This window comes from Hibiscus syriacus, unplaced genomic scaffold, assembly GCF_006381635.1.
Source record: "Hibiscus syriacus cultivar Baekdansim isolate YM2019G1 unplaced genomic scaffold, ASM638163v2 tig00112495_pilon, whole genome shotgun sequence".
In the NCBI taxonomy this organism is placed as follows: domain Eukaryota; kingdom Viridiplantae; phylum Streptophyta; class Magnoliopsida; order Malvales; family Malvaceae; genus Hibiscus; species Hibiscus syriacus.
Genome location: NW_024063345.1, coordinates 1 through 288,358, shown reverse-complemented (window position 1 = coordinate 288,358; position 288,358 = coordinate 1). Strand labels below are relative to the sequence as shown.

General features: G+C 33.6%; 21 protein-coding genes, 2 long non-coding RNA genes and 8 pseudogenes across 31 annotated transcripts; 16 read left to right on the top strand and 15 right to left on the bottom strand.

The window, feature by feature from the left end:
- Positions 1–27,258: 27,258 nt before the first annotated feature.
- LOC120180354 (WAT1-related protein At1g44800-like) lies at positions 27,259–27,942 on the bottom strand. Its single transcript, XM_039185696.1, has 2 exons — positions 27,860–27,942; positions 27,259–27,491 (listed from the first exon to the last, which is right to left on the bottom strand). Exons 1-2 carry the CDS (start codon positions 27,916–27,918, stop codon positions 27,296–27,298), a joined length of 255 nt encoding a protein of 84 aa, XP_039041627.1. The 5' UTR covers positions 27,919–27,942; the 3' UTR covers positions 27,259–27,295.
- A 23,084-nt stretch (positions 27,943–51,026) lies between these two features.
- Positions 51,027–53,215, bottom strand: LOC120180367 (WAT1-related protein At4g08290-like). Its single transcript, XM_039185706.1, has 6 exons — positions 52,966–53,215; positions 52,787–52,849; positions 52,547–52,663; positions 52,203–52,446; positions 51,926–52,084; positions 51,027–51,107 (listed from the first exon to the last, which is right to left on the bottom strand). Exons 1-6 carry the CDS (start codon positions 53,175–53,177, stop codon positions 51,027–51,029), a joined length of 876 nt encoding a protein of 291 aa, XP_039041637.1. The 5' UTR covers positions 53,178–53,215.
- A 4,411-nt stretch (positions 53,216–57,626) lies between these two features.
- Positions 57,627–59,715, bottom strand: LOC120180355. 2 transcript variants are annotated; one of them, XR_005521678.1, is made up of 3 exons: positions 59,585–59,715; positions 59,408–59,502; positions 57,627–57,708 (listed from the first exon to the last, which is right to left on the bottom strand). It is a non-coding gene; the product is annotated as an uncharacterized LOC120180355 (long non-coding RNA). The 2 variants fall into 2 exon arrangements; XR_005521677.1 differs by lacking the exon at positions 57,627–57,708 and having other exon boundaries at positions 59,233–59,502.
- A 16,677-nt stretch (positions 59,716–76,392) lies between these two features.
- Positions 76,393–77,119, top strand: LOC120180356 (ethylene-responsive transcription factor ERF013-like). Its single transcript, XM_039185697.1, has one exon. The coding sequence runs from the start codon at positions 76,475–76,477 to the stop codon at positions 77,102–77,104; it is 630 nt and encodes a 209-aa protein (XP_039041628.1). The 5' UTR covers positions 76,393–76,474; the 3' UTR covers positions 77,105–77,119.
- A 1,501-nt stretch (positions 77,120–78,620) lies between these two features.
- On the top strand, positions 78,621–83,726 carry LOC120180392 (annotated as a pseudogene).
- A 4,872-nt stretch (positions 83,727–88,598) lies between these two features.
- On the bottom strand, positions 88,599–90,801 carry LOC120180378 (MORN repeat-containing protein 1-like). Its single transcript, XM_039185711.1, has 3 exons — positions 89,891–90,801; positions 89,050–89,278; positions 88,599–88,956 (listed from the first exon to the last, which is right to left on the bottom strand). The coding sequence occupies exons 1-3, from the start codon at positions 90,799–90,801 to the stop codon at positions 88,792–88,794; spliced, it is 1,305 nt and encodes a 434-aa protein (XP_039041642.1). The 3' UTR covers positions 88,599–88,791.
- A 5,269-nt stretch (positions 90,802–96,070) lies between these two features.
- LOC120180379 (protein NODULATION SIGNALING PATHWAY 2-like) lies at positions 96,071–97,679 on the bottom strand. Its single transcript, XM_039185712.1, has one exon. The coding sequence runs from the start codon at positions 97,583–97,585 to the stop codon at positions 96,110–96,112; it is 1,476 nt and encodes a 491-aa protein (XP_039041643.1). The 5' UTR covers positions 97,586–97,679; the 3' UTR covers positions 96,071–96,109.
- A 14,609-nt stretch (positions 97,680–112,288) lies between these two features.
- On the bottom strand, positions 112,289–113,905 carry LOC120180353. Its single transcript, XM_039185694.1, has 3 exons — positions 113,697–113,905; positions 113,082–113,150; positions 112,289–112,630 (listed from the first exon to the last, which is right to left on the bottom strand). The coding sequence occupies exons 1-3, from the start codon at positions 113,871–113,873 to the stop codon at positions 112,421–112,423; spliced, it is 456 nt and encodes a 151-aa protein (XP_039041625.1). The 5' UTR covers positions 113,874–113,905; the 3' UTR covers positions 112,289–112,420.
- A 6,079-nt stretch (positions 113,906–119,984) lies between these two features.
- On the bottom strand, positions 119,985–120,865 carry LOC120180385 (annotated as a pseudogene).
- Positions 120,866–122,547: 1,682 nt separating this feature from the next.
- Positions 122,548–124,173, top strand: LOC120180366 (annotated as a pseudogene).
- A 2,114-nt stretch (positions 124,174–126,287) lies between these two features.
- LOC120180358 lies at positions 126,288–127,713 on the bottom strand (annotated as a pseudogene).
- Positions 127,714–129,573: 1,860 nt separating this feature from the next.
- LOC120180395 lies at positions 129,574–134,570 on the top strand (annotated as a pseudogene).
- Positions 134,571–135,541: 971 nt separating this feature from the next.
- LOC120180396 (biotin--protein ligase 2-like) lies at positions 135,542–140,830 on the top strand. Of its 2 annotated transcripts, none has more exons than XM_039185723.1 (10): positions 135,542–135,975; positions 136,077–136,138; positions 136,218–136,366; positions 136,799–136,919; positions 137,620–137,775; positions 138,367–138,412; positions 139,134–139,200; positions 139,671–139,747; positions 140,422–140,510; positions 140,622–140,830. In XM_039185723.1, the coding sequence occupies exons 1-9, from the start codon at positions 135,614–135,616 to the stop codon at positions 140,462–140,464; spliced, it is 1,083 nt and encodes a 360-aa protein (XP_039041654.1). In that variant the 5' UTR covers positions 135,542–135,613; the 3' UTR covers positions 140,465–140,510; positions 140,622–140,830. The 2 variants fall into 2 exon arrangements, with proteins under 2 accessions (XP_039041654.1, XP_039041653.1); XM_039185722.1 differs by having other exon boundaries at positions 137,620–137,811.
- A 2,501-nt stretch (positions 140,831–143,331) lies between these two features.
- On the top strand, positions 143,332–149,469 carry LOC120180361 (oxysterol-binding protein-related protein 1C-like). Of its 2 annotated transcripts, none has more exons than XM_039185700.1 (10): positions 143,332–143,823; positions 143,918–144,274; positions 144,773–144,869; positions 145,390–145,835; positions 146,078–146,233; positions 147,156–147,323; positions 147,454–147,594; positions 147,711–147,938; positions 148,171–148,284; positions 149,215–149,469. In XM_039185700.1, the coding sequence occupies exons 1-10, from the start codon at positions 143,344–143,346 to the stop codon at positions 149,368–149,370; spliced, it is 2,343 nt and encodes a 780-aa protein (XP_039041631.1). In that variant the 5' UTR covers positions 143,332–143,343; the 3' UTR covers positions 149,371–149,469. The 2 variants fall into 2 exon arrangements, with proteins under 2 accessions (XP_039041631.1, XP_039041632.1); XM_039185701.1 differs by having other exon boundaries at positions 145,393–145,835; positions 149,215–149,468.
- Positions 149,470–153,490: 4,021 nt separating this feature from the next.
- LOC120180389 (probable calcium-binding protein CML29) lies at positions 153,491–171,802 on the bottom strand. The gene is made up of 2 exons (XM_039185718.1): positions 171,278–171,802; positions 153,491–153,509 (listed from the first exon to the last, which is right to left on the bottom strand). The coding sequence occupies exon 1, from the start codon at positions 171,764–171,766 to the stop codon at positions 171,284–171,286; it is 483 nt and encodes a 160-aa protein (XP_039041649.1). The 5' UTR covers positions 171,767–171,802; the 3' UTR covers positions 153,491–153,509; positions 171,278–171,283.
- LOC120180387 (phosphatidylinositol 4-phosphate 5-kinase 1-like) lies at positions 159,338–163,527 on the top strand. The gene is made up of 8 exons (XM_039185717.1): positions 159,338–160,576; positions 160,662–160,826; positions 161,042–161,207; positions 161,396–161,506; positions 161,624–161,817; positions 161,920–162,050; positions 162,148–162,241; positions 162,854–163,527. Exons 1-8 carry the CDS (start codon positions 159,465–159,467, stop codon positions 163,155–163,157), a joined length of 2,277 nt encoding a protein of 758 aa, XP_039041648.1. The 5' UTR covers positions 159,338–159,464; the 3' UTR covers positions 163,158–163,527.
- Positions 171,803–174,431: 2,629 nt separating the features above from the next.
- Positions 174,432–180,011, bottom strand: LOC120180410 (mitogen-activated protein kinase kinase kinase 1-like). 2 transcript variants are annotated; one of them, XM_039185739.1, is made up of 9 exons: positions 178,909–180,011; positions 177,627–177,711; positions 177,460–177,522; positions 177,208–177,365; positions 176,677–176,749; positions 176,514–176,573; positions 175,544–175,654; positions 175,056–175,303; positions 174,432–174,798 (listed from the first exon to the last, which is right to left on the bottom strand). In XM_039185739.1, the coding sequence occupies exons 1-8, from the start codon at positions 179,826–179,828 to the stop codon at positions 175,094–175,096; spliced, it is 1,680 nt and encodes a 559-aa protein (XP_039041670.1). In that variant the 5' UTR covers positions 179,829–180,011; the 3' UTR covers positions 174,432–174,798; positions 175,056–175,093. The 2 variants fall into 2 exon arrangements, with proteins under 2 accessions (XP_039041670.1, XP_039041669.1); XM_039185738.1 differs by having other exon boundaries at positions 175,056–175,307; positions 175,548–175,654.
- A 6,148-nt stretch (positions 180,012–186,159) lies between these two features.
- On the top strand, positions 186,160–187,517 carry LOC120180362 (transcription factor bHLH96-like). Its single transcript, XM_039185702.1, has 3 exons — positions 186,160–186,690; positions 186,997–187,407; positions 187,485–187,517. The coding sequence occupies exons 1-3, from the start codon at positions 186,178–186,180 to the stop codon at positions 187,515–187,517; spliced, it is 957 nt and encodes a 318-aa protein (XP_039041633.1). The 5' UTR covers positions 186,160–186,177.
- A 1,153-nt stretch (positions 187,518–188,670) lies between these two features.
- LOC120180397 (ankyrin repeat and KH domain-containing protein mask-like) lies at positions 188,671–195,336 on the top strand. 2 transcript variants are annotated; one of them, XM_039185726.1, is made up of 5 exons: positions 188,671–189,515; positions 189,727–190,508; positions 190,591–190,680; positions 193,805–194,578; positions 194,997–195,336. In XM_039185726.1, the coding sequence occupies exons 1-5, from the start codon at positions 189,407–189,409 to the stop codon at positions 195,123–195,125; spliced, it is 1,884 nt and encodes a 627-aa protein (XP_039041657.1). In that variant the 5' UTR covers positions 188,671–189,406; the 3' UTR covers positions 195,126–195,336. The 2 variants fall into 2 exon arrangements, with proteins under 2 accessions (XP_039041657.1, XP_039041655.1); XM_039185724.1 differs by having other exon boundaries at positions 194,988–195,336.
- A 976-nt stretch (positions 195,337–196,312) lies between these two features.
- Positions 196,313–198,257, bottom strand: LOC120180365 (glucan endo-1,3-beta-glucosidase-like). Its single transcript, XM_039185705.1, has 4 exons — positions 198,246–198,257; positions 197,747–197,897; positions 197,209–197,655; positions 196,313–196,828 (listed from the first exon to the last, which is right to left on the bottom strand). Exons 1-4 carry the CDS (start codon positions 198,255–198,257, stop codon positions 196,335–196,337), a joined length of 1,104 nt encoding a protein of 367 aa, XP_039041636.1. The 3' UTR covers positions 196,313–196,334.
- A 289-nt stretch (positions 198,258–198,546) lies between these two features.
- On the top strand, positions 198,547–203,335 carry LOC120180398 (histone acetyltransferase of the MYST family 2-like). The gene is made up of 9 exons (XM_039185727.1): positions 198,547–198,904; positions 199,055–199,143; positions 199,245–199,307; positions 199,428–199,637; positions 200,611–200,679; positions 201,056–201,217; positions 201,588–201,681; positions 201,872–202,014; positions 203,068–203,335. The coding sequence occupies exons 1-9, from the start codon at positions 198,604–198,606 to the stop codon at positions 203,269–203,271; spliced, it is 1,335 nt and encodes a 444-aa protein (XP_039041658.1). The 5' UTR covers positions 198,547–198,603; the 3' UTR covers positions 203,272–203,335.
- A 908-nt stretch (positions 203,336–204,243) lies between these two features.
- LOC120180364 lies at positions 204,244–204,938 on the bottom strand. The gene is made up of 2 exons (XM_039185704.1): positions 204,429–204,938; positions 204,244–204,327 (listed from the first exon to the last, which is right to left on the bottom strand). Exons 1-2 carry the CDS (start codon positions 204,936–204,938, stop codon positions 204,244–204,246), a joined length of 594 nt encoding a protein of 197 aa, XP_039041635.1.
- Positions 204,939–206,109: 1,171 nt separating this feature from the next.
- On the bottom strand, positions 206,110–207,629 carry LOC120180363 (annotated as a pseudogene).
- Positions 207,630–211,174: 3,545 nt separating this feature from the next.
- LOC120180400 lies at positions 211,175–240,653 on the top strand (annotated as a pseudogene).
- LOC120180402 (protein GrpE-like) lies at positions 226,940–229,223 on the top strand. Its single transcript, XM_039185730.1, has 3 exons — positions 226,940–227,400; positions 227,627–228,088; positions 228,806–229,223. Exons 1-3 carry the CDS (start codon positions 227,329–227,331, stop codon positions 229,004–229,006), a joined length of 735 nt encoding a protein of 244 aa, XP_039041661.1. The 5' UTR covers positions 226,940–227,328; the 3' UTR covers positions 229,007–229,223.
- On the top strand, positions 233,229–237,315 carry LOC120180399 (serine hydroxymethyltransferase 7-like). The gene is given in 5 exon segments (XM_039185728.1): positions 233,229–234,096; positions 234,099–234,448; positions 235,220–235,625; positions 236,198–236,299; positions 236,729–237,315. Coding segments are annotated over 5 exon segments (1,725 nt in total). The 5' UTR covers positions 233,229–233,453; the 3' UTR covers positions 236,953–237,315.
- LOC120180401 lies at positions 238,213–239,514 on the bottom strand. The gene is made up of 2 exons (XM_039185729.1): positions 238,952–239,514; positions 238,213–238,851 (listed from the first exon to the last, which is right to left on the bottom strand). The coding sequence occupies exons 1-2, from the start codon at positions 239,306–239,308 to the stop codon at positions 238,240–238,242; spliced, it is 969 nt and encodes a 322-aa protein (XP_039041660.1). The 5' UTR covers positions 239,309–239,514; the 3' UTR covers positions 238,213–238,239.
- A 20,265-nt stretch (positions 240,654–260,918) lies between the features above and the next one.
- LOC120180359 lies at positions 260,919–262,149 on the top strand. Of its 2 annotated transcripts, none has more exons than XR_005521679.1 (2): positions 260,919–261,064; positions 261,897–262,149. It is a non-coding gene; the product is annotated as an uncharacterized LOC120180359 (long non-coding RNA). The 2 variants fall into 2 exon arrangements; XR_005521680.1 differs by having other exon boundaries at positions 261,879–262,149.
- Positions 262,150–262,871: 722 nt separating this feature from the next.
- Positions 262,872–285,041, bottom strand: LOC120180405 (uncharacterized protein At4g37920-like). Of its 3 annotated transcripts, none has more exons than XM_039185734.1 (6): positions 285,034–285,041; positions 265,227–265,645; positions 264,735–264,903; positions 264,281–264,525; positions 263,550–263,737; positions 262,872–263,194 (listed from the first exon to the last, which is right to left on the bottom strand). In XM_039185734.1, the coding sequence occupies exons 2-6, from the start codon at positions 265,428–265,430 to the stop codon at positions 262,984–262,986; spliced, it is 1,017 nt and encodes a 338-aa protein (XP_039041665.1). In that variant the 5' UTR covers positions 265,431–265,645; positions 285,034–285,041; the 3' UTR covers positions 262,872–262,983. The 3 variants fall into 3 exon arrangements, with proteins under 3 accessions (XP_039041665.1, XP_039041663.1, XP_039041664.1); XM_039185732.1 differs by lacking the exon at positions 285,034–285,041 and adding an exon at positions 265,954–266,182; XM_039185733.1 differs by lacking the exon at positions 285,034–285,041 and adding an exon at positions 266,005–266,182.
- LOC120180403 (pentatricopeptide repeat-containing protein At4g18520, chloroplastic-like) lies at positions 266,349–268,468 on the top strand. Its single transcript, XM_039185731.1, is given in 4 exon segments — positions 266,349–266,578; positions 266,580–267,366; positions 267,369–267,665; positions 267,668–268,468. Coding segments are annotated over 4 exon segments (1,857 nt in total). The 5' UTR covers positions 266,349–266,410; the 3' UTR covers positions 268,273–268,468.
- On the top strand, positions 269,869–285,878 carry LOC120180406 (annotated as a pseudogene).
- The last annotated feature ends 2,480 nt before the right edge of the window (positions 285,879–288,358 follow it).

The window sequence follows — 288,358 nt, the reverse complement described above, 5'->3', positions numbered from 1 at the left end:
TATCGCAATGCGAAATGAAAATCGCAATGCGAAATGAAAATCGCAACGAGAGAATCGCAATGCGAAATGAAAATCGCAATGCGGAAATGAAAATCGCAACGGGAGAATCGCAATGCGATTTTAATTTCGCATTGTGATTCTCTCGTTGCGATTTTCATTTCGCATTGCGATTTTCATTTCGCATTGCGATTCTCTCGTTGCGATTTTCATTTCGCATTGCGATTTTCATTTCGCATTGCGATTTTCATTTCCGCATTGCGATTTTCATGTTGGGATTTTCATTTCGCATTGCGATTCTCTCGTTGCGATTGTAATTTCCGTGTTGCGATAGTCAAATGCATGCCTAATAGTGATAACAACTGAATAACAAGAGTTGGTTAAGTCAAAATGGTTGGCCTGAGTCATTAATTCAACTGAAAATGTTAAAAGTTCACACATAAAATCCACATAATACAACGTTTGCATTTAAAAATCCCCTAAGTTAACAGTCCCAAAAGGTGAAGCCAATTGTGATTTTGATGAGGATCCATATTTTGGTAGAGGAAAAGATGATTTTGATGGCACTGGTGATCCACATGTCAACCTTGTATGACCACTTTCCTTGCACCGACTACATGTCGATCTCTTCTTCTCTTCACCCTTAGACGGTATACGATCGTGACTTTTTGGTCGGCCAGGTAGCCTTCTATCCATGGCTGGTGGTAAAACTGTTTGTAAGTCATCTGGTATGTCCCACTCAGAAGGATGTGGAATAGGGTAGACAATCTCGGCATAAGTCTGTCGATAAACTTCTGTAGTGTAGCAATCCATAGCGTATGCGCTTGAATCATCTTGGTTTAAATGAAGAGCAACTTTTATAACATGGCCACACGGATAACCAGATGTTTGCCATTTCATACAACTACACGTCTTTGCATTTAGATCGACTAGCCCATTTAAGTTATTATCCAGTACTTGAAACAAAGTGTTTGAACATGGTTCAACTCTCCATGACGTTGACTTCACAACACGTTTCGTTATCTTTTTTTCAGTCCATGGTGTAACACGATGTTCCAATGTTCCTGTAAATTTAAATAAACAATACTTAGTAAAATATATAAATATGATAAGTTACGAATTCAAAGAAATAATACCTGCATGGTTTCTTTTCTTGTAGTACCACTGTTGAATAGAGGCTCGAAAAAACTCCATTAACATAGTAATGGGTAATTTCCGGGAATGACGACTTAGAGCGTTGATTGATTCTGCACTATTAGACGTCATGAAACCATATCTTGCTCCAAGTTGATGTACTCTTGACCATCTTTCAAACCCGACATCTTCTAGTGTTTGAGCACACTGAGGCAAAACACGTCTTAAACAATTTATATGCTTATTGAAATCCACTTCCCGATAAGCTTTTACAGCCTTCCAGTATGTCCATTTGTGCTTTTTTATACCAGCAGACCTTGATTTTAGATTTCTATACAAATGAACACCACAAAGTCCATGAAAAGCATCTGGGAAACACCTTCTAACAGCGTTGTCAATTGAGTTTGCCCTATCGGATATGATTTTCAGATTGCTAATAGGACCTATGCAATCCCTAAGATGCCCCATAAACCATGTCCATGAATCAGAGGTTTCAGATTTGCCAACCCCGTAAGCTATTGGCAATATCTCATTGTTAGCATCCATGGCTACTGCTAATAAGTTTACTCCAAGGTATCGACCTTTCAAATGTGCTCCGTCAACTATAATAACTGGGCGCATGCAAGTAATAAACGAACGAATCTACAAAATAATATACACAAGAAATATAATCATTTAAATGTGAAATGCATGTAACTAACAAAAATGAGTCAACAAAATTATATTGATTTACTAACCGTAGCACCAATGGCGATAAACAGCAACTCAAAGCGTCCATCTCTATCTGTTTTGATATGAGTTACCGACCCAGGATTTTTCAGCTTTAAATTGTGACAATAAGCCGGCAGTTGGGCAAACGATGCTTCTGGCGACCCCCTCAACAATTCCAAGGCATAACATTTGGCTCTCCAAGCTTGAGAATATGATATACTAATCTTGAACCGAGCATTCATGTCAGTCATAATTTCATGTCCCCGATATACCCTGCCATTCAAAAACATTAACTCAGCCAGAAAACCACCCAACACCTTTTTGTTTGCCTGTCTATGGTGAGGAAAAACTTGGGTTCTTGAACATGTATGTTTATCAATAAAAGTCCTAACTTGAAACATTTCGCAATCTTTTATTCTCTTTGCAATCATTCGCCACATACAGTTTTTGTCAATCATACACCTTGTTTCGAAACGATCTTTGCTTGATTTGTTAACTTTTAGTTGATAGCCATCTTCCACACATTTCGTATACAAAGCTATCTTCAAGTCTTCCTTTGTATCAAAACAATCATCTTTCTTGATACGAATAACTTTTGTGTAACAATCAACTGCTTTCTTTACCAACTCTTCTTCCGGTATCTGAAGTAATTCTGGCATATTCCAGTTATACGCCCGTGGCATTTTCTTTTCTTCGGGGATTTTTTCTTCTTCTTTTTCTTCTTCAGGATTATATGAATTAAAGAATGGATGTTCAACATGTTCATTCACAGTCGTAACTTCCTCCTCATTATCATCAACAATACATTCTTCGGCAACGGCTGTTTCATCATCAAAATTCGGGTATTGACCAATATCAAAATCATTACACGCAGGGTATGTTTCTTCTTCTGAAACATCATCAAAATCCGTGTATTGACCAATATCAAAGTCCGGATATTGACCAAGACCAAATTTCGAATACTGACTAGTACTCACAATTTTTTCTGTTGGCTCATCATCGTCTAACTGGTCAATACGAAAACCGGAATTTGGTGCTGAAAGTTGATTGGGATTTGGATTAGAGAAAGGTTGTGGGTTTTGAGAAAAACTTAGTTGATTACTACCCGCTACTAACCCAACAATACTACTTCTAGGTTCAACAACATACAATGTAACATCATCTTGTGAAACACTAATGTAAGCAATGAATCGTTCAACATCTTCATTGTCGGTTAACAAATAAACTTTACCATTTCTCTGATAAGATAGCCTAAATCCACTTAGGGGCTCTAAATTCAATTTATTTGAAACACGTAGCATTAGAGTTTCATAAGTTAACTTTTGTAAAGACAATTTTAGTTGAAGATTCATGGGTAAAGGCATATATTGTAAAACACCATGAACATTATCCCATGACCCTCCAAAACACAAATCTATCCAAACATGATCAACATTAGATGATTTCATGGTTGTAAATTAATTTACTAAACAGACGAGCTGCGAAACTAAAACCTGTTGCCGGATTGGGAAGGATGTCGTTGGATATAGGAACGGATGTCGCCGGAGAGAGTGATAGATGGAGATGGAATGAGTTGCGATTTAGGGATTTAGTTTATGATTTCAGTGTTATATACCCAAAATTTCAGTGTTGTGATTTACAGATTCTCGTTGCGATTTACGGATTATCGTTGCGATTTACAGATTCTCGTTGCGATTTACGGATTATCGTTGCGATTTACAGATTCTCGTTGCGATTTACGGATTATCGTTGCGATTTACGGATACGCGTTGCGATATACAGATACACATTGCGATTTACGGATACGCGTTGCGATATACGGATACACGTTGCGATTTACGGATACGCGTTGCGATTTATGTGTTCGCGTTGCGATTTTCATATTCGCGTTGCGATTTTGGAAAATCGCAATGCGAATTTGTACTATCGCATTGCGATTTTCAAGAATCGCGTTGCGATTTTGGAAACTGATTTGCGATTCTGGAAACTGATTTGCGATTCTGGGGATCGCGTTGCGATTTTTATTTCGCGTTGCGATTTTGTTGGTCATTTTGGCAAATCCAAAAAAAGTTGGTTAAAATCGTATATTATAACTTTTTTTTGGTCACTGAGGCGATTTTCTCTTATATGTAATGTGTGTCCCAAATTTGTAAGTTTAATTATTTTTATTTTTTTATTTTAAAAATTTGAAGTTAAACAAATTATATAGTCTTTTACTTTTATGGATTAATCTTTTTTAAAATCTTTTTAGTTTTGAAAATAAATGAATTAAACCGTGACGTCCTTATTTTTCTGGTATTATTGCATTTTAATTTCTTTAAATTTTAAAATTATATAAACTAAGTCTTGATATATCATTTTTTACTTAAATAGTTTCCAAGTCTGCTTCAATTTCAAAATTAAACAAATTATATTCTAACCCCTAATTTTTTTATTTAATTTTGATTGGATAATTTAATAATTAGTCTCTAATCATCATTTTATTTTTGTTTATATTCATCTCTATGAAATTTCATCATAACTCAATCCTTAATTATAAATCTCGAACCCGATAATAAAATTTATACCAATTTTAGTTTTTTAGATCAAATGCGAAAACAATTGAATATCAACTAGATAGTGAAGATACTAATTTTTTTATATACATTTGTTTTTTTATTATAAATAATAATATTATTATTATATTATTAATATTATTTTATTTTACTATTATATTATTATTATTATTATTATTATTTATTATTAATTAAGTTATTATTACAGACCCAAAACTGGACCGGCCCAGTTACAAGAGACCAACCCAGACCGGTCCAACAATAACAAATCCTAAACCCATTTAGGGTTTTCTATCATCTCTGTGCCCTAGCCGCCGCATCATCAACCGTTGGATCTGGCAAGATCCAACGGTCCCTAGATGCTCCAGCAAGAAACCCTAGGGTTATGATACCCTAGGGAACACGCGGACGTCGCTGTTGCTTCCACAATATCCACGTCGCTCCGCCGCTGCCACATCCCGTCGAAAGCTTCCAGAAGAGCTACTCCAGCCGCACACGCGTCGCCATTCCTCGGTGAGTCACCACAAGTCCGGTGACTCACCAAACTACCACTCTTTTACACGGTCCAAGATAAGCTCCGGTGATGGTTATAAAACCATTGACCGAGTCCCCTACAAGGAGGAGATACGAAGCAAGCCAGAGAACACAGCAACCAAACCATCAAAAGATCGAAACAAAAATTGAGAGAAGCCTTACCGAAGAAGCTGCGACGCCACTGGAGTTCATAGGCCGCCGTAGAAGCAAAATACCGAAGGTATTTTTTGTAGATCTATGTAAATAGGAGATGCTTTGTGGGAAAGGGGGGTCGGATTCGGTTTTAGATCGTCCTGATCTATGTTTTGAGAGATTTTAGAATTTTCTGAACACTGATAACGGTGGCCGACTGTGAGTTTGACGGCGGTATAGGGTGGTCGACCGATGACCAGATTCCCTCCGGCGAGGGAATCCTAGAGAGAGGGCAGAGAGTTTCTAATCTCTCTTAGTTAGAGAGAGAAGAGAAAAGAGAGAAATGAGAAGATGGCCATTCGGGCCAGCCATAATAGGGTATTTATACCCTCTCTTAAACGGCGTCGTTTAAGGGAGGGCCTGTGTGTAATTTGATAAGGGTAAAACCCTTTCCGCAACCATTATAACTTTGTAACTTTATATTTTGGTCACTAAATCAAATTTTAAATCTCTTTAATTCGGCACATGAATTTTAATTTCTTTATAATTTGATCACTAATTTAATTATAGGTAAAATAACTTATTTAGTTATTATAATTTTAGTAATTCATATTTTAATCATGAACAACATGTTTTAATTTATTTTAATTTGATATTCAAATTTGATATAATTTTAATTTAGTTACTAAATTAATAAATAAGTAAAATAGCATGTTTAGACCATGTAATATTAAATAATTAATTACGAATTAGGTTATTAAATTTTAACATATTATAATTTAGTCATTAAGTTTAATATTTTCATTTATTTTTATAAATGTTATATTTTACTACTATAGTTTTAATTTTATTTATTTTAGTCACTGTTTATTTATATTTTAATTTAATTTTATATGTTTATTTGCAATATATTTAATTATTATTATTAAGTATTACTTAATCATATAAATATATATAAAGTAATATTTATTTATTTTATTATATATATATTAAATAAATATCCTATTTTTATGAATTATATATATTAATCTATTTTTTAGAAAAATGTTTTATTAATATTTATTTATTTTTTTAATATCGAAGAAAAGAGTTGTCTTAAGGCACCTAGAAGCCATTTTATGATATTTCTAAATGAATAAATATCTTATTTATATATATATAAATTAATAGATTTTCTTAAAATTATATTAATAAAATTGAAATAACAAGATTATGAATTAAATATATTTTTGAATTTTTAATTTTCTAAATAGAGACAATTTATAATTAATAAGTACCAATTTTGGGCGTTGTAGGGGTGCAAATCCTTCTCTAAACGTAACCAACCACGAATCCCTTTTTTATTTCTAAAAAGAATGAATTTTTGGTTAAACGCAGATCAATTTATCTTTTAATTGATGTTTTCTTAAAAACTCTTTTAAAAGATGCTTTTTAGGTATTCGACTTACCTAACCCAAAAAGGTCGATGTCGACTCCCAAAACATTTTAAAACCATTTATTCACATTATTTTTTCCCGCCAAGTAAAAATTTCGTGCCCGGACGAAAACCGATTACGACAGCTTGGTGACTCCACTGGGGACCGGTCAAACTTTAAAACCAATTATTAATTGTCTCTATCAATTAGAAAATTAAAAATTCATATATTTAATTTTTAATTCTTTATTTTCAAAATTTATATATATATACTTTTTATTTTCATAATATTTATATGTTATTTTAATTAATACTTTATTTTCAAATATTAAATTTTATTATTTATTCGTTAGAGGTTTGAACATTGCATTGCATAAACATAATCTCTATACTTGAGATTTGTCCCTTTTAAGTGGGAGTGAAAGCGACGTCTTCGTGAGAATTTATTCTCCGTGTCAGACCTAGCAAGTAGCTTTCGGGATTCATATGCTCTATGTCTTCGTGAGAATTTATTCTCCGTGTCAGGCATAGAGAAGTGTATCCCCTCGAATTGAACTCGATCCACTTTAGTCTGTGATGGACTAGGATAGAGGGTTAGCAGCCCAAGGAGGCACTAACAAGGATAACTCGGGTACCTTTACTCCTAGAACTGAAACCCTGCATATAATAAACCCTAACACTTCACCTGATCTAAGAAGTACTGAAACCCTGTCCATAGGTGTACACAAAGGAGAAATAAGCTCTAGCTTTTAATTTATTTAATTTATTATTTTTCTCTCTGAATAAATGCCTGCGAACTAGTAATCATGTTGTTAGGTTAATTTTTCCAAACAAAGCATGGAACTAGAAAGCATGAGGTTAGGATTTATACTTTGATAAATAGGATCTTTTCTTTCCATTAATTGGTACTAACCAATTTCTTTTTTCATTTCTCATTTTTTTTCATACATATTGTTTGCTCTAAACTTGTTTATATTGATTTCTTTTGTTTGCATTGCATGATCATGGCATAATCAAAAGGTGTTGACTTGAAAGATTGTTCATCAAATTGGAAAGAAATCGTAAATGGACAAAAAGTTTTATGATCAAACAAAATATAATGCGGCCAAGGAAGAACATCTTGAGAAAACTCCGAAGATAGAAGCGAGCAATACACATAGAAATCCTGTTATATTAATACCAAAAGTACTCCACAAAGATCCTGCCAGATTGATACCAAAAGCAGTGTATGGTAAGAGCATCAGTCAGGGCATTCAGAATAAAGGAGATTTTTATGAAGCTCAAGCATGTTATTTGAAGGATCAAAACAAGAAATTGAACACAGAAATGAAAACCATGCATGAAGATTTCTAGAAGATCAGTCAAGCCTTTCAAAATGCTGGCCTAGGAAGTACCCCAGAAGAGTGGATAACAGGGGTCACCAAACTAAAAATGAAATGCAACATATATGAAGATCTATTCCAAGAACTTCTTGGACAGAAAGGTTCTCTTACAAGGGAAAATGAGCAACTCCAAGAACTGATACAAAAGATGAAAGAGAATAACGTGGAAAAAGCTGTAATCCAGACAAGCAATATGGCCCATAAGCTGATAAACTAACTTGGCTTTCAAGAAGAAAATAGGAAAGTTATCTCCTATATGTAAAGTTTTTAGGATTGAAAGTTGTCCCCTATATGTAAAATTTTGTTTGATGCAAGGAAACTTTTGTGTTCAATGAAATCTGTTCTAAGATGATCACTCTTGAGTGACACATTTTCATACATGCATTTGCATTTTGCATCTTTACATTTTCATTTATACTTTTATGTTTGCTTTTGTATTGCACAATTTGCATTTTTATTGTTACATTCACATATTTACATTTGCATTTACATTTTGCATTTTTTTTTTCATTTTTACGTTTATATTTATATTTTCATTTTTTCATTTTTTCATTTGCATATTTGCATAATTACATTTAATTTCAAACTATTCTACATACATTTAATCATGACAACGTGGAATAATTCATGGAGAATTCCATGGCAGAATCAAAGTGGAGTTAACTTGGTCTTCCTAAAGAAGGATAATAGCCATGAATGAGATTTTAGCAAGGGTTGGTAGAATCGAGAAACTACAAGAGCAATTTATCGAGACACAACAAAAGATGATTGATCAAGTAAAAAAGTTCCAGGAGGATTCAAAGGAACAACTGACCAAATTGATGGACCTGGTGAATATTGTAATCTATGGAGAGAAACCCTTAGAGGATCCTGTTGTGAAAGATTTGAATGGGATTATGAATAATGTAGATGATACAATAGAAACAAATGACCAGAACTTTGCCAGGGAATGTGGAAATTCGATAAATCTCCAAAAATCGGGTATGACCCCAGAATATGAGACAAAGATCAAGTTGAAGAGAAACATAGAAGAAATTTCAACACCATTGAAGAAAGCTAAACAAAGAAAACATCTAGATCGTCAGTCACAAGGTCTTCAAGAAAGCAAAGAAAATAATTGTAATGTGATAATGATGTCAGGGGAAATTCTACCCAAGTTTCCTTCAGTTTCATGCAGTAAGTTATATCCTGAGTTACTCAAAGCCCATCTTATTGGCCCATGTCAGCCTAAGCCTTTGTTGCCTCCTTACCCGAGATGGTATAATGAGAAAGTCTTTTATGAATATCATGCTGGAATCCGAGGACACTCCATCGAGAATTGCGGTAACTTCAAAAGACAAGTTCAAGACCTTTTGGTTCATAAAATCATAAGAGTGGATGTTAACAGTCAATCCATTTTGATCAAACAATCGGGATTCAAACCCCAAAATAAAGTTAACACGATCAATGCAAATGAAGATCATACAGCAGAAGACATTGAAAAGAAAAAAGGTAAAATTGAGGAATATGAAGTATGTATGACAGATTCAACTCCTGATACTTCTCTGATACTAAAGAATGAGAAAGAAATGAAAAGAGAGGTAATTCAAATTGGCCCACCAGTTTAAGAATGAATGGGAAAAATGTAACTATGAAGAAACCTTAAACATTTGTATCAGATGTTCTGAGGACAAGTGAAGCAGTGGGCAATATAAAGAGTCTGGTGAATACTACTCCAATCACAGCTGCAAGATGCATTCAGAATCAGAACAAAACTTTCATCACCAAAGGAAGATGTTCTAAATATAAAATTGAGCCCAATTTCCACTCGGGGAAGAAGAAGATGATGATAGAGACTGATCAGGAAGAAGCAAAGATTTATGTATTTGAGGGTTTATCCAAAGAAGTTGACACAAAAGATGATCAAGAAATGGGGGCAAATGAGGACAAAAACCTTAGTCCTATTACACACCTAACATTATAATGAGGCATAATAGATAAACAAGTGGAAGTTGATATCTACCACTGTAGTACCTTTCTACTTTCAACATCTTATTTGAACTTTTTTTTGTTCCTTTTCTCCGCCCTTTGTGCAATAAATAAATTTGTGTTGCTTTTATGGTTATGAACAAGAAATTAAGTTTTAATCTTGAAATTCTTGAGTATCAAGTAGATTAAATATTCTTTTAATTTTTCAAGAGTTATAGATCTTTGGCAAGTGATAAAATTATATCTTCCATATCCCATCCAACGCCAATTACCGATCCTTACCAAAACCAAATCCTGACACTACGATTATCTGAGACTCTGAAGAAATATCTCTACCTATTTTTGAGAGACCAAATCCAGATGTTTACTGGTTTATGATACTACCTTCCACCACATACACGACTTCAAAAGTCACACTTTTGTCATTCCAAATACAAAACCATCATAAACCAAATGACCTCAAAAAACCAAACTTTAAATTATCCGTGAATCTTCCTACAAGAAGAGACGAGATGAGGCATTATGGACCAGCTTATCGAAGATAATCTCGAGTGATTGGAGCATACTCAAAGAAGAAAAAATGATTGATTTAAGTAAATATATCATGCATTAATTACATTGTTTTCATGTAAATGAAAGTTAATCTTGAATATTCATCCCCCTGGATATACATATTTTCACAAAGACTTCTAAGTATGAGACGACTGAACTTTGTGCACAATTTAAGCATGCAAACTCATTGACATATCGCCCAAAGATGAATGAGGCAGTTGAAGAAGCAAATAAGAACATTAAGATGATCATTACAAAGATCACTGAAACTTACAAGGATTGGCACGAGAAGCTACCTTTTGCCTTATATACATATCGAAATAATGTTCGAACATCACTGGGGCAACACCTTATTGTTCAGTCTTACCAATTTGAGATACCATCACTTTGTATCTTAAAGGAGATAAAATTAGAGGAGACTGAAGGGATCCAAGCTCGGCAGATGCATCAGAAATAGATGATGAAAGATCACATCTGAGAGAGTTCCAAGAGGGTGATCTAGTGTTTAAAAAGATCTTGCCTATACATAAAGATTTCCGTGAGAAATGGATGTCTAATTGGGAAGGGTCAAATATTGTAAAAAATGGGACTTTTTCGGAGGAGCATTGATTTTGGCAGAAATGAATGGGAAAATTCTGAGAAACCAAATAAACTCAGATTCTGTCAAGAAATATTATACTTGAAAAAAAAAGGAAAAAAGGAAAAAAGGAAAAAATTGAACCAAGATGGGTGGCTCATGGAGCCTCAAGTTACAAAGTTGATCAAGTACAATTAGTTCAAAGATTTATATTCAGCAAGAAGAGCAAGAAATGTTGAAGATATGAGAAAATGGGAATGGACAAAAAAAATGGCAGTCTAGAGGGATCCAGATTATAGAAAAATCCCCAGCAAAGCAGATCCAAGTCAAGCAAAGCAAGATTGAAGGCATCCAATTAAGAGAGAATATCTTCAGAATTCATTCCGCCTCTCAAGATTGATTTTTATTTGCAAAAATTGGTTTTTAAAATCTTTAATGCATGATATGAAAAATGATAAAAGGGGGGTTCAAGATGTAAATTTTTAAAAACATCTTGAAACCAAAGGAGGATTCGAGTTGAAAACCTGAAAAGGCGGCTCAAATATTGAATGGTGCAACAACGACATAAGAGACGATCTTAATCTCTTAATGAAGCACCACGCATCCCAAAGATGTTCCTGAGAGTCAGACACAAGAAGTATCTCTACGAGATGAGCATAACAATGAGAAGTATCTCTACAAGATGAGCATAACAATCATTTCTTCAAGTTAACCCAAAGAGACATATATGCTAGACTGATCTGAGAGACCTTAGTTTACCAAAATCAACCTACACCTTAAATCAGTCAATAGTTTTGACACTTGCCATAGAACTATGATTTTTGAATGATTTAAAAGAGTAGTTGATTTATTTGATATTTATTAATTTCATGTCTTATGATTTAATTCTATTGTGAACCTGAAAAGGGAAATACTTTACAAAATTCTGTCATTCTTTGATAAAGAAATGAGAAAAAAACATTTTCAAACAGGACAGTCTCAAATGAGGAAGGTTCTTGAAGTAAATTGTTACTTATTCTACTTCTATTGTAGGAAAAGAATAAGTCAGGCCAAAATGATGAAGCACTCTTGAAATCAAGTGGTCTAAGAAGCCAGAAAGTTTGGAGAATTGAACTTATGACGCTCTCCTGTGACATTATCAGCAACTTATCAAGAATGATTACCTTGTTCTAAAGGGAGATACTGAAAGCCCATTTTAACTAAACCTTTCCATGGTTCGGGAATAGTGGAATATGCAAGTGTGTATCTTGAAGCAGCAGGAGAGATAGTCACTTTAGTAGCCATTGCAAGAAAAGGCGCCAAAAAAAATCTTTTAGTTCATCCTGATGATGTTTATGTCTTCCGGTAAGGTTGTTACACGAAACGCCACCAACAACAAGGTCAATTTTGCGAAATCTACTCATCAATTGTTCCAACCGATCATCATTCAGTTCTTGCGCATCTGTTTTCAAAGGTATACCAAGACAGTAGAAGGCAACCTCTGCATCACTGATTCCATAGAAAAGAGACAGAACATTGATACCATCGGAGAACATGTCTTTAGCAGATCCTCTTCCTTGTGTATGGTTTTTATGGAAACCTAGAAGAATTTCCACCTTATCAGGTTCAAGTGGGTTAACTTTATTTCTCCCAACCCAAACCAGATTCCATTTTTGACACTCATCAAGAACATACTTTTGGCCACTCGAAGATGGCTCATCGTCATAAGTTTCAAAAGTCTTACGGATCATTTCCGTCAATTTGGCACTTCCTGTACATGTTTGTAAATAGTTCAACTTTGTTCTTGGATCCCAGGAAGGCCACCGTTTTGTTTTCAATGGAAAAACATCATGGAAGAAGCGGACTAAGAGGAAATCTATTCTTAATTGGCAGATTATGAACATAGCCCCTTTTCCGTTCAGCAACATAAAAATACTTTGAATCTAAAAATTCTGGCTCTACATTGTATAAGTACCATGATATTTTGGTCCAAACACCAACTGGAGCAAGTGCCACATTCTCGAAGTAGAAATAAGGAGACCCAATAGCATCTTCTGGAAGTGTTCTTTGAGTTATCTGATCTGGTTCGGTGAGAACCTCAAAACCAATCATTGGAGTTGAAAGATGAACTGCATGATCGTCTTCATTAAGAAGCTTCTTTTCAAGCTTCCTCTACTTCTTTCTTTTCAAAAATCATAGCCTGAGTTTCGCCTTTGCTTGCAATTGCATAATGAATTCCTATATTCTACCGGAAGAAGTGCGTCAGCAGCCTTAGCCATTTGAGCAGCACATATAAAATCTGTTAACTTTGCAATTGATGAATTCGGACCACATCTCTCTATGGCTATTGAAGCCTCAACATCTGGGTATCCCATTTTCGTCAAGTATAACAATTTATTTTCCTCATCAGAATCTGAATTCAGGATTTCCTCGGTATCAGAAGAACTATCAATATATGTGAAATCATTCTGAAAGATCACTTCATAATCAGATGAGTAGTTATCAGAATCAACATGTTGCATGGGTGTGGATTTTCAAAAGCCTGTATCGCTGTATATGTAGTCTTGCTATTACATCAGATTACTATTCACATGAATTGGTTTCTCTCTCACAGAAAAGTATATTCCAGAAATAGCCTTCACTAAAAACAAGGTTCATTGTGTCAGCCTGGAATGAATTACTACGTGATTTATATCTCTCTGTCCGACTAAGATCCATTCAGATCTAAAAAATGGCACCTCATTCAAAAGAAACACATATCTCAGATGATTCTATAATAATGATTAAGCACTTCATAAGTTTATGACAAAATGAAGAGAATTCCTCAAGTTACTTGACAACTGCTATTTAGTGACACCAGAAAGCGAGTATTCAAGATAAACAGATTTGGGGCACGAATAAAGCCACAAGTACCCACCATAGGACATTGTTGAAATTGGACCTCGCGGGGATCATGATCTTCAAGTGAAACCGACATTAAGAGTGAATCAGAAGCAAAATATTGGGACATCTCGAAAGCCCATTTAATACAAAAATGTTTTTTGTAGAGCATCCTGAAGGCCCACGTCAGTATGAATGTTGGGCATTTTGAAAACTCACATCAACAAGAAGCAAACACTGGGGTATGATGAAAGCCCCTTTCAATCAGAATGAATAATTTTCACGCATTTTGAACGCTTGTATTAGCCAATGTTGGGGCATGCTGAAAGCCTCTTTCAATCAGAATGAAGAATGTTGACGCATGTTGAATGCTTGTATTAGCCAATGTTGGGGCATGCTGAAGGTCTGTATCATCTTTTGGAAAGATCATTGATTTGAGAAAATATTTCCAATGAAACATAAAGGGTTATCATTACCAGCTAGGTTGAACTGAGTTTTCATCTATTATGGTTTTATCATGTGCGTTTCATCCCCAGCGGCAAGAATTCCATGGATGTCGTTATGTACATGGCTCCTATAGCTGATGTGTTTCTACTTCTTACAACACTTATTATAGAAGAAAACGTGGTCGGTGTCACACTTCCCGAGATGATATCAAGATCAGTTGGTATCTCTTGTTCAATTCAGCACTAGTATATCTTGTGAAATTGACTAACTTTTTGGTCATAAAACACGCCAGCATCTCATTTGTATTGCCACTGAGTTTTGTTCTCAAGTGGCCTTGTGACATCATACAAAAGCTTTGAACACTGTGCAAAAAGCTTCATTGACCAGAAATCTGGGCAGAAGCCACAGGAAAAGATGAATGTGTTGTCAAATGTTTTACGAACATCTGAGCAGAAACCACAACAGGATGAATGTGTTGTCAAACGTTTTATGAACCAGTGATTATGGTACAGAACCAATGTTGCAACCATATGGTATTTCCATTTATGGACTCAAGATGAAGTTTTCTTCAACCTCAAGGTTAGAAGTCAGATAAAATGAAGATTCTTTTCACAGAAAGAAAGCTGGAATTTTAGCAACAAAAAACTAGTGGAGCCAACTATGGTTGAACGACATGTTGTTGTTAAGCATCTCGATATGATATGGTCCAAGTTGCCTTATTGGAGATTTGATTATATGTGGAGACATGAAAGGAATTAGGATAAATCCTCCTTGTGATGTGTTTCAAGAGTCAAATCAGAACAGACATTGCTCTCCTAATTAATCTCTGATGAATTGGGCATATCTACATCTATACTCTTCAAAGATGATAGATTCTCTCTTCAAAGATGATAGATTCTCTTTTCGAAGATGAAAGCTTTATCGGATTTTTACACAAGTCCAAGCAAAGAAAGTTGGTTTTATCCAAGACAAAATGGGGCATCAAAGTCATAATTTTGATTACGGCAAGAGTTCCATAAATGAAACATTTCTTCTGAGACTATCATGAAACAAAGAAGACATAAAGATTGCTCTTCCAAATCAGAAATGCCAGCTTGAAATGACATTTTGACCAAAATAAAGGAAGACCGAGTTCACCACTTTGAAATCAAATAAAGATGAACTTAACATTCATGCATCATATTTAGGCATTTGCAAAAATAGGTTCATTTTCATTCATTTTATCCATGTTGAATATTTGACAGGAACTTCAAAGATTTTATCAAAGATTTTAGCAAAGATTTGAATCCATCACCCAATGGATTACCATTGCCAGAGAAAGTTCATAATGAGAAGAATTTATCTGAAGAAGGAAGAAGAAGTTCATAATGAGAAGAACTTGTTCAACCTTTTGCTCAAATTCATCACTTGATGGATCATCATTTCCAGAGAAAGTTCATAATGAGAAGAATTTATCTGAAGAAGGAAGAAGAAATTCATAATGAGAAGAACTTGTTCAACCTTTTGCTCAAATTCATCACTTGATGGATCAGCATTTCCAGAGAGTTCATAATGAGAAGAACTTATCTGAAGAAGGAAGAGGAAATTCATAATGAGAAGAATTTGTTCAAACCTTTTGTTTGAATTCATCATTCGATGGATCAACTTTTCCAGAAAAGTTCATAATGAGAAGAACTCATCTGAAGAAAGAAGAAGAAGTTCATAATGAGAAGAGCTTGTTCAACCTTTTGCATGACTCTATCATAGAAGGAGATAGATCAACATCAACTTTTCCAGAGAAAGTTCATAATGAGAAGAACTTATATGAAGAGGAAGAATAAGTTCATAATGAGAAGAGCTTGTTCAGCCTTTTGATTGATTCTACCACAGAAAGATATAGATGAAGGAGGTAGATCAACATCAACATTTTCAGAGATGTTCATAATGAGAACTCATCTGAAAAAGGAGAAGAACTTATTCAACCTTTTGCTGAATTACAACACAGATTATCATCCCAGTGGAAAAATTGAAGAGTTCATAATAAGAAGAACTTGTTCAACATTTCCATCATAATCAAGTGAAGTCAAATGTATAAAAAAAAATTTATTATCTTTTCGTCTTTGCTCTATTCTTGTTAACACAAGAATGAACAAAGAGGGCAGCTGAAGATACTAATTTTTTTATATACATTTGTTTTTTATTATAAATAATAATATTATTATATTATTATTAATATTATTTTATTTTACTATTATATTATTATTATTATTATTTATTATAATTATTAATTAAGTTATTATTACAGACCCAAAACTGGACCGATCCAGTTACAAGAGACCAACCCAGACCAGTCCAACAATAATAAACCCTAAACCTATTTAGGGTTTTCTATCATCTCTGTGCCTTAGCCGCCACATCATCAATCGTTGGATCTGGCAAGATCCAACGGTCCCTAGACGCTCCAGCAAGAAACCCTAGGGTTATGATACCCTATGGAACACGCGGCCGTCGCTGTTGCTTCCACAATATCCACTTCGCTCCGCCGCTGCCACGTCCCGTCGAAAGCTTCCAGAAGAGCTACTCCAGCCGCACACACGTCGCCATTCCTCGGTGAGTCACCACAAGTCCGGTGACTCACCAAACTACCACTCTTTTACACGGTCCAAGATAAGCTCCGGTGATGGTTATAAAACCATCGACCGAGTCCCCTACAAGGAGGAGATACGAAGCAAGCCAGAGAACACAACAACCAAACCATCAAAAGATCGAAACGAAAATTGAGAGAAGCCTTACCGAAGAAGCTGCGACGTCACCAGAGTTCATAGGCCGCCGTAGAAGCAAAATACCGAAGGTATTTTTTGTAGATCTATGTAAATAGGAGATGCTTTGTCGGAAAGGGGGGTCGGATTCAGTTTTAGATCATCCCGATCTATGTTTTGAGAGATTTTAGAATTTTTCGACCATCGATAACGATGGCCGGCGGCAAGTTTGACGGCGGTATAAGGTGGTCAGCTGACGATCGAATTCCCTCCGGCGAGGGAATCCTAGAGAGAGGGCAGAGAGTTTCTAATCTCTCTCAGTTAGAGAGAGAAGAGAAAAGAGAGAAATGAGAAGATGGCCCTTCGGGCAAGCCATAATAGGGTATTTATACCCTCTCTTAAACGGTGTCATTTAAGGGAGGGCATGTGTGTAATTTGATAAGGGTAAAACCCTTTCCGCAGCCATTATAACTTTGTAACTTTATATTTTTGTCACTAAATCAAATTTTAAATCTTTTTAATTCGGCACATGAATTTTAATTTCTTTATAATTTGATCACTAATTTAATTATAGGTAAAATAACTTATTTTGTTATTATAATTTTAGTAATTTATATTTTAATCATGAACAACATGTTTTAATTTATTTTAATTTGATATTCAAATTTGATATAATTTTAATTTAGTTACTAAATTAATAAATAAGTAAAATAGCATGTTTAGACCCTGTAATATTAAATAATTAATTACGAATTAGGTTATTAAATTTTAACATATTATAATTTAGTCATTAAGTTTAATATTTTCATTTATTTTTATAAATTTTATATTTTACTACTATAGTTTTAATTTTATTTATTTTAGTCACTGTTTATTTATATTTTAATTTAATTTTATATGTTTATTTGAAATATATTTAATTATTATTATTAAGTATTACTTAATCATATAAATATATATTAAGTAATATTTATTTATTTTATTATATATATATAAATAAATATCTTATTTTTATGAATTATATATATTAATCTATTTTTTAGAAAAATGTTTTATTAATATTTATTTATTTTTTTTAATATCGAAGAAAAGAGTTGTCTTAAGGCACCTAGAAGTCATTTTCTGATATTTCTAAATGAATAAATATCTTATTTATATATATATAAATTAATAGATTTTCTTAAAATTATATTAATAAAATTGAAATAACAAGATTATGAATTAAATATATTTTTGAATTTTTAATTTTCTAAATAGAGACAATTTATGATTAATAAGTATCAATTTTAGGCGTTGTAGGGGTGCAAATCCTTCCCTAAACGTAACCAACCACGAATCCCTTTTTTATTTCTAAAAGGAATGAATTTTTGGTTAAACGCAGATCAATTTATCTTTTAATTGATGTTTTCTTAAAAATTCTTTTAAAAGATGATTTTTAGGTATTCGACCTACCTAACCCAAAATGGTCGATGGCGACTCCCAAAACATTTTAAAACCATTTATTCACATTATTTTTTCACGCCAAGTAAAAATTTCGTGCCCGAACGAAAACCTGTTACGACATATAGTTGGTTCAATGATTAACATACAATTAGGTCAGAGTACATACCCATTTTTAAATCCATCTGAGATCTAATCCTCGTATCACTATCTTACCGACCAAAAATATCGTTAAAATATGAGTGGGAGCAGTGAATTAGATATCAAAACTGTTTAATAAACAAATGGATGAAATTGTGTTGCATTATTGAGGGTAGTGTGGTGTTTATGTATAGATTTTCCCAAGAAAATGATGATCCATACATATTAGTAAAATATTTAATAAAAACATATAATGATGCGTGTTAATGAAAAAATGGGAAGACAGTGCGACGTTGGTGGTTTTCGTGTTTGGATCCCAACATGAGAAACTCAGGTTGGTTGGTGGGTTTCCACATGACAAAGAAGGATCAATCAGGGTTAAATGGTCTGTATTGTCGTATTTTCAGATTTAAATCTCTAACTGGAAAGAGAAAAACGTAAACTCTTTTGATCGATCGATCAAATAAGAAAAGTAATGAAACGGAAGCCGATGCTTCTCAATCCAATACGACTGATTGAAAAGGTGTGGAATAATAGTCCAAGCTTTCAACGTCACAAGATATGAAACCAGACAGATATGGGGTTTTGTTTTTAGACATAAACATTGTGTAGCTAAAACTTTGTCCATTGAGTGAAAGCCATTATGAGTAAAAAGGAGGACCCGGTGACGAAGCAAGCAGTTTCTATCATGAGATTTGGATGGAAAACAATATATTCGTTTAGTTGGTAGGTAAGCAGATAATATACATTCTCCAAGTAAATAAATGGATGCCTGAGTTGCTGTCTGGCGCATCTATTGCAATATCTGTCCTTTTGGATTGATGATTGTTGATGTTGGAATATGATTCATGAGATAACGATAATGGAACTTAATTCCTCATAAATGGTTTTGGCATATACCAAGAAGTTGTTAAGGTTAGGTAGTTAAGGTCCATAAAGTTGTTGTACTGATTAACTATTAAACGGTTAAGGTTATAGGGTCAATTAAGTTGAATGTAAGAACTATATTAATCAGTTCAACGAAACGGCGTATTGGTTTTGGGCTTTGACGCTTTTACTAGAACGTTAAGCCTACATTGTTTTTCTCTTATCATCTTTTCCCTTAATTTGAAATCCAAGCTCGCCACTATCTTCTCTAATAATGCGTTCTTACATAATCTAACATGGTATCAAAGCTAGCATCAATTATTTCGATCAGTCAAACACAGTCATACACCTCACCTGAAAATGTCGTTATATCATCAATATGAAACCAAGGAGGCGGAGGGAGAGGTCGTACAAAGCCTCAATGTCAGTTGTGTGGCAAAAATGATCATCTAATTAATTGATATTTGTATCGATTTGATCAGTCCTTTTCGGAAGTGCTACCAATTCTAACAATTACTCACATGGTACGATCGCGTCCTTCGAAAATTTCAAATCCCCATATAGTTTATGTATTTTCTATTGAAGATATAATTTTACAACCCTTAAATTTTGTAATATTGCAACTTAAAATTTTAATATAACTTCTTAAATTCGTGTATGTGTCTGAGATTAATAGGTCGAATTTTGCATGGCATTGTGCTGGTGGAAGCACAAATATTGGGCTTAGTGAAGCTTGTGGGTTCAGTTGACCTCAAGCACATACCATTGCAGTCAACAACGATCAATGGAACATTGCAACTAGTGACTCTCCCTGAAGGAAGAAAACCTGTCAGGTGCAAATGATTATTTAAGTCAAACGGAATGCAGATGGGTTTGTGGCTCCGATAGATACAAGGCAAGGTTGGTTGCAAGGAGATTCTCGCAAATCCCAGGTTGATATTCTCAAGACACATTCATTCATCCCGGTTGTAAAGACTTCCACTATTAGTTTTGTTAAAAGACAAGACCATTTTCGGTGGTGAATTAAATGCACTGAAAGCTTTGTTGATTTTTTGGGCAATGGTGAAATTACATTTAGTCATTGTAATTTAGGGTATTTACAAAGTAGTTCTTAAGCTTCAACTATAAATACCCTAGCTCATTTAGCTTCAAAATCATCCCAAAACATTCTAGCTTTCTCCAATACTAGAGAATTTAGAGAGTTGTTTTCTCCTTTTTATCAAGAGAGAATTATCATTGTTTTCTCCTTGGTAGATCGAGAGAAGTTGTAATTCCTATTTTCTCATAGTGAAATTCTTCTACCATTGTCCGTGGTTTTTACCCTATATTATTTAGGGGTTTTTCATGTAAATTTTATGTCTCTTTTATCTTCATTTTTATTTTCTCAAATTATCAGTTGCGATTTTGTTCTATCTGATAGCCGTCTTCCGCAATAATTGATATCAGAGCCAGATTTGAGTGTTTAATATATGCTTATTGTCTTTGTGGTTGCCACCAGAAGGAGGATCCTCCAACATAAGAAAGTAAGAAGGTATTACCCATTCTTTGAAGGTTCCAGAGAACTATTCACGATAGTGAAATAGTGGGAGCTATCCGTAATAAAAGTTATGGCAACAAAATTTGATATTGAAAAATTCAATGGGAAAAATTTCACATTGTAGAAATTAAAGATGAAGGTCATCCTGAGGAAAGACGGTTGTCTAGCAGCTATCAGTGAAAGGCCAGTAGATTTCACAGATGACAACAAATGAATCGAAATGGACGGGAATGATATGGCAAACTTTCATATAGCATTAGCAGATGAAGTATTGTCAAGCATTGAGGAGAATAAGACAACTAAGGAGATATGTGATCATCTCACCAAATTGTACGAGGCCACATCGGTGCACAATAAAAATTTCCTTAAGAGGAAATTGTGCACTTTCTATATGCCAGAATCTACTTCAGTGACGGGGCACTAAAACACGCTGAACACTTTATTTTCTCAGCTTACATCCTTAAGATGTACAATAGGAGAACAAGAACGTGTTGAACTTCTACTTCAAAGTCTATCAAATTCGTATGATCAACTCATCATCAACTTGACAAACAGTAATGTCACCAACCTAGTCTTCGATGACGTTGCAGCTGATGTTCTAAAAGAAGAAAATCGACGAAAGAACAAGGAAGACAGACAAGTAAATCTGTAACAATAGAAGCGTTGACAACGATGAGAGGGAGATTAACAGAATGTGACCAAAGTAGCAGTCACAAACATGGTAGATCAAAGTCGAGAAGCAAAAAGAATTTAAAGTGCCACAAATGTGGAAAGAATGGTCACTTGAAGAAGGATTGTTGGAGTCTAAATAAAAACTTCAATCCACAAAGTAATACTGCAAACACTTCAGATGATGGAAATGCTCTATGTTGTAAGCGTCAACCACCGTGGAAGGTAGAAAAAGATTTACAGATATATGTATCATTGATTCAGGAGCAACATATCACATGACCTCAAGAAGAGAATGGTTTCATCATTATGAACTTGTCTTAGGAGGATCTGTGTATAGTTACAATGATCATGCCTTAGAGATCGTTGGCGTTTGAACCATCAAATTGAAGATGTATGATGAAACAATTAAAGTTGTTCGAGATGTGAAACACGTGAAAGGTCTGAAGAAAAATTTATTATCCTATGGATTGTTGGATAATAATGCAAGAAGGATTGAAACACGGAAAGGAATCATGAAGGTGTTACGTGGAGCATTTGTGGTAATGAAAGGCGAAAAGATAACAACAAACTTGTACATGCTGAAGGGAGAGACTTTGCTAGAAGCAGAAGCATCTGTTGCCTCATGTAGTTCAGATTCTGCAATGTTATGGCATCAGAAACTTGGACACATGTCAGAACAAGGAATGAAAGTCCTTGTGGAGCAAAAGCTACTTCCAGGCTTAACGAATGTATCACTTACTTTGTGTGAGCATTGCATAAAAAGTAAACAACACCGGTTAAAATTCAACACATCAAATTCTAGAGGCAAAAGTGTTCTAGAATTGGTTCACTCTAACGTATGGCAAGCACCAGTTACATCCCTAGGCAGAGCAAAATATTTTGTCTCATTTATTGATGACTACTCCAGGAGATGTTGGGTGTACCCTATTAAGAAGAAGTCATATGTGTTTTCCATTTTCAAAATCTTCAAAGCGCGGGTGGAACTTGATTATGGAAATAAGATAAAGTGTTTCAGAACAGATAATGGAGGAGAATACACAAGCGAAGAATTTGATGACTTTTGCAGGAAAGAAGACATTAAAAGACAGTTCACAGTGGTGAACACTCCTCAACTAAATGAAGTGGCAGAGCAGATGAACAAAACCTTGTTAGAAAGAACAAGAGCAATGTTGTGGGATGCATGCCTAGAAAAATCATTTTGGGCATAAGCAGTCAATACCGCCTGTTATTTGATGAATCGAGCTCCATCAACTGCAATAGAGCTGAAGACACCAATGGAGATGTGGACTGGTAAACCAGCTGATTATTCAAACCTCCATGTATTTGGAAGTATTGTCTACGTGATGTACAACTCCCAAGAAATTTCAAAGCTAGATCCAAAATCAGGAAATGCAAATTCTTGGGGTATGCTGATGGTGTAAAGGGGTATCGCTTGTGGGATCTCACTGCCCATAAAGTGATCATCAGCAGAGATATTATATTTGTAGAAGATAAACTACAAAGAAAAGAAGACGATGATAGCGCTGAAAAGTCAGAGACTACACAGATACATGTGAAAAAGGAGCTTGAACAAGAAGATTCTTCTGAAGTAGAACCAGCACATGATGAACAAAAACCAGAGAGTTCTGAAACTCCAACAACTCGTCAATCAGATCGTGTGAGAAGACGTCCCAATTGGTACTCAGATTATGTTATAGAATGACATATTGCATATTGCCTTTTAACAGAGGATGGTGAGCCATCAATATATCAGGAGGCAATAAATAGCTCATATGCTTCACTGTGGATGATGGCGATGCAAGAAGAAATTGAAGCCCTTTATAAAAATAATACATGGGACCTTGTGCCACTACTACAAGGAAGGAAGCCAATTGGTAACAAATGGGTTTTCAAAATCAAGTGAAATGGTGACGATCAAGTTGAGAGGTATTGTGCAAGATTGGTGGTCAAAGGATATGCTCAAAAAGAAGGTATTGATTTCAATGAAATATTTTCTCCTGTGGTTCGACTAACAACAGTTCGAGTAGTCTTGGCAATGTGTGCTACATTGAACTTATATCTAGAGCAGCTAGATGTTAAAACATATTTTCTTCATGGAAATCTTGAAGAAAAGATTTACATGCTCCAGTCTGAAGGTTTTGAAGAAAAACAAAAGAAGAACTTGGTTTGCAGGTTGAACAAATCTATGTACGGTCTAAAGCAGATGCTGAGGTGTTGGTAAAAGAGATTTGATTCGTTCATTATGTGTCTTGGATACAACAGACTTAATACAGACCATTGTGCTTATTTCAAGAGGTTTGGTGATAATGATTTTGCTATATTGTTGTTGTATGTGGATGATATGTTGGTTATAGGACCCAACAAAGATCATATTTAAGAATTAAAGGCACAGTTGGCTAGGGAATTTGAAATGAAGGACTTTGGATCAGCAAACAAGATTCTAGGGATGCAAATTCACCGAGACAGAAGTAATAGGAAGATTTGGCTTTCACAAAAGAATTACTTGAAGAATATATTGTCACGATTCAACTTGCAATATTGTAAGCCAACTTCTACCCCTCTTCCTATTAACTTCAAATTATCCTCCAGTATGAGTCCTAGCAGTGCAGAAGAGATGATGGAGATGTCTCGAGTACCGTATGCATCAGCAGTGGGAAGTTTAATGTTCGCTATAATATGCACAAGACCAGACATTGCACAAGCAGTGGGAGTGGTTAGTCGGTACATGGCGAATCCAGGCAAAGAGCATTGGAATACAATATAGAGGATCATGAGATACATCAAAGGGACCTCAAATATTGCATTATGTTACGGAGGATCAAACTTACTAATCAATGGGTATGTAGATTCTGACTCTGCAGGGGATTTGGATAAAAGCAAATCTACTATAGGATATGTGTTCAAAATTGTTGGTGGAGCTGTAAGCTGGGTTTCAAAATTGCAGTCAGTTGTGGCTACATCCACAACATAAGCAGAATATGTAGCAGCTACACAAGCCACTAAAGAAGCAATTTGGTTGAAGATGTTATTGGAGGAGCTTGGGCACAATCAAGAGTATATCTCTATGTTTTGTGACAGTCAAAGCGCCTTGCATCTAGCAAGGAATCCAACATTTTATTCAAGGACAAAGCACATACGAGTTCAGTACCATTTCATTCGTGAAAAGGTAGAAGAAGGGATAGTAGATATGCAGAAAATTCATACCAAATACAACATAGTAGATTTCATGACGAAGGCGATCAATACCGATAAATTTACTTGGTGTCGATTCTCTTGTGACCTGTCAGAAACGTAAGCAACATGATGGTACAAGGTAGAAAGAATAGTGTGAAGACATGATTGTTCCAATCAAATCTTCAAGTGGGAGATTGTTAAAAGACAATACCATCTTTGGTGGTGCATTAAATGCACCGAAAGTTTTGTTTATTTTTTGGGAAATGGTGAAATTACATTTAGTCATTGTAATTTAGGGTATTTACAAATTAGTCCTTAAGCTTCAACTATAAATACCCTAGCTCATTTAGCTTCAAAATCATCCCAAAGCATTCTAGCTTTCTCCAATACTAGAGAATTTAGAGAGTTTTCTTGAGAGTTGTTTTCTCCTTTTTATCAAGAGATAATTATCATTATTTTCTCCTTGGTAGATCGAGAGAAGTTGTAATTTCTATTTTCTCATAGTGAAATTCTTCTACCGTTGTCCGTGGTTTTTACCCTATATTATTTAGGGGTTTTCCACGTAAATTTTGTGTCTCTTTTATCTTCATTTTTATTTTCTCAAATTATCAGTTGCGATTTTTCTCTATCTGATAGTCGTCTTCCGCAACAAGTTTTATCTTGATATTAGTATTTTCAAGTATAATACCTTTCTCAATGGGGCGTTAACAAAAGTAATGTATTCATGCATCAACACCAGGTTTTGAACAGTTTGTATCAGATGGTTCAAAACTTGTATGTAAGTTATAGAAGGCAGTGTATGGATTGAGGCGACCACAAATAGGTACTCTAAACTTTGGGATTACTTACAGAAGATAGCATTCAAAGCATTAGTAGAGGATGTCTTTCTATTTATTCGCTACGCTAATAGTGTATACACATACGTACACGTCTGAAGGACTTTAGGGAACTTAGTTATTTTTTGGGAATTAAAGTACATAGGAGTAAGGGTGCATTGTTTTTAACTCAAGTATACAATGGAGTTGTTGGAAAAAAAATAAGGATGAGTCCAGCTAGGCCAGCACCGTCACCTATGGTTGAATCCTTTCAGTTGGGACAAAATGCAGCTGGTGCATTAGAAGATGCTTAAAGTTATAGAAACATTGTTGGGGAATTATAATAATTGTGTTTGTTTATTGATGCAGATTAGGTAAAAGATCTATATCAAGGTATTGTGTATACTTGGGAAACAACTTGGTACCATGAGACTCGAAGAAACAAGAGTTTGTATCTGAGTATGCAAAAGAAACAAAATATAAGAGAATAACTGATGCAGTGTTTGTAGTCACCTACCTTACTTTGTTACTTAAAGATATGGATATTAAACAAGAAATTTCACTTTATTTTTTTTCTTTCGCTCAGTAATATTTGATTTTTATTGAAGAAAAATATCATACAAGATCATCTTATGTCTCATTAAAAAATCCTTCAATTAGAAGAGAAAAAAGAACACGTAGACGGCTACAAAATTTTTAACCCCTAGAAAATAAAATAGTTTTACAAAAGAACATAAATATGAACGTGTTATTATGTTTATAGATACCCTTCAAGATCCACCCCCACTAAATATTCAAAGCGCAACAATCAGCATCTTACTATGTAATTTCCAACATTTTGAACAAGTTCATCTCTTGCAACCTATGAAAGCTTGCCAAGCGGAACTAGAGATATAGAACGCTGATCACCAGTATGTTAGCTACCGACCGTTTGGAAATGAGAACTGCTCAAGTCATGTTTTTAGGAGAACTTAAGCAGGTGCAAAATAGATACTTGTCAGTATGAAAGAAGCACGACACTATGCACACCTTTTACCCAATAGAGAACAACTGAAAAAGCCTTATACTTCGTGATTCAAAACAGCAAGAATCCAATAAGAAAACTTAAAGGTAACAACACATTGCACACATGAAAACAGAGACCTACAAACATGCCGTTTAAATATGCCAAAATTTCATTTTATGTGAGTGATAATACAAGAACAGTAGCTTTGAGTGTAAACCCGATTCGGAGTGACAGTGGTTGAATGTATGTGCCATATAAATTGTCGATCAGTTTAACGAAATGGTGGATTGGTTTTGGGCTTTGGCCCGTTTTACTAAAATATTAAGCCTTCATTATTTCTTTCCGATCTTGTTCTTTTCATCCTTGATAATCTAACATTAATGCTACTTCCACACTCATAGATGCCAATGGTGTGATGATGGTAAACAACTTTGTCATCCAGTTTTTCTGTTTATTTATTCTTTTAAATAATAGAGCTCAATACATTGCTATTCTCGTTCGAGAAGCGTACCGATAAAATATAATCAACACCCATTCCTGATAACTACTTTTTTTTTCCGTTAACAAGTTGCAGAGAAGAGTGTAATAATGGAAAGGTTTTAGATAATTTAGTCCATTTTGAAACTGCAAGAAATGCGATCTTTTACTTTCCATTCTGCTGAGCAGTGTCAATTCTGGCAATGGCAAGCTTAGTGGCATCACCACAATGTTTTTCAGAAATCGGTAGCTGTTGCTGGTTACAATCATCTTTTGCAGGTGCAGATGGTGATGAATAATCCTTGCTTTTACCCCACACGACACAATAAAGGCCGATAGCGATAACGATTCCTCCTATGATGCTACATATCATAGTGAAAAGAAAGAAGAAGAATATATCTGTTAATGGAGAGATATGAATTGAAATCTGAAAAGAACAAATATATACCTTTTTCCTTTTAGTTTTTTAGTATGGTACTTTAAAGTTGATGGCTTTTCCATGGCGACCTTTATCAAGTTTTTTAGAGAATTCCTTTAATGTGTTGTTTTGCTTGAGCTTTCACTCTTTCCTATGTGGGATAAGAAGGAAGAAACCAGGGGCTAATTTGCTCAATTATCAAACACCAACGTTGTTCAAGATAATGTAAGATTAAATGTTTAAAGTGGCTTTAGTAATTTGGGATCAGGTTTCCATGTAAAATGTTGGTACTGGTAAAGCTGATGGAAGTACCTTCCGAGGTGGATTTGCTCGCCGAGAACAGCGTAACCAAGAGCTGCAACGATGATCATGCAAAGAGGGTTGAAGGCAGTGACAAATACATGGCCTCTTGTTTGTAGAAAAGTCAAGCAACAATTGTTGAAATTGTTGCACCGAATGAATTAAAAAAACACCGAAAGTTGCTATTTTTTTTCTTAATTTTGGGTAATGGTAAAATCTCATTTTTTAGTCATTGTAATTTAGAGTATTTATAAATTAGTCCTTATACTTCAACTATAAATATCATAATTCATTCAGCTTCAAAATCATCCCAAAACATTCTAGCTTTCTTCCAATACTAGATAATTTAGAGAGTTTCTTGAGAGTTGTTTTCTCGTTTTTATCAAGAGAAAATTATCATTGTTTTCTCCTTGGTAAATCGAGAGAAGTTATAATTCCTATTTTCTCATAGTGAAATTCTTCTACCATTGCCCGTGGTTTTTACCCTATATTATTTAGGGGGTTTCCATGTAAATTTTATGTCTCTTTTATCTTTTATTTTATTTTCTCAAATTATTAGTTGCGATTTTGCTCTATCCGATAGCCGCCTTCCGCAACAATTGGTATCAGAGCCAGATTTGAGTATGTAATATCTGCTTATTGTCTTTGTGGTTACCACCAAAAGGTGGATCATCCAACATAAGAAAGTAAGAAGGTATTACCCATTCTTTGAAGGTTTCAGAGAACTAATCACGATAGTGAAATAGTGGGAGTTATCCGTAATAGAAGTCATGGCAACGAAATTTGATAATGAAAAGTTCAATGGAAGAAATTTCTCATTGTGGAAATTGAAGATGAAGGTCATCCTGAGGAAAGACGGCTATCTAGCAGCTATCAGTGAAAGGCCAGTAGATTTCACAGATGACAACAAATGGATCGAGATGGACGAGAATGTTGTGGCAAACTTTCATCTAGCATTAGCAGATGAAGTCTTGTTAAGCATCGAGGAGAAGAAGACAGCTAAGGAGATCTGGGATCATCTCAACAAACTGTACGAGGCCACATCGCTGCACAATAAAATTTTCCTTAAGAGAAAATTGTACACTCTCCGTATGCCAGAATCTACTTCAGTGACGGAATACTTAAATACACTGAACACTTTATTTTCTCAGCTTACATCCTTAAGCTGTAAAATAGGAGAACAAGAACGTGTTGAACTTCTACTTCAAAGTCTATCGGATTCGTATGATCAACTCATCATCAACTTGACAAACAGTAATATCACCAGTCTAGTCTTCGATGACGTTACAGCTGCTGTTCTACAAGAAGAAAATCGGCGCAAGAATAAGGAAGACAAACAAGTAAATCTGCAACAAGAAGAAACATTGACAACGATGAGAGGGAGATCAACAGAACGTATCCAAAGCATCAGTCACAAATATGGTAGATCGAAGTCGAGGAGCAAGAAGAATTTAAAGTGTTACAACTGTGGAAAGAAGGGCCACTTAAAGAATGATTGTTGGAGTCTAAATAAAAACTCCAATCCACGAGGCAATACCGCAAACACTTCAGATGATGGAGATGCTCTATGCTGTGAAGCGTCAACCACCGTGGAAGATAGAAAACGATTTGCAGATATATGACTCATTGATTCGGGAGCAGCATATCACATGACCTCAATAAGAGAATGGTTCCATCATTATGAACTTGTCTTAGGAGGATCTATGTATAGTTGCAATGATTATGTCTTAGAGATCGTTGGCGTTAGAACCATCAAGTTGAAGATGTATGATGGAACAATTAAAGTTGTTCGAGATGTACGGCATGTGAAAGGCCTGAAGAAAAATTTATTATCCTACGGATTGTTGGATAATAATGCAAGCAAGATAGAAACACAAAGAGAAATCATGAAGGTATTCCGTGGAGCGCTTGTGGTGATGAAAGGCGAAAAGATAGCAGTAAACTTGTACATGCTGAAGGGAGAGACTTTGCTAGAAGCAGAAGCCTCTGTTGCCTCATGTAGTTCAGATTCTGCAATGTTATGGCATCAGAAACTTGGACACATGTCTGTTGAGTTAATCGATCGATGGAATCAGCCTAGAGGGGGGTGAATTGGCAATAAAAATTTTTGGTAGAAGCTTTTGCAGAAAATTGAAAGTAATTATACAGCGATTTACAGTGGTTCGACTTTATCAACCAAAGTCTACGTCTACTACCTTAGCTATCCACACTAAGGATTTTCTAACAAATTCACTAATTTGTTCTTTCTTTTGAGGCCAAAGAGATAACCTTACAACTCCCTCAAGAATATACTCCAATTATTGAGAACACTCTTTTCTCAAAGAGAAGATTACAAATTTGCAAACTTACAAGAAAAACCTCACAAGGCAAATATGTTTGCACAATTCTAGAACAAAGAAAGAACACTCAAGAATAAATACAATTGAGCACAATAAGTGTTCTTGAAAGCAAAATGAATATTGAATGAAAAATAGGCTCGAAATGCTCAAACTTGAGGTTTGATGTTTTCTCTTTGATTCTCCCTTGATTCTAGTTGCTTGATGTTTCTTGTTCTTGATCAATGGCTTCTAAGCTTGTTTAAATACACCTTCAAATGATTCTGAATGTTGGGGATGATTAGTGGAGTTAATAGAGTTGTTTAAGTGTGAAAACAATTAATAAATTCAGTTGGGAGCGTCAGTGCATCGATGCATACCCTAGGTGCATCGGTGCATCAGTGTAAAATTCAAATATTTTTACCGTTGGACTCTCAGTGCATCGGTGCACTAAGAGTGCATCGATGCATGAAATGAATTCGATGTTTTGAAATAGCCTGAGTGCATCGATGCATGGTCTTGTGCATCGATGCATCAAATGCACTGAGTGCATCGATGCACAAGACCATGCATCGATGCATAAAATTCATTCGATGTTTAATTAATTCCATGGTGCATCGATGCATGGATTGGTGCATCGGTGCATCACTTTGAAAATTTGATTTTAGGCTTGATTTTGGTTCAAAATACTTTGTGAAAAATGTTTCAAAAATAGTTTTAGTATAAAACACAAATTTACACATTTAGTAAGGTTTAAAATAGATCTTGAAAGACTTGGAGTAATAGCTTGATATTCGAGTAATTAAATCGAATATACTTTTTGAAAAATCATTTGTAAAATCTTAAAATTCATTTAACTTAATTTGTTATATCGAAACATCAAAATATTTTCAACAATCTCCCCCTTTTTGATATAACAAAACTCTTGAGTAATTTTAAGATTTTCTTTGAAAATAAGTTTTGAAATCAATTTTGAAATTACTCCCCCTTACTATAACACTTCTCCCCTTTAAAACTTTTAACACTTAACACTTCTCCCCCTTTTTGTTAAATAAAAAAGACTCAAAAACTGAGTGAAAGAAGGCTTTGAAAAAAAATAGCCAATTGATTAAACATTTTAATTGAATATAGCTTAAGCTGCTAAGATTAAAGATCAAAAGAGAGGTTAGCCATTAGTGTTCATAATCAATATTCAAATCAAATGTGAAATGGTAAATTGGTCATAATGCAACTAAGATGTCAATAATGCAAAAATTAATAAACATGAAGCTCATAAAGATCAAACCAAATAAATAAAAAGTTCAAACATCCAACAACAATTTAAACAATTCAAAAACAGCAAAATGTTTTAACAATCCAAGTTTTAAGTTTTAATCCCAAATACAATCAAAATAAAATAAGTCTAGTCATCCATAGAAGGATCGAGAGGCGGAGGAGGAAATCGGATTAAGAGGTTGATTTGAACGAGAACGAATCGACGAAGTCCTAGGGCGTTTGGGATTAGACATGGTTTAGAGATCGAAAAAAGGAAAGAAATAGATAACCTGCAAATTGAAAAACATGTATGCACAATAATCAATCCCAAAACTCAATTGAGTCTGCAATAATCAAGGTTCTCTAAAACAATCCTAATGGGCAAAGTTTTGAAAACTATTTGAAAATATCATTGGAAATATTGCAGTACATATAGTTTTCATAAAAACAATATAATGAAGTCAAAAACATCAATGATTTTCGAAAATATTTTTTTTAATTTCAAATTTCAAAGAAAAATTTGAAAGATTATGTGTTTTTGATGAAATTTGTTGTAAAATCTAGTTTAGAATCATCATATAACCAATGCCCGATATAATGTTCATCCTAGAACTAATCAAGACTAGCCCTAAGATCAAAAATTGATAAAATGAGTTTTTAGAAAAGTTTACCTTGAAATTTCAGATTGAGAGGGATGTATTGATGTTTTGCACAAATTAATGATTGAAGCAAGATTAGGAGTTGAAAAGCTCGAAGATTCAGATCAAAAACTAAGGATTTGGAGTAATTTTGAGAGTAGGAAAGAGAGAGGAGGCGAAAGGCTAAGAGAGTTTAGTTTTAGGTTTTGAAACAAATGAGAAAATAAGCCTTTTTTTACCTAAAACCCGACGGATGCATCGATGCATGACCCTGTGCATCGATGCACATTCAAGGCGTGCATCGGTGCATCAACAAGATGAATCGATGCACATTCAAAGGAATGCATCGATGTACTGTTAAGTGAATCGATGAATTAAGCACAAAAATGTCAAAAATCCATTTTAAACACTCAAAATGCTAAATTAATTAGTTCTAGTGGTTTTGGTAACTCATATATTGAAAATTAATCATGTTCAATCAATCAAATTATTCTTTAAACTTCATTTGAACATAAAATTAATTTTCACCAAATAACATAAACTCCCCCTAACTAATAGCATAGATTGCAATAAAAAATTATTATTATAAGCATTTTTCATTTATTCTTAAAAGTGCTAAAATTATTTTAAACACTAAGTGAAGATAGGTTGGTTAAACCTAATTCTCTCCTAAGTGTCCAAAATCTTTCCTTGTTTAAAGGCTTTGTAAAAATATCCGCTAATTGGTGCAAAGTATCAACAAATTCTAGAATTACATCTTCCTTAGTGACATGGTCTCTAATGAAGTGATGTCTTATTTCTAGAATTACATATTTCCAAGGAATTGGCAAGTACCGGAGGTGCTTTTCCTATCTAATTTGCATCCTCCATAATCCGCATCAGAAAAGGCATGCAAGCTAAAGCTAGAGTCTCTAGGATACCAAAGTCCTAAACTAGGAGTGTCCTTAAGGTATCTAAAGATTCTCTTAACAGCTAGTAAATGTGATTCCTTAGGGCATGATTGAAATCTAGCATATAAGCAAACACTAAACATAATGTCCGGTCTACTTGCAGTTAGATAAAGTAAAGATCCAATCATTGACCTATATAATTTAACATCTACACATTTACCTTCTTCATCTAAGTCAAGCTTTGTTGAAGAGCTCATTGGAGTGTCATGAGGCTTGCCATTTTCCAGTCCAAACTTCTTGAGCATATCTTTGACGTACTTAGCTTGATTGATGAAGATGCCATCTTTTCTTTGCTTGATTTGGAGTCCCAAGAAAAATTAGAGCTCCCCCATCATGGTCATCTCAAATTCACTTTGCATTAGCTTAGAAAATTCTTGGCAAAGAACATCATTAGTAGAACCAAATATTATATCATCAACATAAATTTGAACTACTAATAAATCTTTACCTTTATGCTTTAAAAACAATGTAGTGTCAACCTTCCCTTTTGAAAAACCTTTTTCAATTAAAAAATTTGGCAATCTTTCATACCAAGCTCTAGGAGCTTGTTTTAAACCATAAAGTGATTTTGTCAATTTAAGAACATGATTTGGAAATTTTAAATCTTATAAACCTGGAGGTTGTTCCACATACACTTCTTCCTTTATAAAACCATTTAAAAATGCACTTTTAACATCCATTTGATATAATTTAAATTCATGAAAACATGCAAATGCTAATAACATTCTAATTGCTTCCATCCTAGCTACGGGAGCGTATGTTTCATCATAATCTATGCCCTCTTATTGAGTATACCCTTGAGCAACAAGTCTAGCCTTGTTTCTCACTATATTATCACTTTCATCAAGCTTATTCCTAAACACCCATCTAGTACCTATAGTAGATTTATTACTAGGCCTTTCAACTAGTGTCCAAACTTTACTTTTCTCAAATTGATTTAACTCTTCTTGCATAGCCATAATCCAATGTTCATCATTTAATGCTTCTTTAATATTCTTAGGCTCTATGCATGAGATAAATGCAACATAATTACAAATATTTCTAAGAGAAGATCGAGTTGTTACCCCTTTTGATAGATCACCTATAATCTCACCATCCTTGACATAGTTGTACTCTCTTGGATAAGATACTTCCCTTTATTCAATGGTTGGATTCTCGAGAGTATCATGAGTTTCCTCATCTTTCGTCTCTTCCTTTGATGATGATTCTCCAACGTCATGTCTAACGTCATTTGCTTGTACAATACCTACATCATCATTAACATAAGAATCCTTCCTCGGAAGGAGATTATCATCGAAAACAACATGTATAGACTCTTCTACAACTAAATTTCTTTTATTAAATACTTGATAAGATTTAGAAATTAAGGAATAACCTAGAAAAATTCCTTCATCACTTTTAGCATCAAATTTGCCAAGGTTTTCTTTACTGTTGTTTAAAACAAAACATTTATATCCAAAAGGATGAAAATAGCTAATGTTAGGCTTTTTATTTTTGAAAATTTCATATGGAGTTTTCTTTAAAATCATTACTCGATTTACAACATAACAAGCAATATTTGTGGCTTCCGCCCAAAAATATTTTGGCAAATTATTTTCACAAAGCATGGTTCTAGCCATTTCTTCTAAAGTTCGATTTTTCCTCTCAACAACTCCATTTTGTTGAGGGGTTCTAGGTGTTGAAAAATTATGGCTAATACAATTAGAATTACAAAACTCATTAAATCCAAGATTTTCAAATTCAATGCCATTATCACTTCTAACACTAGTGATAGAGTAACCTTTTTCGTTTTGGATTACTTTTGAAAATGTGATGAAATTTTCTAATGCTTCATCTTTAGTAATTAAGAATAGAACCCAAGTATATCTAGAATAGTCATCTACCAAGACAAATGCATATTGTTTTCCACCCAAGCTAGTAGTCCTAGTTGGATCAAAAAGATCTTTATGGATCAATTGTAATACTCTACTATTTGATACGTCATTAATGGATTTAAAAGAAATTCGCTTTTTTCCCTTTAGCACAAGCATAACAAATTTTATCATTGTCAAATTTAAGCTTAGGCAACCCTCTTACTAAGTCTCCTTGAATTAGCCATTGTAAAACACTCATACTAGCATGTCCTAGTCTCCTATGCCATAACCAAATATCATGTTCATCCTTAGCAACTAGGCACAAATTAGTCATATCAATAGAGTCTAAATGCACCATGTATATGTTTCCTATTCTATTACCAACAAGCATAATTTGATTAGATGTAATGTTAATGACTTTACAACCATTAATTTCAAACATGACATTGAATCCCTTATCGTATAATTGACTAATACTCAATAGATTATGCTTTAATCCATTCACATATAATACATTTTTAATTTGTATGGAAGAGATATTACCTATAGTACCAATACCTTCAATGTGACCTTTTGAATTATCACCAAAAGTCACTTCTCCTCCATTTTTGATGTTAAGCTCTATGAACCGGCTTTTGTCTCCGGTCATGTGTCTCGAGCATCCACTATCAAGGTACCATGAATTTGGATTTGTTTCCCGTGCCTTGTAACAATGCTCTTTTTCCTACAAACATAGATTAATTTCTAATTTTTGGTACCCAAATTCTTTTGGGTCCATATTCATTAGTTTCTAAAATCCTTGTCCCCTTTGGTATCCATTTATGAAGGACATCCTTATCTTTAGTAGTAATGAATTCTTTAAGAACCCATATACTCCTAACAATTTTACCATTCAAGGTTCGTTGAGGACTTCTATGATTGTAGCTTCTAAATTTTTTCTTAACAAAGTTGGATTTTGAATTCTCACATTTTTCAAAAAAAATTGTTCCAACCTTATTAAAAGAAGTTTTAAGATCATGAATCTTCTTTTGATGATCAGCATGAACTTTTGAAAGTAAGTTATGCAAATCAGTATTTTTCTTTTCAAAATCATTAATTTTGATTTGCAATTCTTTGATCTTACTTTCAAGCTCATTGTTGGTCTTAGATATAAGACTATTTTCGTTTTTCAATTTTGAAATATCTTTTTTGTATTTTGAAAATAGAGTCTTATAATCTGAAGCCAACCCATTATAATCCTCTAATAACTCATCATAAGATAATTCATCCAAATCGAATGAGTTAGAGGTTACCTTAGAATCTTCCCCGATAGCCATTAAGCACAAGTTTGCAACTTCTTGTTCCTCTTCATCGGAACCTTCATCATCATTCCATGTAGCTACATGAGCCTTGTGCTTCTTTTTGGATTTACCCTTTTTCTTCAATTATGGGCAATCGTATTTTACATGCCCCGGTTTTTTGCATTCATAGCAAATGATCGGGTCTTTCTCCTTTGATTCAGTTTTGAAGCCTTCATGACGTTTGAATTTTCTTCCTCGGTTAGGCATCATCAACTTTCTGAATCGTTTGGAAAATAATTTCATTTCCTCGTCATCATCATCGTCATTCGAATCACTCTCATATTTTGTGGATTTGAGAGCAACTCCAATATTTTTCTTCTTCTCCTTCTCCTTTGGTGTCTCGTCAATCTTATCGAAGTCCACTTCATCTTCAAGCATCATTTCATGAGTGAGAAGGGAACCGATTAGCTCTTCAAGAGTTAAGGACGTTAGGTCCTTAGACTCGATGATTGTCGTCTTCTTTGATTGCCACGATTTTGGAAGAGAGTAGACTAACTTCCTCACAAGCTTTTCATTTGAAATGATCTCTTTATATGATTTGAGACCATTGACAATCGTTGAAAATCTATCCGTCATAGCTTTGATATCTTCATTTGATTTCATCTTGAAATTTTCATAGCTATGCGTTAGAATGCTAATTTTTGATTTCTTTACCTTATCGGTACCTTCATGAGTTACTTGAAGCTTGTCCCATATTTCTTTGGCAGTTGTACAAGATGAAACTCTTCCATATTCATCTGGTCCAAGAGCACAAAATATGATATGGATGGCTTTGGAGTTGAGATGGAACATTCTTGTCTCTCCTTCACTCCATAACCTTGGATAAGTGAGAGGCTTGATGTATCCTTCTTCTACGGCATTCCATGCTCCCATGTCACTTGCTTGAATGAAGTACATCATCCTATTTTTCCAATAGGCATAGTTAGCTCCATTGAAGAAAGGAGGCTTATTGACGGGCATCGAATCGAGACCGGAGTAGTAATTTGAAGCGGAGGCCATTGATGACTTGATAATCGATGTAACTCTTCCCGAATCGACTCAAGAGGCGATTAAACCTTCAAATGAGTGAGGCTTTGATACCAATTGTTGAGTTAATCGATTGATGGAATCAGCCAAGAGGGGGGTGAATTGGCAATAAAAATTTTAGTGGAAGCTTTTGTAGAAAATTGAAAGTAATTACAAAGAGATTTACAGTGGTTCGACTTTATCAACCAAAGTCTACGTCCACTACCTTAGCTATCCACACTAACGATTTTCCAACAAATTCTCTTTTCTCATATAGAATATTACAAATTTGTAAACTTACAAGAAAAACCTCACAAGAAAAATATGTTTGCACAATTCTAGAACAAAGAAAGAACACTCAAGAATAAATACAATTGAGCACAATAAGTGTTCTTGAAAGCAAAATGAATATTGAATGAAAAATAGCCTTGAAATGCTCAAACTTGAGGTTTGATGCTTTCTCTTTGATTCTCTCTTGATTTTAGTTGCTTGATGTTTCTTGTTCTTGATCAATGGCTTCTAAGCTTGTTTAAATACACCTTCAAATGATTCTGAATGTTAAGGATGATTAGTGGAGTCAATAGAGTCGTTTAAGTGTGAAAATAATTAATAAATTCAGTTGGGAGCGTCAGTGCATCGATGCATACCCTAGGTGTATCGGTGCATCAGTGTAAAATTTAAATATTTTGACCGTTGGACTCTTAGTGCATCGGTGCACTAAGAGTGCATCGATGCATGAAATGCATTCGATGTTTTGAAATAGCCTGAGTTCATCGATGCATGGTCTTGTGCATCGATGCATCAAATGCATTCGATGTTCAATTAATTCCATGGTGCATCGGTGCATCACTTTGAAAATTTGATTTTAGGCTTGATTTTGGTTCAAAATACTTTGTGAAAATTGTTTCAAAAATAGTTTAAGTATAAAACACAAATTTACACATTTAGTAAGGTTTAAAATAGATCTTGAAAGACTTGGAGTAATAGCTTGATATTCGAGTAATTAAATCGAATATACTTTTCGAAAAATCATTTGTAAAATCTTAAAATTCATTTAACTTAATTTTTTATATCGAAACATCAAAATGTTTTCAACAATGTCAGAACAAGGAATGAAAGTTCTTATGGAGCAAAAGCTACTTCCAGACTTAACAAATGTATCACTTACTTTTTGTGAGCATTGCATAACAAGTAAGCAGCACCGGTTGAAATTCAACACATCAAATTCTAGAGGCAAAAGTGTTCTAGAATTGGTTCACTCTGACGTATGACAAGCACCAGTTACATCCCTAGATGGAGCAAAATATTTTGTCTCATTTATTGATGACTACTCCAAGAGATGTTGGGTGTACCCTATTAAAAATAAGTCAGATGTGTTTTTAACTTTCAAAAACTTCAAAGCGCGGGTGGAAATTGATTCTGGAAATAAGATCAAGTGTTTCAAAGCGAAGAATTTGATGACTTTTACAGGAAAAAAGGCATCAAAAGATAGTTCATAGTGGCGAACACTCCTCAACAAAATGGAGTGGCAGAGCGGATTAACAGAACCTTGTTAGAAAGAACAAAAGCAATGTTGAGGGATGCAAGCCTAGAAAAATCATTCTGGGCAGAAGCAGTCAACACCGCATGTTATTTGGTAAATCGAGCTCCATCAACTGCAATAGAGCTGAAGACACCAATAGAGATATGGACTGGTAAACCAGCTGATTATTCAAACCTCCATGTATTTGAAAGTATAGTGTATGTGATGTACAACTCCCAAGAAATTTTAAAGTTGGATACAAAATCCATGAAATTCAAATTCTTGGGGTATGCTGATGGTGTAAATGGGTATCGCTTGTGGGATCCCACTGCCCGCAAAGTGATCATCAGCAGGGATGTTATCTTTGTAGAAGATAAGCTACAAAGAAAAGAAGATGATGATAGCGCTGAAAAGTCAGAAACTACACAGATACATGTGAAAAAGGAGGTTAAACAAGGAGATTCTTCTGAAGTTGAACTAGCACATGATGAACAAGAACCAGAGAGTTCTGAAGCTCCAACAACTCATCAATCAGATCGTGTGAGAAGATGTTCTAATTGGCACTCAGATTATGTAATAGAAGGTAATATTGCATACTGTCTTTTAACAGAGGATGGTGAGCCATCAACATACCATGAGGCAATACACAGCTTAGATGCTTCATTGTGGAAGATGGCGATGCAAGAAAAATCGAAGCCCTTCATAAAAATAATACATGGGACCTTGTGCCACTACCACAAGGAATGAAGCCAATTGGTAACAAATGGGTCTTTAAAATCAAGCGAAATGGTGACGATCAAGTGGAGAGGTATCGTGCAAGACTGATGGTCAAAGGATATGCTAAAAAGAAGATATTGATTTCAATGAAATCTTTTCTCATGTGGTTCGACTAACAATAGTTCGAGTAGTCTTGGCAATGTGTGCTACAATGAACTTACATCTAGAGCAGCTAGATGTTAAAACAACTTTTCTTCATGGAAATCTTGAAAAATAGATTTACATGCTCCAGCCTGAAGGTTTTGAAGAAGATGAAAAGAAGAACTTGGTTTGCAAGTTGAACAAATCTCTGTACGGTCTAAAGCAGGCGTCGAGGTGTTGGTATAAGAGATTTGATTCCTTCATTATGTGCCTTGGATACAATAGACTTAATGCAGACCCTTGTGCTTATTTCAAGAGGTCTGGTGATAACGATTTTGTTATATTGTTGTTGTATGTGGATGACATGTTGGTTGCAGGACCCAACAAAGATCATATTGAAGAATTGAAGGTACAACTGGCTAAGGAATTGGAAATGAAGGACTTGGGATCAGCAAACAAGATTCTAGGGATGTAAATTCACCGAGACAAAAGTAATTGGAAGATTTGGCTTTCACAAAAGAATTACTTGAAGAATATCTTGTCAAGATTCAACATGCAAGATTGTAAGCCAATTTCTACCTATCTTCCTGTTAAATTAAAATTATCCTCCAGTGTGAGTCCTAGCAGTGAAGAAGAGAGGATGGAGATATCTCAAGTATCGTATGCATCAACAGCGGGAAGTTTAATGTTCGCTATGATATGCACAAGACCAGACATTGCACAAGCAGTGGGAGTGGTTAGTCGATACATGGCTAATCCAGACAAAGAGCATTGGAATACAGTAAAGAGGATCCTGAGATGCATAAAAGGGACTTCAAATGTTGCATTATGTTACGGAGGATCAAACTTACTAATCAATAGGTATGTAGATTCTGACTATGCAGGGGATTTGGATAAAAGCAAATCTGTTACAGGATATGTGTTCAAAATTGTTAGTAGAGCTGTAAGCTGGGTTTCAAAATTGCAGTCAGTTGTGGCTACATCCACAACAGAAGCAGAATATGAAGCAGCTACGGAAGCCAGTAAAGAAGCAATTTGGTTGAAGATGCTATTGGAGGAGCTTGGGCACAATCAAGAGTATGTCTCTCTGTTTTATGACAGTCAAAGCGCCATGAATCCAGCAAGTAATCCAGTATTTCATTCAAGGACAAAGCATATACGAGTTCAATACCATTTCATTCGTGAAAATGTGAAAGAATGGACAGTAGATATGCAGAAGATCCATATCAAAGACAACATAGCAGATTTCATGACGAAGGCGATCTGTTGAAATCATTTTGATATTTCGATATAACAAATTAAGTTAAATGAATTTTAAGATTTTCCGAAATGATTTTCTAAGTATATTCGATATAATTATTCGAATATCAAAACATTACTCCAAATATTTCTAAAATCATTTTTAATCCTTACTTAAGTGTAAAATTCAGTTTTAATCTTAAAACAATTTCAAAATAATCTTTCAAAGTATTTCGAACCTTTTCAAAGTCAAAAATTCCAGATTGCTCATAGGGAACTGATCCCCCCCAAGGGGGTACCGATTCCCCCTGAATGGTTTGGCTCCGAGATTTCCAGAATGCTCGGAGGGAACCGATTCCCCTATAGGGGGTACCGATTCCCCCTCTGTTCAACGGTCGAAATATTTGAATTTTACACTTAGGGAACCGATTCCCTATGAGGGGGAATCGATTCCCCCCACACTCCAAGCATTTTTATTAAATGTTTTCATACTTAAACGGCTATATTATCTTCATTAATTATCGCCAACGTTCAGAAGTGATTCAAGGTGTATTTAAACAAGTTCTGAAGCCCTTGATCAACAAGAAATCATAGAGAAACAAGAGAGAAAGCATCAAACATCAAGTTTGTGCAAATCAAGCCAATTTTCCTTTCAATATTCATTTTGCTTTCAAGAACACCATTTGTGCTCATTTGTAATTATCTTTGAGTGTTCTTTTCTTGTTCTAGAATTGTGCAAACATCTTACCTTGTGAGGTTTTCCTTGTAAGTTTGCAAATTTGTAATCTTCTCTTTGGGAAAGAGTGTTCTCAAGAATTGGGGTATATTATTGAAAGTGTTGTAAGGTTATCTCTTTGGCCTCAAAAGAAAGAACAAATTAGTGAATTTGTTGGAAAATCCTTAGTGTGGATAGCTAAGGTAGTGGACGTAGACTTTGATTGAGAAATTCGAACCACTCTAAATCGCTGTGCAATTACTTTCAATTTTCTGCAAAAGCTTCCACCAAATTTTTAATTGCCAATTCACCCCCCTCTTGGCCAAATCCGTCAATCGATTAACTCAACAATTGGCATCAGAGCCTAACTCATTTGAAGGTTTAATCGCCTCTTGAGTCGATTCGGGAAGAGTTATATCGATTATCAAAGTCATCAATGGCCTCCGCTTCAAACTTCGACTCCGGTCTCGATTCGATGCCCGTCAACAAGCCTCCTTTCTTCAATGGAACTAACTATGCCTATTGGAAGAATAGAATGATGTACTTCATTCAAGCAAGTGACATGGGAGCATGGAATGCTGTAGAATAAGGATACATCAAACCTCTCACTTATCCAAGGTTGTGGAGTGAATGAGAGACAAGAATGTTCCAGCTCAACTCCAAAGCCATCCATATCATTTTTTGTGCTGTTGGACCAGATGAATACGGAAGAGTTTCATCGTGTACAACCGCCAAAGAAATATGGGACAAACTTCAAGTCACTCATGAAGGTACCGATGAGGTAAAGAAATCTAAAATTAGTATTCTAACGCATAGCTATAAAAATTTCAGGATGAAACCAAATGAAGATATCAAAGCTATGATGGATAGATTTTCAACGATTGTCAATGGTCTCAAATCATATGGAGAGATCATTTCAAATGAAAAGCTTGTGAGGAAGTTAGTCTACTCCCTCCCAAAATCATGGCAATCAAAGAAGACGGCAATCATCGAGTCTAAGGACTTAACGTCCTTAACTCTTGAAGAGCTAATTGGGTCACTCCCCACTCATGAAATGATGCTCGAAGATGAGGTAGACCTCGACAAAATTGACGAGACACCAAAGGAGAAGGAGAAGAAGAAAAACATTGGAGTTGCTCTCAAATCCACAAAAGATGAGAGTGATTCGAATAACGATGATGAGGAAATGGCATTGTTTGCCAAACGGTTCAGAAAAATGATGAGACCTTATCGAGGAAGAAAATTCAAACGAAATGAAGGCCTCAAAAATGAACCGAAAGAGAAGGACCCAATCATTTGCTACGAATGCAAAAAGCCAGGGCATGTTAAATATGATTGCCCACAATTGAAGAAAAAGGGTCAATCAAAGAATAAGCACAAGGCTCATGTGGCTACATGGAGCGATGAAGAAAGTTTCGATGAAGAGGAACAAGAAGTAGCTAACTTGTGCTTGATGGCATTTGGGGAAGATTCTAAGGTAACCTCTAACTCATCTGATTTTGATGATTTATCCTATGATGAGTTATTAGAGGAATATAATGGGTTGGCTTCGGATTATGAGAAATTATTTTTAAAATATAAAAACGATGTTTCAAAATTGAAAAATGAAAACAAACTCATATCCAAAACCAACAACGATCTTGAAAGTAAAATCAAAGATTTGCAAATCAAACTAGAAGAGTTTGAAAAGAAAAATTTAGATTTGCAAAATTTACTTTCAAAGGTCAATGATGATCATCAAAAGAAAATTGATGATCTTAAAACTTCTTTTGATAAAGTTGGAACAAAACATTTTGAAAAAGGTGGAAATTCAAAATCCAACTTTGTTAGAAAAAGTTTTAGAAAGTACAATCATAGAGGTCCCCAAAGAACCTCTAATGGAAAAATCGTTAGAAGTATGTGGGTTCCTAAAGAACTCATTACTACTAAAGATAAAAATATCCTACACAAATGGATACCTAAGGGGACTAGGATTTTGGAAACTAATGAATATGGACCCAAAAGAATTTGGGTACCAAAAATCAAAAATTAATCTATGTTTATAGGGAAAGGAGCATTGCTACAAGGCACGGGAAACAAATTCAAATTCATGGTACCTTGATAGTGGATGCTCAAGACACATGACCGGAGACAAAAGCCGGTTCATTGAGCTTAACGCCAAAAATGGAGTAGAAGTGACTTTTGGAGACAATTCAAAAGGTCACATTGAAGGTATTGGTACAATAGGTAATACCTCTTCCATACAAATTAAGAATGTTTTATATGTGAATGGATTAAAGCATAATCTATTGAGTATTAGTCAATTATGCGATAAAGGATTCAATGTCTTATTTGAAATTAATGGTTGTAAAGTCATTGATATTGCATCTAATCGGATTATGCTTATTGGTCATAGAATAGAGAACATTTACATGGTGCATTTAGATTCTTTTGATATGACTAATTTATGCCTAGTTGCTAAAGATGAACATGATAGTTGGTTATGGCATAGGAGACTAGGACATGCTAGTATGAGTGTTTTGCAACGGCTAATTCAAGGTGATTTAGTTCGAGGGTTGCCTAAGCTTAAATTTGATAATGATAAAATCTGTGATGCTTGTGCTAAAGGAAAACAAAAGCGTGTTTCTTTTAAATCCATTAATGACGTATCAACTAGTAGAGTATTACAATTGATCCATGTAGATCTTTTTGGGCCAACTAGGACTACTAGCTTGGGTGGAAAACAATATGTATTTGTCTTGGTAGATGACTATTCTAGATATACTTGGGTTCTATTTTTAAGTACTAAAGATGAAGCATTAGAACAGTTCATCACATTTTCAAAAATAATCCAAAATGTAAAGGGTTACTCTATAACTAGTGTTAGGAGTGATCATGGCACTGAATTTGAAAATCTTGGATTTATTGAATTTTGTAATTCTAATGGTATTAGTCATAATTTTTCAGCACCTAGAACCCCTCAACAAAATGGAGTTGTTGAGAGGAAAAATCAAACTTTAGAAGAAATGGCTAGAACCATGCTTTGTGAAAATAATTTGCCAAAATATTTTTGGGCGAAAGCCACAAATACTGCTTGTTATGTTGTTAATCGAGTAATGATTAGGCCAATTTTAAAGAAAACTCCATATGAAATTTTCAAAAATAAAAAGCCTAACATTAGTTATTTCCATCCTTTTGGATGTAAATGTTTTGTTTTAAACAACGGTAAAGAAAACCTTGGCAAATTTGATACTAAAAGTGATGAAGGAATTTTTCTGGGTTACTCCTTAAATTCTAAAGCTTATCGAGTATTTAATAAAAGAACTTTAGTTGTAGAAGAGTCTATACATGTTGTTTTCGATGATAATCCCCTTCCAAGGAAGGATTCTTGTGTAAATGATGATGTAGGTGTTATAAATACAAATGATGTTAGACATGAAGTTGGAGAACCATCATCAAAGGAAGAAACGAAAAATGAGGAAACTCATGATCCTCTTGAGAATCCAACCATTGAAGAAAGGGAAGTATCTTATCCAAGAGAGTATAACTATGTCAAAGATGATGAAATTATAGGTGATCCATCAAAAGGGGTAACAACTCGATCTTTTCTTAGAAATATTTGTAATTATGTTGCATTTATCTCATGCATAGAGCCTAAGAATATTAAAGAAGCATTAAATGATGAACATTGGATTATGGCTATGCAAGAAGAGTTAAATCAATTTGAGAGAAGTAAAGTATGGACATTAGTTGAAAGGCCTAGTAATAAATCTACTGTAGGTACTAGATGGGTATTTAGGAATAAGCTTGATGAGAGTGGTAATATAGTGAGAAACAAGGCTAGACTTGTTGCTCAAGGGTATACTCAAGAAGAGGGCATAGACTATGATGAAACATACGCTCCTGTAGCTAGGATGGAAGCAATTAGAATGTTATTAGCATTTGCATGTTTTCATGAATTTAAATTATATCAAATGGATGTTAAAAGTGCATTTTTAAATGGTTTTATAAAAGAAGAAGTGTATGTGGAACAACCTCCAGGTTTTGAAGATTCAAAATTTCCAGATCATGTTCTTAAATTGACAAAAGCTCTTTATGGTTTAAAACAAGCTCCTAGAGCTTGGTATGAAAGATTGTCAAATTTTTTAATTGAAAAAGGTTTTTCAAAAGGAAAGGTTGACACTACATTGTTTTTAAAGCATAAAGGTAAAGATTTATTAGTAGTTCAAATTTATGTTGATGATATAATATTTGGTTCTACTAATGATGTTCTTTGCCAAGAATTTTCTAAGCTAATACAAAGTGAGTTTGAGATGAGCATAATGGGGGAGCTCTCATTTTTCTTGGGACTCCAAATCAAGCAAAGAAAAGATGGCATCTTCATTAATCAAGCTAAGTACGTCAAAGATATGCTCAAGAAGTTTGGACTGGAAAATGGGAAAACTCATGACACTCCAATGAGCTCTTCAACAAAGCTTGACTTAGATGAAGGAGGTAAATGTGTAGATGTTAAATTATATAGGTCAATGATTGGCTCTTTGCTTTATCTAACTGCAAGTAGACCGGACATTATGTTTAGTGTTTGCTTATGTGCTAGATTTCAATCATGTCCTAAGGAATCACATTTACTAGCTGTTAAGAGAATCTTTAGATACCTTAAGGACACTCCTAGTTTAGGACTTTGGTATCCTAGAGACTCTAGCTTTAGCTTGCATGCTTTTTCTGATGCGGATTATGGAGGATGTAAATTAGATAGGAAAAGCACCTCCGGTACTTGCCAATTCCTTGGAAATATGCTGATTTCTTGGTTTTCAAAGAAACAAAATTGTATTGCATTATCTACCACTGAAGCGGAATATATTTCAGCCGGTAGTTGTTGTGCACAAGTTTTATGGATGAAACAACAACTTTTTGATTATGGAATTGAAGTAAGTACTATTCCTATCAAGTGTGACAATACTAGTGTTATTTGTTTCACTAAAAATCCCATCCAACACTCTAGAACTAAACACATTGAATTAGACAACACTTCATTAGAGACCATGTCACTAAGGAATATGTAGTTCTAGAATTTGTTGATACTTTGCATCAATTAGCGGATATTTTTACAAAACCCTTAGATAAGGAAAGGTTTTGAACACTTAGGAGAGAATTAGGTTTAACTGACCTATCTTCACTTAGTGTTTAAAATAATTCAGCACTTTTAATAAATACTGAAAAATGCTCATGATAGTAATTTTTGATTGCATTCATTGCTATTAGTTAGGGGGAGTTTATGATTCTTGATGAAAAATTAACTTTATGTTCAAATATTGATTAAAGATTAATTTAATTATTTGAACATAATTATTTTTCAATATATGAGTTGCCTATACCACTAGAGAAGATTAATTTAGCATTTTGTGTGCTTAAAAGTCGGATTTTAGCATTTTGGTGCAGAGGGAATCGATCCCCCCCATGAGGGAACCGATTCCCCCTTTGAATGGGAACCGATTCCCCTCACAGGGGAATCGATACCCCCCTGGGGTTCTGTTAAAATCGAGCAGAATACCCCAAAAATCCTCTTATTTTTTTCTTGCCGTTGTTCCCTCTCAACTCTTTCCTATCTCCATTCTTACCTGAAATCAACGATATTAATCGAAATTCGAATCAAATATCATCCTCTAAACCTGTTGGAATCATTAAAATCGTACAAACAACATCTAAATCCCCTCAATCTTCATCTTTCAAGGTAAATTTTTCTAAACTCTCTATTTCATTGATTTTGAACATAGGATTAGTTTTAATTAGTTCTAGGTTGAAATAGTGATCGGGCATTGATTATTTAGTGATTAGAAACTAGATGTTACAACTAATTTCATCAAAAACACAAGAATTTTCCAAAAATTTTAAATTTTCGAAATTAAAAAAAATTGTTGTTTTTCAAATTATTGTGTTTTGATTAAATTATGTTGTTGTTATGAAAACTATACATATATTGTTTCTCAAAACCATATTTTTCAAAAGTTTTTCAAAAACTTTGCCCATTAGGATTGATTTAGAGAACCTTGAAATATTGAGGACTCAATTGAGTTTTGGGATTAATTGAATTGCATACATTTGTTTTTAAAATTGCAGGTTATCCAATCTATTCCGATTTCCTTCACCATGTCTAATCCTAAACGTGCTAGGTCTTCATCTAGTCGTTCTAGTCGTCAACCAAATCCTCCTCCAAATCCTCCTCCTATTCCTCAAAATCCTATTCCAGATCTTGATCCTAACTTGACTATCCAAAATTCTTGTTTCAATCAATCGGGTCCTAAAGATTATCGTTATTGGTTTTACCAATATTTTGACTCGTATAAGATTAGAGAAGAACGTATCCCATATCTTCAAGCTATGGTTGCTATTAACTTTAAATATCTCTCTATCTTGCACGAATGGAAATTTGATAAACTTTTCGAACTTGAACCCGTTGTCTATCATCAACTTGTTCGTATCTTCTATTGTAATGCTGTTTGTATCAAAAATCGTGACAAAACCAAAACCATAGGAGTACGTTCCTACCTCCTAGGTCAATATTTCCATCTTGATCCGGCTTACATAGCGAATGCCTTAGGCTTGGATAATGAAGGTTTATCAAATGAAAAACAAGTTTTAGGCTCACGATATAAACGAAATGATAGTGCAAGTGTTCTAGATCTTCATGAGCGTTTTCTTCATCTTATGATCACTTGGTGGTTTTGACCATCCAGGGGTCGTTATTCTACTCTCAGAGCTTTAGATCTTTGGTGGTTGCATTGTTTTGAACACAATATAAAAATAAACCTTTCTGAGATTATCTTTGCTGAGATTGTTGAAACCGTTAACCTAGTGCCAAATAAGAAACTTTGTTCTTCACTAGTTTACGGTTGTATCCTTAGTAATCTCTTTTCTAAAGCCGAGCTTCGAGTTGGTCTAGATGCCTCTTTTCCTCTTAAGAAACAAATCAATCTTCTTTCTTTAACAAGAGCGGGATGGGTCAAAAATAAAGAATCCGGTGAATAGGTTCGATCTTCTGCAACTACTCCGGGAGCTAGTTCTTCACAAGCTCCACTCGAAGCTGACGAAGATCCAGAGTTTGAACAATTAATGAGGGATATCGATGAAGCCGAAGATGAGCCTGAGCAACCTGAGGAGCACGGACAACAATCGACTCAAATGCCTCCATATTTTTAATCTTTTATAGAGACATTTGATTTCCGATATGCGACCATGGATTCGTGCTTTAATTCTATAGAGTCTCATTTATCCACAATGGGAGCTCAACAATTATAAATTCTTCGGGAAATGCGTGCAAATAATGAAGCAACCAACGCACGTATTAATGACCTCACTAACGAAATGGCCGCTATGCGAGCTCGTTTTCCTCCTCCTGATCCGGATATGTGATTAAATGTTTTACTTTGAACTCCAAACTTATTGTTTTAACATTTTGAATATTTTGGAATGTTTGAATTTGTGGATTGTGAATTTGTTTGGATTTATGGATGGTGTGAACTTATATGTTTGGTGTGATTTATTCATTATTGCATCATTTACATCATTATTAGCAATATGACCAATTTTACCATATCACATTGTTTATGAATATTGATTATGGAACTAATGGCTAACGTTTCTCTTGATTGTGATCTTAGCAGCTTATGCATACATATACCTAATCAATTGGCTAAATGTTTTTCACGTCTCTTTGAATCTTTTTGAATTAACAAAAAGGGGGAGAAGTGTGTGTTTTAAGTGTGTTTTAAAATGATAAATGGGAGAAGTGTTAAAGTAAGGGGGAGTAATTTCAAAACTTGATTTCAAAATCTTAAAATTACTAAAATGCTTTGTTATATCAAAAAGGGGGAGATTGTTGAAAACATTTTGATATTTCGATATAACAAATTAAGTAAAATGAATTTTAAGATTTTCCAAAATGATTTTCTAAGTAAATTCGATATAATTATTCGAATATCAAAACATTACTCCAAATATTTCTAAAATCATTTTTAATCCTTACTTAAGTGTAAAATTAAGTTTTAATCTTAAAACAATTTCAAAATAATCTTTCAAAGTATTTCGAACCATTTCAAAGTCAAAAATTCCAGATTGCTCATAGGGAACCGATCCCCCCCCCAAGGGGGTACCGATTCCCCCCTGAATGGTTTGGCTCCGAGATTTCCATAATGCTCGAAGGGAACCGATTCCCCTATAGGGGGTACCGATTCCCCCTCTGTTCAACGGTCGAAATATTTGAATTTTACACTTAGGGAACCGATTCCCTATGAGGGGGAACCGATTCCCCCCACGCTCCAAGCATTTTTATTAAATGTTTTCACACTTAAACGGCTATATTATCTTCATTAATTATCCCCAACGTTCAGAAGTGATTCAAGGTGTATTTAAACAAGTTCTGAAGCCCTTGATCAACAAGAAATCATAGAGAAACAAGAGAGAAAGCATCAAACATCAAGTTTGTGCAAATCAAGCCAATTTTCCTTTCAATATTCATTTTGCTTTCAAGAACACCATTTGTGCTCATTTGTAATTATCTTTGAGTGTTCTTTTCTTGTTCTAGAATTATGCAAACATCTTACCTTGTGAGGTTTTTCTTGTAAGTTTGTAAATTTGTAATCTTCTCTTTGGGAAGAGTGTTCTCAAGAATTGGGGTATATTCTTGAGAGTGTTGTAAGGTTATCTCTTTGGCCTCAAAAGAAAGAACAAATTAGTGAATTTGTTGGAAAATCCTTAGTGTGGATAGCTAAGGTAGTGGACGTAGACTTTGATTGAGAAAGTCGAACCACTCTTAATCGTTGTGCAATTACTTTCAATTTTCTGCAAAAGCTTCCACCAAATTTTTAATTGCCAATTCACCCCCCTCTTGGCCAAATCCGTCAATCGATTAACTCAACACGATCAACGCTGATAAATTTATCTGGTGTCAATCCTCTTGTGGCCCGTCAAAGACATAAACAACATGAATGGTACAAGGTAGAAAGAATGGTGTGAAGATATGATTGTTCCAATCAAATCTTCAAGTGGAAGATTGTAGAAAAGTCAAGCAACAATTATTGAAATTGTTGCACCGAATTAATTAAAAAAGGGCACCGAAAGTTGCTATTTTTTTTATTAAATTTGGGTAATGGTAAAATCTCATTTTTTTAGTCATTGTAATTTAGGGTATTTACAAATTAGTCCTTAAGCTTCAACTCTAAATACCCTAACTCGTTTAGCTTCAAAACCATCCCAAAGCATTCTAGCTTTCTTCCAATACTAGAGAATTTAGAAAGTTTATTGAGAGTTGTTTTCTCCTTTTTATCAAGAGATTATTATCATTGTTTTCTCCTTGGTAAATCGAGAGAAGTTGTAATTCCTATTTTCTCATAGTGAAATTCTTCTACCGTTGGCCGTGGTTTTTACCCTATATTATTTAGGGGTTTTCCACGTAAATTTTGTGTCTCTTTTATCTTCCATTTTATTTTCTCAAATTATCAGTTGCAATTTTACTCTATCCGATAGCCGTCGTTCGCAACATTGTTTTCATGACCAGACCTTGCACATAATATGTAATCCCGGAGCTAACTATACCCTTTATTGAAACCAGGTCGGCGGTGATTAGCAATTATAACAAACAAATGTGTTGTTTAAGTTTAGCCAAGTAGTTAGCTAGCCTCATAATTTGATTAACAGTAATGAAATACTTGTATGTGTTTGCGCAATGCTAGAGGTGTTCATGGAATGGAAAGGATACACATTTTATACTTGTTTGGATTTGCTTTCCTCCAAAATATGAACTAAAGTTTTATCCAATCTCACCCCATCTTTGTAAATTGCTAACTAAATTCGTTTTCGACCCCTTTATATTTTCTATTCTTAGAAAAATATTTATTCTATTTTTCAATTAAATATTAAATGGTTATATATATTTTCTTTTATAAAATTTATTTTTACTCTTTTAAACATGGGTAACTTAATATTTACATTATAATATTCTATACTATTATAAAATAAATTTTATAATATCATACATAATAAAATATATTAGAAACTTAGAAAGCAAATTGAGCCGAGATCGGATCTTGAATGTTAGAGTTCAAGTCTGACCTAGGCTTAATTTATTGTCAAAACCCATTTTTGGATCTAACAATTTTATCCAAACCCTCACAAATTTCAATAAATACTCCAATATACTTGGCATTAGAGATGGTTCTTAAGTCAAGTCAGATTGGGTTTACATACGAGATTAAAACATTTCATATTTATCCAAATCCAGCCTGGCCTCAAATATGGACTCAAATTTTATATAAACAATTTACTTATTTCTGAAATTACACCCAATATAAATATGGGATATAAATACTTAAAAATAAATGTGTAGTGGTAGGAACATGGATAGTTGATACTTACAGAGTACAAAGGAGCAAAAAGCCTCGAGTTCCAGCCCATAGCCCATCCACTAGGGTGATGTTCTACCGCCAAGGCAATTGCCAAACTCTGTATAGCACCCGCCAAGCATATCAATGAGGAAAGAGATATCTCCGCCGTGTATTTCTTTATGGTAATTGACTGCACCATTTCAACTACAACATTTCACTAATTACCTCTGATTCTATTTATACATTTGCAGGCCTGAAAAGCCTACAGTTCCTTCCATTACAGGATGTCACGTAAGACAACAACTTACTTGCAGAACATAGAAACAGGACCAGGCAACACAACCAACAAGGATCAGTAGTGTCCCAGATATCCGGTGTTTATCAGCCGATTCGTGGGTTCCGCCACTCCCCTGGTGGCTTGTGTTCCTTGACCAGATTAGTTCAATCACAGGGCCTTTGTAAAGTGTCATAAGTAAAGCTCCTGATAGAGTCACCAGGGTCCCAATCACCTTCGCTATACTGCGTACTTCCTTCATCTTCACATGCTCCAATCTGATCAAACAGTATATGAATGAATTTCAATGGTTGGAAACTACGCAACCATAGAGAAGACAAATTTGGAGTCTGCATTGATGGGAGCTTGAAAATTTACCGGAAAATGAGTGCAATCACAAAGGTGACTGAAGGGACAGCATTCATAATTGCAGATGTAAATGATGCTGATGTATATTTTATTCCCAAGTAAACGAAGCCTTGATCAAGGATTGGCCTGTCCACAACAATTTCCACAAACCAAACACACAAAAGAACTGTTACTGTATGACTTTGCCACAATATATTATGATTGGAATTTCCATGAAATGGTGTTCACTGTTGAAGTATGAAAGATTACTCTAGAAATCCCAAGGTCATTATTTGTAGGAAGATTGAGAACGTCATCTTTGACCTTGTTTTCCCGTAAGAAAGAGGAGAATATGCATAGAGATCAGTCTTATTTTTGCTCATGCACGCATATTCGTATCCGACACTCTATGCATGAATGTGTATAGCATATAAGATGATTGTGATCACCTCTCAAGCACCAGTGCGAAAGGTGCAAGTACGAGTGCAGCAATGGCATTACGATACACAACGAGAACGTAACGGTTCATGCCCTGGTTGAGGGTTACCATGCTGATTATGTACATCCCGGCCGAACCGAATTGCAAGAATATCATAAGAATATAAGGCTTTGCCTTGCTGAAATTTGCATTCAAAGGCCCATTTGAAAGTTGGTCACTCATATTTTGCTCTAACTCAGTAGATAAGGAAAGATTTTATCTGAGTTATCGACTAAGAACTGATCAAAACTGCTGCTATATTTATATACAATAACACATATAAATGACATCAATCAAAGCTGGAATCTGCTGGGGCCCTTACCACTTTAAACATTAGTGTTTACTTTTGCCTTAATTTCCATTTCAGTCAAAGTGTTGAAACTATGAAAAACGATAAAGGATAATTATTTATGTTATCTTCCTCGGAAAGAGTAATCCTTCATTTCTGCAGATGGAGTGGAAGATACAAATACCAACGCCCTGGCATAATGCAATCCGAGTCCGATGATTTTGTGTATATCTCAACCAGATTATATTATTAAGCATTCACTCTGGCTCTCGTAACATGAAATATAATAACTTTGAACTCGATATGATTATATAAATACAGTATATAGAAAATAATTAAAATATGAATTAAGAAAACAAACATAAACTGTGCATGGAGAATAAATAACTGATAAATGTGCATGATGAGATCAGGCCATAGAAGCTAAGATCTCGAAGATATGTTTTTTAAAGTGGAATTCAGTGCTTAGCTCATACACCAAGCAACAAATCTTATTAGACCAGTAGCTGAGTTTGATATCATTATTATCAAACTTCAGTGGGAGCCAAAACGATGAAGATGTAGAAGTATACATAGAATGACACGTTCTCCCCTCAAAGGATTGTTTCATGTACCTAGGGTCTATGATACATAAAGATGAGGGTGTAGATGATGACGTTACACACCGTATAAAGGCGGGATGACTAAAGTGGAGGGCTGATACTGGAGTTTTGTGCAATAAGAAAGTACCTCTAAAACTTAAGGGAAAATTTTATAGAATGACAATAAGACCAGCGCTGTTGTATGGATCAGAATGTTGGACAATCAAAAAGGATCACGTAAGGAGGATAGAGGCCGCATAAATGAGAATATTTCGATGGGCAAGTGGTAGGACTCTGTGGGACATACCACCAAACTCTGCAATTAGGATGTTCTTGGGGGTGGTGTCTGTATCCAAAAAATTGAGGGAGGGAAGACTACGGTGGTTTGGGCATGTCCTTAGGCGACAACTGTCGGAAGCGGTCAGGAGGGTAGAGTCGATTACAGTCGACGGTGCCAGAAGGAGAGGACGACCAAGGAGGAAGTGGGTAGACTGCTTGAGATCTGATTTGAAGAATTTAGCCCTTACCGAGGACATGACCTCTGATAGGAAAGTATGGAGACTTAAGACCAGGGTAGCCGAGTAGTGTGGGTCACAGCCATAGGGTGTAGCATCTATGTCTTCTTTTTAATGCCTTTGTAATAATTTCCATGACTTCTACTTTTTATATGTTTCTGACATTGGAATTTATGAAGGCTTAGAACTAGGGTAGCGGAGTAGTGTTGCCTTAGTTTAGGTTTTAACTCATTTGACTTTATTTCTTCTCGTAGCTTGCTATCGCTGACTTCTGTGTATCTTTCTCTTCATGTTTCCTCTTTTAAAATTTATTCAGGTCTTGCGTTTCTGTCTATATGCAGAGATTTATTTGCAAGGACTACTTCCCATTACAGACGCGCATCTGAAGACTGCATAAAAAGACTGTTCAACTATGTATTTATTTATTTATACATGCATTGTGTTTTATATTTATTTTTAATTTTCTGACTGCCGAAGGTCTCCTACGGAAGTTACTCTCAACCTGGTGTTGGGAGCAGCCTACTACCCTATCTCCCCCTTACCCCATTGCATATGGGAATAGGGTTTTGTTGTTGTTGTTGTTGAATATAATAATCATATTCAAATACAAATCCGGCACATATAAATTGTCGAACCAATAATTAAATCGAATAAGAAAATGATTATAGATCTTAATCATGGAATAAAACAAACCTCGGCTAAACTAAGTATTTAGTCACTCAACTATTCACGCGGTTCTGTTTTGATCACCCAATTTTTTTTTCAAAATCATACCTAAAGTTATATTTTGGTTCAGCTTTGGTCACCCACGGTTAAAAACTAAACAAAATTATTGATGTGACAATTTTTTCATTTCTTTTTTCAATGATGAGGTGGCATTACCTTATGGTGACATGTCAGCATCATAGTTAATTTTTTAACAACAGGTGACCAAAATGTAACTTTAGGCATGATTTTGAAGAAGAAAAAAATAGTTGAGTGGTCAAATAGAACCGTGCGAATAGTTAGATGACTAAATTCGTAGTTTACCTAACCTTGTTTTTTTTTCCTTGCATGAAATTTTATTGCTTCCTTTCACTAATGTCTCATCATCACACCATGTTTTGAAATACTGTCTCCCTGCTGAAAGCCAGTGTTTAGGGTTAAAGAGTCCAAGGAGACTGTGTACAAGTTGAGATACCCTGTGAATCATCTTGGGGGCTTTCAGAATCAACGAGCCTCAAGGATCTTTTGGGATAATTAGTGTAAATTCTAACGACAAACCAATGGAAAACAGTACTGATACATTCAACCTGCTGTAATCCATAATCTTAAAGATCACGGTTCCCTTTTGAACTTAGATGGATACCAATATCTCAGATATGTATTGTGCTTTGTCCTTGCAACTTGTTGCTGTCAAGAAACATGAGATAGACGTGCATGTCGATGCCAAATACAAAATGCTTGGCTGCTGCATGGGTAATTCATACAGGAAAAATAAAACGGGACTCTGAAAAGGGGGGAAAACGTTTTTTTTTTTTTCAAGTTTTTGGAGTTATCATGTAAGAAAAAAGACAAGCAAATTGCTATTGATTAGCCTCAACTTTCTCAGTGGAACACTGTTCCTGCAAATTGCAATTGAGCAACTCCCTTTAGAATTGCTAATCAAATGATTTATCCGCTGCATATGGTTTGTGTTGATTTATCAGATTAGTTTTTATGGAGAAATGGTATTCACCTATGATGGCTAAATAATTTGTTTTCATGGAAATTTATCTTGTAATTAAATCAAACGAATAATTTAGAGCAAATAATTGTAAGATGGGATGAGCCATGGACTTGAACAATTGCTTATAAAAGGTGGTATAAAAACAGGGACTTTTGTCCATCATGATGCTGCTGCTTCCCCTCTGGTAATGGGAAAAGATGGCAAGAGGATGCGTCGCGCGCGCATGGCGTCATACAAGACCTCAAGTGCCTATCAAAATCTGTTTGTTCGTAAATTCAAGATTATGCTTAATTAGTTAATGTGATACCTCAGTGATAGAAAGGAGTGTTATTTTCTCTAGAGATTCCGAGTTTGAATAGTTGTGTCTACAAAGTTTATGCATGTTGTCACTGGTTAAAAAGGTTATCCCTTCATCGACTAACCAAAGAAGGTTGGTTACAATGACAGTAGCAGCCCTTCAAATGCATATTTACCTTATTGGTGCCCAGTAGAAGATACTGTTAACATCCATAAGTGGTAAGGATGAAACGAGGACAAAGTTGGTGATGCAACAGAGAAAAGCAGGAGGTTGAATACAATGGATTTAGTCCAAAGTAGTGAAAATTTGAATGGATAAGACATTAAAGAAGCATAATTGAAGCAAATTTTCATTCTCTCTCTTCCAAAACCTTAAAGTGGCCTGCTTTTGTTTGCATGGGATTAATAACACATGAAAGATACGAAAAGCAAATTGTTTATCAGAACTCAAAGGAGTCAAAAGGGGGGAAACTTTATATGCTAAAAGTATGATGTTATTTTCGGGTAGGTGTCCATGAATACGCTGCTTTCCTCCGGTAATGGGAGAGAATATGACAAGAGAATACTTGCAAGGCCCCATGCCGAACCTCAAGAGTCGATCAAAATCAGTTGTCGTAAAAGATGATAAGTCGTGATAATCCAGTTTTATCTTAGGTTATGCCAACTGTGAAGAGTCGATCGATACCGAACCTCAAGTCTCACAGAATTTTACATTAAAGTTAGATATAATGACAGTAGCAGTCATTCAATGACAAGCCAAATGTGCGGATGGCTTGAACTCTTTATCTCTTGTACAGTTTCTTTTTCTTTTTTTCCCCCCATTTCCCTTTCCCTTTGATGCCTGGAATTTCCCTTACTGGTACACACTACACCAAGATATTAGCATACATTAATGGAAAAGATGAAATGAGGACAAACCCGATCATTCACAAGAGAAAGGCAGGAGTTTTAATAGCTATTGAGTGCAACATGAATATGACATTAAAGAGCCAAGATAGATGCAATTATTCATCTTATCACTGTCAAGACCTTAAAGTGGCCAGTTTATGTTTGCATGAAATTAGTAATACATAAAAGATAAGGAAAGGAATTATTGGAGCGAAGTCACTGTGTTGGTGATGCCAACTAGAAATGACCTAGTCAAACATACTAAAATGACATGATGTATATCAAATTTCGTTTCTCCTTCTAGCTTAACATGAACTTCAGTATCAACACTATCAGAGAACAAAAGGTTACAGACCTCTTATTGTTTAAAAGCAGCTTCTATCTTCGTATGTACAAGCTCCACCCCAAGTTGAGGAGATAATCCGGGCAGTAATTCCTGAAAGAAAGATCGGTATTGCTTGTGAGATGTCTTCAGCATTGATCCATATAAATAGCAAATATTTTTATCCCATATTTATAAAAACTAGTGAAAGGATAGTTAGAGAAGGATGATGTGGTCTAATATCCTTATTATATACCTTATTTTGCTTGGATTCTTCATTTGTCCTAAAGTACTAGTACCCAGCCCTTAGTGACAGTGTTTGAACATACTAGGACATCAGAATAAGGGCATGATCCTCCAATTATATTGAAAATTTTTAGTGAAAATAAGTATCGAATACATGCTAATATCCGACACTCAACTAAGCCTGGATAACAGATATTATACCTTAATTTTATAAAAAAAAAATGTATTCTGTCTGCAGTAATTTTGTATATTTTACTGCTCAAGGCATCTTCAGATATTGTTGACTTATCTCAACGTGCCTGTCTCTGACATAAATTCCAAGAACTCTGACTGTTATACTGCATTTATATCCTAATTTATTTTGACAAGGAGGCATTATGATTTAATGGTCGACAAGATCTCACCAGCTACTCAAAGGTAACAACACAATCAGAAACTTTTGACTGAATCATAGCCACGAAGAGGGCCAGATATATGATGAAAAAGATAATAAGTATTGAAAAGTTGTGATGCAAAAGGTAATCTGCAATTCAATCATGATCGGAAGTCGTGATTCTATTGTCAATGCAAACGGGAATTTGCATCGCTATGAATATGTGTCATCCATTGTTATGAGGAGTTAGGGAAAGAACAAAACTTGTTTAAAATTTATCACTACAGTCAACCCAACCAAATTCTATTTGTGTCAATATAAAACATTCCCTCATATCCAGACATTCTATGTTGATGTTATTCTGATTATCTACGAAGAATGTAGGATTCGCATTAGTTTAAATACTTCTAAGAATGGTATTTGGGGATTACCAGCAAGTTTTAACCGACTGGGTCGTTATATGATGTTATTTCTTCAAGCATTAAATAAAAAAATCCTAAAAAGGCATCCCTTACATGTCAGACTAAGGCCCCGAATAATGGCAAACAGTATAAATTGACTTCAAACATGAACCAAAGATTACCAGAGAAAATAAACCTTATTTACTTAGTTCTAGAAACTCCACTTACAATTTATACAATGTCAGGCGGGCCTTAAAAACAGTTTTCCAATAACTGATTGCTCATTTCAACCCCAGTATGTAAAACTTATACATTCCACTTACTAAACAAAGCCCAATCCCAATTCATGTTCATACTTTATTGATGAAAGATCAGATTACCTTGAAATGACATGACCAACAAAAATTCCAATTTCAATGGATCTTTTACTAACACCCAATGCCTAAAATTCCAGTAGAAATCCTACATTTTTTCCTGGTCAATTACATGTCCCATTCACTCAACCTTCAGTTCACATATTTTAGAGAGAAATCAGAAATCCCTTGGTAATTATAGAACCAGATCCATTTTTAAAAAAGAAGGGATGCTCAACCATCTCTCTAGTCCCACTATTTTTCAGCTTACCTTTCAAAGGGAGTTGCTATACAACAATTCATAACAAGAGAAACTTAGCAGAAATTCTTGTGTGAAATTATCCATGTTGAATTCTTTATCTGAGATGTCGTACACTCATTAAAAGGGAACCCATAATAAATCCTGACACTGATATAGCTTTGAAGGAAAGAAGAAAAACCTCGCCTCAGTACCATGGGAGAATACTTTGGCTAAAACGGGTATCTCATATTGGTATGCCTTCTCCCACTCGGGATCGCTGGTAATGTCCCTCGCCTATAGAAACTACTCAACAATCAAAAAAAATTACAAGTTCCAATCTTTATATATTTTGGATGAGATGTGATTGGGATTGTACCCGTAACTCGACGAGGGAATCTGAACCAGGAAGTGAAAAGGGGGCGGGATTTTTCCTTTGAGGCCATCGCACAAACAGCAACCAGGCTTTGAGTAGAGAAGCAGCTTCCTTGGTTTGGATACAAAATGACAGGGAAGAAGATCCATCTGGGTTTATGCGCCGGAAATATATATATATATATTTTTTAAAAAAAGTGAAATTTATTTCTTAAAAAATATATAAAAAAAATAATGCATTTAAATTTAAATTTTAAAAAAATAATTCATAAAATTTAATAAAATATTTATATTTCTCATCATTTATATTTTCTTCTTATTTAACTTGTAATATAATTTAATAATATTTTACATTTTTTTGGATAATTCGATTTTATTATCCAAAGAAGCAAATATATGTTATAAAAACAATTCTAATTACATTTGATCATCCTACTTACAAAATCAAACAACGATCAAACTATACCTCAATGATTACAAAGAGTAATATTAACACTATCTAGTATATTTATATTCATACCCCTTATTTCCTTAATAGTATGAAGCATTTCTTCAATATTTCTTGAACGACCTTGGAACAATATTTTGTTTCTCTCCTCTTATAGAGTATAGATTAGTGCATTCGAAGCTATCTTCATGATTGTTGTAAGTAAAGACTTATCTTTTCCTGCAATTTATTGTCAACATAATGAACCTGTTCGTTTTTTACGAAATTTATAATAGTTGTAAAATATATATCCAATTTACTTATATAATTATCTATAAAAATTTAATATATCAAATTAATTATAATAATTTTAAATAATTAAACGTAGATGTTTGTTAAGAAACTTCTAATTATACTAGGAAAAAATTATTAAGCTAAAGGTGAGATTATAAAATAGTATAATGTTCTAAATACTTTTAATCATTAACGTTCAATCATCCTTGCATGTGCTGATGCTTAAACACATGACCTCTAAGAACAACAACGATTACTTTAACCACTGAAGTAAGTTGGTTCGTGCAATTATACTAAAATTTTGTAGAAGATTTTTTAAAATAAAAAACAACATAAAAATTAATTTCCCTTGATCATTATTAAATGATAAAATTACACATTTTAACTTAGTATATAATCACATTTAACTTCTAGATTTGATTTTTTTTATTAATTTAATCTTTAAATATTTTCGGTCATAATGATTCTTAAATTCAGAATTTTGTTCTGTTAATGATATGATATTCAGATATGTTATGATGTTATTGTGTCAAAATAATTTAAAAATATATTATATTTAAAATTATTAATATAGACAAAAACTAAAAGACCAAATTAAAAATATCAAATTTCAAAAGTATCGAGTTATATATTCAAATGGTATTTTTTATATTTAAATAATATTATTCGATAAGTTTATATTTTTTAATAAAAGGTGTATCAAATTGGTAGTGTATATCAAAAGTCAAGTTTTGTAAGGTGTGTTTTTATTTACGTGACAAGTTTTTTTGAATAATTTCTCTCACAATAATATTATTCAAGATCCAAAATGACAGAAATAAGAAGATTATATCAAAAGTTTAATAAATTATACAAATTTCATTAAAAAAAGTCCATGATATGAGTTAAAATTACGTATTTGCATAAGCCTAAGAGATGTTTTTACCTTTTGTTAGATTAATCATTCCATCGATAATCCAATCCACAAATAGAAGTATGAACTGATGCGTGAGGCTTAGGAATAGGCTCATTTCGAGTTTCTATTGTATAGTTTTGGGCCTGTTAGCACGTCAGAATGAGTGTAGATCAGAACTGAAAATCCACCATATCCCGGTAAGCAAAATTATTAAAATAGAAAAAACTGGCATTTCATTGTTATCCGGATTTGAATAAATGTCGTAAACATGCACTCAATTTACATCCATTTGCAGGGAATGAATGCAAGCTGTATGATATATCCAGCTTTCAAGTCAACAACTTATCTACTAATAGCACTACGTCAGCCATCACTCGGTTGTTATGGATTTGATAATGACCCCTTCTCAAAATTCTTTTTCTACGAAGTTTCTGTGTGTCATTTAAGAGAGAGCAGGGAAAAATTCTACTGTGCGTCGTCTGAAAAAAAAAAAGGGCTAAAAAATAGAGTGATCGGTTAAATAAGTGATTAATTAAAATTTAGATCGATTATGTTATATCATTTAACCAAAAAAATTATCAAGCACAATAACATATTAGGTAGCGCTTATATAATGTAATAGGTAGTGCTTATATAATAAAATAGGCATTTAACCAGAAATATTATTAAGTACAATAACAAATTAGGTAGCGTTTATATAATGTAATAGGTAGCGCTTATATTGACCTATTTTCTCATAAAACCGGTAAATTTAAACCGATTACATTATAAATTGACCTATTACATTATAAATATCGGTTTCGATATTTTCGGGATCGATACAATTTTAAATGCATCGACACTTTATATGTGCAATTCGTTTGTGCTTTATTTTGGGAAAAATATCGACACATATTTAAAGAGTGTCGATACATAATGTATCGACACAAATTAAAAAAGTGTCGATACTTTATGTTGACCTATTCTCTCATGAACCCAGTATATTTATATCGGTTACATTGGAAATTTACCTATTACATTATAATTATCGGTCTCTTTGATTTTGGGATCGATAATTGTTATAAATGTATCGACACAAAATCTAACAGTGTCGATACTTTATGTTAATATGTTTTATAATTAAACGGTATATGTATACTGATTACATTGTCAATTTACCTATTACATTATAATTATTTGTCATTAAAATAGTCTAATTTTACCACATACATTGTAATTGTACCTATTACTTTAAAGTTATTGAATTCTGTAGTTATTGTACATACCTGAATATGTCCTGCAAATTTAAAGTTGTACCCACCTTTCAACTACCACTGCTACCAATACCACATCCTATTGAAAGCACCACTGAAACATGTTGTTCAATGAACCTTTACTTACATGCACCTCCATCAACTCCTGTTGGGACCACTGAAATTGCACAACAAAATTTTTGTCATGGATCATACTGATACAGATAATGTTAAGCCAACCGAGGAATGCCATAAAGTACATAATGTTGATGAATCTGACATATTGGTTGGTAAGCTCTTCTCTTCACGTGATCAAGCTTGGTACTTTTACAAGGAATTCGTACGGGAAAATGGGTTTAGTGCACGTCGGGGAACAACACGGCTTGACATAGAAGGGAATGTGAAGATACAAGAATTTTGTTGTTCTAAAGAAGGGTTTCAATGATCAAAAGTCAGTAACGTTGATCGTCAACGTGCTCATACGCCAATCACAAGAACAAGATGCAAGGCTAGAATCGTAGTTACAGCAACGAATACAAACGATCAGTGGGTTATAAGTAAGTCTTATCAGAAACATAATCATGCATTGTGCACACCTGCTATGACACCATTTATGCGTTCTAATAGAGCTACAAGTAAGGTTGATATCGATGAGGCAACATCATTGAAAGATGTCGGTGTTGGCACGTCACAAGTAATGAACTATTTAACGCAGCAGGCAGGGGGCTATCATAATGTTGGATTTACACATAAAGACCTCTACAATGCACTTCAAAGAGGCAAAGCAAAGGAAATCGTCGATGGGGATGTGAATGCGCTTATTGTTTACTTTGATTATAAGAAACATGATGATCCCGGGTTTTTTGTGACATACTCGGTAGACGAATCAGGGGTGTTGCATAATATTATTTGGTCGGATTCTATATCGAGATCAGATTACATATGCTTTGGTGATGTAATTACGTTCGGCACGACGTACAAATATAATTTGTATGGTCGGCCAATTATGCCTATTGTCGGTGTCAATCATCACCATAACACAATTGTGTTTTCTACTTCCATAATCGCTGACGAGACATCCCAATATTTCGAGTGGGTGCTACAGAATGTTTTATAAGCCATGATGAACAAATTGCCTATTTCAGTTGTCACCGATGGGGATAGGGCAAAGCAGAGGGCTATCAAATATGTTATCCCTAATGCTAAGCACAAATTATGTTATTGGCATCTTTCTCGTAATGCACAAGCTAACATTGGTGACCCAAAATTTACAGCAGCATTCTCAAAATGCATGGTTTCCTGGTAGACAACCGATGAATTTGATATTCAATGGCGTTCAATTGTTTCAGAGTTCAACGTCGAAAAGTATCCATGGGTGATTGAGAAGGGAAATACTATGCACTTATGGGCACAAGCATATCTAACCGGTCATTTCTTTGTTAATATTTGCTCAACACAAAGTTGCGAGTCTATGAATGTTTCACTCGCAATTGCACTGAAACACAAGAAGACATATTTAGATGTTGTTCGTGCAATTGAAGATGAAATTAGTAGAATGCGTCTGAACGAGTTAAAAGCGGATTACTTAAGTTCCCAAACAAAGCCCTTCCTGATCACAAAACTGGTTGAATTTGAAAGTCATGCTTCTGAGATTTATACGCGCGAATCTTTTCGTGCGCTCCAAGAAGAACTTCAACGGAAGACATTATACCGGATTCAAGAAGAGATTCAGTCCTTATCAGATGAATGTCAATATTTTTATTTGAAAAAGTACAAAGAAAAAAATAGGATATTTGAAATTAGTTTTGATTCTCGTATGGAAACCCTAAATTGCTCATACAAAAAATTCAAGAGAGTTGGACTTCCATGTCGCCATCAACTTCACGTTTTGAAGCACTTGGATTACACATATTTGCCCAGGTCTTTGATTCAAAGTAGGTGGACTAAGGATGTGAAGGCTTCTGCACCCAGTTTTGTTGATTTGGATGTGCCTCCAGAAATAATGCAAATGACAAAGTTTGCTTCTCTACGTGCAACAGCAAGTATGTTATGCTATGTTGCATCAAAGACAGACGCGTCTTTCAAAACCGCAAGAGATGAGATGAAAAGATTAACAGAAGAATTTGAGAACTCGTTTGGTTTGAATGATCCAGTCAATCGGAGCAGTGTATTAAACAACGTTCGCGACCCTCAACGAAAACAACGCAAGCGAAAAGAAGTAACAAAGAACAAGGTCGAGAAGAAAATTAGGCGATGTGGGTTCTGCAACGGTGAGGGACATAACAAACTAACATGTCCTCAAGTCAAGCTGGGTTTGAATACAAGCACGCAGCCTACTTCAACTGATTTTTTTGAATACGGAATGGACTGGTCATTCAGTCCCGCACATGATGTTAGAGATATTTGGAATAATGCAGACAACGATCTCCATATATCCTAAGTATCAACATGACTCCTACTGTGTATAAGAAACATGTACAACAACCTATTGTTATTGCAAATAAACCACAACATTCAATCATGTTTGAACATTACAACTATATTAGTATAAAATTAAAAATAATTCTTCAACAACTAGATACAACTATTATATGTAATGTTCAATATGTACTCCTTATGTTGTAGGGATTCAGTCCCTAAACCCTCAAAAGAAAGCTTGTCTTACCAATTCGTAGCTTACCATTTAGACACTGAAAGGGTGTTTTATTGGCTATGCAGTCAACATGATTATGAGCTTCCTTTATCATTTTGCATTCGGTCAGACTGTAGAGATTTGAAATTTGTAATCAATTAAAAGATCTTAAACACTTGAATCCAATTACCATTTCAAGAACAATTACATGAATACATTGATACTTACTGATCGCTTTTGATTTTCTTCAATGTTGATACGCTGGGGCTCCATTTGAAGGTCATCACCGTCGGAGTGGAAGAGTTCTCTGCCTTTAGGGTTTTTCGATTTGGGTTTTGTATATATAAGAAAAAAACATGCGTAATTTTAAAAAGTATCGACACTAATTTAAAAAGTATCGATACATTATGTAGACCTATTTTCTCAAAAAACCCGTAAATTTAAACCGGTTACATTGTAAAGTGACATATTACATTATAATTACGGGTTTCGATGTTTTTAGGATCGACATTTTTTCTAAATGTATCGACACTTTTCGTGAACTTGTTTCGAAAATTTATTATGGACATAAAGTGTCGACACAAATGTATAAAGTATCGATACATTATGTATACTTTTTTTTAATAACTGATATATTTAGACTGGTTACATTATTATGTTACCTATTACATTATAATTATGTGTTTCGATGTTTTTGGGATCGACACTTGTTATAAATGTATCGACACTTTTTTCGTGCACTTGGTTTGGAAATACATTCTGGACAACATGTATCGACACAAATGAATAAAGTGTCGATACATATTGTAGACCTATTTTCTCATAAAACCAGTAAATTTAAACCGGTTACATTATAAAGTGACCTATTACATTATAGTTATGGGTTTCGATGTTTTTGGGATCGACACTTGATATAAATGTATCGACACTTATTTGTGAACTTGTTTTGGTTGGAAAATACATTATGGACACAAAGTATCGACACAAATGTATAAAGTGTTGATACTTTATGTATACCTCTTTTCTCATAAATCGATATATTTAGATCGGTTACATTGTTATTTTACCTATTACATTATAATTATGGGTCTCGATGTTTTTGGGATCGATACTTTTTATAAATGTATCGACACTTTGTTCGTGCACTTGATTTGGAAATACATTCTGGACTACATGTATCGACACGAATGAATAAAGCAAATTCATTATGCACATTATAATTAGTGTTGATATTTCAACTATCCTCAAATGTATCGGTGTACAAAGAAGCAAATATGGATATAAAAGCCCGACCAATCAACCAGCAACGATTTAGAGATCAAATGTCGTTATATATTCGGAGCAATCAACCTAAATGAAACACGAGGGAAATCCCGACCATCATAATTTTGAGTAACAAGTAGGCAGACTGGATAGGCGAAGAATGTCTTCCGAATATTATACATTTCTTCCAGCTCATGAAGATAGGAGAGCCGTAAACCGACGCTTTGGGTTTTGTTTCCCTTTGTTGCATTTCCCGTATACCATCCAGATCATATGTCCGAAACGTTTCCGACGCTTTAACTGTTTGAAAACCAAATGCATCGCCGTTGAGATTTTAAATCTGTAGCTGCTTCTACATCAAGTATGTTTCGCTAAGACGATTTTGCTTCTACATCAAGTATGTTTCGCTAAGATTGTATAAGTCACATGTTATAATGTAATATTCATATTAAAAAACACAGTTACTGTGTTATATGATTTAGTTTTTTTAAATGAATGAAAATATTCACACAATATAATCAAACCATAACATATATACACAACAAATTTCTGGATAACAATGTTCAAATAATGTACCTATAACGAAATTAATCCGATGGAAAAGGGTTATCGCTAACGAAGTGCGGAACATTAGGCGCCTTCAACAAATTTTCCAAATACTCGCGTATGTTACCATATTTTTCTGAGGACATATATAAATAATTTCAATAATCAAACTAATCAGGTGCAATTTTACTAACAAGAAACTAAATGAGCATAATCAAGAATAAATTTGTGTCATACTTAGAGCATCGTCGTCCGAATGGGAAGCAGCGTCGAAAGAATGTGGACATATGTAATTGTTTATCTAATAAAAAACATAAATTGTTAATCAATCATTCTATGAACAACTGTTTAACTGGAAAAATATGGCATAACTATAACTTACCGGATTATGAATCATTTTTCGCGGTGAATCATCGACCAACAGTGTATTTAGGACGTTAAAATCAGTAAACTTGTTCCAAACATCATTAAGATCTTTACAATATGTAAACTTATATGCTGTTTTGCACTTTCTTTGATCCTGTTTACAAACAGTCGAATATAAATATGTAGGAATCTTAGACAAATTAAAGTTAGCAAAGTGTAATGACAATCATCTTACCCAAACGAATAGAAAGTGGTCAGAGAACGAACGTAGTTCATCAAGTACACGGTCCATGTTATGCCTGAGATTGTAATCAAGTTTGAATGTTAACATTTAATTGTATATTAACGATTTTGGCTATAGTAATTTGAATTGCTCAATAGTTCTAACCTCATATTGGATGACCAAATGGCAACAACAAAATTCTATATACAAAATTGCATAAATTCACATAATCCATTTTTGAGGATAACATCTGCAACATGAAGAAAATGAGATTAAAGTTGTACACTTATATATTAAAATAATGGATACAAATTAACAGAATTGAAACCTTCTGGATGTCTTGGGATGTAAGCAAGGACACCATTGACATAAAAAATTACTAGTTTTCTTGCAGGCGGCGTTGTAGACACGATATACTTGTTTGGATCATCATCATCTTCATCGTCATCTTCATTGACCGCTTGGCTGTCCACATCTGTTAAAAGAAAATAAAATACATTTCAGAACGTGTAAATATTTAGAAACATAAATAATTAATTACCTAACTCATTTGATGTCGTTGACGTAATTCGTCACGCAACATGGAGACTTCATTACGCAATGATGAAATATCGGCTCGCATTCCGCTCACAAAGGAATCAATATGCTCCCAAAAATTAACCATGTATTCCATCACTGTCGTAATTGTGACATCATGTCCAACTTGAGCTTCTGGAGCTTCTTCCATCATTGCGTCTCCTCCCCCGTCTTCCATTGGTTGGTCGTCTTCATTGTCCTCCCTCTCTAGATCTAATCCGACATCCTTGACACGCTTCCAACCGACTTTTTCAACAAAATCATATCTCACTTTTTAAATAAATAACATGTCAATCTTGCGGATTAATCGAACAGGGGCGTCAAGCAAAAAATCAACTTCTTCCTTTTTTAATAGATGGGTGATGACACATCCATATGGTAGTGAAGTTGAAATTGATGCTCCCTTTGTGACCATATATACAAATGTTTTAAACATCAGTTTAGCAATGTTTGGAGCCGTTTTGGATCTATACTTTGCTATCCACCAATAATCGCAGTCTAGAATCGTTGAATATTTTCCCCTAGAAGGCCGAATAAACCAAGTTAGCATTTTGTGAAACACTCTCGCCTCTACATCTAGGTGAATTGGGCTATTTCAATTAACCCATTGTATTGTAGTATCTAAATCATTTTCATCTGAATCCCCTTTATTCTCAACACCTATACCCGAAGCAATAGTCTCCGGAGATATATATATATATATATATATATATCCTTCCCCATGACATGGGTATTAATTCCTATTATATTATTCTTATTAGGCTCATACTGGAAGGAAGCATTGTTGTAGAAGACTCTAACTAGGTTGGGGTAATACTTTGGTTCTACACCAGGGAATTCAAGCCAACTCCACGATGTAAATGTGGATTTAAAACTAAAATCATATTTACCATCGAACAAGAAACCCAGGTCAATGACACGTTCGGGACGAATCTTCCTTACTTTAAAACTCCTTTGTCATCTTTCTTTCTCCGCATCGGATCTAAAGTTCTCAATGTCGAACGACCTAATTTCCTCAGAAGAATTAGGTTGAGAAGAGGTGGGTTGAGAAGAGCCCCGATTCTGATGCTTACGTTTTGGAGCCATTTTCGGTGTGGATGATGTTACATTGGAACACAAACACATTAAGGAAACAAAAGTGACCAATATGCAAATCAAACAAACCCTAATTTTTGGCAAAATATCGACAAATTTATCTGAATATCTGATCGTAACTGTTATGAACGCTGGTATTCGTCAGAGTCAATGAGTTTTCTTTTGCCTTTAGGTTTAGGGTTTTTCAATTTGGAGTTTGTATCATATAAATAATGAATGAAAAAAAATGCGAGTAATTTAAAAATGTATTGACACAAATTTAAAATGTGTCGATATATTATGGTGACCTGTTTCAAATTAAATAGGTATATTTATACCAGATACATTGCAAAATGACCTATTACATTCAAATTATGAATTTCATTGTTTTAGGATCGATACTTTTTATAAATGTATCGAAACTTTTTTGTGCATTTTTTGACCGTTTACATTCTGGACAAAACGTATTAACACAAATCAAAGAGTGTCGATACTTTATGTACACCTGTTTTCTCATAAACCGGAGTATTTAGACCGGTAGATTCATAATTTACTATTACATTATAATTATGGATCTCGATGTTTTTGGGATCGATACTTGTTATAAATGTATCGACACATTTTCATGCACTTGGTAAGGAAATCATTCTGGACACAAAGTATCGACACAAATTCAATAAGTGTCGATACTTTATGTACACCTATTTTCTCATAAACTGGTGTATTTAGACCGGTTAGATTCATAATTTACCTATTACATTATAATTATGGGTCTCAATGTTTTTGGGATCGATACTTTTTATAAATGTATCGACACATATGTTTACCATACTCTCATTAAACCGGTATATTTTACCTATTACGTTTGGGAACAATACTTGGACAAAATGTTGGAATCAAATATGTGTTTATTAATTTTTTCAGTGTTATTTTCTATTTTTACCACCTACATTGTAAATTTACCTATTACTTTAAAGTTATTGCATTTTGTAGTTATTGAACATACATAAATATGGAATGACCATTCAGTCCCGCACATGATGACAATTATGTTAGTGACACTTGGAATAATGCAGACTCCTACTGTGTATAAGAAACATGTACAACAACCTATTGATAACTTTTCCCATCTCATACATAATTACATTAACATACAACATTATAAATCGTATACAAAATTAAAAATCTTATACAAAATTAACCCTACATTTACATCATCGCTTCCTTTTGTTATTCTTGTGTAGCATGACAGCTTTTGTCATCTTCTCTCTTAGTTGATTTTGATTGTGGCATACGATCCCATTCTCCAACAACCTATATTCAAATTGTCAGTACGTTAATTATTGTAAACCACAACATTCAATCAATGACTTTTAACAATGTAAAGGCAAACTAATTTTTAATTCTACTTACAAAATCACCAGTAGCCCCACTAGAACCGATCGATTCCATCCACATCATCACATAGATGCCACAATCATATCCATTCAATTGTTTGGTCATCTTATGCTCCACAAATTTGAATCTTTGCAAGAGGACTTTTCCTATAGAGCCACATGCTTCTACCCAAATATGTTTCTCATTATAACTATCTAATATTTTCATCTGCATTTAAAAATATGAAGTTATGATCCAAACAAATTATGCATTATAATTTACATAATTTCCTTTCATATATACCAATCTCTTAGCATCATTCACTCTATGTTTACCTGCTTCAGATTTAAACAGACTATCATATACAATTCCAACACGTTTTACCATATCCAACACCAACAGATACCAATGTGAATTATTATAGTTTATTGTGATCATGATCTGCAACAAATTTCACACACAATTTGATAAAATTCAACATTATATATCCAAAAAATCATTTATGCCTATTCTTATGGTGTCTTACCTTCTCACAGTTGGTGAATTTCATATAGTTAGGCAACATGGCACCCCAAAAGCTCGCAATACCCACAACATCAACGTTGTCCAACGCTTGTTGCTGCAATTACGCGATAATCATTATTAATTTACCGTCTATAACATTATTTTTCAACATTTATTAATTTAACTCACCGCTAAGTGGTATGGAATGTAGCCAATCATCAGGCCTGACTTTTTAGAATCGTAGCATACTGGCCAGGCGAGCAAATCAATAACCTAACAAAATTAATTACACAATCAGAACATATTCAATAGGTTTTGTCTTTTAATTGATTTCTACTTACCACACCGCCAACCCATTCCATAGGCTTCAACGTTGCAACGTCGGATACTTGTGCGTATTGATTTCCCATTGAGATTACAGTATATCTGTATGAATCATTAGGATTAATATCTTTTCATGATTAATATCTTTTCATGAAATATTTAAATATCACTCACAAAGCAATATAAGTGACTTACCCCGATTCTAACCCACTATTCCATAAATAATCACAAATTGCAGCTTCGACCGGTTCAATTCCGATTGGAATATCCGCTTTTACAACCTACAGTTTTGCATACAAATTTGTGTCACAACAACATGATAAAAATCAAATTAAGTTATCTTTTATTCAGCTTACCTTCTGCTTCTTCTTCTGGGGTGCAGGATATTCCGAATCCAAATCTGCATCTATAACACTCTCCGGTGTATAGATGTTAGTGACATCCTTTCTCATCATTTCCTCCATCTTTTCTTCTTTCTCCATATTTTCTTCTTCAAATTTTCTCAGTCCATCGTATTTTTTCTCTACATAGCTCTTCATCTCTTTTATTTCACCCTTCAATTTCCCCCATTCATCCAAGTTTTTATGAACCACCTCCTTCACCCCCGAAAGTTCACTCCTTATTTCCACAACCTCCTTGACAACTCCATCAATTTTTCCACCCGTCAACAGATTAACTTCACCACTCAACACCTCAACTTTTTTCACCAATACATCTATCTTTCCTTCCACTTTCATCTTATGCCTCTCATGTGTCTCTTCGACTCTTGATTGTCTTTAATGAATATCAAAAATGATTTTTTTAATATCAGCCAATTCAGACATCAAAATATTTAATTTACTCTGTTTTCCCTTACTGTAATCCCTCTTACTGTCATCCATCCCTCCAACCATCTCTTCCTCTACCTCCTCTGCCTTCTTTGTCTCCTCTACATCCTTGAAAATAACCTTCAAAATTAAATTTGTATTAAGACATTGATTATATTCTTAATATTATTTAATTTCATTTATTACCATTTCTAGCTTCCTCGGTCTATCCACCTTCAACTTCATCATCACTCTAACCACCTCTTCCTTCCCCCATGCACGGATGCGTGCCACTCCGTGTCTTTCATAAGCCGGAACATTATCACAGCCTGACCAATAATCGAACAGTGCAACCTGAATTTATAATAAAATTAATCATTTTATATAATAACTATACCATCATTTTATATAAAAAAAACAAAAGCATTCTTCAACTCAGTTACCTCTAAGATTGCTATGCACTCTTTGAGGTATCTCTGGCTGCCCTTTTGAAAGGTGATTATTGATTCAATCAATCTCGAATGAACATATTCGGCCCAATTGAATTCACCCTTCAAGCCTTCATCGCAAATGAGCTTTATATTGTCCTTGTTCGTTGACGTATTACCCGTTGGACAAAGAAATATCCTGACAAGGTACAATAGAACTCGGGCCTTCAGCTCATCCCTTCGGTAAGATCCGCTTTTGATATCCTCTTCAACTTCAGCATATGTCACCTTATGATTCAAACCATATTTTGAGGCAAGTGCTTTCCAGTTCTTACTCCTACAGACTTTTACAACACTTTTGCCTTTGTTTTGTACCCCCCAGACGGCTGCAGCAGTCGATACCCCCAGAGGGAATGAATAATCGCCATATTTAGCAATACATTGTTTGATATCAAATTGCTCCATCAAGAATCGACACAATTCCCTCCTAATTGGTCGATCATTTACTCCTATCAATGATCCAAACCCCATTTCATATATACACCCTTTGGTTGCTTTCCACCCATTGACTTCATTTTTCCTTCATATATCAGTTTACGCAAATCAAATCAAATACTTGTATACAAAAATCGATAACCACTCTTGTGGTAAAACAGTTGGTCTTCAAAAGAATTTGAATAGCCACTACAACAAGTGTCGGCACATTTATACAACCTAAAATATCATTTTCTACCTATAATATTATATACATGTATCCATGTTTATTTTCTACCTATAATATTATATAATAATCGGTCCCAAAACCTCCCTATTTCCTTCAAACGAATGGGAACACTCAATACTCCAAGTATCGGCACATTTATACAACCTATAATATCATTTTCTACCTATAATATTAAATAAAAGTATCGATATTTATCATCTACCTAGAAGATCACTTTCTACATGTAATCGGTCTCAAATGCTTCTTTACTTCAAAAACCCCAAACAACAACACATAAAAACCCTAATTACTATAATAATAAAAAACTAGGGTTTCAACAACGTACCTTTCGATTTGAAATGCAGCAACAAACAAACAAACTTCAACGTAGAAACGCCTTCTGAAATGCAGCAACAATTACGCTTCGATTTCAAAAACTCTATCTATTTTAAGAGGAAATTTAGCTATGCCTTTATATTTACACCGGATATGTTATTTATATTTAATCGATACAATTACATAAGTATCGATACTTTTATGTGAAGTGTCAATACTTTCGATAGGATATTTACCTATATCTTTGAAAGTGTCGATACTTTTTTACGCGTACTTATTAAAGTACCGACACTTTCAACACAACCGGTAGTGCTTTACCGGTTTTGTCATTTCGATATCGGTTTTGTCATTTTGATATCGGTTTTGTCATATTTTTACCTATTATATTATTATGGATCAATACATTATCATAAAGTATCGACACTTTTTAGACGCTATAACTTCTTCTCTTTTAAATTACAAAAGTGTCGATACTTATATTAATTTATCGACACTTTCAATATATCTGGTAGCTTTTTACCGGTTTTATCATTTCGAGACCTGTTTTGTCATATTCTTACCTGTTATATTGCTATGGATTGATACATTTGTATAAAGTATCGACACTTTATAGGATCTATAACTTCTTCTCTTTTAAATTCAAAAAGTGTTGATATTTATATTAACGTATCGACACTTTCAATATATCCGATAGCTCTTTACCGGTTTTATGATTTCGTGACCGGTTTTGTCATACTTATACATGTTATATTGTTATGGATCGATACGTTTTTATAAAGTATCGACACTTTATAGGCGCTATTACTTCTTCTCTTTTAAATTCCAAAAGTGTCGATACTTATTTAATTCTAATTGATACTTTCGATATATCCAGTAGCGGTTTACCGGTTTTATCATAATGAAACTGGTTTTATCATATTTTTACATGTTATATTGCTATGGAGCGATACATTTTTCATTTGTATCGACATAAACCAACAAGCTAAGTTTGCCGGTTGTCAAATTTTTTAATATTTTCTTCATGATTTCCACCTACAACATTGTTATTACTCGATATTTCCGGTAACGCTAAACCAAATTTATTAAATATATTATAATGTATCCGATAACACCGTATATTAACCGTATATTAGTTTATCTTTCCTGAGGCAACCCCGATAGCAGGGGCTTAGAGTTTGCCTATAGGTTCTACTTACAGTTGGCTAATGCTCAAGTACTACGGAAAAGGGTTGTGGGGTACGGAAAGGACAATGTCAGTTAAGCAACCAATGAGATAGAACAAAAGATTTTGTGAAGATAATGTTTCTTAAAAGATACAATGTACTTGATGAGACGAGCAGGAGCATGAATCTTCATTCTTCATTGCGTTGCTGTTCAATTAACTTTGATGAACTATAAACTCAGCTGCTGAGCTCAATGAGTCGACATAAAAAATGAAATTTCCAAGCAACCATGCCCCCTGCTTCATTCCTTAATTTCTGAAAATTTTAACATTAACACATCAGCAATGGCTGGCCTGACACATGTGAAGATATATAATACACGTTTACTTATCGGGAATAGGATCAGCGTCAGCAGCTTATGGAATACAGAGCGTATTAGAAATTTCAAGAAACAGACGCCTTCTTAATTAAAGCAGGATCTGTGCGGATTGAGGACAACATTTTGTGCGTACGAAATACTAAACAAACAGTTTTCTTATCTTCCTCCCCGAATGGCCTGCCTTTTATGACCCCTTGACTGGAACTTGGTAATAATCTATACCCTTTCTTGCATAAATCATTAGCACGTTTTGTCAGGGCGATTCACTGCCCATTTGCCTGACAATTGGTGCGCTGGGAAGTTTGAAATTTTGGCTCATCCCCGTGTGTGAAAACGAAAAAATTATATACGTATTTCAACGAATGTTCCACAAGGCAGGCATTTTCCAGCCTCACACGCACAAAAGTAAGAGAAAATGTGGTAGCTAGTTAGCAGCTCTGGTTTTGCCGTACCATAAAGAGAACCTTTGAGCTTAGCAAGAGTGAGGAACTTGGGAAGAAAGTCAAGACATGAAAGCGTAAGCAGCCAAGCAAAAAAAACACCGTGAAACAGTTGAGAGATGTATCCTTTTAATTTATTAGTCATTGAAAGAGTTATTTTCAGTTTGCATGAGGGTCTGGATAAAAAAGACGCGGTTTTAGAGCAGCAAGACAGTGCAGCAACAGCTGGTTTTGTTTTTGGTTTGGTTATTCTACGTTGGGGCCGAATTGCTGAGTTAAGCACTAGGATTTAGACTGCGCGTCTCTTGAGTGAATCACACCCCACCCCATTAAATATTCAGCCCTGCAGATCCTGGAAGTTGCCTACCAATATCTATTTTTTCTTTTTACCATAAACAACAATACTAAAACAGAGATACAATACATTAAAATAAAGGGTTTTCATTTAATCAACCATTAGGTTGAGTATTGGGGTTTGCAAATTGACATTTCTGCAATGTAGCTAATCACACAATGTATATTTATTTCCACATGTTTGGTGCAAATTATATATTTATTATAAAATACCAGCCATATGGAAACTGGGGTTTTACCATGAAGCAGTAATATAATGTCCATTTCACCCATTTTGTTTTTAATAAAGCTAAAAATATCCTGCCTGTCAGCCAATTTCATATGTCATATGTGGACCAACACTGATTGACCAAGGGATCTTCCTAGCTTTAAAACAACTCAACGTCACCTCCTATCTATAAATATCGACATTTTCAATCACTTTTGAAACAACAATAAACCATTTAAAAAGCTACCAAAAACCATTGCCACAAACATTGATTGATAACTGAAGACTTATTGTTCACTGCACTGTTGTTATGTTTGATTATCTTTCTTGAAAGCTACTTGCCAATGGTGAAGGCTGATATGAAGAAGATTCAACCAGAAGCATCAAAGCAAATGAAATCATCAACGTCTTCAGCACCATCATCATGCAAGAAGAAGTATAAAGGTGTGAGAATGAGGAGCTGGGGTTCTTGGGTGTCAGAGATTAGGGCTCCAAATCAGAAGACAAGAATCTGGTTAGGGTCTTATTCTACGCCAGAAGCTGCCGCAACAGCCTATGATGCTGCACTGCTATGCCTCAAAGGTACATCGGCAAATCTCAACTTCCCCATCACTTCTTCACATTACATCCCCGATGGTGTTTTGTCTCCCAAGTCAATACAAAGAGTGGCCGCTGCAGCTGCAAATAGTTTCGTCGACAGTGCCACCGCCACCACCCCAGCAATATCGCCGCCACCTTCCTCCTCTTCGTCAGCCTCTTCCTCACCATCTGATCAAGTCGTTGATTATGTTGATGATGATGATTACATGTCACTAATACAAACTCTTGTAGCAAACGATGAGCCTATTTCTCTGATTGAACCATGGTACACCTCCTTTGATCAGATGTTGAATGTGTCCTCATTTGTTCCGCCCTCAACGATAAATGATTTCTACGATGAAGGTGATGATATTCCGCTGTGGAGTTTTTGCTAAGGTCAAGCATTAAACCATTCTTTTATTCTTTTCAATTATTTGATATTTGTGATCTTCAAGTTGTTGCTTGAAGATGCTGCTGACAGTAACCAAAAAATAAATATTTTAATGTAATTTCAGACGAAATTTCATTTTTTTTTAACTCTCGAAGTGGGGAGTGTCTACATATTCAGTTTATGTATCAATTATGCAAATTTTCATATTCAAATATAATTATGAAATAAAAACATCATTAAAAATATTAAATTAAAATAGAGAGTGATACAAAAGGTTATAATATTTTTTTACATTTTTTAATGATAGTTGAAATATTAAAAGAATATTATGTTTACTCGATAGAAATATTAATATATTATTTACTTATGCTATAGTATTATATTAAAATTATTTATTAATTTATTATATTATAAATTTTGCATATGATAATTAATTAAGATAATTATTAAAACACCAAAAGGGAACATATAATGAATTCATTACAATTTACTGGTTTGATTGTAAATAGAAATAAAAATCATAAGTAAAAGTGAAAAAAGTGCTACGTTCAGAAATAAAATTTATTAATTAAAAATAATATATACTAAAAAACAATAACAGCCCACAAAACATATACTCTGCTTAAAGCTTGAAAGCATATAAGGAAGTGGGTATAAGCTCAAGAATTGATTCAAATTTTAGATAAATTGATATTGATACTGAATAAAAAAATAATAATAATAAAAAGAAACTTAAATTTAATTTGTTCAAATTCGGTCTGAACTGAACATTAATATAATAATTGAATCAAAATGAATAAATAATATATTTTTATTATCATCTATTTTTCTTTTTTGATATTATACTAATAATTAATCATAAATTTAAATAATAATTTAATATTCCAATACTTCCATATTTGATATGAAAATTTTCAAAATTATATTTGATATGACAAATTTTAAATTTTAAGATTACTCTTAAGTCTGAACTCATCAAGCAATTTTAGTGGTAAAAAAAGATATTGTTTTTCTAAAGGTCTTAGATTTGAGCAATTATATTTGTGGGATGTGTGTGTTGTCAATAAAATAATTAAAAAAATTATGAACAAATACTATAGTGTAATCATCCGACACTATTTAAAAAAGAAAAAGAAGATTACTCTACTAATTGTAAAAATTAGGGTAAACTACATGTTTAGTATCTAAACTTTTTTTTAATTTTTAAAATCATATATAATATTTAGTTTAAGTTTCATTTTTAACTCGCTATTAAAAACCTAACAGTGATGTTGACGTATCATCATAAGATACTGTCACATAATTATTAAAAACTTAAAAAAATTCACCTCAACAATTTTATTATTTTTTTAATGACGATGTGCTAAATTAAAATCTAAACTAAATATTAAGTATAACTTTAAAAAAATTATATATTAAAACAGAATAAAAATAATAATTTACATACTAAACTTGCAATTTATCTCAAAAACTATAACACAAACACAATGCCGGTCGTTCGATTATTTTTTTCTTTTCTTTTTTATTTATTTAAATGGACCCAAAGAGTCTAAGCCCGATCCAAGACAGTGTTGTACAATTTCTTGTAGTAACGAATAAACCTATTTCAAAGCTCATTGCAGATTTGCAGTTGCCTTTACTTCTATCCTTCATTTCAGCTTTGACTCGGAAACTGACCAATACAATGGGTTATTCCAAGGACCAGCTGCTTGCTCGTTTAAAGGATTTTTTTTCTTTAAATTTATTTTATGGGATATTTTTTAGCTTTCGTTTTTCTCTATTTTGTTATATTACGCAACGGTTCTTTATTTACACTTCAATTTTTATTTCGGTGTTCATTATTTTGCTTTTATATTGGGTTTTTTTTCTTCTTTCACGGTAAGAATTGAGTAAGTAGAGGTTGGAATCCAAGTTAGGGTGTTAATATATGGTGTTGGCTCGGCATATTTCTATGTTCGTATCGGACAGTGGTTGAAGTTAATGAATTTGTGTCAATTATACAACCTACCGAAAGAAAATGAGATCGATAGCACCATAGTAATAGCCTTACTTTAGTTACGGTAGCTATGCTTTTGTACCGTCTTCTTTAGTGATTGAAACGTGCATTGGGATCTTTCAGGAGTTTCAAATAGAATTTTCGCAGTATGAACATCCCGTTGTTCTGACAGTTGAAGCTAAGGTAAAAGAAGACCGCTAACTTGGCTCATAAATCCCTTTTGCACATTCATGGATTATAAAACTAAAATATTTCTTCACAACCAGGCAAAATATGTTGGGAACATGGGAGGTGCTCTGAGAAAAAATTTGTTCTTGAAGGTATAATATAAAATTCTGTACCGTTATTTGTACGTCTGTGCTGAATGAATCTTGGAATTGTTTCTAGTTTTCCATGTGACTGCAAATGGTTATCCACGCAGGACAAGAAACATAGGTACTATGTTGTCTCTGCTCTTGCAGATACAAAAGTAGATTTGAAAGGATATTGCTAATATAGTGTTAAAGAGGGGTGTGGTCATTAGGCATATTAACAGAGGTGCCAATCACAAGGCAGATGAGTTTGCCAAGTTGGGTATTGGATAGGATTGACGAGGGGGTAATATGTAGGGTTTGGTTGGTAGTTTGTATTGGGTTTTGTTTTTTGGTGGTTGGAGTATTATTGTAATTGGTCTATGTACTGATGCTGTATCTGTTTTTTTAGCAATAAAATTATTGGCACTCTTTTCCTCCCTCCAATGTCCGCTGGTCTATCTTTGTAGATCGGCAGTTATGATGGGGGGTTTTTAACGAGGCCATCTTTCTATCAAAAAATGTAGATTTGAAAGGTGCATGCTTTCTCCTCGCATATTGTTGTTGATATGGAAATTTTGGAGCTAATTTCCGATGTTAATGAGAGCTTTTTGTTGCCTTCAAAGCTGTGCAGTTTTGTCTCAGAGACTTGGTTTAGGGAAAGGTGGTTTAAGAATGGCTCCAAAAGAGGCATTGGTCGAGATACTTCAGGTGTGTGTACATATTAGTTTAAATTTGTTTGTAGCAAAATTTTTTAGATATTTGAGGAAGTTTATGGATTTAGTATAGAAGTCTTTTCCGGCTTGTTTAGTGTTCTTCTCAATCTTCTCTAATTATATGAGCAGATTGCTTCTAAATTTGAAATAGTCTATTTCATTCCTAAAATGTCGTGTCATGTTTCAAAAGTATGGCTTCATTCAATTTAAAAGTATACAGAGTAAAAGGACAAGCTACTATCCAAATGATTAAAAAGGTTTTTCGCTAATGATCATCAAATATATGATAGCAAGATTGTATTGACCATTACATATATGATAACAAGATTGTAACTCACTCTTTTATACTGTTGCTTCTGTTTTGTTCTTTTAAGGTTCCACTTGGATGTGTTACTCCATTTGCAGTTGTAAATGAGTCCTCAAGGTATGCATTTAAGTTTCATTTCCTTCATGCTTTAAAATATACATGCATTTTAGTGCAGAATGATACATGGGCTATTCTTTTCCTATGATCTGGTAATTTCGTTGGTTGCACACAAGAGGAAATGCCCTTGAAGCTTTAAGTTCTTGTGTTTGTCAGTACACGATGGTGTTCTATTTGTAGAATCCCTAATTATCCATTTATTTACATGTGATCTTGTGTTATAATATTTCATCCACAAAGAACCTGAAGGATACACATGATTAGATGCTTTTGTGAAAATTCATGAAAATATTTTATCTTATTTCTCATGTTCTCAAGAACCTCACCTCATTGATTCTACCTTTGTGTTTTTTGAAAATGTCAAGGTAGCTTCTGAATGAGTTGACTGGATTAGTTTTCTTTCCTTCATTATTGATGTATTAACATCTTTCAGTAAATTGAAAAAGTCTCGTTTCTAACTTCTTTTCCTTCTTTTTTTGCATTCATGTGTGCATGAACCGGTTGAGCCTATGTGAAAAAAATAAAATAACTTGCGTTTACTGCATACATTTCTGCATTTGGAGATGTATCTAGTGCTAATGACCATTTGACTAAAATTCTAGTATGATTTCTTTACATCTTACATGCAAGTGCTATCCCACCCACCTTCTTTCTCTTAACTCTCTGTTATACTGTATGTTCAATATATAGAGATTTACTTCCTTTTTTGATTGGTTTTCTTCAGAGTTGGTCTTGCTTTAATTTTTAGTTTTCTTGTATTTTTGAAGACATGTCTCACTATTGTTGGATCAAGGATTCAAAACTCAAGAGTGTTGCTTTTTTCACCCACTTGCCAATGACATGTCAATCTGTAAGTCTGGAAAAAGAATAAACATGTTCTCATCCTCTTTTGAATTCACTCTTAACGCTTTATTTTGTTACATACTATATAATTGGTGGTTGTAGGAGATTATTTATGGGGTTGGTTGTTTTTTGAAATGAAGATGAGCGATTTAGATTTTTTTTAACCTTATTAGCTTTATATATCTGGAACATAAGCGTGCATGACATTGTTATTCTTTATGGTCATGCAAACTTTAGAAAATGCGTAAAAACTCAAGCCAGTCAATTTAAAACTGGCTGCTTCCTTTTCTGTCCGTACTTAGCAAGTTGGCACTTATTGGTTACAAGTGTGAATGCCATATGTTTGCATGGTGTATACAATTTAGTCTTTGAGATCTACAAAATCCTGTGATAGAAAAAGTGGACCGACTTCCTAGGATGCAGTTTCATGTGATTGGAAATCAATGAGGAACTTAGTACCACTCTATAGCCCTTTGTTTCTGAACTTCTGTATTTTGGTGCATGATCGGTGTAATTCCTAATTGATTTATTCCCAGCTCTGAACATCCAAGGTCTGGACAAATTTCTTAAATCGATTGGAGAAACCCATCATACATTGATCTGGAGGTGATTTGAATTTTCTTTATCTGCTCCATTTCACCGGCAATGAATTTTCAGATTAGCTGATCTAGTATTAGTTTATTTCTGGTAGGCTAACCCTCCTGTTGGGAAAGATGAACCACCCGATCTAGCTCCTTATGTTCCATCAGATTCCCCAGTTTTGTCAGATCTTCGGGAAAAAGAACCTTCTTCACAGGATTCTACTGGGATAAGTGTTGGTGCTGCTACGAAAACTGCAGCATTTACAGGTAACTTATCTAAAAGAATTGTCATTTGCAATTTCATTACTTTTATTGTGCCGGTTACAATTGCTAAATTTTGTCCCTATTCTAACCTTCTTGAAAAAGTCTAAGTCTGTTGCTTCATTTTATTGAACTAGTAATTGCTGTTTCCTGTGAATACATACTTGAATCTTGTTTTGGGTTCTAAGGACTTGTACCTGTTTTGGGTTCTACGGATTAACCTCCCATTCAAATAGGCAAAATGAATAATAGCTGTAGCTGCAATACTAATCACTGGAATGTGTTTGTTTCTTCGTAGCTACTTGAGCATAAAGGTGCCTATTTTAATGGTTGTCTACTTATGATGCTCTAGAACCTAGTTGTAGTTGTAGTTGTAGTTGTAGTTGTAGAAGGGGAGATACAGAATCGGCTTGCTTAAACTAAAACATTATGATAGCAACAAAGTTATGCATTGACCAAATGGTGTTAGATTTTGTTGAAAACTCATTAGGTAAGAATTTTATTTGCTTTTGATTGAGATGATTTAATGCCATAATGACAAAGGAGTGGTGCTGATGTCCAGTTATGAATCCGTTTCTTGCTGAGGGGAAATACTGGTGGTCATTTTCATGGAGAAAATGAAAATTTTGTTATTTTTCTTGTAACTTAGAGAACTGTAATGTTAATTATTTGACAAGCTGACAGCTGAATATGCATCTGTCATTTATGATGGAGTAATTTAGTGTTTAATTTGTCCGAATAATATAAACACTTTCTCTACACGTTGATGTAGCAAAAGCTGTTAAGCCATCTGGTAATGAACAAAATGTTAAGGAGAAGTCTGTTGATATTGTGCGGTCATCTATTCCTGCTGCGGATGCTGAGAAATTTGTAGAAGAGCTTCTGGATAGAGCATCTGCCTTGCTGCTTTCAGAAGTAATCTAAATCTTGTACTCTTGGTCAAAATATCAACCTGTATTTTCTTTTTTTTACTTACGAAACGAATACAGATTTCGGAGGATTTCATAAATCAACATTGTGGACACCTTGGAGCTGAGGTAGCAAACAATGTTAAAAAATGTCTTAGAGAAGACCTAAAGAACCTTACTGTAAGTATAATATGGAAAACGTTACACGTATTTTAATTTAGCAAGTATATAGAGTCAGCATTGCCAAAACAAATGCTAACGCATTTTCTTTCCCGTCCTTTTCTTCCCATTCATTTTCGAATAAACGAAAAAGAAAGTTTGTATATATATTTTTTAATGTTACTCATCTAAATGTTGACTTTCCCCTTGCAGACAATATTCAAGAACAAAGCATATACAGAAGGGTTTTATGCAGGCACACGGTGTCAACCGAAGCGCTTTTAACTCAGTTGTACCATTTTGCTTACTGGAAACAAATTCCAACCAAGAAACAAAATTCATAGGGAGAAATCTAGTTTTCTTACTGACTCATGACTTGGTTTTTCCAGACATTTGATAGTAACTATTTAAGTCATATTTCTGAATCAGATAAGAATGTCGATTGAATGACTTTTTTTTTTTTTTTTGCAAATTATTGGGCCAGAACAAGTTTAAAAGTGGAGAGAAGAAACTCAGTTTCATGTGTAGGACTATGACATAATCTATTATGCATTTAATTATAAATAAACATAACAAGAAGAAACTGGACCAGAGTTTTGACCATTTTACTGGTTTGGATACGATGGTGGTGGTGGTAAAGCTGCATGTTGTTTGACATAAATACAAAGATAATTCTTACTGTCAAGAGCATGATTTCAAACCCTAACGTGGGCGTAAATGTTATGAACCACAAAGCCCCATGTGTAGGCTTTTCGGCCTAAATACCAGCCAACCCCTAAACTGTTCATTTAGTCGGACCACGAAGTTAAGTCCGGTTCATTTCAAAATGGTTCTCATGCTTACTCAAAATGTTAAATTCTATACTGATTTTAAAGAATGAAAAGAAAAATCAATTTTCATATGATCCAACACACCAAGACCATCTCCCTTGCATAAAAGTTATTGTAAAAGGGAGGAAGATATATGATGAAGCTCATACCAGATCATAAGCAAAATGATACACCATAACACAATTATGCGATGGATTTTTTAAAGGTATTTTCATATTTATTTTATGATTTATGCTCAAGATTCATGACTGAACTTTTAATAATATTTTGTTAATATTCAAATCAAAATTAAGTAAAACAATTTTCAGCAGGAATAAGAAGAAATTATTTGTCAAAACTCACCAACCAGCTTTTGACACGATAAAAGTCAATGAGTCATTAATAAAGATCGAAAGTCGACGGATTTGACTTTAAATTTGAACATAGACTTGGTATATTTCTTACTCGATTTCGTGTTTCGACCGTACATAGATTTAATCGAAAGAAAATCCAAACTACTATACTTGTTTACAAGTTTGTATAAGAGCAAATTTTTAATAAAAAAAAATCATATAATTACCTTTATATATCGTATTGCAATCATAATGCAAATTCTAATATATTTTATCCTAATCCCCAATTGAGCTAATTATTGAAATAATGATAATTTTGCATGGCACAGCTACAGTTGCAGATTGCCAAAAAAAAAGTCGAAAGGAAAGATATTAATTTCTGATATGTAAAACCCTCACATTATTGAGGACCAAATGTCTGGCCTAAAAAGTCAACAAGGAAAGCTCCATTAGATGACTTAACCAATTCACAGGTTTCATCATGCTTTGTAATTATTTTATCATATATTCACGTTATATATGAAATGTTTTGTTTTAGATTTAATATTTCATTATTCTTTATATTTTAATTTAATTCTTATTTTATTTTTATATAATTTTTTCTCTGTTGTTTCATGTGTAATTATTATATTCTCAATTGTTCCTTGAAGTGTCGTTTTATCTTATTCGTTATTGAGAAAAATATTAAGAAATCACACGACCCAATTGAAACATGTCACGTTGACATAAAAGATAAAAATCTAAAAGAATATAGAAAAATATAAAAGTATATAATTTTCAGATTTTATGTTTTTAATATATATATATATTAAAAATTATTCTTTAATTTTTTAAATTAAAAAATAGTTTAAATCGTTAAAATGAAAAAACAATAAACTTTTATTAAAAACTGGTTTTTTAAATGAATTTTCCATATTTTTTTGTTGTTTTTTAAAAGAATTTACAAATTTTTAAAATATTTATAATATAACTATAAATATAAGATTCAGAATTTATATTTTCCAAAATTTAAAAAAAATTGCTTAATCATATTTGAATGTGTCGCGTTTAAATGAGCAACCACATTGCCAAAAGTAAAGGGTTTGAAATGAAACGATGATGGAAGTCATGTCAATTAAGAAGCATATCGTATTTCAAAATCTTGGTCAGAATATTACACACTTTTGCTTCGGAAAATGACATCTACTGCTGCCAATTAATTCACGACAATCTTCATGGACTTTTATTTTTAAAATATTACACTTTATTTTATAATTTTCTTTTAAGAAAATAAACATTTTTCTTTAAATTGAAGTATAAAATGCTAGAAATACAAAGAATTTTACATCGAATGAAAAACAAGTTTTAAAGAGAGTTCAAATTTAATTTCATTTCTTTCCTTTTTTTTTATTATTGAGGAGTGGACTCAAGCACAATCTAACCTTATCATGTTGTGTTCGTGTTAATATATGTATTTGATTTATACCTTTATTAATTTAGGATCCGCCTTTGTAAAATTTAGATCTTACTATCGATATCGATAATAATTTTTAAGGTACATTATAGATTTCATTATTTGATTCTTTTTATTTATATTTAACTGGTAGAGTTTAATTTTTTAATTTAATCATTAAAATTTTGATTTATTTTTATTTTAATCATTGTTAAACTCTTATTGACATTATGATTGAACATTTATCTTCTAAAAATTGTGAAATGAATTCAAAACTCTATTCATTTTTATATATAAAAAAAACCCCTATGATTTCTTACTTTTTCCATATCTCAACGGTGGAGAAGGAGAAAACATATTGTATATCTTGATTACATGTTGGTCGGATGGTGAATATTATAGATTTGAGTAATTTAGGGTTTTGTAGGTTTAACGTTATTAGTTGAGTTTCACAAGTTTTAAAGTGATTTGAGAGAATATATATTGGTATAGGGATAAGAGACCATGTAACGAGTTCATCAGTGTTTTGAGTGGTCGAAGAATGATGTTTTCAACATTTGCATGACACAAGGATGACAATATAAAATTTTCATCTCCAAAGAAAAACGATATAATGGAAAACGAAAATGGCGTGGATGACACATTGATATCATATTAGATAAGCATACGTTGTTGTCACGTGACCCTATTATTTTTTTTATTTAACGTTCAAATGATTAAAATAGAAGTAAAACAAAATTTTAATGATTAAATTAGAAAATTTAAACTTTAATCATCAAAATAGAAATAGAATCAAAGTTAGTGACAACATTCATAATTTATCATAGTTTTCAAAGTTCTGCAAGTTATGTATTTTGCTTTTAATGTGAGGGAAGAAAATGTCCCGACATTGCAACATGGTTTAGAGCAAAGAACATTAAATGCGGACCAGCTTCTACTAATTTGACCAAATCAGGGTCTCGTTTTGTGAAGAGTAAAACAAAACAAAGAAGGCCCTATTTATTTATTTATTTTTATTTTTATAAATTTAAATATACTAATTATTTGATATATGTGGTTAGAAGATGTACCCTCCCCGGCCAACCAAATAAAGAACAGCTTTAATAAAATAAATAAATAAATAAATAAATAAAGAACAGCTGCTTTTATTAAAACCTACAATTATTTCTAAATAGATTTTGTTTATTATGATAAATGTTAGGGACATGCTAAACGACATTATTTGCATAAACAAGAATAATCTTTAATGTAATGATGTATGTAATCAATCACCTCCTCTTGCATTTAATTAAATATTAAAATATCATAGAAACCCTTCAACTCTAGCATTTTTAAAAAAATAGATTAATTTCCATGTTTTTATTGTTTTAACATTACATCATATATTTTTCTTAAAAAAAAAGTCAAAAAAAAACCTAATAGATAAGATTGCTCACATAAAGGGTGAAACTTTAATTTATATGCCAATTTGACAAATGCATGTGGAGTTGTTGAAAGTTCAAAGGTAGGAGCGGGGGAAAGAGTTGAATCATTTCTAGGAAATACTAAATATTGATAGAAGCGAGAGAGAAAAAAGGAATCTGCGATGTGATTTGAATTTTCAAATCAAAGAAACAAAAATAAACAAAGCCTTTAAATTTTTATAGAGAATAGAGATTGTGGATTCATCATGCATGAAAAGCTGCAGTTTTCTTTATATTTATTTAATTCAGGTGCTGGGTTTAGTATAGAACAATGTCATAATCCCAACATTATCCGACTTGGGAGGGTGATGATGCCACGTGCCTTCTTATATCATCTTAATCAAAATAATTAGCTCTTTTAATCTTTCTACTCTATAATTGTCGCTTTGTGTTTTGTGGAGACAAACTAGCCGTCCTCAATTTTGTTTTAACAATTTTAGAGGTTTTTTATTCACTGACTTGCATTTTTGGATTGTAATAATAACTCTCACGAGGATTTTTTTAATAAATAGTTGAGATGATATTGTTCAAATTATCTCATTAATAATATACATCCCTTACAGAATTGTTCGAACTTGATAATTCTACAAAAATAGTACTCTATTTTTCACTGAAGCCATTTAATAAGTTCATTCTATAAAGATTCTGAATTAAGGTGGAATCCGATTAATTCATATTATCAGCCCAAAAAACATGGCATTTTGTAAACATACCATTCAAACTATTAGACATCCCGTGGCGACACCCAGATCGGCAAATATTTCCTTGCCATTTTCTTAGACATTCCATGATATGGGCAGAGTATGTCGAGTTCCTTTTTACAACGGAAATGGCAATTATCAAAGGCCATAATACCGACGTTTAAAAACATAATCTAAAGAAGAAATGATGTTGAACCCCTTTGTCGGGGTTTCTGGAATGAAAGGGAATTAATTCCCTGGAAAACTTGAACCACACCCTTTCCTGGTTTTCTGTACGCATCAAAAAAATTTCCGATTTCCGACAACGTAGGCATCGTCAAGTTGATGGTGATGTTAAAAACTTGCACATAAAGACATTCAATTTGTCGATGGCTTGATGTTATGGATCATAACAATAATAGGAGAGAGAGGCTGTGATTAGACCAATGCTCATTATTGCAGGGGGGGAAACCAGAATAATGAAATCAGCCCCCACCAAAGGATAGACATGTATGCCGAGGAAAAAGATAATAATACGCAGATGGATCAAACCACTGACGTAAAATCATGTGTAATACAAACATGTTTGAAAACGATCTTCCATTGATATACACGAGTTATGTACATTGTTACATTTGTGATCAATGAAACTTCAAACATAATCTCTCAACCTCCAATGAGCTTTTGCTCATCAAGTTGGGACATCACCTCTTCAACTACATAAAATCAGTTAACAAGAAAACGAAAATTTACATTTTCCAAGAAAACCTAACCTCTTAGACATCTGTCTCACAAAATTTCCCATCCATCCGGCTCTGAACAGCTCGGACTGCAGCTACCCTAGCAGCAGTTGCCGCCCTATTAGCAGCCTGAACCGCCTTGTTCACTTGTTCATCCACCCTGCGAAGCTTAATAGCGTTTGCTGCTGTTTTCCTAGCAGCCTGCAGAAACCCAGAAAATACAGTAAGGTTAAAATTTAACGAACAATCAACAACCGCTTTTCATGGCCAATCAACAAAATAAGGTAAAAATACCTGAACAGCTCGAAGGATTGCATCAGTAATTGGGGGTAAAGGGGTTTTCAGGGTGCCGGAATCCCATTCACCACACTTCATATCACCACTTCGAAAAGTATACATGCCATACCCTTGCTTTCGACCTTCGTGCCACGATCCCTCGTAACAGTGTCCATTACCAAAGTGATAAACACCGAACCCATGCATTTTGTCTCCAAAATATTCTCCACAATATTTATCTCCATTCCTGCAACACCAACATCACATTTATGAAGATCATGGTTTCCTTCATAGAATAGACGTGGTTTACAAACCAGAAAAACCAAACAAAAAACGATCTATCCGAAAATAAATAAATAAATATAAAACCTAAGGAGAAATTGAAGCATTCATAATAGTAAATTAATTCACTCTCGTCTTTCATTCATTAAATCAAAAGACAGGTAAGATCCACAACTGATCATTAGGTCAACAATAGCATCAACCAGATTTCTGGGTGAAGACTTCAATGAATGCCATTTGTTCTTTCTTGATTAATAAAAATACAATTGCATTTTGGAAAGTAAAATGAAAAAACGAACTAATTTATTAAATGAAAAAAAATAGCTGCAAAATATTAAAAGTATAAGAATCATCACCCTTCATCCAAAACTTAAAAGGTATTGAAGTTAATGGCAAGTTTTACCTTTTTTATGATTAGTATTATCAGGGTCATACTGACATCGATAATTCCAAGCAACAGAGAAATTAACACAAGAACTCCATAATCTCAGCAAACATTCAACACATCTACATTGAAAATCAATCAGAAATATTTACATGGCAATATAGTATTATAAATTCAAGTTTAATTTCATACCTGAAATGATAGTATCCAAGTCCATGTTTAACCCCGGACTTGAATTCCCCAACATAACAACTCCTATCAGCACAAATTTGAACACCACCGCCATGACTCTGCCCATTACACCATTCACCAGAATAAGAATCCCCTGTATAAAACCTATAAATCCCAAATCCATGCCTCAACCCTTGTCTATATTGCCCTCTGTATTTACTTCCTCTGCTCCAGCTCTCCACTCCATACCCATCGTATCTCCCGTCCACCCAATCCCCTTCGTACCTCCCGTTCACGAAGTAATTGTAAACCCCACTCCCATTACATTTTCCCTTGTGAAATTCACCTTCGTAGAAGTCTCCATTGCTGTAGAACTCCACCCCTTCTCTTACAACCAGCTCAAGTCTTTCTTCATTGTTGTTGTTGTTGGTTTTGTTACAATGGGTTTCCCCAATGAACCACTGGACGGGCCTCGAATTGGGTTTCGAAGACTGGAACCTTTCTTTGAAACAAACAATGCCTTGGTTGATTAAACCTTTGTTCTTTGAAGCGAAGAAGAGGGTAATAGCCACGAAGATCAAAGCTAACAGGAGGCCTTCCGATGTGGGAATCTCCTCTCTTTTGAGATAAAAGCAAAAGAAAAAGATGAAGGAGAAAAAGGAGATCGAGGCCAAGGCAAAAACTGGATTGAATCGGACCGGTAAAATCCTAGGTGTCATCGAGCACGACTTCTTTGGTGGCGGTTTCTTTCTTTTCTCGTCGTTCAGTAACGACTCTCGATGTTGGTAGTCGTCTCTGTCTTCTCGGTCATTAATAAAGTCGCCCTCGATGATGGATGACATACTGTGGATGGACGACCGGATGGTCGGCGATGAACGGAGCAAAGACGACGGGGTTCGTGTTAACTTAGCCTGGCTCTTTTGGCCCTCCATTACTTTCCCTTCAAAAATAAAATTAACGGCGACCGTCTGTTCTAACTAACTTTCACTATCACTGATCTTTCCTATACGGTGATATTCTTATCAAAACCGCTGTCCTGGAAGCCGCCGGCGACATCTCAGGCGGCGCACGTTAAAACAGCACCCTTTGTTAAAACCGCGCACAGCACAAGCAAAACAAAACTATAAAAGAGGTTTCCTTTTTCAAAAAAAAAATCTGTTTTTTTTCTCTCTTTTTGTTTCTGTTTTCGATTGGAAGAAGGAAAAGAGAGTGAACGTGGAGAACTGGACCGGGCATTTCGATAAATACTTATGGTTGTAATAGGGGAAAGGGTTGATTTCAATTTCGGCCGTTGGATGCGTACCCGTTGGCTGGCATGATTAGTCAGTTAATAGCCGTTGGATTGAAATGGAGGAGTCCCGGTCTTGACGGTAAGAAATGGTCCTTGGATCTAGATTCGGTCTTGACGGTAAGATATGGCTGATATGATTAGTTAGTTAATAGCCGTTGGATTGAAATGGATTAGTTAGTTAATCCCCTGTTTTCTTTCACAGTTTTATACGTTTAGAATTTGGGGTATGCTTCCCCTGTATCACGTCCCAGTATATTAAATGACTCGATACTCCCATCACCGTTGACCGTTTTGGACGGTTGAGATTTGGAGGATTTTGCTTTCTTGGGGGCAATGGGCAGAAAATAAAAGATGACTTGAGATGGTTAATTTAAAATGAAATTGATTAAAGAAAAAGGTTAAATGCATCAGGTACAAAAAGGAGGTTTATTATAGAGAAATGTATGAAGTTTAAACTAGGTAATGATGATCACTTAACTCTGTAATATTCAGCTTCGAGTGTAGTTAGTAAATGAACTTTCTTAATCTTTTAAGTGATCAATTCCGCCAAAGAAACTCAATAAATGCTTTGTATGTATCAATTCCGGAGCAATGTTTTGTCTCAGCAAAATCCAATGAATTGAAATGTGAGACTGCCAATAGAATCAATTTGTGAGCTCAGACAAGCGCATTGGAAGTAACAGAATCCATGTAAACCAAGATATTTGTTTTGAAAATGACCCGAATTAGTTTCGCTTTGCTCAAACAACCTAATAGAGGGACCAACCTCTTAATTTTGGGGAAGTAAGATAAAATTCACATAATTCGACCGATCCGTTTCTTTTAGGATAAACGACACAAATAGTTACTCTTTTCCTAGACATAAACCAATGCTTTCCTTTCCTTTTCGCTAGAAATCCGAGTAAGTTTTTGTTTTTTTTCACTAAAGTTTTAAAAATAACAAATTAATTATTAACGTTATCGATTTGTAATAAAATGATCACTCTACTGTTATCCCTTTAAATTGATGACATAGTGAGATCAAGATAAAAAGGTTAATATTTAGTTTCACCCCTAAACTAGTATTAAAACATCAAACATGTCATTGAACAATGATTTTATATATAAATTACTTCAACAAGCTTTAAAATTTTTATTTTTTCCAAACACCCCACCACCACCAGGGATTCTTGAATTTTGAATGAATTCTTGCAGTAGCTTTAGGTTTCCTTCGAATTCAAATCTTGTCCGTTGTATGTTTACGGGGCTTTATGGATTTGTGTTGCCTTCTTCTGGTGTAAACACCTTATGATGCTGAAGAAGAAACAGATAGAGAAGAAGACGGAGGTTCTCTAGGTCGGAATGCAGGAAATAGAAACGTATTTGAGATTTTTCTTGTTGTCATCGGTACTGTTATTGTTCATGTTCTGTTCTCGAATTTCAAAAGTCGTCAGACAGATTGTTTAGGCCATTCCTATTTGAATGTTTACTTTGGATACGAACTCAGGACAATAGCACGAGTATGTTGTGATTTTTGTACACGTTTATTAGATGCATCCTTTTCTGTATGTAGATTATATTCTTCTTAGATACTGTAGGTATTATTGTTATCATCTCTAGTGTATCAAAGCTAATTCTTGTTAGCAAATTAAGTCACAAGCTGAAGCTATTGACTACATTACTCTTTATTTTTATTCTGATATTTTCAATGTTCGAGGATTTATCTAATGAAAATCTTTACAGCGTTTGCAGGCATGGCAACAAATATTATTTCATCTATAAAACGAAATTTGGAGAACATAGGTTAAAGTACATTTTGAATGTTATTTTTTATTGAATGTTTCTTGTTATAACGTATGATACACAAGATATAAGGTTTCTATTTCAAAATGGTGTCTGACCCGAATGCAAAGATGAGAAGGGCTGACTTCTTCATGTTATATATATAATAGCCCTAGCATATGGCGAATGTTCCTCATTCCAATCTTTGGAACACGGCTCGTAGAGTTCAATCACTCCGACGAGTCACACAAGGATGACCCTGCATGGAGATTGTTCCTGCAAAACAGTTTATGAAGGAAGAAAGGGTTCATTGGATGTAGCAGAAGATTACTACCATATGGATTAAAAGTGTCCATTCTCCAATACAAAAAAATCAAAATCTTTATATTTTCTTTCTATTGAGGAATTTGTGAGCCAAAATTTGCTTCCTCGCTTTTGATGGCATTATACAAGACGTCCGTGCATCAAAAGATCATGACTACTAACCTCAAACTGATAAATCAAACAACAATTTGTTCTGTCATAAATTGCTTTAGCCATAAGGACTATGGATTGTCAACTACAACTTTACCGTTTGCTTCATGTATCTCAGAGCAGACCGCAACATTGCCCTAGTTTTCCTATCAAGAGTGCAACCAGACAAAATCATCTCTTCACAGACAGACGGGGCCTGAATCCAAACCATACAGGGCATCATAAAGTATTCACACCAGAAGACAAAAACCCATAAAATCATGTAAACATACAACAACCAAGATTTGAATTTTAAGGAAACCCAAAGCTAATGCAAGAATTCTTTCAAAATTCAAGAATCCCCAGTGGTCGGGTGTTTGAAAAAAATGGAAATTATAAAGTTTTTTTGGAGTAGATTAGATATAAAAGCATTGTTTAACGACCTATTTGAAGTTTTAGCAATAGTTTAGGAATAAAACTAAATATTAACCTTTTTTAACGTCACGACGTCATCAATTTAACGGGATACAAACGTGGGGAAAACGAAATTAGTTTAACGTCCTAAATTAGTTTAGGACTAATTTATTACTTTTAAAACTTTAATGGAAATAAATAAAATTTACTCAAACATTAGTGACCATTTGTGTAGTTTACCCTTTATTTTATAATTAAAGCAGCGGATACATACATCGACTTGAAAACAAATATTAGGCCTTGGTTTCCACAAAAGCTATGGGCCTTTAACTACTTTTACTTCCAAAATTATTCTAATTAGAATAAGAAAAATAAGCCTTAAAAATTCAATATATATATATATATAATAATTTTAAACATTATAAAACTATAAAATAATTTAATTTGATAAAAAAAATTAACTTTTTAAAATTTTGAATTTCTCAAAATTATTTCAATAATTATTTTTTAATAATTCAAACTCTCTTTAAATTGCTTTTTTAAAATATAAAAGATATGAATTAACTACTATATTTGTTCATTATTGGACCACAAAAACTTGAAATTCTTCAAATTCAGATGATGTTTTTTATTCATTTTTTTCTCATCAACTATTTGTCCTAAATATTTCCATGAAAACAGAATTAATCTCTGTGTTTCCTTGCAACTTTTCCCCATCCACATGAAAATGGGATCTTTCATTCTTCTTATCTTAATTCATTTTAATTAATAACCAAGTCAACGCTTAAAAAATAATGCTATATTGTTACACCAATATGAAATGCTATAGCCATATGATGAATGAAATCATAGTTTAATTAACACCAACAGTACTTAATATTTACTGAAAATTTCACCATCAATTCTTAAAACAACTTTTTTGAAATAATTTATTAATACTGGCACGAAATTTAGGGCCATTTCTCCTTATCGGCGCATAAGATTTTTTCATTATTATTTAATCTTCTAATTATGACGCGATTTTCTTTTAAAGAAAATTAATGGTGGGGGAAAACTGTTGCCTTCAATTACATATGTTTTGCGCCGAAGGTCTTGACTATCTCGACGTTTTAAGAAGCTTCAACTTGTCGTTATTGCTTACATATTTATAAAAATAACTTTCATTAATTACAACTGCACATCAATGTCAAGCTTTTAACTTTAATAGTTATAAGTTTCTATGCATATAAAATAATATAAATAACCCCACACCAATGTGTTAATGCATTAATTTTGAGAAAGATGCTGATGTGAGCCCAGAGTGCATGGTGCAAACATTAAGTTTTATCCTATTTCCCATTACTGATTGGTCTAATAGAAAAAATTTTATATTTTTTAAATAATATTATTATGATAAATTGAGAATTTGTTATCATAATAAATATTAAATATTTATGATATTTAATTTAAATTAATTAATAGAATACAACTTATACTTAAAAAAAAGTAGGTTATTTATATAATATGTATATATGTCATGCTTGCGTTTTTAGTTAGCTTTAGTTTAGGATAAATATCTATCTAATCCTTAAATTTATTTATTTTACTACATTAATCCTTGATTTTTTTTACACCAGTCATGAATTTATTTTTTATTTAAAATTAATCTCCGAATTTAACTACCCCTATTAGTTTTCCACGTGTATACTTAATTTTCTTTTGTCCAGCTAATCCCTCCACTATTTTTATTGTTTGTGAAAAGTAACTTATGCAGGCGTCAATTCAGTTGGAAAAACACAAAAATATATGTTATTTAAAAGAGATTACAAGATTATTTTAAACGTCAATTCAGTGTGAAAATATATTTTATTTAAAGGATAATTAATATTATTCTAAGTATTGCTTTAGATGAAAGTTGTAGCTAAGAACAAGAGTAGTGACTACTGAGCCCAGTGAGCCGTAAAATTGATTTTATCTTCATTTGTAAAACGGGATTTTGACCTTTGTTTGATCCAAAATCATTGGATTTTTTTTAAACAAAGCAGATTTAAATATGGGTTGGATGTCGCTGTGGAGCAAAATGGAAGCGAAAGCTACAGCCAAATAAAAATATACAGAAAATGAAATTGGAAAACCTCATACGAAACAAGCTCATGTTCTTCTTACAAACAGCAGCATTAGCTCACAACCTAATCAAGTTCTTTGTGATTTGCCTCAACTAAGGATTATTACATCTTAATTCCAACAATCTGGTCTAAGTATTTACATGTCTGGAAAATGCTAAGGGATATGAAAAATTGAAACACAAAAGAAACGACAGCATATTTGTTTGATTTCTTTTTTTACAAATAAGAGTATGGAGGAGAAGTCCATATCGAAGCTGAGAGCAAACGCCTGGATTTCCAGCCTAAAGCGAGCCTATTATTGCCCAGTTCCTCCACTCTATATCCATCATTGAATAATCCCACCAGAAGCTTTGCTTGACAATGATTACCAAAGCTGATGTTAACTGCCTTGTATCCTACTGAATTTAACCATTCCGACCAGGGACCACTCTTGTCTTCGTTTCGGGTTCGGTAAATCTGGTTCAAGGAACCGCCTATTCGAGGCCCCAGAATTAGTCTTTCGACCAAGGTTCGAGCCCTGCACTGCATAGGGAACCCGGCTTCTAATGAGTCGAATATGGCTGAGTAATGGTGCAATGAGTCCATGAACCGTCCCATGAACTCGGCATCTCCAATGGGTCCTACTTCTTCTTCCACCAGGGTCACCAATCTTGGGTTCAGAGTCTTGGCGCCGGATAAAAATGAAGCGACCGAACCGGGTGCTCGGTGACTAAAGTGGGGTGAGTGCAACATACAATTGATCATCAAGGCCTCACCTTGTACTAACTTCAAAGCCAACGGTCTAAATGTTTCATCGGAGTCTAGCTTATATTGATGGAAAGAAAAAGGCTGCCCAATAGAGGCTGCAAAAGCGGCTAACCGTCGACCGGTCTCTTGAATGGTCCCAATTGATCGACAGCCGTTGTTGCCTCTTGATAAAGCCGTGATTCTAAGATGTGGGGTTGGTGGTCCGTCTTTCCTAGACACCAAAGATTGCATCAAAGACGCCCATTGGATCCCTTCCATGATGTCGTAGTCCACTATGTGGATCCTCCTCTCATGACTCACTGCTTCCAGGATTGCTTGATTGGCGGTGAAGTGACCGAATTTAACATAAGGTGACATGTCCTGCAACAGCTGAAACGCGGCAAGCATGTCCGATTGATGGTGTTTGTCACGGTGATGATGAGTTCCATTGGTTATCAAATGCTTGGAATGTCCACCTCTGGAGCCTTCGAGTAGACCCTGTAAGGCATCGATGAAATAAGCCGCCAACCTTTCCATGTTGGTTCCATTAATCGGGGATACCAACTCCTTGAGCCGAACCAATATCACCCGAGCTAGTTCACGGCTCTTGGTAGCCCCCATGAGCGCCTCGGCAGCAGCCATCAGTAAGTGAACCAACCTCAACCCCTTCAAATCTCCACCTTTCGTTTCATCATCTACAACCATCGTATCGGTTGAGATGGAAACAGAAACAGAGTCACTTGACTCGTTTTCGACTCGAGCCAACGCGAACTCTGTTCCATCATCCATCTTGGACTCAATGAGATCTTGAAACTCGTCACGGTCACTCGATAACAAGTCCCAATCAACAACCAGGGAACCCCAGTCATTCCAGGTACATGCAGGGTCATCATACGTAGTGGTGGTGGTGGTTGTGCTGGTACTGTAAGTAGAGAAGTCGACCTCGAAGGCGTTATCTATGGCCATGGCCGTGGCTGCCTACTAGTTTAAGGGATTTGGGTGTATCAAGAGACTAAGGTAGGAATCAAATACAGTATAAAAAGTTATAATAATTTAGGGATTACCGACTAAGCTGTTCGATTGATCCCAAGGTTGGTTTGGTTTTATATACACCCAACACCATGGTCTCTATCAAATACTTCACTGAACTTGTATTTTTTTGAGGTGGAAGCCCTCCAATTTATGAATATTATCAAACCATCTCCCCTACAAATATCAGTATGTCTTTTTCCATATCTTCCACTCTCACTTAATACAATAACCACCTACTTTATGCTTACATCATGAATACCTAGAATCTGAAGGTAGATTGTAAACATCAAAGATATAGGGGCCATTGTTTGTCTATTTTCTTTTAATGTAGATACTATAGATAAGCTAGAAAAGCAACTTGTCTTACAAATAGTTGACAAACAAAGATATTGTTGATGAGAATAAGTTTATTTCGTTAATTGTTGATTCTTTATCCATTCTGATTTAGGTGGAGAGTCGATGTCAGGGAAAAGACATTCATTGGTCGGTATATTTCTATGAGAGAGGAAGGTGATTCGTTTAAATGGGAGCTGGAAGGGGAGAAGAAATCCTCTTTCAATCTCTCTTGGTGCCTACTATAAGGTGGTTGATGCCAAACCTAGGGTTAACATGTCTGTAATATGTTAATAGGCTGACAAGCTATGAAGATATAGTTATCAGCCATTTAATTTAGTTGTCAAAAGTCACATTAAGGTAAAAAATTATGAGTTTTGGATGATAATCCGGCAGAAGATGATTTCTCTCGGAATAATTTTCAGAAATTCCATTTGATAATGTAATCGTTCGAAAAATTTTATTAGTAGTGATTTAGCCCGTATAATATATATATATATATATAGTTGGTAAATAAGTTCCACTAATGGAGGTTGGTAAGCAATGTCATCCTGGAGCAGGTGATGATTTAAAGTTGATTTGTTTATTAAAGCCACCAGATCACACCCTGCCCTGCTTGGTTTTGTTGATCCTGCCCCCTCATTTGCAGCACCTATATAAAAAGTCAACTTTTTGGACCTATAATTAAGCAAAAATAAGAAATATTCATCAGTTATACTAATGAAAAATTGTGTATATATATAGTACTTAATTTATTATATTGTTTGTTTACTTGTGAAATTTGTAAGTGAGATCCACATATGATATGAGTAAATTATGCAAGTAGAAACTAGAAATGGAATGGTGGAATATGTAGATAAAAGCAAGGGGAGAATATAGAGAAACGTAAGAATAGAGGCGCATGACTGCAAAATCTTGAAACAAAGACAGGGATGTGACCAATGAATTTTGCGTAGCAATCATCAAAAGTGAAAGCTCAGTTGCATGAAAACATAATGTTAGAAAAGGGGGGTTTGGACAAGGTATTTACCTTACATTGTTATCGTCATAACACAAATATTTGTGGCATTTACGAATAAGCTTGCCCATAAAGGTTTTCAGGAAAAAGAAGACTACATTATCATTTGACCAGTCTAATTAATTTCCTAAATGCTAATAATTTCTTGGCCGGCTGCACTCCCAGTCACATTCCCAGCTTTACCCTACGTCCCCACCATATAGCTTGCATGGCTTTCTCAGAATTGTCTTTTTTTTTAACTATTCATGCTGAGATACCGTAGGATCCAATGGATGTTCATTACTTGCTTTTAATTGAAATTATTGATACAAATTTAATTAGTCTCGGTTGATTAGTTAATTGTTAAAATTTATAAGCTATAATTCTTTTTCACTCATAAGCTATATAGTTAGTCAATAAATATTAGTTATCGAAATATGAATTATTTAAATGTTGCCGCTAAACCTTTGAATTATTTTTTTATTGGAATGTTAAATCATTAATAACGTGATGAAATGGTCGTTATGTTTTTGTTTTTTTAATAAAAAGTAGTCAATTCTTCTTACCGACACTTCCAGTCAATCGTCATTCATAATAAGATCAATAATAAAATATTCATATTTTACTTATAGTTCTTCTTTTTGGATTGATTTTCTATTGAACTCATTCAAAATTACAAAAAAATCATCTAAATGTTCGGCATTCTAATGTTTCGATCTCTTTCGACGATCAAATGATAAGGCTAGTTTCGAAGTATATTATTCATTTTCTCAAAAGGAATCTACCCACTATTATGATCTTTAATAACACCATAAACCCCTCAAATTCGAGAAAACATCCAAACTCCAAAAATGATAGATTTTATTTATGTCTAATTTCTTGAGTTTTAAAGAGATACTGAAAAAATCTAAATCAATATGGAGTAGAGGATGATGAGACTTCTTTGATGTATAGGGTGGGCACAAAAAGATATCAAAAATGATAATTTTTTGCTATGATTAAAAATTAATGAATCCCCTAATTTTGATGAAGAAAATGATGAGTTGAAAATTTTAACTTCCACGTCAATACCAAAATATTATATTATTCAGTTGTTGATAATTTAATGATCCAATAATAATAATTTGAAAAGTTTAATAACAAAATTTTAATCATTTATAATTAAATGAGAAAAATGAAACAAACACTAGAATTTAATGACTAAGAATGTAGTTTACTTTTTTTTTTCTCTTAAGGTGCGTTTGGTTCACGGAATGTAACATTACCTTCGGGAATAAGATTACCGGAATATTACATTACCTTACACATTACCGGGAATGTTATATTATTGTGTTTGGTTTGTTTGACAGGAATGTATGATTACAGTGTTTGGTTAAAGGAATAAAAGATTACTGAAATGCATATTTTACTAAAGTGTTCTTATGATATTCTTTTAACAAGTTGAATTCCAAATATTTAAATGAAAATATTTATATAAAAATTCATAGAAAATATATTATTGTATTATTTTCAATTTATATATTTTTTATTAAATTTAAATTCATAAAATCTATATAATTTTTTTGCAATATTTAAAAGATAAATGGGCATATTAAAAGAGTAAATATACCATATATTCTTTTAAACTTAATTAATATTTAAAAAGTTATGCTAATTTGTGGAAATAAATTTTTGAAATAAATTTGTGAAAACAAAATATTATAGCTTTTGAAATAAAAGTAAGGATAATTTTGAAATAAATATTTTGTTTTAAGGGCATTTTAGTCCAAGTTGAAGGGAAACAAAAAATACTTAAGAAAAGCATGGGATTAACATTCCCGGTAAAAAGAGAAAAAAATTTACTGTTAGGAATATTTTATTACTCCCTATTAGGAATATTTCTCATCCAAACGTGGGAATTTGAATCTGAAAAGAAAAATTCCCACCAGGAATCTTGAATTCCATGATCCAATCTCCCCCTTAGAATTTTAAAGTCTATTAAATGATAATCGATAGTTATTTGGTTTTGATAATTTGATTGGATATAACAAATTATCTATTAAAAAATGTTTGAATGTGTATAATTTTTAAATAAAATGTCTGAATTTTTATGGATGGGAATATTGGTTGATTGAGTCACATTCAAACAGCACAGGGTGGCAGCATAATTGGACTTGATAAATGTCAAGTAATTGCAAATCAAAATGATATGATGTAGTGCGGAAGGCTGGTTAAATTTGTTGGTTATTTGCAGCTGCGACGATAAATGAATTTTGGCCAACAAATAAATTAAATTATCATCCACTTCATACAAAACCATCCATATTTATATGAACCAAACGACATTAGTGATTAAAAAAATATATTGTTATTTCTTGGGATTTTAAGTTTAAACATGAAACATGTCAGAATGTGAGCGTTTATTGTCAAAAGATTAAAAGTCTTTGACATATACTGAATAAAAATCAAGCTTGATTAAGTGTTTACACGCTCTTTATTTCCAATATCCTAATTTCAATCCCTTTTAATCTCAATTTTTTGTTTTATTTTAATTTTTGTCTAATAAGATCATGATATAAATAATATATTTGTGAACAATATACCAAGAATAAGGGATAGACCAAGGACAGGACGAGTGGGGTAGTTGACTCCTAAAAATTTCAATTTTTTTTATAGTGTAGATAATTTTTTTGTATTTTCCATTGAAAATATGCTTTCGTCCTCTCAAAATTTTATAAGTTTACCACTAACATAAAATTTTATGTTCGTTCATGATAATAGCTATGCTTGTCTTAGTGTTTGTCTTTTTTTAATATCCCAGGTTCAATCCCTTTATAGTGCATTTAATGTTTTCTTTAATCTCCATCCAATAAGATGATGACACATGTCATCATCTTATTCGATGATTAAATTTTCAAATTTTTAAAATACTACGAACTAAAATGAGGACGAAAATGATAAACTTTTTAAATATTAAGGATGAATTGTATTATTTTGAGTTAGAACTAAATTGATAGAATGTGTGAATTTTTAAGATTAAAAGTATTGAGTATTATAATATATCACATCATTTTCTTAGTTAAAAACTTAATAGAAATTTAACTGTTAATGACGAGGAATAACATATATATATATATATATATATAATTTATAGTTTACAATAAAATTTTATTATTATGATTAATATCATGAAAGTTAAATTTAGCAGCATCTAAAAGTTGTTGCAAATATTCCAATTTTAGGTAAGATGTAATTATAATATTTCACATTCACATCAGATGTGATTGCAAAATATGATAGTTAAAATAAACCTCTTTTTCTTCTAATGTATAGTCATACTGTACATTCAAGTATAACAAATAAGTGCACCAACGAAACGATTTCGGTTGTCAAAAAATATTTTGCCTAAGATATTCAATTGCTAATGTTGAACTTAATGAGTGGTTTGGTTTCGGTAGTAAAATAGATGTTACTATCTCTAAAGGAAAAATTATAAACATAAATTATGTTAACGACTATTTAAAAAAATGGTAATGCTAATTTCTACCATTAAAGACGTTTACTGCTCACGTACCCAACAAATGGGAAGGCAAAGAATTTAGAAACGAAGATTTCATGCTTGGATACTTTAAAATGATTATTTTTAACAGCTCGATCACCTTGACCCTCTCTCAAGAATTACCGGTCATTTTTATTAACTCAAAATAAATTCGAACCTGGTCGTCCATCAAGTCGGCAATGGAAAGTTGCTGTCGCTTATGTAAAAAACTCAATGATTGGGTAATCCATTAACAAAGTTAAAAAATCATCAATCGTATAAAACAAAGTAAATCAAATTATCTTAGCAATGTTAATATCATAATGCTTGAATTACCATGATGATATTTCCAAACTTACCATTTTCCATATTTTTTTCATTGAAATATTTAAGCTTGAATATATAGTACATTTCTTGCTGAGCAAACAGCTACGTATTCTTACATTTATTTTTGACTTTATAATTTATTTATTTTTTTGGAAGTTGAATCAATTGAGTTCTCAATGCATACGTCGACCCACATAGATAAATTGTGGCTAAGGACGTGGCAGCAAATCAGGATGGGAGAAAGGCAGCTAGAGAACGGTCGGGCTGGCAGTTGCATATGTAATGAAAGAAAGAGACATGTCCGGGAAAGCGAGGCACCTCCACTCTGAATTACTCTTTTATATCTTACTCTTTTATACACAAAAGAATATAAATATAATTCAAACATATTAAATATTTTATATTGTGGGTGTTTATATACAATATTCAAACCTTTCCAAAGTCAAGTTTAGATTCTTAATATTTTAAGGAAATCACAATATTTAATCATATGTATAATATAATGTATAGGAATGCCACTATAATGGATATATCATAGTTTGATAGATGGGTTATGTCATAACCGTTTTTCGGCGGAACAATCGTTTGATTGTTTAAAAAAATAGTTACGACTTTACTTTTGAATTAATTTGGATTAAATTGGAAAGAGTCGCCATCGAAATTTAGGTTAGGTAGGTCGAATATCTAAAAACGTCCTTTCAAAACAATTTTTAAAAAAATTGTTTTTTAAGACAAAAATTGGTCTGCGTTTACCAAAAATTCAATTAAAACGGGTTCGGAAGTCGGTTACGCGTAGAGAAGGATTAGCACCCCCACAATGCCCAAAATTGATATTGTTTAGCTTACACATTGTTGTAATGGTGAAAACCCTGAATCGAATATAAAATTAAAATATGATCCTTTTATATAATATTGATTAATTTGCTTCAATAAAATTAATTAATTAGAAAAAAAAATATTTAATTTTGAAATGAAATCTCGACATTAACAATCCTCCGTCGAGAAAGCTATTTCATCTATTTCTTATTCAAATTCGAAAATTTCATTCTCCTTGATTTTTTTTAAATTCGAATCGAATATAATTTAAATATCAATTTTTGCATGAAATAATATAATAAAATTTTTAAGAAAATATAATAAAATATTTATAATAATAATAATTTAATCTTTAAAGATGAAATAAAATAATAAGTAAGAAAAAAATAATATTTGAAAATAATAATATAATTTGTAATGTGAGAACAACATAATTTTATAGGATAAGAATCTCACGACATTTTCAATCACATGATAATCAAAAGTTTTTGAAAATAAGAACATAATTTTAAACACTATATAATGTGAGAACAACACAATTAATAAAATAATACAATATATATTTTATAAAACACACACCTACCGTAAAGTAATTTTCCATCACCTTGACCCATAAAATTAAATTGTTTAAAGATGAATTTTATATGATAATTGGAGCTCCACTTGCAAAATCTTTTGAAAATAAGGACAATGAAATCTCACGTCATTTTGAATTTCATTATTGTATTCCATTATATATTTAATATTTAATGTTAACAAAGATGTCAAAACCAATTAAAACGGTGTTTGCTAAAAGTTAATAAAATATATATTATGAATACACAAGATTTTGAAAATATAATAAATAACAAAGAAATTGATTTACATAATAAATTAAATAACATTAAAGCTTTTATGACAAATAAATTTACTAAGTAAATATAATTGAAACTACTTTATAGGTTTAGAACGAAATCAAACAAGTTTAAATTAATGATATATATATATTCAAATTAATATAAATATTAACATGACTTAAATGCTAATTTACAACATGAAATAATAAAGACTAACAAATTAAATAATTAGGTGACTAAAAACAAAAGAATAATAAATTTTAAGATCAAATTTAAATATAAAATAATATAATATACGATCAGTGACTATAATATAATAATTAAACATATAGTGACCAATGTCAAATATTTACAATAATACGTAACATATAAAAATAGGATTAAAATGTAAAATAAATTAAAATAGTAGCTCAAGTTAAAAGTTATACTAATGACCATAATAGAAAATTACAAACTAAGAATGATCTTATTGGCGCATATCCCATGCGAAATTACAGATTGTCCCTTCGTTAAAACTACGTCATTTTGTACAGTATATTTAAAACCCAAAACGGGCTATTATTCTCATTTTCCCCTCATTTTCTCATCTCACACAAATAAAAGAGAGAGAGTTTGAGAGAATTCTCTCAATTCTCTCAAGCACAGAAAGGTTCCCACGGTGGCCGGAGGCTCCAACGGCGGAGTCAACGACGGAGCACGGTTGCCAGAAAAATAAAATTGACCTCAAATCATTCTATTTCTTCCCCACAACCCGAATATCTACTTAGTTTCACCTAAAATCAACCATAGGAAAGTAGATCTAGAGATTACCTTCAAAAGAAATGAAGAACACGACAACTTTCGAGCTTCCACGGCCGACTTTATAGCTTCCTGATGTCTTTGAACCTCCACTGTAAGTCGTCTCCCCTTGCTTCATGTTTTTGTTTTTTTTCCTTGATGAGTGTTTATTTTTTTATTTTTTATGTTCTCCCCTCCTGTTCGTGAATGCCTCCTCCTTCTTTATGGTTCCATCCTCACCGAATCCCCTTGTCCCTTTATTTTTTTTTTCTAATGTTTTGGTAAGATGTTGATGGGTTATGTGAGATTTGTTAGATTTGCTGACTTTGGTGATGATTTAGGTAAAGTTTGAGTGGGGTTTTTTTGTAAGTGGGTGAGTGGAATGGTGTTATTCACGTGGGGGCATCGATTTTAATTAAAATAAGAAAATGGTGCTCACAGGTTAGTCTAAATATACCAATTATTTTTTTAAACCTACCAATTTTTTTATTAAAACACTAAAATATTATTAAACCTACCAATTTTTTATTAAAACACCAAAAGATTAATGTAATGATTATGATTTTTATTGTTTTTTATTAAAATTTTTAATCATTATGTAATAATGATGTCTTTTTCATTATTATTATTTTATTAAAGTATTTTTTATTTATTTCTTCAACATGATAATAATTATTTATTTTTAAAATTTTTGTTATCTTTTTTACTTATTTAATTATATATACATGTATAAAAAAGCAAATATTTAAATATTCATTGATAAATAAACTAGAATTACAATAAATTGAACGTTACATAATTACTTCGATAAGTCAAAAGTTTCAGGAATACGAAAAAAATATTTACGAAACTCTTCCTGACGACTAGCATATGGGTCTTCCCATGCAGATGAAATGTCACTTTTATATGTGATCCGAAGTGGATTAGTCATCGGCAAAGGACAACCTTCGCGTAAATCCGCTTTAATGTAATGGTTATCATTCACATGTACAATGACGATTGTCCCATGTGGCTCTGATTGTGGTGGACTGGACCAAAGCGGTAAAATCGTAGTACAACCTTCGACGTTTCCTCTATTAGCTAGACTTATAACAACTTTATTGTATGCAGAAGCAATAATCAATCCCGTGTTTGGCATTTCCATCCATTTTCCGGCTAATTGTTTGGTTTTATAGATTTTTTTATAACATTCCGTTCCAAATATATACTTATACTTTTGATGGTTAACATCTAACTCCCGCACCAAGTCTGACCGAATTCGAGGCCATTGATCCTCAGATAGACCAAGAGCGACAACGACTGATCAAAATCTGCAATTTCTGTCACCTATTACATCTTGTAAAATATATATAGTAGTAAATAAAATAAAAAATTATAATATGTGATTGTTTTACTTGATTAGAGAAAAAAAGGCGACGTCGATGTAGAAAATCCAACACAATTTGAGTTGTTTAAAAAATGATATTTTTATGTGTCAAATCAAATCAGAATAATATGAGGATAAAATTAAAAGGTTCTAGAAACGTGCAAATTGGGGACTATGATGCATTAAATTGAAAACAAGTGTGACTCCTTCAGAATAAACCCATGTGTCCGAAAATAAATTACCCTGGACCCCAATTAAACGACGTTGTTTTATCCAAATGAACTAAAACCTTAAATTACCATTTAACCTAAAAACAAAACATCGTCTATACTAAATCTAAACCTTTCCCAAACTAACATTGTCGCCTTCCCCATTTCTCAACCTTTCTTCTTCTTCATTCACGGCCACCTCTCACACTCAACGCCGCCGACAACTCACCGGACTTCCCACATCTCATGCAAGGCGACCAAGGACTCAACGACTCCCTTCATTCTTTGATTTTCACTCTCGACGAAATCAACAGTGCTAAAGAAAACTTCAAACAGAGGGTAAATTAATCCTATATCTATTCTAAGCTTCAAATTTTTATTTATTTATTCAACAACATATATAGAAATGAAATTTCCAGTTGAAATGCAAATGGAACATCTTAACATATATTGCTTCTTAACATACCAGATGAATAACCCTTTTTTTTCGTGTTTTCTGCTTGCTTCCTCCCTTCAAATAGTTCGAATGACTTTATTTATAATGAGTTTTTGATTCCCACTAGTTGATCAATAATAGTATATTAGTTTTTTCTAAGTGAGTGGAATGGGTTGGAAGGTATGGGCATCTCGTTGGATGTTGTGCGTGAGTAGGATGTTTTTACTGTTAAAAGAAAGTGGTTTGACTGGTACCTTTAGTAGAACCCTTGATCGATACATATCACCAAATTATGTGCATAAAGGTGTTTTTGTCTTAATTACATATAGAATAAATGATTATAAATATAAATTAATTGTTGTCATATCTATGATGAGGATGGATGGAAATATTTGATATAAAAAATGTACTATAAAAATTAATTTAACAAATAATTATAATGGAAGAAGTAAATGATTTATGCATATAAAATACTTCTATAATTATATTTGAATATCATTTTTAAAAGTGATATTCGAGCTATTTTTCAACTGAATTGATATTTGATTAATTCATAATATCAATTTAATTGAAAATTTTATAATAATTAAAAATAATTTTATCTTTCGCACATGTGTAAGTTTTTTTTAATAGATAAGTCACTTTATATTTGTCTAAGAGACTTCCAAAATAAAATTTAAAAAGAAAATAACAAAAAAACATAAGTTGATTGATCAAATTTTTCACTTTTTAATTTATTAGAAATTAATTTTAAAAAGTAAATAAAAACAAAAAATAATGGGAGAAAATAATTCACTCAAATATTTTTTTCAATTCTTTTAAATGTTAATACAACTAAAATAAAAATATTAGAGAATTTTTTTTTATAATTAGCCAAATTTAAATGAAATTGTATCAATTTTTTTAAAATCTTATGAAATAATAATCCTAAAATAATAATAATTAAATTATAATTAAAATATACCAATTTCCCATATCAACCATGGAGGGGTACAAAAGAGTTTATAATGAATTCAGGGAAAGACTTAGGCGAGGACAGGTGGAGGTCGCCTCTCTTAAAATTTTAATTTTTTACATATTTTAGATTTTTTTTATTTTTCCTTTAATATGTTTTTATGTATTAAATTTTTATAAGTTTATTTCTCCTTAAAATTTTATAAGTTCATCACTCTTAACATAAAACTTTGCGTCCGACACCGAATGAAATTCCAAATATTAAAAATTCATAAATCAAATTAAAACACTGCCCAATATAAATATTCACAAATATAATTTTTCTAATCTCATACTAATTAAATTCCAAAGTTGTCAACTTAAGTCGTTAGAAAAATTGGTTTAATATTAAATCCATAATTAGCCCAATGAGATATGAGATTCCTTTGTCCGTTGTAAAGACCACCAGATTCCCTTAATTTGTTTAATATACTTCTCAGGTCTTTGTAAATAATTTTTTAAGTTTGAAATATCTACTGATAGGGTAAACTAGGTATTTAATCATTTAACTCTTTATGCAGTTCTATTTTGGTCATCAAACTAATATTTTTTTCTCAAAATCATATCTAACATTATGTTTTGGTTTCATTTTGATCACTCGTCATTAGAAAATCTAGTTTACCCCGTTCTACTGATAGAGACTAAATTAAACCTAGGGTAAACTCTGGAGTTCAAACTGTGAGGCTTAAGGATCTTAAAGACTAGTGATGCAATTTTACCATTTTGATGAACATGTTAGTGAACATTGAAAGAATATATTAGCGACTACTAAATGGACATGTTTACGATCGTTATATGAACATATTTGTAAAAGTTAAACAAATCAAATACAAATGCCTTAAAAAATAAAACGAACATAAACATAACTTTATTTGTTCGACGTGATAATAACAAAACTTTGCTCGACTTTCTTGAAGCGATGCCTTAATTCTGGTGTGGAATTCCCAGACATTTTCCGATAAGCAGCAAGTGGATTTGTGGGGCTTAAATTTTTGTAAGATTGTTAATGTTCATTAGCAAATCAAGCTTTCGTAAAACAAAACCCAAATAAATGCAAATTGCAACGAAGTTGATTGCGAAATCTCTAATTAACTTAATCATTTAGCTAATTAAACTAACGCTTGTTTTTCATGTAGACCAACCAGCAGACCGTTTCTTTGTCTTCCACGTGGAGCCATAATTTCAAGCTAATATTGCTGAAGATACTAATTTTTTTTACCCATTTGTTTTTAGTATTATTATTAATATATTATTATAATTTTATTTATTATTATATATTATTATTAAATAATTACAAATAACATTGTAGACCCAACAAACTGGCCCAAACCTAACAGAAACCTTAAAACCCATTTAGAGTTTGATCTCAGCTTCAGCCGCCGCTCTTCTCTCAGTCGTTGGATCAGACCTTGATCCAACGGTCCAAGGACCTCCAGATGCAAACCCTAGGGTATGATACCCTAGGGCCATGTCCAAGCCGCCGCTTTTGTTGTCTCCACTGCCACGTTCAACGCCGCTCAGCCGCTGCCACGAAGCCTCCAGAAGAATTGAAGAGAACCGTCCACGTTGAGGGCTACGGTGAGTCACCACTATAGTTTGGTGACTCACCAAACTACAACCCTTTTACCCGGTCCGAGACAAGCACCGTGATGGCTATAAAGCCATCAACCGAACCTGCAAAGAAAAAAAAAAGAGGAAGAAGCCAGAGAAAAATAACACAACAACCACCAAAATCCATAAAACATAAGGAAAGAAAAAGGAGAGAAGCTTACCAATAGAGACACGCGATCATCGGAGCCTTCACATCTTGTCGAAGAACCGAAAATACCGAAGGTATTTTCTTAGATTTAAGAAAATCTAAGGGTTTTTAGGAAAAAAAGGAGGCTAGATTCGGGTTCGTGGCAAGTAGATCTTTAAGATTAGGGTGTTTTTGCATATTCCGGCCACCGTGGGTGGTGGCCGGCGGTGGTGTCGGTGCCGGAGTATGGCTATCAGCCGGTGGCTGGCCAACCTCCGTTTGGAGGTTTGAAGAGAGAGGCGAGAGAGTTTAAAACTCTCTCAGTTTAGAGAGAAAAAGAGGAAGAAGGAAAGAAAAGAAAATGGCCTTAAGGCCATTCGGTTCAGGGTTAAAAACCCCTCCCCGAACGATGCCGTTTTGGGGAGGGGTCTGTGTGTAATTAATAAAAGGACAAACCTTGTCCGTAGCCCAGTTGTTTTGTAATTTCCCATTATAGTCACTGAAATCAAATTATGAACTTTTTAATTTGATCTCTTAATTTTATTTAATTTATAAATTAGTCATTAACATTAATATATATATTTTAATTAAAATAACCGATTTAGTCCTCGTAACTTTATTAATTAATATTTTAAACCCTGAATAACATGTTTTAATTTCTTTTAATTTGATATACGAATTTGATATAATTTTAATCTAGTCACTAAATTAATAAAAGGTAGAATAACATATTTAGTCACTGAAATTTTAAATAATTATGATTTATGTATTTAATTCTATTAGGTTATAATTTAGTCACTAATTTCAATTTTTATTTATTTTTTACAAGTTTTATTTATTTTAAATATATAGTTTTAATTTTGTTCATTATATGTTAATTTTATATGTTTACTTTTAATTATTATTACTATTATTATTATTTAGCCATAAATATATATATTTTATAATATTTATTTTATTTATTAAAATCTTATTTAATTACTTTTAACTTATTTTAATCATGTTTTAATATTTATTTATTTTTCAATATTAAGAAAGGGCAATCTTAAAACAACTGGATGTCTATTTTCTGATATTTTTAAATAAATAAATATCCTATTTTATAAATTATATATTAATTGTTTTAATTATTTATTTATTTTTTAATATCGAGGAAAAGAGCTGTCTTAAGGCACCTAGAAGTCCTTTTCTGATATTTCTAAATAAATAAATATTTTATTTATAAATATATATAAATTAATATATATTTTTTTCATAATTATAATTTTGAAATAATAGGATTATAAATTAAATATATTTTGAATTTTTAAATTTCTAATAATAGAGACAATTTATAATTAAAAAGTACCAATTTTGGGCGTTGTAGGGGTGCTAATCCTTCCCTAAACGTAACCGACCACGAATCCCTTTTTATTATTAAAAAGAACGAATTTTTGGTTAAAACGCAGATCAGTTTATCTTTTAATCGATGTTTTCTTAAAAACTCTTTTAAAGGATGATTTTTAGGTATTCGACCTACCTGACCCAAAAGGCCGATGGCGACTCTCAAATTATTTTTAAATCAAAATTTTTTTTTATCTACATTATTTTTCTCGCCAAGTAAAATTCGTGCCCGGACGAAAACCGGTTACGACAATTGCCTCTTTAGTTTTTTAATCTTAATTTTATTTTTATAATACGATTAAGCACATCTTTAAACCAAGTGCAGTTCCCCCGTGCATTTAAAATCCAAAAATTTTCACCTTAATTAAGGTTATTAAATTTAAACATATGATTATCTAATTAGAAGTATTAGTTCAGATATTGCTAGATAGATTATTGAAAATTACTGGTTCTAGAATAGTCAAGCGTGCGCGTAGAATCCCTCGGGAGTTAAAAGATCATTATTTTATATTACCTGTTAAGTATAGCATAAAATACTTTTGATGTGGCTCTGCGTCACTGATAATTAAGTTGGGACATTAGAGGTGTAAATGGAGGGCGATGACGGTAATATAATTTGTCTTTGCTTTCAGAGAATGAAACCACGTTATAACATATATTTGATCTTAGAAAAAGAATGAATGAGGTTTTCATGTAGTTTTATAAGCATCGTTTAGGGATTAAATTATGTTAACAAAGACCCTGATTTTCTTGTTAAAGAAATGTTCAAATTGAAAGGAAAAGGAACCAAATGGAACGTTAAGAGTTCAACATCAGCGTCCAAAGCTTCAAGTTGGATTATTGCGATTTCAGGCCCAGTGTATGAAGGGGTCTAGCAGGCTCTACCACAAATTGCAAACAAACTCTATCAGACCAAATGCACAATAATGCATATATACCTTCAAAAGTTCATTTGGAAAAGGTTGGAATTTCTTCTTACGGGATCATTTTGGGACCTTTTCCAAAGAAGTGGAAAACAAGGTCTATGACTCTTAAATGTTATTAGGGAGACCTGGATATTTCTCGGTCTTGACTAGCAACAGACGATCCTCCTCCTTGCTTTAAAGAGATGGAGATGGCTCTGGCTGCCGTAACTGCAGAATCTCCCCTCTTTATAATCCTCTCAAGTTCCCTCACCTTCTCTGACAGCAATCCAACATTTGTGTCGGTGGATTGAACCAACTTGTTTGCAGTTTCCAGGGCTGTGCATAGCTGGAGTAAACAGAGGGTAGTGTGTTAACAGTTAGAATGATCGAAATCTATAATGGTCCGACTCCTCGGCTCTTTTGAACTTTCAATATCCATATCAGACACATATCCAGATACTGTGGGAAAATGTAAAAGAATTGAAAATACTTAATGTTGGACACGTTTTCATATTCGACACACACACACACACACACGTAGCATAGATAAAATAACCTCTTGAATGGAAATTGTCGAAACAAAACTGAGAATGCAGGATGCTTGAACAAGAGCTAAAATCAAAGAATCGATGCCCAAATTGGAGAAATGTTTCTAGTTAAAGGAATAAGGCTCCCTAACAGATTCCAGTACGAATATATACTCAGGCTAATGCACGACAAAAGTTGCAAAGGGAACAGCTGAAAATAATCAATGGGAAGCTGTTCTATACATGCTTTAAAAGAGATTATCTAATTACCTCTAAAGTTAGAGCTGTCCATGAATGATCTGAACCCTCGAGTGCCTTGTTCAATTTCTCGAAGTTTTCCTGAATGAAACCACTAAGCGTCTGACATAGCAAAGAAACAAGCTCTCCCAAAAACACACACACACACACATATTGTGCTCATTTCAAGCATTTACCAGCACAAATCATGAAGATGTATTGAACCATCCCATATGATAATCAAAGCTACAAAAATACTTAAAAATCAAATCAAAAGGCAATAATGAACATAACTTGGTTGTGTATTTGTTTTCCCATCATGTATAGTAGAGTTTGAAATGAAATGGCCTATGATTTAACACTAGGGTGATTTATATGAGGAAAAAAATGTATAGGGGAACATCAGCAACAACAAAAAATATACAGTTTCAACGAATTAAAGGAAGAAAAACACCCTAATTAATTTTAGCCATTTTACTCTGGAAATCAAATGCTAAAATTTTCAACAACTCAACTTGGTTCAAGCAATAAAATTTTGTTAAAACAAAATTAAAAAAAAAATTAGAAAAAGAGAGAGATAGAAGGAATTAAAAGATTCTCCAATTTGGGTTTTCCTATGATATTGTAAATGAGGAACAAGAAAGGAACCTGGAAGAGTTTGATGAGGTCCAAGGATTGAGACGAGGCATCAACGGAATCAAGAAGTGATTGTGGTGGAAGAGTGGCATCACGGCGGGGATGGTGTTCCAGCGCTTCACCGGATTCTTCCCCAACGTCGCTAAGCAGATCCCCTATGGTAAGCAAAGGCCCTCCAATTCCTCTCATCCCTTTTATTTCTTTCCTCTTGGTTCTTTACTCTGACTCGGTGCTCCTGCTCTTAGCTCGCTTGCATTAGTCTGGTTTAAGGTTTCGCCATATTTAATGGGCTTCTAGAAATGGGCTTTAGGCCTACTAGAGGCCCCTTCAAAAGTTTCATCTCAGAAGGACCTAAATTGTAAGAAGGGAGCAAAGCAGCGTCCTATGAATTATAATCAACATGTTGGTTAGATGGTTTCTCTTCTCTCCCTTTTTCTTTTGAAATTTGTGTCTAAAGGTTTATGTTTAAAACTGCAAATTTGGTGAAGACACCTTATTTACTAAATTATCCATCGGCTTTTGCGGTAAGTCTTACCAATTCATTGACCATTTTGATTCAAATATCCGATTTTTTAGCTTTAACTCTTGTGCAGAAGGGGAAAGCTCAAAGCATTGTTTCGTGTGCATGCTCACAATCGACTTGAGGTTTGTGGTTGCTTAACTTTTATTTGTTTTATGACGATACTCGGATGATAAATCTTGTATGTTGCCATGGGAGACCGTGATATACCGCTAGGTATATTGCAAAATTGATGAGTTACCTACAGATGTTCTAGTCAGTGGAATTTCTTCACAGAACAGAGCTGTAAGTATGAAATTCTCTGAGTTTATTAATGTTCTTTATGTTATTGTAAATGCTAATGTTTCTTTGTATGTAGGCTAGCCTACTTGTTTATATGGGGTGGATCGTCTAATAACTGCCACTATATTTATCTTGTCTTATTGGTTGAGGGAGATATTGTGGTAATTAAGGCTGATCCCTTAAGATTGTGGACCAAGATGAAAGGGTCAAACAATTCTACTCTGGTGGAAGATTGTAACTTAGTCCAAGAAGTCAATGGGGTAGTTAATAATGTAACCCCTCGGACCGATATGGGTGACCGAGGTGTGACATTAGGGTTATCGGAGCGACCCACCGTAAAAATCCCAGAAAATCAATTTTTGTTAAAACATGTACAATCATAAAACAATTTATAAACACAAAAGTAAAATGTAACAATATTCAGAAATAAAACAGATTCCAGACTCGGATATAAAAACGAAATACAATCTACATGCCCCTAATCACATGCAACGTACTCAGCAAGCAACGCCGGTGGAACTCTCATACTTATGTTGATAGCTACATTGGTTCAATCCTTTTAACCTGAAAAGGTGAGTAACAGAGTGAGCTTTGGAAAGCTCAGTAATACAGTACTACCAAATGATGCTGAAATGCATGTAGATAACATATAAGCATATATTTCCTTATTGATTCAGACATTTACATACTTTTATGTTGAGCTGAGGTCCCACTGATATCTCAGATAGTAAAAGATAATAAGCTTTTAGTTCAAAGGAAATGTTGCGGATGACTGACTTCAGGAGATCAAAATAAGGTGTCTAGTGTGTTCCCACAAAACCAGTGAAAAGGTATAGATCTTTTTAAAACAATAGCAGTTTAAAACGTATTTTTCAAAAACCATAGTAATCCCTCCAACCGAACGCCATATGCAGTTCCCCATAACTGCATAACCTAAGGGAGCATCTTGGGGCCTAATACCCTACCCAAGGAAGATTCTCGGGGCCGCAGAGCCTACTCAAGGGTCGCCTTAGGTCCATAAGGAATTACCAATCAATATTGAACCTATTCAAGGATTTACCAACAACGATTAAACCTGCCAGAGATAGGAATTACCAATCAGTACTTAACTTATAAAAGGAATTACCAGCAGCAACTAAATCTGTCAGAGTCTTCAGTCATACCAGAGTCCCAGAGTACGCCATATAAAAATAATTTCAATCAGTAAATCAGAGCAATGATCAGAGATCAGAACAGAAATAAGAGAAAATATATGTGTGGTCAGGGAACACACTAGAGATTCCAAATATTATTCGATGGTATATGATAATCTTATCGGGCAGGGAAAACACGGATCTTCAGTATACTAATAGAATGCCGGAAGTAAGACTCACTATCGAAAGAGTTCATTAGCTGATAGGATCATCAGTTATTCAAAACGTGATTTATCAGGATCATATGATATTCATATATTTTCGGAGGCACTATGAAATCAGAAAGGTATTCAGAATCATTTGCATCTAAGTTACTTGTGTTTTCAGATATTATAGGAGTTATTCCATTATTCAGGAAATTAGAGGCATTTTGGGCATTAGTTTCTTAGAGAATTCTTGGTAATTTGAGCTGATAAGGGAGAAACGAAGATTAGGGCATTTATGATTTGTGTTGATCTATAAGAATATCGAGTTAACTTGAACTGTACAAATCCCATCAATGATATCTGTCAACCAGTCAAATATTTGCACTTCTAGAGTATTCACTTTTTAATACATACAACTTGTGTCCATTGATCATCTTCAGAATCACCGCTGAGTGGGTCTTATGGAGACGAACATATATTCCAATGGTCTTTATTTCATTTCTACATTTCAACGATATCAGGAAATATCGATGTGCTTGATTTGTGGTTCATAACCCTTAGGGACGATACATCATTTAAGTTTATCAGCATTTCCAGACTTATCCAAGTCACTCACTTAATCCTAAGTCATTGAAATTACTTAGGTCATTTAGTAGTCATGTCTACCCCGATCACTTCAGAGTTTCTAGAGTAGTTTTATCGTTTCCGAAATTCAAATACATATTGTACTTCTATTTCGATTAACTTGGTTATATAATATAGTCATATAGGTATTCGATGTTGATTTGTTCATTTCAGAGCTGAGAGTATTAGTTATTCTAGGGCTGGGACGTGCTTCGAATCATATTACACTTCAGGGGCATTCCAAATAAATCATGAGTTTAATCGGTGATTCCAAGATTCCAATGGATCATGATATAAGTTCTTAAGTCATCTCCATTATCGTAATCTATATTCCTTTTTACACTTTAAGGGCATTATCGTCATTTCATTCAATTATGTCAGTGGCATTACTTCGGATAACTTAGGCTTGAAAGTATTATAGTTCCTTTAGAGTTCATAGTACTTTGTTCATTTGATCACTGGAGGTTATTTTCACCATTAGGAGATATCTGGGTCATTTTTCAGTACAAGGGTATTTTCGTAATTGTACACTATAGTGTTATTATTGGTAATTTCTTATCCAAATATTTCCATCATTTAATCTTTATTGAGATTAATCAAAATTTATGCGTTTTGAGATTAATTGATTTACTGATTTATTCATTGAACTGAGATTTGTTTCCGATCAGTCTTACCAATTTCTTTTTCGAGCCGTTAAAGTCTTATACGGTGTTCTGTCCTTAATCCAATTTCCGTATGAGTCCAAAGATAGTTAACTACTCTAATGGACCAATTATTTCCATTCATGCATTTACCATTTGATCGTCCTTGAATTTTAATTCAATGTCCAATAATTCCTTGGATATATAACAAACGAATTTATGTCAGAAAATGAACTTAAATGAGAAACCAAATTGAATTTGAAGATAAAACATTGAAAAATGGCATACCGAGTGCAAATTTGGTAAAACGAACTTCAGATTCGGACTCAAAACGTCGAAAAACATAAAATAAGGCTTTTCAGAAAATTAGACTTTTTCGGTCAAAGTCAACGGTCAGACCGCTCAAAGTCAACGGTCAGACAAGTCACCGGTTAATGAGTTGACTCAGTTAAAGTCAATCAGTTGACTCAGTGACTGGACCGGACCAGATGGGTTGGGTCGACCCGGTTTTGGAAATTTCCCTAAACCAAACAAGCCCCACATGCACCACGTAGGCAGTTTTTGGTGGTCGATTACTCCAAACGAAAACACGACACAATAATAAATCCAAAAACATTCCAAACACTAGCCAAAACACGAAGAAAATGAATTAAATATTATAACTCAACGCTTACCACGGCGGACGACGAACGGGCAACGGTGGGGCGACGAACCTGGTCGGGTTTGGTCGCACGGAGCTGGGGAACTCGATGAGAAAGGCTGTGAAGAGCGACGGTCATCGGATCGATCGGAAAACGCATAAAACTGAAATGCGGGTGGTGTTCGCAGCGGTGATTTCAAGCGCCGATTCGCGCCGATCGATGTCGAATCACGCTTCGGTGATGCCTGTTCCTCTTTATTTTTATAAATTTAATCGTCTGCTAAAAGATTATTCTTTCTGGTATATATTTCAGGTTCCCTTCCTGCCTGTGGCTCTTGCTGCGGTGGCTAACTGCAGCACAGCATATTTCTTGTGCATACACGGTTATTATCTGATGTCCTCTTATTAAGAGTAAGGATATTAATGTTAATAGATTGCCTGTGGAACAGACAATTTTAGACCTCTACATAGCAGAGATGCTTGTATGTACTCTCAAACTTCTTTACCTTAATGATGTTTCAGCAATATGTGTTTCATTAGTGTTTTAAAGCGATTGGCTTGGGGATGTGAAGAATGTATTTCAGGTTTAAACCGTTGGGAATTTGTGCAATGCCCTTCATGACTGCAGACCTGAAATACATTTCGACTCCCAAACCATTTGAACTAATCTTGAAACCGGTAGTAAGATCTTTGGGTTTACTCCCTTTTTTGGAGCTTTCGGATGTTCCAAATGATATGACCTTCGCAACTTGCCTCTTGCAATAATTCATGTTTTATCTTACTTCCATGCTAATTTGGCTTTTTCATTAATTCTCTCAGACACTGCTAACTTCCCATGACGGGCCTGTAACTAATGATTTTGATGCTTCATTAATATCACAAACAAGGGATGAGCATTGGAACGATTACTCAAAAACTTCGAGTTAGTCGAGTTCGTAAGGTTTAATTGATTTTAATTTATTATTTTCTCAAACTATAAAAAAATATACATGTATCTTTACATATTCTTTTTATATTATAATATTATTTAATAAACTAAATATAATTTAAAATTACAAATTATATTTATAATATTGCGTTTTTGAAAAAATAGAGAAAGATTTGATAGAATAGAAAAGAACAAAAGTTTAATGGAAAGACAAAAATTATTTCTAACATAATCATTTATCATCTCAAATCACATTTTAATATCAATATTAAACTTTTAAATCTCAAATCAAACTTTAAAAAATATTCAAAAAACCTTTTAGAAATACACTCACATATTTTTCCCCACAAAATTTAAAAAAAAATTATACTATACTAGCCCATAACAGATTGTGAAGAATCAACTTACAATTGAACTTGGAATATTTTGAAAGGACCATCATATTGGTGAATTAAACTTAAAATAAAATCTCAACACACATGATCTTCAAAGGAGAAGTTGAACTTAAAATTTGTTTTTTTTTTCTTTCAATTTTTTATTAAACGAATGCCTGATTAACATATATTAATGTTTTGGCTTTAAACATTAATTTAATATAAAAGAAATATTTTTTAATTTGATAAATAAAAATATTAAATGTGATTAAAAAAGATTATTGTTTCATATACTAAAACAAAATACTTCACAATCTTGGAATGCATGCCTCAAACAGTCCACTTCCAAGTTTGGACCCACCAAGAAATATTAAAGGCGAAAAGATTGGGTAACCTTTGAGATTAAGACCATATAATTAAATATCAACCTCTCAAATGTTATAAACTAAGATAAGGACTTTAAGGCCCTCAAGCAACTAACAACCAACCGCAAATCTCACCATTGTTTTCTTTTTCTTCATGTACCTTTCAGTGGTACAATTATCCATGACAACGAGAGAGAGAGAGAGAGAGAGAGAATGTCCAGGATATTATCAATGTTTCAATATATAAATGTTGAGGATCTTTAAAAAAGCATATATTTATTATAATATTGAAATGGTTATTTTAAAATGATTCGGTAAATTTAATTAATACTTTTTGTGTGAACATTAATATTGTTTATTAATTTTTAAAATTTAATTATCAAAATAATTATTTAAACGTATTTTAATGACCTCTAATGTAATTTGTATTTAATTATAACACTAAAAGTAATAAGGAAAAGACAACTTCCCCCGAAACATGTAAATGTAGAGAGTCAGAATTAAGGATGAAAAGAAAAATAATGGATAATAAAAATAAGAGAATACATTATGCAACGTTACCAGATGACTCGGAATCGGGAAAAAAAAGTGGGAACAGATCGGAAAAAATAAATAGCTTTTGAATTTCTTGTTCTTTTGCTCATAAACCCCTTTGCAACACACTGTGAAAGAAATGCTAACAAAGTATATAGGAATCTCCGATTTCGTTTTGTCAATCATTTGTTAGGGCAATCCCTTGCAAAATGGCCTTCATCTCCACAGCTAAAACATCGTCCCCCACCCCCTCGTACTCCTCCTTGCCCATCATCACTGCCTCCTCTACTTCCACCATCATCTCCACGCCCACCGCTGTATCTCGATCTTCCACCACCTTGATAACATTCCCTCGCTAAATGCCCTGTCTTCCCACAATTATAACACGCGCCACTACCTCCGCCGCCATAACCTCCTCTCCTGTAACCACCATCCCTTCCTCTGCCGCCAAAATACTCTCCTCTTCCACCGCGGGGAGGGCGGTGAGATCGGGCCATAGGAGTTACATCAACTGCCTTTGCTCGACCATCTTCACCGATATCAACGGAGAACTCAACGGGTTGGTTATCAGATAAGGTACGAAAACCTTCGGAAAGAATAGAGGTCTGGTGGACGAAAAGGTCGTCGCCTCCGCTGGCCGGAGCAGTGAAACCGAAACACTTCTTGGCACTGAACCATTTGACTGTGCCAGTGGATCACTCGGTTGTGGTTGTCTCAGCCATCGCCTTCGAGAAGATTCTAGAAAATGAATGAAGTAAAGAGTTTCTCCTCCGGGGCCTTCTCTCTCTCTTCTTTGTTGTGGTTTTTTGAGTGCGCCAATAATATCGAGGGGCGGGCTTTTTTCATGTGTGTTGTTGGATAAAGATCGGAGGGTAGAAAGATGTGTAGGATTGGATCTGACGGTTTCAATGTTTTGGTGGTTTATCCGTTTGGAGTCTTTGAGACTGGCTTCGCTCAAGTATGAATGGTATGGATTAGCTTTTATCCTCTTTCATTTTGTGTATGAATGAAAAATAAAAGTTAAAATATACTCCAGGTCTCTCTAGTCTCTCTATATTTTGCATTTAGTTCTCTTACTTATATTTCTTATGATTAAGTTCTATTTTGTAGATTTAAAAAATCAAAGTCTATAGCTAACATTATTAAAAAAAATTGTTAAACTTATTAATGTGAAATTTTGGCTTCTAAAAAAAACTTATATAAGGAACCTAAATTTAACAATAGAGTTTTAATGACATTAAAAATTGATCTTGAATTTTGAATTCAAAAAATAAGACTAAATTATTGAAAATAAAAATAGACAGACTATATTTCAAATATGCAAATAATATATAGATTTAGAGCATAATTTAACCATAATATATTATATATATATTATTTTATGGGGTTTAAAGACTCATTATCCTAAAAAATAAACTTTTTGTAATTGGTTGTTATTTTTTTATATGTTCTAAAATATCAAAAAAAAAAATTAATATTGTTAAAAAAATTAATCAGTAAGAGTGCATTATGTGATAAATTTAACCGACTGATTTCAATAAAAATAATAAATGACATGTTAAATCTTGTAGATTTTATTTTTATTCAATTTAATTTCTAAAAGAATTATTTAAATTAAAATAAACCCTATTTATTTTTATAATTTATTTCAATAATTTTCTCATATTATTTTTTAGTTTTATTTAGTTATTTTTCTATAATTATTTATTTGGATTAGGGAATACATCCTCAAAGGTGAGGATTTTTGGCAACCAGGTGTTAAAACTAATGTTAGCTGGACTTTTAAAAACAAATTTAAACTGAGGACAGTTGCTTTTCCTTTGTTTGCAACTGCTGCTGGAGTGAATTTGCAGAAGATTAGTTGTATCTGGGAGGAGCTACGGGCCAAAGGGACTAGAGTGGCTTGGCATAAACTTATATGGTTCTGATCGTATCCCTAAGTATCTTAGAAATGTGTGGCATGCATAGAAGGGGAGGAGAGGAAGAGTTGGCTTGGGTTGTTCGTCATCTCAAAGGGAAACCTCTCCTTTCAAGCTGGCTTGGAATGCGCTCATATACTATATATAGGAAGAAAAAAATTATAGACAATTTAGAGGTCAGACGTGCTGAAGATGTTTTGTTTGTCATCGAAGAAGTGATCCAAATTAGGTTGATGGGTCAGAGCATAAAAGGATTGCTGGGTTGAATTTTCGCATTTGCAATGATTGGGCTATTTCATGTTAAGGCTTTTCTAATTTTAGTTCTTTTTTATTTGTAGCAATGTCCTATTTTTTGGGGGGGAATACAATGAAATTTATCAACAAAAAAATATAACACATATCATCATGTATCGATAGTTTATAATGATTTAAATTTTTTTAACCCTTTTAATCATTATACAGTTAAAGATAAAATGATAATTTCATATAACACGTTAAAATGAAGTTGAACAAATAATTCTCACAACTGCTCTGTAGCTAACTAAAATAATTTTAAATTGAATCTATACGAAGGGGAATTTAAATCAAAATAAAATTAAGCTGAAAATCTAGTGAAAAATTCTTATCCAACAGAAGAAAATAAGCTAATGAGGCATAAACATGTGACAGAATCTGCAGGTTCAAGATGGCGCTACAAAATTTTCGAACGACTCACTTAATAATCTTTAACAGATGGATCTGCTTTCACCTCTTCTGTTCATACTGCTCATACTTTCATCAGGTAATCTAATACTATAATGTAATAATATTTCCCTACATTGATTTCATTTAGTTGAACGACTGCAAGGAAACTATCTGGCCTGGAATTACCCCTGGTGAAAGCTTTAACGGTGGAGGTGTTGAATTGAAACCACACCAATCTGTTGTCTTCAATACCCCAGTCGGATGGAGTGGTCGCATATGGGGTTGAATCAGTTGCAAGTTCGACAGCAATGGAAAGGCTCCATGCCAGACAGGGGACTGTGGTGAAACCCTTTAGTGCGGAGCTGCCGGCAAAACCCCAGCACCGCTCACTGAATTTACGCTTGCTACTCTTATTTTTACGATGTCAGCCTCGCCGATGGATATAATGTGCTGATATCTGTTACACCGTTTAACGGTAAGGGAAATTGTTCCACCGCTGGATGTAACTCCAACCTGAGGTGAAATTGCCCTTCCAAGCTTGCTGTCAAGGCCAACGGGAAGGTTATCTCTTGCCGAAACGCCTGCATGTGTAAGACACGACTGAATATTGTTGCAGAGGGACGTATGGAAACCCTTCGAGTTGTCAACCTACATATTATTCCAAGACGTTTAAGTCTGCATGCCCCACTTCTTATAGTTACGCATATGATGATCCTACCAGTATTTTCACCTGTTCTGGAGCAGATTATGTCATCACCTTCAGCTCAACCAGGTTTGTATTTTCTTTCCCGATTTACTATCAAAACTTTTTAAAACTAACGAGTAGTGAACTAATCTCCTTTGGATTGATGATTATGAATTTCAGGAATCAAGCAGTATGCAGTTACCATGATCACTTGCTACGCCTGATGAACTTGCTACGCCTGAGGTAAATATTTGTCCTACCATTCTTGCAATTTTTCAAGTTTGGAGTTTGTTTGAAGGAAGGGAGAGGACCTCCAAAATGACCGATCTCAGTAAAATTGCTCGACTGATATTATTTGATATTTTATCCTTTGAAGATGACTATAAACCCTCTGTTTCTCTTTGATAGGGATATTCTTCAAGCTTGTCCAGTGAGGTGTATGTGACAACCCAGGGTGGAAATTTTCCACATTTTTTGATGGGCCACCGAAGATTCCTTTTCAGTGGACATGCAAAGACTATTAAAACTGATAAACGCAAACTTATGGTTCTTCTGCACTTACGGGGTAAAAACATATTGTTAATGTAGCCATGTTGTGTTATGGGCAAGAATAATAAAGTTCATGCATCCTCGAAAGAGTATATTAGACTTGGACTCTGTTTGGATAGTGTTCGGTTGAAAATATCGTAGGAAATGGAATAGTTTTAGGCCTCTTTACTTCTAAGCAGCTGTGGAACATGTACTTTGGTTACTTGTATGTATAAAACATATCTGTTCTCACTTTGCAGTTGGAAAGCTTTCAAGGATGAAATGAATGTAATGCTCGCGGAAAGTGATCGCAAAGGGATGATGGTCCCCGACTTAAAAAGTTCAACAGAAAAACTTTCCTATACAGAATCCCTTCGCCGGAATGTGCATGCCTCCAGAGCCCAAATAATTCAACGATCAGACTAACTGATAGTGCAAATGTACTTGATTCCCACCATGAGTATACAAGATAACGTGCAAAATTAATACGTCAATGGCGTCCATTACAGTGCAATCATCAATCATATGCATGGAAGTCTAATGTTTCTGCACCGTTGTTGCAAAACTTGACCCACCAAGGCAGATAGGGATTGCAGCTTAGCAGGCGAACTTTCTGGTTCACCGACCTTGAGTTCGTAGTCCAACTTCGGTGGTTCGGATTTACCTAAAGATACAGATTTTGTTTCTGCTTGCAGTGCGGATGTAAGACGTAGGTGGATTTGCAAACGCTGATCAAATGAGGTAGCGGGTTGACATGCTTTCGTTTCTCTGTTTCCCGTTGTTAATTTGACTTATAGAAGGAGCAGGACAGCTTTCTCGTTTCTTTTTATCATAATTGATTTTATTTTAGATGATAAAATATAAAAAATCTAAAATGGGAAATTACACCGTTAAGTCATCCAATTATATGTTATAATCGTAATCTAAAAAAAATCCATCCCTAAAAGCGAAAACCTGTAGATTTCCATTTTAGTAATAAAATGAAAAGCTTGAGTTTGCTGAATAAAAGATTAGATGGTCCCATCCATCCCAGTAGTGAAAATGATGGTCCAACCATTGACCCTGACCCAGCAGACATGAGCCGAGAACAACACCAACATGTGGCTGGGTTCCACCAACTGTCGGTGTCAGGCCAAGAGCCCCACCTTCCCTTCCAAATCACACTGTTTGATAATTAACCCACTGCCAAAGTTCTCAATTTTCTTTGTTTTGCCTTGTTGCTCGCTGCCTTCACTGTCGTAAACACACATATACCCTTCTTTCCTTTTACCCCAATGTCACGTTGCTTTCTTTTCCTCTCAATGTTTTTATTTTATTTTTCATGTAAAATATAATAATATTAAACACGGTATGATTATATAACATGAACATAATATGATATAAATATAATAATATTTCAAAATCACATTATATAAATTATTTATTTAACAAATTTTATATAAAATATCTTAAACATGATTATAACACCATAAATATATTAGAACATATAGATACATGAATCCTTGTATGTAGAGTGCATGATGAAGTAGTGCTTGAGCTTCTCTTTCAAGCATCCGTGACGTGGTATTGTTTCCTTTTTACTCTTCTTCACTGTAGAACTGATGAAAAGCTCTGAAAGTCTGAACAAAAGCTATACAAAGCATGCATATATGCCATGAGAGCGAATTCTTTATGCCTCTTTGTTTGGCGCCAAATCCGTAGTTAATTTTGACCATTCATGCACGCAATAATATTTTTGGAGAGCGATAACAAACACATCTTTTAATTAATTTTTTTTTTGCATTATGTCATTTCTAATATATGTTGGTAGTGACTAATTCATAACTTTTCGAGGATAGACATGTACTTATATGAAATCTGAATTTTTTTATTAATTATTATTTTGTAAATGGTGTCCGTCCTAACATTTTATGTGTTCTATCATTAAAACTTTTTGTATTATTAATATACGAGTCTATTCTCAAAAATTTTTTAGATCTAATCTACATCTAACACAAAAAGTAGCACTGTACGGACAGGAAGATGAGAATGAGGGTTGATTCCTGCTCTCAGGGTGATCTTGAATCAAGGATTTAACAGAAGTTGTCGAGACAAACTGCAAATCAGAAGCATCTTCAGTAATGTCTTCTTATATGCAGTAATAAAAACCCAAAATTTGTCGGGGTTTTTATTTTATGTTTTGTAATATTCACAGTAGTTTGAGAAACATGACCAAGAGACCAGACACGTCAGGCTCTGTCCAGTGTTCCAGATCCATGAAGAAGAGTTTTATTCCATATTCCAATTTCCAATTGTACTTAGTTTGGCGTTAGCAAATGGAATGGGAATCGGGACATTGATGTAATAAAAACAATGCCACTGGCTGACATTATTCTTTATTCACTAAAATTCTTTTAGCTTCTTCGATGACTGGAAAAACTGTCTGATTACAATTTGTTTTCTTCATTTGGATTCGAAATCAGATATTTCAAACAATTTCAAGTTCAGTCAAAATTAATTCATCCAATGCGTTATGGTATTTTTTTTATGTGCAAATTAAAAAAAAAACTCCGGTTGTTAGTATTAATTGTTTAGTCAAACATTACATTTAAACATGCAAATTCTAAAACCCTCTATAGATAACAACAAAACAAGGCAAAATAGCCCTAGGATTAAACACAAACAGCTCATCCAAATCGGAGTAGACCCCAACATCCCCGGCAACTGAGTCGTAATCCTCCATGTTACCGTCCATGTTCTTCTTCACTCTCCCGCGATCACTCTACAAACGAGCATTGCCCTCTTCTCACAATCCCCATCTTCAACCCCAGTTGCCTTATCATGAGCTTTGCCACTGGTTGCTGTTGTTAAGATTCCTTTTCCATTGGTTTCTTGAGCCACCTTGAACCCATTCTTTATAATGCTACAGACATTGCACTTTGGAATCGCGTTGCACAAGTTGGTGGAACCGCTGACGCCGAGTGAACATGCAAAAGTGGTGCAGTGAAACCTTAGGAGCTCGTTACCGTCGGCAATGCAACGTGGGTGCTTCTTGGGGAGCTCGGTGGCTTTGGATTTGATGGAATCACGGTATTCTTCGAACCTGGAGATGGTTTTGGGGGTGTTATGGACTTTAAGGATGCGATCGATTTGGCAGATGGGTGTTTGTTTCTTCAACCAGCTTGACTGGAATATGATTTCCACTATGTTCTTGCTTGTGTCCTCATGACCCAGTTCAGACACTGTTTGATCATACACAAAAGATGAACTTTAATTGGTTTTTTAGTGCTAAATCAGGGTTTTCAGGGGAGCGAATTAACAAATTTTACCTGCATGCCTAACAGCTTGATGAAGCTCCAAGTTCTCAGCTTTCATGAAAATCTCACCACATTCAGGGCAAGAATAAATGGTGCCCTTAAAGGAGGGGTCTTTGGATATTCCGAGGAGAGGATCAACCACCATTTTGCACTCATAACAGCCGGAGAATCTCCTAAATGGCATTCCTCCAAAAGAACCACCGACCGAGGAGGCTGGTGCGACTGAGGATACAGAAAGCAGTGAAGAATTAGAGGAAGAAACCGGCACTCCGTTGAGTTCACGCAGAGGAGCTTTCATGGATATGGTAGAAGCATCAGTTGAAGCGAATGATGCCCTTTTCTTGTGAACTTCAGGGGAAGCAACTTCAGGCCTTGAATGACCTTTGTGTTGCTACAAATGGAACCTGAACACCTCATCTTCTTGCATTTCTTGCCTGTTTCTTGCTCCAGTTGTTGCTTTTGCTTCTTCTTCTTCTGATGTAGTGGCTCTTGCTCTACTAGCTCTTGTTGTTGTTGTCGTCGCTGTTTACCAAAGAAAAGGCCCTTGAGAACTGCCCAAGCTGGTGGTTTGTCAATCTTGTGAGGCCAATTGTTTTGGTTTTGGTAAGCTTCCATGGTGGATTTTCTTTGGTGAGTTGATCCAGACATTTCTAAGGAGATATAATACTAATGATAGGCTCTCTCTCTCTTTCTTTTTCTAAGGTATCAGAATCTTAGATAGACTGCCATTGCAGACATGCTTCTTATATCATAGGCACCTTCCGTCTACTGAATAGTGAGCGACTTTAGTTGCTTTGGGGTTATTTTGCAATTGGGATTTACAAATAATATTGGCCGTTGATATTGTAGATACTTGGATCATCTGAACAAGAAACGAACAAGAGCGGGTCCCAACAATTTAATTCCTCAAAGTGATACAACCTTAATCCAAAGGTTGTTAGTAAATTGTTTAAATATGCAATTATCGGAAATGTTAAGTGGCTAATAAGCAATAAATGCTTTGTTTAATTGTGTATGCGTGGCAAAAATGTTGCACAATTAACAAAGGTTTATTTGAGTAATAATTGTTTATATCATTTTTATTTTAAATCTTATATTAATTATATTTTAAAATATATGAAAATGTCATTAATTATATACTAATAGTTAAATCTATTTTAGTGATATAATTGTTCTCGTATTTTCCAATTGACTTAGGTTTGCGACTTCTCTTTGTCATTTTTATTTTCATTTTTCTTGATATTAACTATAAATCTACAATATGAGATATATAAATCTATCATGTCAATACATCCTCCAAAATACAACTTGATTCCCTTCAGCCCTATCCTTCTTTAACTATTTTTCTTCAATTATAGGATGATAATTTATTGAATTAAGTAAATTATTTTTTTATAAAAAACTTTAAACTAAATAGAAATATTGAAAACTAAATGTATAATTATACTAATTTTATTAATTATCATATTAATTCTTCTATTAAATGTTAAAGAAGATGACTTGATTAATATCATGTAAATATTTAATTAATAAAATTAAAATATCAATAATTAAACTAATTTCTTTGAAGATAAAATGATCACGAATATAATTTACCCTATTTTTACAAATTGGAACTACTAGTTCTTAGAATACTCCCAAGTATTACTGGTCTACTAGATTTGTGAGCCTCAAGCCCATTCGAGCGAGTTGGCCCGGCATTTGCTTTATGCCTTAGTTTAAAAGGTAATTGGGCTGACATAAATTATTAAACGGAATAAAACAGAAGCGTCCTTTCTCTGAACTTAAAAATAGCAATGGCCATCCAATGAAATATTTAATTTACGGGTAAACTACAAATTTAGTATCTAAATTATTACTTTTATTTTTTTTGTAACTAAACTTTATTTCTTTTCAAAATTATACCTAATCTTCAATTTAGTTTTTATTTTGGTAACACATAGTTAAAACCTTAATGGAACTATTGGATGTGACATTTTTATGAGTAAATTACATCATTTATTACTCAATCATCTTTTCACTTCTATTTTGATCACTCAAATTTAATTTTTTTTCATTTAACTACTAAAATTTCAAATTGCTCATGCTTTAATCACTCTAATTTATTTTATTAATAATTTTGTAACATGAATTTTTTATTATTTTATTAATATAAAATAAAAATAAATAATTACATTTGAAAGTTAGAGTGATTAAATTATGAGTAATTTGAAAGTTAAGTAATTAAATTAAAATAATTTAAATTTTAGTGACCAAAATATGAGTGACATCTGCAACAGTCCGTTAAGTTTTTAACGACCAAAATGAAATACAAAGTAAACATTAGGAATAATTATGAAAACTACAAAGTAAGCATTAGGAATAATTTTGAAAACAATGAAAGTTTAGATACTAAACATGATAAAAGTAATAGTTTAGGTACTAAACGTGTAGTTTACTCTTAATTTAATTTAATTTAATTTTAATCATTAAAAAGGACAAATGAGAGCGGCAAATAGGCATTCAAACTTCCTTTCTTTCTACCGAACTTCCCCTCCATAGACCGGAAATGCCGCTGAGATCCGCCCATGGACAGGGAGGCTAAGCTTCTGCTCCCACCATCTGGCAATCTGGTACGCTCGATCCCCAATCAGGACACGTCATCTTCCACCTCATCCTCTTTGTCCCCTCCTGGCTTCATCCGTGATGTTCAAGCCGCCTTCAAGCGCCATCGATCTCTCGGTACACATCTCATCTCTCTTCGAATTTAGTGTTCTTCTACACCAGATCCCCATTTTTTGCTTAGTTAATATTTAAAATTTAGTTGTTGTTAGTTCTTTTTCCTGTTTACCTATTCTTTTGGGTAATTTCCTTTAGCTACATAGGGTTTAAAAGCAATTTAGTTTCAGTTAAGGGAAGTAGAAATTTAGTGTCCTACTCATATTGATTCTACAGTTGATGTCAGTTAAGACTGTCATGAGTTATCGGATAAATTTTGTTAACTACCGAGATTATTATGCGAGTGGTTCAGATGTAAGTTTATTTTGGAAGTTTTGAGTGATTTTCAGGTACAATACAGACGAATGGTATAATGCCAAGACGAATGGTGGTTCCCCAGCGTGCCGCTTCTAGAAATATGGGTGTAAATTGTGATACTAACAAGTCTAAGGATTGTGTTTCGTTAAGTAATGGCCAATTAGTCAAGGAGAAAATTAATGCCGGCGAGTCTCAAGAAGATGCATTTATTACTGCACCTTCCATCACGGGAACTACCACCAAAACCTTTGATGAAAATTTCAATCCATTTGATGTGGATCGAGATCAACACAAGGTGGTTGATGCCAAGGAGAATAATCTGATCCCTTTGCATGTGCAGTCTCTAAATGTCGGTGGTCAGAAAAAGGTTCAGTTTTTAACTGAACACAATGCAGTTTCCCAGGGTAATATGTTTTACAATGCTCTTTAAATTGCTGATTTATGTTTTTGTGGGATTTTCTTTGCTGCCATACAATGTGTCATTGTGACGGATATGGTTTAATTATAGCTGATTATCAGTAGCTCCTGAATTTGTCACTATGCCCTACGATGCATTTCTCTTCCTTCTAAATCTGCAGGGGCTGATGATGGAATGGTAATTGGACTGGAGAATTTATCATCTCATATGGATTCTCTTGCCTTGACAGAAATGGAGTGGAATGCAGTCAATCAAGTAGAGTCGTCAACAGTTGTCAAGAACGAGTCAAAGCACCAACCCTTCCAAAACCCAGACTCTGAAATCAATTTGAAGTCTGATGGTGAGATCTCTTCTTTGGCAAAAAGAACTACTATTGTACAAGATCAGATACATCATTTAAGAAACTTTTTGGGGCAACCCGTCACTCAATCTTCAGTTGTGGGGTCATCGTGTGCTACCACAACATTATCCATTCCAGTTCAGCTCCAATGCTAAACCCGACAACTTACTGTTCTTGTTCCCATGAAGGAGTTTCTCAAGTCTCAAAAGAACCCCTGGGAGATTTTGATGCGAATCTTCAATTTCTAAATCAAGGGAATGTGTTGCAGCAAGAATTCCCTTCAGAGAAGGAAATGAGCAGAATGCTAGCTGATCAAGAAGCTCAGGCTTCTACCTCTGGTAATAGTTCCCAACTGGAGGTCAATGAACTTGACTTGTCCAAAAGGCAAGAAGGAATCTTGGTGACCCGAAATGAACTTCCAAAAGATTCTTGTCCTCAGAATGATAAGTCAATCAAAGGGCAAAAATCTATAGGTGGTGTTACTAATATACGATCTCAATCTCCATTGTCAAAAGACTTGAATTCAGATGTAAAGTTAGTGCCTTCTAAAGCAGAGAAGCAAGGGAAGGTTACAAGTAGTAAAGGAACATCAGCACCTCGTAAACGGAATTATGATCCTGACTTGTTTTTCAAAGTTAATGGAAAGCTGTACCAAAGGCTTGGTAAGATAGGTAGTGGAGGAAGCAGTGAGGTCCACAAAGTCATTTCATCAGATTGTACAATATATGCACTCAAGAAAATCAAGCTCAAAGGTCGTGACTATGCTAGTGCATATGGGTTTTGTCAGGAAATCGAATATTTAAACAGGTTGAAGGGAAAGAACAACATTATCAACTTAATAGACTATGAGGTACCTCCTTCCACCCAACAGCACAAACTGTTAAACAATCATGCTGGTCAATGTTTCATGCTAAACTAAAATGTTTTTACGAGGGGCTTTAACTCTTTACTCTATGGTGTAGTGGCTAGTGATATTGTGGGGAAAATTGAGTGGTTGATTTTGCAGACTAATTTCATATGTTATGGAACTTATCTGTCTTGTTTTCTACAGTTATGATTATTTGGAAAGTTTTATGGTCGTTGAAGTTGTTTGCTTGATATGTTCTCAGGATGGTGGGGACCCTGGAGGGGGTCTGTCACCACTGAGATAAGTTTTATAACTCATAGGGTCAAGTGTTCCACAGTGACCATAGTAAAAATTTCTTATAGCACCCTTGCTTGTAAAAGTAGATCTTGTTTGGCAAGAATGCTTATCATTTGTACTTTTTTTCTTTAATGATAAATGACTTGAACGTTGATGTTATATCTTGTCCGCTTTCTTGTTGATAGTAGTCGTTCTTGATATTAGGTGACAGATAAGAATCTGCTCCGAGAAGTGATGAATGGCTGCATGTCAAATAAAGATGGCAGAGTCAAGGATGATGGCTATCTATACATGGTACTCGAATATGGAGAAATTGATTTGGCTCACATGCTATCCCAGAAATGGAAGGAAATGAATAGCTCTAATCAGACTATAGATGAGAACTGGCTTCGATTTTACTGGCAGGTTTTAAAGCTATCCCTTACTTTGAATCTGTGTTGGTCTTTGCTAATGATATCGATAACTTTTTCAAATTATATTTAGTAATTCTAAGAGCATTTTAAAGCTAATTTGAAACTTGATAGTTGTTATCATTCATGCCGGGCTTCTCTAATGGCAATCCACCTAAATAACCATTTCTATGTCGAGGCTAACCATTTAGCCTGGTTGTCTCCTTTTCTCTGTGTTTGCTTATTTAACGTTCCCTTTAATTTTGTTGGCTATTTCCCCGCTTCTTATTTGGGGCATACAAATTCTCTCTTTTTTAAGTTCACCCCATTTATCTTTGATATTTTTCCTGCAAACTTATAGCCGACGAGCACATGAGATAAGGTGATTTTTCTCTTTCGGTTTTTAAGTTCCATACAGTCCAGAAAGCTGAAGTTTGATCTAATGAGGATTCTGAAAAACAACTTATTTACTTTGGTAAAAATTGAGATTTTGCAGGATAAAGTTTTGAAGCTCTAAATTCAAATTTCTAAAAAGGAATTGCAACGAGGAGTTGATAGACAAAATCAATAAAGTGTTTAAACATGCAAAAATATGTTTAGTTGTCTCAAATAAACTTGATACGATAATACAAGTTAAGTGCTTACTGTGATAACATTTTCCTGCATTCAATAGTTTTCAAAATACTACTGCTTATTTATATAACCAAGGGCATCAAGGGGAAAACTAGTAAATTCAGTAAGGACAGGCATAGAGGAGAATGAAAATTATATGTAGGGCAAGTGGGCAAAATTTTGCAGAGGTCCCTGCATAGCAGGTTCTAGAGAAGGTGAGTGAGCAAGCAACACTGCTGAGACAGGTGAGTGTTAGATTTGGATTCCATGCCCTTGTTTTCAGTTGCATCTGTTTTGGCTGCTTGAATTGGTGACTTCATGTCATAATGGAAACCTACCATTGTTCCAAGGGTCACTTTAAGAAAAATCTAGGAGTTCTTTCCCAATTAATATTTCTATACTTTCAGAAAAAATGAAAGCAAAATATTAGTACAAGTTAGATATTTATGCTCCTATAGTCATAATCCTCAATATGTTTACCTTTTTTAAAATTGTGTACCATTCATGAGTCTTAGCTTCATCTTACATAATTAATTTTATGTAAAAAAGTTGAATATTCACTTTAGTTTGGTGAGCAATTTGCAGCAAATACTTCAAGCTGTAACACTATACATGAGGAACGTATCGTGCACTCCGACTTAAAGCCTGCTAATTTTCTTCTTGTCAAAGGCTCTCTAAAACTTATTGATTTTGGTATTGCCAAAGCCATAATGAGCGATACAACCAACATCCAAAGGGATTCACAGGTATTCAATACTCGATTGTTTCTCTTCAAATTCAGATTTAGCCTTCTATCACTTTTATCAATCAACATTTAAACCTTCTTTGTCGCTTTGGTAGTTAATGCACTTTCATTTTATTCAATCAACATCTAAAACTACGAATGCAGGTGGGAACTCTGAGTTACATGTCGCCTGAGGCATTCATGTGCAATGAGAGTGATGCAAACGGAAATACGATAAAATGTGGCCGACCTTCTGATATATGGTCCCTTGGGTGCATACTTTATCAAATGGTTTATGGGAGGACTCCATTTGCGGAATACAAGACCTTCTGGTCCAAGTTCAAAGTTATAACCGACCCAAACCACACGATCATATATGAACCGATTTCTAACCCATGGCTTCTTGATATCATGAAGAAATGTCTTGCATGGGACCGTAACAAGAGGTGGCGGATTCCTGAGCTACTTCAACACCCTTTTCTTGTTCCCCCAGCCCCTTCCCAACCATCTTTGGCTCAAGACCAAAGCTTTCAACTGATTGAACTTATAGCCAATTCATGTTCAAACAATCAAGATGCTTCGATGTTGTGCTCTCAGCTCACTCAGCTACTTCGAGAACCGATATCACAGGTAACATCACGAGAACAACAATGCAAATTGCTCTCTCAAATGTCAAAGCTATGTTTTCAGCTCCAACAACATCTAAGCCGGTCAGGGTAAAAGTTTGTAGAAAAGTGATTATGCTTGCCACAACATTTTTTTTTTCGTGTTGCAATTGTGGGATGCCAAAATTGAGCTCAATTTAGGCGGCTTTGTAATAATATGTAAAAATTTAACATTTGTGGTGTCCGTGTTGAAAACATTAACCTTTAGAGATTTCATGAATGTATCTGCTCAAACTTCCTGTTTTACAATTTAAAAATATGATTAACAGAGTGGTATTTTGTTAAGAGTATGCTAAAAATTTGGGACATAAAATCATTGGGAAAATGAAAAATATTATCCGAAAATATTTTTTTATCAAGAAAAATCATAAAATAAAATAAAAATCTTACGATCTAAAGTTAAAAGGCTTAATATAAAAGCCTCTAAATTATATCTATTTTTTTATGTAGGTGTTTAATGTTATAAAAATTTATCATTTAGGTGTAATATTGTCACAATCGTTAAAATAATTTGTTATTTATCATATATCTTGTTTATAAAATTTTGAATTTTTTTATTTAGAGTAAATTTAAAATTATATTTTTTTAAAAAAGAAACCCAAAAAAATTAAATCTATTTTTTTATTTTTTTTAATCTTAATTCGAACCCCTTTACCCATACTACTTGTTGTCCTTTGTCGCAATTGTCATCGATGAACAACCGCTCAACCGAACCTCCAACGTCATTGTTGTTACTATCAGCTGAATTTTAAAAATAAAATCTCTCAACTCTAAAAACTTAAATCCATAATCATCCTAGCGACCGACGACAAGGAAGATCAACAAGGACGGCATCAGTTCACAAAGAAGATGGTAAGGGAGAATGAATTTAGGATAAGGAATTTATGTTTTTTTTATAATTTGAAAAAATAAGAGATTTATAATATAATAATATTTAAAAATAATTTAAATAAAATTTTTAAAATTTTATAAACATGACATATGTTTTAATATTTTTTTAATGTTTGTTACGAAATCAAAAAAAAATTAGATATTTAAATAAGAAAAGATGTACAATTTGAGAAAAGTTTGTATTAAGCCAAAAATAAAAACTAAAAGTAACCTAAAATTGATAAATTATGTAAAAAAGTTAAAATTAACCCAACCTAACCGTGTGCCCCTCCTTTTCATTGTTTCTTCCGTCCGGGATAACCTCTCAACCGTCAGAACTAAACGTCACTAAATACTCGTCTTTGACTTCACTTCGCCATAAGCTGATCCTGGATGTTAGTACAAAACAGCCGCTTCGGCTTCTTTTTCCCCGCCATTCAAAAGCGTATTCCTTCAAACCTTTCTTTCTCCGTTGCTTCCTTAGCCATGGATACGGCCTCGCCTTCTGCGCTGTTTTTATGCGGAAAATCATCAACGGAAACAGAAATTGCCAAATCATTGAGAATCAACGATGTTCTTAATCTACCAAACGGCGGTAAAATTTCAACTCATTTACAATCGGAGATTAATAGTTCCCGATTTGGTGAAGATGCTTTTAATGTCCAATTGTTTTTTAATTCACTCTCAACTAAACGGTTTGGTCGGTTCCTTATTTGGTCTCCTCTGTTGCCTTCCACGCATGACATCGTTTCTCAGTAAGCAAACCATTCATCTGCCGATAGAAAGAAAGAAAAACGAATTTAGTTGAATTATGGATTTTTTTAATGATAATGTCTGATTTTTAGTTTTTGAGCAGTAATTTTTGTGAACTTCCAGTTGGTGCAGTTTGTGTAGCTGATACTCAGTTTAAAGGGCGAGGTAAATTGTATTTATGAATGATTGAAATTTGAATTTCGGTTAATATGGTTTTGTAAAATGTTTAAGAGACTTTTTGCAGGTCGGTCCAAGAATGCGTGGGAGTCTCCTAGGGGATGCCTTATGTTTTCATTTACATTACAAATGGATGATGGAAAAATTGTGCCTCTGGTACAATATGTGGTGTCTCTTGCTGTGACAGAGGCTATAAAAGATGTTTATGATAGAAATGTACGCCTCTCTTCTTTCTCTTTTTTACCCATATGGATATATATTTTTTTACAATGCAATGGAGAGGTACCGGCTTTCTGGTCATTTGTTGGGCTAAAGAAATTATTAGGTTAGTTTCTTAGAGTATGGAAAGCAAAGTTAATGTTTGAATCTTTAAAATTCATTCCAGCAGGCAGAAAAAGTCCATAAAATTAAAAGATGAATGTCGCTGAAAAAGAAGGATATTTAGTCCATTATTTTTTATAAGTACCTGTCAAAGCTAAATCATGGAACTTTAATTGCCCTTATCATGCGTTGCAACTAGGAAAATGTTAATTTTCCTTTTGGTGTATGTCACTGGTACTTCAATAATTCAGATCGTGCACCATTGATATATTTCAAATTATTCTCTAGTGTAATTCTGAAGTTTTACTTCTTCACAAATGGTTTCAGGGATTCCCCTGTATTGATGTTAGGATCAAGTGGCCAAATGATCTGTACTTAAATGGCCTTAAAGTTGGAGGAATTCTTTGCACGTCAACTTACAAATCAAAGAAGTTCAATGTTAGCTCTGGTAAAATGACTCAATCCTTTGCGTGACAATATTGCAAATTCAATCGGACAACGTAAACTTCTGTCTGTTTGTTTAAAATTTAAATCCCTAGATTCAGTAGCAGAGCTGCTGACTAGTTATAAGCTTGGCGGTTGTGACCCTCAAAATTTCTTATAAGTTAATTTCTGTTTTTGAATTTCTCTTATAATTTCAAAAGTACATTGATTTTGACCCCCAGTAGTTCTTCTATGCCCTTGCACCTTTGAAGGCATTTCAATTAGGATCCTTACTTCTGCAACATGGCAAATTCTTGCTCCATTAGGGGGTATATTGATATTGACCAAGATCCCTTCTCTCTATTTGTTTAAAATTTAAATCCCTAGATTCAGTAGCAGAGCCGCTGACTAGTTAAAAGCTTAAAGGTTGTGACCCTCAAAATTTCTTAAAAGTTAATTTCTGTTTTTTTTGTAATTTTAATTTCTCTTATAATTTCAAAAGTACATTGATTTTGAACCCCAATAGTTCTTCTATGCCTTTGCACCTTTGAAGGCATTTCAATTAAGATCCTTCTCCAACATGGCAAATTCTGGCTCCATTAGGGGGTATATTGCTGATCAATTGAATCTTAACGTACAATCGAGAATAGCATATTGCTTGCCTTATTTTATTTATACAATTTATGTTCATGATGATGCTTACAAATCAATTGATGATCATGCAGGTATAGGTCTGAATGTTGGCAATGAGAAACCAACAACATGTTTGAATACAGTATTAAAAGAGCTTTATGCTAGTTCTAATGAATTTAGAAGAGAAGATGTCATGGCTGCCTTCTTTAATAAATTTGAGATGATGTATGATATTTTTATAAATCAAGGTGAGTCAATCTTTTGGTGCTCTCTACAGTGTCCTGGTATGTAAAACTACTATCTAGTATTTACTCTGTCGAGTTGGTCACTCTTATAAATGTACAATTTTCATACATGCTGAAACTATTTACATAAATTTCTGACAGACTGAAATGCTGGAAAATGCTTTTTTTTTTCTCTTTTTACTATTAATTCCTTAATTATAGGATTTGAAATTTGTCTGAGTTGTCTTTGGAGAATAAAAGCAGTTGCATCTTCCTGACTCTTACCTCCGTTAATTATGCATTACTGTTGCCCTTCTTTACATCCTCTGTCCTCTGATGCTCTGATAGCTCATTATTTAGAATGTACTCCTTCAGGAAATTTGTGTAAGCCCCAAAAATTTTCTTTTGTTATCGATACTTTGTCCACTGTTTTCTTTTCTCCTTTTTGTTTTCTGAAGAGGTTCTTTAATTTTCTAAATTGTGAAACCAATTGTTTAGGGTCTTCTTTTTTGACAAAACAATGGTGTTGTATTTTTTCTATCTGTTAATTGGATTCAATAGCTTTCGATACAATATTAAGTCCAAGTTTACTTTTGGGGGGGATATAACATGCAGGATTTCAAACTCTAGAGGAACTTTACTATCGAACATGGCTTCACAGGTAAATTCTCTTTTACCACTTTCATCTTTCAATACATGCACTTGGTCTGTTATGGAACTTTGTGGATTTAATAATTTAAAGTGTGATCTAGCTATGAGAGGGCTCTGGTTGTAGCAGTTCTGCACATAGTTGTTTCTTTTTGAAGATTAAAGTTAGGCTGTTGACTTATTGACCTCAATTTTTTTTATTGCTACAAACAATTGCCCCTGGCTGCATTAATATGAAGTCAAACATTTTTGTTGTCCTCATCTATGGTCATCAAAACCAGGATAGGTTGCCAGATGTTATGGTGTTCTTATTTGAATCTCAATGTCTTTAAATGTATATAATGGAGAAACCTTCAAGAAAGTGGTTTTCATGGATTGACATATCCAGAGAATAAAATTGAGGTCTGTTAGTCTTCCAGAGCTGTTAAATCATTAGAAGTTTGAGGAGGTTTCGTCATGTCATTTAGCTGACTCAATAATTTAATTGAACATGAACTGCCTATTCAACATGTGTGCCGGTGTGTGTATTTCCATAATGATCTTTTCTTATAAGCTTTAGTGTTCGTAACATGTTCTTCTTCTTAGTTGATGCAATCCAACTATGTTTGTGTCTCTCCTTTGTATTATGAACATAATTAACTGTAGTGAAACTTTTCTATCATCTATGTCGTGCCTGTATGCTGTAAAGTTTTCTTATTATAGGCGTGTGATTTTATTTTGAATTGGCTGTGCAGTGGACAGAGAGTTATTGTACAGGAAAAGAATGAGAATAAAGTTGTTGAAAACGTGGTTACAATACAGGTATGGTTCCATGTCTACTTGTGGGTATAGACATGAAAGAAGAAAATGGCAACGTTTCTGTTTCCATGACTTAATAGTCGTGTTCTTCGAGTAAATAATTTTCAATATCTGCAAACTTACCACATACATTTATTCCCATTCTTCTATTTGTAGTTTATATTTGCTAGTAATGATGATTGGAGAGAGTTATTCAAGACTCATTTTACTTGGTGAAATTTCGTTTACATATCTTTATGGTTGCAATAAACAATGCCATGAAAGAACATCTTCATTTTAGAGATTATGCTCGTAATAAAGTTTGTTTCTCTAGAGTTGGTTGTTGCCTTGTACACGTGTGGATCTTCTTTGTGTGGAAAGGGCATAGCCAATGATCTTGTGGTAAACATAGGGAGCTTGTTGTGTAAGCTAACTTGAATTACAATGTCTTATAAGTTACATGTACAAAGTATTTATCACTTACTTTTTGGCAGGGTTTGACAGCATCAGGATATTTGTTAGCTATTGGTGACGACAATCAAATGTGTGAGCTTCATCCCGATGGAAACAGGTATCTAGCTTCCACTGTTTTTCTTGCTAAAGTAGACTTATGAAGATAACATTAATACATTGCAGGGTTCAGCTCTACTTTATAGGTAGTGTCTAATTTAAACACCTCCAGGCACATACATATAGAAAACAAAAGATTAACATGGATCCTTGAAGCTTTAATGGATTCCTCTAAAACTGGATTCTGTGAGAACTTCAGAGGATACCTAGTTATTGACACTGCTATGTGCTATCCTCGTTCCTCGGTAATCAAAACAGAGAGACCATTTTAGCATCAAGGGTATTAGTGCTAAATAAGTAAGTAATATGACAAACTGAAAATTTTAGGATGTCTGTTTCGATTGATCTAAAGTAAAAGTTCCTTGAATATGATGTCAACAATCCAGACTTCTTGTGATGTTAAATGATTAAAACAATACATGTATACTCTCTCCTGAGGATTATAACCTTTTAACTACATATTTTAATCGATTTAAGAAGTTGGAAAATAATATATTTTGTTTTGCTGCATCCTGAGAGCAATAGATTCCCTTTGTTTCTGTTTTGTTTGAATATAAAACATTCCAAGGCACCGGTTTCATTGGCAGTAGTAGTTTCCATGTACTTTCACATGACAAATTCAAGCTGCTTATGATTTCCACATTCACTATAATATTGCCTTTGATTTGGCCTCAGTTTTGACTTCTTCAAAGGACTGGTCAGAAGAAAACTTGAATGAAGACCATGCCATTTTCGACCGGAGGCCAACTGTCACGTCGTAGCATGTACAGAGCTGATTTACTCAATCTTTTTTCTTTTAATTATTTCCAAATATTAAAATTTGATAGAATGAGATTTTGGTCAGACTTAAACAAGTTTTTCCTTCATTTATTCAGGTTAGATGTTCTTGGACACAAACTATTGAACAGAACTCATGAAATGTTTACTCCAGATATGCCCTGTGAATCAAGGCGTTATTTTAGAAATTGAGTCTCATCTTTGCGGCCTTGTTCTTTATGAGGATAAATCATATTAGTTATTATTTTCTCGATGCTGACAATACTGTTCCATATTGGTCTTAAAGTTTATATTTTTTATATAAATATATTTATATGTGTGCAATTCAGGTATATTCTTATTATATGTAGTATATGAAAAATATTTAAAAGATAAAAGGCAATCCTGAAATGGTATATCGAAACATATCAATATTAGTGTTAGAATAAATGTTTAAAGGAATTTTTTGATATTCTTGTATTTGGTATCATATATTTGTTATATTTTCTGTTTCGTGTCCGGCATTAGCAGCTATGATGCCTGGACAGTGTTCCTTGGGCCAAAAACAAAACTATTTGTTCTAAGTTTTTCTTATTTTTTGTGTGCTCTCTTTAGATATAAAGAGATTTTATATGATAAGTAATTTATCTTTCAAGATATTTTAAGTGTTTTTTTTTAATTTGGTAATAATTATTCTTTTTTAAAATTAATTTATTGATTATTTTTAAAAAAATAATTTTACTTGTGATAAATTGAAATTTTATGCAATATTAAAATTTTATTATTTGACTTATTTTGGATGTCAATTCTATATTATATTTTTAACATTTTGATTGAGTAATAATTTTAAAGCTGTTAATCCTTTAGAAAATTATGATTGAATGTATTTATAGTATTGAATTTATTAAATATTGATTAAAAATTAAACATTTTTTCTAAAAGAAATATTAAAGATAATGTGATTCTTGTTTGTTTTATGTTTGACGTGTTGCATTCTTGTGGGAACAAAAAAAAACTTGGCTTTTATTTTTTTGTCAAAGTTATAAATTGTATGTAAGCTTTATAGAAAATTGAGTTTAATTATATTTATTTATTTTAAATATTAAAAATATTGTGGATAATTGGAAAGATACATTAAAACTTTATATTAACACCTTAGGTCCTTAACAAGATGATACGAATCCTGACTGTTACATGTAAACTTCTAACAGGCGTATATAGTGATGGATAGAGGGAGAATGGATGGAGATTATCGTCATTTTAAAATTTTAATTTTTTTTATATAATTTTAATATTTTCGGTTAAAAATTTATTTTTGTTTCCTTTAAAATTTTATAACTTCACATTTTCTTAGAATTTTATAAGTTCACTCCTTAATGTAAAATCTTATGTCGACTCATATATATGCGTCTCTCATTATGTGCTGCTGCTGTTGTAGAAGTGGTATGCGCCACTGTCAACATGGTTTAGCGATTTGTGATTTGTCTTGTAGAACTTTTGACACTGAAAAACAAAACAAAAGAAAGAGGCACTTGATGATGCTCACAAATGTTTCTGCCTCTAATTCTATAACTTGATCTACTAATTAATTATCTAATATTAAAGCCCTTTTCTCCAAAACCAAACCTTTTCATTAATTTACTTTCTTTAATGATAAGGAAATCAGCATTCATAAATAATATGCCATATATGGACCAACTAAAAAGTAGTAACAATTAAGAGTCTATTTGTTTGTCGGCACTTGGTAGTCAATTATATTAATACAAGTGGTTGTTTGTTGCCCCAACTTTATCATATTTAAATTACTTCTTCAAATTAATGCTTTATGGGTGCATGATTCATAAATCTTTTAGGGGTCAAAATTAAGTAATCAGTTTTAATGGGTAAATGTAATTTTTTAATATTTTATTAGAAAATATAAAGAATTTTTCTCATTTTAGAAGGCTAAGATCATCCATCACATCACATGTCTCTTTGGTTTCATCCTTTGTATAGATGAAATAAAATAAAAAACTGTTATAATATTGACTTTGAATATTGTGAGTGAAAATTTTAATTTTAAAAACTGTTTTAAGTAGATAAAATATAATTTAATTTTACATATAATTCATGTCGATCTCATTTTAACGGTAAAAAAATAAATTTTAACATTTTTTCTTAAATTCAATGACAAATGTTGATAAAATAAAAAAATGAAATTAAAATTAAGATTTTTAGAAAATCTTAAGATTTAATGAGAATTTTAAAAAATAAAAATAAATTTAAATGAAATTATAGAAAGAAATTAAAATTTTACAAAAAAAAAATCTGGAAATTTAAATAATAAATTTTAAAAAAATGGAGTGTGAAGATTCTTATTTTATTATTATTGCTTAAACTTATTACTGCTTTATTTTATTATTATTTTGGTTAAATGAAATAAACGAATCTACCGAATTGCTCACCGTTGTGTTCTCTGGCTCTTCTGAGTGGGGGGTTACCCGCCCGAAGCTCCTGCCAACGGCTACCCCTGTCCTAAAAAAAGACCGTCCTTGTTTAGTAATAATATTTTTCAAACCGTCTCCGTCCACTAATTCTACTATCATCCACGTATATAGAAACAAACAAACAACTCTTCCGTCTCCACATTTTCCCACCATGTTATCCTTGACTTTAACCGTAACACCGCCGTGCTCCCTCGCCACGTCAGCTTTTACCGATCCCGGGATCCTCCAAACACTTCATTTCTTTTTTTGATTAACAATTAAATCACGCGCTTTCTTTCGTTCTTTCTTTTTTTTAAATATTTGGAACCACCGTACCTGAGCCGGTCTTAAACCACTTTCTCACGACGTTGTCTTCATGGATCATCCTGAGAAAAAACCTTCCTCGTCCTCTTCCGCTTCGACATTCCGATCCAAATCGGCCCGATTCTTGGATCAAAGCCAGCGGCCTCGCTATCATCGTAGCAGTAGCGCGAATCATAATCGGATGAGCCGGAGGAATGGCATGCATTCAGGGAAAGAGGCCACCACGGCTATCGCTGCTTTGCCTCTGGTGGATGTGAAGCTAAACAACATTGTAGGGAACGGGATATCCGGAGTGCTTTACAAATGGGTGAATTACGGGAAAGGTTGGAAACCGAGGTGGTTCGTTTTACAAGACGGAGTGCTATCGTATTATAAACTCAACGGACCGGATAAGATTACCGTCAGCCAAGAAACGGAAAAAGGGTGCAAAGTTATAGGCGACGAGTCTCTCCGTATTATCACCGGCCGTCGCAAACTCATTCCGCAGCATTCTCTAGGCCGTCGCAAACCATTCGGTGAAGTCCACCTAAAGGTCGATACAAAGAAAATATTGATTAACTAAAAGTAAATGTATGAAAATATAAGCAAAATTGAATTGATTTTTGAATTCTTGCAAATTTTCTCAGGTTTCCTCGATCCAAGAAAGTAAATCAGATGATAAGAGGTTCTCGATTTACACCGGAACGAAAATGCTTCATTTACGAGCCGAGACACGGGACGATCGGGCTGCGTGGATGGAAGCACTTCAGGCGGTTAAGGATTTGTTTCCTAGGATACCCAATAGCGTGCTCATGGCACAGGTTAACGATACGGTGGTTTCCACGGAGAAGTTGAGGCAACGGCTGGTGCAGGAAGGGGTTAGCGAATTGGCTATCCAAGAGAGCGAGCAGATTATGAGGACGGAATTCTCAGCATTGCAGAAGCAGCTGCTTTTGCTTAAGCAGAAACAGGGTCTTCTCATCGAGACCTTGCGTCAGTTAGAGGTATATGTCACCAAAGTAGGAAGAACAAAAAATAAATAAATAAATTTGCTTCTTTCAGTGGCATTCAATTTAAAAACTGGATTGATTGTTTTAGAAACAATTACATCAATTCGTTATGCTTTTTCTTATTATTCTTTTGTTTAGAAATTATGGGATTAAAAAAATGGGTGTGATTTTTAGGATACACTGGTATTTAAAGGCTTTCAGTTAGAGAAGGGTTAGTTGATGTAGGACTTCTATTAGGTTAAAACTGAATTATATTTCCAGAGAAATTTCATAAATATTTGTAAGCTTGAACAATTATGTCATCTTCCATTTGATATTCCATTTCCTTTAATTTCATGTGATAGTATAGGAAAGCAGCTGGTCTACATTGAATTGGCTACTTATTTTCAGTATGTAACTGCTTGTATCGCTAAAGATTAACATCTGAAACAAAGATTTTCTTCTTTTCGCAGTTTTCGTCTAAGAAATTGCTTTTGGCTTCCTATTTTGCAGACAGAAAAAGTTGATTTGGAAAATACAGTGGTCAGTGAGAGCCAAAGCAGGTGGAATCATGTGGCTTCCACTGTGATAAAGCAAGATAAATCTAGTGGTAAGGTATTTGGCAGTAAAACTATTTATTACAACTGATGGTTCTGTAAGCCAGTTTATGCTGGACCGTTCATTATATGTTAAGATAGGTCGTTGGTTCTTATAATCAATTTTCAAAGTTTGTTATTAGATAGGAGTTTATTTTCTGTTCTCTCGTCAATGTGCCTGAGTATTAATATTACCTGTACTTAACTTATAACGCTTGTTAAGCAGATGTTCGTATATTATCTTGATGCAATTTTTATGTATGGAATACTTGCACTTGCCAACTTGAATTCAAGTAAAGGTCTCCCTTCTTTACAGTACTGAACCATTAGATCATGTTTGTCTATTGCTCATCCATTTTATTGCTTATTATGTTTTCCATTTGATTAGTACAATAATTGTTCATATGCTGATTGCTTGATATATAAACTGCTTGCTGTCTTCTTTGGTTTCATTTGAATTCAAATCACTGTCATTACTTTCTGTTCGTATCAGTGTTATCTTAGATTGATATCATTTTTTTTCTTTTTATTCAGAAGGACATACTACTGACTCAGATGATGATAACGAAATAGTTGATGCAGCAGAAGAGGAAACTGATGAAGATGACCATCATTTCTTTGATACTTACGAGTTTTTATCATCAAGTTCCTTCAAAGAAAACGGATCTGATGTTCGGACATCTTTATCTTCAGATGCTGAAGGCCTTAATACTCTTGGTTCTGAAGATGACATTGATCCTGCTATTAAATCAGTTGGAAGTAACTTTCCTTGCATTGAACGACGAACAAAGTTGCCTGACCCAGTTGAAAAGGAGAAGGGTGTAAGTCTTTGGTCAATTATCAAGGATAATATTGGGAAAGACCTTACAAAAGTTTGTCTTCCTGTTTACTTCAATGAGCCTATCTCTTCTCTTCAAAAGTGTTTTGAGGATTTGGAATATTCATATCTACTTGACCGTGCAAATGAATGGGGGAAAAGGGTGAGTCATAGAGGTCCGTACTGTTTTGTTTGAGAAATAAGAGCATTGATTGCAAGACAAAGTTTCCTACTCTAATATTTCACCATCATGCTCTTGCTTTTATCTGATTTCCCGGCTTCTTTTCTCTCTGTTACACATCAAACCTTTATATGTTTATACCAGTTCCCTCTCTTCATGAACTTTGACAATCTGAATCTTTGGCAAGATTCTTCTCTCACGATTTTCCCCTCTAAAACATGCAGGGGAATAGCCTTATGAGAATTCTTAATGTGGCTGCATTTGCTGTGTCTGGATATTCTTCAACAGAAGGAAGAATGTGCAAACCTTTTAATCCATTATTAGGGGAAACATATGAGGCTGACTATCCAGATAAAGGCCTACGCTTCTTCTCAGAGAAGGTTTGTTTATATTCAAGATGTGGTATATCCTTGTCTATTTTTGTTTTCCTGCATTTACACAAAATTATCCTTCAAACTTCATAATGACTTAACCTCACTTCCAAAATCAACCTTGTGACTGAGCAATGTGCTGCTCAGTCACCTCATTAACCAGGAGTCAATTTAACAATCAAATTCGATATGCACAGAACTTAAAACCTTTTTTTATGTATAACTCTCAGACATAGGAATATTGCACTTAGTTTTGACTTTATATGTTCTATGCGACATCACTTCACCTGTTTATTTCAATAATCTAAAATTAAAACTATTTTTATTTCCCCTATGTCAAATGCTATACTGCAAGAACTTTGCAATTTTAGTACATTATGGATACTTTGGTGTGTAAAAAATCCGAGCATGGATTTCCTTTTTTTGTTTGCTTACCTCTCTTAGTTTCTTCTTATGTTGCTTCCTTTTTACTTGGTCTAGATACTCATAGAGAAGTCAGCTAATTTGAAAACCTTGTAACGTGTTCAACCTTAACATGTCAAACAAATGGAGCAAGCTTGTCGGTTATCATCACCTAAGATTGTATTTTTTGGGTGCCTAACTATAAATGAAGTTAGTAGAGTTCTATGGGTCTGGTGAAATCAACCTAGCCATTGTCAAATTAGTTGGAGTGTTTCTGAAGACATTGAACCTGAATAAACAATCTTAAACTACATTATGCACGTCGGTCATAGTTCTTGGCAATATTAGTGGCTTTTCTTTTGTTGTTGAGGCATCAATACCTCCTGCACCGACTAGGGTACTGGCAAAAGAACTGCACAGTGCTTATTATATAGAGAGAGTATAAAATTTCCCTAGTTTATCTGTTTCTTTGTTTATGTTTTGATGCTATCTATTAATTTGCTGATAATGATTCCATATTTGGTCTCAGGTCAGTCATCATCCTACTGTTGTAGCATGTCAGTGTCAGGGTACAGGGTGGAAATTTTGGGGCGATAGCAATTTAAAGAGCAAATTTTGGGGTCGCTCAATTACGCTTGATCCTGTTGGTGTTTTGACCTTGGAGTTTGAAGATGGAGAAGTGTTCCAGTGGAGTAAGGTATAACTCCAAAAGCTAACAAACAAATATATATATACACACACACACACACATACATATATATTGGTCTGTGTATGTATGTCGACATATATTTGTTCCATCCCATTGAAAACGGACTTTCTTTTGCCAGGTTACAACATCAATATACAATCTCATACTGGGAAAATTGTACTGTGATCACAGTGGTACTATGCAAATAAAGGGGAATCGTGAATATTCATCTAAGCTGAAATTCAAGGAGCAATCTATTGTTGACAGAACTCCTCACCAGGTTATCTTTCATTTTCCTCGAAACCTTTTTATACAATTATATCAAATACATTTTTTTATAGAATTATGATATTTTCTAGTATCCTCATTTCTTGATAAAAAATAATTGCACATCAGGTACATGGTACAGTTCAAGATAGGAATGGAAAGACAGTGGCTACAATATTTGGAAAATGGAATGAAAGCGTGTATTATGTGAATGAAGACTGTTCTAAGGGAAAAGGGCAAGAGTTTCAATCGGAAGCTAATCTACTATGGCAACGGAGCAAGCCTCCTAAAAATCCCACCAGATATAACTTAACACGTTTTGCTATCACATTGAATGAGCTCACTCCTGGTCTCAAGGTGATTAATATAATAGTTTTGATTGGATTTTTAAATTTAGCACCAATCTAATGCCTTAAGAGGACGGTATGAAAATTCCATTATGTTTATATCAGAAGGAAATGTAACAATTTACTGGTTGGAACATATAAGAAGGAAACGGAACAATTTGAAACCGTTGTCCTGTGTCTGCATACCCTACGAGCTGGATTGCAGTAACAGGACTCTTTTTTAATCTCCTTTGTGTATGCAGGAAAAGCTACCTCCTACTGATTCAAGGCTGAGACCCGATCAAAGGTATCTGGAAAATGGGGAGTATGAAATGGCAAATTCAGAGAAGTTGAGATTGGAACAGCGGCAACGGCAGGTAAGTTTTACATATTGTTTCATCTTTATTTTCAATTATGTGTGTCATGGTGCAAATTGGCAAACACGCAAATTTAGTGTCAGGAACTATTGCTTTATTAGATCAGCACCAAGTCTTTCCTTTGTTTGGCTTCTAGGAAACTCTGAAGCAAACACACAAATTTTGGTATGAGCAACATCGTTTAGACATGTTCTTGGAAGTTGTCTCATAATGCACTCCTAGCATCCGGCCCAACTGCTAACTAGGATGTCAGTAGGATTGCCCATGATTGTAAAACTTCACTAAGCAATCTAGGGTATAAGCAATGCCTTAGGACCTTTTTTTTTGGCCAACCATGGTTTTGCATATGGATAAGCAGAGATTTTATCCTAGATCCTACACGAAAACGGTTGAGATAAACATTTCTTGTGTAAACTAAGAAAACCATCTTTTTTTGTGACCATAACATAGTAGCACTAGAGCTAAAATGAATGATGCATGCGTTCAGCTCAGTTACATTGCATGCAAATTATAGTTTGGTTACTAAAAAATCCCCCAACTGAGGCGTTCTGGAAATCCCGTTTTATTTTCTTTGTAGCTTTAAGGGATTTAGCTAATAGGTTTAATGCTACAATTGATTATACGGGTGCTATTTATTTCTCGTGTTTTAAGTATCAGTTAAGAGAAACTAATTTTACTTTGTAATACTCGGTCAATCACATAAGCTTGGTTTAAACAAAGAAAATGAATAAATGGTGCTTATTTTGAATAGCTATTATTTAGTCCTAGAGTTTTTTTCTCATCTTTATAATTTTAAGTTTATGTTTATACTAATGATGATTTATGACATGGTATTTTAAAACTCGTGTAATAATTGTATTTTTAATTGTATAAAGACATATGTAATCAAAACATAGCACATTATAGTTGTAAATGGGTATGGTTAAACAGGCTCGAAAGATGCAAGAGAGGGGTTGGAAGCCAAGGTGGTTTGCAAAGGATAAAAGCAATGACACATACCGTTATATTGGTGGATATTGGGAGGCTAGAGATGAGGGGAAATGGGATTCATGCCATGATATTTTCGGCCAAATCCCTTCTGATTAACCTCTCACCCGACTGCAACTTCACTTTATTCTTTTCTTTTTGACGAGTTAGGGAGGGGAGGGGCAAAAACTTTGGGACCACCACATTACAAAAGGTTTTATAAAATAAGGATTATAATACAATATTATATCTTTTCCCATTGACTAACCCAAGAATTGGGTTTTCACTGTAACCCAAGAAAAAGTTTATTTTTTTGTAACAGATTCAAAATACAATAAAATATACTTGACCTATAAAGAAATCTTACTCTGTTCCAGAAATTGAGATTCTTGAATCCAATTGCAGACCCATCTCCCTGTTTCTGTTACTATATCGTGTTAAAAGATACATGCTGACGCTATCAAGATATGTGTTCTGATTTCTTACACAAGAAAAGATCCCAGCTGTAGTCTACTATTCTTCTGTTTCATCTTCGGCTCTTCATTCTGTCTTAAATTGGTTAAGTAATTGAATATATTCATTCAAGTTTGGCAACCAAATATTTTCGTTTATATAAAACTACATATATATTAAACCAAAAATTGTATCCAGTTATAATGAGAGGGAGAAGAATCGTATCCAAAACCAAAAACACAATCTCTAAACCGTCCAATCGAACTTGACCGTTCAATCAGACTGAAAAGGGCCCCTTCCCCTTCCCTTCTCCATCAATTACGTCGCTATTTCACAGGTTCTCTGTTTTTGGATTTTACTCGTCTTCTTTTAATCATTTTAATCGCTCACCTTTCTTTTTATGACCATCTCAATTTCCTACACTCGCCTGACGCTATTCTTTCTTCTCTTCTTTTCCTCCTTCGCTTTATTCATGGTTTTTTTTCTTACATTAAAATTCAAAGTAAATAATTATTTGCGACGGTTTCCCAAATCAGCATCAATGAGCAACTGGTAGAGTGAAATTACTTTGATCATAAATTAATCATTGGCTCCAGTATTGTATCTTCAATCAATTTTGAAGGGAAAAAATCAGATTAAAGATTAAACTGAATAAAAAGACTTGAATAATTTGCAATATCATTATTGTTTTTTAGAAGTTTCATTAGAGCACTAATTTTTTTAATAGACATTAATAAATTTAGAGTGTAATAATACAAATTTAAACATTAATAATAAAAGTTCAAAAAAATAAATAATTCATTGAATCTTTTAAATATTATGATTGTAAAGGGTGGCTATCTATCCATGATCCTCGATGGTCGGTTGGGCAGGCTAATCCAGATTCAACTTTGAATGAGTACATTGATCAATCACCGTCCATTCCGATTGCTGTATCCACATCTTCCCTTTCTATGGAATACCAAACATTTAAAAATCCACCTTCTCTCGTGTAAATCCTATAATGGAATTCGATTCTCTTTCCTTTTTTTCTATTTTATAGTTGCCTATTGTTTTAAAATATATATATTGAAAAAATGTCAGAAAAATAATTTTTTATTATTTATTAACATTCAAAATTATTTTTGTTTATTTTAAACATTATTTTTAAATATAAAAGAATTAACGGATATTTTAGAATGAATAAATAAATAATTTTATTTCAAAAAATACTTTTAAGAAAAAATACAAATTATAAATTTAACTTTTTGAAAAACAGTTTTCAACATAAATTAAAATATATTTTTTATCTGAAAAATTACTGTTCAACATTATTTATGTCTTAAAAAGTAAAAAAAAAAACATTTTTTTATCTTTACATGTGAACGCAAATTCTTAAATCATCTTATTTTTTATATTTATCATAAACCTTGAATTTCTCCATTTTTAGTAGGACAGCCACCAACCAACCACCGTGGCCGTCAGCTCAAGCTTTTATCCAAATCTATGAAATCATGATGAATCCGATTCTAAAGTTGTGGTGCGCAAGAATGAAATTACCATTAATACATTAATTTAATGAAATTCATTTTTTGAAGTATCCTTAGAGAAGCTAATGCATCTGCACATAACAATGTGGGTGTTTAGAAAATTTACATGTTTTTATTAGTTAATAATCGACGCTATATATATATATATATATATATATTCATTTTTTTATTTGTTGAGTGTGTCGACAACAGCAATTACACGTTATTATAAGATAAAACAAAGTAAAGAAATAGAAAAATAAAAAGGGAAATGCAGGGATTTGTTTTTAAGAAAATCATCACATGGATGGTGGACCACCTAAGAGCTTGGCTTAACCACTCGATCGTTTTTTAATTGTTTATATTTGTTTACTTATTTATTGTGATCTTAAAATCACTTCCAACTTGTACATCTGGTCGATTTCTGTCTCCGGGTGTCCAAAAGGATCCATTTTTATTCTTTTTATTTATTTATTCTGATTTGTTGATATTTAGGGTTTAAGTTTCGTTAGGTCTTCTTCATGTTCCATGCACAACTGAGACCCCAGCTATGACCGTGCTCCAATTGATCGTCCTTTTCCTTTCGTTTTTCTTATTATTTTTTTAAGAAAAAAAATCATTTCTCCTCAATTATAGTGTAATTATTTCTTAGATTTTTGGTTGATTTTTATTTTAATGTATACCATAGCAATCCAACACGTATTTTGTTTTTTAAAACACAAATATCATATATTTGGATTTTTTTTTTAATTAACATATGTTCGTTGGACATTTATATTTAATAAATGATAGGATTTTTTTTTATTATTTTCTGTTTGTAGCTAATGTATTAATTACCGATATTACTGTGAGGTTAACTTCTTCGTTAAATTGTTATTTTTGTAGGGGGGAATCATGATTAATGTTAAAAAGAAAGCCACGTAGCTAGGTTTTATTTTTAAGAACATGCATTTATATATTGAGAAAATAACCTCAGTGACAAAAAATCCTAGATAATATACGATTTTGACCAACTTTTTTTGGATTTGCGAAAATGACCAACAAAATCGCAATACGATCTCCACTATCGCAAATTCACGGTGCATTTCGCACTAGGATAGTTGAAAATCGCGTTGCGTTTTTCCATTTCGCGTTGCGATAGTTGAAATCGCAACGTGATCTCCACTATCGCAAATTCGCGTTGCATTTCGCGTTGCGATAGTTGAAATTCGCGTTGCGATTTTCCATTTCGCGTTGCAATTTTCCACTGCAGTTGTCGTTGCGATTTTCCAAATTCGTTGCGGTAGTCTACAGTTGTCGTTGCGATTTTCCAAATTCGTTGAAAAAAAAGATTTTGTTTCTTAAGAATTTTCTCTAAAAAGATAGTATCCGCGACCACGACCCGAGACGAGACCGGACGGACGGCGGCGGCGGTGCGCGAGAGTCCCCCTTGTTCTCTATCACTCAACAAGAAAGTGAGAAAGCCAAGCCTTAAATACCATTCCCAATAGTGTTTCCAATACAATGTGGGATTGAGCATTACCAACACTTGTTTCCAATACAATGTGATTATTCAGGAAACAATTAACAATCATGCACCTTAAAACAACTGAATCAGCAACCAATTGCATTAGTATTATACGATTAAATATGTCATAATTAAAAGTCAATCTACAATCAATCGCGATTATTACAATTTTAAGCAAAACATTCAAAAATAATATCACTATTTAAGGCTCAATCCCACATAGTATTGGGAACAAGTGTTGGTAATGCTCAAATCCCACATAGTATTGGAAACACTATTGGGAATGGTATTTAAGGCTTGGCTTTCTCACTTCCTTGTTGAGTGACAGAGAACAATGGGGACTCTCGCGCGCCGCCGCCGCCGCCGTCCGTCTCGTCTCGGGTCGGGTCGGGTCGGGTCGGGTCGGGTCGGGTCGGGTCGGGTCGGGTCGGGTCATTTGTATACTTTACCCTAACAAATATTATCGCAATTAACTTGTACGCATTGTTGTGGGTTGGTATAAAAGATTAGAATTCAAAATATATATATATTTTAGTTCTCATAATATTTGTAGTGATCATAAATAATAATGATAACCGATAATTTTATTTTGTTATTTAATGAAATATATGTAGGAAAATTTTATTATTTTTTCAAAAAAAAAAGTTATAAGGTATAAATTATCAGTAGAAGATATAATATTTACCATCATCAGACTAAAATTAATTTTAAAAAAAGGTACATTTTCAAGTAAATATGAGATGTTTTAATGAATGATGAAATCAATTTTGGGTTTTAAGTTTGAGTTATATATATATATATATATATATATATATTTATATAAAATTATGTATAAGTTAAAGTTTTATATTTCTGTCAATTATGTTCGAATTCATTATAGCTTACATTCAGATTTATTTTAATTTTAAGATATTGTATTTATAATTATAATTATATTTGTAATTCCTATAAAATAAACTCTAAGGTACTATCATCCGGTTAGAGTTACATTGTTACGTGAAATAATTGAATTAGCATTTAATTATTAGGGAAACGGAATATGAACTCCAAAAAGATTACAAGGGACACAGACGTGGAATAAGAATTTCATGCTTGAAATACAAAAAGAAGATGATACCCATCAAATGTGGACTTTTTTATTATAATAAAAAATTAGAAATATACGTCAGAATAATTTAAAGTTAACGCCATTAAATTCAACGATTCTTTTTAGCTTTCTTTGATTATTCATTAATTTATAAAAACAGCATGTTTTAAAAATAATTATTGTTATTCATTAATTTCCAAAAAAAAAACAGAAATCAATCCCAATGTTCAACCTAAAGCAATCGATGTTAAGTACAACCTAAAGCACTTGGTGGGAGGTGATTGGTTATTTGCACTCGCTCTTGTATTAGAGAGGAATTGGTTACGTTCTCAAGTCTGACGTGTCACTGATTATGGTGGACAAGGTGACGATTATGTCCCGTTGAACGGGGGAAGATGGCTAGCACGTTGGACTTTTCCTTAAGCGGAGTCGTAAAGGCGGCCCCAATCGACAGCTGAACACCTGGTCATGTGGGCCCCACGTGTGACAGCTCATGCGGTCGGTCCAACTGTGAAAGCGACTTTTTTAATTGATAACAAAGTAACTATGTTAATTAGTTATTTTACGACTTATTCTAAACTAGTTATGTTAACTAAAAAAAGGCAACCACTTCATGTTTTTAATGGAACTTCTTCAAAAAATTTAAAAAATTGACTATTATATTTTATAAATATGTGGACAGGTGCATTTAGTTCGCGGAATCTTACATTATCAGTGAGAATTTTTTTTTTGACCTTGTATTCTCACGTTTAATTCACGGAATATTACATTACCGGAAATATTATTTTTTCAATAGTAACTTTTTTTTGTTAAAATGATGAGAATGTCTTTATCTCTAAATTATTAGGTAATCTTACATTCCCACCACTTTGGACAAGAATACCCTTAGACTAATGAATTCTTTTTATAATGATACTTCTAAATTCTTATTTTTTATACTTTACTCAAAATTATAAAAATAATAATAATATAAAAAGAGTTTGATTTACTAAAATATTAATAATTTTGAGAATTTAAAATATTTATATTTTTAATATTCAATATTTTACTATTTATAATTTTATGGGATGAAAAAAATAGTATTATTGTAAAAATGTAATTATTTAAAATAATATTTTACTATCATAATATTACTTTTTTATATTATATTATATTATATATAAATAAATATGATACTTATGAACATTATTTTAAAATATAAATTTAATATACTAATTATATTAATTATATATTAAATGTAATTTCTTTTAAAAAATTAGAGAGTATAACGATTAAAATATTTTTATAAATTTTCATTCAAATATTTATAAATTAATATTAAAGTTTAACTTTTAAAAAAATATCACAAGGATAATTTGGTAAAATATGCATCCAAGTAACCTTATATTCCTCCAACTAAATATTGTAATCTTACATTCATACTAAACAAACCAAACATGATCATACAATATTCCCATAATAATGTTACGTTCCAATAATGTTATTCCAAAAGTAATCTTACATTCCGTGAACCAAGACGTCACGATTGATAAATTTTAGTCTAATTACATTATATTTAGTTGGTAGAAAATATTTTTTTTTGAAATTATATTTGCATGTTTAATTTGTCAACTTTTTCCACTTTACTAGTAATGTTAAACTAGTCAAATAATTTTAATAATAAAATGGAATATTATTATCTTTAAAGGTCATGTGTTCAAGTAATTATGTATGCATGGTGTATATGTATTATTGACTTATCAAGAAAATTTTGAACAAATCTTATATTATAAAACCTCATATTATTTAAAAATAAATAAATAATAGAACGTCACTCCTTATTAATTATTAAATAATAAAATATTTATTATTGTACTATAGTTAGTAGACAAATTCTATATCTATATTATCATACTATTTCCTTGCAATGTTGCCTATAGAAATGTAGACAGTGAAATAATAGAAACATCTATTAATTTAAGTCACAAAGTACTTGGATATTATTTTGTTTTAGTTTATTACCAAATTATCCACCACCACTAATTTTAACATTAAAACTACTTTTTATTTGTTTCACAAAAAATAGAACACACCGCGCAGAAGAACAATTTGCAAATAGCATTTTATACCACCTTTCCATTTGTCTGAATACTCCTAATTAACTAAAACTTTCAGTTAATTTCAATTTAATATATTATTACATGTATACTATTTTGGGTGAACAACATGTTTAGTATCTAAACTTTAAGTTATTTTAAGATCATACATAACTTTTGCTTTTTATTTCGATTTGGCACCTTACCATTAAAACCTTTCCTAGGAATGTAAGATTTGTGTTGTAAGATTACCAATGGGAATAAAAGATTACCATAGAATAAGATTACTGAGAATGTTGTATTTTGTGTTTGGTTGGATTAGCAGGAATGTAAGATTACCTTGTTTGGTTAAAAGAATAAAAGATTATTGAAATGTATACTTGACCAAATTGTCCTTATTATATATTTATTTTTTAACAAGTTGTAAAATATTTATATATTTTCTTTTAAAAAAAATTAAATTCAAAAAATTTATATAATTTTTTTACAAAATTAAAAATATAAAAAGATTTAATGAAAGAGTAAATTTTTATTTTAACCCTTGAACTTCATATAAAATTTTAATTATAGATTTTTTTTGTAAATCTAAAATAGTTTAAAGATAAATTTGTAATTTAACATTCGTAGAATTTTTATTATTCAATGACAGAAGAATGATATTTAAAAAAAATTAAGGGCATTTTAGTCCAAAACGTCGGTAATCCAACAATATCTAAGGAAAATGAGGTAATGACATTCCCGATAATATACCCAAAAAAATCTATTATTGGTAATAAAATATTATCGGGAATGAGATTCACAACCAACCAAACATGGGAATGTGGATTTCATTCCCATGGGAATCCCACATACCCCGATCCAAACACACCTTAAAGGAATTGTTACAACGGGACACTTTTTTATGGGTAAATTGCAACACTTTTTTATGGGTAAATTACATCACTCATCATTCAACTATCTTCTCACTATTGTTTTGGCCATTGAAGTTTATTTTTTTTAATTTAATTACTTAATTTCAAGTTACTCCTAATTTAATCACTCTAACTTTCAATTTTTTTTATTTTAATTATATATTAATAAAATAAGGAAAAAAATTAATGTCACAAAAAATATTAATAAAATAAATTAGAGTGATTAAAATATGAGTAATTTGAAAGTTAGGTGGTTAAATTGAAAATTTTTAAACTTTAGTGACTAAAATAAGAGTGAGAAGATAGTTAAGTGATGAATGATATAATTTACCTATAAAAAATGCCACGTGTGTAACAGTTCCATTTTTAAACAACAATATATTAAAATAAAACAAAAAGTAAACATTAGATATGATTCTGAGAAAAATAAAAGTTTAGGTACTAAATGAAATAAAACTAATATTATATATACTAAACATATAATTTACCATAATATTTTTCATATATAAATAACGAACTATTATATCTTATATATTAAAATTACAATTACAACACATCTCAACTTAAAATAAATATATGATGATATGCGACGTACTCGATTAATTTCATTCAAGTTATGAGTACTTTAAGATCCATTGTTTGAATTCACCGTACGTAAATATCATGTATGTATTTGAGTCTGAATTTATATTGGATTTAAATCTCACCATGTGAGTGTCTTTAAAGATAGGATAATTATTGATTATAAATCATAATGATTTTTTATTGTGATAATTTAAATTGTATACTTATTTTAAATTATAATTTTTTTTAAATTTAATTATTGATATTTGATTTATTAATTTATTAATCTACATAAAGTTATTATAATTGTTTTTAATGTAATTGTATTTATTACAATTTTAAAAAAATGCATTTAATAACTTATACATATTAATTATTTATTGTTCGACTACGTTAAAGCCAAATGCATCATTTTGGGTTAGGTATACAACAATTTGTTTAATATCCAAATTATTGTAAAACAATTAGCATAAAATTTATATATAACTTAGAAACGTATTCTAGCATGAAATTATATATAACGTGGAGAAAGTTCTTAACAAATGCTAAATAATAAAGTACTTATTATAGAACAAAATTACATAAAGTAACATGCAAAAATTATTTTTAGTAAAAATGTCACATCTCGTTTAAAGAGCGAAGTGAAAATAATTTAATGGCACGGTGTAAATAAAAGTTTCTTGGTCAAATAATCCTATTTTTTTATATAATTAAAATCAAAGATGAAAGAATAAAAAAAATGGACTAGCAATCCATATGGGACTAAATCAAAGGAGAGGACGGGCCACTCTCTCCCCCCCCCCCTTCTCTCAGTCTCCCTCCCTTTCCTGGGAAAAAAGAGCAATGAAAGGAATGGTGTTAATGTAATTAAGGTGAAAAGTAAGGATAAAGCCAGAACAGCCACAAAATGACGCATTTATACCTTCGTATTCCTAGACGATTCCGTCACGTCACAAAGAAAACCGGAGGGAAAAATGGAAAACAGAAAAGAAATAAGAGTTGGAATCCCGATATTTCGCACAAAAATAAGGGCATAATCGGTATTAAGAAAGTAGCCACTGAAGCTGAGCCGAGCTGGTAGTAAAACATTACAATTACTGAGCATAGAAAGCAACGTTTCCCTATGGGAAAGCCGCCTCCCTTAGAGTTCATTTGTTTTATAAAATATAAAATTATTAGTGAGAATAAGATTATAGAAAATATTGTATTTTGTGTTTGATTTATTTAGTAGGAATTTAAAATTAAAATGTTTGGTTAAAGAAATAAAATTATTAGAATGTATATTTTATCAAAATAATCTTTATTATATATTTATTTTTTAACAAGTTGAATTCTACTATAATTTTACTATAATTAATTTATATATATTTTTTAAAAAATTAAAATTCATAAAATTCATATAATTTTTTTACAAAATTAAAAAGATAAATATGTTTAATGAAAGAGTAAAATTTTATTTTAACATCTGAACTTCATATAAAATTATAATTATAGATTTTTTTGTAAATCTAAAATAGTTCAAGGATAAATTTATAATTTAATCTTCGTAGAATTTTTTTTATTCAACGACAAAAGAAGAATATTTTTGAAAAATAAAATTAATGACATTTCTAAAACTCCAGAAATTCAACAATACCTAAAGAAATGAGGTAATCACATTCCCGATAATATACCCCAAAATACTTCTATTGAGAATAAAAAATTATCAAACTGAAAAAATTTACCAACCAAACGAGAAATGACATTCCATTCCCCTAATAATCTAAAATTACTTAAACCAAACACGACCCTTAATTATTTACTCTCCCTCTCTTCTAATTACATTTGATTCTTTTTATTTATTTGTCACTCTCTTGTTATCTTTCTTTGATTTAATTGCCTTTTCCTACTTCGAGTTTTGTAGGATTCCCTATTCTCGCCTATTTCTCCAAACACAAAAGCACCCAAAAAAAAAAGGGAAAGTTGGGAAACAATAGAAAGAAAAAGATTATATACCATTCGCCGGAAATGCTTAATTTTCCGGTGTGGTTTAGAACTAGGGAATGCAGTAGCTAAGGAGGCAACAAAGAGATCAAAAGTATAAAATAGAAAAGAGAGTTCTAAGAAAAAATGGACGGAGCATTGTTTAATGAACAGAGTGACGTCGTTCTACACACCAAGAAGAAGAAATCCGACGACGAAAAGGACCATCTGGTTGTTTCTGTTACGACTCCTACGGCTCAAAATCACCGGAGCCGATCTCAAGCTGCTACTCGGCGCGTGACTCCCACGACTACTGCTACTTCATTCGTCACCGCGGGTTTTGGTACCGCCGTCGAGAAATTCCTCCCTAACGGTGATCTTTACATCGGTAGCTTCTCAACTAACGAGCCACACGGACCCGGAAAGTACCTCTGGAAGGACGGGTGCATGTATGAGGGGGAGTGGCGTCGTGGGAAAGCCAACGGGAAAGGAAAGTTCTCTTGGCCTTCTGGAGCCACTTTTGAAGGTGATTTCAAGTCGGGTCGGATGGAAGGATTCGGGACGTTCATCGGATCCGACGGCGACACATACTGTGGGTCGTGGAGCTCCGATCAGAAACAAGGCTATGGCCTTAAACGTTATGCAAATGGGGATTACTACGATGGGTCATGGAGAAAAAACCTGCAAGACGGACACGGTCGGTACGTTTGGAGTAACGGGATCGAGTACGTCGGTGAATGGAAAAACGGCGTTATCTCTGGTCGTGGGACTCTGATTTGGGCTAACGGAAATCGTTATGACGGGCAATGGGAAAGTGGTATGCCCAATGGAAACGGAGTTTTCTGTTGGCCGGACGGAAGTTGTTACATCGGAGCGTGGAACGAAGATAACATGAAGAGAACTCAACAGCTAAACGGGACGTTTTATCACGGGAACGACGGGAAGGAGCATTCTCTGAAAGGAGGGGAGAGTTTGGTGCTTATGCCGAGGAAAAGATCATCCGTAGATGGAAGAGGTAGCTTAGGGGAAAGGAACATGAATTTCCCGAGGATTTGCATTTGGGAAAGCGATGGTGAAGCTGGGGATATTACTTGTGATATATTAGATAATGTGGAAGCGTCAATGATTTACAGAGATGGGTTTAGACAATTTAGAAGGAATCCTTGTTGTTTCAGTGGGGAAATTAAGAAGCCAGGACAAACTATTTCCAAAGGCCACAAGAATTACGACTTAATGCTTAACTTGCAAATGGGTATCAGGTGAAAACTTTTGGTCAACTGAATACTTGTTTCCAATATTTGGATTCCGGGGTTTATTTTTTGTGGTGAATTTTTGTTGTTGTAGGTACTCTGTTGGGAAACATGCCTCGATTATGCGGGGTTTGAAGCCGAGTGATTTTGACCCGAGGGAGAAGTTCTGGACGAGGTTTCCAGTTCAAGGATCAAAGCTCACGCCTTCTCATCAATCTCTGGAGTTCCGTTGGAAAGATTATTGTCCGTTGGTGTTTAGGTACGTTGCTTTGCTTTTATTTACTTCAACATATGTTCTCTGTTTAGGATTTGTTGTGGTTTATCTGCAAATTTTGAGGATAAAGCCTGGGAATGAGATCACCCGGCTGCAAACATGTATTCCTTGATATGTTTGAATGGTTTTTCGCCTTTTGTAATTGTCTCAGATTCTTTTTTCTATAATAGTGACTGGATTTCTTTTGTGTTTTTTTGTAGACATTTGAGGGAGCTATTCCAAGTGGATCCTTCTGATTACATGCTTGCTATTTGTGGCAGTGATGCCCTTAGGGAGCTTTCTTCTCCGGGGAAGAGTGGAAGCTTCTTTTACCTCACTCAAGATGACAGATTTATGATAAAGACAGTAAAGAAATCTGAAGTCAAGGTTTGCCAACCCGTTTGACTTAATGTGGAAGTTGCTGTGTGTCTTGATGCATTAAACTCTCAAATTGTATTCTTTGAAATTGGAAAATAGTTTGCTTCTGAAGTTCCAATTTACTTTATTGGTTTACCTAACATGTTCTACTGGTAGGGATGTTTAGACTGATTTAAATATTTTAATAACCTTCTCAGGTATTTATAAGGATGCTTCCGAGTTACTACCAACATGTTTCTCGATATGAAAATTCCCTTGTGACAAAATTCTTCGGAGTGCATTGTGTCAAACCTATAGGTGGCCAGAAGGTATGTGTTTCAAATAAATAAAACTTAAGTGGATTTTCTCTTACTCGAGGTTTAGAGTATCGTGAAATAAGGCTTAGATCATTTGAAATTATCTCACTTGCGGGATAATTATGGCAGACCCGGTTTGTCGTGATGGGGAATATGTTTTGCTCTGACTATCGAATTCATAGACGGTTTGACCTGAAAGGATCCTCCCATGGCCGCTCAACTGATAAGCCAGAAGAGGAAATTGATGAAACCACAACCCTAAAAGACCTGGATCTTAATTTTGTGTTTCGCCTTCAGCAAAATTGGTTCCAGGAGCTTATGAAGTAAGCTATATTGTATTTTTTGCCCCGGTGTCCCTTCTTACCTTGTTACGTCACTTTTGTCTTCGTATGTATTGCTAATATTCTATAACCAAATGGTGGCAGGCAAATTGATCGAGATTGTGAGTTCTTGGAGGCTGAGAGAATCATGGATTACAGTCTTCTTATTGGAATACATTTTCGGGATGATAATAGAGGTGATAAAATGGGGTTATCACCTTTTCTCTTGCGGACAGGTAAGCTATTAGGCAACTGTACTATTTCATATGAAACTTGAATGGATATTTTTTATTGAAATAAGAGTAGGGATTTGAATCTGCTTTTCCTGTTCAGGCAAAAAGGATTCATATCAAAATGAAAAGTTTATGCGTGGCTGTCGATTTCTTCAAGCTGAGTTACAGGACATGGATCGAATTTTAGCTGGCTGGTATGTTTTGCTGTCTTAATAGTTTTTATAGTTCAAGTTATTTCCTTATTATAGATGCAGAATTATGCGAAACCCCCTCCCCCCAAAATGATGCTTAGATTTTAAATTTCTTGGTCAACTCTGAATTTGTATGATTTGTCACTGACGGGTGTAAAGTTTATATTGGGTTTGGTCTTAATGTTGTGATGGTATTTGCTGATATTGGATCATATTCCATGGAATGGTTGATTGTGTTGTCTGAGTGATCTTGTGGGTATCATTCAGAAGACAACAATTTCTTTTGTGGGGGCGTGTAGCAATTGTGGTCCTTTATGACCCTAGATAAGAACCAAGGGTTTCCCTGATTTTCTGTTGCCCATTATTTTGTTTCTAAGAAATGATTCATGAACTTAGTGGACGAGATGGAGAGTGCGGCTGAAGATTCCACACTTATCACTAGTGATTCTTTTTTAAGGTCTCTTTCTCATGTAATGATTTTGATCCATCACCGTATGACATACTTTAGGTTGATTACCTTAGTGAAAAATTATGTTGCATACAAGATATTTCAGGGAATTTGATAGGAAATGAGCATGCTAGTCTTGACATTTTTATGTCTTCTTGTTTTGCCAGGAAACCACTGATCAGGCTAGGAGCAAACATGCCTGCTAGAGCAGAGAGACTGTCGAGAAGAAGCGACTTCGATCAGTATATGCAGGGCGGAGTTGGTCACTTATCGCATAGTGGTGAAGTTTATGAAGTAGTCTTATACTTTGGCATCATTGACATCTTACAAGGCTATGACATCAGCAAGAAGCTGGAGCATGCATATAAATCACTACAAGCCGATCCTTCTTCAATATCAGCTGTTGGTCCAAAGCTCTACTCAAAGAGGTTTCGGGATTTTATAGGACGAATTTTCATTGAAGATGGGTAGCATGATGAAAAGGCTAAATCAGAATAAAATGTCTGGCCTCGGTCTGGTCTGAACATGCTACTTCGATCTTCCCACTGGGAAAATCATGCAGGCCTGTGTTACTATTTTAGAGCTAAGACACCAAAGGGGTAGACTTAAACAACAAGCTGGTGATTGTAAATTTGCGGGAGTCATTGATCTAGATAGACAGCAGCAGGCTTTAGAGGAAATGCCGATGGCTGAATTTTGAGGATTAGCTTCCTCATCATGATATGGAAATTGGAAGCTGCAAGCCCCAGTACATTCAAAAGGGGGGGGGCATAAATTAGGATTACGGCGGGTTCCTTGTGTTATTTTTCATTATCATTGTCATGGGGGGTGAAGATTTAGGGAACATATGAGATTCAAAGTAGGGAAGTGATGAAAACTTGGAATAACAAAGTGTACAGCTTGTAGAAAGATGACGGCCGATGGGAGATGAATTTGTTTTCTTTTTGGGTGAAGAGAGACGTGTTAAAGTAAAAAGAAAGAGAGTAGTTAATAGTATGTATTTTGAGTCGGGAAAATTGGAAAGAATCAGTGACAAGTCCCGTACTCCTTTTTATCCGTTGTTTTATACGCAAAATGGGGTTTCTTCCTGCGTTGGAAGCATATAATAAATGGGGCCATCTGGTTTGCTTTTTTGCAGTTAAAGGAGGGTTCAAATTTTGAATGACATGAAAAGGTGAGAAAGATGCGCTGTCGTTTCTTGCTCTTCCCAAGTTAAAATTTAGTCAATCTTGAAAACCTGTTCTACTAATTTTATACACCAAGTCGGATACAATAGAGAGACATTTGTCCTCTTTCTGGGAGGGACCCTTCTACTGGTCTGACCCCAAAACCACGAAGTCTGGTAATACGTGGGACCTTTTGCATTTGACCCCTCTTTTCTTCCGAACGCCTATAACATGGGTTTGTCAAACACTTTTCTTTCACAATTTGGTAATTGTTTGATTTACATGCTCCTGCATGTTTAAGTCTGAAAGAATGTTTTTTGTCGATGTGATTTTTTTTATGGAAACTGTAATTTAATGATTTCTTTTATAACAACGTAAAGTCAAACTGAATATTCAAGTGCGTGGTAAATAGATATAAATGCTTTGTGCTGCTCTAGAATAGTGGAATTAATTTTGTGCGGGAGAGGGATTTTCTGGAGAACTAAACAGTGAAAGACGTGAGACGAGATTTGTACAATTAGAAAGCTTAGCGTAGGCCTGCCATTTTCAACACACCGAGAGAGAAAGAGCAAGAGCAGCAGGTTGAAGACAGGTGGCCGTTGCCTGCAATTGCATGCCTAAAAAGCAGAACGATGTTTAATCGACAAAAATAAAAGGCAAAAGGGTATGTAAGTCTTTCGCATTTCTTTTCATTTAACATGACCTTTAAATTTAAAAAATAAATTTAATATGATATTTTGATTAACATTTTTTTATCAATGACGTTATAGTATTAATGTGATATTTTATAATATTGATGTGATGATCTAAGGTGAGTGATGATGTAATAAATAGATTAAATTAGTTTTTTGGTCAAGTTGGATGACTAAATTAATTTTTTTAAAAGTTCAATTGATTATTTGATTTTCTTAGAAAAATATTTCAATTCTAAAACACAAAAAATTTAAAAATTTAAATATAAAAAATACCAAAAAAAAATCAAATTACAAAAAAAAATTAAAAAATATATTATTATTTTTTACTTCAAAATTAATCTTACTTTTATTTATATAAACATGAACTTGTTCATCTTGTACAAATTTTATTTTATATATTTACCTCTAATTATCTTATACTTTGAATATATTTCTAATTCTATTTCACTAAATTTTTATAAATTTGAATTAAATACATATTATAAAGTCTTATAAAAATAAAATTATAAAGTTATAAATTAAAATTTATGTATAAATTACCATGAAAATATATAATTAAAAAATATAAAAAATAGTTATACAATTAAAAAAAACATTTTAGTGAATATAACATGATAGAAGAAAATAAAATTCACTTAAACTTGATTTAAAAATAGTAATAGGTTGTACTTTGCCAATTTATATAGATACAACTCTACAAAATCAAACAGGATATGGACTCCATGTGTTTTAGATTTTTTTTATTATCCTCAATATTTTTATTTTTATTTTCAAGGAATATAAATTTTGTCTCTATAAAATAAATAAAATAAACTCACATTAGACTTGACATATATGAATATAAAAATATAATTATATTACTAGATAAAATATAATTCACATTAGAATTCATATTTAAATTGAACGAATCATTTAACAATGATATTTTCAATTATTCTAGTTTATCTATATATTTTTTAAAATTTTCAATAATTTAATTTTTATTTTTTAGTATTTTTTATATTTATTTTTTTATATTTGTATAGTTAAAACTTAAATTTAAAAAAATATTTCTTAAAAATCAAATAAATCATTTGATTTAAAAAAAATTATTTCGCTCTCGAACTTGTTCAATCCACTACATCATTAGCTACATCATCATGCATTATGAATTATCTGTAAGATGTCACATCAACACCATAAATTTCAACAACAGCAACAGTTAGTAACAAAATCATATTGAATTTAATTTTTATGTTTAAAAACTACATTAGGTATAAAAATACGATAATTACATTAATTTTATACTTCCGCTTTCAACCCACTTACTTATGGTTCCTGTCTTCTGCAAGTTTTATTATTATTTTATTTCTTTTAATCTAATTCATAATTTTAATCTCAATTTATGAATTATTATACTTATAAATTGGTATCTGAACTTACATTTTTTTTAAATTAGTATTTAGATTTTTTTAAATTAGTATATGAATTTGAAAAAAAACATACTTTAATTTGTTCATTTACTGCGATTTTTTACTTTATTAATTGAAAAGCTGGAACTTTATTTATTTATATATAATTGAATGCCGTAATTTTTCCATCAAACCTAACTTTGACAATAAAAACACTTCTTTTTTATTTTTTCAAAAAATAATTTAGGAAAATATTTAATGTGAAGGAAGTTTTGTAGCAGACGGCATCGTAAGGCATGAAAGTGACAATAAACTCTCTTTGTAACCTAAGAAAGCTGCAAGCACAACTCATTACTATTTGTTATATTCTCATTTAATTTTTCAGCAAAATAAATAAATAAATCTAAATTCTGAAAAATGCTTTTCTTTTATAATCTGACTTGCTGCCTACAGCAGCACTGTATAATTAATTCTCTGTATATTAATATCATAATCATATTACAACACTATAATTTATATGTTTTAATATTTTAATTAATTCGAAATTATACAAAATTTAAGCAAATTCCATTTTTCACGAGTGTTCACAGACCACACGTATAAATACAAAAGCATATGTCTAAAATAAAAACATAAAAATGCACGTGCATGTGCATATGTAGCAAAATGTCAACATTTGTAGGCAATGTCGTCGTCTCGATGCACCTCCCTCGACGGCCAAGAAACACCGACCATTTTAAATACCTATCGTACATGGAAAACACCGAAGGTACCTATAATTTTCAAACCATTTCCCCAGCACCATCGCATGTGATAAAAACATGTTTACGTAATGTTTCCCAACTCTTTGACAATCGACACTTCCTTCTGGCATGTCCTCCATGGAACCGGAATCTTTTTGCCCTATCTGACACCTACTAAGCCATAGCTGATATGGATTTATTTAAACGTGTACTAGATCCTATATTTTATTCATGCATGAAGTATATCATCAAGATATATATGTACGTACACGTCTCTGTTGTATATCGCTAAATTTTATACACAATACATGATGATTGAGTTGGTCACGTAGTTTCCAATTTGCATATCAACTTTGTTTTTGTAGTAGTTGGGAACACAGATAGATGAGAGAGAGTAGAAGTAGTCTCTAAAAAAATTAATTTTTTATATAATTTAAATATTTAATTTACATTTTTTTGATAATTTGTTTATATTTTTTAAAAATTTTGTTTTTTTGTTGGATAAATGATGTATTGTTCATCCAAAGTAACCATATCTACACAAAACAAATCCTGAACTAGCAACACATTCTTCATCAAATATCTCCTCGCAAGAAAAACACTTTGATTTGGTAAAATCAGGTTCGGCAACCATAACTTCATTCTATTTACAAGGATCTTTGTGACACATTTATAAACGGTGGTGTAACAAGAGATATGCATAAAATCAGGCGAATGAGGGGACAATAAACTTCGCGACTAAAGTAATGATGTTAGAGTTAAATATAACTGACAAAGAAGAAGTAAAAAAGAAATATTTCACATCTCTAATAAAGTCATCACCAACGATTCTCCGAGAAGAGAGTTGAAAAAAAGTAGCTTGATAACAATCAATATAGGTGAGCAAAATTCGACTCGACTCTAAAAATTAGTTTTTTTTTTTTAAATTTTGAATTATTCGAGTCAACTCGAATTATCAATTCGATTTTCAAATTCGAATCAAGTTGAAATTTCAAATTTTCGAGTAATTTGAAAAACTACAAATTTAGATAAATATTTTGACAGATTTGCGATTTGGTCCCTGATTTCCTATTCCTTCAATTGCTCATTCATTTTAAGCAGTTTTTTTACCAAATTTAAACAACATGCTCCTAAATTATCACAGAATACACATGTACTTCCAATTTCATTTTTTATAAAAAAAATTCTATTATTTTAATTTAGTCCCTTAATTTTACACGATTTCCGTATTTCTTCGATTCATCATTCTTTTTAAGTATGTTTTTATCAAGTTAAAACCATATGCTCCCCTACTACTATAGAATACGTATGTAACTTTAAATCTTATTTTTTTTTAATTAAAAATGTACTCTCTTTTTTAATTTGGTCCTTTAATTTTGCATTTTACTCAAGAAGACTACAATTGTTTACAAATTCTTTCTTCAAATCAATTCGTTGACTCCTTTATACTCTCATCAATCTTTTATCCTAAAAAAATACATTTTTTTAAAAATATAATATTGTAAATATATTTTATAAATTTTAGATTGTATGTGATATATTAAATAACATTATGATGTGAAAAGAGTATGAAAGAATAAATATATCTTATATGATTAGAAAAAATCAAAAAAATTGGAATAAACCCGTACTATAATACTATAAATAATTAAAATTAAATTTGTATAGAAACTCGAACAACTAGACTTGACTCAGAAAAATTTAAAATTAAGTTTGAGTTATAAAATATGACTCGGCAACTAGAATAACTCAATTTTTTTAACTCAACTCAAGTTGACTCGGTCGAATGCTCACCCCTAACCACCGGGAGTGGGGGTCTTTTTATCATTCATGACAAACAAAAACATCTTTGATCTCCTTTGAAGTCACCGGGCAGCCAAACTATCCTTTGCAGACATCTTTCTTTAAATTTTACAAGTCTATTTTCTCCAGAAATATATAAATTTATTTTACTAATATAAATTATTATATTCGTCCCTGGTTGGGAGTTTAATTACAATAAACTCAATCGGAGGCTAAGCTTAGTTTAGTAGCTAGAATGCAACCAACTGGCAGCAGCTAACAGTAAGAATAGGATGGATCGTTGGTCTGTAGTAATAGTAATTAAGAATGAAGGTCACCGTTCACATGCAAAATAGTAGGTATGCGTTGCCTTCAAAAATGAAATATGTTTTTCAATTATGATGACCCTTCGGAAGGGTTAAATACCTTGAAAACAACCACTGTTATAATTAGACGTGAGTATTCAATCTAGTTGTGTATGGTGAAAAATTTAAAGTTAAACAACTTGTTGAATCTTATTTTATAAATTAAATTTCGTTGAATTTTTTTGACAACAAATCCAATTAAAAATTTTAATTTATAAATTTAATTGATGAAATTACAAGTAGGTTGAATTATTCGAATTAAATTAAATTAATTTTTTAACATCAAATCCAATTAAAATACTTAATTTATTATAATCGAATTGAATTTCTAACTTGTGGGGGTGGAGGGGTGGGGGTTAGAATCTAGCCTGGCCCCTATACTATATCCAAGTTTAGGGATCACCTAAATATTAGTAACACAGGTAACTAAATTCATTCTAGGAGTTTGGCGGATCCCTACGATAGAAGAGAGAGCATTTTCAACGGTTTTTTTAATCTGAAATAATAGCCTTTTGGAAGAGAAAGTATATTATTTCGGGGGAATTATCTTATTATTAATTATTTTTTTTCATTTTCATTTAAAAATTAAGCTGCATATAAGCTCTTTTTTTGGGTAAGGAGCTAGTTTTGTTAATAAAAATAGTTTTATCATTTGATGCGATGAGGTTTTGATCCTGGTAAGGTTAAGATTCTGAGATCTTTAGTATTTAAGTATAAATTTCATTATACATAATATCATACATACATGAGTTTTTAATTTAAATTTAAAATCTTATCGTATTAAAGTTATTTTAGTTTTAATATATTATGAAAAATATATATTTGGTAGTAGTAATATTTTCGATGAGTAGATGACAGATATATAGATATTATATGAGATTGGGGTGAGTAAAGGAAAGTAGGAAAGTGGGAGAAATCAACAGGGTAGCATGGAAGGTTGATTGTTGCTCGTGATTTTAACTTGAAACATGTTGGCAAACAAATGTAGTTCATGCCTTCCAATTCTTTAAATGAGGTTCCATCCTCCATGTCGGGAAAAAAGGCATAATCAGACCAGACATGGGGCTTGTTTACAGGGGACATGTCTCCCCCTCCCAGTGGTCAATCAATGTGTTCTTGAGGATAGGTACTAGCGTAGACTTTGAAATCTAAATTTTATTTATTTATTTTATTAATAGCATTTATCGTAAAATTTTATTTATATTTATCTTATTTTCAAAAAATATTATTAATATATATATACACACTAAAAATATTTATGAATTCACTGTTCTCCGCTCCGGATTTAATTCCCTTTTTATACACTAATTCATATATTTCATCTACACATATCATATCGTATCATATCCCCACCAAGTACGGATCAAAGTAAACTCTGCAGTTATGTAACTTTAAACTGCTTAAAATATGAAAGTTGAGCCTCTAATCCAGCACAGATTTGGGTTCAGCCTTTACCTCAATGTCAGTGCTTATTATTAGTTCTCGTGTAGTTTTATTATTGGAAATCTTGTTAAAGCAGCCAACATGCTTTGACCAACTTACAGAAGGACGATGTTGTTGTCAAAATCCCAGCTAATTAGTGAAAGCGTTGGCGACACGTACAATTCCAGAAGGGTGAAAGAGATTGATGGTAAAGCTGTCTGTCGATGGCCGCGAGTCAAACAAACTAAATTTGGATCGACCATGTTAGACTGGACAAATAATCCAACATCATTGCTTGTAATGCGGGAAGGAAGATGTGACTTGTCATTTTAGTTCATTTACATTTTACACTTTCTTTTTATTTTTTGGGTTTGGAATTTTGGATCTACATGTCCACTTGATTGTTTTGTTCCCAACTGTTTCCATCATTGTTCCATATATGTCACCGTCGATTGAGCTCAGGAATTAACCTAGAAGAGGGGGTGTGGACGTTTCCTTAAAAATTTTAAGTTATTATATATTTTAAATATTTTATATTAAAAATATATTTTTATCTCTTAAAATTTTATAAATTCTCTCATACTTAAAATTTTATAAGTTTATATCTCATAATATAAAATCATGTGTTCGTCCTTAATTGAGCCGCTAATATAAACATCACCCTCTTAATATTTCTAACTACTAACATTATTGTAAAATTTAAAAAAGTTTTTTTTTGGGTGAGTTTAGGGACATTGGAGATACACGAGAATGAAGTTTTCTAGAAAAACAAAAACAAAAACCCAGCTCAAGCAGGATTCTAAAGGCCCATTATCTCTTTCTTAGATCAATAGGCTCAAACATCTCGTGAACTACATAACCTTTTGTATCAAAACCGAAATAATCAATTTTTCACTTGAAATTACGAAATTTTTATGTTATAGCATATGATCATGTTTTTTTATAGTAAGGCAAACACCAGCATGTATTACTTCATGCAGCATTAAATATTAATGTATATGGATACATATAACCTAAGTTGGACTTATAATTATTAATCTAAGAGTGCATTAAGTATGAGTTTGAAGTCCTCCAAGGTCACAGCTCCATCACCATCTGCATCCATGGAGGCTACCACACTCTGGCAATCCTCCAGGGAGTGTTGTCCCATTCCAAGATTACCCATAACTTCATACAGTTCCGTAGCTGTTAAAACCTCATCCCCTTGGACCTCAATAGCCTGGAAAGCGGTGTTGAGACAATTGGCAAGCTCCCCAAGTTCCATGTCCTTGGTGTTCATCTCAAGGAACTCTTCCATGCACAGCAACCCGTCCTTGTTACCGTCTCCTTCCCGCATCATCGCCCTCACGTCCTGCTCGCTAGCGTTGTAGCCCAGAGAGCTCAGGATTCCGCCCAGCTCCGCAGCATTGATAGCACCGTCGTTGTCTGAATCAAATGCTCTGAAAGCCTCCATCAGGCTTCGGACATTGCTCAGCGTCTCGGTTTCTGCTGACAGAGAAGATCCCAGTTGAGCCATGGTGCTTATATATTCAACTTAACTTTGCCTAACCTCCTTGTTCATCCCTTCCTATAAATAACAGGCGGAGAGAAAAGGATCAGTGATCACTTATTCTTTTTCGGGGGAAGGCGGCACCTTTGTGTCGACATAAAGTTGAAGTAAAAACGATGACAGATTCTTATGATTGAAGATAATTATCCTAATCCTGAATATTTTCTGGTTTGGTTGCATGTTCATCCACACTAATATATATGTATTTGGGTTCAAGATTGCTGATAGTAATATCTAGAGTGTAGACACTTGTTACTTTCTAGGATTCTTGATAAGATTGATGCTCATTACGTTCAACTTGGCAAAGATTCCTGATAGTAATGTGTCCGCTAGATATTGTCTTCGTTGGCCCTAAATGTTTAGATCCTGATATCTAGCTGCCCCATAATTCAATTTTTTTATTAGTATACGTGGATTATACAATAATATTAACTAAAAAAATTTCATCAATTGATAATAAATACACACATTTTATAATGTAGTTATTCCAACTCAAAATTTTAGAAAGAATATTTCCATTTATCACTTACTTAACTGGTAATTACCATCCTCGCCATCTTAAAAGTCATCATCCTCACCGTAGTCCCCAAAACACTATTTAATTACCGTTTTCAACCTTAAACGAATATCAATTACAAATCTAAGAGCTACCCACATGTAATTCGTGAGAGAAAATAGAAACTGAAAAAATTACAAACTAAATAACAAGACAGTAGACCCAGCAGAACAAAATCTAATTAATTAAAAACTTCAATTACGGACTTGCATCCGTCAAAGCTTCCATCAGAAACCCACCATCACCACCAATCTCCACGCTTACATAGCCACCAAAACTCACCCATAACCTAATCATAACACAAACCAAATAAAATTATCGTTAAATTTTTAATAGCTAGTAGTTGAATTTCCATGCATGAAGGTTATGATTTTTTCAGGTCGTCTCCCTTCGTTTTAGTACTCAATTGTCACTTGTAATCCTGTCCCCTTCGAATGCCAGTCCCAAAGAGCACAAAAGATTTGGACCCTAAAGGAAAATTAAATGCATGCAACTCCCCCCCAAGGGCAACATACAACATGATAATTAGCTGTCCATTACAGTATTAGACAAAATGATTACAAATAAATTCGCACCAACACTAAGGTTTGACATAGGTAAGTCTGTAATTGAAGTTTTTGATTGATTAAATTATGTTATGTTGGGTTTACTGTATTGTTATTAAATTAGTATTTTTTTAAAAAAATATTTTCTTTCATGTATTCTATGTGGGTAGGCTTTAAATTCCTAATTGAGTTCGGATTAAGGTTGGAGACAATGATGAGCGAGTGCTTTTGGGACGAGAATTGTATATTAATTAGGGTGACAATGATATATAAAGATTCTGTAAAATTGTAAAAAAAAAAATTGATGAAAATTATGGATGATCAATGAGGAAGAATAAGTACATTAGAATTTTGGTAAAACACAATAATTAGGTTGAAATAAATTATTTAGATGGATCAAATTAAAATAAAGATTTAAATTTATTAATTGTCATATCGAAATTTTTATACAGCAGGCTAACTTATTATTATTTTTTAAAAACTATGTGATTATTATATAACTGTGTATACTCAACGGGACTATTTGTGTATTTTACCCGAAAACAGATTATGCGTAATGCAAACTTTCATTAGAGGAGTTTATGTTTCTGTCAAATTCTCATGTCAGTAAAATTGCTATAGTAGTCGCGTTTTTATTCCTATAACGACATATACATTTTAGTATTTAAATTTAATTTTAAAGTAAAACTTAATACTTTATTTTTTTTATTTTATTCGTTATATAAGTTTAATTTATTAATTTGAATGTTTACAAAAACTTAACTTTTTAATTTAATTTGCTAAAAAAATGTAGCTAAATTAAAACTGAAAAAAATCATATAATAAAAAGTAAAATTTTCAGTTTAAAGTAGTAATTATCAATATTAATAAACAATAAAATGTCAATATTATACAAGTTCAGTTATAAAACTTAATATTATAAAAATATTCAATTTTTCATTTAATTTTTATTTTAAAAGTATTTTATGTTTATATATTTAAATTATTTTTATATAAAATAAAAATAATTATTAAATAAAAAATTTAACACGTGCAAGCACATGTGATAAAAAGAAAAAAAAATTATAAATAGAATCATAAATTAGTTCACAAATCACGACAATTATGCAATTAAAATCTATCAATTATAAGTTAGCTGCAAAGGCAGTTTTCATTTGTTCACCAAAAAAAAAATCTATCAATTATAAAACGACACATGTCTCTTAAACTTCACTAATAAGACAGATTCATAAAATAAATTAATTCATACTCAATCGACTAATTAAATAAAATTCTAGATGAAATTTCATCTTAATTTAACCCTAAATTGAAATGTCCATATTCGAATTAATTTTCTAGACGAAATGTCATCTTAATTTAACACTTATTTGAAATATCTCAATCAAATAAACATCTAAATTAAAAATCCTATAATCAAATTTCACACCTATTTGATTATGAAATTTTGATACAAAATTGTACTAACTTTACTTGATTATCACTCGACATAAACCAATTTGTTTTATAAGCTCAATAATGAATATATTCAATACATGAACAAACTAGAATTCATTTTTCATCAATAATGATATATACAAAGATATACTTGTCTAATTGTTACAGCAAATTCTCCTATAGCTAATGCTTCATCCAATAACCAAAAAGAAATAAAAAAAAAGGCAAAATCAATCCCAGACCTTACAAAATCATGACAAACAATTTAAAACATCGAGAGCAGTTCTGTTCTCATCATGGGGATTTAGATCTCTTTCAATGCCATTAGGCCTTAGTCAATGCTTAAGAATTGTTTCAGCCAACCAGATTTGACTCTTTGAAGTCTCCAGGGGCAAAACTAAAGGCAGCAACATCCGAGCTTGAGGAGGTAAATTTGTCTTCTTCCTCGTGATGGACCGAAATGGCTGCATTCAAAAGCAAAAGCATCCATGTAAAACCTAAAACCAACCGGAATCCATGAATGCATAACTTTCTGCACACAAATACGATAATAAAGTTCTCAATGAAGCTAAACCATTGTTAAAGGATATATAGTTAATATGCTGTGAGAAATGCAGAGTCCAGGAAAGTGTTTCTTCCGAGATCTGACCAACACTTGCAAACAGATGTATGATCAACAAGGAGATATAAACATATGATGGGGGGAACATGCATTATTTACCTGATCACTTGTTGCAATTTAGTTTCAAGGCTGAAAACTCAAAACCGGCGACCGATATGAGGAGATGCTGAGCCTGAGTGTGTTGGAAGAATCCTCTTTACAAATGGATGCTGTAATAGTACAGCAGCAGTTGGGCGAGCATTGGGATTGACTTGTAAGCATTGCAAAATAAAATCTCGTGCATCTTTTGACAAAGAATCAGGAACAGCTGGTGGCTCACCTCTGCCAATTCTAAACAATGCTTGCATCTGTTTCAATTTACACCAAAGATGTCATTAAAGACGCAACAATTGAATGAGAAAGGAGAGTATCAAAATTAAAATCAACAATAACACTTCTGCATAGCTCTTGTAGGAGGAAATTATATGAAACAAATGTCCGTATCAGGAAATTTCCAGAATCTCTTATTATTTTTTCTCCATTTTAATTTTACATAAACTTAATTATAAGCAAAACTAATGTTTGCACCAGGAAGAAGAGGTACATACGCATTCCAAATAATGGTATGGAATCTGACGAGTTAACATCTCCAACACAGTACAACCAAGGCTCCATATATCAGCAGGAAGTCCATACCCATGACCCTTCTGATTGACAACCTGTACAACAGTTGATAATCAGAATTCAGGAAGACTAGTCATCGTTGGTAGTCTGTGTCGCAAAATATATAACTACTACTGCAGCAAGGGCAAAAAGAACAGTGTGTTTATAGAGAAAAAATGTACTGGAACCCATCCTACTAGGAGATTAAGAATTCAGGTATGGTTTAAGAAAGGGCCAGCAGTGTTTCAGAAAGAGAGAACTGTCATTATAAAAAATTAGCTATCAGTCAATGAAAATTGCCTAACCAAATACTACTTTGCTAGTTTGCTGGTGCCCTAAAAGATAAAAGAAGGGTTCATTGTAAGCTAAATGTTAAGATCCAGGCAATGAATAAAGCCTAGGAAAAAATATGATGGATCAGCAAGAGTGATTTACACCTTTTGCCCACTATACAGATATATCTGCAAAGAAGGTCATCATTCTTTTCATGATCGAGTATTCAGATAACCTGAATACCTACAGTACTCTTATATAGAAGAGAAATATTTACTAAAAATGTATGCCATCATTTCTTTCATAGTCATGAGTCATTATACCTATGCTACACAGCGAAAGATTTCAAGCAAAGGGGTAAAAACAGAGGTTTTCCATTTTCCTATTAGGGGCATAATCGAGTTAAAATTTTTGAGGGTGAGGGATGAAGCTTTACCATTTTATTAATTTATAACTTTACAGTTTCTGCAGGGACTAAACCTTAATACCCATTTTTAGTGGGGAAAAGGGGGGGGGGGGGAGCAGGCAGTGCACCATCCCTGCCCAGGCAGTATCTCTAATATAGAAGAAATTGATATTCTGCACAAATCAAACAGCTATAACGGACTATCACTTCTGAAAGGAAAGAACAGAGAGCCAAACCTCGGGGGCCATCCAGAATGCTGTCCCTTTACATGATTTAACATCATTCAACTTGGTTGCCTAAAAACAAGCACCAGCACCAATATGACCACTACCGTTGATTTGACCATCTTAAAAGCTAAAAAACAAGAAAATGACTGAAGTCTTAGGATTGAATAAAAACCTTTGCCAACCCAAAATCTGCAAGCTTTACTGATCCACTTGCATCCACCAACATGTTTGCACACTTAACATCCCTGTATCACCAAACAAGTAAATGAACCTTGAGAGCAGAATATTCAAAGTTTCTGGTGACTAATGTAGAACATAGTAAAAAACATTTTTATTTTCTCTGTCATAACTCATAACTACAACAGATGCCACATCAGAGAAGAGAACAGAGATAAAGCGGACACCCAACCTTAACCTTAAGGGAAAAGTAAATACAATATAGTAAGTAAAATGCTGAGAAAAACTTCTATGATCAAATTACATCACATTATTGACTCCAAATGTCTTCCAAGAGGATATATAATATATATGCAGACAGATTATGATTCACTACAACAGGTCCCAATAGATATAAGGATTGAAAACTTCTATTGGTGAAGTGATGAAATGTTTATATCATTTTTCATATTTGGCTAGAGTAAAAAACAAAAATTCTAAGTGGTACATAGATAATTGCACAGTAACATAAGGTCGCTTGACTTACCTGTGAACCACATTTCGGTCATGAAGATACTTCAATCCATGCAGAATCTGCCTTGTATATGCAGAGACTTGAGAATCTCTGAGATGATACCTCTGGTATAGGTTTAAAAGAGAGCCTTTGGTTACAAGCTCAAGAAAGATGTATAATTTGGAGTCATCCTGCAAAGACCATCAAATCAAAAGAAAACATTAGACAATAAAGAAGCAAAATTACAAGGTCTATTAAGCCATGGTAAATGTCAGAAGTTAGTACCTTATCTGTGCCATAATACTGAACTATGTTTTCATGTTCAAACTGACTTAAAAGAGCAATCTCCTGGAACAGAAAGGGAATAAATAAATTATATCAGACAGACAAGAAGAAGATGGATATTTTAAGAATATGAACACTTAAGGAATTAAAGACAAAGTCTGACTTACGTGTTCAAGTTGGATAAGACTTTGTTTCCCCTGACTTCCTTGATCAAGCAATGAAACTTCCTTCACGGCAAAAAAGAATCCATCGCTACAAGGAAATGAATTAAATAAATAATTAGTAAAGCATGACTAAATGGAAAAATCTCTTTTCTAAATAAAAGCCAGAGTGCCAGACATAATCTATTGGACAAGTAGATGACAAATTAATTGCTAATAGGATAAAATGGGTTTTCCTTGCAATTTTGGAAATAGTACTAACAGTTATTCCTTATGTCCAGAGAGAAGAAGCCAACAAATAGCTTAGAGGCTAGAGCCTTAGATAATCCAAAAACTCAACAATTTAGGCCATATCTCAAAGATCCTCATGCAATGTGCTTCCCTAGATTTCTTTTTCCAATCTTGAACAAACTAAATTCATACCAAGTGGCAGTGCTACCTCAGATGTTATGCATGTTATTGACAGACTCCCAGAGAATGTGGGTTTGAGAAGGCTTATGCATGTAACGTCCTCCACAGGTGTGTTAAGTAGATAACAGTTGGAAGGGTTAAGAGTAGATTAGGAACTTCAACAAAACAACTAAATTTGTCATCTTGAAACCAGCCATACAACAAGATATCTCCAATGAAGCAGTTCCTAACCAAATAGGATCATTGGAAGCCGTAGACTGTTTGTAAGAAGCACAAGCCTTCATGAGTAAAAGTAATTGATGGACTTAACTCAGCATTCAACATTGAGAAAGGAGTTCATAAATCCACACAAAATGCCAACGGGATTGTATCGATTATGCAAAACTTCAAGCAGAAAACAAAGTAACATTTAAAGGCAAGCACAAGGATAACATTCATCAACCCCTTAAAAGTTTGAGACAGAAGAAACACAAAATGTCCTAATAGTAGTCTCTAATCTCTATTGGTGTAAACTAGATTAATAAACATCTAATAATCTTAAAATGCAGCCCCGTAACATGTAGAACAGTGCTCTCCAAAGAATTAAGGAAAGGGGGAATAGACAATAGGTTGGGGCGGGGTGTAGCTGTGCCTTTCTCAGGATGTTTAACTAACACCAAGAACAACTCTTACCCTTAGATGCTTTCTAATCTATAAAAAAGTGCCGCCCCAAGTGACAAAATGATGATTGTTGCACTTAAGGCGGTACCCAAACTAGTTTGCATACATCAAAAGATAAATTAACTTCATTTTTTTTCAAAAATAACTACCTAGAAGCATTTAACCAAGCCGGAAATGAAGTTGGACAATATATGCCAGACAGTATTTCACCACTTACTCAGAAATCCCTTCGAAAACTGACCCAAATGATCCACGCCCCAGAAGCTCACCTTTCTCCCAATAAGTAATTGTTCTTTTGAACCTACCATTAGGGGAAATAGTTGACGTAGGCTCTGTAGTAGAACTTGATGAATCTTCATCATTTGAAGTAGTAGACAAACACGACTCGGAAAGAGCTGCAGTCTCACCAATTCTCATTAAATTCTCCTCCTCAGAATTTTCTTCATTACCCCCACCCTCCTCTCCTTCAACTTCTTCTTCATCGGAAGATGAATGTAATTGAACCGGAGCCATACACCCTTTGCCACCTTCGGGGGCGAAATCCCTAAACAGATCCCAATTTGAACACGCGTTATCGATTACCAGTAGTTTCATCACCGGCGGCGGCTTTATTATAACCGGTAGCCTAGTCCCTTTAATTCCATTACTCCCTCCGCCATCGGAAACATTCGAAGCCCAAGATGCGTTTGACTTCAACTCAGTAGCCATAACCCTCTCGGCTAATTCAGAGACTATTACTTGAGTGTCATCTTTTATCTTGTCTGTCTCTTCCTTAGGACTATCCAGCCGGTTCAATTTGGACCGAAGCGGAACATCCGACGACGACGATCGATTTCTACGGGCCTCCCAAGCGGCAGCTGGAATTGAAAAATCTTCAGGCCCGGAAAGGCCCAAGGTCCGACAAATAAGGTCGAACTCGCCGTCGGTTCCTTGGATACGGAAGCTGGTTTTTTGGGACAAATCTAGCGATCGCGTGATTAGAGAAGAAGAAGAGGAATCATCGAGAGATGAAGAAAACGACGCTGCATCATAGTCGATGTGCTTCGCTGCATTGCGGCGCTCGAGTCTCGGCTTTCTTCGGCCGCCTTTCGATCCCATTGAGCTTCTATAACTAAGGAATCGATTTAAATGATGCATATGGAGCCAAATCCATCTAAAATCTCTATAATTGAAGTAATCTAGGCTTACCAAAATAAGAATTTAAAAGTAAAACGTAACTTTTTTTCCCCGCAATTTTCCTAGGAAAAAATTGGAGAGAAATATTGAAGCGAAAAGGAGCCGACTCGACGAGAGCGAGAGAAAAGAAATGCTAAAATGGGAGACAGAGAGACTGGTAAACGCCGTCGCGATGGATATAGAAAGATAAAGAGATAATACGCGGTGCCACGTGGAAAACATTAATTTTGGAGAATTAAATTACACAAACAGTCACCAAATTTTGTCAACTTTCATTTTTTACCAGTAAAGTTCGAAAACTTATGTTATAATCATTGTTATTATTAATTTATAATAAAATAGTATCATGGAATTGACGTAATATTTTCATAAAATTTAATATATTTTAATAATATTATAGGTAAAAATTTTAAGATAATGTAGCGGGAAAATAAAATTTTTCAAAATTATTTTTTAAATAGGGTACATGTTATAATGTTAATCGAAAATCGTCAAAATTATTTGACATCTTTTGGAACATGTCCAAAAAATACAACACCTTCCCGTATTAGGTCTCGTTCTTGTTTTCGTTGTATTCTCAAGCTTCATTAATGACTTGTGCTTTTTTGTCACCTCCGATCAGCTCCTCTGTCACTTCAAAGACACCAACAATCTAAACTTTATAAATGGTGTCTGTTCCTCCAATGTCTCCGATCAATTCCTCCGCAGCTCAAAGACACCAACAAACGACATCACTGTTTTCACACTCAAAGTCATGTATGGTTGTTGAAAAGACGTAAAAATTACATGTGTTTTCATGAAGACGTTAAACATGCTTATTCTTTAATTTGAGAACATCCTAGTTGAGAAAATAAACTTCAATAATCCTTATTTGATGAATTTTTTTCACTTCATTATTTAGGTAATTTTACTAATATTATAACATGTATGATAATTTTATTAATAAAAAATATTAATTTTATTTATTATAAAAAATATATTAAGTATAAATAAAAAATAAAACAACATAAAATTATAACTCATCAAATTATTATTATTTGTTTATTGATATTTGAGCAATCATTTCGACGTTAATGACTATAATATAATTTTTAACTTTAATAATAATAAATACTTAAATTTTAGTGATCCTTGATATAATTTATTCAATTTTAAAATGATTGTTTTAGTTCGATTTTGAATAAAATCATTATTCAAATTATGTATTTTTTTCTCGTATAAATATTTAGTATATGAAATATCAAATTTGTTGAATTTAAAAAAGAGACTTTTCTCAAAGATCACCCTAAAAAATATTATTTATCGAAATGTTGAGTTGTACTACGTGACAATAAGGCACGTTCTATAGAACGTATTTTGCCAAGGTGATATCCGACTCAATAAAGATGCGTTCTACATGAAGTACCTTATGCTAATCTGGCAGTCCACCTGGAAGGAGGTTTCTACAGAACGCGTCTTTGTTGAGTTTCTAATGTTCTCGTCTTTTTTTTCTCACCCTCTCGTTTGCTGCCTCTTCCCCTCCTTTTCTTATGCCTTTTACCCTCTCCCAACTTCTATATAAACTCTCCCCCTCCTCACAAATCCCACCATCTACTTTATCTATTTTTCTCTCTTATTTTCTTCTTCTACAAACATTTTAGAATGTTCAAGTTACAATTCGAGTTGTAAGTATTTTTTTTATATTTAATAAATTTATTTAATTTTTACTTAATTTTAGTTACTAATTTTTTAAATGTGCAGTTAAAAAATAGTTAATATGTTACGAATGGATGCAAATCATATAACTCATCTATGAAATAAAGTAAGAATATTTTATTAAATTTTATTTGATAAATATTTAATTATTATTTATTTTTTCTTATGTTTTATTAAATATATTAAATTTTTATCAATTAGGATAATGATCGTATATTAGAAGTGTTTATTCATAACACTAAGATGCCCACGTCGACTCATATTTGGAGTTACTTAAGAGATGATGGATTTAGGTATGTATCCCCAATAATTGGAGGTTGTAAACTTCAACCCACCCTCGTTTCTGCACTAATAGAGAGGTGGAGACCGGAGACACATACACTTCAACCCACCTTCGTTTATGCACTAATCAAGAGGTGGAGACCGGAGACATATACATTCCATCTTCATTGTGGGGAGTGCACCATTACTCTAGAGGATGTTTCAAAGTAGTTAGGACTCTCGGTAGATGGACATGTTCTTACTGGTGTGACTATTAATAATTATGGTGCTTTGTTCCACGAGTATGTAGGAAATATCCTGGATGGGTTCAACGATATTTGAATCTCATTAATGTGGCTCCAAAATAATTTTAGAGAGTTGGACGAAGACTATTTTGAAGATGAGGCACAAGCATTTGCTTAGATTTATATTTTATGGATCATATGAGGGATATTGATGCTCGACAAATCTCGCAACTAAATGCATGCCATATGGTTGTATCACCTCGTTAATTTTGAAGAAGCAAACACGTTTAGTTGGGGATTGACAGTTTTAGTCTTTCTCTTTAAAGAAATATGTCGAGTGACGAATCATACCAAAAATTCTATTGGTGTTTGTCTTCTTCTACAATCATAAGAGTGATATTGCATGCATTTTTTATGTCCGCGTCTTGTGAACGAAACATTTGTTTTCTCTTTCTTACTAAGGTAATTTCAATACTCAATTTATTTATAAATAAATTTAATTTTTATTATAAAACCAAGTAAACTATTTTTTAAATTAAATAGATGGTCATTAGTGAAAAATCATTGTGAGATCACTAATGAATTAAAAGATATCAGGTTATTAATCGAGCAAAAATCAAGTACATAGGTATACTTTTTATTATTAAATTCTTTTATTTAATTATAGTTATAATTAGAATCTTATTTATATGTTGACAATAACATTTTTTCTACAGTTCCAATGGATGTCTTATATGAATGAAGAAATGAGAGATTGCATCTCACCTAACTTGAGTGGCCCATTGAACTTATGACATGTGGTCATGCCTCTTATATGTTATGTTATTGTTGAGTGGCATCTGAATGACTGTGTGATTCACCAGTATGGTTCGTACAATTTATTCCAGAAGCACATGTGAATCTCGATTGTATGCATAATCTTGATAGACGAGGCAAGCCTGATGTTGATTGGAGGGAGAAGCACAACGAGTGAATAGTGATGAGGGAGAACCAATATGAACATATTCTCGTTCGTCATTATATTTTGAAAATTGGTTAGGCAATTTCATATGAATATATATATATATATATATATATATATATATATATATATAGAGAGAGAGAAAATCTGAATATATATCATGGTTTAAAGAAAACGGGAAGTCGTTAATACTTTTTGATGAGGCAAGAGACATGTATATTCATCGTAGTCGGAAAAAAAGTCCATCGACACAAAATCATCATCTCCTGACTAATCTTGGATAAAGAACAAATACTTCAGGCTCGTATTCTACAACAGCACCAGAAACACCACATCATCAACCATTTGGATTGATGTTTAAGACGTCAAATTACATCTTGAGCCTGCCAGTTTACATGCCGAGACTGCAAGGTTATATGTCGAGCCCCCAGAGGATATTATACTCCTATAGACCCGATGTTTGCTTCATATGCATCGTATCTGACGGGTGGTTCTCCTCCACCAACAATAACATCAACATTGTATGCAGCCCAATCATCGATATCATTTTTTCACAATATTCGTAGATCACAGTAATCAATGGGATTGTTGATCACACACCTTTGCATTCGTTATTCCATGGAGACCCTTCTTCAACATCCGGTTCAACCCAACAAGATGAAGTTGATGTCGATGAAGATGATGAGAATGAAAATGAATGACAACCTAGACAAAGAAATCATGTTCGAAATAGACAACCATCGCCATGTGGAACGCATTCACGAATAATGCATCGTTAGTTTATATAATTTTATCTTCTTAATTTTTATATTAATTTAGGGTTTTTAAAGTTAATTTTGAATTAAATTTTAGATATTTAATATTATATCCGAATTAATTTTTTATGTTATAACCGACTATTATATTTTTTATATTTAATTTTTATGTTATATACATTTAATGTTATATCTTATAAATTATTTATTTTTAAAAAAAAATAAAAAATTATTGGTATTATATCCAAAGTTGGTGTCACGTCACTTGTGGAAACTCTACCTATTCTCCTAGATACGACGTTTGTATAAAGAAAATGTATTGACACTAAAACCACTAGCATAAAAAAACGACTTTCAAATTTTAGTTAAAAATATTTTATCTGAATATCAAATTAATTTATTTCAATGGTTAAATGAATAATTGTTATTTTTAAATATTTCAGGTTTGAGCATCAAAGATTGTAAAAATGTTTTAACTTTGGTAATCAAATGATTGAGAATCTTTAAAAGAAATACTACTAATATCACTTTAAATTAATTAAAACAATATTTCATTTGAGGAATGAATAGTCTATCTATTGCCTCTTATTAGAATTTATTTTTATCTCATATTTATTTTATGGAGCTAAAGTTTTGTGTGTGTGTGTGTTTGGTGATCGCAACTATTATTTGAAAATTCAATAGATATCTGTAACGAAAGAAGCCGCGGTTTATCAGTATGGTCATTTCAATGTAAGCAGGTCAAAAACTATATTTGTTTGTTTTTCAGTTTGAATACAAGAAGCTTCAACTCGTAAAACCCACTATGTAATATTTTTATGTAGTCAAAATTTTGAATTTTAATATCTGATCTCAATTCTCAATTTTTAGCCACCGAAAAGGAAAATTTTGTTTTCCCCCTCTGACATGAATTAAAATAAGATAGCTTAATTTGGATGAAGGAAAAATACGTCCTTTTCCTATTTATATGTTGGTACGTCTGATCATGTGGTACATTGTTCGTAGACATATACACATATATTATATTGGGATTATTGTTATTGACTTTTTTCTTTTAGTTTGAATTTATTTTTTATATAATGTATAAAACAATCATAATTTATTAAAATAAATTAAAGATATTTACAATTCATCAAGTGATTTTAGTGATAGAAAAAAGTGAATATGTATTCAAAATCTTTCTTAATAACTAAAAATATACACATACCCTAAAGACACAACTACTTAAAATATAACCTAACATGAATTATAGAAATATTGAAAAAAATACCATTTAAAAAATTAAATATTTTATGAAACACACTTCATATACTTAATTTTATTAAAAAACCATTCAGAAGTATAGAATTTTTGGGGAAGGGAGAGGGTGGAGGGGAAGCATAGTCTTGGCCTGAGGTGACTGTAGAGTGGCTCCTTGTATGGTCACATGGATTCCTCCTCAAACCTGAAACACAGAAGAAGATTATTTTATGAAAAAAGAAACTATGCCGTTTTCCTCGGCTTTAATAGATCTTTCATCAGAATCTCCGGTTTTTCATCAGCCTTTTGTCATCTTTGTCACTTTATTGTCCCACCCCGTTATTATCTAATCAAAACCATACTCATCTCTAATTGCCCTCGTCCGTTTCATTTGGAGAATTTACCAGAAATATATAATTTACAAAGTTAATTACTCCAAAGACCAAACAGCCCTTTATTTAATCATTTATTTTAATGTGGTTGGCCAGGGACAAGACAAAATTTGATACCCTTTTCACGATTTTAGATGTTGGAGTTTGGACCCACTGGTTTGCCTTAATTTCCCGATGTTGTTTTTCTTTTTCCTGATAATATAAAAAGAACATTAATTTAGTATTAAGATGTATCAGATTGATTTTAATTTTGAAAGCCGAAAGCACCACTCCTCTGTGTTATAGATTTATTTTGATAAATAATGTGTGATTTGATCATGTTTACCATTTTAGGTACAAAAAACTCTTTATCTTGAAACAATAATGTTTGTCTTTGCGTTTCTCTTTCTCTCTCCTACTGGCTTAGAGAATCTCTCTCTGGTTCAGCAACTGGTCTGAAATGTAATCTCACGTGCAGCATGCCGTAGCTTTTTGTTGTTTTTTCAAGGATTAAACATCTTTTAAAAAGGTCATCAGCTTTCTTTCATGGGGGGAAGAGCCGATGATAAAAGGGGGACTTTGTTTGGTCTTTTGGGTGTGTAATGCTTTGGGCTCTTCATTAATTCTCTCATTTTGGGCTTCTTTGTAGGGAACACCTCTCTCTTTCTCAATTCTCAGCTTTCAGCTCTTACAATTACAAGAGATTCACTTTTCGTGCGACTCTGAGAAACAACTTAAATAGAGAGATTGCAAGCGTAACAAGGATCTGGATTCTTGCAAAACATGGCATTTGAAGCTGTGGTTTACCCTCCAGATCTATTTATTTATGGTTTCAAGGACCACTTTCCCGGAGTAGGAGCCTGGGGTTATGATTTTTGCTTCCAAGAAGAAGATAAACCTCCTACTGCAATTCTTGAAAGCAACTTAGAACAACAAGAGGATCATCATCTCAATGCAAATTGGGACTCCTCGTCTACTTCAGTCATTCAACAACATCCAAATGAACTATGGGATCCTTACTCTTCTTCCCCCGAAGTTTGCACTGTCGATCAGTCTCTCCCCGGCCCTGCAGCCGGGGCTTTCCAAGCTCTGATGGAACCCCCACCAACTTACACTGCGACGGCGAGGACTAACGGCTCCAGACGAAAACGTCATCGTACCAGGAGCATCAAGAACAAAGAAGAGCTAGAGACCCAGAGAATGACTCATATTGCCGTTGAACGCAATCGCCGGAAACAAATTAATGAGTACCTGGCTGCGATCAGAGCTTTGATGCCACCTTCTCATGTTCAAACGGTCAGTTTTTATCTCTCTCTCTCTCTTACTTTTCCCCCCCACTTTTTCTTTGATAATTTCGATTAATGAAGTAATAATTAACCTTTAAAACAAGTTTAGATAACCCTAACCTACCACTTGGATTATTAACATATTATAACCATTTTTGCTTATGAACCGTGAAAGGCATTGGCTGAGAAAAGTTAATAAACTCCTGACTTTCATGAATCATGGAGATCATTTAGATTCATAGACTAGGTCAGCTATGCATCTATCTCTATCGGACAACAAAATTATAGTACTAATATATGCATGAACCATTTTCAGGGTGATCAAGCTTCGATAATTGGCGGAGCGATTAATTTCGTGAAGGAATTAGAGCAGCTCTTGCAGACCATGGAGGCTCATAAGTGGACCACTCAACAGCCAGAACCCAATGGCAACCTTTCTCCCTTTGCCGAGTTTTTCACCTTTCCACAATTCTCAACTCGTGAGACGTCTCAGTGCAACGATTCACCGTCGTCCATGGCGGCTGATTGGCCCATGGGATCTGCCGAAAGCGTGGCGGATATCGAAGTGACCATGGTTGAGACACATGCCAATCTCAAGATACTCTCCAAGAAACGACCCAGACAACTCTTGAAACTGGTTGCCGGGTTGCAAAGCCTGAGCCTCACCATTCTCCACTTCAATGGCTCGACCGTCGAGGAAATGGTTTTGTATTCAATTAGCGTCAAGGTAATAAGAACAATACCAGCCAATAATTTACTCCAATTTCATCACCATCTCAAATTATAATTTCATTTTCTGGGCAGGTTGAGGAAGGGTGCCATCTGAACACTGGATGAAATTGCAGCTGCCGTTAATCAAATGCTGCGCAGAATCCAAGAAGAAGCTGCTTTCAGCTGAGACATTTAAAGCCTAAGTTTTTTCTCCTGCTGTAACTGATCAGGAAGGGACCATTGTTGTTTGTTATCATATTTTGTTTCAAGCATTAAACTTTTAATATATTTCCTTCATGTATTTCGAACAACATACAGTGTAGGGAGTACAATATTTCCTCTAATGTAATTTGACCATGGATAAATCAGATTATGTCTTATTATTACAACTTTGGTAAATACAAAAAAAGTTTCACAAAACTGTGCCCCATCAGCTACAGTGCAGAGAAATGGACAGAATTTTATTACTTTAATTCTCATAGAAATAAAAAATCAAATAATTAAGACACTTTAAGACATAGACGCCCATATCTTCCGGCCGGCTTCTTTTGACAAGATTAACGTATTTTGTATAGTTCAAAGTAACATAAAAGCTGGGATATATTTGACCCTATTAATTAAGGTAATAAATTTAAGATTTGAATTTAGTGACTTTAGTGGAAAAAAAAAGTGAATATGTATTCAAAATCTTTCATAATAACTAAAATATATACACATACCCTAAAAGCACAATTATTTAAATTGAAAAATTTTAATAAAAATAATATTTTTTTTTATTATTGAGGTCGTTTATAAGATGTATTCGCATCAGTTTTAAAGTTTTTAGAATTATAACAAAATCAATTCAAATTATGATATAGTGTAGAGGAAGAAAAATAAGTTATTATTAAAATAAATGAAATTATTAATATTGGATGATAATTTTAATTTAAAATAGAATATAATACATTTAAAAAATTTATCCGAAGATCATTGGTGTACAAATTAATTTTAACGTAACAAATTAAAATTATTATTAAACTATTATAACTAATAATATTAATTTGGTTCAAATTAGAGAACAGTAATTTATATTTAAAATATTAATATGATATTTAATAATTTTGAAAAAATAGTTTTTAAAGAATTATTTTAATATATCAATAAAAGAAACACACAAGAAATTTGCACCACCGTCATTGAAACAAACTAAAGAAACAAAACCCTAATTTCTTATAGGATTCCAAAAAAGAAAAGAAAAAAAAAATTGGCAATTTTTTTGCTTTTCCGCTTCACTTTCACTCCCACTGGAACTCTCTCGTTTTCTTTCTCATTATCCTACATCGTTATTACCCCTTTTCATTTTTCCTGGAAAATTAATCGCGTTATTTGGATTGGGATGACGGTTATTTAAAAAACGGTTACGTTAATTAGACAAATGCCAAAATCGTAGCGGAGGCTAGGGTTAGGACTCTCCCGTTTCTTTCATTTACCCTCGTTATTTTGTCTAGAAAAATAATTTTTATTCTTTGCCCCTTTCGGTTCAAACTCTAGCGTTTGGGAACTTATAATTGAAAATTTAATCCAGGATTCTCAATCTTACTCCAAATTTATTGTTATTTTAGAGTTATTTTCCTGATTGAACTGCTTTATGAGAGTTTGCTATTATCTTGGATCCTTTATTTTCATTTATTGGAAATTATGAGGGTCATTTGAAGCCAGAAAATCAGCAATATTCAAACCAATCTTTTAACCAAAGATGGTGATAAAGGGATAGAGCTAACCAAAATATAAAATCCTTATTTTAATGGTTTCACGCTTAAAATTCTGTTCCTTTTGATCAAACAATTCCTTCTCTTCCATTTGTTGAACATCCCATTAAATCCTTGAAGTTACTGAAAACCTTGGTTTAGTTGAGTTGAATGACTAGCGACAGGGTTAAGAGTTTGTGATTTGTCTATGAATATAAATTAATTTGTTGGGTTAGGGTTTGAAGAAGGTTCCCCCCCCCCCGATTATCATGTGCAGTGTCCATTATGGAAAGAAGTGAACCAGAATTAGTTCCTGAATGGTTGAGAAGTACTGGCAATGTTAGCGGGGGTGGCAATTCAGCCCACCACTCCGCTTCCTCCTCTTCTCTCTCAGGTATCCTTGTAAATACCCATTGCGTTTCTCCTTATATTTGTACTTGATTACAATTTACTGTTTAAACTGTATCTCCTATATGCTCTGTTTCTTTCCATTTTTATGTCTTATGTCTTTTTTGATTGCAGTAATACCAAGTAGTTGTCATAATAGGAACTTTTGTATTTGTCTTTGGGAATATATAATGACTCCATTCTTGATGTTATATTAGATGTTTCTTCATCGGTGCATCGTGGGAGAAGTAGAATCTCTAGGAATATTAGTGATTTTGATTCCCCTAGTTTTGCATTTTTGAATCGGGCATCTTCGTTGAATTCACGGAGGAGTTCTAATAATGGTTCTTCAAGGCATGCTTATAGTAGTTTTAGTAGGAGTCATCGTGATAAGGATCGAGAATGGGATAAGGAGAGGTTAAGCTTTGGTGTTCGTTGGGACAGTGATTCTTCTGACCCTTTAGAAAGTATTTTAACGAGTAGTGTTGAGAAATTAGGAGGTATCTCGACCTCTAAGGTGGAGACAGATACATTTAGGCAGTCTCATTCTATGGTCTCTAGGAAACAGGCTGAGACTTTCCCTCAAAGGACTGCAGTGGACTCAAGAGACAGTGGTAATAGTAACAATAACAATGGCAATGGTCTGGTTTCTGGGGGTGCTATTGGGAGTAGCATCCAGAAGGCTGCATTTCGGAAAGATTTTCCCTCTCTTGGAACAGAAGAGATGCAATCGGTGCCTGAGATTGCTAGAGTTTCATCTCCTGGTTTAAGCTCAGTTTCTCAGTGTTTATCCGTTGGCAATTCAGCTTTGATTGATGCGGAAGGATGGACCTCAACTTTGGCAGAATCACCTACTGTGGTTGGAAGTTGTAGCACAGGTTCCTTGCCTGTCCCCCTAGCTGTTTCCACCCCAGTTTCTGGGGCTCCAAGTGTCACATCTGCTCCTAATATGGCAGTAGCACTAGCTCAAGCCCCTTCACGAGCACGTGCTGCTTCCCAGGTAACAGGCTCATACAGTTCTTATTGCATGTATAAATTATAACTTATATCTGTGATTAACTAGACAGTAGTATTTGATACAGTTATCTGTCAATACTCAAAGGCTTGAGGATCTGGCCATTAAGCAATCAAGGCAACTAATACCAGTGACACCTTCAATGCCTAAGGGTTCGGTAAGCTATTTGCCTTCTCTTTCAGAAAAATATGGTTCTCTAGCGCTGTTTAATATGTAGTTTTACGTGTATTAAACAATTTTGGTTTTCTTCCCTCTTCTTTCTGCCTTTTTGTACATCATTTATATCGATCAGACATTGTATAATGAATATTTCTTTATGTCTAACTCCTGTCTATCTGCATTTAGGTTTTATATATTATGTGAAAACTTAATTCTGTTACATATGTCATATGTGCTGGACCATATCCTTCTTTGAACAAGTTGTCTATCAGGCGATATCACAAAAATTTTGATAAAAAAGATGCACGTTCTTTTTGTTGGTCATACTAATTCACATTTACAATGGCTTGGTGAAAACAATATACTGTTTTTGGTTTGAGATGCATTATGATGACCATTTTTTGTTTTTCCTGACTTAGATTTTGTTCTTGCTTCCTAGTTTTTATTTCTCTTCGAGATTGAATGCTTGTCTTTGTCTTTCAGTTAGGTGCATCAATAGAAAGATTAAGCAGTATGGAAACCCGAATTTATGTTCTTCATTTTATGTCATTCCTCAGCCATAGAAGATCTGCAGGTGATGTAGTTAAGGGGAGAAACCAGCAACAAGTAAAATAAATAAGGCTGAATAGATGAGTAAGAAAGAGGATGGAACTTTAGAGAACCTAGGGTTGTTAAAACCTCTATCTCTCTATTAAATCAAAGAAAAATATAATAATTATTATCTTGGATGTAAAACCTACAACTTATTTATATAGGCTTGCTTTCTAGCAAGCAAAGTTATAATTAACCCTAGATTTTAACCCTAAAAGTACTTAATAGCCGTAGCCTTAGCTGTGTATCACATGTTTAATAATTAATATATATTATATCCATTGGAAACGGTTTGGATCGTTATTTTGCCCATACGGTCAGGTTATTGACGCCTTCATTCCAACTAAAAGAAATTCAAAGGGGGTACGTTTCGGTTTCATTCTCTTTGCTACAATTGGAGAAGCACGGAGAGCGATCTCAAAGATGAATGGCGCTCGCATTGATGGTAGTAAAATTGGAGTCTCTTTTTCTAAATACAACACAAGACATTCTTTTTGGAGAAAGTCTTCGCCAGTTGTCCACCTAAAGCCCGAGAGAGAAAATGTTACAAGAAATAATCTCTATACAGTAAATGGTGTTGTTGACGAAGCTAAACTTCAAGTTTTGGATAACTGCCTAATAGGGTGGTGCAAGAATTATACCAAAATCGGTGATCTTGCTAGCCAAATGCAAGACAAAGGACTCAACGGTTTCTCGTTAATGAGAGCTGCTGGGAATGTAGTTCTCATGATATTCGAGGATTCTGATACGTTGAGAAGGGTTAAGAATGAACAATCAGAGACTCTTGCAGGGTGGCTTTCTAGAGTTGAAGTTTGGTCGGAGAATCTAGTGGTAGAATGCCGTCGAGTATGGGTAGTTTGCGAAGGGATTCCTTTTCACGAGTGGAATTGGGGTACTTTCAAGAACATTGTGGCTAGGTGGGGCAAATTAGTATCAATTGATGAAAGCTCTCAATTTCCTTCATCTTTTGATCGTGCAAAACTTCAAATCCTCACAGAGACTAAAGTAAGGATTGATGAGTCCTTGAGTTTGAAGGTCGGTTCTAATTCTTTTGAAATCATGGTGCATGAAGTTGAGCCTTCTTTCAAACCAAACTCTTGGATCCCTGAGGAAGTCGATGATTCTCCAGATCTGAATTGTTTTCTCGGGGCAACGTTGGAGAATTCTCTGTCAGGATCGTCAGTGTCATCCCCAGGTTTAAATAGCCCCGTCGAAGATGTTGCAATTGAAGGTCCCCACTTATAAAAGGTTTCACTCATAAAGAGTGTCATAAGCGATGAGAAACCGAGTAACAAATTGGTGTTGCACACAATGGAGGCTGTGGATCATTCAAAATTAAATATCGTGGAGCATCTAGCTAATAAATCAGTTGATCATTCTGATGGTGTTAGCCTCAGGGCCTCGGAAGATGCTCTTATGATGGGTCTCATTACTTCTCATGGTTCATCTACTGACACATTTCAATTAAAGGAAGATATCCCAGTGGTGCCCCCTATCCCTGCGAAATTAAGAACTAATCGTGTGGCGAAGAAATGCAAGACAAAGAAAAGAGTTCTGAATTTATTGGCAAGGAAACATTGATTGAAGGGAAGGAAGTGTGGTTTTGGTTCATTAAAGATAATTATCGAGCTGATTTTTTTGGTGATTTTGATACATGTTGGTATTTTTGTGGAGTTCCCTTCAAAGGCGGATGTTTTTGGTTTAATGGTTTTAGGTGTTGTTTTTATGTATGTTATGTCATTAAATGTTGGGTTGTTTTCCTATTGATGGAGGTTTATCTTAGGTATAGGGTGATTGCCTTTTGATTTTTGTGGTCGAGAAGGTGAGAGCTTTAGGTGATTATGTTTTTTGTAATGGTGTTTATCCTCGTTTGAGGGTATTTCGTGTTTTCATATGTAATGAGGCGTTTTATTCAATGAAATATGAGGTACTCTTTTCTTCCTTCCTATGTTCGTTAACATACTTCTTAGTATGTGGACGAATACGAAGTGAGTTTTTAATGAGACCTCCAACTTCTATAAAAAAAATAAAATAAAACTGAAATAATAAATATTATAAAATAGATACTAGCTCCTACATCAGAATGCCAAGCTAGATATTCTGTTTGCTCTTTGGATAAGGCTCCGATGCAATTTGTTTAATGAATACTATCAATTAAATACAGTCAATGATGATGAATAGTATTACTTTTCAAGGAGCCTATCACCATCTTCTTGATGGATTACAATTTAAATAGAATAAAGGTTATTCTAGACCTGTTCATCCATCACCTAAGCAACTCGTGTCTTTTCCAACGCTGGTTTCGTTATGCTGGATATAGAGTTGTGCTGCTTTTGTAAATTTTCATTGAAATTTTAAATGCTAAGATTAGCCAAAGTTAGCTAGTTTGCTGTCTGCTCATGAAGTAGCTCTAACTTTTCCTTGCATTACCCATCTACTGCATGTATAAAAGAACCACTCATTAATAGTTATCTATTCCAGGTAATAGACATCCAAAAGTATCAGGTAATAATTACCTAATTTCTGATCAGGTTCTCAATTCAGTGGATAAATCAAAAGCCAAACCAGCATCAAGAACAAGTGATGTGAATATGGCTGTGAAGAGTGGGCAGCAGCAGCCTTCTTTTATTCATAATGGTAATCAATCTCCTCATAGTACACATTTCAAGTCTGATATGCAGAAGACATCCGGTAAGCTTTTGGTTCTCAAACCAGGATGGGAGAATGGGGGCTCATCACCTACTAAAAAAGAGACTTCCATTCCAACAACAACTGCAAACAGCAGAGTTATTACTAGCCAAAGTGTCATTTCTCCTATTTCATCGGCTGCCGCAAGAAACTCAAGTAACTCAAAGCTTTCTGTCGGGGAGCCCAAGGTAGCTTCCTTGGATCCAATAGCTGGGTTCAATTCGGAAAAGAGGCCTTCTTTGGCTCAAACTCAGAGCCGAAATGATTTTTTTAATCTCCTGAAGAAAAAGACCCCATCAAACTCTTCTGCTGGTCTCTCAGATTCAGACACTCATATTTCATGTTCTACCACAGTGGAATCTGATGTTACAAAGGAAATAGTCGGTGCTTCTGTGACAGCTCATGCTAATAAGAAAGGTTCTGCAGCAACTAGCAATGATGATGTCTGTCAAGAGCCTCAAAGATTTTCTAATGATGACAAAAAGGATTTTAGCTCCACTGCTATGGTTCATTCAGATGAAGAAGAGATTGCATTCCTTCGGTCTCTTGGCTGGGAAGAAAACTCCACCGATGATGAAGGCCTTACAGAGGAGGAGATCAATGATTTTTACCGGGAGGTAAGATACATCTTTCTTCTTTTTTGCTGGTCCTTCCCTTATATAACAGATTTTATTCAATAAATTTTTCATGAAAGTTACTTTGATTTGTTTCCTAGTATTATTGTTCCTAATAATCCTTGAAGCATATATACCAAAAATTAATAGAGCTGGCCATAATCTATCTATTGGATGGTAAAACATAATGGAATATGTTTTTTTCTTTATAGCCATTGAATGGTTTATTTGGAGCTGGTCATTTATCTATTGGATGGTAAACATAGTGGAATATGTTTTTTCTTCTTTATAGCCATTGGATTGTTTATATGGAGCTACTTACTCATTGTTTAAAAGAAGGGCATGTTACAAAAGATATAAGTAGTTAAGAAATATTTCTTATGTCATTTGCTTATCGTGGCTATTAATTTAGTTTTTGCAGTATATGAAACTAAGGTCGTCAATGGAACTCTGCAATGGCATTCTGTCAAAGCTGGCTGAATCTCTCGCGACCAAGTTGAATGGAGCTTCTTCTGAATCAATCCCACCTGACTCCAGATCAGAATCTTGATTACTTTTATGTCCTTGCACAGTAAAACCCAAAGACATTCCAATTTTTTTAATTGCAGATGATTAGGTCCCCGTTCTGTCTCACGTTATCTCTCTTTTGATGTCTTCTGTTGGAAAGAAAGTTGATAAGTTTGGCAGGGAAGGGGTAGAGTTTTGTTTATTCTTTCGAAGGTTTGTTGGTTAGAGGATCGTCCTTTTCTTCCAAGAGGCTTCGATTTTTTTCTATTATACGTTAAGAAGACGAAAAAATCAAATCAAAGGTTCCATTTTTAGTTTGGTTCATCTTACATATTCATTTTTCATGCTTTTTCGTTTTCATTTAGTGCAATTTACTGCATGGTTCCTAGTATATGGCAAGTAAAACATTAGCTGCATTGATCTTTTCCAATGAGGGCATAGTAAGCATCAACCGTGGCAGCAGGACTTATGGTACTTCAGTTTTAATAAACTTGTACATGGTATATTAAGGGATGGAATGCATGTTCGAATCGTAAAAATAATCATGGTATGTGAATGGAAATAATCATAAATTTTGAAGACGAATCGTAAAATAAATATAGATAAAGAAAATGTACTCAAGCTTGCTCGGTTTAATTTTTGCTTGAATTAAATTAGTTCAAAAAAAATATTGAAATTTTGATTCCAGTTGAAATTGGAACTCAAGCCCCTCGTTCAACTTTGAACTTTTAAAAACTTGGTGGTGTCTGCCAAATTCCATCACTGTGCATACAGTTAAAGCACAAGTAATATTGCAGTCCCATTAGGCAAAACCGATAACAAAAAAATTAATAATTTGATATCTATGGATTAATTGCATAAAACCCTGTTAAGACAAAAATCCTAAAACATCATTTAAGACACCCCGTCCCATGTTTATAGATGAATGGTGTATTTAATAAAACTTTAGATTTTGTCAGTTCCATGAGTTGTTTCTGTTAAGCTTTTACTTCAATCCACATTCCACTTGCATCTTAACACTAGTAATTCATACATTTTAACACCTAAAAAACAAAATAATTTCGTTATGTTAAGTCGTTTTGCCTCACTGTGAATTTCGTCTTAAATCTTTTAATTTTCCTTTGATACGACCAAAACAAGTATTGTTAAAATTGTTTGAATCGGTAGGATTGAGAAATGAATATTTTTATTAATTTTTTCTATCTTTTATGTTTTTTCAAAAAGTTGAGGGGCCGACAGCATCGTTTCAGAATCACCAAAATGGATAAACAGGATTCATAATGGGGTAGTAGAATCCGAAATTCTGCTCAACTTGACTTTGCTTCAAGTCTTCGTTGAACATCTCTAAGAAAAATACCGGCATTATATATCCAGGCCTTTTCGAAGTCCCGCTTTGCATCACATGATTCAACAAGTTCCTGTTATTAGTTTGGTCATTTGCGATACTCGTGTAATGATCATTGCCAACTGTAGGCCATCCAGTTTCGGCTATGGCGATACTTACACTGCCGAAGTTGATATTTTCAAGAGCAGAATTGTGAGCATTGACCATCGCGTCGAAGAGGTTGTAGTAGTCTAAGCCTGCATCGATCACCACCGGTGTGGTTGACGTGAACAAAGCAAATTCGGCTGAAATATGAGTGGGGTCTGAAGCGTAGGCGAAGTAAGGGTACACGTTGATCATGACGGGTGCATCATGTTGAGCCAGAATGGTACTAGGGATGTAAATGAGACGAGACAGATCGCGAGCTACTCGAGATCAACTCGGTCAAGGCTCAATAAATACTCGGATTGAATGGACTCGAACTCGAACTCGACTCGAATTCTTAACGAGCCGAAACGAGCTACTTGATACTCGACTCGAAAAGCTCGTGAGCAGCTCGAAAATATATAATATATTAAGATTTTATTTTTTAAAAAATAAATTATTAATAATATTAACATTTATGTGTTGATTTTTTTTAAATACAATAAGTCTTTCATGTATTTAAGGTTCAGGTTCGAGTTTGAGGATTCAATCTTGTTAAGTTTAAGATTTTTTTTTTTCATTTCGAGCATTTTCGAGCTGCTCACGAATCGTTTACACCCCTAGTCGCGACGCTGGTCATAATCGGCAACGAATTGTTTTGTGAAAGCGCCTGTAGAAGGGGGATACGGGGCACCTAATGCAGTCCCCGATATCACGGTCGTGACCATAATTTCTAGCCCGACCGAGGCAATAACATTTATGATGTTGTTCATGGCACCAGGAACAGAAGAGCTCAGTGGTCCCGGAATGACTTCGTTGCCGATGGTGATCCATTTGAAATCAACATCATCCTTGTAAGGGACAATGTTCGTGTTAACCCAGTCATTGGCTGCACTTTGATCAGCAGCGAAGTTCGGTATGTCCTCATTTCTCGATCCCATGGCGACGAAAAACCCCGACCCCCTTAATGCTTCGAGCACTTCAGGGTAAGGCTGATACAACCTGATGTTCTGCACTTGACATGATTTGTAAAGATTAATTACATCCGCCGCAGATGGAAGATTGTCGCCGTTCAAACCATAGCAAATGCCAATATCGCTGCCCTCTGCAACATATACAGTAGCTCAGTCATTAACATTAAAAACAAAGTAGAGGCAAAAATGGATTGAAGATTGTTGATACAAGTTTTCTTTTACCTGTTACAGAAAGGAATCGAGTTAAAAACACCATTGCTGACACCAATAACCCAGAAAATCTTGTACTCGTCGTTTTCACCCTTTTCCTTGCTTTACAAATTCTAAAGCCGGTGGCTTTGAATAAAATTTCTACCTTTCCCCCCCTTTCTTTCTGAAACGTCGTCAATTACTGGTGCACACTGCCGGCTTTATGTAGTGCAAATTACACACTAAATGTGGACCATTTAATTAAAAAATAATTAATTAAACTCATAACTATATTTAAAAAAATTGAAAACACCATAATAATATTATACTTGAAAATGTTATCAAATATATTTTAATATATGTGATAGTTTTAATTCACTGTGGCAATTTATTTAATAAATGGTAACAAATATAAATGAATTGGCTTGCCAACCTAATTATTTAATTGCATTAATGAACTTACCAATTTTACAATAATTTATATGAGTAGTTATATATCTATTAAATTCATATGCTAATCTCAATTTATTACCATTTCTTTCATTGGTTGTTTGTGATTCTAATCTTATTGGATTAACTCAAATTCATGTAGAGAATCCTTTTAATCCAATTTATTTTATTTATGGTAATTAATTAAATTTTAATTTTTAAACCTATTTAAAAGTATGTTTTAATAAAAAATAATGCTAAAGAACATCATTTTTCTCCAAGCGACCTCCCCAACTCAAATAATACTTAACTACAATAGATATTTGGGCCACTTAAGAGGTGAGAAAATTTGCGGTTACTTTAAAGAAGGAACTCCGTGGGCTGAAGTCTCGAAAATATTCATCAACCCTTTTTGTATTGCCGAGCCCACTCGAAGGCTGAAACTCTTGCAAACCGACACCATGGGTTCCATAGACACGCCGACGATTTCGGAGAATGGTTCAACACAATCCCACGCCACTGTAGAGCCGGTCGGCGACGACCAGAAGCCTTTGGCCTCCTCTAACGGAGCGCCGGAGAAAATGACACCGGAGCCTGAGGCAACGAAAAAGAGGAGGTCGAGTATACTCCCTCTAGAGGTTGGTACTCGCGTGATGTGCCGCTGGAGGGACGGCAAGTTTCATCCTGTCAAAGTTATCGAACGCCGCAAGATGCATTTTTCTGAGCCGAATGATTACGAATATTACGTTCATTACACCGAGTGTAAGATTTATGCTCTCCCTAGGGTTTTTTTTTAATTAAAATTAATTCTTTTAGGTTTTTATAATTGAACTGAAAATTTTAGAATTATTATGTTAGAAAGTTTGGAAATTGATATGTTTTTTTGTTATGATAATGTTATTGAAATTATAGTTAATAGGAGGCTAGATGAATGGGTGAAGCTTCAACAACTTGATCTTGATTCCGTGGAAACAGTTGTTGATGTTAAGGTTGAGGACAAGGTAAACTTTATTTTACAATGCTGAACGTTACATTTCAGTTTCTTCTATATTTGTGTTCTCAGGGTGTATTTATTCAAATATTTTGCTCATGGGGTTCTCAGGTTACAAGCTTAAAAATGACACGCCACCAGAAACGTAAGATTGATGAGACACTCGTCGACGTAGTAAGTAAATGCACACCTTTTGCTCGGTGATGTGTAAAGATCAGAGGCTAATTTGAATTTTCTATTTGTTGCTTTTGTGAAATTCTGTTATATGTAACTGTGTTACTTTCTTTTCTGCAGGGTCATGAGGAGCTAGATGCTGCTAGCTTGCGTGAGCATGAGGAATTCACAAAGGTGAAAAATATTTCGACTATAGAACTTGGAAGATACGAAATTGAGACATGGTACTTTTCCCCCTTTCCACCAGAATATAATGATTCATTGAAGTTGTACTTTTGTGAGTTTTGCCTCAACTTCATGAAACGCAAAGAGCAACTTCAAAGGCATATGGTGAGCTTTGCCTCAATGTAGTTATTGAAATTTTCCCCTTACAATATGTAGGGTTGCATTAGTTTATAGAATCTTAATTGTTGACTATGTTATAGTTTCTTTATAGCAACCTTGAATATTGTAATGTGATTTTACTTTTTTTTTTATCATGAATATAAGTTTTGTTTACCACATATTTTTGTTCTGTATGTTTTGTGTGAAAGTAATTGAGTGAAATTTGATTTGATAAGTTATGCCTGACATTTCTCCTCTCAATGTATGTTGTGGAATGAAGTCAATGATCTTGTCTTGGCAAGTGATACTTCTAATCTAGTTGCTGCTTTGCTTAACTTGTGTATAAGACAAGAGTTATCCTTCTATCCATCCTCTAGTACTTTACAATTCATGTAGGTGTAGAACTGTAAGTCGGGGTTTTCCTCTTTTTCTTTCCTTTTTGTCCTAATTGATTAAGATAAAAGCAACTATGGGATGTGTAGTTTGCTTGCTAAACTTCAAGTATCTGATTCTTATGTATGATTGATTATCAATAGATTTTTTCTTTTAGCGCCTGGAAATCACAAAATAAAATATTAGTTAATGGTGCCGGGGGGTTATTTTTAATTGTTTCTCCAATGGTTAAGAATGGAGCTTGTGTTTTAAGATCAATATATGGCAAGAATAATCTTTATTCTCCATGTCTTCAATTAATATCTTAAATTGCATTCCCCTGTAGTGTAATTGCCTATCTTATGCCTTCATTTATATTATGTTTCATTTACTTCATTTATTATGTCAGTTATAGGATGGAATGTGGTACAGATGTAGGATATTGTTGCATTGAAAAAAATGGCTTTTGGAACTTCTTAGTGATATATATGTATGTGTTTATATGTGTGTGTATGTATTGTCTTTGATTTTCCCCCTTCGTCTAATTGTCGCAAGTTGCAAATGGGGCATGATCAATATTAAACTCTGTTTTAATGCTACTCTGTAGAGGAAGTGTGATTTGAAGCATCTCCCTGGGGACGAAATATATCGAAGTGGTACACTGTCAATGTTTGAGGTATATTCTTGAAAAGCTTTTTACTGCTGCTACTTTCTGTTCCAAATCTCAAAAATGAAAAAGAAAAGCCTTTCCTCATTCTGGTTTTCTTCGAACCCACATTATTGCTTTTACTTTTTGTAAGTCCAATTCTCACATATCTTTCCTTGTACATAAAATCAAATAATCATAAGATCTTCTTGAAAGATACTTTAAATAAAAAGTGATGTATGTTTTTTTTCTTCTTTCACTATTAGCATAGAAATATTTTTCACCATTATTCTTTTTTCCTATACCTTTGCTGTGTTTTCCTGCTAAAAATGTCTTGTTATAGAATGCGGCAGTTCTTTAACCATTGCTGACATTTGTATTCCTTTGTTCAAATATTTTGAGACAGGTTGATGGAAAAAAGAACAAAGTTTATGGGCAGAATCTTTGTTATTTGGCGAAGTTGTTCCTTGACCACAAGACCCTTTATTACGATGTTGACCTGTTTTTATTCTATGTTTTGTGTGAATGTGATGATCGAGGTTGCCATATGGTTGGATACTTTTCCAAGGTAACTTATATGTTTTTGTTGCTTTTGATTTGATGCGGTGTGGAGTTGTAACAAATCTTTATATGTTTTTGGCTGTTCTAGTATTTTGTTTTTGCGATATACTAAATTAATAGCATGGAGGCACACAGCATTTCTTGACTTTCTAGCATCATTTAGGAGATTTGAATTATAGAACTTATTGTCTATTCGTGTATTTTGGAAACTTTCAGCTGCTTATTCAACCCATTACCCATAGTGTGTTGGTTAAAAATTTTCTGCAGTTCTAATATCTGGCTTGCTTAAGATGTGAATCTTTCTGTTTTTTTGATTATATATATATATATATATTTCATTGTTCAAAGTATTAAGAATTTTGCATCTAATCATGCAGGAAAAGCATTCAGAGGAATCCTATAATTTGGCATGTATCCTCACCCTTCCTCCATATCAAAGGAAAGGCTATGGAAAGTTTTTGATTGCATTTTGTAAGCTCTGTGCTTGTTATTTTGTTTTATGATTTTCCCCCCTCGTGATACGACTTCGTAAAGTAAATAGCTAGATACTTCAGCTTTATGGATATTGGACATAAATGCTTACGTAAGTTGTCCTTTTACATTTGATCCTATAGGTTATTAACTAGAGTTTTATTGCTTATTTGTCTTCGATATGGACCAGCATATGAACTCTCAAAGAAAGAAGGTAAAGTTGGCACACCTGAAAAACCACTTTCTGACCTAGGTCTGTTGAGCTACAGAGGGTACTGGACAAGGGTTCTTTTAGACATCTTGAAAAAGCATAAAGGAAGTATTTCCATCAAGGTATCACTACTGAAGCCGTATTTAAAGTCTAGTGGGCTGTGATTTATGCAGTTCTCTCTACTTTATCCACAGTGAAAATTTTAGTCCCGTAATGAAGTTAAAATATTGTCATGTCTCTTTTTCTTTTAGTTTTTTTAAAAAATATTTTAATATATCCTACAAGGGTATGCCTAGTAAACCTGCTAGTGAATTTCAAAATTTTGGTAAGCATGGATGAGAGCTGCTGATGAGTGTGGTTGAGTAGAGTAAAGCCTACGTGGTAAATATTCTTGAGTTCAACTCAACTGGACCCAACCCAACTATCAGAAAATTAAGTTCCAGATTTGATTAGGAAGACGTAATCGCCTATTCGATACTATATAAAAGGAAAAACTTTGAGACATTGGATTTGAAAATTAGAACTTGCAAAGACTACTCAAACCAGTTCAATTTGTCCTGCGGATATTAAATTAAATCTGGGTACGCTTTCAGACAAGCTTGAGTAGCTTGCATAGTGTGCATGGGTGCTTTCACTTGAAAATGGTGATCATAGAATGTGTGCCCCACCTAAAAAATATAAACGACCATCCTTTAATAATATGATAACACTAGTGATTTTAGATCACCTTACCATATGAAATTAGAAAAAAGTAAGAATATGATGTTAAAAACATGCATGAATTGATTGGTTTGATGCTGCAAAGGAAGGAATTGGGTGACTAATAACGTTGTTTTGGCTGGTTTGTATGTTTTAGATGTAAGTGTTTTAAGTTTTATGTAGTTTGCAAGACTGTTTTTAAGTTTTATGTAGTTTGCAAGACTTTTTAAGTCTTATGTAACTGGCTTATTATTAATAAATTGATGCACTCTTTTCCTCCTTCCGCTAGTTGGTTCTAGCCTTAGGGCAGAGGATTATTATGAGGGAGGTTTTTAATGAGGCATCCTATTCCTATCAAAAAAAAATTAGCTTGTTGTTGCTGAGGAACTATATCTACTATCAATTCTTCGTAAATTTTGGTTCAATGTTGGTCATTGAATCGTTGTCTATTTCCTGCATGAACCTATTCTTTCCAGGAACTTAGTGACATGACAGCCATAAAGGCCGAGGATATATTGACTACTCTTCAAAGTCTAGAACTGATACAATACAGGAAGGGGCAGCATGTTATATGTGCCGATCCCAAGGTGTTGGATCGTCATCTAAAAGCTGCAGGGCGTGGTGGTCTTGAGGTTGATGTTAGCAAGCTAATCTGGACACCGTATAAAGAACAGAGTTAAAGCTACATGCCTTTCGAGTTTATCTAGGTTACCTGGCAATTGTAACTTCTTGTGCTTGTATAAAAATAGAGGGTAGCAATCAGAAGTCAAAATAGCTTCGTCCTAACATCATCTCAAGACATGTGCTTCAAGCTTACCTGTATATGTATTTTTTTTAACCGTGAGATAATGAGTTTCTTTTGCTTGTAATTAATGTGAGATTGTTTTGGTTTTTTGACAAAAGATGTCTGAATTTGGGATAGGAGAATTGCAAATGTAAATATCGGAATTTGGATATACATTAAGGATGATCTTACGAAGTAGGAAGTTATAATGTCACCCATGCAGTCAAGTCTTAACAGAAGAAAAAAGTCACGTCCAATGATAAACATCATCTAAAAGGTCGCGGTTAATAGTAAATAATAAGATATCGAGACATTGCATATTTTTTCTGAGCTACCGACAATCGACTGTGGACACATTGAATATCAAAGTGTCTGATTTGGAAGATGGGAAAACAATTACCGTTAAAAGATCATGTTTAAAAGTCATTAGAAAAGCATTAGGAGTAGCGTTAATTGAAAACATTTAGTAGAATTAGTAACCATGAGACTTTCTTGTACCCAACTCGTTTGGTTTGACATTTGGAACAAAAAAAAAATCTTTGAATTATTTAAATGGTTGATGCCTTGTCCCTTTTTTTTAATGTTGGTCTGACTGTTAATTTGACAATGGTTGTGAAAGAAAGCAGTGTTTCTTTTTGGTGAAAAATCAAATCTTGTAGTTTTTAGTAAAATCATTTAGGTTTTAAAGCAAATAATCCAATTGGTTGGTGTTAGGCATCCTAATCCTATCAAATAAACAGATGAGAAAAATATCCAGACTCTTAAATGCATACTATTGATTTTCACATTGGCAGCAACAAAACATAATAATGGGTTGTATCAATAATTTTAGAGATCAATGTCTGAATCTTTGGACTTTGATGAATATTCATTCATATGCATCTTTGAGTTCTTGACTGGCATCACCATAATTCCATGCCTCTTGTGGAAATACATCAGTGAAAACCACAATCTACAAAAATTGGAACTTAAAGAACAAATCATATCCATTACCTAACCTTGTACAATGTTTTCTTTTTCTCAAACTGTCGTCGGTTCTTGATGTCTGTTAACTTGAATCTGTTGAAGTTGTAAGCTTTCCAGAGAAACTCCACGAGATCTCCTCTGCCAAAGAGTGTCCCCATCTCCTTTATCACCTTTTTTCGGAACTCTCTTGATGACAGGCAAAGGGGGATCCATGTTCTCGACGCTGATCGAACTCGACCCGCAATTCTCTTTTCCACCATTTTCTAACCCTGGTTTTCTCCTGCTATTGTTGCCGGAAAACAGCTTCTTAAGCTTCAAGTACTTGATGTTATTACCCTTACTAGTATTGCAGCTGTTGATCTTGGCGGTGAGATCGAGTGCAGGGAATCCGACAATCCTGTTGTTCCTCTTCACTTGTCCCATGCAACTGATCTTTGGAGACAGAGGGTCATCGGATGACTTGTGTTCCCATCTGGGAAGCCTCACCACCACATCTTTATTAATGGATGTTCTTGAACATAACATGGGCAAAAAAATACTTCCCTTGCTGCTGTGACTAAACTGCAGATTCTGACGGCGATTATATGTACTTCCCATGTTCTGTCAGCTCCTTAGCTTCTTGTAAAAAATTTGAAGACTGTAACAACAAACCTAAAAAGAAAGAAATCAAGGAGATATAGGAGCACAACTGCAGAAGATTTCCAGCTTCTTTTAGTCGATTTTTTTTGGGTCAAAATATGAACAAAGTATGGTATTATATTACTTTTTCAAGGTAACTGAAGTGAACAATACATGTCAGACTCGGACATTGGGTTGATCTCCAAAGGCATGTTTTTGTCGGCGACTCACCAGGGTAGCAGTGAGTGTATGTCAAGTTTCTAATTTGAAAGATGATATTGATGAGAAGGATGATATTATAAAATGAATCTAAAGTGGGGTACGAAGAAAAAGACATTTATCTCGCATTAGGAAAAAAAGTATTCAACTGATTTAATTTTAGATTAAATTTTGTTCGAATATATTTTTTTTTGATCGAGATCATCCAACCCATAAAAAATAGTTAAATATTAAAATTTAACTCTAAGAGAGCCCGACCTCTCCAACCACATGGAGAAGTGTAATTTTGAATTAACAGTAGGATGGCAAAGGGTTAAATATAAAAAAACTGTTACTTTTCTACAAGAACATGATCAGTGATCAATATTCAATATATCACTGCCAGAGATTGCCTACAGAATCAAGACATGCTTATCTGTCTCCTTACCCTCCAACTGTATACAATTATTATAAATAAAATACTGTTAATATTAAGAAATAGATTTGTTTGTTTGTCATTTCTATTTGGTTGTACTGAGAAAAGAAAATCAGTAGGCTTCATAATTCATGTTCTACATCAGGTGGTTGGAGCCTCTAAAGGCTTTTGGGGTGTCGGTCCTTAAAATTTTTATATAATTTAAATATTTTTTAGATATTTTTTGATAATTTATTTTCGCTCTTAAAATTTTGTAAGTTTATCATGCGAACATAAAATTCTACCTTTGTCTTTGCCTACGAGTTCCACTGTCTTTAAGTAGCAGTCTCCTTGATCAGATGTAGAGCTCATACAGAACTGAAAATTAGTAAAGCATGAAGCTCACAGAGAAGGGAACATTTTACGTGGCATGGATAAAAAATAAAAAGAACTAAGAGTTACTAAACAATAACACAAATGGCTATAATTATACTTATTTAATTTTTTATTCTATAATTTTGTTTGAATTGAAGTGTGTTATACAAAGATGTGATCATACATTAGCATTTGGAGGTTTTGAAACTCATTTCACACCTCTTACACATTACATTTCTATGAGAAAAACAAAAATTGTCATAAAAGTACATACTAATGTCTAGTTTGCTTTCCATTTTTCCAAGCAAACGCTGGAGTAAATATATTTGCAATTGTTGTTATCTCGTACCTCTGATCAGCCATTGATCAACCATGAATGTTGTTGTAATCTTGTCCCCCACCCAAGAAAACCTTTGTGTCGATTTAGATTAATGCAGTCCAAACTACAGCATCCCCTTCACCGCGCTTTAGATGAACGAGTTGCATCCTCTCTACCGATTTGCAGATTCCGCTGCAGCTCCAATCGAATGATGCCACACAGGTATTACCTTCTTGTGCCTTCCGCTCACAGTCTGCAACATAATGGGAACAAACATACAAATATTTCAACAATGATTTTGGCGACAAGTCTGCTTGTTTCGATCAAACTACCTGACTTCTTCAACATCGGATGAGTCGTTGGCGACAAGTGTGCTTGTTTCGATCAAACTACCTGATTTTAACATGCTCCTATCGTCTACGTGCTCATCCTCTAGGCCGATAAACCATGAACCAAGGGACACATCTTCGTTGGCATACTTGTGCAATATAGGCCTGCAATTAGTCACTCTGATTATTATTAGCCCTGACTTCCATTTCAAGGTAACTTTCAGATAAAAAATTGAGAATCTCACTGATTTATGGCAATGTAGTCTGCGAGATCCTTTGAAATCACATATATCTGCCCGGTTGCGTGTCGGAAGTATTTGTTCCCTACTTCTCCGAATTTCCAGTACTCGGGTTCATGGTACTTGACATATCTAATGAACAAAAAAGATCTCAAGAAAAAAATGTATGGCAAAATTTGCAGGAGGGGGCAAAGAAAATTGGAGATTATATTATCAATGACAAAAAATACCAGGATATTTACTTTATAGAAAGAACCGGTCCGGATTTCATGCACCCTATATAGACCCGGGCTTGTAATGGTGACGGCCGAGAGTTGCAGCTAGCTTACCTACGGGAAAACATGCATAAGAAATTCACTAACGAAACAATCCAAGAATTCTTCTTCAGCATTCTTTTGGGTGCTAAATATTTGTAATATTAGAGACGGAAAACCTACCAAGATTAACATGGACATCGTCATCCATCTTGACGTAGAACTCGACATCCCATTTTTTACCGCAGTAGAAAAGTAAGTTTTTGTTTTTGCAGATAATTCATGATATCCTTCAACATGCTCCTGTATAAGAAAATTTATACCAGTTATTGGCAAGAAATATCATACTGTCTCATAAGAGTTCTCAATATTATCGTCGGAGCTCTTGTCTAACCAGCCAAAGCAAGTCCTTATGCTCAGCGTCCTCTGAATCAATAGCTCTATCCAAAATGTTGTTGGATGTTGCACTGGAGTAAAAAAAGAATGCAGATATAAGCATATGTCAGTTCAAATTTCACACTATCAAATACAATTCAACCATATTCATAGCAATAACAAATATTTTGAATTTCAAACCGAAGTTGTGTCATATATATGTAATGAACAATGAACTGAACAACAATTTTACCTATGACCAATCGTAAATCGGATAACAATCCCCTTCTCACGCCCCAATTGAACAAGTTTGTTCCCTGTTCATACATGAACATAAGACTTCATTTCAGAAATTAAATGCAAAGAACAAACTAATCGAGTACTCTATAAAAGACCTTGTGGCATCCACGTTTCTCTGATGGAATCACGCCTCTTCCTACTACTAAAAGCAGTGTTAATCCCGATAACCATGAACACTTTCGTCCTCTGCGAGCCGTTGTAAGCAAGAGCCAAGGTCGAGACGGCACTGGTGGCATCCTAGTTCTTCATTTCCTGATTTCAACAGGAGGCGGCTAACTTCATCTGAAGCGTGGCAACTGTTTTGTCCAGAGATCTAATATCAGAATTGCAAAGAAAATATCAGGGAAGAGAGGAGACTTTCCAAGAGAAAGAAAAAAAAACATAAATTTTGTACTCACTCAATTGCTTCGTGGGTTTTCAAGACTTGACCCATTACATCATTATCTGGTCCAGACTTCTGTGAAACAAATAAAGCTCTGTTTAAAAGAAAAACAAAACAAATGGTTAAACTGTCAATGTTAACATAACAGAAACATACTTTCTTATTGTCACAAGCGTCCGAGCCAATCTCCTGTTCACGTCGATGCGGATTGTTGGATGTAGTCGTATTCCAGAGCCTGAAACCAAAAATCCAATATCCATTAAAAAAAAACCATCTACCATAACAGTTAAAGACCCAAACCCAAAAATGAAAAGGTAAAAAGAGGGGGCATTGACACCATTTCATTAATCAATAAAATAAAAAAATAAAAAAAAGAAGATTCAAAGAAAGAACAAGAGAGGGACCTGTGGCTCAAGAGAGCTCCGAGGGTGAAGGAGACGCAGAGAAATAGGATCCATGACGACGAGCGTACACTTTGATCACGAAATGTAAGATTATCATGAATAGAATTATTGAGATTGTTATATTTTATGTTTAGTTGGTTTAACAAAAATGTAAGATTATCGTGTTTAATTAAAGGAATAAAATATTATTAGAATATATATTTGATCAAATTATCTTTATTATATATTTTTATAATATTAAAAGTAAAAAAATATTTATATTTTTTCTTTAAAAATTTAAATTCATAATATTTATATAAATTTTTTACAAAATTAAAAATATAAAAAAATATTTAATGAAATGATGAAATTTTATTTTAACCCCTAAACTTTATATAAAATTTTAATTATAGATTTTTTTTATAAATCTAAAATAATTTAAGGATAAATTTGTAATTTAATCTTTGTAGAATTTTTATTATTCAATGACAAAATAATGATATTTTGGAAAAAAAATAAAAATTTAAGGGCATTTTAGTCCAAAACACCGGTAATCAAACAATACTTAAGGAAAAGGAGATAATGACATTCCCGGTAATATACTCAAAAAATTCACTATTAGTAATCTTACATTACCGGAAATGAGATTCCCAGACTAACCAAACGAAAGAATGTAGATTACATTCCCATGAGAATCCCACATTCCCCTATCCAAACACCCCTGAGTGTTTTATATTATATAATAAATTGTTATTTACTCCTTATTTTTTAATAGATATTACTGATTTATCTTTCTGAGTTTATTTTGGACAGAAATTTTATTGGATTAATTAACTTAAAAGATAGTAGATTTCGATAGTTCAATCAATATCTTGAATATTTAATTAAAATTTATTTGACATAAAATTATCCATAAGATGATGTAGAATTCAACTAAAAGTACAAGACTTAAATATTTATTTTTATCTTTCATGATAAATTTTTTATATTTAGATTTTTTAGTTTGATTATTTTATTATTATTTTATTTAAGAATTAATTATTTTATTAGAACTCTTAGTAACATTTTAGTTTAATTAGTAATTGGTCATTTTATTTACTTAGAACTTTTGTTATAAATACACCTTTCTTGACTATTTATTGAAGTTCTACTTTTCTTTCATTATTTTCTTATCTCAATGCTAAACATGATGCAAGCTTAGCTAAATCTCTTTTAACCGATAGCTGAGCGATGATTCTATCCATTTCGTGAGAATTGAAAAGTGCTTCATACTTTTAGGTATATTTTTTGATTTTCAGCAAACAATGTTAGGTAATAGACTAAATCTTTAAATTCTTTACACTTTCAATTCAAATATTGCACATTGGCTTGAATGTTGTTTTGATTTACTGTTGGGGAGGAGAATCGACTTATAGCAAATTCAAATCCCTAAGAAAAAATTTAGTTGTGGTATGCTAAGGAAAATTAAGATCGAGTTTGATTCTCATTGAAACACATAATCCGATCATGGACTTTTCCAACATTAAAGAAAATATAAGCGTTAACATCGATAGTCGAAGCTAAATCAAAGCAAGAATTAAATTACAAGGATTGACTTTGGAAATTAGTTCACAGGAGACAAGAGCAAGTTACAAGGGTTGGGCCTTGTAGACTGTAACCAATAAGAATATCGAAGTAAAATCTATTTCAAAAATCAAGACAAGTCGAGTCAAAGCGAAGCTAGAGGTTATATCCTATCATTATCTCTTTCAATTATTTATTTTTATCGCTTTGTTATTTTTATTTAATTTTAATTTATTCAATTAAATTTGATAAACCTCTTTTTTATTTTATTTTACAGATTTTCTGGTCAGAGATCAAATCAGATTTAATTGAAGTTCAAGTTTTTTTCTACATTAAAAAATAATTTTCTTACTTAGTAAAATCATGTATATGAAATGAACTGAATTATAAGAAATATTAAAAATCATATATAGTTTGAATTAGTAATTCAAGCTACCAAGTTATCTTTTACGCGGTAGTAACTATTTGAATTTGAATTTCATTTGTTATATAAATAATAAGAATAAAATACACATATTATAGATACATAATTAAGATTTTCTAATAATAATCGTTAATATATAACAGAACATAGATTAAATGTATAAAAAATATGAATTTATTAATTATATTTTTATATTAAAAAATTAAATTTATTACTAAATAGACATCTAATAAATATATGAGTTAAAAAAATAATCACGGATTTTGTTATATACTTTTAAATATTTTATTATTCTCAAAATGCAAATATTAAAATTTCAAATACAATTTTTAGATTTTTATTATAATATTTAAAATTTACATTTTTTAAACTTAAAAAACAATTTTATTTTTATAATTTTACAAACTCTGATAAAAAAAATATTTAGCAAATCTTCCATCTAAAATTCCTCCGGTTTAGTTGATACTCGGAACGGTAATTGGTATTTCCTATTTTTTTTAAAGAAAAAAACTAAAATAGAGAGTGGAAATGGACAATAATGTAATAAAATAAGTCCACTTGAGAATAATTAATACTATAAAATTCAAGATGCTGAGTTTGCCCTACTTTTCACGTTTCCTTCCTTGGCGTATATAAATTTGCAAGCTTCTCCCTTCTCCACAATAAAATCCTCGATATCTATTTACCTTCGAAAACATCATGCCTCTAATTTTATTCCGAAATTCCTAATCTATTTCATACCTTCTTCTCCCCCTTCTCATTAAGGTTTGAATTTTGATTCTTCTATTGCCTGTTTTATTCTTATGTTTTTCGATGAATCTGTTCGATTTACTTACTTTGTTATATAGTTTGTTTAATCTTTCGTTCTTTGCTAGTTAGCTAGAAATTTTGTGTTCTTTCGTTAATCATTGTAGATATTTTTATGTTCTTATGTTTTAAGCGCTTGTTGTTTAATTTAGTTCTGATTTTGGATTATTTTTTATGATCCTATCGATGATCGGATGTTTTATTTTCTATTTATTTGATTGTATTTATGGGATCTGGATGTTACCTATGCAGATATTAATTTATATATGTCTTTTCTTCTCAAGATTTCATTATCTAAAGTTGGATGAATTGCTTTAGTAATTCATACCGATATTGTAGTGCTATATAATCATTTATAGAATTTCATTTAGTTTACCTCATTTTTATTAACATTGTTTAATAAATACTTTATGTACGATAAGAGATTTAGAAGTGATTTTATTTTATTTTATTTTAAGTGACCTTTTTAATTTTGTTTCTTTAATTTATCCTTAACAAATTGTATGTATTATTTTCTTTACATTTTAAATTTTTTATTTGTACAGAGGAACTCATGAATAAATATTTTAATATTGGTTTTGATTAATATCCCAAGTTTTAATTACTAATATTTGAATTTGTTGTAAACTTTAGGACATTATTATTTTTTAATTCCATGCTTTATGGGCTTACGAAATTGAACATATCTTTTGTTGGTGTATTCTTTCATCAATAAGTATAGATGTAATCCTGGAAATTTTAGTGTTATGCTTTTGCCACGAGGTTTATTTTGCCGATGTGTCAATTTCATTTTCTCCTAATGTTGATTGTTTGTATTTTCATTCTTCATTTTATTTTTGCGCCGGTTATTGATATTCTATACTTTGACTTTTGCCTCAATAAATTATTTCAGGAAGTTGGCAGTTTAATCTGCTGTGCTCGCAGATTGTCAAAGTGGAGTTTGTTACTTTTGAGTCGTCTTTTATGGCTGAACGGACCTCTCCCTCTTTGTCATCAATTGGATTGCTCGGAGAGTACTGTCCCTCGTCCAGAAAAAAGACTAAAAGTTCCTCTTCTGGAATTAGCTGCATGCATATTGAGGCCAATCATACACGCGGTTTGGGTTTCTGTTTTATGCAACATCTTCCGAGAGCAAGGGGGCTACCTAGTAAAGGATCTCACGCCACAATTGAGAACACCAGTATCTGACCTGTCCTTTCTGATTAACAGTCTCCCACAGCTTGATCAAGATGGCTTTGCAAAATATTGGTACTTCGAACAGTGATGATGCCTTTTATAGGTATAAGATGCCCAAAATGATAACTAAGATTGAAGGGAGAGGAAATGGAATCAAGACTAACGTGGTTAACATGGTCGAATTGCAAAGGCTTTGGCTAGACCTGCTTCTTACGCTACAAAATATTTTGGTTGTGAACTGGGAGCCCAATCCAAGTTTGATGAGAAGACTGGAACATCTCTTGTAAATGGGGCCCATGACACTGCTAAGCTTGCAGGGCTTCTTGAGAACTTCATTAAGAAGTATGTTCAGTGCTATGGCTGTGGGAACCCTGAAACTGAGATAATTATTACAAAGACGCAGATGATTACCCTGAAATGTGCTGCATGTGGGTTTGCTTCTGATGTCGACATTAGAGATAAGCTTACAACTTTAATTCTTAAAAACCCACCCGAGTCGAAGAAGTCGTCGAAAGACAAAAAGGCAATGAGGAGGGCTGAAAAGGAAAGACTCAAGGAGGGTGAGGCTGCTGATGAAGAGCTGAAGAAGAATAAAATAGAGGCAAAAAAGAAAGGTTCCTCCACTGCGTCAAAGGCTACTGCTAACGTCAAAGGTGTAGTAACCAAGAAGAAAACCAAACACTCTGATGAGGATCACTCCCCATCACACAGCCAGGCTGATGAGAATGAACAGCTTGCCAATGATGATGACGTGCAGTGGCAAACAGATACTTCACTAGCGGCTGCTCAACAGCGTATGCAAGAGCAGTTGAGTGCTGTTACAACTGATATGGTAATGCTTTCTACCGGTGAAGAAAAGAAGTCAGGGAAGAAGTCCCCGGAGCTAGAGGTTAAGGCAAATGAGAATGGTATCAGTGCCCATGAGAAACTAGTTGATGAGATAAAGAAATACCTCAACAAGGGGTCATCCGCAACTCAGCTTCAGTCCTTCCTGGGTTCACTCTCTGGGAGCTCCCAAGAAATCATGGATGCCCTTCTTACTGCTCTCTTTCATGATGTCGGTAAGGGGATTGCAACGGAAGCAACAAAAAAGAATAGCTACCTTGCAGCAGCAGCAGCCAAAGAGGAGGGATGACAAATGGTGCTCCTCAATTCTATTGAGTCTTTTTGTGGCAAGGCAAGCCTCGATGCAGTGAAGGAGGTGGCTTTGGTTCTTAAAATGCTGTATGACAATGACATCTTGGAAGAAGAGTTCATCATGGAATGGTACCAGAAGGGTGCGACCGGTGGCAATAAGAGCTCTCAGATTTGGAAGAATGTCAAGCCCTTCATCGAATGGCTCCAGAATGCCGAGTCCGAGTCTGATGACGAATGATTATGAAGCTCGTGATATATAGTAGCATATATTGTGCTTTTATGGAAATCATAATATTTGGAGTACCAATAAGTTTTTCTACCATGGCTATATAAGTTTCAGTGTTCAGCACTTGGTTGTGTAATTCGAATAAAATACAGTGAGCAACTTGCTCTCTGTTGTGTTGTGGTTTTCATGGTTTTTGTTCTGTTTTGAGTCTGGTATTCCGAGTTGTTTCATCCGACTTTGTTCCTGTTTGCTGAAAACGACGAATTGAATTTGAGTTGTATTCAATTATTACAATTTCGTTGTTTGTTCGGCTTGATTAGATTTCATCATGGCAAAGTTGTATTCAATTTGAGATTGATCCGCGTGATGTGCAGATGGTGGTGTTTGTTTTAGCTTTGTTTTCGAAGGTTTGTTTTACTTGTAGGGATGAACTTTTGAACTCTTTGATTTGAGGTTTGGCTTGTTATGGTTAATTGAACTTCGTAATATACTCTAATTCGTTTATAGATTAACAGTGAGTAATAAGAAGTATTAAACTCATAAAGGAAATTTCAGGGTCAGTTTGAAATTATATACATTTGTGTATTCATGTCACTTCATAGAATTTTATTTCTTTGTTACTAAACGTTTGTTTTCTATACTCGATTGGATTTGACTACTCTCAGTCATAGGCTTACTCAATTTTACTTTATCATCTATAATTTGAAAATTGATTGTTTTTTGTAAACTTATTATGTATAATTATAAAAATAATTTTTTGTTTTAGAAATTTTATCCTAGTGTAATAAAATATGTTGTAATTTATTTATACAAATTAAGTTTTTAAAAGGACTCACGTATTGTAAGTTTATATTTTTCTGTCTCATTTTATTATATATATTGTAAATATTGATTGGTTTACTTGATTAAATATTTACTAATACCTTTGATAAGAATTAAAATTTGAGTATCGCCAACGCATAGAAAAATATTTTCTTAAAATAGAGTAGTTAATGTGAGGCTTAAATAATAATTTGAACATCCGATTATATTTATCTAACAATATGATACTTCAATAATTTTTTTTTATTAATTTAATCACTCAATTATAGTTTGTTTTCAATGACTTAAGTTCAAACAACATTATTTATAATATATGTGTGAGTTTATTCAATATAAAACATGACGCATACTATCACTATCACATAAAAATGGGACACTTCAAGAATTCTTTTTTATCAATTTCATCATTCAATTATACCTTTACCCAATAATGTGGTACTAATTCATTTATCAATTAAAATCTAGCGTCTTTTTCTCGTCTGTAGCAACCGCTTCTTTCTCTTTTTTTTTTTTCATTTTAATTTAATAGGCGGCAACATTAATTGTTGGGTTGGTCGTCGATCTTCTATATTCCTTATTTCTTATTTACTTTCTTATAAACATATGCATTTTCTGTGTTTTTTAGTTTCTTATAATTATGCTTTTATAGCATTTTTTTATTATTCATGACACACTTTCTTCTACTTTCATGATACGTTTTTTGTCGTTTGATCGTATTTTCAGGGTTGAATTTGATCAAGATGACATGTATTCACGTTCACACTCTTAAAATGCACTTTTAATACACAAGTCTTTTAATATGCAACTCTTAAACATTCGACATTAAATGCTCATATCTTTGATATTCATGGTGCTCAAATCCGAGACCTTAAAAGATAACAACAATTCATTTATCACCAAAATTACTTGATTCGTACTAATATACAAGTCTTAAATAAATCAATGTTAATCCATTTATATATTATATTGATTATTTTTCGCATCTTAAATGTTTTTTTATAGAAATTTATCTACTATGGGTTTCCACATCTCCCGCGTGTTCCTCCTTTGACCGAGAGGAAGGCCAAGATAGGTTGACGAAAAAGAGTCCCGATCATAATTGACACGAGCAGCCCACTGTATCAACCTGCTCTCATCAATGCATGTCCCAAACAATTTCGATTTGGACACATTGAGTCTTAAACATGCTGCCACTTCAAAGATTCTAAGTATACTCCTGATATTTTTTACCGTTTCCAAATTTGGTTGAGCAAAAACAATAAGATCATCAACAAACTGGAGGTGTGATATCTTCATGTCCAATGAGCCCACTTGTACCCCTCTAATCAAATCCAATTATGAGGTTTTACAAAATAAACCACTAAGCGCCTCTCCCACAATGTTGAACAGAAAAGGTGAGAGAGGGCACCCCTGCCTTAAACCTTTTTTGGTGCTGAAATTTTTAGATGGAATGTCATTAACCAAGACAGAGACTGAAGCTATTGAGATGCACGCATAAATCTAACGTCTCCATCTTTGACCAAACCCCGTCATTTTCATAATCAAATCGAGAAAGCTCCGGTCCACTGAATTATAGGCCTTGCTGAAGTCAACCTTGAATATTATTGCTTCACGCTTCCGATGAGATAAGTCCTCTATTAGTTCATTTGCAATAAGCGAGCAATCAACTATTTGTTTCCCCACAGTGAAAGCAAATTAGTTTTCCCCGACTACCTCATTGATGCATGATGCCAAACTTTTTGCAAGCACACGAACCACCAATTTATACAAATTGCTAACAAGAGAAACGGGTCTATAGTCTTTGATTTTTTCCGGATTTGACATCTTCGAGATCAGCATGATAAAGGACATATCCTTCACCTTCCCCTTAAAGAAATCATTGAAGAAGTCGATGACTTCATGTCCTCTCTTTGTGAGTACTATAAATGGTGCGGATATATGTGCAAGTATACACAATCGAACAAGTAATAAAGTGATGAGTGAGTATCGTTCTCCACAGGGATTGGGGGAAATCAAATAAGTTTGTCACGACACTTTACTCTGTCACCTAAGTAAAGTTAGAGATAGTATATATACAAATGATAATGATGTGGCCAAATGAATGGATGGTATGAAAATGGAACGATGGCAATGTGATAGCAAATGGATATGTTGTGGCAAAATGAATTGTGTGGAGTGCAATCAAATAAAAATGTAAAGGCAAAATAAACTGTAAATACTGGATTTGCTTATAAGAACTTTAGACTCATCACACGACAAGTTACTATGAGAATGAGTGATGGGAGTCACTAAGAAAAATCTAAGTCTACTTTTCAGAATGGTCTTACTTCATCAAATCCGCATAACCTTAGTTGTCCGCACAGTGAGAGAACCACTTGAAAGGACAATTACCCCATATCTCGATCCCGACTATAAGAATTATGGGGTTGTGGTCAGACAAACTTCTCGGCATGGTGGATTGGTGAAGCTTAGGAAAACTCAACAACACCTCGGGAGAAATCAAAACTCTGTCCAATTTGGTTGCTGATGGCATTGTCCCCCCTCCACCATGTGAATTTACTTCCAAACAACGGAAAATCAACCAAGTCATTGCTTTGGATAAAGTCATTAAAGTTGTCAAAAGCAAAGTTGTTTACTGCAACCCTAATTCTTTCCTCAACATTTCTAACGGTGTTGAAATCACACCTCAGAATCACATTTCTCCCCACCGTATCCAAGTAAGCCTTGAGCTGATCAAAGAATTCCTTTCTCTAGTCCCATTGGGTTCATAAGCATTAACCAAAATAATGCTTAACATACTCGGTATTAGTTTACCTTCTAGAGCCACAAATCTTGGAGATTTTACCTTATTTTCCAGAATAAAGCATATTGTGTCCCATAGCGTTATAATTGAAAAACTTTTATTTCCATACTGTGATATTAAAAAGGAATTATACTATTACGAATTTTATAAAAGTTAAATATTATTAATTGATCTAAAGAAATATATTTGAATGATAAATTAATAGGATAATAATAGTAAATGATACTTCTATTATTTTAAAGTTTTTTTAAAAAGTTAATTTACTGGCTTAATTAATTAATTAAATTATAAAATATAAGCTCCCAAGGTTAATTCTAGTAAATATTTATATTTCATTATTTGTTTTTGGAAAAGAAAATAACCTCAATGACAAAAATGCCTTATAATATACGATTTTAACCAACTTTTTTGGATTTGCCAAAATGACCAACTAAATCGCAATGCGATCGATAATTCGCAACGCGATCTCCGGTATCGCAAATCAGTTTCCAGATTTGCAACGCGATTCTGATTACCGCATTGCGATTTCCCAAATTCGCGTTGCGATTTTCCTAATTCGCAATGCGAATACGTAAATCGCAACGCGATTACGTAAATCGGAATGCGATTACGTAAATCGCAATGCGAATACGTAAATCGCAATGCGAATCTGTAAATCACAACGAGATTCTGACTATCGCAATACTGAATTTCAAATTCGCAACTCGATTTCTGAATTCGCAACAGGTTTTAATTTCGCAACACAAATGTTTTGGGTATATAACTACGCAGCAGCAGCAACTCATAACCTAAATCCCTAAATCGCAACTCATTCTATCTCCATCTATCACTCTCTCCGGCGACATCCGTTTCTATATCCAACGACATCCTTCCCCATCTGGCAATATGTTTTAGTTTCGCAGCTCGTTTGTTTAGTAAATTAATTTACAATAATGAAATCATCTAATGTTGATCATGTTTGGATAGATTTGTGTTTTGGAGGGTCATGGGAGAATGTTCATGGTGTTTTACAATATGTGCCTTTACCATGAATCTTCAACTAAAACTGTCATTAAAAAAGTTAACTTGTGAAACTCTAATATTATGTGTTACAAATAAATTGAATTTAGAGCCCTAAGTGGATTTAGGCTATCTTATCAGAGAAATGATAAAGTTTATTTGTTAACCGACAATGAAGATGTTGAACGATTCATTGCTTACATTAGTGTTTCAAGTGATGATGTTACATTGTATGTTGTTGAACCTAGAAGTAGTGAAGTTGGGTCAGTAGCGGGTAGTAATCAATTAAGTTTTTCAACCCCAGTTTATGGTGCTCAAAATTTAATGGTTCCACCACAATTTCATCACCAAGCAAATATTGTTTCACCACATTTCTAATACCAAACACAATCTCAAAACCCACAACCTTTCCCTAATCCAAATCCAAATCCCAATCAACTTTCAGCACCAAATTCCGATTTTCGTATTGACCAGTTAGACGATGATGAGCCAACAGAAAAAATTGTGAATACTAGTTAGTATTCGAAATTTGATCTTGGTCAATACCCGGGCTTTGATCTTGGTCAATACTCGGATTTTGATGATTTTTCAGAAGAAGAAACAGACCTTGCGTGTAATGATTTTGATATTGGTCAATACCCGAATTTTGATGATGAAACAGCCGTTACCGAGGAAGATGTTGTTGATGATAATGAAGAGGAAGTTACGACTGTAAATGAACATGTTGAACATCCATTATGTAATTCATATAATACTGAAGAAGAAAAAGAAGAGGAAGAAATCCCCAAAGAAAAGTCCCTGAAGAAAATGCCACGGGAGTATAACTGGAATATGCCAGAATTACTTCAGATACCGGAAGAAGAGTTGGTAAAGATAGCAGTTGATTGTTACACAAAAATTATTCGTATCAAGAAAGATGATTGTTTTGATATAAAGGAAGACTTGAAGATAGCTTTGTATACGAAATGTGTGGAAGATGGCTATCAACTAAAAGTTAACAAATCAAGCAAAGATCGTTTCGAAACAAGGTGTATGATTGACAAAAACTGTATGTGGCGTATGATTGCAAAGAGGATAAAAGATTGCGAAATGTTTCAAGTTAGGACTTTTATTGATAAACATACATGTTCAAGAACCCAAGTTTTTCCTCACCATAGACAGAGGCAAACAAAAATGTGTTGAGTGATTTTCTGGTTGAGTTAATGTTTTTGAATGGTAGGGTATATCGGGGACATGAAATTATGACTGACATGAATGCTCGGTTCAAGATTAGTATCTCATATTCTCAAGCTTGGAGAGCCAAATGTTATGCCTTGGAATTGTTGAGGGGGTCGCCAGAAGCATCGTTTGCCCAACTACCGGCTTATTGTCACAATTTAAAGCTGAAAAATCCTGGGTCGGTAACTCATATCAAAACAGATAGAGATGGATGCTTTGAGTTGCTGTTTATCGCCATTGGTGCTGCGGTTAGTAAATCAATATAATTTTGTTGACTCATTTTTGTTAGTTACATGCATTTCACATTTAAATGATTATATTTCTTGTGTATATAATTTTGTAGATTCGTTCGTTTATTAATTGCATGCGCCCAGTTATTATAGTTGACGGAGCACATTTAAAAGGTCGATACCTTGGAGTAAACTTATTAGCAGTAGCTATGGATGCTAACAATGGGATACTGCCAATAGCTTACGGGGTTGGCAAATCTGAAACCTCTTATTCATGGACATAGTTTATGGGGCATCTTAGGGATTGCATAGGTCCTATTAGCAATCTGACAATCATATCCGATAGGGCAAACTCAATTGACAACGCTGTTAGAAGGTGTTTCCCATATGCTTTTCATGGACTTTGTGGTGTTCATTTGTATAGAAATCTAAAATCAAGGTCTGTTGGTATAAAAAATCACAAATGACATACTGGAAGGCTGTAAAAGCTTTCGGGAAGTGGATTTTAATAAGCATATAAACTGTTTAAGACGTGTTTTGCCTCAGTGTGCTCAAACACTAGAAGATGTCGGGTTTGAAAGATGGTCAAGAGTACATCAACTTGGAGCAAGATATGGTTTCATGACGTCTAATAGTGCAGAATCAATCAACGCTCTAAGTCGTCATTCCCGGAAATTACCCATTACTATGTTAATGGAGTTTTTTCGAGCCTCTATTCAACAGTGGTACTACAAGAAAAGAAACCATGCAGGTATTATTTCTTTAAATTCATAACTTATCATATATTTTACTAAGTATTATTTATTTAAATTTACAGGAACATTGAAACATCGTGTTACACCATGGACAGAATAAAAGATAACGAAACGTGTTGTGAAGTCAACGTCATGGAGAGTTGAACCATGTTCAAACACTTTGTTTGAAGTACTGTATAATAACTTAAATGGGCTTGTCGATCTAAATGCAAAGACGTGTAGTTGTATGAAATGGCAAACATCTGGTTATCCGTGTGGCCATGTTATAAAAGTTTCTCTTCATCTAAACCAAGATGATTCAAGCGCATACGCTATGGATTGCTACACTACAGAAGTATATCGACAGACTTATGGCGAGATTGTCTACCCTATTCCACATCCTTCTGAGTGGGACATACCAGATGACTTACAAACAGTTTTTCCACCAGCCATGGACAGAAGGCTACCTGGTCGACCAAAAAGTCACGATCGTATACCTTCTAAGGGTGAAGAGAATAAGAGATCGACATGTAGTCGGTGCAAGGAAAGTGTCATACAAGGTTGACATGTGGATCACCAGTGCCATCACAATCATCTTTTCCTAAACCAAAATATGGATCCTCATCAAAATCCCAATCACAACCGGCTTCACCTTTTGGGACTGTTAACTTAGGTGATTTTTAAATGCAAACGTTGTATTATGTGTATATTATGTGTGAACTTTTAACATTTTCAGTTAGGCATGTATTAGTAACTTGAGTTTGAACATTGCTATGATAAGTTCAGTTGTTATCACTTATTAGACATTCATTTGACTATCGCAACGTGGAAATCGCAACGCGAATATGGCTATCGCAACACGGAAATGACTATCGCAATGCAGAATTGACTATCGCAACACGGAAATGACTATCGCAACGAGAGAATCGCAATGCGAAATGAAAATCGCAACGAGTGAATCGCAATGCGATTCTCTCGTTGCGATAGTCATTTTCACGTTGCGATAGTCTGTTTTGCATTCAACATAATGCATATTGAAATCAACAAATCAACTATTACATTTCAATCAATTAAACAAGCACAAATATTATGTACACATCAATTAAACAAATCAACATTTACAAATCATCTTTTACAAATCAATTAAACAATCAAAAAATAATAATGAAATAAACTTTTGCACCCATACATCCATTTCACGCAGCTCACATCAGGATTAACCTGCAGAAACCAAACATTGAATCAACAACACTTTCTACACATCTAAAACCTACAAACAACAAATTATTGAATTCTAGCTACTTAACCAAACATTTTCAAACCAAAAAGAGTAAATATGTTTAACAACACTTGCATTTGACTTACAAATTGTTTATGGACACTTTCATAACGCGGATGCAGGTAGGCAGCGTCTCGCATATATCGCTCTAGCCATAAAATGCCAAAACCACAAGCCTACTGCACCTCTATCTCTATCGGTGGGAGGTAGAAAATGTGTACTTCCTGTCGTCAAACGCTCCAAGCACATGCATACGAGAGGACCATAATCCCCTCTAGCTTCCTTCGTTTATTATGGCGCGGTCTCGTCTCTGATAACTGTAACATTAAACTTCTTTGTCTTATTGTTTCCAGACTTAGTCCAATAATCAATTGCATCCAAGAATTTAGCCAAATGAGAGCTCCATCCCTTAATCATATCTCTAAAATCAGACAATGATATGTAATTTATCATGCTATCATATACTATTATCTTTAGGGATGAGAGCTGAAGCTCGACGAGAAGCCAATGAGTACGATCCAAAACAGGGATAAACACTTGCATCGAAATGTAATAATTCAAATTGCGCACTTATTTATGAACACCTTTAAAATATTTAAACAAATATACTAACCTTATCGACCTCCCACCATGCAGGATAAAGTTTAGCTTGTCCATTAGCCAACACATATGATTCCTGTCGTTGATTCTTCAAGTGACCTACGTGAAAAGATGTCGGCATAATTGTATATCGTGTTTTTTTAATATTTTTCTTCAATTTCCTTACAATTAGAAGATGTGTCACCCATGCATCAATATGCTATTTTACAAAAAAAAGACATTATTAGTGAATTACATAAATTTTAAAAAAAAATAATCAAACTGAAATATAAGAAATATAAGACTTACCCCCCATCGAAATAGCCGTTGTTTTCAACCCCTAATAATACACCCCACCAAGACCGTTCAATCAACAAATGCATATCATCGTTGAGTTTGTATATGTCAGCGTAACACCCTTGGCTCCGCTCATGTAGATAAAAATCAACTGCGGTCTTAGCCCAAAGGGTATTATCCAGAATTGTTTCCGGTAGTTGTTTCCTCTCCACTTCATCTGCCGAAATGGTACTGGCCGGTAACTTATACGAAAGGCAACAATCATCCATCATGTCCGGCACGTGAGGGGGCTTCTCAATAATTCGATATATTACGCCGTGTGAATCGGGCTCTAGAATGTTGGGAGGGACCTCTTCAACGATGACAGTGGCCTCTTGAACGGTGGGAGGGGATTCTTGAGGGATGATAGGGGCCTCTTGAACGATAGGGGAGGCCTCTTGAACGATGACAGGTGAATCGGGCTTTTTCTTACGGATTCTTCGCACTATTGGGTGAACGGAGACGTAATGGCACGTGCACGCCGTCTGATGCGTGAACTCCGTCTTTTAAGAAAACCCGACGTAGAGCATCCACCTTATCGAGCCGCTAAAAATAAATTAATACATAAACCAGTAAATAAACAGACATGATATTAAACAGTGAGAACAAAGACAAATATATTTCAAACTTGCACGGTATTCACCCAAGTCATTATTATATCATTGTTCATAAAATGCATCAGATAACATTCCAGAAGTAAGCACTTATATAAACATTTAAAAGGACAACATATAGGTTTAGTGCAGGTTCAATGACAACATAAAGAGTAGTAGTTTATTCTTGAAACTTAAATTTTCAACACTGTGAAGTTAGTATTTTTCTTTTGGTTGAAGTAATGCAATTCATTCAAGTTTCAATTTGCAGAAGAAGAATAGAATCTGAAACTTAAAATCGCAACGCGAAAATGACTATCGCAATGCGAAAATGACTATCGCAATGCGAATTTGACTATCGCAATGAGAGAATCGCAATGCAAATGAAAATCGCAACGCAAAAATGACTATCGCAATGCGAATTTGACTATCGCAACGAGAGAATCGCAATGCGATTTTCATTTCGCATTGCGATTCTTTCGTTGCGATAGTCATTTTCGCATTGCGATTCTCTCATTGCGATAGTCATTTTCGCGTTACGATAGTCATTTTCGTATTGCGATAGTAAACTATTCTTCTTATGCAAATTGAAACTTGAATGGATTGCATTACTTCAACCAAAAGACAACCAAAAACAAATACTAACTTCACAGGGTTAAAGAATAAACAGTTAAACAGTATTGACAGCAACCGAATGAATTTACTAAGCAATTTAAGTGAAATTACGAGTAAATTTATCATCAAGTTAAATATGAAAAATATTAAACTTACCTCGTTGCGTAGAGTATGAACCTCATTCTGCAACGATGCTACAATCTCACGTAGAGCTGCTACCTCACCACGTAAAGTAGACACCTCAACACGCCATGCACCATTGTCATCGCGTAAAGTACCGACCTCCTCACACAAGGCATTGACCTCATTACGTAACTCCCCTAAATCATCCGTGGAGGTGGAGAACAGGGAGATAAATGTCGTGATATCTTTGTCGGTCGCTTATCATGAGGTGATGGTGGAGAAAGGGCTCGATGATGTGACAGAATAGGTGATGACTCTCGTTGTGGAGGTGTATATTCGGGTCGATCAGGTGATGGCTCTGGGTGAGGTGATGGCTGCTCATCATCTGTGCCATAAAAAAAAAAAGCTTACTAGCTTGCCACCAGTCAATGGCAAGCTCAGCTTCCGTGGGTGTCAGCCTCTGTAATGGAGTGTTGGCCTCCTAACAATATAAAAGCTCAAACAAAGTTAAACGTGTACTAGTAATAACTTGTTTATAAACATATGGTAGTATTTGTGTTAACTTACATTATTTATTGTAGTATACGGTAGTAAATCTTCCCATTGCTGCAAGGATCGTTTCCTCTTCCAGGAAATAGCCCTAGGAATATCATTAGGAGTTTTTAATGCATATGTCTGCATGGTGGGAAAAACCTCAAATATCCAAATCTACAAACAATATAATAACAAACATTAGTAATTGTTAAAGAATTAATTATAATTTTGGAAACATTATATAAAAATTATTACCTTAAAGGCCCAAATAAAGCCTGACAAAGTGTATTTGGAACCATCGCTACGCAAACTTTTCCGATCATTAAAGGCAGACGACAACTTATTCCATGTAGCTCTCCATAGATACGAACCCCACGGAAACAGGTTCCATGCATTTAGGTCCTCTACCAATTTAATTAGATTATTAGGAATAGGTTGTCGGGCCTCTCTGCCTAAAAAGCCGGCTTGCAAAAGTATTAGAAGGCATACTCGGACAACATCGACGTCATCCATCCGAGTAAAACCATATTTCTTATTCAATAATCTCGTCAAGTCTTCCACGTGTAAATTCGAATTCTCCGTTAACTGCTCAGGAAAAACCCGAGAAAACCATGATAGGCTGGTAATATGTCTAGTGTATCGATCTACATCATCGTGTCCGAAGCGTAGACCGGTGATTAAGCAAAACTCCTCCCGCCCAAAACACGTATACGCCGGTGGAAAATCAAACCATATCTCTTCATCACGACGTTGTATAGTCTCTGGTAGATCGCTAGTCATGGTTTGAAGAAACAGATGGGTCAACATAGCATCTCCACCCGGATGTTGTACTTTCAGCCATGGCCCGAAGCAAGTATCCGCAAATATTTTTCTTTGTGCAGGTGAAAGCTTCGACGCAATTGTTTTGGCCAGGCTTACTTTATTTCTTAAGGTCAATTGAGCCGAATAAAAGTTCTGCAAAAACAATAAACATACCAATTTAGATATACCAAACTGTGAAGATATGCACAATAAAGAGTAGTAGTTTATTCTTCAAACTTAAATTTGCAACACTGTGAATTTAGTATTTGTTTTTTGGTTGAAGTAATGCAATTCATTCAAGTTTCAATTTGCAGAAGAAGAATAGTTCCTGAAACTTTAAATCGCAACACGAAAATGAAAATCACAACACGAAAATGACTATCGCAACGCGAATTTGACTATCGCAACGCAAAATGAAAATCGCATTGCGATTCTCTCGTTGCGATAGTCAAATTCGCATTGCGATAGTCATTTTCTCTTTGCGATTCACTCGTTGCGATAGTCATTTTCGGTTTCAAATACTAAAATTGAAAGAAACTTGAATGGATTGCATTACTTCAACCAAAAGACAAAACAAAGACAAATACTAACTTCACAGGGTTAAAGACTAAACAGTTTAGCAGTATTGACAGCAATCGAATGAATATAATAAGCAATCTAAGTGAAATGGTTAATCTGTTATTGAAAATACCAGTAAACTTATCATCAATTTCAATATGAAAAACATAATAATAATGCAAAAATTTCAAAATAAAAATAATTAAAAAAACTAACCTCGGTGGTTGATTTGATTGATTTTTCATTTCTGACCGTGAATGATTTCGTCGGAGATGGAGACTGTTATCGTCGTGGGGACTGATTTTGTCAGAGATGGGGACAGATGTCGCCTTAGAGAGTGAGAGATGGAGATGAGTCTGAGTTGTGATTTAGGGTTTTAGGTTATGAGTTGCGATTACGGGATATACTGTGGACGGTTCAGTTTCTGATATATTAATATATTCGTGTTTGGAATTTGAAAAAAAATACGCGTTAATACGAATGGCGCTATGTAAATCGCATTGCGATAGTCAGATTCGCATTGCGATTTACGTATTCGCGTTGCGATTTACGTAGAATTTGGGAAATCGCAATGCGATAGTCAGAATCGCGTTGCGAATCTAGAAACTGATTTGCGATACCGGAGATCACGTTGCGAATTATCGATCGCATTGCGATTTAGTTGATCATTTTGGCAAATCCAAAAAAAATTGATTAAAATCGTATATTATAAGGCATTTTTGGTCACTGAGATTATTTTCTATTTGGAAAATTATATTTCATTCATTTTACGAGAGAGAAAAAGAGAGGAAAATTTGAGAATATTCGAGAAGAGATCAATCCCATTGGGTGTTGGTTTCTCCAAACGTAGGGGCAGACCCGCGAGCACAGCCCAAAGGATAAATTATCAAATCATTCAGCAGAGGAAGAAATCCACCACTAACGGTGTTGGGCAAAGGCAAGCAGTTCGAGCAACAAAGCCGAAGGGCTGATCGGCCGCCAAGGACCCCTTATCCCGGCTCTAAGTTCCTCAGGAATTTTCGACTAAAATCTGTTAACACAAACTTAGTAATCAATATACATACTTAAGCAACTGTCTGCTTCATTCTCTAATCACTCTGTGTTGTCTCCTCACTTCTCAGCTTCTTCTTCAAAACCCTTAAACCACACCAAATCATCTTTACTACGAGTTCAATTTCCTTGCCAAAAACCTCGTTTTTCAAAACCATTTTCTGGGTTTTCTCCATCTAACCTTTCCTTCCCTATGAACTGCACGAAGTGTCCCAATAGGTCGATTCTCAAGGCTTCTCTTTCTGCCCAGGAATCTGCTCGCACTGTAAGTTACCCCCCTTTCTTGGGCTTTTCGTTTTCTTTTCATTATACGTGTTGTGAAGTGAGTCGTAACTTTAGATAGAAAAAGAAAGGATTTGTAGAAATTTCCAGTTTTTATTATTTCAAAGTAGAAGAAAATTAGTAAGAGATGGCAATTGAATTGATTAGAGTTGCATATTATAATTTAATTGTTTGTAATAGTAATAATTTCATTAAGGAATTTTTATCAGGAAAATGTAAAAATATTAGGAGGCAGTTTAAAGGGCATGATTAGAGTTTACAATGAGGCTCTTCTCAGTGGAGATGATAGGATTGTAGCTGAGATTGAGAATAGAATAAGCATTTTAGAAAATGAGAAGAATGGATTGGAAAAACAAGTTTTGGAGTTGTCAGCAGAGATAACCTCTGGGAAAGAGATGTATATCCGTTTGCATGCTGATTTTGATAATTTTCGAAAAAAATCGGAGAAGGAGAGACTTACGACGAGGTCCGATGCTCAAGGCGAAGTGATCGAGAGTCTTTTGCCCATGGTTGACAGTTTCGAGAGAGCTAAACAACAAATAAAACCGGAAACAGAGAAAGAAAAGAAGATAGATACGAGTTATCAGGGTATATACAAGCAATTCGTGGAGATCATGAGGAGTTTGCAAGTGGCTGTTGTCCCAACAGTTGGAAAGCCCTTTGATCCCTCTGTAAGTGTCTTAATGCTATCCATAATGCTTGCTGTTTTTTAGTTGCTAGACATCTATAGGGTTTCGTCTGATTCAGTCACACTGGAAAGCATCTTGCAAGTGTAGCATACTGAGATATATTATGTAAACGCGCACACAGTTTGGTTAATTGTATAAATGTTTCTGAGAATATGTACTATAGTAACCAAATCCCCAGTCAAGTAAACACTTTGGTTCAATTGCTAGTTTTGTCTTTTTCGGTTTTTCTTTTAAGTTTCAAAATCCATTACTATCCTGATAATCTTTGAAACTTGCACGTGATGGGGTTTGTTATGTTAGTCATATCCCATGCGAAAACTATATCGTGTGTTTGTGCTACTTCTAGGTTCATATGATAGCTTGCAAATGCTTTTGACTTTCGACGTTGGATGTCAGCAGCAAAAGCATGCCTCTAGAATTGAGAGGACGGGTCCATATTTGAATCTTGAATGAGAAGATTACAATGTTTGGTGCATATACCCGTTAGCTGTAGTTTTCATGTCTGGATCATTCCATATAGTCGGCAAAAGTTAGGTCTTTGGAATACATTCTTGATTTAGGTGTATTCTTTCTAGAAAATGAGACATACTACTACTATCCAGAAATTTGGTTGAACAATAAACTTGTCGGCTTTGGAGTGATAGGATATTCCTAGTTGTTTCTGTTATTGATTCATCTGGTCTCACTTGTCGGATACAGCTACATGAAGCCATTGCTCGAGAAGAGTCTCTAGAGTTCAAAGAAGGGATTATCACCCATGAATTTCGTCGAGGGTTCCTCCTTGGGGAGCGGCTATTAAGACCAGCGATGGTGAAAGTTTCTTCAGGACCAGGGAATAAGAAAGTAACTGTGGCCACTGATAGATCTTCTGGGCAACCAACAGCTGGAGATGATCAGTAAATCTAAAAGGGATACTCTGACCATCTCATCAAAGGTGAAGGCATTCAAATAAATTTATTTGTCAAAGCAGCGTCTTTTACCATTTCTTTTCTCTAGTTGGTAGTCGCAGGTCACTGGATGGGTTTGATTTTGATGATCAACTGAAAAGCCATCTGGATTCTGGTCTCTTCATTTAAGATATGCTCGGACATGAGTACGAACTATTATCCAAATATACGAAGAAACTTAAAATAAAAAATATAAAGTACTCACCGACGTCCTGGTGTTGTAGAATTTCACCGTCTCTGTTATCAATTTCACCTTAACTAACACCCTCTAATCATATTTGTGCATTAATTAATGATTAGTTAACTGGTAGATTATCAATCGAAAACTAAGCAGTTCAATCTCTTTTTCATGCTAACGCATGCAACAAATTTTACTTACCTATAGAGAAGTAGAATTATGAGAGTTGATGGTGTTATAATGGCTGGATAATCGACGAGTCCGAGACTTTGGTTTAACCGGTTTTTTCCTCGGACCGAAAATACCAGCGGAACGAGATCCAGAGCCAACTTCCACGCAAACAGCCAACCTTTGGAATTTATGAACAAATTAAAGAAAGGGATAGTTATCAAGCAAACAGAACCCTTAAGTCACGAAAAAGCTAGAAAAGCGAAAGTTTTGAGAGAAAAATAAAGTTACAGAGAATAATGAAGAAGAAAACGATAAGCACACCAAGAACTAGGGTTGCACATTTGTCGGATTTCAATCCGATCCGGATCGGATAAAAAAAAATCGATCCGGTTTTTTTCCATAGAAAAAAAACCGGTTTATAAAATAACCGGTTCGGTTTCTAACCGGTTTGGAGGGCCGGATATCCTAACCGGTATAACCGGTTTCGGTTTTAAAAAAACCGGTTTTTTTAAAAAACCGGTTATAAAAAACCGATTTTAATATTCCAGATTGCTCATAGGGAATCGATTCCCCCCCCAAGGGGGTACCGATTCCTCACTGAATGGTTTGGCTCCGAGATTTTCAGAATGCTCGGAGGGAACCGATTCCCCCCTATTCAACGGTCGAAATATTTGAATTTTACACTTAGGGAACCGATTCCCTATGAGAGGGTACCGATTCCCACACGCTCCAAGCATTTTTATTAAATGTTTTCACACTTAAACGGCTATATGATCTTCATTAATTATCACTAACGTTCAGAAGTGATTCAAGGTGTATTTAAGCAAGCTTAGAAGCCATTGATCAAAGACAAGAAACATCAAGCAACTAGAATCAAGAGAGAATCAAAGAGAAAGCATCAAACCTCAAGTTCGATAAATTCAAATACTTAATTAACTCAACATAATTGAAATACTTAAATACTTCCAAGTTTGATAAATTCAAATACTTAAAAACTTCCAAGTTCGATAAATTCAAATACTTAAAAACTTCAAGTTCGATAATTGAAACAAAGTTTACGATAATTGAAATAAAGTTATAAAATAAACTACATTGCCATCTCTTCTTCATCATCTTCGCCTTCTTCGTTTGGAGGGGATATTCCAAGTTCGACTTCTTCAATGTGTAAGTTTGCTTCCAAATCGGCATCAATTGCATCTTCTAGGGTGGTGATATGTTGCTTACGAGCCGCTCATCCAAATAATCCTTTAAACAAATGCATACTTCCACCGACTCGGACTTAGTCTTGATCTCCGTTGCGATATAACCCTGCCACTAACAGAAAAAGTGGATTCCGAAGCTACCGTAGAAGCTTGGACGGTTAGTAAATCACGGGCCATGGCGGCTAGAATCGGAAATTGTGCTTCCTTTTCTTTCCACCAAGCCAAAATATCCAAACTTTCAAACTCTTCAAATGTCACTTTTGATAGAAAATCGCATGACATGTAATTTCCCAACTCGCTACTTGGGGTGGTAGTACGTGATCGTTTGGATTGGGAATTTACAAGAGTGTTAAAAAGATTCAAATTTATGTTACTTGGACTCTACTAGATGATTCCGCATTCATTCTCATTTGATCGTGTATTACACTACTTGATCCGTATTTAGTTAAATAAATTGCAAACATGTCTCGAAAACATTTGTTAAAATAATTTATTTGGTTTTGGACAAAGTTGGGTTCATCATCGGTTAGATTAAAAGCAAACGCAATTTGTTCAATTAGTGTTTCAACCCCACCAACATTTAACGTTGGGCTTAAAGCGGCGACACAAGTAAAAATGGGGGAATCTCCTTAAAATATTTTAAAAGTTTTTCCTTCATTGCAAAGCCAATTTCTTGAAAAACTTCGGTTTCAAATTCAAAGTCATTTAGTCGGGTAGCCAACAAAAATATTTGATTAAGAACCAACGGGCTAGTAGGGTATAAACACCGGATAAAAAGTTGTTGCATTTTTAAAAACCTCAAGCAAATCGGTTATTTTGGCTATAGTTTCCCAACTCGAATCCGGATAAATGTTTGGGACATGACCCCTCTCGAAAAGCCGATCGTGAAATGTTTGCAATGTTTCCTTTGCCTTAAGGCATATGCATCATCATCCAAGTTGAGTTCCAACGAGTTGGACAATCCAAATTAGGACCCAAAGCTTTTTTATTAACGGACTTACAAAATCGTTTATAATCATTTAGTCTTTTGTTGTTGTTACAAAGAACCGATTTTATCATTGTTTTAAATTCTAATCTAATCGGCTCAATAACCTCCAAACCGGCTTGCACGGATAAATTAATTATGTGTGCAACGCAACGGGTATGAAAAAATGCACCGTCTAAAATCGGTGAAAGTAATATTTTCAATCTTGGAACCGCGTTTGTATTATTCGATGCATTATCAAAGGATATAGAAAAAACTTTATTTTCTAATTTATAAAGACAAATTACCCTTTTTAAAAGTGTAAATAAATTAGCACCGGTATGCGGCTCACCGAATAATTCAAACGCGATTGTTCTTTTCATCATTTGCCAATTATCTTAATCTAACCAATGTGACGTAACGGCTAAAAAAGAATTTCCGGTATTATGAGGGGAACTCCAAACGTCACATGTAAGCGACACACCATAACGGTGTTCTTGGAATCCTAAAATCATTTTTTCCCTCGCCGTACGCCACATTTTTATAGCATCTCTTCTAAGGGTAGTACGAGTTACTTGAGTATAACGTGGTTGCATTAGTTGTTGAATTGTTGTCGTGAAATCTTCATCATCAAAGTGGTCGAACGGCAATGCTTTTGTAATCACGAACTTTGTAAACGCTTCTCGTAATTTTTCGTTGTCGTAAACAAAAACACCACCTTGCGGTGTAAGATTCGATTGACTAGGATCCGATCTTGAGCGAAGTGCCTTGCATGATTTTGTCAAATGGTTCTTCAACGTTTTGTTTCCTTCCGATGCAAGAAACTTTAGACAAAGTTTACAACGCGCCCTCCTCGAGCCATTTGACATCTCACATAAATCGTAGTGATCCCAGATGTCTTTGTTTCGAGTGTGTTCGATCACTCTCACGACTTCAAGGTTTCCTCCGACGGAAGATTCAGCCGTGTTACTCATGATGAACAAAAAATTACAAAAATAAGATTTGAGAGATGTTTAAGTGTTGTGTAATAAGATTTGAGAAATTTGTAATCAACCAAATACACCCCCAACCTATTTATACATGTTTAGGGTGGTAAAATGGTAATTTTTTAAAGAAAAAAACGGTCAAAAACGGTCACAAAACCCCCTAACGGCTATATTAACGGCTAGTTTTTTAAACCCAGACCGGTTTTTTTTTTCCGGATAAAAACCGGTTTTTTATCCGGTAAAAAAACCGGTCTTGGTTTTTTTCTTCAAACCGGTTAAAATAACCGGTTTAAAAAAATCCGATCCGGTTAAAAAAAACCGGTTTTTCCCAAATCCGGTTTTGGATATTTTTTTCGTAAAATCGGATATTCAGATTTTTTGTGCACCCCTACCAAGAACCGGACGGAATAGTGAAAAAATTGAGATAATTCCAATAAGACAGAAAGTTCAAGGAAATCGATTATGAAGACTCCGTGAACGACGACAGAAGGTTGGAACGAAGCATTAATTTCCGGATCCACGAGCCCTCTTCAATTCTTGTTATGGGCCGGGTATGACTTATTTTGGGCCGCTAACAAGCTTGAACCTAGCCTTGATATCATCTACATACATGAGTTAAACCTTTCCCTTTCTGCAATTACATACTATTATATTTCGATTTACTAAGGCTTCAGATATCACCTTTTCCATTTGTTTGCTCGGTCTTTGCTTCAAAATTGAGTCGAGCAATGCTTCGTTATTTGCGCTGTAGTTGCTTTAGGAACTGCTGCCGTTGTTTCTGTTGCTTTTACACTTACCCTTAAGGGCTGTAAGCTGTTCTTCTTAAACTCCCTTATAAAGTTTCTCCCAAAGATTTCGTTTTTTTTTTCATTTCAAAAGTTCCACTTTTCAGGGTTTCAATGGATTTATCTAAGCCTCAATCGAGTTTGTCTCTAGGTTTTATTAAAAATTCCATTACAGACGATTCGATTTCGCTACAAACCGACACCAGCTTTCGCCGCTCATCGAACCCGGTCCGGCCCGTTCCTTTACAGTTCTTCGAGGATAAGGAAGACGGTGCCCCTCAGTTCGAGAACGGCGAGCAAAATGGACATAACAACGATGATGAAGGAATTAGGATTTTAGGAAAATCTATGTGCCTGAAGAGACAAAGGGATTCTAAACCTGTTTCGAACCCTTGTAGACGGTTAGCCGGCGAACTCAGCTTGGAGCAAAGACGAACAGCCGTCCGTTCATGGGGGAACCAGCGGCTAGAAGAGGCGGATCCAGAAGTGGGTGAAATCATGAAAAAGGAAAAACAAAGGCAAGTCTTGGGAATTGAGCTTATTGCTTCCGAAAACTTTGTGTGCCGAGCTGTGATGGAAGCATTGGGAAGCCATTTAACGAACAAATACTCCGAAGGCATGCCAGGAGCCAGGTACTATACGGGCAACCAGTTTATAGATCAAATCGAAACCCTATGCCACAAGCGTGCGTTGGCAGCCTTTAATCTTGATTCCGAGAAATGGGGTGTTAATGTGCAGCCATATTCATGTACTTCTGCAAATTTGCTGTTTATACCGGAATTCTGTTGCCCGGTGATCGGATCATGGGGTTGGATTCGCCGTCCGGAGGACATATGAGCCATGGATGGTATATGCCGGGTGGGAAGAAAGTATCTGCTGCTTCTATATTTTTTGAGAGCTTTCCTTATAGAGTGAATCCTCAAACCGGGTACATTGATTATGATAAGCTTGAGGAGAAGGCGCTTGATTACCGGCCCAAGATTCTTATTTGTGGTGGTAGTTCGTATCCTAGGGAGTGGGACTATGCCAGGTTTAGGCAGATTGCAGATAGGTGTGGAGCGGTGTTGATGTGCGATATGGCTCATATTAGTGGTCTTGTGGCAGCTCAGGTTCGAAATTTTATTGTTTTGCATGTTTATTGGTTTGATGTTTTGAGTCGAGGTTTATTGCAGTTTTTGGCACTGTATTTGGTTTCTTGCAATTCATTTGGATTATTATATGCCCAACTTAAGTTACTACAAAAGTATTCATTGCTTTGAAACCACTTAGGTCAACTTACAAAGTAGAATCGCTGTTTGTAAATCGTAAAGGATTATAACTGTTGGCCTGCCAAATATTCTCGCCATTCACACACCACAGCCTTCAATTTCATGCTACTGAACTCAACCTAAAATTACCTGCCAAAATTTACATTTGAGAAATACAAAAGAGAAGAAGCATCAGACTTATGTTTTAGAGACGGCTTACGCTTTATTTGGAAAGCAAATTCACCTATTGAATCTGTGTTTCCAAACAACATTTGTAACTTACGGCTTATTGAAGTGGAGTGGAGGTTAAACCTGCTTTTTATGTTGTGCGAGATGAACTGGTTTATTATCTAAATGTCATGAACTGTCCGACTTTTTTCTGTCATCTAAGATTTTATTTTTTATCCTTCTCCTTTCGGACAAGTTTGAGTTTGTTAGAAATGGATACTTACACACACATGCTTTGAGTCGTATAATGTAAATGCACATGGACCTTATCAGCCTTCGCGTAGTCAGAGCTATAGATGATTCTTTCCCTTTTTTCTTTTCCTTTTGGTTGGCTAGTAAATCATATAAATTTGTATTTTTCTTTCCCTTACCAGCATGTTCACTCTTGTTCTTTGTCCATTACAGGAATGTGCCAGTCCATTTGACTACTGTGATATTGTTACTTCAACAACTCACAAAAGTCTACGTGGCCCAAGGGGAGGTATAATTTTTTATAGGAGGGGTGCAAAATCTAAAAAGCAAGGCATGTGTCTCAGTAATGGTGATTGTAGTGGCCAGTATGATTTTGAGGAAAAGATTAACTTTGCTGTTTTCCCATCATTACAAGGAGGACCTCATAATAATCATATCGCCGCTCTTTCCATAACCTTGAAGCAAGTGGCTACACCAGAGTACAAAGCATATGTGCAACAGGTGAAGAAAAATGCTCAGGCATTAGCGTCTGCTCTGCTGAGAAGAAAATGCAAGTTGGTTACTGGGGGCACCGACAATCATTTGTTGCTCTGGGACCTCACTTCTCTAGGCTTGACTGGTATTCTAATCTTGCCTACTCAATATGATAAATTTTTGGTTCATGTACGTGCTCAGAAGATATATGCTAACATGTTGAATTTGTTTTTTGTTGGAATCAAGTTATTTCTTGTGATTTTGTTTGATTGTGTGAACATTGGAGTTTTTTGTGACCAATTTTCACCTAAAACTTCTTAATGGTTTTATCAATCATTTTTTATGTTCTTTTTCTTGATCATTTTGGAAAGTGTGATATTGATTCTTGGATTTATCAAAAAAAAAACCTTGTGAAGATCAACATGCAGTTCATTATAATAAATATTACTAGTCAACTGCTTGTAGACCATATTTGCTACAAGTTTTTCTTCAGTCTACCCATCTATTTGGTGAGCTAAAAATTGTTTCATATGTGTTCCATATTTTCACTAGGAATTTGTAGTTTAACCACTAACCAATATGATAATTCTAATAATTTATTCTTATGACAAAACTTGTACATGGAATTATTGATACACAATGCATTTCCTTTATATTGTTACCTCTGCTTCCTTAAACTCGTCCTTCTATAATTAACTCGTTTATTATGTGTCCTAGGTAAATGCTATGAGAAAGTTTGTGCAATGTGCCACATCACTCTGAACAAAACTGCTATCTTTGGTGATAATGGTGCTATTTCTCCTGGAGGAGTTAGAATTGGTAAGGACTATTCTTGCTTTCTCTTTTGCAGAAATTTATAGTACTTTTAGACAGCTTCACAAAGGGTCATTATATATTATGCCTTATTTTTGTTTGGTATTCACTTTCTGCAATTTTTTAGTCTATGGAATGAGCTAATCAGGCTAATAGTAATCAGTTATGTTTGGTGTGTTAATATGTTCTTTGTTGTCAATAAGTGCTGGGTTACAATCCATCCTTTTCCATTAATAGTAATTAGCTGGGTTTAGGTTTGTGCTTGGTTGTCACACAAGTGCTTACGATAGAAACTTCTATTGGAAAACAAGGAGTTGGGATGAATTGGTAAGGAGCAGATATTATGTTTTAGGTTTGTGCTTTGTTGTCACATAAGTGCTGGGTTACAATCCATCCTTTTCCATAAATGTCCCAACTTCCCTAATTTTCTCTCAGGTACACCCGCTATGACATCAAGAGGTTGTTTAGAGTCTGATTTTGAGACAATGGCCGACTTTCTTTACAGAGCAGCTCAGATTACAAGTGCTGTAAAGAGAGATCATGGAAAATTGCAGAAAGAGTTTCTCAAGGGTCTTCACAATAACAAAGATATTATTGATCTTCGTAACCGAGTTGAAGCATTTGCTGCTCAGTTTGCAATGCCTGGATTTGATGATTGAACATTTATAAAGATGGTCTTGACACAATTTTGTTATTTCTCTGGCATACCCCCTCATCTTTTCCTGGTCATTCAATCAATTTTGGCCGTTCATGTCTTCCCATTCTACACTTGTAAATTACATAGCGTAGGTCAAAAATCACTTTGCTGAATCAGTTGTCTTTCACTTGTGTAGCTTTGTAAAGAGTGATTTGTTTCAAAACAGTATAAATAGTATATATTTATGATGCAATCATATTTTATAGAACTGTAGTATATAGATATCTCCATCCGGGAAGAACCTCAGCAACAAATCCTACTATATCTGCCATGTGGATTGTGCCAACCTCAAATTCAATGCAGCCTACTGAATTAGTCGGCACCGCGAAACCGCTGCTGTAAGTTTTTGTCCGACATTTATGTTTAATACTATCTGGATATGAGTACGAGGATACCCTTTCGTTTAAATATATAGAGAAAACATTTGATGTCACTGTGTCCCGCATGTATCTTGTAGGATATTCTAATTTGATTTTGAGGAGTAAACATATGTTGTTGCTATTGATAGTTTTCCTGTTGTTGGTATCGTGCTTATTGTTGATAATGTGTGGTTTCAGTAACCAGCTTGTAAAGAGGAAACAAAAGCTGAAATCTCTGATTAAAATAACAAACAAATAAAAAGAAAGTGAAGAAACAGGTAACGGTAGCAGAGTCGGAAATCATAATATTCTGGGAAGACTTTCTGCTACCACTGATGGAGACATGTCAGGATGAAATGGAGGGGATATGATTAGAAGTCGGAAGCCTTCATCATTGAACTCCATTGCCTTCAATACAGAAACAAACAAAGGGCTTCCCAAGAGCAACGAAGCTGTTTCTTTAAAAATATATGACCGGAAGTCGCATTCTAAATATTAATTACCCTTTATATATGTAGCCCTCTTTACTCTAGTTATACACATAATTAATTATATAGAACATTCTATGCCCTTTTGTTAGAGGAAATGGAGGCTGGTTTGCCCTGGCATTAAAAATACTCATTTTCTTGTTTTACTGTTTACATGGTTGAAATGGTTGAAGGCCTGGCATATAATTTTCCTCTAGGGTTTTTGGAAAAACAACTATCTCCAAGTTTCAACTGCAGTAGAAACAATAAATGCAGGAAGTGGAAGAAAATAAATAAAATCTTTTTAGAAAGAAGAGAGTTCAAAAGATACATTGACAACCACCTTCTTCCATCTAATATTCCTTTTTCAACCAGCCTACATTCTTTTTTTTTTTATTTATGATTTAATCCTCTTTTTATTTTCTACCTATGGCTGCAAAAGTCCAAGAGCTTCTTCCTCCCTTCAACAATCTCATCAAAGAAATCATCAAGTTGCACACCAAAATTGTCAGCACCAGATCTCAACACCCCAAACCACCCTTTCAAGCTCTCCACCCTCTCCCTTATCCCCCCACCCTCCGTCTCCCACTCCCCCATCCCTCCTCCGCCGCTCCTCTCCAGTTCCCCTCTCAGCTCCTCCATTGCCAACTTTGATCTCCTATACTCGTAAAGCAATATCCCCGGCCTCCCATTCATTTCGTTGATCTCTGCCGCCACTCTTTGCTGCACTCTCGCCGTTGAGATCATAAAAGCCGATCCGAAAATTAAACACCCTTCGTACCCTCCTCGTAGGAAACTCGACTCCGACCGGCAATAAACTAGCCCGTACAGCAAGATCATCAGAAGCAATGAACTCACATTCCTCATGGCGTACAAAACTCCTCGGAAACCATTGAATCCATTCAGCTTTGATTCAATCGAAACTTTCTCGTCGGACCTTAAAGAAAGTGGTTGGATTCTCGTTTCCATTAAAACCCTGTTTTCCTCTTCCAATCCCACAGCTTCTCTTCGGCACCCTGAAATTGCCCTGATGACCTGTTTTCATACAGTTGAAAAAAAAAAGTCATATCAGATCATGAATTCAATGCTAAAAACCAAAGAAAAAAAATGTTGCAAGGTTTGGGAATTTAAGGACCTGTCTGGAAAGCTGGTGATTAAGATGACGATGATTATCAAAAGAGGAAATGATATTAAACCCAGTAGAGTAATAATTTTCGATGCCGGAGATGCCCGATTTAATAACATGGCAAGCTTCCAAAAGCTTAGAACTTTCATCCATGTATTCGTCGAGCCACTTATCACCGACGGGGAGATGGAGCTTTTGGACAAGGAGGAGTAGCTGGGAATGGAAAGATCGGAGAAGCGAAAGGACCCTTTGAAGGAATTGGATGGACATGAAGTTATTAGAGAGGTAAACACGTTCAAGATCATCTATGCCCCGAGTCAAGAAGGTGTAGAATCCATTGACTGAGTTTATTGAAGATGCATCCATTGTTGGACAAAATACAAGAAACAAAAGTGGAGAGAAAGGAGAAAGAAAGAAATAGAAAGAAAGGGGGGAGAAGGGGAAGGAATATCTTGGAGCTCAGGTTTCTAAGGTTGAAATGAAAAGGATTGTTGGCAGCAATGATGGGTGTTTCCTATAGAGGGGAAAGGATGATTGGTAATATGCCATTTTCATTGTTTAATGGGCAGAGAAGGAAAACATATACAATGGAAGACAAGAATATCACCAATTTCGATTATATTTTAAACAAACGACTTCTTCAACAACTTCTCGTTACCAATTTCCTTTTTTTTTCTTCCTTCTGTCGGTTAATATTGAAACGGATATTATCATTTTTTTATTAAATTAATTTAGAAGTTAGTTATAGATAGATTTTTTTATTAGTTTAATTTAATTTATTTATAAATAAAATACAAGACTATAATCTATTTAAAAGATTTAATATCTCATCTTATAATATTAATCAATAATGAAGTAAATAAAAATCTTTATTTCAACTTAAAATTTTGATTAAACTCGATTTTAAATTTAATTGAGGTTTATACCAATAGTTAAAGACAAAACATAATGCCGTGGAATTATTTGGCATTTAACGACTGAGATTCTTCTGCCTTTATAACTTGTAATTCTTTCAAGTTTCTTCTCTGCTTGAATTGAGTGCTTCCTTTGGCTGCTTCCCCTCCTTTTGTTCTTCCTCAACCGTCATTTGTCCTTGAGGCTACAGATTTTAAAGGATAGCGTGAGTTTGGCTTATAAATTTAAGTGGGTGTTGGTTTACATCAAAGATTATTATTAGGTAAAATATTTTCTCTATAATAACACATTCACGTTTGGTTTAAGAGCAATCTTTTTAGAAGTATCGACTATTCCCCACATAGCATTTTTTTAGGAATGTCATTCCCTTTCATTTCATAGGTGTTAGACAATTCTCTCCCTTTAGGATAAGATTATCACTAAAATAATAGAGCTATTTCAAAATAATTCTTCCTTTTATATATAATTAAACAAGTATAAATTTATTTAATTTTTTAGTTATGGTACCAGATTTTTTAATACTTGTTATAAAATAATATGATGCATATAAATTAAAAAGTAATGTATATATATATTAAATTTTAATTTTACTTTGATTATTTATTATGTATGTGTAAGTAAGTATAAGTAAGTATATCTCTCAATATCTTGGTACCTAGAAATAAACACATACTTACACCAATATAAGTATTTTTTATATTTTCAAAGAAATAAAAAATATAAATAAAAAAGTATATTTATTTTTTTTAAAATTATATTGCAGAAGAATATATAAATTATAAATAATAGAAAATTTGAATTTTATATGAACTTTCGTCCAAGTATTTTTATTTTAACTTTGAGAATTCAATTCGTTAATAACAAAATATATTAGAAGGGCAATTTAGTAAAATATATATTATTCATATATTATATTTCCTCAACCAATTGTTGTAATTTTACGATTGTCAAATAAACCAAACAAAGTAATATAACATTCTAAATAATACGTCAAATAATGTTATATTCTGATAATCTTTTTCTCAAAAATAATCTTACATTCGGTAAATCAAACAATCTCTAAATACATTTTATTCATGTTATTCTTAATAAAAGTTATTTTTATAATTAAAATAACCTTTTAATACACATATTATATAAATTAAAGTTTATATAATTTTATTTTTTAAAACATAAAAGATAAATCTTAACTCTTAAATTCTGACCTTTAACTTTTAAACCCTTGATATTCTATTTTAATTGAATATGTTGAGATTTTCAAAGCTCAATTTGATCAAACGAAAATGAACGAGGGGGTGAAATGGAAAAAATTTGTTTAGGGAGTAAGGAGAAAGAAAAGATAGATAATTTGGCACATCGAATTATAGTGGTTCTACTTCTCAACTAAGTTTACATCCACTACTTTAGTTCCTCACTCAGGATTTCCTAACAAATTCACTAATTTGTTATTTCTTTTTCAAGGACAAAGAAATAACCTTTACAAAACTCCCTAGCTTTTAACATACTCAGCTAGAACCAAAACCCCTTTATAAGGAAAAAGATGTAAACTAAGAAAACCTCTAAAAAGGTAAGTGTTTACAAAGAATTAAAGCTCACAAGAACAAAATATTTACAAGAGAATAAGAATAAAGAGTGAAAAATTCTTCTCTTGTATTTGATTGCTTGGATAGGTGTTCTAACCCTTCTTCAAGTGTCTTGAACTTGTATTTATATGTTGGAATGAGTTTGCGGCCGTTTCTAGCCATTGATAGTGATTTAGAGCTGTTGGGGATGCTTTTCTCTGCAAAATAAACTGCACAGTACAGAGGGTATCGGTACTCCTATAGGGAGCATCGGTACTACCTTTGTTATTTTTAAATAAAACTAGTCATTACTAGCCGTTGGGTCTAACGGTATCGATACTAAGCTTATGACATCGATACTACTATGTAAAGTAGTATCGATACCCCTTTGGGTATTGGTACCATTTTTTCATTCTGGAATTTGAGCAATGCTGGTAGTATCGATATTTCCCTTACCTTTGGTATCGGTACCATATGAATAGTGTAACATCCCAAAAGATGGGTCAATGACTTAAATGCAAATTTTGAAAACTTAATGCTCAATTTTGAAATAAGTTAAAAATTTCAAGGGTTTAATTGAAATATTTTAAGGGATGAGTTAGCAAATGAAGGAAAAGTCAATGGGCAAATAGGTCTTTGGATAAGGAAATTAATTAAATATTGGTTGAGGATATTTTTATATACCCACGTGGGGTATGTGTAGGAAACAAGGGTTTCTAGACTTCTCTTCTCCAGTTTTCTTCTTCTACACCGGGAAGAACTAAAGCAAAGGTAAGTTTTCTGGTTGTTTGATTATTTGTTGATTTTAAGAGAAGAGTTTGATCCTTAGGTGATACTTAAGCTTAAGGAAAGCTTAATCCATCTCAAAAACAAAGAATGAAGAATTTAGGAGATATTAAGTAAAAGGAGTTTTTAAGTGTATTATTGAAATAGAAGGTTTAAATGAATTTGGAAGTTGAATTTGACTTGTCATCTATGAGAATAAGAAGTTATAAGAGTAAGAATTAAGTTTGGATAACATGGAAAATGTGGTAAGATTCTTGGTTTTAAGGATTTGGGAAATATATGGAAGAAAATAAGGTGTTCAAATGATAGAAGTTGGTTAAAGTGATTATAGTTAAGTTTGGTAGCATAATTAGGGCTTAAGATTGGAAAATTGCGTGAAGTGTTGATAATTTTTGGGGTAAAAACAATCTATTATGGGAAGGTGCATCGATGCACTATGAATGTGTACCGATGCACTAAGAACAATTTTGAATATGTATCGATGCACACTGGAAGGCATCGATGCATGGTAATTTCGAAGCTATTTTGTGTACTAAGAAAAAAAGTGAATTATGGTTCTTTAAATTTGTTTAAGCTATCAATATTAAATTAAAGGGTTTAGATATCTGATAATTGCCTTAAATCTTATATTTATGTAGATATCGAGCCTAGACAAGTTCCGGAACATTGAGCAAGTAAGATCGATCGAGGAATGATAAGAGATCAGTATTGATTAGTGAGGCCAGGTGAGTGCTTATTAGTTATTATACGAAGTTTAATGGAACTAAGACTTGCGACAATTCTAGTTCCTATATTAGAATTCATGAGTTTATGATTATATACATGTGTTTGATCTGAGTAACTGTGATATATGTTATGGTATGTGACATAATTTATGTGAATACATGTAGTGCGATAAACCATATGAACTAATATGAATGATTTATATGATTAAATTAGAATAATGATATCAGTGATAATATAATCATTGTTATAAGATATATGATATGAGTATAAGAGAATGTATGAACATGAAAGATGTGAGTATGACTGAAATGTTAAGTGTCTATATTAATATGTGGTAAAAGCTACATGATATAATGAATGTGAAATATTGTAGTGTGAACAATATGACAAGAAGGGATAAGAGCATACGTTTATGAGAAGACATAAGTGAATAATTATAAACTATGAAATCATATGAAAAGATCATACGAGATATGTGATAATAAACTATGTGATAAGAAGTCAAAAACTTATGAGATATGAACATGTGAATTATGTGAAAGTGAATTACATGTATATGTAAATCTAAGATATATGAAAATAAGTGTAGTGATTATATGATCATAAGAGATTAAGTGATATGAGTTATATGAGTTATATGTGCTACATGCCACAAGTGATTTCATAAGAAATGATACGAGATATGTGATACAAAGTCATATGATATGTAAGTGATCAATGTGTACTTCTGAATATGTGATAAAAATAAATGATTATGCCCATGTATATAAATTGAGAGCTAGAGGTATAGTTGGCATGCCAAGAGTCGAGGGATTTACAGTGGTCCTTCGAGACATAGTGGTCCTTCGGGACATAATGGTCCTTCGGGGCAAAGTGGTCATTCGGGACAAACATTCAGTGCCCCTATTGGGAATTTATACGAGCTGTGGTGACAGTATTAGTGCACAACCTCAATAGACTCACATATCTTTAGTTCTCCACAGTGTACATGGGCCAGTAAAGATATAATATAAATAAGATGTAATATGATTTTTATATAATTGTGTAGTTGGACATGAGTATGGGTTGAATATATTGCATATGTTACATGAGTTAATTTCATAGTTTATGATGGATTGATATATTGGATTATAAGTAAATAAATTGAATTTACATGATATGTTATGAGTAAATACTTGAGAAGTGTTATGAACTCTATAAGTAATAGTATATAGATGTAGATGATGTGATGATGTATATGTATGCATATGTTCATTATGTGAAATGCATAATATGAGTTATGTGATGATGTGTGTGTTGATTGATTAATAAGATTATATATATGATTACATGAAGTGTGCATAGTAGGAATGAGTGATGATATGTTATATTTAAGTTTATTTATGCCTCACTAAGTCATAGACTTGTCGTGTGAATGTTTCACACGTAGGATTCCGAGAAACAATAAGAGGAGCTAAGAGGAGCAAGATAGGTCAGCCACTCATTAACGAAGTTCAGATCAGAAAAGAATTTATGAATTATATGGATTTGGTTTTATTTAGTTGGCATGTACTAAAGAGTTGTATTGAATATGCTCTGATAAGTTTTGAAATACAAATCGTTTTAAAAATTATGTAAAATAACAAATTTTAATTTAATGAAAGTTAGATTTTCATGATTTTATACAAGAGACAAGTTTTGAAATGTCAATGTGACACCTCGGACTCGTATCTGGGTAGGGTACGGGTTGGGGTGTTACATTTAATGGTATCAGAGCTAAGGTTTAGCTGTTTCTAGGCTTAAACCGAAAGTAAAAGAGTTTTAAAATGTATACATGCCAACTCAAGGTAAAAATTTCTGATCTGATAGTGTAAAGAGTGTGATGTCTTGCTAATAGAATAAGATTTGTATGATACAATAGAAATTGATTATGAGAATATTTGAAGTGAATCGAGAGGCCATAAACTAGATGGTGGTAGTAATTCACCTGACCTGGCCAGGCAGGATGAAGAGCGGACACATCAAGAAATTCCTTGTAAGATCAAAAGTGGATTTCAGAAAGTTGAAATCATGTTAGAATAACATTAGAGGGTTTCTATTGTTTGAATCAGAAAAGTGATATGAAGTAGTTTTGTTAGTACGTGGATAAGATATGATGAACAAATGTCACCATAATAACGTTATAAAGCTTAAAGGATATGGTGAGTATTTGTAGAAGAGTTCAAGAATAAGTGCATCCGTGACAATTGTATAAGATATATGGAGATAGAGTTTATGAATTGGAGACAATGCAATTGTAACATGAATGGATAAGAGTGCAGTTGGATAAGTTGAAGGAACTATTGTTAGGCTAATTTAAATGAAAAAGAGGTATGCAAGTAGTTTGTGAAATGTTTGTGCTCAGATGGAAGGAGTGTTATAGTGATAAAGTTCTAAGGAGAGAGTTAAGAAGGATTAAGAAAACTGAAATTCTGAGTTTTAAATATAATCATGGGTGGAATTAGTAGTATTTTGTGTTGAAATATCAAATTTGATGAAAGTCAGACTCACTTAAGTAGTAGAGTCTGATAATGGAAAATTTTATAAGGAGTTAAAGATATATATGAAGTTAAAATATGAAAGGGGTGGAATGGATTCAAGGTTCTGTTGGGAAGTATGTAAATTGAAGAAGAAAAAGAATTTAAAATGGATCAAGTAATATAGATATTGTTCTGGAGACCTTAAGAATGAGTATATCAATGATCAGTTTTAAAATAAGGGAACAATACAATATATGAATGTATATGATCAGTTTGATTAGGACTTATGCCTAGATTGAGAAGTTGTTACTGATTAGTTATAATGATGTGGACAATAGAGTTATAAGATTGGAAGGAAAGATAAAGTTAAGCTAGTAGAGTATGATACAAATCTGGATATGGTTGTGCATACTCATCATATCGACATGATGTAGGCAATGAGATAAGTATTTATATGTTTGAAGGGAGCTTTAAGGAAGTAGAACAAGCATTTTAACAGGTTATGAAATTATTTAAACTTGGTATCTGATGAATAAAGTGGAGGAATACAAGTACAAGAGGTGATAAAGAAAGAGGTTCCGTAAAAGAAAAATTAAATATTAAAGCTATGAAGCTGCGATAAAGAAATCAGAAATGAGTATAAAAGAGTTTGGAATAGGAAGAAAAGATATGATTTGTATGATAAGAAGAATTGAAGAGTGAAGAAGGCAAGGATTCGTATGTTAGAAGAAAGTTAAGGATTGATAGAAAAGTTTAAGATGATGAAAAAGGGGATATGTACATTGTGATTCGAGCAAGGATATTACAAAGAAGAAAATTTGTGTAAGTAGTGTTGACTATCAAAATTATGTGAATATGATAAAGATTGGTGATCAGGGATAATTATAAGCGAGATTAAAGAGTATGAGAGTTTGGACAAAAGATATGATTTAGGTATGTTATAAAGAGATTTGATTATGAAGGATAAGCGGATAAGGAAAATAAAAGATGTAGTTTTAAGATTAAGGGTGACGAGGATTATGGACGAATATATTATAAAGTTTGATACAGAAATAAGAAAGGTATGTAAAGTGATATAAAGAGGTGGTTTAATTTTGGTAAAATATATATTTTAATGATATATGATGAAGGTTTAAGGTTATGTTTCTTGGTTAAGTAGACATAGTCAGAGGAATAAGAAATGATTTATAGGCATTAAGAAAGTTCAAATGACAGTTAAATTATACATTATGTTGATCCAGTTATCAAGAACAAGCATGCTATTTGGAAGGATTAAAGGTTATGTTTTTATTGTAAGGCAATTAGATTTTGACGAAGGAAATCAATTGATTTATAATCTTGATTAATAAGAGCGAATGTTAATGTTTATATGATAAGTAACATGATATGTATGTTCAATGGTTAAGAGTAAGTGTACAATAGAAGAAGAGAAAATATAGAAATGGATTAAGTTTTTGGAAATTGAAGGTAAATCAGTAATTGTAATTGCGAAGGAATAAGGTAGAGAAAACCATATGAAAACATTAGAAGATATGTTCTTATCAATGTGTGCGATGAAAATTCGAGGACGAATTTTCTTTAAAGGAGAGGAGATTGTAACATCCCAAAAGATGGGTCAGTGACTTAAATGCAAATTTTGAAAACTTAATGTTCAATTTTGAAATAAGTTAAAAATTTTAAGGGTTTAATTGAAATATTTTAAGGGATGAGTTAGCAAATGAAGGAAAAGTCAATGGGCAAATATGTCTTTGGATAAGGAAATTAATTAAATATTGGTTGAGGATATTTTTATACCCACGTGGGGCATGTAGGAAACAAGAGTTTCTAGACTTCTCTTCTCCAATTTTCTCTTTCTCCACCAGGAAGCACTAAAGCAAAGGTAAGTTTTCTGGTTGTTTGATTATTTGTTGATTTTAAGAGAAGAGTTTAATCCTTAGGTGATACTTAAGCTTAAGGAAAGCTTAAGCCATCTCAAAAGCAAAGAATGAAGAAGTTAGGAGAGATTAAGTAAAAGGATTTTTTAAGTGAATTATTGAAATAGAAGGTTTAAATGAATTTGGAAGTTGAATTTGACTTGTCATCTATGAGAATAAGAAGTTATAAGAGTAAGAATAAGTTTGGATAACATGAAAAATGTGGTAAGATTCTTGGTTTTAAGGATTTGGGAAATATATGGAAGAAAATATGGTGTTCAAATGATAGAAGTTGGTTAAAGTGATTATAGTTAAGTTTGGTAGCATAATTAGAACTTAATATTGGAAAATTGGGTGAAGTGTTGATAATTTTCGGGTAAAAACAGTCTATTCTGGGAAAGTGCATTGATGCACTATGAATATGTACCGATGCACTAAGAACAATTTTGAATATGCATCGATGCACACTAAAAGGCATCCATGCATTGTAATTCCGAAGTTATTTTGTGTACCGATGCACCCATAGTGCATCGGTACACCCCTAAGTAAAAAGTGAATTATGGTTCATTAAATTCGTTTAAGCTATCAATATTAAATTAAAAGGTTTAGGCATATAATAATTGCCTTAAATCTTATATTTATGTAGATATCGAGCCTAGGCAAGTTCCAGAACATTGGGCAAGTAAGATCGATCGAGGAATGATAAGAGATCAGTATTGATTAGTGAGACCAGGTGAGTGCTTATTAGTTATTATACGAAGTTTAATGGAACTAAGACTTGCGACAAGTTTAGTTCCTATATTAGAATGCATGAGTTTATGATTATATACATGTGTTTGATCTGAGTATCTGTGATATATGTTATGGTATGTGACATAATTTATGTGAATACATGTAATGCGATAAACCATATGAACTAATATGAATGATCTATATGATTAAATGAGAATAATGACATCAGTGATAATATAATCATTGTTATAAGATATATGATATGAGTATAAGAGAATGTATGAACATGAAAGATGTGAGTATGACTGAAATGTTAAGTGTTTATATTAATATGTGGTAAAAGCTACATGATATAATGAATGTGAAATATTGTAGTGTGAACAATATGACAAGAAGGGATAATAGCATACGTTTATGAGAAGACATAAGTGAATAATTATAAACTATAAAATCATATGAAAAGATCATACGAGATATGTCATAAGAAACTATGTGATAAGAAGTCAAAAGCTTATGAGATATGAATATGTGAATTATGTGTATATATAAATCTAAGATATATGAAAATAAGTGTAGTGATTATATGATCATAAGAGATTAAGTGATATGAGCTATATGAGTTATATGTGCTACATGCCACAAGTGATTTCATAAGAAATGATACGAGATATGGATATGTGATACAAAGTCATATGATATGTAAGTGATCAATGTGTACTTGTGAATATGTGATAAAAATAAATGATTATGCCTATGTATAGAAATTGAGAGCTAGAGGTATAATTGGCATTCCAAGAGTCGAGGGATTTACAGTGGTCATTCGGGACATAGTGGTCCTTCGGGACAATGTGGTCCTTCGGGACAAACATTCAGTGCCCCTAGTGGGAATTTATACGAGCTGTGGTGACAATATTAGTGCACACAACCTCAATAGACTCACATATCTTTAGTTCTCCACAGTGGACATGGGTCAATAAAGATATAATATAAATAAGATGTAATATGATTTTTATATAATTGTGTAGTTGGACATGAGTATGGGTTGAATATATTGCATATGTTACATGAGTTAATGTCATAGTTTATGATGGATTGATATATTGGATTATAAGTAAATAAATTGAATTTATATGATATGTTATGAGTAAATACTTGAGAAGTGTTATGAACTCTATAAGTAATAATATGTAAATGTAGATGATGTGATGATGTATATGTATACATATGTTCATTATGTGAAATGCATAATATGAGTTATGTGATGATGTGTGTGTTGATTGATTAATAAGATTATATATATGATTACATAAAGTGTGCATAGTAGGAATGAGTGATGATATGTTATATTTAAGTTTATCTATGCCTCACTAAGTCATAGACTTAGTGTGTGAATGTTTCACACGTAGGATTACGAGAAACAAGAAGATGAGCTAAGATGAGCATGATAGGTCAGCCACTCATTTACGAAGTTCAGATCAGAAAAGAATTTATGAATTATATGGATTTGGTTTTATTTAGTTGGCATGTACTAAAAGAGTTGTATTGAATATGCTCTGATAAGTTTTGAAATACAAATCGTTTTAAAAATTATGTAAAAATAACGAATTTTAATTTAATGAAAGTTAGATTTTCATGATTTTATGCAAGAGACAAGTTTTGAAAAGTCAATGTGACACCTAGGACTCGTATCCGGGTCGGATACGGGTTGGGGTGCTACAAACAACATCGATACTGTTCATGAGGTATCGATACTTTAATAACAATATCGATACTTCTTGTCTAGAAAAGCATTTTGTGCTCAATTCCATGTTAAATAGACTTTGAATTATTTTTGAAAACTTTGAATAAATTCAATTCAAGTCCAAAAACATTTTACCATAAATTATTATATCAAAACATAGTTCAACAATCTCCCCTTTTTTTGATATAACAAAACATTTTAAATATTATTTTTAGCAAAACTCACCCTTAATAAAATATTTAATGAAAAAGATGTCAATTGTTGGAAAATGTTCAGCTCCCCCTTTTTCATTGAGAAATTGAATTTTTCAAACCATACTTCTCCCCCTTTTTGTTATATAAAAAATAATTTAACTTTAAAGTTAAAAAATAACATTGAAGAGTAAGTGGTAAATTTGACATTAAAAAACATTTGAAAAATCAAAGGCTCCCCCTCAAAAAGTACATTCCAAACAAAAATTTGACTTTAAAAGCTTGACACTTAAAAGAAATTGAATTTCAACAAAGAATAACAAACATGTTAGTAACACATGAAATTCAATATATTCAAGTCCAAAATACTTTATGCAATACCAATTGTTGAAATTAAGTGCATATGCAAAATGATATTAAAAAATGTTATGCATTTTAAAAAAATGATATCAATTGTTAGAGGGATATCATTTGCATTTTAAATCACATGTATAACCATTTAAATTTAGGTCAAAAATTAAAGTTTATAAAATCAAAGCATTTGAAAATTTGATATCAATTGTTAGAAAGATATCATTTGCATTTAAAACCAATTTTGACCAAAATTCATTATGATGAACTAAAAATTATGAAAAAGCATTAAAACTTTAAAATGTTCATCATAACTTCCTTTTAACATACATGAGATAGAAAATTAGCACAAAATCATTTAAGTTGAAAACTCATGCATGCATAACTAAATGAGAAACTAATTATGCAAAATTAAAAAGCTTTTAAGCTTAGAGGTTACCCATTCCTTTTCGAGTGTGGCTAGAGCATTTGAGTATCGTCATTTTCATCACCATTGCTTCCATACACCTACAAGAGACATTTAAGTAGATTTTGGTATCCAAATTGCTTTGGATTCTTGAACGTTAATTTCAATGCCCCTTGTTCCCTTAGGAAGCCATACTTGTCTAATTTTAAAATGTTTTCCTTACTTCAAAGGACAAGTATGTTCCATATGACCATAAAAATGGCAATGTGGGCATTTTGCCATTTTTAAACATAATGAGTTCTTTTTAGAAATTAATTCTTTTTCTTTTGTTAAGCTCTCAAGCTTAACTTTCAAATCAAAATTTTCTTTTTCTAAATCATTGATTTTGACTTTTGAAAACTCTAAATCATTTTTCAAAATTTCATTTTGTTTTTCAAAATCAACTTTAGCTTTTAACCAAATCATTTTCAACTTTAATTTTTGAAATTAATTTCTTATATTTGGAATTCATGGTCTCAAATTCCAAATACAACTAATTGTAAGCAACTTGTAACTCATCAAAAGAATACGAATCTAATGCATTTGAGTTATAAGTTACCATTGAATCTTATTGGATGTCCATGAGGCATAGGTTGGCTACTTCATCTTCATCATTAGAGTCATCTTCATTACTCCAAGCTGCTACAAATGCCTTTTTATTGCTTGATCCCTTCGTCTTTAGAAGGGGACATTCATACTTGACATGCCCTGTTCTTTGACAATTGAAGCACACCGGGGGATTCTTCTTCTTGCTCGATTCATGCTTCACTTCCTTAGACGTCATGAATCTCTTTAATCTTTTGAAGAGCTTGGCCATCTCTTCTTCTTCATCATCGTTTTCATCCACCTCTTCTTGAAACTTGATTGCTTTCATTGGTAGATTTGAAGGCAATGTCTACCTCATTCTTTTTCTTATTTTGCTTATCTTCATCTTCTTCCTTCACCATCAACTCATGAGTGAGAAGAGAACCAATAAGCTCATCAAGAATGAGAGACTTTAGATTCTTGGCCTCAATGATCGTCGTCTTCTTCGATTGCCAAGACTTTAGAAGAGAGTAGATCATCTTCCTCAAAAGCTTCTCATTAGGGATAACTTTTCCAAATCCCTTGAGATAATTGATAATCACTAAAAATCTATCTGTCATAGCTTTGATGTCTTTATCGAGTTTCATCTTGAAATTCTCGTAGTTATGGTTGAGAAGAGTTATCTTGGTTTCCCTCAATTCATTGGTTCCTTCATGAGTGACTTGGAGCTTGTCCCATATTTCCTTGGCATTGGAACAAGAGGAGACTCTTCCATATTCATCCAGGCCTAATGCAAAAAATAGGATATGCATAGCCTTAACATTGAGTTATAACTTCTTCTCTCTATCACTCCAATCTCCATCTGTAACATCCCAAACTAGGGGTTAGTGGCTAAATTGTAAAGTTTAAGAATTTGATGAATTAAGTAGAAGAATAGAATAATTCAATGATTTATTTGGAAATAATTCCTAAAAGTTGTTAGTAATTGTTAAAGTAGATGAAGGGCAAAATGGTCATTGAACAAAGATAATATTAAATATTAATAAATGAGTATTATAATATATGAGATGTATGATTGAAGAGATAAGTTTTAGACTTATCTTCTTCATCTTCATCTTCTCTCAAACGTGAAGAGCCAAGCTTGCAAAAGTGAGTTTCTTTGTTAGTTGGTTATTTGCTAAATTTATGGTTGGGTTTTGATCATTAGATAATAACTAAGCTTAAGGAAAGCTTAGGTTATCTTAAGATTGAAAGATAAAGAAGTTATGAAAGATTAAAGAAAATGGGTTTTTAAAGGAAATTTTGGAAAATAGTTAATAAGAGATTTTTAAGATGGAATTTAACTTGTCATCAAGAAGAATAAGAGATTTATGAAGTTAGAAAAGATTTATAACAAATTTGAAAGTTTAGTAAGATTCTTAATTTTAAGAATCTTGATGAAATATGGAAGATAAATATGATTTATATGGACATAAGTTGGTTTCAATAATGATAGTTGAGTTTAAAGACATGATAGGGGATTAAAATAGAAGAATTGAATGAAGAATTGATGAATTTCGGGCTTGAAATACAATTTCTGGACAAGGTGCATCGATGCACATTCATAAGTGCATCGATGCATTCCTTTAAAAGAAGAACATCGAATGCCTTTGATGCATCGATGCATAGATAATGCATCGATGCATCCTTTTAAAATAAAAACATCGAATGCATTTTATGCACCGATGCACAAGTAGTGCATCGCATACCTTCATTGAAAGAGGAAATTGGCTTTTCTCTTAGCCTAAGAAGTGACAGTTTAGAATATATCAATTGGAATATTGATATGAATCTGTGTATTGTTATGTAGAGATAGAAAGTGATCCGTTTCGGGATAATTGAGGAATTAGAATCGAATTAAAGCAAAGCTAAGGTGAGTGCAATTTATTTTGTACTTATTTTATTGAATTAACATTGGCTTGTGATGAGCCAGTGATGGAGTTACTATGGTAAGAAGTAACTTCTAAATTGTTACGTGATTACCATGTATGCATTAATACATAGAAATAGATGGATGCTATGTTATATGATTTATATGCTTAAGTGAAAATGCAATATATGATAGATGTTATTTGACATGACATGCATGGTTACATGAAAGAAAGCTATGTGACTACATGTATATGTGAAAGAAGCTATAAGCTTATATGCACATGTGATATATGAGATATATGGTTACACATACATGTGGTATGTGACAGAAGAGAAAGAACAAGTGATACGAAATGTATAAATAAATGCCCATAGTATATGATACGAGAGCTATAGGTATAGTTGGCATGCCAAGAGTTGAGGGTTTACCTATGTTGAAAGGAACATATGGATAGTTGCCGAGGATCTTTATGACCTCTGGATAGTTACCGGGGTTCTTTGTAACCTCTGGACAGGTCCTTCGGGACGAATACTGAACTAAAGTTCGGTGCCCCATGAGGGAATTTATACGAGCTGTGGTGACAGCATTAGTGCACAACCTCAATATACTCACATACCTCTATTATCAATAATATACATGGGCATTGAAATTGAAAGACAAATGAAAATGAAAGTGATACAAGAAGGTAAGTTGCATGTGTGCATGACCTGATTGTATATTGTTATCATACAATAGATTCATGCATATTGATATGTCGTGATTCAATGATATGAATGCACATACATGAATTATATGTGTTATATGATGAGTATATGGTAAGTGGAAAGGATTATTGATAGTGCTTGCATATGTATGTCTTTTATTTATATGAAATGATATATGGTTATATTATATGTTTTATATGCCTCACTAAGTCTATGACTTAGCGTGTAAGTGATTTACACGTAGGTACCAAGAACGAGAAGTGAAAGAATAGAAGTGGCAAAGACAGTATCACTACTAAAAGATCAGATCAGAAGTATTTGACAAAGTATGTATTTGGTTATGTATAAAGTGTTGGCATGTAATAAGTCATTAAGTACGAGCACTCTGATCAAGTCTGTATTTTGTTTTAAATAAAGTTTTAAATTTCCCGGGATTTTTCTTAAGAGTCAAGGTTTGAAAAGTCAATGTGACACGTCGGACTCGTATCCGGGTCGGGTACGGGTTGGGGTGTTACACCATCTCACCGGGTGGAATGAAGTATCCCTTTATAATTGAGTTCCATGCTCCTAGATCATTGACTTGAATGAAGAACATCATCATATTATTCCAATAGGCGTAGTTTGCTCCAATGAAATACGGTGGCTTGTTGATCTGTTGAGAATCTGTAATATAGTAAGAGCCGGAGGCCGAAGCCATCTTCTTGTCGGTTGTGTCGGGAATCAATAGAGCTTCTTCTAGGGTCGTCTCAATGTGGTTAAACCTTCTAATGAGTCAAACTTTGATACCAATTGTTGGGATTTTCGAAGCTCAATTTGATCAATCGAAAATGTACGAGGGGGTGAAATGGTAAAATTTGTTTAGGGAGTAAGGAGAAAGAAAATATAGATAATTTGACACAGCGAATTATAGTGGTTCGACTTCTTAACTAAGTCTACCTCCATTACCTTAGCTCCTCACTAAGAATTTTCTAACAAATTCACTAATTTGTTATTTCTTTTCAAGGACATATAGATAACCTTAGGCTCAACTAGAATCAAAACCCCTTTACAAGAAAAAAGATGTAAACTAAGAAAACCTATAAAAGGTAGATGTTTACAATGAATTAAAGCTCACAAGAACAAAATATTTACAAGATTATAGGAATAAAGAGTGAAAAGCTCTTCTCTTGTTTGATTGCTTGTATAGGTGTTTTAACCCTTCTTCAAGTGTCTTGAACTTGTATTTATATGTTGGAATGAATTTGTGACTGTTTCTAGCCGTTGGGAATGTTTTTCTCTGCAAAATAAACTGCCCAGTACAGAGGGTATCGGTACTCCTATAGGAAGTATCAGTACTACATTTTTTATTTTTAAATAAAACTAGTCGTTGGGCTTGACAATATCGATACTAAGCCTATGGTATCGATACTACTATGTAAAGTAGTATCGGTACCCCTTTGGGTATCGGTACCATTTTTGTATTATGTAATTTGAGCAATGTTGGTAGTATCCATACTACCTAGTGAGTATCGATACTTCTTTTACCTTTGGTATCGGTACCATATAAACAATATCAATACTATTCATGAGGTATCGATACTGTAAGAACAATATCGGTACTTCTTGTCCAAAAAAAAGCATTTTGTGCTCAATTCCAAGTTAAGTGAACTTTGAATTATTTTTTGAAAACTTTGAATAAATTCAATTCAAGTCCAAAAACATTTTGCCATAAATTGTTACATCAAAACATAGTTCAACAAAATAATTAAATTATGATGTAAAAATATATGTTTGTTAGTAAACAATTGATTGAAAGAAATTATATGTATTTTCCTCATGAATTTAAATAAGAAATTAAGTAGAAGAATCAATTATATAAGAAAATTGACATATTGAAATTTGGGAGTGGTGTTTTTTCCTATATTTGTTGGGTTTCATCAAAACAATGGGAGAATTCAAATGATGAGGTTCCTTGTATGTTTTTCTATGTAAAATCAGCCTTTTTAGGTGAAATAATTTTTATTCCCATGGTTTTATATTCCTTTTCTTTTAGACAAAATGGATGTTTCTTCTGTTATTATTATTTGTTTTCAATTCAACGAGTCATGACACACCGCTGATGACATCAACTTTTGGATCCATCAACAGCGGATCCTAAATAACCAGAAAATATTGTCGATTTGTTTACGGATTATGGTTTATTATACAATGTTTTGTTTTGGGACCCAATTACTTTTGTTACATTTGACCAAACAAAGTCCGAATGATTAATTGTTCCTATTTGTTAATCAAAGGCAATATGCTGAAGTGGATCATATCTACATTTTCTCTCCTTTATTCCTTTACCATATTTTTTTCAATAAATAATTAAAAGTATTTTTTTAATTTCTAGATAGGAGGTGCAGGTGGGACCGGAAGTTTTTACTTTTTTATATAGGTTTGTGTTTGTAATAAAAAATAAATTAAAGTACGAAATTGGGGGATTGAGAAGGTTGGTCGTGGGTTTTTGGGGTATGGGACATGTTAACTTGTTGAACGGATGTTGGTCTTTTGAATTTTTTTTTAGGTTTGATCATTCATGTTTTCCAACACTTTATGTTTTTCAAATAAACAAATGATTGAGCTCTTGTTAAAAAAATGCATCGACTTTAGTTTTTATGAAGAAGAAAAAAAAACAATTAACTCCTTTCATTAATAAAAAAATAATAGAATGAGTGTTGTTTTTCTTCATAATCAAATTAATTTTTTATAATGGTTATTGACGTTGTTGATGTATAATAGGTGATGTAAGGATTTATGGTGGTTTAAATGATAGAAAATGAAGTGATTAAGTTTATGGTTTATAATTTATCTCTTCTGGTTTGATCGAAAAGTCATTAATTAATGATCTTATAAAAGTATGTAATCTAAATTGTTCTCTCCCTTTATCTCAGTTGGATGCTTAATTTATAATATACTTTTAGTATTTACCTATTTGGTGATCATGTGGTTGTCACATGGTTAGATTTCTTTAGAGTGTTAATACAATTTGTTAGTCCATATGTGCTCTTTGTTATTGAGTTTTGTGGATGACTTTGAAAGAGAATTTCTTAAGAGTGTTGATGCAATTTAGAATTTTCATTGTTAAACTTCTATTTCTGTAGTTTTTATAGAAGCAAGTAATTTATATATTTTAATACTTTTACATAATATTTTTTGTGTTATTAATTAGAGGAATCATTGTTCCCAAAAGAAAAGTCCAAATAAGGTGAGCATTGGATAATATAATTGTATATGAAAATTGAAAAGTCTTGAGTTTTTTAATTACGTATAATTTATGATACAAATAAATGGGTCCATGGGCATTAACAATGCCCTATAAATGCCATGGTGAATAGGGAGGGAATGTTTCATTCTATTCTTAATGATGTTAGATGGATACAACTTGGACGGTCCAATGCCATCAAAAGTCTAAACAAATGAAAATGAATTTAGAAGGAATAATTGTTTCAAGTATTAAATTCGGAAAGGAAAATAAAATATAAGTGGGTTCTACTAAGAAAATAAAGCGGGAAATTGTTCCAATCAGTTGAGGAATTAAATCAAGATAAATTTGAGTTCTTTTAACATAATAATTTTTTACCCTCCAATGTTATCGATTAATTGTATTAATTCTTAAAATTTTATTATATTTCTTCTGATATTTATTTCTTTATTATTTTTATCAGATTTGACCAAAATATAACAAAACAATAATAACGTTGTTAAACTGAAATTACTTATTTTGTTTTATAGATTTTAAAATTTTATATATTTGTATTTACTCGTATTATTTTCCTTATGTTTTGTATATATTAAAAATGAAATAAACCCACCCTTGGCATCGCAAAAGAAAAATCTCTAACACATGTTTAATAATTTGCTTGGTCGCTATTGTTATCTTTTTCATGATTTAGTATACTACTCCCCTGGCCTACGATGTAACAATCTATGGTCAGTTGTAGTATACTTTTAGATTGAAAGTGATAATGACATTTTCCCCAATATAGGTCCAAGATATTTGATTATACATCAACGGCTGATGGAATCTTCTTTTCTTTTATGTTTACTATTTTATAAAATGACTTGTTTAGATAACAGCTTCCAAAGCAATTAAGCTATATAGATATACTTTTAATCATTCATTTAATCCGTTAAAATATTTTCCAGTTAAAATTTTAAATATGATTATTAATTCAATCATTACATATAAAAAAATATAAGTTTAAATCGTTAATTTAGGACCACGATGATGTAATAAAATTATATTCTCATTAACATAGGATTGAGCTAAAAAAAAATAAAATATTATTGTTGAATTATACACACTTTGAGAAATAATTAAAGACAACAATATCAGCAGCGACCTCCATTCACAATTTTTAAAGCAAATAAAGGCTGAAATTCATTAAGGAAAATAGACCCATAGAGCCTAGTTACCCTCCTTGACAAACATTGTACATTGATGGTGAGAAAGATAGGGGATGAGTTTGCTTTGCTTCCCTCCACTATAGGATTCCTTCCCACCATAGGGCATAGAGTACCTTTTAATCCCCTAGAAGAAGGAAAATTTAGTACTTTTATACAAATAAACAAACATACATACAATCTTCCTCAAAACCATATCAACTTGGCATTTATAGTAATGTAATTCTAGTACCTAGTGCTTTTACGGGTTGGGCTCTATAAAGAAAAAGGGTATCAACTGAAAGGTATGTAGGGGGGCATACTCTCCCTTTTCATGATTATGGTTTTGATTTTGTAGTTTCCTTTCCTTTATGCGATGCCATATACGGACCTTAGCTCATCATGTGCCAAGTGGGCGCATGCCACATGTTTGTAAAATCTAGTGGTTTCATGAATCATGTTGAGTTAAATATACCTATATCCAATTCAACTATACATGGATTTATTTATCAGTAGAAGCCATACTTGTACAGATAATTGAAACGGTAATTCTTTGGCCATTGACATTAATGGAAACGGTAATTCTTTGGCCATTGACATTAATGGACACGCCGTTTTCATTTATATTATCTTATTTGGATCGGGTCTTTTTCCTGAGCTGTTACGGGGTGAGTGTTCTTTCACGCCTCACAATTATGGATCATTAGTGTGGGCGGGGGGGGGGGTGTATTTAATGTTGATTATGGTTTGAGTTGGAGAAGGGGGACCATTAAGTGTTATGGTTTCGGCTTCTGGTCCAGGAAAGGGTGAGAGAATAACTTTTGATGGGTAGGTGATCTTTACAGTTAGAACTTGTGTGCAGAATTTCAAGGCAAAGCTAATATAGATTGATTGGAGGTGGGGCGGGGGCAGTTCTAAAGCATTGCGGCTGCCTTGGTGGCCTAATGCCAGGCTAAGGGGGCGGCCTTTCAACTTCAAACCTGCAGGTAATCATGTTCAGTAAAATCTCATCAATAAAGTTGAATAAAAATCTTGTGATTTTCAATAACTCATACTGCATTCATGACGATGTTGCTAAGTTAACATTTTATAACAACGTTTCATTTATGTAATATAAGATTATAGAAATTGTTTTATTTTTCAATTTAATTTTAATATAAAAAATACAGTGCTTGATTATCTAAATACATATTTTTATCAAATCTATATCCAATACCAAAATCAATATCTCTTTACTTCTTTAAATTTATTTTAACTCTAAAATATATTTATACTTTCAATTCCTCGTTATTATAGTCTCCAACATAAAATTGTTTAATTCTATTTATATTTTTAAAATATTTCATATGTGTATTAGATAATACGAAACAAACAACTTTATGTATTTAAGTCATTTTTCCTGATAATTATTGGTATTTTTTTAAAATTTAATTTGGTTTTAAGTGGGTTGGGAGACTAATTGGCTGCCTGTTATCTGAATTTGGTGCAACAAAATTAAACTTTTGTTGTAAAAACTAAAACAGGCCTGGTGGCATTCCAATCCATCATTATTGTTAAGGTCCATTAATGATCAATTGCTCCCAATTTCAGCCTGTACTGGGTTAAACCCTTTGCATTAAGGTTTTTGGATGATTATATTTTTTTTAATTAAAATTACATAAATATATTTTGTTTTAGAAGTTTCATGTCTGTGGCATGAGAAGCTGAGCAAGCCAAAGCCTATTTCCTAATGCAAATTTGTATTGTGGGGGGGAAATAAAATGGACTTGTTCTTGGAAGCACTAAAAGATTCATGGGCAATTTGAATCAATTCTCCATCATGAGATACAAAGCTTCGTAACTAAGCAACACTGTGTACGTTCATCACTCTATATTCCAAGACACTCAAATGCAACCAAGGATGCAAATATAATATAAAGGGAATCCGATACCAATTTCCCAACCCACAATTGCAATAAATTAACAAAAACTTGTCCATTTCTCTAGTTTTTATGCCTTTAATTTTATTTTCCTATGTTATTTACTTTCTCCTGTGTGTGTTCATCAACCTTCACCTTTCACTTTTAAACCCTTTCACTTTCACTTTCACTGATGTTTGTATAAAAATGAAGCCTTTGGATCTAAACATCGTTCCATTTTCTTTTTTCGATTTTTAGAAGAAAGAAGAAGAATTTAAAGTACGCTTTTTCTTGCTTTTGTCTCTTTTTAGAAACTTTTCCATTTCCTTTCCTCTCTTGTACTTCAACCACCCTTCCCACTCTTAACTTTCCCTCGTTTTCTTACGTTTGACTCTCCTTCCCCGGAAATTTTTTCCAAATACCCAGAAAAGTTTAAGTATACTTGCTTTTGTCGTTAACTTTAACTGTTCACGGCGGGATATATGATTTCTCATCTCTCTCTTAACTCTTTATCTTAGTCTATTTTTATAATTTTGCTAAAAAGCTCCAATTAGTTGTTTGTTTGTTTTTTTTTTTTGTTGAGGAAAACTGTGTATATCTGACGGTAGTATGATTGATTGGTGTAATTGTTTTTTTTTTGTCCCCAGGGTTTTTTCTCTTACATGTACTTGTACCTGTGGCGTACAAATGGAGAACAAAGATGGTTACGTGGAGTTAATGTTTAAGTTTAACCATGACTTGCTAACTAGCATGTGCGGAACCCTACTCACCCTTCTCGTTTCCTCAGCTACGCATCAAGCTCTTCTTTCTTCGCCTCAAGTAAGGTTTTGTTTTTACTAATTACGGATTAAGTCCTCTTAAGTTAACATAGTTTTTTTTCTTCTTTTTATGTGACTATGACATAGTTTTTCTTTTTCTTTATGTGATTATGTCTCTAACTTATTTAATTTATATTTTTTTATTAACTTGCGCCGATGTGTAAAATTAAATTTATAATAAATTGACATAACTTGCATTGTTTGAAAAGGTGTGAATTCAAGTACACTTGAATATTATTTTCTTATTCATAATGAGATAAAATTTGAATAATTTTTTAACATATACTATCTTGAATTCATCTAAGATAAATTAATTTTTTTTGAATGATTTTAAATGTTATTTAAAAAAAGCTAAATATTATAGGGAAAAAAACTCCTTTCAAAATAAGAAAAAGCATCCTTCCACGTTTAGAAATTTTATCGAAAATAATACATTCATTATGGATCGAACATCTCATCGTTAATACGTTTATATGAAATAAACAGAGTTGATTTTTTATGGACAAAATTAACTCAAGCTGAATTAAGAGAAATTGCTTTAAAACTTTAAGAAGTACTCTCTTTGTGGATATTTGACTGTAGTACACTACACATGATAAATTTGTAATAAATATATATAATGCATGAGATGATTTTTGAGGCTGGGTTTGGATGAAAGGTTAACCCGCCCAGTTAGTCATCAAAGCAAGAAGAAACTCACAATGGACGTCCCAGAAAACATGGAGTCTTGTTTTGAATCTTTGATGGGTTTGTCATTTTATTTCAGTATTTTGATTTCCATTTCTCTTGGTGGAATTGTAAAGCATGTATAATAGTTTCAAAATCTGGTTCAGCTGCTGATAGTAACTCAACAAGGTGAAAACCAAGAAAGTCATCTGGGTGGACACAATCTGAAGTAGTCGATGCTGAGGATGGAGATGATGTTCATGGTGGATATGGAGAAGGGGATGCTGATGATGAAGAAAAAGACCCTTCTGATGGTGATGATCATGGGAACATTTCTAATGACCCAAATGGCAACTCCAACGAGGGAGCTGAAGTGGGAGAGGCTAATGGGGATGGAGATGATGAAGGCGGCGAAAATGGTGAGGATGATGAGCAGGAAGACGATGATGACAATAGTGATGGCAATGACAATGAAGTCGACACTGAAGATGAAGAAAAAGAAACTTTAGAAGATGAAGAGCCTGAAGACACGGAAGAATCGATTCAGCCACCAAAGAAGAGGAAGAAGTGATTATTTATAAAGTTTTCAGACTTCCTTTTTCACTTCCTTTTTCATTGGCTCAATAATTCAGACCCGGTTGTCTAAAGATTTAACAACAGTTTTTAACTTTGTGGTACAAGTCACAAAGAGTTAATGACTCCTATCAATATATGCTTCCTTAGAAATCTTTGAACCTTAATAGTTTTGCGTTAGCCTAAAATACTATTATCAAAGTTTTCTGCTTATATTTGAAAGGCACAAGTTCATACATTTTAGACTAATAGCCCCTGGAAATTGATATTATTCAAATATTGCTTAATTACAAAATCAAGGAATATCCAACATTACAAGGTATAAAGAGAAAGCTCTTAGTAAGCAATATATGAAGCAGTGTATCATATGATTACCTGTAATTCATATAAAATCTGGTTTTTAAAAACAAAGGACTATTACAGGATCAATCTCACAAGGAGACCATCGGCACCTCTCCATGATTGTTGTACATTCACATCTAGATACTGTATTCTTCTATTGCTAATATTTGTAGTTAGGTAACATTGGTTCAATGCTTTCAGATACGGGCAGTATTACGTCTCAAGACATGAACTATTTGATCTAATTCATTCTATCTTGCAGAAAAGTTAACCCAAAATTCAGAGCTATCACTCATGTATTTAGATTATCAAGCAAGTCAGGCATTAAAGATAATCATTTCAGGACAAAGAAATATATGTAAAGCTATTGAAAGTACGACTTAACTCGATGTCACATGAATTTTTCTCCACGATCTTTATCAACTCCTCCAACTTTTGGATTATCTTTGGATTCATCAAATCTCTAGCTTCCCTTAAGAGAGTGCCTTCTTGGCTGAAATTATAAGCATCCACCACCGCTCTCATCATGGTATGCAGCTTCTCCGGAGTTCTAAGATTTCATTAGGATGAGTTAAACAAAGGAACATAGTTATCCAACAAGGAGGATAATATAAAATTTAAACAATGTTCTGCTTATGTAAACGGCAGGAAACCCAACTTATTAACACCATCCGTTTTAGGGGTAGGTACCAACCCAACCCATGATTTGCACCTGAATATTTGAGTCATTCCACATATGCCCTTAGAAAGGACAAAATTTAAGAACTTTCACAAAGTGGAAATTATAAAAAGAAGCGCACAGAAGGCTGAAACCCTGACTTGGAAGATTAAGCCAATGCATTGTAAAGCCTAATTCCTAGATGGTACTAATTTCTGAAAAAAAGAAAAGTCAGAGACAGACATACGTGTAAAGGTTGTCCACGTCCTTCTCTTCAAGTTCTTCTCCAGGTGTAAACGCATCATTCAGTGCACACAGTCGCTCCTCAGGATCCTCAATTGTAAGAAGATACTTTACAATCCTAATCTCTTTCGGTAGAAGCCGCTGTAGGTTACCTCTAGCAGTCATATACAAGTGGTACAATATGTCTTTTACCTGCAATTGAGAAAATAAGTTTCATAAGATATTTTAAAGCAATGCTCCAAGGCATGCTAATTTATCATAACATTAATTTTGTCCAAAACTGTGGGATACAAGTGCTCAAATGAACTATCCTATAAAAAATTAAATGCATAAAAGGCCCTAGAACTTCCAAAATTCATCAATAGTTTTCTATACAGACATTTTTACAGAGCACAAAAGAGAAAATAAAAAGAACATTAACAGGGAAAAGATCCATAATTCAGGCAGCCAATATTGCTTTTCATAACTATACATCAGTTGGTTTCCAACAAATGACTATATGATTCCACCTCCTGAAACCAATTAAGCTTTTTATCAATCTCCCATTTCTTTAAAATAGACTGAAGAAAAAAAAACTCAAATTATTGGTCCATTGGAGAATTTTATTCTCCGAATATGATCAATCATTCCATTAAATCTATAGGGTTCTTTGTGCAGTCACCAAGTAATAAAACAACCCATCTTACGATTATATACAGCAGGAGGGTTTTTCCTTCCTGAAATCAGCAACAATACCTCATCTTTTGTCATGTTAGATTCATTGGCAGCTGACCAAGCTTTAGTGATCATTAGCACTAATGCTGAATCAAGTTGATTTTTCTCAGCCAAACTATCAATCTTTCGGCAAGCAACATCTAGAGAAGGGGAATTGATAATATCGTGGAACTTCAACTCTGCTGCATTGATTGCCTCAATGTTTTCAGCTGTAGTATCATAAGCTTGTACAGCAGCCAAGCAAGTATTCCCAAGCTTTGCCAGAGCTGTCATATATAAACAATAAATGAAGGAACAAGATTTGGAAGGCATAAGGTAACAACTACATGAACTAAATGTTCTGATCTCAGGCCATAAAGCCCACCATACAGCTTACTTTCAGGCATACAAATTTATACTGGCACACGGTAAAAATTTGTAATACTAATTATCAATATAGTTTTGACAATTAAATGATTCGATCACACTGCCTTACCATTTTGTTCAGTTGGATTGTCATAATATGATTCTGCTACAGTATGGATATGCACAAAGAATTCTTTCGTAAAATCTTTACGACGTCTAGCAACAATTTCATTAATCTCCGATGGAGCAGACTTTATCACTTCAAGAAGTTCATTGTGTCTTTGCATATCTTCATCAATCTGTATAAAAAGAAACACCAAGACATCAGCACCAACTTGAAAATAAGAGCAGTATGCATCAGACATGCCTTGATTATTTAGTGTTGCAAATATATCTCTGTAGAATTAGCATGCCATCCAAAGGGTATAAGAAGTTTGATTCCTAGGAATCTTCACTGCACATGTATCTGCTCAGCATGTGGGCATTCTAGAAGCAGGTAGATTTCTCTCCATATAAGTCCAAGTGTATGGAGGGCGTTAAGCAGCCACACAATTCTCAAGATACAATATCTCACAAAAAACTGATATGCTTGAAAGGGATCATTATAAATCAAATAACCGACCTCTTTCAATTTCCTTCCAAGTCGAAGAAGCTTATGCTTCATTCCAGGATCACCTTCAATGTAAGCTCGATCCTGACAACGTTGAAAGAAATGAAGCCGGATGTTGTTCCATACCTTACTAAAAGCAATTAATCTTCTCCAATCCATTGGTGTGGGCTTGTCAACCAAGAAAACCTCAATTAACTTGTCACAAACTCTGATCATTTTATTGACATCCGACCCCTCAACACTAATTTTATCACTCTCACTTTCCCCATCTCTGGTGACCTCTTCACTGATAGGCAAGGACTCGGAAGAATCCGGGCCTGAAACCTTCTTTTCATCACAATTATCTGACACCACAGTTTTATCACCAACAGAAGCAGCAAGAGAAAACTGCCGCCTCCATCTCACCTGATTAACACCCAATGCAGGAAAACCTGCTATTTAATGAGAACTATCAGTTTAAGGCAAATGTCCTAACAAACAATGCTTTCCCAAATCACCATCTGACAAAATGTTCCCAATTTCCTACTTGAAAAACAAACAACCAAAAAACATCGACCTAATACCCAATCATTATAGAATACTTCAATTTAACACTTAATTATTATCATTATTGTATGCGTTTCCAGGTTGAACCACCATTAACGCATAACAAGGCGGGAAAGTGAGAGAAAAACAGTGAAGAAAACAATAAATCAATAAACTTCATTTGCAAATTACCAAGAAAAAAAGAGTAACTTACTTGATAAGTTTGAAGAAGAACAACGAATCCGATATGAATTTGAACTTTTACCGGAAGAAAATAAAGCTAAAGAAGATCCATAACTTGAAGCATTAGAATATTTTGAACTCACTGGAAAAATGGAAAAAGCTTGAAAACTTGAACAAGCCAATTCCATGGAAAAAAGATTAACGGGGAGAAATTTATGAAGGTTTTGGGAGGGTTCTGGAATAAGGTTTTAGACAGGCAAAAACACGGGTGATATTTTAAAGAGTTTGCTGTGTCGCAACTTGCAAGCTCTAAATTTTGGTGCTACAAATACGATGTTGTTTTCCAGCTTAGCGGCAAAAAGGTCTTTTTAGTTGATCAAGTTTTTGAAACCATATGATTTAACATAAACAACGAGAGCTGAAAGTTTGGAAATTGGATTTTGTTTTTTTTTCGCGGGAATTTCTGAGGAAGGCAAAAGATTTAGCCAATGCTTTCTTTGACGGTGATTTCACCGCAACTAACACTCTTTCAATGGCCTTCCTTTTCCACCATTCAAAGTCCATCATTGCATTATTCGACTTCCAAAATCGAGTCCAAGCTAAGGAACGCCAAAAATCAACCCCAATTTTCTTGTTTTGCAACCAAAGATTCTCTTTTTTTTATCCGAATTCGATATTTTAACCAGCATCTCAACTTCCCATGAAAACCCAGATGCTGTTTTCGAGGACATAAGTCCACCGTCTGTTAGTCGAAGTGTCGGTTCTGATGAGCTGGCGGCTTTGCTTCAATCTTGTACTAATGGCAGACAAGTTAGGATAGTCCATGCGATTGTTTTGAAGTGTTTAAAGAACCGGGTGACCTATGTTGAGAATAATTTGATAAGCTTGTATATGAGATTCGGGAAGTTAGCGGAAGCTCGAATGGTGTTTGATAAAATGGCTGAAAGAAATGTCGTCAGTTGGACGGCAATGATTAATGGGTGCTTGAAATTGGGTTTCGATGATGAAGCTTTGAGGTTGTTTAGGGATTTGATCTCAAGTGGGGTTCAAGTGAATGCCAAGATGTCTGTTTGTGTGATGAATTTGTGTAATAGGAGGGCGGATTTTGAGTTAGGGAGACAAATTCATGGGTGTATCTTGAAAGCAAATTTGAGGAACTTGATTGTGGATAGTGCTGTTGTTTATTTTTATACACAATGTGGGGAGTTGTCGAAGGCTTTTGGGGCATTTCATGGGATGGCAGAGAAGGATGTGGTTTGTTGGACGGCTATGATAACTGCTTGCTCCCAACAAGGATATGGGGAGGAGGCTTTCTCAGTGTTTTCGAGAATGCTAAGCGATGGTTTTTGGCCCAATGAGTTTGCTGTTTGCAGTGTTTTGAAGACTTGTGGAGAGCAAAAGGCATTGAGATCGGGTAGACAATTGCATGGTGCTATAATAAAAAGAACTTAAAAAATGATGTTTTTGTAGGGACATCTCTTGTGGATATGTATGCAAAATGTGGGGAGATTTTGGATGCTAAGATTGTGTTTGATGGTATGAGTAGTAGAAATACAGTTACATGGACTTCCATTCTAGCCGGTTATTCTAGGAAGGGGCTCGGTGAGGATGCCATTAGTCTTTTTAAAGTAATGAAGAGATGGAATATAATTGCTAATAACTTGACCATCGTAAGTATACTCAGGGCTTGTGGTTCGGTTGTGGATTTACTTATGGGCAAGGAAGTCCATGCACAACTAGTTAAAAATCTATCCAAACGAATATGTACATAGGAAGCACTTTAGTATGGTTCTATTGTAAATGTGGTGAGTACGATATTGCCTCCAAAGTCCTCCAACAGATGCCACTTAGGGATGTTGTCTCATGGACTGCCATGATTTCTGGCAGTGCAAGCTTAGGGCATGAATTTGAGGCGCTTGATTTTTTGAAGGAAATGATGGAGGAAGGTGTAGAACCCAACTCTTTTACCTACTCTTCAGCTTTAAAAGCATGTGCTAACCTTGGAGCTGTTACGAAAGGGAAGTTAATTCACTCCTTTGCAAATAAAACTCCCGCCTTCTCCAATGTGTTTGTGGGTAGTGCATTGATTCATATGTATGCCAAATGTGGTTTTGTATCAGAGTCTTTTCGTGTTTTTGACAGCATGCCAGAAAGGAATTTGGTTTCTTGGAAGACCATGATAATGGGTTATGCAAGGAATGGACTATGTCAAGAAGCTTTGCAGCTCTTGTATCGGATGGAAGCAGAAGGTTTTGAGGTGGATGATTACATCCTCGCTACTGTACTTGGTGCATGCGGAGATATTGAGTTGGATGAAGATCCTTCCTCGGAAATATTACTGGTGACTTAATTGTCTATGAAAGGCATGGAGTTGCAATTGTCAAAATTATTTCCTTTCACTGCCCGGTATGTATTTTATATGCAATGAACAAGGAGAAAGAACAGTTAAAAATATCACTATACTGTTCTCCGGTTAAGCCATGGCCTGGTCCACCTGTGTTAAGAAAGTTATCCAGTGGAAGAGCAGAAGTAAGATGGAAATTATCAACGCCAATGCAGTTTGTTCGAAGATTTTAAATGTCACGAGCTTTCTAGTCATGTTGAATTCCGAATATCACTCCAGTAACAGGTACGTATAGACATGTTGTTTATAAACACCATGTAAATCTCCTTCATATTCACAACTAAAACGATGATGTTTCTGAGACACTATCATCGGTTCATCCTCTCTCATCTGTATAGTCTTTTCTGTTAATTTTTGGTTTGCATAGGAAATTTTAAAATTTCCCACTCGATCAATTACGAAATTACGATGAAAAAAAGCAAGCATCCTTTGTGTGGAAGAGAGGAGCTTTAGTAACATGACTGCATTCAGATATCAATGTTTAGGAGCCCTCTTTTCGTGTAATCCCCACATGCAATGTCTGAGAAAGGGATAGGTAAGTTTCATGTAGCCATTGCACTCAACGTGTTTGACAAGATACAATCTACAAAGACTACAACTTTATTTGCTTGGTAATCCAATCCGTCGTGTAACTCAAAGAATACGTCTTAATAACTTGAAACATTTTCATGGATGTGTCATTGTCTTTGACAACTTCCACAACATGAAAGCTGTAAATTCCGATAAAAAAAAATCGAAAGTTGTACGGTAGTTTCAATCGAAAAATTATGTTGAATATTGAATGGTATATTATAGTTTATTCCATTAAGTTATGTCGAAACATATATACATGAAGTAATTTTAGATATGAAATGATATATTTATGATCAATACGATGTATTAATTGATATTTAGGATCTTAATGTTTGAAATATATTTTGTTATTTTTTTATGTACACAATTGATAGGGAAAAGAAACATAAAATATAATCTGCCCACACAAATAGGTGTAGCCTAGTACAATTGATGTTGTATCTGTAACATGTCAATTTCTCACTTTTCTTATCCCATACACCTCGTGCTGGAGAGAGTGAAGAAGGGACTTGGTTTCCTTTGACTCCCTCAAATTTGTTTACCTTAAGGGTGCGTTTGGTTCACGGAATGTAAGATTACCAGTGGGAATAAAGATTACCAGGGAATAGGATTACTGGGAATGTTACATTACTGTGTTTGGTTAATTTGGTAGGAATGTAAGATTACAGTGTTTGGTTGAAGGAATAAAAGATTACTGGAATGTATATTTTACCAAATTATCCTTGTTCTATATTTGGTTTTTTAACAAGTGAAATTCTAAATATTTAAATAAAATTTATTTATATAAAATTCTATTTTTTGATAATATATTACTCAAGTATTTAAATATATCATGTATTATTTTAATTTTAATTAATATTAAATTTTACATAATTTATGTAAAAATATATTAAAATTTTATATCAACATTTAACTAAATGTTTATATTATGGAAATTCTTCATAGATATTCATAATAATAAAAAGATGTAAATTATTTTTGTTATCTAAGATATAATATTTATTATATCTTCTATATACAATAATTTATTTATTTATCTTTATATTATACTTAATTCTGCATACTTTATCATTATTATTTATCTCATTAATTTTATATTTCACCGTCATTCATCATTATCATATTCGAAAAGAAGATGGGTCTGTCGGAAGATGTAAGTCCTTGATATTCAATCATTATTTAAAATTAGTATTCATTGGAGCTAGAATTTAATTAACTTAAACCAATTTAGTTAAAATGGCAATCATGTTATATTGTCTTCTTTGACATGAGAAGATTGAAGCGAGTTTTCTGCTTTAAAGTAAAGTTTCATGAATTAGCAGTAGTGATGATGACAAGATTTCATCTTTAGAGGTGCTCCTCAAATTTTCTTGTGTCGACATTTCTGAAGACAAAAGTGTTCTTTCATAGAATTAATTGTCTCAATGTAATGGTTATGCAAAGCTGGTAAGTAATAAAAAGATAACTTATTTATCATAGATAGAGTTAAAACTTCATATTGAAACAATGTTTGTTTCCGTAATAGTTATTAGTAAAATTGTGCTTGAAATTACTAGTGGAAAAAGGTAAAAAAAAATGTTGCTAGTGCTGTAAAAACATAAATCTGCAATCTTGAAATAGATGCTGGAATGTGACCTATAAACTTGTTGCTACTTAAGATTAGTAAAATTGTGCTTGAAATAGATGCTGAGATCAAAAGACTGCAAATGAATAAGAGTTTTGAAAGTAGAAGGGATATGATCTAAGAAATTTCTCCCTAAATTCACCATCACAAGGTTTCTCAAATTCCCTAAGCTTGGAGGAATTGCCCCCTTTAAATGATTACCAACCAATGAGAGTGTCTGGAGATGGGATAACCGGCCTAAACTTAAAAGAAGTTTAACAGATTACTTGTTGTTGTTATCATTATTACTATTATTTACATTCATTCCCACATCATATACACTTTCACAAATTACCAACATATGTATTCTACTAGCAACCCAATTTCTCAATTAAATTCAACACACACATATCTATACATGACAGAAAGAACACAACTAATTTGCAAATCCTTCTGAATTCACAATATATCGACTGTAATTCAAGGCAAAAATTTAGCTAGAAATCTAATCCTAACAAATGCCTTTCTATTCTACAAATTCCAGACCGTTGATCCAAAGGAAAAACATATGCAAATCAATCTTTATCTCAATAAAAAAAACCTCAAAAACAATATTTTAAGGTCATCGCTCAAGATTATGTACGACAAACCTAAAAAAATAAAATATAAAGCAAAGATTACATTGTCACAAATATTTTCTATGAACACTGTAACTAGATAAACTTTCATTTTAGTATCATGAGATAAACTTACATAACAAAAAGATGTATAACATTAACCATCACACTTTGTACAATGTTCAGACTTACAAAAGATAATAGCCATGACATTCTAAACTTAATCATATATGTTGGCTATATTATATACACAAAAATTCTCCAAGTCAAAAGCTTAACATATACCTGGACAAGCTACACAAAAAAGTTGGGACCATATTCTAAAGTCATAATCAAAAAGAGATCGACATAATTGTAGAAGGACCACAGTCAAAAGGATGATCTAAAGTGATGGCATTCAACTAATTGCTTAATCACATAATCTTTTTTGAATTCTTTTGGCAAAGAAAAGAAGAAATCTACCTTGTGCGCATCTTTGCTAATATACTCTCCTGCAGTAAGCATTTCATCATTGGATAGGCCTTCAATTTTCATGATTTCTGTGAAAATCGACATTCTTCGATCATTTCCTTCTGCCTCCTTTTTCAATAAAGCAGTAATATCCTTAATTTCTTTGGCAGTTTCTCGATATGCAGCACCAAACTTACTTATCTCCTGTACAAGCTCGGTTAACCCATCATCACTTCGAGACCTTTTCTTGCTAGCTACTTTTTTCATTGCAGGGGTAGAGGCAGTGGCATCAGATGTTTGGCAAGTTGAAGCACCAACATCCTCTCTTGATTCAGAATCTCTTACTCCATCTTCTTCAAGTAATGCATCTATAAATGCATTGTCTTCAACATCAATATGTTCCACTGCATCAGCTGCTGTCTCCGCTGCTATTCCTGTAGCTCTTTCTTTTCCAAATATATGAACAAGTCATCAAAGAATGGAAATGACTTGTTTCTCAATCCAGCAGCAGTTGGATGACTCTACAATATAATAAAATCGTAAATTTAATAAATCTTACAAAGATAAGTAGATAAGAAAGAGTATAGAAAGATTAGATGTCGGTTAAAAGACTTACTCTAACCCAATCATCAAACACATCCTTTGGTGCAGTTAAACATTTTTCTTCTTCATTCCAACCGAATCCACTTCCAATATTCAACATTTCAGATAAAGCATTGTATTGTCTTTTGAGTAGCTTCACTCTAGATTCAATATGTGGATGGGCCCTAATTTGTGATGTTGGAAGCTTGATTTCTAACATCTTTTCAAGATTAGATAGATAACCTGATCTAAATGTTCCATTATCAGCTTTCCAATGTGGGTCTTCAGCCAAAATGTGTAAACATTCAACAAGTACAGCATCCTCCTCTTTAGTCCATGTCCTTTTAGTTACTAAAGACTTAACCTTTCTAGATGTCGGTGGTTTTTCCCCCCTTTGAGATTCCATATTTGATGTTGACATATTTCTCTTCGAAACAATCTAAGATGTATATAAAAAATGTATAACATAATAAAACAAGTCATCATCGTCAATACTAATCATAAAAGAAATTTAAAATAGTAACATAATATAAATCAAATGTAGTGAATGACATAAGTAATGAATATCCATAACAAATAAAATTCGAATTTTATAGAAGAGAATTACAGAAAATTTAATAAAGTTTATGCCATAAAATATAAAGATGTCAAATTTATGAAAGTAATGACTACTAACATTAGATAAAATAGAAGGTGAAGTCATACATAACATAAAATAACATTTATCCTAAAGTACGTGATGCCAACCAACTAGTAAACATATCTTCTGCTAATTTGTCTCTCCACTCAGTCCAAGCACTGCTTGGCTCACAATGTCTGATTATTTCTACTTCATTAATCTCTTCAACATGACTACTATCCTCAGTATAGTCAGATTCAATAGGATCGATTGACATCTCAGATCTTATGAAATTATGGAGAAGACAACAAGCTGAAATGAGTCTACATTGTGTTTTCACTGGATAAAATGATTTTTCCCTTAAAATTGCCCATCTCGCTTTCAATATGCCGAAGCATCTCTCAATGCAATTCCTAGCTTGAGAATGTTTCATGTTGAAATATTCTTGAGGGGTGGTAGGTTGGTGTCCTTCTCTCCAATCATTCAAGTGGTATCTTTGACCTCTATATGGTGCAAGAAATCCCTCTCCATTCGTGTATCAAGCATCACATAAGTAGTAACACCCTATATTTTAATTTAAAAAGTAAATTAATATACAAAACTTGGAAGAATTTTACATTCTTTATATATATATATTATGACCTAATAATTTACCTTGTGGAACATTTAAACCATTTCTTCTACTAATGGCATCTCTGAGTATTCTACCATCAGCTGCAGAACCTTCCCACCCAGGTAAAACATAAATGAATTGCATGTTTGGTGTGCAAACACCAAGTACATTTGTCGCAATTTCATTTTTTCTTGTTCTGTATCTAGGTTTATCGATTGCAGCTACATTGACCTTAATATACGTTCCATCTAGAGCACCCAAACATCCCTATATTCATCAAATAAAGTTAAATTGCATTATTACTATCCATTTATGTATTAAGCATTACTAATTAACTTAAAAGAAAGTTCATAATTATGATACAATACCTTAAACCATTTCCATCTATCGTCTGTTGAATTATCTTGTATCCGTTCTGGTTTTCTAAAAAGGATCGGATGTAGTTTCAAGACTGAAGCTAACACTGTATGGAGAACTCTACTAATTGTTTCACCAGATCTTACTGTTTGACGTTTTAAAACTCTAATCTTAATATGGTGGGATATAATATGAAGGAAAGTAATAACCATTTCTTCTATAGACATATATCGACTCTCTTTTAACCCACCTTGACTTTGTAATAGGTGACACAATTTGATAAATGATCTCCTATCCATTCGACAATTATCAACACTTTGTCGATCACTTTCAAATACAATTTTATGTAAATTAAGTGATCTAATATTATGTCTATGAAGTCTTTCATGTGCATAAGTTATTTTAGGTCGATTTTATATTTTCTAAGAATAACTGAAATAACCATAAGCATATGACACACAATCTCCATCATTTGCAGTTGTAAAATAAGAATTGTGGCGATATGCGTCTTCTTTCGCATCGGTAAACGAGCCATAACTGTTATTATGAACAAACATTTTAATATTAGAAAATAATAATATTTAACAAGAACAATTGTTTGTCATCACAATAAAATAATTGAACACAATAAAAATGGCACCATAACAAAATGATGATATAAGAGCAACTATGTCAATACAGTTCAGCAAGTTACTGTAAAACAAGTAGGTAGCCAAAAATTTCTTTTTTTGCTTTTAAACCTCAAGCTGTTTCACCCTTTAAAAACAACCCTATTAACCATTTTACTCGCTTCCCAGTTTTTTTAAGTAACTTAAACCTGAAAATCTATTTATTTTATTTTTTTGATCAAGGAAAAGATTTTCAAATTTAATAACTAGTAAGATCTCATGAAAGAGCAATTGAAATTTTCAATTCTAACCAATTCAACTGTTAAAGACAGTATAATCTTACTGCTCATCTGTCCAAATTTCCCTATTGATGGGTATCAACCATATCACATAGAAATGTCATACATTTTAAGCAATCTGACCTCAACTTACAGGCAATTGTTAACAGTTTTAGAACCTAGACTCCAAATAAAGAACCGCCAAGACCTCAACTAGGCAGTTGGCACCACAAGAAAATTCTGTAATTTAACATGGCTGCAGTTAGAAGATGAAAGACAATATCAAACAACTACTCACCCCGTCTGATTATTTAGCTGATTCAACAGTCTCGGTGGTTTTGACTTCTGTAATAATTCAAAATTCAGTACAAAATAAGACCTAATTATATTCATATTTCTACAGAGTCTAACTATTATATATTGTTGAACAAGAAAACCATGGAGATTAACCACTTCAAGCTTTCCAGTTACATCTGCCACTATATATACTGTGACCCCTAAATATTTTAATGTAATCAACATAAATGAATAATTAAGATGGACTGCAGTACAAAATATTTTAATGTAACTATTATTGAAGGGTTGGCAATGGCCTGTGATACATGATATTTTCAAACTATTTAATTTATAAGCATCCGTGATGCAGATGTGAAACACCTTGGTGTCCCAAATATTTGCCTGTGAGACCACATGACCCAACTCAATCCTACTATATTCAATTCATAACAATATTATAAAACGTGGATTTGATTAGCTTCCACTCTCTCTTACAATTATGATTCGTTTCAGATTTATATAAAATATATTCTTCATATTTTATGTAAATATTCTGGCTGATTTTGATTTTCAAGAATCAGTGATAGTATATTTTAACATTTAAATTAATAATATATACACAAGGAAATGAAGGTAGCAATTAGCTGGCATGAGAAGCTGTGAGTTTCAGATCATAGCCACCTGCTGTTTCATGATCACATTATGAAATTCAAAATTACAGTTCAAAATCAAAATTATGGATTCATTTTTTATAGTGAATATAAAAAAATATTATTTGGCAGATGTAACTATTATTCATTTTGTAACTGCAGTACAAAATATTCTTCCTCCATTTTCCAGTAATTTAAATGGACCGCCCTACTCCTCATAAACTAACAAGTAACCACTTATTAGTTGCTGCTATGGACCTTAACGACTTCTCGTGTTATTTGTTCTATTATACTATTTACTAATTTATCGTGATTTTTGTACAAGGTAAGTGGATGTTTTCGACTGAGGATTTCTCAATTTCTACATATATATTTTAGTGTTTCAGGAGCATTCTTTGATTTTTTTTCCAACTGCTTCAAGCCTAGGGTTAAGTTAGTTCTTGGATTTTGTATATTATGATAGAAAAAGAGTCACATCCACCCGGCCACACTTGAATTTATGTATCAGTATACTCTTAATCAATTGACAATGCAGATTTCCAGTTGAAACTGGATTATGATGATCAATTATTTGATTTGCAGTTGCAAATTTTGGAAATTGAAAAAGAAAGGGTTTGGTGCATTTACAGAATTGAACTTAGTACCTCTCATACTTGAATAGAGAATCATACGACTAGATTACATGTTCAATGATTGATGTTTAATAGAATGTGTTTTTATTTGTTATCTATTTTTCTTCAAGTCCCTGTGAATTTTGATTGGATTTTCTCCGCTAACTTGTTTGCTAGATGAATGCTAGTGGAATTATACTACTAGCTGAAGTACCCAATTTTTTATGTTTAACATGATTTCTTTTCAATCATTAGCTCTTTTCTTCAAGAATCTGATAAATTTGGATGGTTATATGGCTATATGCTTAGTTGTTGGTGAGTTGAATGTTGTACAAGAATGGTTTAAGGAAGATGTTGTTGGACAATTAGGCAGTTAATGACTGTTCAATCAATGTTCTGCATATCAAGTTAAGCTTCTATATTATTCCACTTTTGGAGTTGACTTAATTCCCAGTTTTATGGTCATATAACTTGGGACCTCTTGTACCCTATGCAAGAATCATACCACTGCACCTAATTCTGCATATTGATTTTTACTAGCAGTTTTATGGAACTTTGTATATAAAGATGATATGTGGGGTAACATTGTGCCTATGACTACCACTTGCTATTTTCTTGTTCAACAGTATATGATAGTGGCCCAAATGTGGCAAGGAAAAATGACAAGATTGTTGAACCTGGAAAGACATACTTAATCACACTACCCATAATGAAAATTTAAGTCGAAGTAAATAGAAGGTTGTTGATGCCTTGAATAGAATGATCTACATCTTAATTTATATGTCGGCTAAATTAATTGGACTTGAGCAATTGAAGAGAGATTATTCAAGATAATATTTCAGCTAATACATGTTGCATTACTGGCTGGACAGTAAGGTGAATAACCACTCTATTCCATACATGATAAGCATATTTATATTCCATACAAATTAGCATTCAAGATAAGCATATTTTAGAGATGATAAATGTTTACTGCTTATATCTGAACAGAATGATTTCCTACAAGCAATTTCAAGAAACTACATTTGAGGGGAATAGAACCTTACAAAACTAAAGGGAATCAGTTCTAATGATAATGTTTTGGAGTTACCTAAAGATTAAGATTAGTATAATGTTCAATGTAATCTTACCACTTATCATGGTCCTAATGGTGTCACAAAAATGCAAAGGATTGCTACACATCAAGAAAGTAAAATAAATAAATTCATAAAAATTGAAGAACCTCAAACAGACCAAATTGAATCAACCAAAGAAGATGGGTTCCAAAAGTTCCTAATCCCAGCTGCGGTTACAATTTTAAGGGGGAAAATTTTGGAATCTAATCCACCTTCTCTAATTTTTTACTGATATAATATTATTTTTTTAACTTTTCATAGCCAGGGTATGCAACAATTACTGATTTTGCAATCGGAACTGATTTGAAAAACATAAAATTTTATCTCCAGCCTCACATTTTCATAGACCAGACAACAAAAGTATATCCAAAAAGAAGAAGAAAAAAGGGTTTTTATTCCTTACGAATGAGACAACTGTAACCCAACGGAGAAGAAACGGAGAAGAAAATGGCACCCAACAGTCGATGGATTTTTAATCAGAAACAAACAACAACAACAACAACAAACAGAGAAGAAAATGGCACCCAACGGAGATAAATTCTAAATATTTTAAAAATGTATGTTGCTGCGAAAATGACACACAAATTGCTGGTTTTGGATCAAGAAATGGCAGAGTGCAAAGGAGAATAGAGACATACATGTTGGTGTCTGCAAACAGGCGACAACGGCGTGAAGAGATGCTTGGGACGATGACTGCAGAGGCCTTAACACATGAAAATAGATGGTAAACGATCAGGAAAATGGCAGAGAGAGACAGAAAGATATCGCAATGGAAACGGGAAAAAAAGGGGTATTTTAGCCCTTAACAGACGGAATGAAAGAATACCTAAGGGGTGTGAGGGTTTAACATTCCCGGGAATATTCACGGATGGGAAACAAATATTACCTTGACTTGGGAAATGATACTCAACCAAACATGGGTATATTTGGTTAGGAAAAAAATATTCCTACCGGGAATTCTAAATACCTCCATCCAAACGCCCCCTAACAGTTGTCTTATTAAGAAAGGGCTTAAATACTAAATTAGTTTTTGAATTATACCTTCTTAAATACTATTAACTAATTTGTCCTGTGATCAACGGTGACGCTGAGCCTCCACCTTGAAAAAAATTAAGCAAAGATTTACCAATGATACATTTCTCTTGTTAAGAAAATAAATCCCAAAATAATTTCATTGAAAATGTGGAATTGATTTCATGATCACCAAAAAGGAGGAAATTCAATAGTGTTGAAGAATCGGGAAAAGTAAACGAAATTACACAAGAATTTTAACGAGGTTCGGCAATGTGCTTACGTCATCAGTGCCTAGGCGGCGCTAGAAATTTTATTCAATGTCTCATAGGTTTATGTTACATCTCTATTTATAATAAAAAAATCCTGATATATAATTACAAAATTAACCCTATACACCGGTATATTTATGAGTCATACCTTACAAATAGATTCATAAAACGGAACCAACAAGGGATTGTTTGTCTGGGTTAAAAGGATTATCTTCACATTTATAATATTTGATTCTGATTAGTAGATTAATAAATCGAAAATCAGTGGTTATAAAAAAAAGATTGTTTATAAATAAGTCAAAAGTATTTGCCATACAGAGTAGGATAAACTACCTTTGTATCCCCCATAAAAAAATAAAACACTAAATAACAATTCTTTTTATTATTTATCGAATTGAGACAATTTTAATACAACATATGGTAAAAGTGACCTTTTATCTACGTAGACTTAAAAGAGAAATTAACCTCAGTGACAAAAAATGTCTTATAATATACGATTTTAACTAACTTTTTTTGGATTTGCCAAAATGACGAACTAAATCGCAATGCGATCGATAATTCGCAACGCGATCTCCGGTATCGCAAATCAGTTTCCAGATTCGCAACGCGAACTTCGACTATCGCATTGCGATTTACATATTCGCATTGCGATAGTCCAAGTTCGCGTTGCGATAGTCGAAGTTCGCGTTGCGATTTTTCAAATTCGTTGCGATAGTCCAAGTTCGCGTTATAATTTATTCTAAATTTGTTGCGATAGTCCAAGTTCGCGTTGCGATTTATTACAAATTCGTTGCGATAGTCTAAGTTCGTTGCGATAGTCGAAGTTCGCGTTGCGATTCATTCCAAATTCGTTGCGATAGTCCAAAATCGTAACGACTGGTGGTATTGCATTTGTTTCTTAAGAATTTTCTCTAAAAAAATAGTATTCGCGCGGACGTGTCAAAGACACGTATTACCACGACCACAACCCGAGACGAGACGGCGGCGGCGGCGCGCGAGAGTCCCCGTTGTTGCGATAGTCGATGTACACGTTGCGAATCTGGAAACTGATTTGCGATACCGGAAATTGCGTTGCGAATTATCGATCGCATTGCGATTTAGTTGGTTTTTTGACAAATCCAAAAAAATTGGTTAAAATCGTATATTATAAGGCATTTTTTGTCAGTGAGATTATTTTCTCGACTTAAAATAGTTCATTGAATAACAAAAATAATGAAAAACATATTTTGTTTAAGAAAAATATACGAATTGTATAAAAGATATTTGTAATATATGTGATACATGTCAAATTAGGGACACCATCTTTTAGATTTAAGAACCACACCCACAGCACTATAAGGAGATCGAAAAAATTAATCAACCTTCATTAGATATTCTTAACTATGGTGAGTTTGTTGAAGCTTAAGGTGATTAGATATTTCTAGGCATAGCGTAATTTGTGAGCTTGATAATAAAGAAAATGAAGATAATAAAATAAATTTAATAATGTTAAATATTAAATCTTTCAAGATTTAATCTAGTAAAAGGCTTGATCTAGTGATCTAGTAGTGTTATTTCTTCTCGATAATGTCATTTTTTGATTAGTTGTAATTAATTAGATATAAAATTTATTTAAGATTATTATTTTTTTGAAAAATTAGTCGTAATTAATATTGTTTTCCCATGAGCTGTTTCTCTTTACTCTCTCTAGATCTGTAAGCTCTCTCTCTACATCTATTGTTTTCAATTTTCGTCCTTTCCATTACGGTTAAGTTGCGATATCCAATTGACAATTTTCCAGTGTTTATTATTATTTCCCTCTTTTTGGAGTGTTAAGTAGTGTGATAATTAAATGAAAACATAATCCAAGTCTTCAGGACTTAAAAGTTTTAATCTTTTTGCTATTTGATTTTGAAACATCTAAGGTGGAGAGAACTGAATTTTTGGTGTTTACTCTCTACCAATTTTATTTTGCTCTCAGATGCATTTGTCTGCGCTGTTATTTTTGCCTTTCGTTTTGACCGGTTTGTGTGGCTATGAACTGTCAAAACTAAAGCTTCAGGGCTTGACTTGCTGGATTGCATATAGTTCTTTGAGACAGTTTCTTATTATGAGTAGCTTCTAGTAATCCGGTTCAGATTATGTTTATATTTCTGAAAATCAATGAATAAGAACGTATATACCCAGATTTAGATGCCGATGTCCTCCCAGTTTTAAAATATATTATCTGCTTTTATTCTATAATGAATATTTGTGAACTTTTTAAATAGCTAAGGAGTAAGGAGTGAAAATTGGACATTTTATTGTTTGTCAAGCAGTTTTGGTATGGTTGTATACGGTACCGTATAAAGTCTTTTATTCAATTTTTATCTGTACTGGATTTGGTCTTCTATTGAATTTGGCTATGTGTAAACTTCTTGCAGGAATCTGTGAAGCGATCCTTGATGAAAAGGTTTAAGGGGCTTGTTTTTGCAAGTTGAATGACAGTATTTATTTTTTTGACATTACGGAAAAGGGTAACTCCAGTTGCAAAATATATCTGATTCTCCGATGGATGAGACACTAGAGGGAAATGCTGATGGTATTCACAAGGCAGAACAGGGGAAACCCGTGGAGGAGATGCAAAGTATTAACATCAACAATGACAATTTTAATTAGTTAGAGGAGGAGAGTGATAGGCAAGACAGCTCAGGTGACTACGTGGATCAGAATACAGTCTCAGAATCTAGAGCTGCTGAACAAGGTGACACTGACAAGATGAATAAGGATGAGGATTTGATTCCAAAGCTCAAAAAGAAATGAACGAAAGTACAAAAGATATTGCTGAGGAGGAGCCAGAACCTGTCTTTGATGGCACAGAGGTTCCTGAGATGCAGGATCGGAGTTCAACTCGTTCCTTGGATCCTGATCGAGAGGAAGAGGGATCTATGTGGCCTGAGAAAGCAGTGGCACTTAAGAATTTGTGAAGGTAAAGGGTGCTGCAGTGACCAGTGTCCTGCGTCGCCTTTCTTTAAAAAGAGAGGGAGTTGAACAGGCTGCCGTTGATGTAGATAAGGACACTTCAGATTCTGCTAAACTTGGTGAGCAAATCGCAATGCCGCCAAGGACTAAAGAAAGATCTGCTTGGAATCCCTTAAACTACATTAAGGTGTCACCTGATACTGATTCAGGAAGCAAACCTGATCAGGGGAAGAATACCATTGAAGAATCACTTATACCTATTGTCACAAAAGGAAGAATTATATTGTATACTAGGATGCCAAGATTGCAGAGAAGTTAGGTTGTTTTTGCAAAGGAAAAGGCTTAGATATGTTGAGATCAACATTGATATATCCCAGTAGAAAGTTGGAGCAAGAGAAGGTCTATGGGTCTTGTGCTGTTCCTAAGGTCTTCTCTAATGAAGTATTGATTGGAGCCTTGAGTGAACTAAAAGGCTTAGAGGAGTCTGCAAATTTCTTGAGAACGAATTTTTTATTGCTGAAGCACCATCAACTGAAGCTCCTTTACCACCTATTTCTGGTGAGATGATGTATCCGGTGAAGATGATGTATCCGGTGATGGGTCTGTTGATGAACTAGTTCTAATTGTTCGAAAAATGAAAGAAACTATTGTTGTTAAGGATCGGTTGTACAAAATGCGCAGGTTCACTAATTGTTTTCTAGGTTCTGAAGCAGTAGATTTTCTGTCTGAAGATCAGTACCTGGAAAGGGAAGAGGTTAGTTTGGATTTTATTATGTTTTCTTCGACTGCCACTGGTTGTGAATGTCATCTGCTGATTATACACTTTGTGGTCTGTGTCGATCGTTACTATTATTATTTTCTCCATATTGGTTTAGGATCAAACTTTCCTCAATCAGAATGCTCTTTTAGTTGCTTCCTATGGTGAACGCAAAGTTAAGGCAGGGAAACATTTCTTTGCAGCTTGTTATAGTGTTGCTATTTTGAACTTGGAAAATGATATCATCTCCTCACTCTAGTGATGGCTTTCAATTTAATTGTAGAATATTAAAGTACTCTAGATAAGACCTTTTATTGATGTTTATTCCAGTCTGATTAAAAGAGGCAACAGTGGACTTACTTGATAGTTCCCTTTGCTCTCTCATTGTGGTACAGGCTGTTGAATTCGGGCAAAGCTTGCCAGTGAACTCTTCTTTCGACATTTTCTTGAGTGAGTCCCTGTTCTCCCAGTCTATTTTGTTTTTTGTAACCCTTTCAATCCGTGGTTGAAAATCCTTCTCATTTTTTTATGCGATGCTTTATAATAGTGAGAATCTGTTTGAGGATGGACCGTTTGTATCGATTCTTGGACCATGATCCTGCTGTGTCATCTCAATGTCACAACATTCCAAGTGGTATAATTGAACTGAAGCCGAAGCCCATTGCTGAAATTGCATCAAGGCTGAGAGTTTTGTCCTATGCTATTTTTGAAGCCTATGCATCAGAAGATGACGTATTGATTATAAAAGTATTCATGGCAGTGAGGAATTTGCAAGGTTTTGATGCAATGATATTGCTGAGTCTAGTATCTTCAAAAGTTTATTCACTTCTTTTAACTGATCAAGCATTATTTTTTTAATGGCAAAAAAATGTAGTTACTTGAGAATATTCAAGAGCTCCATCGAGTGAAAGTGCAGGACATGCGAAGGGAGAAGCTCGCCTTCTTCATAAATTTGTACAATATGATGGCCATCCATGCAATATTAGTCTGGGGTCATCCTGCTGGTCCATTGGAACGAGGAAGCTGTTTGGAGATTTCAAGTATGTTGTTGGTGGGTGTACATACTCGCTTTCATCCATTCAGAATGGCATTTTAAGGGGCAATCAAAGGCCACCATACAATCTTTTGAAACCATTTGGTGTAAAAGATAAACGATCGCAGGTATGATAGCGGATAAAGTTGATGCTTACAGTTGTGTAATGATTCTATCCACTGTTCTGGATGCGTGTATTTCTGGGTTAACTTATTATGTGGTTTGCTGTTAATTATGCAAACTGGTGAAAATACAAAGCTTTGGTGAAATTATGGAATGAATAAACTTCAGAATCTGTGTGGTCTATTTCTCTCGTTCCTTAAAGTTTGGTGCTCTTCTAAATCCCTCGGTTGTTTCAGAAGGAAGAACCAAAGGTTCTGCGTAAGAAGTGATCTAACTATGCGCTGCGGGGTTGTTGATTATGCTGACTTCATCTCGTAATTTTTCGCCATGTAGTTAATTAGGTTGGCAACCGGCCTGTAAGGGTATAGCCTCAACAAGTTTTGTTAAACATCCCATTATCATGTACCCCCCTCCCCCAAAAAAAGAAGGAAAAAAATCATCCTCAAATGTTGAATGCCTCTTGTGGAAATTCACAGTAGAGCAAGTGTTGAATGCCTCTTGTGGAATTTCTTTGTGGAAATTCACAGTATCCTATCCCGAGCCTCTAGTTCACTTTGCCCTAGTTTCGGGTGCCCGGTCAGGGCCTGCTCTTCGATGCTATTCTCCTGGGAACATTGATAAAGAGCTGATGGATGCAGCACGGGTTTTCTTAATAGCTGGTAGTCTTATTGTTGATTTGAACGGCAAGGTTGCATATGCTAGTAAGATCCTCAAATGGTAAGTTAATTTCAAGCAAATTCTTGGTGCAAAAAGTTCATATTTCTTCCCTAGACCTTTATTTACTGTTATGAAATACAAAACCAGATTCTAAAATTTTCTCTAACACGCACTTCGCACACTAACAGACATGCAGAGTAATGTAAGCATTCATGCACTCTAAAACTCATTGGCATAGGCACAAAAGAACTTCTAGAAATTGACATATTACCTGAATGACACCAATGCTATTGTCTTATTTAACATTTTGGTAAACTTCAAAATTGAGTTGGTAATAGCGGGTACCAGTTAGAGTCTCCCTTTAATATAAACATAGATGGAGTTCACTTCAACAATAAACAAAAGATGTGCAAGACTGCCATGGACTGTGCACCAAACACCGAGCTGTAGTGAATCGATATTTCTTCGAGTTAGTAGTAGAGGGATGATGCAGTGAGCTTGATTTATATACTTCTGGAAAAAATAACTTAAGTTGCGTGCTATCAATCAATGAACAGGTTTAGTGTTGATTTTGACAAGACCGAGTTAGAGGTACTGAAACATGCATCGAATTACTTAGAGCCAACCGAGTCTGAAGCTTTGCTGGAGATGATTGCTGATGGTGATATACCAGCCATATGATTGGAGATTGAACTGCTAGGGCTTTGACTAGTTTTTCCTACTCCCCTGATCTCTGTTTTGAAAATCGGACCGGACCTGTCGGTTCAACCGAAAATCGTTACTTAGTCCGGTTTAATCTAAACCGGTTGAATCGTTATTAGTGAACCGACCAGAACCGCTGAACCGGACCGGCTGAAAACTGGGAAAAATCGGGATTTTGTTTTTTTTTAAAAATTAAACCAAACAACGTCGTTTGTTAACGAGCCAAGTCGAACTCGAGTATTGTTGAACTCGACTCGAACTTGAAAACTTTAAAAATAAGCTCAAACTCACAAGCTAAAAATTATTAAGTTCAACTCAAACTCGAAATATAATATTGAAACTTGAACTCAAAAATGCTTGAACTAAAAAAAAATTAGAAGCTCGATTGAAGCCTAAAATTCGAGCTTGATTGAAGTGAAAGAATAGTTCACTCATGCTCACCAAAAGGCTCCATGATTTTAAATGTCAAATTACCTCTATTATTTATAGAAGTTAGTTATGATGCTCTTTTATGTTTCTTAGCAATGTGAGATTGTTTTGTTCTCATATTTTTACTCTTTAGACTTTTGGGATACTCTTCTATGTTTCTTAGCCATGTAAGATTGTTTTTAAAAAAAAATTAAACCAAACAATATCATTTTGTTATGATTTTTTTAACCCCAAATTTATTTTTTAATTATAGTTATATAATTATATTTATTATTTAATATGTTTTACCTTAAATATTATGTTGTAGTTAATTTGAATTATTTTGTTTCACTTGATTTTATGGTTTTTAACTTATATATGTTATGACTTGCTTTGAATATGACTTGTGATATAAAAAATTATTTTTTTATTAAATATTTTGGTATTTTTATTTAATTTTTTAAATAATTATGACGTCGTCCGGTTTTCGACCGGTCGACCCGATTTGACCGATCAAATTAGTAAACCGATAATATGATCGATTCGCTAACCGATCCGATTCTGAAAACCATGCCCTGATTTACATAATTTTAATAAGGGAAATATCTACTTATTATGTCGTAGAAACTTGAAGATACATGCACACAGTTTTTTATGTCAGCCAGGTTGCAGTTTTTATCAAATAAAATACCAAAGTGCTTAAAGTTTTTTGTCTTGTTGGATTTTAATAATTCCAACCTTTACCTATGATTTCTTCTGCGTTCTTTGATTTCTTAAATTATTTGCCCAAAACCTTCACATACTTATTTCTTTTATATTTATATATTTTTAATTTAATTTGTAATCTAAATTATTATTATTATTTTAATATTTTAATATTATTATTTAATTTATTGACTGAATTTGATATCACCGATTAACTGGACACTAAATTAAAAAAACAATATAAATAGTAAAGATAATTTATTTTTTGTATAAATACATTTTATCAATCTACCTACACCCATTTTTTTCATTTAATTTACTATTTTTTTAAAAAAAGAATATATTTCTCTATATAAATTGTTTCTTTTTATATTGATATGTATACTATAATTATCACCCAAACCCATATATATAATCATTTTCATCCGGGTATATAATATTTTTTTAATGATTTTTTATTTATAATAATTTTTTATACAATATATGGATTTTAATCATTTTCATCAGGGTATATTATAAATTATTCAAGTTCTAGTATATATTTATAAAGGTGGTAATCAATTCATTCGGATCGAGTTCGAGTCGGGTCATTTCGATTTTAGACTAATTCAGTTTAGATTCAATTTTGGCCAGATCAGATTTGATTTAAAATTAGTTCATGTATATGAAAATTTAGTTCGAATCAGGTATCGGGTCAGGTCAAAATCGGATTGATTGATTTTTGGGTCAGATTAATATAAGTACAGTTGACTTCAATTGGGTCAATATTGAATCGATTGGTTTCGGTTCAGGTCAACCATTAGATTTTCGGATCAACTTGGATCGATTTTAATGAGGGTTAACTTTTAAATTTCGAGTTAACCGTTGTTGCTCTTTGTCGTCATCGCTACTGCTCTTTGTTACTTATAATTCAAGATTTTTATGTGAAATATATTGTCACATCTGAAATTCAGAGCTAAAATTTTTAGCTTTAATCAATCGAATCAATAAAATTTTAAAATCAATAATTTTATATGGATATATTATGTCAAAGTCCAAATTTAGAGCTAGAAGTTATTTCATTAGATATAGAGATGATATTTTAACTAAGGAAATGTTATATTGAATTATTAATCTATTATTAGAAGTGATGATTAACTAGTATTATAACATAAAATGAGAATAAAACATATGCCATTTTACTATTTATCAATGCTAAAAAGTAAATAATAATAATAATAAAATATTCATTTACTTACACTCAATTATCAGATTAAAATAGGGTCAAAATTTGGTTTAGATCAGATATGAATAAACTAATTTAAGTTGTTTTCAGTTCGTGTTGCTTTCGGTTTGAATTAATTTCGATTCGATTTACTTTCAATCCAACTAAATTCGAGTCAATTTAGATTCGATTCGAGTTATTTCAGATTTCAAATTAATTTTAAGTCATTCAAATCGAATAAATCAACTTAGATAACCGGATAGGAGTTAAATCTATCATGTCCATATATTTATGTGTACGTCATATAAAACTGCAATATTGAATTGAAAGTAAGAATTAAATTTAAACACGTGTTTCACAAGAGTAAATTCCTGCATAAAGAAGCACCCGCAAGCTGCCAGTGGAGTCCGCTGCCGCTGCTTTACTTGACCTTTTCAAGCCCATGGTAAACCATTCATTTGCATTTAAACACTTAACAACAACATTAACAAAACTCTATTCTTATATAATAGAATACAGAAGATAGGGTAATAGGATGCCTCAATGTCATATTGAGAGCAACTTTCGTAGAAAATCTCCGGTAGTCAGAAAATTAAAAATAAAATAAATGCAATGCATGTATAAATAATAAATAAATACATAGTTGAACAGTCTTCATATGTAATCTTCATATACGCTTCTGTAATGAGAAATCCATGCAAACACTTAAGTTACTAATTATTCAAATTCGAATATTTTAAAACTATATCCACAGTGAGTGGATCCTAAAATATTTTTAAGGATGATACATGTACATTAACAACAATAAATTTTTGTATGGTGTGAGTACAAATAAAATTTTAGAGTGAACATCATCAATAAATAAATAATTAATAGAAAAAATTCGATTAATCAAAATCATTGTAACACCCTTTTTTACCTGGCTTAAAAAATATTATAATATTATTATTATTATTATTATTATTATTATTATTTAATTAATATTTGATGCATGCCACATACAGACCCGAGACATCTCCCCAGCAGTTTCACGATGTTCACCAACAAGCCGTATCACGTGCACATACTAGTAGTGACAAGATTCAAGGATATGGGCACCATCCTCAATTGGATTTATCTGCATGATGGAAGCTAAAAAAAATTGTTAGTGGAAATTATAGACCCACGCAACTACATTCTACCTAAACTATCACCAAAGTCAGCAATCCAACAAATCTCACCTACCCTCAACATCTTACCAAATGTAAGAAAAAAAAGGAAAGGAACAA

Excerpts from the sequence above, each read along its gene's own strand:
- LOC120180410 (XM_039185739.1), bottom strand. The coding sequence starts at position 179,828 with ATGCATCATTTAAATCGATTCCTTAGTTATAGAAGCTCAATGGGATCG. Across the intron at positions 177,712-178,908 it reads GTTTTCGAAGGGATTTCTGA|CGATGGATTCTTTTTTGCCG; the intron begins GTAAGTGGTGAA and ends ATTTCCTTGTAG. Across the intron at positions 177,366-177,459 it reads AGTATTATGGCACAGATAAG|GATGACTCCAAATTATACAT; the intron begins GTACTAACTTCT and ends TGGTCTTTGCAG.
- LOC120180365 (XM_039185705.1), bottom strand. Across the intron at positions 197,656-197,746 it reads TCGATTCCTTTCTGTAACAG|AGGGCAGCGATATTGGCATT; the intron begins GTAAAAGAAAAC and ends TATATGTTGCAG. Across the intron at positions 196,829-197,208 it reads TTCTACAGGCGCTTTCACAA|GCGATCTGTCTCGTCTCATT; the intron begins AACAATTCGTTG and ends CTCGAGTAGCTC.
- LOC120180401 (XM_039185729.1), bottom strand. The coding sequence starts at position 239,308 with ATGGATGCATCTTCAATAAACTCAGTCAATGGATTCTACACCTTCTTG. Across the intron at positions 238,852-238,951 it reads ATCACCAGCTTTCCAGACAG|GTCATCAGGGCAATTTCAGG; the intron begins GTCCTTAAATTC and ends GTATGAAAACAG.
- LOC120180405 (XM_039185732.1), bottom strand. The coding sequence starts at position 266,110 with ATGGAATTGGCTTGTTCAAGTTTTCAAGCTTTTTCCATTTTTCCAGTG. Across the intron at positions 264,904-265,226 it reads TTGGAAGGAAATTGAAAGAG|ATTGATGAAGATATGCAAAG; the intron begins GTCGGTTATTTG and ends CTTTTTATACAG. Across the intron at positions 263,195-263,549 it reads GACGTGGACAACCTTTACAC|AACTCCGGAGAAGCTGCATA; the intron begins GTATGTCTGTCT and ends ATGAAATCTTAG.
- LOC120180354 (XM_039185696.1), bottom strand. The coding sequence starts at position 27,918 with ATGATCATCGTTGCAGCTCTTGGTTACGCTGTTCTCGGCGAGCAAATC. Across the intron at positions 27,492-27,859 it reads GAGCAAATCCACCTCGGAAG|CATCATAGGAGGAATCGTTA; the intron begins GTACTTCCATCA and ends TATGATATGTAG.
- LOC120180397 (XM_039185724.1), top strand. The coding sequence starts at position 189,407 with ATGGAAAGAAGTGAACCAGAATTAGTTCCTGAATGGTTGAGAAGTACT. Across the intron at positions 189,516-189,726 it reads TTCCTCCTCTTCTCTCTCAG|ATGTTTCTTCATCGGTGCAT; the intron begins GTATCCTTGTAA and ends ATGTTATATTAG. Across the intron at positions 190,509-190,590 it reads GAGCACGTGCTGCTTCCCAG|TTATCTGTCAATACTCAAAG; the intron begins GTAACAGGCTCA and ends TATTTGATACAG.
- LOC120180362 (XM_039185702.1), top strand. The coding sequence starts at position 186,178 with ATGGCATTTGAAGCTGTGGTTTACCCTCCAGATCTATTTATTTATGGT. Across the intron at positions 186,691-186,996 it reads CACCTTCTCATGTTCAAACG|GGTGATCAAGCTTCGATAAT; the intron begins GTCAGTTTTTAT and ends AACCATTTTCAG. Across the intron at positions 187,408-187,484 it reads TGTATTCAATTAGCGTCAAG|GTTGAGGAAGGGTGCCATCT; the intron begins GTAATAAGAACA and ends TTTTCTGGGCAG.
- LOC120180367 (XM_039185706.1), bottom strand. The coding sequence starts at position 53,177 with ATGAGTGACCAACTTTCAAATGGGCCTTTGAATGCAAATTTCAGCAAG. Across the intron at positions 52,085-52,202 it reads CCTGTTTCTATGTTCTGCAA|TCAATTACCATAAAGAAATA; the intron begins GTAAGTTGTTGT and ends GAAATGGTGCAG. Across the intron at positions 51,108-51,925 it reads TTTTTGCTCCTTTGTACTCT|GGTATAGTTAGCTCCGGGAT; the intron begins GTAAGTATCAAC and ends GTTTCAATAAAG.
- LOC120180356 (XM_039185697.1), top strand. The coding sequence starts at position 76,475 with ATGGTGAAGGCTGATATGAAGAAGATTCAACCAGAAGCATCAAAGCAA.
- LOC120180361 (XM_039185700.1), top strand. The coding sequence starts at position 143,344 with ATGGATCATCCTGAGAAAAAACCTTCCTCGTCCTCTTCCGCTTCGACA. Across the intron at positions 146,234-147,155 it reads TACGCTTCTTCTCAGAGAAG|GTCAGTCATCATCCTACTGT; the intron begins GTTTGTTTATAT and ends ATTTGGTCTCAG. Across the intron at positions 147,595-147,710 it reads TTGACAGAACTCCTCACCAG|GTACATGGTACAGTTCAAGA; the intron begins GTTATCTTTCAT and ends ATTGCACATCAG.
- LOC120180398 (XM_039185727.1), top strand. The coding sequence starts at position 198,604 with ATGGGTTCCATAGACACGCCGACGATTTCGGAGAATGGTTCAACACAA. Across the intron at positions 199,308-199,427 it reads ATGAGACACTCGTCGACGTA|GGTCATGAGGAGCTAGATGC; the intron begins GTAAGTAAATGC and ends TCTTTTCTGCAG. Across the intron at positions 200,680-201,055 it reads GTACACTGTCAATGTTTGAG|GTTGATGGAAAAAAGAACAA; the intron begins GTATATTCTTGA and ends ATTTTGAGACAG.
- LOC120180353 (XM_039185694.1), bottom strand. The coding sequence starts at position 113,873 with ATGAGAGGAATTGGAGGGCCTTTGCTTACCATAGGGGATCTGCTTAGC. Across the intron at positions 113,151-113,696 it reads ACCTCATCAAACTCTTCCAG|GAAAACTTCGAGAAATTGAA; the intron begins GTTCCTTTCTTG and ends GGTTTCATTCAG. Across the intron at positions 112,631-113,081 it reads GGACAGCTCTAACTTTAGAG|CTATGCACAGCCCTGGAAAC; the intron begins GTAATTAGATAA and ends TGTTTACTCCAG.
- LOC120180396 (XM_039185722.1), top strand. The coding sequence starts at position 135,614 with ATGTTAGTACAAAACAGCCGCTTCGGCTTCTTTTTCCCCGCCATTCAA. Across the intron at positions 136,367-136,798 it reads AAGATGTTTATGATAGAAAT|GGATTCCCCTGTATTGATGT; the intron begins GTACGCCTCTCT and ends AAATGGTTTCAG. Across the intron at positions 138,413-139,133 it reads TATCGAACATGGCTTCACAG|TGGACAGAGAGTTATTGTAC; the intron begins GTAAATTCTCTT and ends TTGGCTGTGCAG.
- LOC120180378 (XM_039185711.1), bottom strand. The coding sequence starts at position 90,801 with ATGGAGGGCCAAAAGAGCCAGGCTAAGTTAACACGAACCCCGTCGTCT. Across the intron at positions 89,279-89,890 it reads CTTGGATACTATCATTTCAG|GAATGGAGATAAATATTGTG; the intron begins GTATGAAATTAA and ends TTGGTGTTGCAG. Across the intron at positions 88,957-89,049 it reads CAATCCTTCGAGCTGTTCAG|GCTGCTAGGAAAACAGCAGC; the intron begins GTATTTTTACCT and ends GGGTTTCTGCAG.
- LOC120180402 (XM_039185730.1), top strand. The coding sequence starts at position 227,329 with ATGAACTGCACGAAGTGTCCCAATAGGTCGATTCTCAAGGCTTCTCTT. Across the intron at positions 227,401-227,626 it reads CCCAGGAATCTGCTCGCACT|GAAAATGTAAAAATATTAGG; the intron begins GTAAGTTACCCC and ends AATTTTTATCAG. Across the intron at positions 228,089-228,805 it reads GAAAGCCCTTTGATCCCTCT|CTACATGAAGCCATTGCTCG; the intron begins GTAAGTGTCTTA and ends TGTCGGATACAG.
- LOC120180364 (XM_039185704.1), bottom strand. The coding sequence starts at position 204,938 with ATGGGAAGTACATATAATCGCCGTCAGAATCTGCAGTTTAGTCACAGC. Across the intron at positions 204,328-204,428 it reads TACAACTTCAACAGATTCAA|ATTGTGGTTTTCACTGATGT; the intron begins GTTAACAGACAT and ends CAATTTTTGTAG.
- LOC120180379 (XM_039185712.1), bottom strand. The coding sequence starts at position 97,585 with ATGGCCATAGATAACGCCTTCGAGGTCGACTTCTCTACTTACAGTACC.
- LOC120180389 (XM_039185718.1), bottom strand. The coding sequence starts at position 171,766 with ATGGCTCAACTGGGATCTTCTCTGTCAGCAGAAACCGAGACGCTGAGC.
- LOC120180387 (XM_039185717.1), top strand. The coding sequence starts at position 159,465 with ATGGACGGAGCATTGTTTAATGAACAGAGTGACGTCGTTCTACACACC. Across the intron at positions 161,507-161,623 it reads AACCTATAGGTGGCCAGAAG|ACCCGGTTTGTCGTGATGGG; the intron begins GTATGTGTTTCA and ends TAATTATGGCAG. Across the intron at positions 162,242-162,853 it reads GATCGAATTTTAGCTGGCTG|GAAACCACTGATCAGGCTAG; the intron begins GTATGTTTTGCT and ends TTGTTTTGCCAG.